Source organism: Sphaerodactylus townsendi, linkage group LG01 (assembly GCF_021028975.2).
Source record: "Sphaerodactylus townsendi isolate TG3544 linkage group LG01, MPM_Stown_v2.3, whole genome shotgun sequence".
Taxonomy (NCBI): Eukaryota; Metazoa; Chordata; class Lepidosauria; order Squamata; family Sphaerodactylidae; genus Sphaerodactylus; species Sphaerodactylus townsendi.
In genome coordinates this window covers 73,397,662-73,672,923 of record NC_059425.1, presented here as the reverse complement: position 1 = coordinate 73,672,923, position 275,262 = coordinate 73,397,662, and the positions used below count along the sequence as shown (strand labels likewise).

The 275,262-nt window shown below is 43.7% G+C and overlaps 5 protein-coding genes across 24 annotated transcripts; 4 read left to right on the top strand and 1 right to left on the bottom strand.

Annotated features, from left to right (window-relative positions):
• The first annotated feature begins 7,124 nt into the window (after nt 1-7,124).
• On the top strand, nt 7,125-50,079 carry CAPN11 (calpain 11). Of its 4 annotated transcripts, none has more exons than XM_048483353.1 (22): nt 7,125-7,456; nt 27,656-27,946; nt 30,532-30,601; nt 34,244-34,362; nt 34,613-34,746; nt 34,946-35,114; nt 35,913-35,996; nt 36,078-36,163; nt 37,577-37,651; nt 38,152-38,312; nt 38,497-38,666; nt 38,767-38,778; nt 39,610-39,821; nt 40,624-40,663; nt 41,271-41,336; nt 42,565-42,622; nt 42,760-42,824; nt 44,658-44,726; nt 45,129-45,207; nt 45,725-45,841; nt 46,525-46,583; nt 47,124-50,079. In XM_048483353.1, the coding sequence occupies exons 2-22, from the start codon at nt 27,701-27,703 to the stop codon at nt 47,148-47,150; spliced, it is 2,118 nt and encodes a 705-aa protein (XP_048339310.1). In that variant the 5' UTR covers nt 7,125-7,456; nt 27,656-27,700; the 3' UTR covers nt 47,151-50,079. The 4 variants fall into 4 exon arrangements, with proteins under 4 accessions (XP_048339310.1, XP_048339303.1, XP_048339329.1 ...); XM_048483346.1 differs by having other exon boundaries at nt 7,125-7,460; XM_048483372.1 differs by lacking the exon at nt 7,125-7,456 and adding an exon at nt 7,905-7,952.
• A 21,079-nt stretch (nt 50,080-71,158) lies between these two features.
• Nucleotides 71,159-138,745, top strand: LOC125425723. Of its 7 annotated transcripts, XM_048483291.1 has the most exons (34): nt 71,160-71,351; nt 72,587-72,656; nt 74,799-74,900; nt 78,953-80,388; nt 83,011-83,052; nt 90,501-90,662; nt 92,100-92,231; nt 92,479-92,667; nt 94,983-95,066; nt 96,343-96,461; nt 96,613-96,727; nt 100,126-100,212; nt 101,394-101,509; nt 102,370-102,490; nt 107,508-107,608; nt 108,675-108,765; nt 110,550-110,687; nt 111,615-111,871; nt 112,666-112,789; nt 113,740-113,967; nt 115,106-115,261; nt 116,092-116,309; nt 117,372-117,552; nt 120,219-120,365; nt 121,889-122,296; nt 124,717-126,513; nt 128,710-128,790; nt 129,335-129,421; nt 130,226-130,320; nt 130,699-130,784; nt 131,388-131,454; nt 132,872-133,020; nt 134,551-134,706; nt 136,293-138,745. In XM_048483291.1, the coding sequence occupies exons 4-34, from the start codon at nt 79,966-79,968 to the stop codon at nt 136,529-136,531; spliced, it is 6,396 nt and encodes a 2,131-aa protein (XP_048339248.1). In that variant the 5' UTR covers nt 71,160-71,351; nt 72,587-72,656; nt 74,799-74,900; nt 78,953-79,965; the 3' UTR covers nt 136,532-138,745. The 7 variants fall into 7 exon arrangements, with proteins under 7 accessions (XP_048339284.1, XP_048339248.1, XP_048339239.1 ...); XM_048483282.1 differs by lacking the exon at nt 74,799-74,900; XM_048483301.1 differs by lacking the exon at nt 74,799-74,900 and having other exon boundaries at nt 71,161-71,351; nt 130,229-130,320.
• Nucleotides 138,746-141,975: 3,230 nt separating this feature from the next.
• Nucleotides 141,976-223,444, top strand: SLC29A1 (solute carrier family 29 member 1 (Augustine blood group)). Of its 10 annotated transcripts, none has more exons than XM_048483203.1 (13): nt 141,976-142,116; nt 208,380-208,529; nt 209,373-209,454; nt 210,155-210,345; nt 211,081-211,220; nt 211,859-211,993; nt 212,784-212,881; nt 213,108-213,204; nt 213,386-213,477; nt 213,606-213,717; nt 214,430-214,515; nt 220,209-220,408; nt 222,052-223,444. In XM_048483203.1, the coding sequence occupies exons 2-13, from the start codon at nt 208,468-208,470 to the stop codon at nt 222,161-222,163; spliced, it is 1,407 nt and encodes a 468-aa protein (XP_048339160.1). In that variant the 5' UTR covers nt 141,976-142,116; nt 208,380-208,467; the 3' UTR covers nt 222,164-223,444. The 10 variants fall into 10 exon arrangements, with proteins under 10 accessions (XP_048339160.1, XP_048339189.1, XP_048339161.1 ...); XM_048483232.1 differs by having other exon boundaries at nt 141,984-142,116; nt 208,429-208,529; XM_048483204.1 differs by lacking the exon at nt 141,976-142,116 and adding an exon at nt 165,110-165,330 and having other exon boundaries at nt 208,429-208,529.
• An 11,878-nt stretch (nt 223,445-235,322) lies between these two features.
• HSP90AB1 (heat shock protein 90 alpha family class B member 1) lies at nt 235,323-250,980 on the top strand. The gene is made up of 12 exons (XM_048483187.1): nt 235,323-235,467; nt 237,603-237,749; nt 240,079-240,285; nt 241,916-242,075; nt 243,120-243,253; nt 244,057-244,368; nt 245,274-245,439; nt 245,618-245,808; nt 246,252-246,399; nt 248,876-249,144; nt 249,376-249,709; nt 250,737-250,980. Exons 2-12 carry the CDS (start codon nt 237,603-237,605, stop codon nt 250,844-250,846), a joined length of 2,178 nt encoding a protein of 725 aa, XP_048339144.1. The 5' UTR covers nt 235,323-235,467; the 3' UTR covers nt 250,847-250,980.
• A 1,931-nt stretch (nt 250,981-252,911) lies between these two features.
• On the bottom strand, nt 252,912-274,448 carry SLC35B2 (solute carrier family 35 member B2). Of its 2 annotated transcripts, none has more exons than XM_048483100.1 (4): nt 274,319-274,448; nt 258,879-259,072; nt 258,189-258,349; nt 252,912-255,630 (listed from the first exon to the last, which is right to left on the bottom strand). In XM_048483100.1, the coding sequence occupies exons 1-4, from the start codon at nt 274,327-274,329 to the stop codon at nt 254,695-254,697; spliced, it is 1,302 nt and encodes a 433-aa protein (XP_048339057.1). In that variant the 5' UTR covers nt 274,330-274,448; the 3' UTR covers nt 252,912-254,694. The 2 variants fall into 2 exon arrangements, with proteins under 2 accessions (XP_048339057.1, XP_048338999.1); XM_048483042.1 differs by having other exon boundaries at nt 258,879-259,075; nt 274,319-274,443.
• Nucleotides 274,449-275,262: the final 814 nt, after the last annotated feature.

The following is a 275,262-nucleotide window of genomic DNA, read 5'->3' as shown; positions in this document are numbered from 1 at the left end:
ACCATCCTGGATGTGCTATCTGAATAGGATGGGGAGGAAGGCTGGCAGCTGGCAAACAGCTTTTCCTCCGGGACCTCCAATCTGTGGAACCCAGGAGAGGGGAACCAGGGGGAAACTGAGGCTAGGCCTCACAGATGGAAAGGAAGTTGGGGAGCTCTGATCTTCTCCAGCAGGCAGTTCCTCAAACAGTCAGGTGGTGGCAGCGGTTTACCCAGAGAGAAAGCTAGCCCTCTGCAGAAAAAGATGGCAACCCCTGGGAGAGGCTTGGGAGCTGAATAGGGCCTGCTAGGCAAAGCAAGCCCATTCTGCCATAATTTGGTGGCAGTAGTGGGATCAGGACAAACAGAGAACTGGTGTTTTTGAATTGGACACATGCACGCACTCAGAGAGCAACAGAAGTTTTTTTGGGGTCAACTGGAGTAGGGTCAGAACAGGTTAGCTAGGATGGAGCTAGCAGAGGCACTGAGAGTTCTAAAAATGACGAAGCAACAGCTACAGGAGGAATGCCAGAAGCAGAATATAGAATGTGAGAACAAGTCTGTAGATGAGATGAAGGTTCTCCTGGTGAGAAATGGGATGGCAGCAAGGACAGCTTCAGCTCTCACCACCCAGGGGAGTCCCAACCCAAAGGACGAGGTCAGACTCCAGGAGTTAGAACTGGAAAAGTTGCAGCTGCAGGCATGGAAGGAGATAGAGCTCCAGAGGCTGAGAATGCAGGAGGAGCAACGTAAAGAGGAGCAACGAAAGGAAGACAGAGAAGCCCACAGGACTGAGCTCGAGAGGGAGGAAGAGCTGCTGGAGAGAAAGGAGAAGATGCAGGAGGAGCAGCGGAAGCTTAACCTCGAGATGTTGCACCTGCAGGCAGAACACAGCAGGAAAATAAAGCTTACTCCCAAAGACTTTGCGCCATACAGGGAGGGGGAGAACCCCTCCATATATCGCAAATTTTGAAAAGGCAGCTATGCAGTGGGAAATTGCAAAGGCCCAGTACATGTCATACTTCTGTAGCATTCTAATTGGGAAGCTGGCTGCCATCTACCATAGCATGCATAGAGTGGATCAGGGAGTAACTTTAAAAGAATTCAAAGGCACTGTGCTTAAAAGGTTCAAACTGGGGGCTGACATCTTTTGAAAACAATTTTGGCTCTTATCCCCCCAGCAATGCAAAACTTATTCAAAATATGTAGTGAAAATGAGTGAGATGGGGAGAAGATGGGTGGAAGAAGCAAAAGCAGGGGACTTTGAAGCATTATTCCAGTTACTGGTGCTAGACCAATTCTATTCCAAACTCCGCAAGGAGTTGAAATGTCTGGTAAAGGACAAAAAGCCCAAAAATGCTACTGAGGCTTCAGAGATTGCAGAGGAGTTGGTGCTGAACAGGGAGGGGTTGGACTGGAGGACTTCCCAGTTGGGAAGGGACGGAAAAGGGTTCCAGAGGGGTGGGAAGGCAGGTTCTCAGGCAAAATGGGAAGGGGCTGCTGCTCCAGCAGAGGTTAAGAAAACCTCTGATTTGGCTAACTGGAACTGGCCTCATGTTAGGAAATGCTTTAACTGTGGGGGCACCAGCCATTTGCGGATGGCTTGTCCACAGTTACAAGTAAAGAGCTCCAAACCGCTTCCAAAAGCACCAACCAGCCAAAAGGTAAAGGAGGAGCGGGTGGCTGTAATGAACAATTAGTGTCTCTTTACCACAATGGAGCCTTCAGAGGCCTGGGGTGACTATGTGGAGCCAGTGCAGCTGAGGGACCAGTTGGTTCTGGGATAAGCTGATACAGGTTCCTCTGTTACTCTAGTGCGAGCTGACCTGATGTCAGAGTCTGACAGAGGTAGAGGACAGTGAGGACAGTGTTGGCTCAGAGGAGCAGAGAGCGGAATGCTTGGGTGAACCAGAGGGGTTTCTGAAGGAGGTTCAGTGTGACTCTAGTCTGAAACCACTTCGCCAAGCAACTGTGGATCAAGAGGTGGAATTTTCTGAGACCCAACCTGAGCAAGTGGTCTGGAAGCAGGGACAGTTATACAGACTTTGGTTGCCACAGGGCAGACAGGTAACCAGGAATGCCATCAGGCAGCTAGTAGTGCCAAGGAAGTATAGGAGGAGACTTATGGAGTTGGCACATGACATTCCATATGCAGTGCATCTAGGAATCAACAAGACTAGGCAGAGGCTTTTCTTGAACTTCTACTGGCCTAAGTTAGCACAGGATGTGAGGGCATATTGTAGCTCCGGTCCAATTTGTCGAGTGGGTGCAAGGCAAAGGCACCTTTGCAGCTCTTCCCTATCATGGGAGAGGCATTCCAGCGGGTAGGCATTGACATAGTTGGACCTTTCCCAAACCCTACCCAGAGAGGGAAGAGGTTCATTCTAACTTTTGTGGGCCATGCAACTAGGTACCCTCAAGCAGTACCACTGGCATCCACGGATGCCCCTGCAGTGGCAGAGGCTCTAGTTAAGGCCTTTTGTCAGTTAGGTTTTGCTACAGAGATCTTGACAGAGTGGATGGAATGTCTGTGGAAGTGTTGTGGGGTGAAACATCTTAAGAATATCACCCCCAATCAATTCAATCAGAAAGATTTAATGAGACCCTGAAAGTGATGCTGAGGACATATGTTGCCTCTCACCCCCTGGACTGGGATGAGAAGTTGCCACAGTTGTTGTTTGTCAACGGGGAAGTTCCGCAAGAGTCTACAGGTTTCTCATCTTTTGAACTCATGTTTGGGAGAAAGGTCAGAGGGCTGCTAGATCTGGTAAAGGAAAGGTGAGAGGAGAAGATTCCTAAGGTGAAGAAGTCAGTCGTTGATTATGTCCTGTCATTTAGAGAACGGCTGAAGGATATGATGAGTGTTGTTCAGAAGAATTTGGCCAAGGCCCAAGCCACACAGAGCAGTTGGTATGATAAGACAGCAAGGTGTCGTGCTTTTGAGATAGGGGACAAGGGAATGATTTTTCTGCCTCTTCACTCAGACAAGCTGATCAATATCTTTCATTGTTGACTAAACAGGTGATGGCGGGACCTAGTGTTTTACACCTATAACTTGAACAGTTTCATAAATAAAAGGATAAGTAAACCGCAGTAAAGAGATTAATTGATCTGGGAAAATTCCAGGAAGAAAGCTGTATTTTTATTATTGAAAACTTTCCACATAGTTAAGAGTTGAGCATTTTTTCTATTCTGGCAGATAAAGAATTCCATATAACTAAAAAGCTTGCATAACCTTTTCCTAACAAATATGGATCTGGTAAAAAAAAACTCAGAAGGATCTGTGAGTTTAATTTACACTACATGTACAATGTCAATAGGAAAATTTGCTCTCACTACGCAGCTTGGAGCTAACACATCCTCTTCCACACATGCAGAACAATGCACTTTCAATCCACTTTGCAGCTGGATTTTACTGTGCAGAATAGCAAAATCCACTTGCAAACAATTGTGAAAGTGGATTGAAAGTGCATTATTCTGCATGTGCGGAAAGGGCCTAAAATTTGTGTAGCACCTTTAAGAAATGCCTGGTCTCTGCCAGCAGAGGGCACCTGCGCCCTGCGGAACGCAGATTCTTCTGGGAGTGACGCTCAGCTCCCTTTGCCCCCGACAGCCCGTGGGGCAGGGCGGCTCTTTCCCTTTCATAGGTCCAATCAGAAGCTGGTCGCTTAAGCAATCAGGTCAGCTCTGCGGAGTGATTGATGTCCTGGAGCTGAACGGTCGGCTACCAGCGCTGGATTTTTAGCACTGGGAGCGCATATATGGGGTTTCAGGTTGCTGAGAGCTTGCAGCCCTGAATCTGCAAATCGTTCCAGGAGGAGACGAGTACTCTTTACAACCCAGACTGAACTACTTTGCGCATTTTTCGCTCAGTCGGTGCCATTCTTTCCTTTGCTACTGCAAACGCCCAATCGCCCTGGTGCCAGACACGACCCAGGCTACTTTCCCCGCCCGTTTGGGCTCCCAGTCGATTTGGGTGTGGCCGGTGCCTGGCCGGCATAGCAGAGCCCTGACTCAGAAAGGGGGCTGAGATTCGAGGGAGACGCTGTAATGCTTGTCATCCGAAGAGGAGGAGGAGGAAGAGAGGGATGAGGTCTTAAAGGCGCAGAAACCTTTTGCTTAATTTTATTATTATTTTCTTTTGCTTTCCACCATGGCTGAATTCAGTTTGTCTTCGATTCCCCTCCCCCCGCTTTCCTCACGGAAATCATGTATCACTTTGCCATTTGAGATGTTTAAGCAACTTCTTCCATGTGATACATTCTCGGGGTTTTTTTTTATCTGTGGCACTTTGGTCATTGGTAAATCAGGGGGTTTTTTTTGGGGGGGGGTCCTTTTAGAGGTCCAGAAATACATTTAGCAAGGCTGTAGATATTTCTAATGCAGTTGGGATGAATAGACACTAATGGATGGTCCTGGAAAGTCCTGTCAAGAGACAATAGTGAGGTGGTTTGACATTATCTGCCTCTACAAAGCAGCTTTGGACTCCTTCCGCTCTTCCATCCATTCCATCCAAGTACTCACCAGGGCCAACTCCGCTTAGCTTTCCAGACTGGAAAAGATCAGGCTAGCCTGGGCCATCCAAAGCAGGAAGTTAATGGATGGTATGGCATAATTAGTTGTATGACTCATTAAAATGGGGGAAAGTGCAAAAGTCTTTTGGTATGGAATGCTATAGGTAAAGTTTCCCTTCTTTCACCCCTTTTGGTGCACATATATCCCTTTTCTTTGCAGAGTGTCACAATTTGCACAGCTTAAATCCATTAACTGAAGATCTGACTGCACATACAACTGACTGTCCAGTTGGAGCTTCTGCCTTCTTCTGGATGCTTGAGTTGTGGTTGCCAAGCCACCAACATGGGCGTGCATTAAATGGCCTTAGGCTTTTCGTGCACCAAGTATTAAAAAAATTAGACATCTTATTAGATGCCTCAAATGAAGCAGCTATCTCAAGCCATACTGACGCTTCTCTTATTCTTCCCTTCATCCTCCATGGCAGTGCCAAATCACATATACCTGGGCAGGGGTGAGGCCACATGTTTCCATTGGCCTGGCACATATTAGCGTGAAAGAGACTCCCCATATGCAGACTTCAGCTTTCTTCATCCTGCAGGGTCTTGGTGCTCAGTCACTTGCTGTCTCCAAGAAAAACTGGTTCCGTTCTTTTAAAGAGCCCCTTTATATGTTACGTATACAGTAGAGTTCACCTTGATAAAAGAAGCCTCATAACTCATATGCAGTTTTATCATATGTCATTTCTCTGCTGCCATCAACGATTGTGAGAGAAAGCACTGGATTTTGTAATGAGAAAATGGCTGGCAAATTGTTTGATGGCCTATAAAGTATTCACTGGCCAGGAGCAGAGGTGCATAAATCAAATGAGGAGAAGTGGGAACCCCCCCCCAGTAGAAATCTGCTTCTGGGGAAACCTGATTCCTTTCTCCTTCCCAGCGTGTGTTCCTGTCCTCTTTCCTTCACCCTCCTCATGTCGCACCTGTTGCAGGGCAGGATGTACTGAGTTATTCAAATACAACAAAGAGAACAAATTAGTTACTCAAATACAGCAAAGAAGCCAAATGAATGGGAGACTCCTGTGACCTTAAACAAATAATGGGAGGGGCAGTTCCCAAGCTGTCCTTAACCAAGCTCATTCCTAAGCGTTTGTTTTCCCACCAGCTTCTTCCCTTTGTCACAACACAGACAAGGTCAGTGTTCCTGAGTGCTTGTTCAGCCTTTCATTCTCACCTGGATGTAATTCCAATTATTTTTACAACCCCATAACACAGGGAATGTATCCCCAGCATGTATGTAATTGCAGTTACACATATGCTGCAAGCCCTGTCATGCTGTGGATAACTGTGGAGAGAGAAGCAAAATAGCAGTGCAATTCTAAGCATCTATACACTGAAGAGGAGGAGTTTGGATTTATACCCCATTCTTCTCAACTGTAAGGAGTCTCAAAGCAGCTTACAAACTCCTTCCCTTTCAGACACCTTGTGAGGTAGGTGGGGCTGAGAGTTCTGAGAGAACTGTGACTAACCCAAGGTCACCCATTAGGCTTCATGGGTAGCAGCGAGGAAACAAACCTAATTCTTCAGATTAGAGTCCACCGTTCATGTGGAGGAGTAGGGAATCAACCTCGGTTCTCCTGATTAGAGTCCACTACACCATGCTGGCTTTTTCCCTAGTAAATGTGGTTAGGATTTCAATCTAACAATCCTAAAAATATTTTCCTGGGAGTATGCCAACTCGCATGTTCTCAGGCTAATTTACCTCACAGAGTTATTGTGAGAATGAAGGAGAATGGTGAAAGGCACTCTGGGTACCCACTGGAGAGGAAGGCAGGGTATACTCAAAATATTACAAATTCAATTTATGCCAAAGACAATTTAGCCGTATGGCAGTGGTTTATACACACATCACAACGTAATAGCTCAACCAGTAAGCCAGGCCTCACAGCACATCAGTTGTTTAGACCAGTGGTTTATAAACTGTTTGAAGAGGGACCCATTTCTAACTTTAATGTACATTCTGGGACCTGCTTGCAAAGTAATTCCATGCTACTTTCACCCTTCCCAACACAAACTGCAGAAATCTCACCTCAATACTTATTAATATTACTGCGCAACATGCAGATTTGCTACTGAGCTTCCTTTCCCTGCTCATTCTGTATCTCCCCTTCCCCTTCTCAGTTTACAACCCATGAGTCATACCCAACTATTTAAAAAAAAACTGGGGGTTGCATGAAATGGAAAGACTTGAGTTTCAATGTGCAAGAGAGAGACTGTCCCACAACATGTAATAAAGAATGCAAGAAGGTTAAGAGATATACTTTTTACACTCCTTCAGGAGGGAATTGGGAATTTCTGTCCCAAGTTTTTGTGGGGTTACACTGAAAATCATTCCGAGATTAATAACAGAAATGTAGCACCTTGGGAAGTTACAGAAAGAAAGAATGAATCTAGTGGCCCTTCAACCATGAACAGATTTATCGTATCATGAATCAGTGCCCTTCTCATCGATGCTTGAAGTGAATCGTTAGTTGGCAGAGAGAGACGCTCGGGTAGGAGAGGGGGGCGTGAGGCCCAAGTGCCTTGAAACTAACTTTGTTTTGACCCTTCCGCACGTGACGAATCCCCGCGTTCAGCGTGGGACGCCTCCAAATGGATCTGCTGCGGAGAGAACGGGGTCGCTTCGGAGCAGGGAGGAACCCCCCGAGACGCGACTCCTCCGACGCCTTTAACACTCCCGCCCATCCCCCTCGCCACGGCTCAATCTGAGCCGCATATGCATATCCTGCCAGGCCAAACCCCACCTTCCTGGTGCGGAGCCGGCAAGGGCGGCTGCTCGGCTCAAACTCTGCGGCGGCGAGCGGTGGCAGGCAGCAGGGCGTAGGGAGGGGACCTTTTCGCTGTGCTGCTGCTGCTACCCTGCCGATAGAGAAGCGGAGCTCTGGCCTTATACAGGCGCTCCGCAAGGCGAGTAAGTAGATTCGCTTGTCTGTGCGGGCTTTGCTCTGCAGACGCCCAGAAATCCGATTAAGGGCTCTTCGCGAGGGGCTGCTAATTTCGCCTGCATTCGCTGCAGGGCCCGGGGAATCGGCTTCCCAATGGCGCCCTGCCCCAACTTGGCTCCGACAGCTGCTTCTCTCGGTGCCAGCACTCATCTAGGTGGGCCAAGATATACCTAGGCGTCCCCTGGTCAACGGAAGTCCCCGTTGCCTCTGGATAGAGAGAGAGAGGTTTGGGAAGGGAGGATCCGGGGCCCTCCGCAGGGGGTGAAGGTGCTGAGAGCTCGAGTTTCGAAAAAGGAGCAGCCCCTGGGCTACTTTTCTCAGAAGACTGACAAGGGAGGGGGGAGGGGGTCGTGGCTGGAAACATTTGTCCTCCCACCGCCGCCAGGGCGCTTTACTGTGCCTCCGTCGCTCCTAGGCTGTGTGGCTAGAAGCAAGTCTGGGGCGTTGCCAGCTGATGCGTAAGAGACGGGAAGGCCCTGGGCAGGGACAAAACCGCGTGTCGCCTTGGGCTCTAGGGAGCTGCTGTTGTTAGGCTTGTAAATTTTGTTGGGGGGGGGGGGGATTCCTTGCCGCTGCTCTGAAGCCAACCCCACTAAGAGGCGTGGGAATGCTTTCTCTCCTCACTCCTTCACATCCCTGCACAGGATGATGCCGTGAAATGCTAGCCTAGGGGAGGAGAAAGCCTGGAATTTCAAGTGTTACTCCACTTTTTCGGAGATCACAATGAGAAGCCATGGTAGACTGCCTGCAGCAGTAGAAAAAGAGTAGGAGTCCAGTTGCACCTTAAATTTTTAGCAAGGTATGTGCTTTTTGCCTCCATCATTCCAAGCTTGGTAAAATGAGTACCTAGCTTAGTGCGAGTGAAGTGTAGACAATTGGGAAAGGCAATGGCAAACCACCCTGCAGACACTGTCTAGTAAACATTGTAATGTGACATCACCCCATCATCATGGGACAGTGATGACCTGGTGCTTGCACAGGGAACTACCTTTACCTGTAATCTGAAGAAGTGAGCTGTGACACACGGAAACTCATACCCTGCTAGAAATGTTGTTAGTCTTTAAGGTGCTACTGGACTCTTGTTATTTTCTTCCACTTCTTTATGTCTTTCTTATGAGAGTGAGGTCAAGCAACAGAGGGTAATAAGGAGAAAGGACCCTTATTAAGCAGTTGGTAGAGTAATTAATAGCTAGCAACAGATCAGGGGTCAGACCTTACACTTCATGTTATTCTGGGTTTAGGGGCTGAGATGCTGCTTGGCTTCTGTTCTTTGCCGTTTAAAGGTGCTGCTGCTCATGATCCCTATATAAAGAGGCATTTCACAAAGGGGGCCAAGCTCTGGAAATGGCGTCTGTGTTTCTCTTCTGGATTCATGGGTTATGGCTGTTGCATTGCTAAGATTTCCTTGACCACATTACAGACTGATGTGTGGTCTAAGAAAGTTGCTCTGTGTAAGTCTGAGATGCAAAGGTGGCGACTAATGTCATGGTATCCATTACCCTGCTTAAACATCTAATTGCCACTTTACATGCGTCAGTAGAAAAATCTCATTCTTTGTCACTCGGGTTATCTTGTGCATTCAAACCAACCACATGCTACAAAGTTTATGGTGCTTGATGAGTGACTAAAAACTTATCTGTAGTTAGTAGATCATGAGATGCAGGCTAAGTACTGTTTTGTGAGAGGGCATACAGCATGATCGTATTAAACTGTGATCTTGGTTTCCTTTTAATCATTACAGGTATCCAGTTGCCATGGAGTTGTGCTCCTTAAACCTGGCCAGCTTAAACTGGCGTCTCCCTGTCATTTTTGTTAGAATTTCCTTGTTTCAGCCTCCTGTAAACCAGGTCCTGTGTTCTTTTTTTCCCCACAGATCTGTGTTACAACTTCTAATTGATTTTTTCCTTCTGTCAGGATGACTCAGTACAAGGCGAGAGTATTATTGAAGCTTTGCTGGGTGTGGCAATTTATAGCTTTTTACCAAGGAAGATAATACAGATGGCTTGTATACTTACAGATATAACATTAAAACAGAAATTCTGATGGATATTTTTTCCCTTCTGGCAAGCACTGCTTTCTCTTGCCTTATAAACATAAATGGTGGATATAAATAGCAGCTACAGTTATTAGTCATACTGTTTCCATTGTGCTGCCCCATAACGTTTAAAAGTTTTATCCATTTAAACATTCACCTGTCAGTTAAAAAAATAAAAGAATCTGGAAAAACTATTGCAATGGGAAGATGGGATTGTGATGCCACTGACACCCACCTGTCTGTGCTGTGTGTGCTGCAGACTTGTGGAACTGGATTTTCTTGAGCTGACTCAAAGAAACAATAGTTTGAACAGAATGTGGTATGTGTATTTTCAGAGTGGCTCCACTACCCTGTTTCCCCGAAAATAAGACATCCCCGGAAAATAAGACATAGTAGAGGTTTTGCTGAAGTTCTAAATATAAAGCATCCCTCGAAAGTAAGACGTAGCAAAGTTTTTGTTTGGAAGCATGCCTGACAAACAGAACACAGAAAAATAAGACATCCCCGGAAAATAAGACGTAGTAGAGGTTTTGCTGAAGTTCTAAATATAAAGCATCCCCCAAAAGTAAGACGTAGCAAAGTTTTTGTTTGGAAGCAGAACAGAACACCAGAGTATGCAGCTGTGGAGCGGAAAAATAAGACATCCCCTGAAAATAAGACATAGTTCATCTTTGGGAGCAAAAATTAATATAAGACACTCTTATTTTCAGGGAAACATGATATTCAAATTATGTGTATTTGTAACCAGACTTCAACAAATATTCTTCAGCTCTAGGAGCCATGGCCAAAATTTTGGTGCCACACTTGTTTTTCAGCCCTCAAGGTTTATTCTTTTGGTGACTGTACTTTCTCATTATTGCCAGCACAAAACTTAAGCTTAAACTTTTCTCAATTTCTTGTCATTTTTAATTCTCAAAAGTGTGGTGTGTAAATAATTATGAGATAATTTTGGTTGTCATCACAGCTAAAAGTTAATTGTCCTGTTGGATATAATAAAATAAATAAAAACCGGAGCAAGTTGGTTTTCAGAGGGGTAAATCCACCCTCAGCCACTGTTTGGTCCTGAGTACTTTGATTTCCAAGTAAATAAGTCCAAGCTATATGCAGCTTTTCTTGATCTCAGAGCTGCTTTTGACTCTGTGCCGAGAACCTTTTGTGGAGGAAGCTTGAATTCCCAGGTGTAGAGAAGAGACTTCTCAGTCTATAATCATTGCACTTCACTCTAATACAACGTGCCAAGTAAAGTGCAACCCGGAAGGCACTCTGACCTCTAAAATCACATCTAACAAGAGGGTCAAGCAGGGCTGTGTTCTTGCATTGACTCTGTTCAACCTCTTTTTAAATGACTTAGTGCCTCTTTGAGAGAGTTCGATACACACAGCCCTTTTCTTGATAACTCAAGGATACTTCTCCTGCTTTATGCAGACGATGCCATTTTGTTATCATGGACCAAAGTGGGGCTAAAGCGACTATTAGCCAGGTGTGCCAAATACTGTAATAACAACAACCTTGAAATAAATTATTCTATATTAAAAAATCATGGTTTTTGCAAACTCATGGTGCCCTTCTAACTAGTCGCTGAATGGGGAAGCACTTGAGCAGGTTAAGATCTTTAAATACCTGGGCTTAAATTTCCACTATAGAGCAGGTGGTTCCTCCCACAGGAACAGAATAGTTTCCACCAGTAAAAATACAACCACGCTATCTTGCGTTTCTTTTACAGAAAGGGACACCAATCTCTTCCAGTGGCCCTCAAAGCTTTTAATGCAAAAGACTGCAACTTTTATATGGTGTTTTTTAATGGATCCAATCCTCGAATAGAAATATTGAGTGGATTCAATCCACCTTTTTGTACAAAATATTTGGAGTGACACACACTGTTCCTTATGCTACCTTGTGCCTAGAAGCTGGACAACATCTTCTGGAGACTTGGTGTACAACGTTCAAGCACTGGATTCAGCTTTGCTTCAGGCATAAGGACATGAGCCTCATTGCCCAGGCCTTAACTTTTCTGCATGCCACTGAATGGTGGGCCCACGTAGAAGCAAAGCTCCATGCTTTGGGCCTACCTCCTGATGTTATATCTGTGCTCCCTCCCAATGAGTGTTGAAAATACTGGATGCTACAGTTAAATTTTAGGACACCTGAGATTTGTCAAACACAGGAATCTGTAACCACAAACTATTCAGTTATGCGATGTAGTTACCATAAGGGAACGCATCATACTTTGGAACATGAACCAAGTATGAATCTTATGTTTGAGATGTCTGCCACTGTTAGGGTTTCTCCGCAAGTTAAAGTGAAGCAGTATGTTGCAAATGGTGTTAAATGTTTTAGCTTGATTCCTTATTCATGGAGGGTAAGTTTTGTGTTTTCTCCCCCACCCATCTGTATGAAAAACCAAGCTCAGAGTTCAGACCACATTATGTAAATTAAGATTGTCTGCATGTTCAAATCAATCAATTCTGCACCTACTTGTTTAGGCTTCTTTTCTTTTTGATATGGTTTGGGTTAATGAAGGTTAGGGAGATAAGTGTGTACAAAGGAAATTAAGGTGATCAGTAGGAGATTTTCAGGGACATGAAAATGTAGCCTTGCTTCTTGATTTCTGGAAGCTCTATCCAACTTTTGTGGGCATCGCTGGGTGTTTCTAACAAATTGTTTTTCTTTATAGTGGTGGGGGCCAATCAAATACTTAATTGAACACTGCTTTATATGCTCTCTAGCTGATGTCAGCAGTGTAATCTAATCTGCATTTTTCACCACGTCCCCCAGTTGTATGGGATGTAAATAGCTAGGACTCAGCTGCTTTTGTCTGCATACTTAGCTTGTATTCCCGTGTTAGTCTATATAGGATGCTATGGCACTTTAATCACCTTTTTTTCCTTCAAGCAGTTTTGTGTAGACCTCCGTCAGGTTGTGCTTGATGCAGGAGACCTGTGGCAATGGTAAGCAGAGAGCTTGTTGCATTGCGGCAGGAGCCTGATACCAAACTGGGATTGCCTAAATACAGCGTATTTTGTGTCTGAAGGAGAAAGAATGGGAGGAAGTCACTTGAGATCTGGTCTTTGGGCAAAACACATTTTTAGCAGGCAATCCCAGTTTGTTCAGTGCATCCTATAGCATTAATGCAAGGTATTCTGGGAGTTGAAATACTTGCTGACCAGTGGAAGTACCATAAAGCCCTATTTGTTTCTACCTAAAGTTACATGAAAGAAGATTGATTTCTTGCATTTGCTGAGTATGGATAGGAGTTTCTGTAATATGACTGGTTTCATGATGCTTGAGTAGACATATGCTTGGGACACATCAGTGTCATGGCACATGAAATCCCTTCTGTTTAGCCCATGCCTTTCTGAGGTGCACACACAGGAAGTTGTACTCTTTGACTTTGTTACTTTATTTGAAAGTACCATTTTTAGTTCATTTTGACAGGAAATATAAGCAGCAGGAAGTTCTTCTGCAGAAGTCCAATGATTGTGCCAGCTCTACTTCACTCTTCTCAAAATTGCACAGTATTGATGGAGTGTGCTGGAACGGATGAGCTCACCAGTTTCAAGGGATGGCAGGGAAAAGAAAATTCTCGTTTGTTAGCAAATGCTTAAAAGCTGACTAGTCACTGACTGTTCTGTTTGGCAGAGTTCCAGATTTGAAGGATGTGATGTGGGAGGAGAGTTAAAAGGAAAAAACCACCAGGAAGGAGACCATGAATGGGTCAGACAGTGTAGCTGGAGTTTAGAATTTTGGAAGCGTCTCGGCTCTCTAGGTGTAACCTGCAGACTGTGTGCACCTGATTTTGGGTGAAAGGATGAATCCCTGCATGGGACATACCATTCACATTTTCTGTCTATGGCAGTTTTGGATTTGCTTCCCAATAATTGGATGCTCTACCTGAGGATAAATCTATTCAGCTAGCATTTGGACCAGGGAATAAAAAAAAATTCATTCCAATGATGCAGAGAGAGATTCTGGTGCATCCCACAACAGCTGATATTAGCTCTGGATTTAATTTTCCTTTCTTAGCACTTCCTGTGGCAACCAGTGTCACAACTGACTCTATTACTGGGCTGTGGACATGTCAGGAAGGACCAGCTGTTGGCCCTGGCTCCATAAAAGGGGTTCTGCCTCTCCCCTCACCCCCGCTCTCAACATGTACATACAGGCTATGCATATACTTAGAAGGCACAGTTATCTTTTTCTTTCAAAACTGTGTAGTGCAGTCAGCTGAATTCTGCTTTGAGTGTATGCGAGGAGCTGGTCTGACATTTCCAGAACAGGAATAATTTACAGTGTTGCATTGTTATGGTGAGTCTCCCTTTTCTGTTATGATATATATTTGTTGGTCGACATTAGGAGATTTTCAGGGACAGGCAAAACAGCACAGTGAGAGAATCTGGGGCCTTTCTCAGCTGAGGTAATTCTTCTGATCTAGTTACTTTATAGTAGATAGGGTCATAGGATTGTCTCTCTGGGATCACCCTGAATATTCTCATAATCAGGAGAATTCTGGACTGATTTTACCTTGAAATTCCTAGCTCTGCCCAGCAGGCTCCTTGTGGCATAGGGAATTGGTGTATGGTATTCGTGCAGGGCTACTGGGAAAAATTTCCATGATATTTAATAATATATATACATTTCCTCTCTACCGGCAATATTTTGCTGTTTCGTATGCTTGCATTTCATTATTGGTGCTGGTATTGTGATCCAACAACTCTTCTGCTAGTGAGGAAAGCACAGATTTTGCACAGACATTTTGTGCAAGTTTGTGCAACACAACCATTTTGTTCCCTTTGGCATATTGTTGGTGTGTATTGCTTGCAGCCAGAGATGGACAAAATATTTCAAGATTGGGTGTACCATTATCCAGTTTGCAGGTGCAGGTCTGAAGAATTGTTCTTGGATACAGGCAAGAAAGTTCCCAGGTCAGCCTGGAATTTTTGCAGTCTTGTTTAGAGTGTAATTATCTTTTTGCTGCATATTCCTACATTATGTACTTGTTCATTCAGAACATCTAGACCAGGGGTCTGCAACCTGCAGCTCTCCAGATGTTCATGAACTACAATTCCCATCAGCCCCTGCCATGGGAATTGTAGTTCATGAACATCTGGAGAGCCGCAGGTTGCAGGCCCCTGATCTAGACTAATTCATGCAACGTTGGTGTAGTACTTCTTTGGGTGCTCCTAATTCTTTAAAAAAATATGATCCTGGCATTACTCAATATTACAATGGTATTTGAAAATCTAGCAACAGATGCAGCATTCATCTTAGCACTATATATGGGCCTGCCTTGAATTCTCATTAATTGCTTCAGTTGCTTACAGAGTGGCTCTTTAAGAAGCCTTGCGTGTAGAAGATTTGGTCCTGACGTCCGCAGTAAAAGTACACAGGAAAATGTTACTATTCTACTCTAACAGAAGCTTCAGTTGCTGATGCAGGATTGATCCCTCCAAAGCAAGAAAATGCTAAATCATAAGTCACATGTTAAGTTAAAAACCAGTCATTTATTTCTTTGTTCAGACACTACTTGTTCTTTTGAATCTTGCCACTAGACTTCATGTTGGTGGGTGCTCACAGTTCAGCCTTTGCTACCAGAGCACTTGTGACTGTTTTCACACTTTCTTATCTAGAAAGCACTTCTGTGTAGGAAATTTACATAGTTCATATGTTTGAATTGTATGTATGTGGGGGCAGGATGGCCCTGGCTAGCCTGATTACATCAGATCTCAAAAGCTAAGCAGGGTCAAACCTGGGTAGTATTTTGATGAGAAACCTCAAAGGAATACCTGTACTTCTATGGAAGTACATTCTGGATAGAAAAGCAGCCTGAGAAGTAGAATTTATTTTCTCCTCTAAAGACATCCTTATATTCTGGTGCTTTTAGTAGATGGCCTATTGATTTACTTTCATTACTTTATTTGAATTTCTAACCCGCCTTACCCCAGCTGAAGGCCGGGCTTCAGGCAACTTGTGCATAGTCAATATGTATAATCTCAGAACCACTTGCAATAATCTTTGAGAATTCCTGGAGAACAGGAGAGGTCTCAGCAGACTAGAAGAGGGCTAATGTTGTCCCCACCTTCAAAAAAGGAAAAAAGAGTACCCAAACAATTACTTCTCAGTCTGCCTGACATCAATACCAGGAAAGATTCTAAAGCAGATCATTAAACTGGTAGTCTGTGAGCACTTAGAAGGGAATGCTGTGATCGCTAAACGTCAACATAGGTTTCTCAAAAACAAGTCAAGCTAGATTAATCTTATCTCTTTTTTTGATAGAGTGACAAACTTGGTAGGTGAAGGGAATGGTGTGGATGTAGCATACCTTGATTTCAGTGAGGCCTTTGATAAGGTCCTGCAAGCAAACTAGTAAAATGTGGGCTAGCCAATGATACTATTACATCGATTTGTAATTGGTTGACTGACCAAACCCAATGGGTGCTCACCAATGGTTCAGTCTGGGGGAAGTGACTAGTGGGGTGCCACAGGGTTCTATCCTGGGCCCAGTGCTATTCAATATTTTTATCAATAACTTGGATGATAGAATCAAGGGCATGCTAATCAAATTTGCAGATGACACCAAATTAGGTGGGGTAGGTAATACCCCAGAGAACAGGGTCAGAATTCAAAATGACCTGGACAGATTAGAGAGTTAGGCCAAAACAAACAAAAGGAATTTCAATAGAGATAAATGTAAGATACTACACTTAGGCAGAAAAAATGAAATTCACAGACATAGGACGGAGGACACCTGACTTGACAACAGTACATGTGAAAGGAATCTGTGAGACTTAGTAAACCACAAACTGAACATGAGTCAGCAGTGTGATGTGGCAGCCAAGAAAGCCAATGCAATTCTGGGCTGCATCAATAGGAATATAGTGTCTAGATCAAGGGATGTAATAGTACCATTCTATTCTGCATTGGTCAGAAGAGGCGGAGCTTTCACGGGGCCGCCTGGGGACAAACGCCCCAGGTGGCTGCTGTTCAGTCATGGTTATAGCTGGGGCCCTTATAGCTGGGGTCCTGGCGCGATGTGTGCGTGCTGTGCTGGCAGGCTTCAGCTGGCCTGGTGGGCGTGCTCCATGGCCAAGCGGGCGTGTTCCCATGTGTGCGTCTGCTGGGTCTTGCTGTGTGATTGATGAAGGGAGTGAACGGGGGAGGGGCTGCCTGCCCTGCTCCCTCCTCCCTGTTTCCCCTCCCACAGGGGTGCTGGTGGTGCCTCAGCAGCTGCCCTCTATTAAAGTGGTACGTAAGGGCAGCTGCTGAGGCAGCAAGTTGCTGCATCTCTCTGCCGGGGCCAAAAACAGCAGTGTGAAAAAAGTGTAAACCCTTTTACACCGTTTTAAACCATTTTACACTGTTTTCACACTGCTGTTTTTGGCCCATGCGGAATCCACCTAAGGGTACAACTGAGGCTTAAATAAGTAAAATAGTGAGGCATGACAGTCTCTCTTTCTAATGCCCCCCCCCCCAATTAGTAGCAATTCAGTTTTGCCTAGTAGATTTTTCCTTTCCATTTTTCTGTTCTAAAATCATTTTTCCTTTTGAAATCAGCTTTAAAGAGATTACATTAAATCTTAGTGCCCACAGTTATTTTATGTAAAATGCTTCATTTATTAATTACAATATCATATAACATTCTAGAAGTGTTATCCTAACATGGACCATACTGTAGTGTATAGTATGGCGTATACTACAGCGCTTTGTCAATTTCTCTTAAGGTTTTAGTTGTAGAACTAGGGATAGAGAAATGCTTGACTTCTCTTTACCCTGATGACTAAAAGGCATCTGAATCCCTTCCTTTTCCTGGACCCTCTTTGTAGGAAAATGTTAAATTTTTTGCTGGAAAAAACTGAGCTGTCATGAGGTATGAATAGTGCAGTGGTGGCGAACCTATGGCATGGGTGCCAGAGGTGGCACTCAGAGCAAACAGAGTGCCAGAGGTGGCACTCAGAGCAAACAGAGTGCCCCCCCCCCCATCTAGGCTGGCTTCAGCTGCTGGGCTCGATTATTAGCATTAAACCTAAGACCTAGTTTTGCGGAAGCAGTGTCGGTAACCTTGTCAAGCGCTGTTAAACCCCACTGATTTTCATGCAAAGAACTAAAGTGCAATCCTTTACCTGGGAGTAAGCTCAGTTGATGGCAATGTGGCTTGCTTCTGAGTAAACCCTCCTACGGTCGTGATTCACCTGTTCAAAGAGTTGCACGGTTGCTTCAAAGCAAAGCCACCGACTACCACCAAGCTTACTCCTGAGTAACACACGCCTCAGAGCCAATCGTTTTTCTAAACTAAAACCACAGTATTCAGGTTAAATTGCCGTGTTGGCACTTTGTGATAAATAAGTGGGTTTGGGGTTGCAATTTGGGCACTCAGTCGCGAAAAGGTTCGCCATCACTGGAATAGTGGTATAATTCAGGTCTGTCCAAGTATACATTAGGAAGTTATTATATGTATATTGGCTTTCTAATATGTGCAGCCAATCTGAGACTCTGTAGGGAAGAAAAAGAATTAAACCATAATTCTTCTCCTAGCAGCTACCTGTTTAATCAGATGTCAAGTCTTGATGTGCAAAAATAGAAAATTCAATTGATTTTCTTTATCTTTGATGTTCAAAAATCAGAATGTATTTGGGCAAGGATGATTCTTGTAGGACATTCTGATTTCTTACCTCATGCATTACTAATTAATATAGTATTTCTTCACAAAGCACTCCTTGTGTTTTCTATCAGTTTCTCCAGGGTTTTTTGTAGACTGGTTTAGGTTAGTGTGTCTTCGTACAACTCTGGAGAAATGTCAGGCCATTTCAAGGCTACAGGCCACTGTTTCAGGAACATGACTCTTCTTGGAATCACTTTGTGAAGGGAAACATGTGCATCTCTGTTGGTGTACTGGTCTGCTTTTGTTAGCGCACAACAATGTATATAGCAACAATATATATATATATAGAACAGGGAAACAAAAAACCTGAGAAATAAAAAAGCCATAACCAGCTGTCGTGCCCAGATATTCTGCTTTGCTCCATCCTGTCTAGTGAGTCAGCGATAGAAGAGTCTGGCCTCAACTGAAAGATATGTATCTAGTTTAGGGAGAAGGCTTTGCATTAACATTCTGATCTTTAATTCTGAGGTGATTGCTATCAGTGTCAGAAGTAGTAGTACTATATGGTAGAGGTGGTCACCCTTATTACCTCTTACATAACCACAAACTTGAATTCAGAGATAAATTAGGTTGGCTGTTTTTAGTACAACTGTGGGGCGGGGAGAATGCACTTGAAGGGACTTTGAATAATGGAAGACATTTTATGCTGTGTAGAAAAGGGCATGTATCCTTTAAATATGGTACTTTTGTACAGGAGGCAGAAAACCTCAGTTGATGTTGGACTCATATATACATGCAGTGAAATTAGCACACATTCACATAGTGTACATGGTGGTGTGAGAGCCAGCATGGTGTAGTGGTTAAGAGTGTCAGACTCTAATCTGGACAACCAGATTAAATTCCCCACTCCTCCACATGAAGCCTGCTGAGTGACTTTAGGCCAATCACAGTTCCCTCAGAACTCTCTCAGCCTACATGGAGGCAGGCAATGGTACACCCTCTCTGAACATCTCTTGCATTGAAACCCTTACGGGGTTGCCATAAGCTAGCTGTGAATTGACGGGACACATACAGTAGTGTATATGCAAGAGAGCCACTGTTTCCTACATGGAACTGATCTCCATCCATCGTGCATCACAGTGGAAGATGTGAGAGTTGATAGTAATAATGTCTCCTAGTAATAATGTCTCCAGAGAAGCAAGGTATCTTGATTAACTCAAGGTTACCAGTGGAAAAGGAGCCTTAAAGTCTTCTGGAAAACAGATTTCTAGTCCCCATAGATTTGGAGCACCGTAGCAACATTTCTGTATAAAGTTTCAGGTACCGGTAATATTAATTTCTTAATTCCAAATAATTTCTACATCTCATCACTCATATCTTTCTCAGGTCTTTCCAATGCAAAGAAACACCACATCTGACAGTCAAGATGGAGTAAATATATACATTTAGGCCATACAACTTGCAGGATTTGGGGTGCCTTGTTGGAGAATCATTTTTTTCAGATGTGAGCAGACCAGGAACGCCTTAATCTGTCATCATTTTTGCCCAAGAGGGACTGATCCTGATTAGAGTTGCTCAAGAGATGAGTAGGGTTGCCAGCCTCTAGGTAGTGGCTGGAGATCTCCTTGGATCACAACTGATCTCCGGGCAAGAGAAATAAATTCCCCTAGAAAAAAAAATTACCACTATAGCATTATACCCTATTGAAATCCCCACTCATGCTCCTCAGGCTCCACCCCCAAAACCTCCAGATATTTCTCAACCTGGGGCTGGCATCCCTAGTTAAGACTGAGTTTAACTCCACCCCACCCACCCCGAAAATCAGCGTAGTTTCATCTTCAAAAAGAAAAGATGGTCAACCTGTCTCTTTTTTCCTTTTATTACTAATGAGTGCAGGGTGAGGGGGGGGGTCATGAGTGAAACCATGCTGGGGTTTCTTTGCCACTTCCTATGTGGCTGCATCTGAATATATTCTTCATGCAGTTTCTGCTTGCATTTTTAAATGCTGGGAAGCTCCAATGACAGATCTCTCAGTCTCTCATGCAGTTCAATCTTGTTCTGATTTATCTGTCTGTACTTTCCCAAGAGCTTTTATCATACTAAATGAACTGGGTTGCTGCCGGTACTTAGACTTCCCTTTAATTAAGTCTGTGCAGGGTGAAAAGCCATTTTGTAGACTATCCAGAATGCTTTGCTTGTTGGACATGCATTCAGCTGAGGAGAAACCTAGGCCAGCAGCATGCTGTTGTGGCTCACTGTCTAAGTTGGTTGTAAAACCCAAGAGCTATTTCCTGCTCAGCTATAGTTCAGCTTTATTTGCCTTGCTTTATTTGCCTTACTGTATTTCAGCTTTATTTGCTTAGTGCCACACTAAACACCTTGGTGAATGGCTGGAAAATAATCCCTGGGAAGACACTTGGTAAACACTTGAAATGCATACAGTGGAACCCCAAGGAGACTCATACATAATTTTTTTTCAGTGGCAAACTCTTCTTATCTTGTGTCTTATAACATAAGTGCATTGTCATGCGGAGTTAGGTTTGGTGGGGTTCTTTTTCCAGCTCAAGCACAGCTATTTATTTATTTATTTATTTTTATTTATTAATTCGGCTTTTATACCGCCCGATCCCCGAAGGGCTCCGGGCGGTGAACAGCAAGGATTCAGAGACAACAGGAGCAAAACACATATACAATATAAAGACATAAGCTCCATCTCATGTCAGCACTAAAATAACCTAAAACCAGCGGAAACAAATTAATACATAAAAGCATAAAAGCAGGCGTCCAACCTCAAATTTAAAACCTACCCCCAGAAAAAAAGGGAGGGACGGTAGGCCCCTCAATATGAGGGGACCCTGATGTAACAGCCCTGAAAACCAGAGGGCAATAAGGAGCAGTAGGGGGCACCATATCAGCGGCCAGACACTCCAAAGGCCCGGTGGAACAACACAGTCTTACAGGCCCTGCGGAACTCACCCAGGTCCCGCAGGGCCCGGACAGTTGGAGGAAGGGTGTTCCACCAGGCCGGGGCCAGTGCTGTAAAAGTCCTGGCCCGCGTGGAGGCCAGCCGCATCATAGAGGGGCCAGGGTGATGCGGTCCCGAAGGTACGAGGGTCCCAGGCCGCGCAAGGCCTTAAAGGTCAAAACCCACACCTTGAAGATGATTCGGAATTCGACTGGAAGCCAGTGCAGCTGGCACAACACAGGCTGAATATGGTCTCTAAAGGCGCCTCCTGTGAGCAGACGAGCCGCCGCATGCTGGACCAGCTTTAACTTCCGAATCAAACGCAAGGGAAGGCCGCCGTAAAGCGAGTTACAATAGTCTAGCCTGGAGGTGACCGTTGCATGGATCACAGTGGCCAGGTCCATTTGGGAGAGAAAGGGGGCCAGCCGCCGGGCCTGGCGAAGATGGAAAAACGCAGTCCGGGTTGTAAGGGCCACCTGGGTCTCCATAGAAAGAGATGAATCCAGGTGGACCCCCAGACTGCGGACGGAGGAGGTCGGCGCCAATGAGACCCCCTCCCACACTGGCGGCTGGAAATCCCCAGCCTCTCCCTCGTGGCCCAGCCAGAGGACCTCCGTCTTCGATGGATTCAGTTGCAGCCTGCTCTGTTTCAACCAACCAGCTACCGCCTCCAAACAATGCTGGAGAGCCACAGGGGCGGCGATCGCTCCCCCCTCCATCAACAGAATGAGCTGGAGTGTCATCAGCATACTGATGACAAATCAGCCCAAAGCTCCGTACCAGCTGGAGCAAGTGGTCGCATATAGATGTTAAATAACAGCGGGGATAACAGTGCCCCTGAGGTACTCCGAATGAAGCGGGCACCACCGGGAGGCTTCATCCCCGCACCTCACTTGCTGGCCCGGCCCCGGAGAAACGAGGCAATCCACTGAAGGACAGTGCCCCGCGACCCCAGAGGCGACCAGGCGGTGGGTCAAAAGGTCGCGGATCGACCATATCAAACGCTGCGGTAAGATCTAACAAAACCAGCAGCGCCGATCCGCCTCGATCAAGTTGTATACGGAGCGCATCCGTGATGGCGACGAGCAGTCTCCGTCTCCATGCCCAGCACGGAAGCCGGACTGGAAGGGATCGAAAGCCGATGTGTCATCCAGGAAACCCTGAAGATGCTCCAGCACCACTCTCTCAATTACCTTCCCCAGAAACGAAAGATTCGAGACGGGGCGGTAATTGGCCAGATCACTCGGATCTAACGATGGTCTTTTTAAGAGTGGGCGGACCACTGCCTCCTTCAACCCATCCAGAAAGACTCCTTGCTCAAGGGAGCCATTGATGATATTCAACAGATGGGGTCGTAGCTCCGCCCGGCAAGCTTTTATAAGCCAGGAGGGGCACGGATCCAGAGGACAGGTAGTAGGTCTAACAGCAGCCAAGGCCCTGTCAACAGCGGCATCGGAGAGCAGGGAGAACTGGGCCAAACTTGGGCCCGAAGACGGCAAGGGAGCCTCCAGTTCACTAATTGTAGACAACGTGGCAGGAAGGTCCTGGCGGAGCGACGTGACTTTATCTGCAAAAAAAGCTCATAAAAGCCTCACAGCCAACAGCCAATCGATGATTTGTGGACCTCTCTGATAAGGAGGTCAAAGACCGAATTATACGAAATAATTGTGCCGGGCGGGAGCTAGCAGACGCAAGAGAGGAGGAAAAGAAAGCTCTCTTTGCCACTTACGTTGCCATCTCATAGACCTTCATAAACGCCCTATAAGATGTTCGCGCCGCATCGTCACGAGATTTCCTCCACACTCAGCTCTAGTCGCCTAAGCCACGTTTCATATGGCGCAGCTCCTCGGTATACCAGGAGCCTGCCAATACGGGGCTTAAGAGGACGCCAGAGCAACAGTCTCGATGGCATCGGAGAGCCGGGAGTTCCAGTCCTCCACCTGCTCATCGAGTGTGCCAACGGGTTCAGGGTCCCGTAGAGCGTTCAGGAAACCAAGTGGATCCATAAGTCTCCGCGGGCGGGCATAAATCAGCCCCTCGCCTAGACGGGGTTGGCGCGACAAGTCCATCCGAACCTTCAGGGCATAGTGGTCGGACCATGGCACTCTATCTGTAGAGGATAATGCACCATATCAACCCCTAACCCAAAGACCAAATCCAGCTGTGGCCGGCCTCATGAGTGGGGCCAGAGTTTACCAGGAGAGGTCCAGTGTCGCCATGGATGACACCAGGTCCACAGCCGCTGTACATGAGGCGGCGTCAGCATGGACATTGAAGTCCCCCAGGACAATAAGCCTGGGGAACCGCAATGCCCAGTCCGCCACCACCTCCAGCAGCCGTGGCAGGCAGTCCCTCGGCGCGCTAGGCGACCGGTACACCAAGAGGACTGCCATCCTCTCCGCGGCCAACCACTCTAGGCCGACACACTCCATGCCAGCGATCTCTGGGACAGGGGCAGCCCTGAAGGGAATGGAATCCCGGATGAACAATGCCACGCCTCCCCCCCCGGCCCTGTGTTCGTGACCGGTGGAAACACGCGAAACCGGGTGGCGCGGTTTCACCCAAGGCGATGGTCTCACCCTCGCGCACCCAAGTTTCGGTGATACAAGCCAGGTCCATCTGCTGGGCTTCGAGATAGTCACGAAGCACAGTGGTTTTATTGTTAATGGACCTGGCATTGATCAACACCAGAGACGAAGCAGAGTAACCCTGAACCCCATCACCGCCGTCCCTAGGGATAGGTCGGAGGTCAGAAGGCGAACGAGCATAGCCATATCTCATTCGTCTTCTATCATATGGCCCCCGCCTACCGCTATATCTACCCCGTCCCATCAACACCGGGATCCCCAGCCCCAATTCAGGTGCCCCCATTGCTCAACCGCCCACCCCAAACTCTATAGCCTCAACCACTTCCACAATAGTGGACCCAGCCCCACCACTAGGCAGCTAAGCACTATTCTAATTTCTTAATCCTAAGGACAAACATACAGGTTGAAAAATTTCTACCATCAGCTGAACCTAAACAGTACTAAACAACTAATCCCCACTAATCCTAAACATTAATACAAAGGCCAAACTATAGCCACTAGGCCAAGTATCAAAGGCAAATGGGCCAGCGATCGGATAGATAGATTTCACTGATCAGCTGATATTTATTAGTGGGCCAGAAGAAGGTATTGGTTGGCAGATGAAAATTGCCGCCACGAGATGTACGGACCTTCAATAAGTAGTACAAGACTTCTGCTTGGCAGGCAGGCAGGCAGACCAACAGGAGGGTCTGTCCCAGGCAGGGCTGAACAGGCTGGCTGCCTTGGGCTGCTGGTGGAACTCCTGTTGTAGCTGCCAGGCCCCACCCCCTGCAGGTGTTCCCAATGGGGTGGGTGGGGAAGGACTCTCACTCCTTCCCAGTGGCAGCAGGCGGCAGCTCACCCGGTGGACTTCTGCTTGGCAGGCAGGCAGGCAGACCAACAGGAGGGTCTGTCCCATGCCCCCAGCGTTGCCAAAAGCTGCCATTTGAGACTGCTATAGCAAAGTTTGCAGCTTATCTCTTTCCATTGGACATGGTCTATTCCAGGGGTCAGCAACCTTTAACACCCAAAGAACCATTTGGACCCATTTTCCATGGAAAAGAAAACACTTGAAGCCGCAAATACTTTTTGACATTTAAAATGAAGATAACACTGTATATATATATATTTACCTTCACACTTCGTATAAACAATTATAGTGTGTTATGAAATTTATGAAGTGCTACATCACCGTCATCAGCCAACCAGGCAGCTGGGACAGGAAAGCTGGAAGTGGCTTGGGATAGCTGTCTTGGGCTGTGCCTCTCTAGGACTCTTTCCCATTAACCCTTAGGGCGACTCTCCAAAGGAGGCTGAGAGGACCCAAGCCACACGGAGCCGCAGTACAAGAACGAAAGAGCCGCATGCGGCTCCGGAGCCACGGGCTGCAGACCCCTGGTCTATTCAAATTGGGTTGCTACCATTATTCTGGTGTGCTCCAGTGTCCAACAGATCTATAATACTCAAAAAATCCAATAAGTGCAGACTTGGTGAGAAATTTTTACCTGTTGGAATTTCTGGCTGCATCATGCAGCTGTTTGATGTAATTGCATGTAAAATTCAAATCCAATACAGAGATTCTCAGGAAAGCAACTCCCGGTCTCCGGTTGAAATCCTGAGGTGGCCAGGCTTATTCACCTAGGTCAATGGATTTCCAGTAGGTGGCTTATCATGAACAGACCTGGCCATGAAAAGGGCCCAACCTGCCCCCTCAATCCATTGCCTCTTTAGACCCAGAGTCCTTATTTTTATAAATGGATCAGGGGGTGGAGAGACTACTAAATAAATTTGCCGATGACACCAAATTAGAATGGTGTAGTGAATATACCAGAAGATTGACATTGAATTCTACAAAATGTGAACACACTAGAAAAGTGGCCGGATGTGAACAAGATGCAGTTCTGTAGGGATAAGTGCAGAGTTCTACATTTGGATAACATAAATGAGAAGCATGTTTAATGGCTGGGGGATACGCTTCTAGGTAGCAGTGTGTATGGACAAGATCTTAATGTACTGTAAGCTAAATATGAGCAGCCAGCATGATGCAGCAGCAAAAAAGGCTCATATGGTCTTATTGTGCATCAGCAGAGGCATAACATCCCGATTGCAAGATTTTGTAGACCCACTGTACATCATATTGGTCAAGCCATACCTGGAGTCAAATCTAGGAAAGGCCGAGGGAGTTGGGAATGTTGTATCTGTGGGACTGCCTCTGCCAATATGTCTTCCAAAGGATGCTATGTTCAGCAGATTACAATCTGCTGGTGATCCCTGACCTGAAAGATGTCCAACAGGTCTTGACCAGGGCCATGGTGCAAAGCTCTGCCCAGTGAGACCCAGGCCTGGCAGAACCTGATGAAATTCCACAGGGCCTACAAAACTTAGGGCACTTTCACACATGCAGAATAATGCACTTTCAATCCACTTTCAGTGTACTTTGCAGCTGGATTTTACTGTTTGGAATAACAACATCCACTTGCAAACGATTGTGAAAGTGGATTGAAAGTGCATTATGCTGGATGTGTGAAAGTGCCCAGAGCTGTTCCACCAAGCATGTGGTTGAGGCAGCCATGGTTCTATGACACTATGGTCTTCCTCGTTCCTACTCTCGTATGTCTTCTTTTGCCCTTCTGAAGGCTAGTAAAGACATATCCTTAATAAGGACTCATTAAGGACTTATCTTTAATTTTAATTTTTTAGAGTTAAATATTATAGTCACCATCTATGATTTTTAATTGCGTTTATTGTATTATCATCTGTTGGAAAGTGACCTGAGTTCATAAAGAGAAGGGTGGCATATAAATTCAATAAAATAAAAATTTAAAAAATGAGTCCAGAATTTTCATGAGTATGTTGCCAGGGATGACTGTGCCCCCACCCCCCAATTCAACTTGTTTCAGCCTCTTGCCTGTTAGGCAAGAAATAGTTACAAGTTCTGTCAATGCTGTTACCAAATAACAGAGGATGCTTACAGACTCTTGGGCCAAGTTAAGTCATCCTGCTATCTTTGAGTGGTTCCTCGCACAAGTCTCAACTTCTGCATCTCAGTCCTAGTCTGCTGTAGTGCACTAAAGGCTTGCAGCAGTACACAGCTATATAACTGCAATAACTCTTGACAATTTAATATCAATCAAAAATTATGTTTCTTCACACAAATTTAAACCACTCAGTGATGCATTCCTTGCAACTCACAATGTGTAAATTATTGTTAGTACAACTCAATTCCTTGAGTAGAGCTGAGATTGCTCTTATACTTGGCTTTAAACAAAATTCAGACTCTCTAACAGAAGTAAGATTCCACTAGGTTGATTGGCCATCGATAGGTGTCTGACCTTGTCATCTCTTCGATTGCCTGTGGTATATCAACAACTCTCTTGAGTCTTACAGTTCCAATTCATTCCATATTTTTCAATCCGGATCATGCTTTGGCAGCAAATCTCTCATCCCTCATGCTAAAACTGAGTTTAAGAACAATCTCAGCACTGTTCGGAGAATTGTGTTGTTCTAACAATAATTTATACATTTCGAGTTGCATGGAATATGTCACTGAATGTTTAAGTTTGTGTGAAAAAACGTAATTTTTGTTTGATATTAAATTGTCAAGAAGATTGGTACTACTGTCAATCTATAGCATTCTATTAGTTGGTTGTTTCATATTCAAGTTGCACCAACCCTCCATTGTTTGTTACCATATGCCAGTCTGCATTTGGGCAGTCTTCATTTGGGCAGTCTGCATTTGGGCAGTGAGTGTAGTGCAAGACAAGGACTGGGGAGGTGGCTTCAGATGCCCAAGCTGCATTGAAGCTCACTAAGGGGCCTTGGGCCATTCTTTCTCCTATCATAATCTATCTCTTGGGATTGTTTTAGGGATAAAAAGAACCATGGAGACTACCCATCATGGTTGAAGGGCAGGATTAAAATATTAGGTACTTGATCTACTTTCTCTGTTCTGGGCTGCCTGTGGGCCATTTTTCACACTGTTTTTGTTTGGATTCTAGAAGAACTGCTGAGGCTTCTGTTGCCAGTGCCCAGCTGGCCATATCATGATCAGTTTTGGAGGAATTGCTGCCAAACTGGAGAGGAACCGTTTGCGGGCAGAAGGAGTGGGCGACCACCACAATGCTGTTAAATACCTTGGCCAGAATTACGAGTCTCTGAAACAAGAGTGTTTGGAAGGTGGCACTTTATTTGAAGATCCCCAATTTCCTGCCATCCCCTCAGTTCTTGGCTTCAAGGAACTGGGACCTGCTTCTGGCAAAACCCGTGGAGTGCGCTGGATGCGCCCATCGGTGAGTACCGGGCCCTATAGTTGTAGGGTCTTTTAAAGAACCACTTTGGTTAGTTATTCTTTTTTAAATAGCTCCTATTAGCAGCTTTCATTGACAGTCTCTTGTATATTTTGTTTTAATCACTCTGGTGGCATCTTTCCATCTTCTAATTAATGCCTCTTTCCTACTGGAGTCTCTTTTTGCTCTCTACAGCAAATTTCAGTGGGTTGTTGAGTCCAGTCAAATTCCAAATTGCATCTGAGCTTGTGAAACGATGTCTTGTCCAAAGCACAGGGGAAAGATGCCAGCCACATTGTGCACATGTGCATTCTTTATTATAGAATCTCCTGCAGCTCCTAGCAACATCCTGTACTACTAAACCAAGTTCATTACTCCTCTCCTATACTTTGAAGTAATTATTAAAGTCAGATCTATACCCTGTACCTTGAAGAGGCACATACATAGCAGCATTTTTATCTTGGTGTGGTTTGGTCATTGACTGGAGACAGTAGGCCATTACAAGTATGAGGGGTCGATACATAAGCTGTGGGGAAACCCTGGTTTGATGCTCCACTGGGGATGTGCTAGATGGGCTTAGCCAAGCCATTGTCTGTCATTCCCTGTTTGCAAGAAGGAGCTAGTTCTGGAGGGATACAAGGCTACATCGGCTGGGCAATCATGGATTTTGTGAGCATAGTGAAGAGGCTTTTAGCGAGAGCAAGGATTTCAAAGTGGTGGCTGTCCCTACTTGCCTTTGATCTTATGTGCTCAACTTGAACATGTATAACCAATCCACTTCTTGGAAGCCTCCTGACCTTCCAGGGCTTCCCTGAATTCCATACCTTTCAGAGAATGGAAACATGCAACAATAACTGTTTAGCTGTTATGTGACCGTGACATGTTTATTTAGGTGAATGATCATATCTTGCTAATTTCATAACTGTTACGACTTTCTATTTAAAAAATATATTTTATTGTTTTTTTATAACTGTAACAAAACCCAAAAATGAAAAAAAAAACCCAAAAGTGATCTAGCCACCCTGTTCTACTTATAAAACAAAGGCTTATACTTCATAAGCTACATATAATTGAATTCCTGTCCAGATCGTGCTGTCAGTCTTATCCATAATATTATATTGCTTATTTAACCTCAAAGCCCAACATGGTTTGCTCATTTTTCTTAAACCTTTTCTAATATATCGACTCACAATTTGAGGTAACCTCCTAAACAAATTTTCCATAGTCAAAGATTTTTAACAGTTATGACTTTTTAGACTGCCCTTGCTGAATCACAGACAGGGCACGTTGGCCTCTCCTGAGCTGCCTCTCTTCCAGCCCAGCCTACAACTGTACTTAACCTTGCACTAAAAATCTCATGTATCCTGGCTTTGGGCCAGATTTCTTCCATTGGTCCTTGTCATGTGTTCAATTGTAGCAAGGCCTATGGTGGGGGGTGGGGGTGGGAATGAATCCATCTATTGTTCTCAGTGCTTAATTCTTTTGTGTTCTTTTCTCAAGGAAATTGGATTGATACACTGAAAATGCATAAAAATGTTTGTATGTTCCTGTATAGTTTCTGCCCTCTGCTGGATGTTTTCAGTGTTGCAATCACTGGTTTTACTGGCAAAAAGCACCCAACTTAAGTTGAGTTTAATGTCCAAACTGAAGACATTTTCCTTGTCTTTATGTTCTCCTTAAGACTAGTGCTCCTCACTTGCCTGTGCTCTTGGATGCATCTCTCCACTTGGATGTATAGGTGGTAGCAGCGGCTGGGAGTGTGTTGTTACTGGCTTCGGCTAGTTTATCACTTTAAGCTTTCCTAGAGTAGAATTACCCAAAGTAATTTAATGCCTTGACTAAATATAATGCAACATGCTGGGCTTGGATCTGCATTTGCCACAATTCCCACCATTCAATTTGGTACCAAAGTACCGCAACCCACCCACCCACCCCCCAAAAAGCAGAAGATGCTCTAATGTATACTTGCCCTATCTGGCTGTTTATGCCATAGGTTTTCACAGGTGCTATTTTGATCTTTGGGGGTGGGGGGCAGTATGGGAATCAAATTTGTTTCTTAGACCTGTTCAGCTTGCCCTATCTGGCCTATCTCTTCTACATTAGGCAGTGTGAAAAGAGGTCCTGATCACATAAAAGTGCTTATTGTATCTAGGTCTCCCATTGGCAGTGACATAAACACAAAGAAAACAGAGATGTGTTCTTTTTTTAAAAAAAAAAAGTAGCAGCAGAAAAATGCCCTCCAAAATACTAATGCCAGTCCATCAACCAAGGAAAGATAATAAACACTGGAGAAGATTCAAGACATAGAGGTAACTAGAAGAGAAATACTACAGAGAGGATTCATGAGTTTGAGCAAGCACAAAATGAATCAATGGCAAATTTAATGCTAAAGCAACTAGAGTATATTTTTGTGTTTCTATAACACCTGTGTGAAGATGAGTATCAGTACTAATAGTTTATTTCTAATATATTACTAATTACTAATGTTACTAATATATTATATAATATATAATATTACTAATATTACTAATATATTACTAATTACTAATATTACTAATTACTAATATATTTATTTATCCTCTCTGCAGGAAATTGTAGATGATCCTCAATTCATTGTTGGAGGTGCTACAAGGACAGATATCTGCCAAGGAGCGTTAGGTGAGTAATGCTGGGGGGGGAGGAGAGTAAATTGGTTAGAATAGATAAAAGTAAATTGGAATAGGGCTGCTTGATGGTCTCATGGATGACCTTCACAGTAAAATGTAAATATTTCCAGCTAATTCCATACCTAGTTGTCCATTCGTGTGAAATCCTTTGTGTATTTAGGGTTAAACCCAACAGACAATACAGGAGGCTGCCTGGGGCAATAGAATCCCAAGAGCTTCAGTTGAACTAGAACAGTTTTCAATGAAAGCCCAGATAACCCACTGTTAAATCCAGAACCTTGTAATCTGTGCCCATGACTCACGCTCACTGTGTCATCTGATGGCAGTACTTTCTCCTCTCACATCATATGGGGAGGATGGGGAACGAGATTTGGGATTCGTTATTTTACTCTGATTTTTAAGTTTCCTTGAGCCATGAAGAAAAGTGGGGTATAAATATTTTGATTAATAAATAAAAATAAGTAAGTAGATAGCCATTTGTGTGTACGGGATAGAGGGAAAAGGCAACATCTGGGAAAGCCTTAAGGAGAAAATGCAACGATATCCTGCTAAATACAAGGGAGAGTTGCAAAATTACTTTTTGCCAATGTCACTAAAATGCATTAAACCCTACATATTTTTTCCAAGCTGGGTATAACATGGGCTCTCATCTGTCATCCATCTCACTGCTTAGCAATATGGGTTGGGTAGGAGGGCCATTTGGAACATGCAATGGATACTGCTGTTACAAATGCTGGGAATGGGAAGCTGTTCTCACTATGTGTAGTGATGATATATACATGTATGTTAAATGTTTATATAGTGTCTGCAGAGAAGAGCCAAAACCCTTACTTAAGTCTGTTATTGAAATACACTTGTGCATATGTAGCTATACTGCAAATGCATCTAACTTTTAAGAGCAAAGCTTCCATTAATTGGGCAACTAGAATCAGTACAAGGCAAAAGAGACTGTGGATCTAAGTATCTAAGAAGAGTCCTGCTGGACCAGACCAGCAGTCCAGCTAGTCCAACAGCCCTTTTCATACGTCAACCAGCCAGTTATCCTGCAAGGCATAAATGCCAAGGCCTTCCCCTGGTGTCCTAGCCATGTTATTCAGAGGTTTTCTACCTCTGAGTATGGAAGTTCACTTTAGTCACCATGACTAGCAGCTGTTGATGGACCTATCCACCATGAATCTGTCTTTACTCCTCCTTTTAAAGCAACCCATATTTCCAGCCACCAATATATCCGATGGCAGTGAATTCCACAATTTTAATATTCATATGAGTATTTCCTTTTTTTCTGTCCTGAATATGTTGTTAGTCAACTTTGTTGGATGCCTCGGAGTGCTAGAATTATGGGAGAGGGATAGACAGGTTGTATGGGGTAGGAAGCATTCAGTACTTGCCATATGTGGGGAAGCAAGGCATAGGGTGCTATTGACTTACTTCCTTAGTTATTAGAATCTTTGCCAAATCTCTTTTGACTCAGGATTTCATCACCTTCTTGTGGATTCTTTAGCTTTTCTCTGCACCTGGGAAGTCAAGAAATTCATGTGGCCCAGGTTGTTTGTTCGAACTGACAGTCTCTAATTCAGCACTGCTGGGAAGTCCTTTTCTATTTCAAGAGTCAAGAATTAATAATGTTGTCAATAGGTTTTGTACATTAATATGGACAACTGCGTGGAGTTGCTTTTCAGCATTGAGATGGTGGTGTAAGGAATCTGGGGCAAACAAGTATCCATGAAAATGGCACCATCTGCCAGAAATGTTTGATTCCACTGGTATATTTGTACCATGGTTGCTACGCCACAAATGCCTGCTTTGTTAGTCAGTACACATTGCCAACAGCATATCCATTGGCAGAAGTCCCTCATGAATTGCAGGAAATGTCACTCACAAAAGTCACAACTTGGAAACCATCAAGTGGAGCAGCTGCAAGTCTTGTTCCCTAGAATATGAGCCAGGATACTAGACTGATGATGATTTGGTTAATGGAGACTGACCAAAGTTAAGGCCTCATTGATCCTAGGCAAGAGGGAATGTCATATTTTTCGCTGCTCTGATTGTGTCAGCCTAAGACCTTGCATAAACTGCCAAATTTCAGGGTTTCTCTTCTGCTTACGTTCCCTACAATTTATGAGTTTAAAAAGTTCTTCACGTACAGTAATTCAAAATTGCGGTTTCCAAATTACAGCAGGGCAGACAGAAGATAAGACTGAAAGTATTGCCACCTAATCAGCTCATAGCTAAGGTCAAAAACTTTCCGACTTCCAGTGTTGACCACAAATGAGTGGAGCTGCTAATTCAATTAGGAAAGCAGTAAATATTTAACCAAAATGGTTTATGTGGTCTTAAATCATTCTCCTGAAGATATATCTGTCATTCTCTTTTTCTGCCACTCCATCTCATGGAGGTAATGGTAGCTTCACATGGGTGACCTGGATGAGGGAAAATAGTAGTGTTAAGTTAGTATATGCCTGTATTTATTATATTATTGTATATAATAATGATGAAAGCTGCCATGAGCCCATTAGGGGAAGGGCAGCATACAAATATAATAAATTTATTTTAAATAAAGTATCCCCGCCTCCCTTTGACTTTCTTTCCAATCAAGCAGCCTACCTTGTCACCTTTAGTGGCCCCACTGCCACATCCATTCTGGAATATTTGCCCTTTTCCATGATCACTTTATGTCCTGTACAGCAGCATGTTGGACAGAAATTCAACGTGAAGAAAACTGGCAGCTAAAAGGAATGCTTTCAGCTAAACAGACAATATTCTGATCGAGGCTGCCAATTTGATTCTGTGGTGATGGTGGCAGTCATAGACATTGCGTATCTATTAATAGAATGCGATTAATAGAATTGTCATTCAACATTCATGGCAAGATCTTTGTCACCTGCTAAGAGTATTGAATCTTGATGTGGTCCTTTCCATTACTCTGACTGATCAAAACTGTACCTGTGGAGCAAATATCTTCCATGAGAGCTTTAAAAGGAATGAGAACCCTGTGCATAAGATGGGCGATCTTCAGTGCAGAGTCCAGGAAGACAATGCATGTAGAGTTAGGGTTACGTGACTGCTATGGGACTGCCTACCCCACAGGTGTCAAACTCACAGCCCTCCAGATGTTATGGACTACAGTTCCCATCATCCCCTGTCCATAACATCTGGAGGGCCATGAGTTTGACACCTATGGCCTACACTTACCCCCAGGTTTTTCCTTCTATCACCACTAAGTTTTATCATGCTATTCCTATTCATTGATGACCTTTTCTTTTCTCATTATCTTCTTCCATGGAGTTCTGTGGCATCACAAGCTCTTCAGACAGCAAAACTAAATAGGGTTGGAATATTCAAAATGTAAGACAATTTAATAAATGAATAAAAAGAATGCACGTGGCTGTTCGGGCATCCAGGCTGAGCAAGAGTGCAAAGAAAAGGTGAAAACATTCTGTCTTGTTTCCTACATTCAAAACGATAAGGACAGGCTAGTTTTACTTAAAGCCAGCTACTACCTTCCACAGAATGCAGTGACAATTGAAACATTAGGAAGAATTCTAGGGTGGAGCGTGTTTTTCTACAAAAGTCTAGCTTGGAAATGTGGATATTAAACCTAGATCTTACGGGGAATAATTTCCTTGCCTCTCAGGTGATTGTTGGTTGCTGGCTGCTATTGGCTCCCTGACACTCAATGAGGAACTCCTGCACCGTGTTGTACCTCATGGGCAGAGCTTTCAGGAAGACTATGCTGGCATCTTCCACTTCCAGGTAAGGCCAAGGGAGAGGTGGCTTATCATGCATATGGGAGGTTCCTCACAGTGATTTGAAATTGACCTCCTTTCTCTTGGCAGGCAGGACACTGAGCTATGAGAAGTTTAAAACCAAAGAAAGACAATCTGGGTTCAAGGGATGACTGCTGTATTCAAATGTCTCCCGCTTCTCTTTCTCCTGTTTTAACCTCTGCCCCATCATCACAGCTTTAGCCACACCTCATTATTTCTCCATTACTTTTCACCAGATCTGGCAATTTGGCGAATGGATGGATGTGGTAATCGATGATCGACTACCAACCAAGGATGGAGAGCTGGTATTTGTGCACTCTGCAGAATGTCAAGAGTTTTGGAGTGCTCTGCTGGAAAAGGCCTATGCTAAGTGAGTGCTGCCTTGGTGGGGATAATGTAGGGGACTAAGAGGTACCCCCCCCCCCATCCTTCACACACTTTCTCTAACAAGCAGGTCCTGTTTCTTTGTTTCTGCTCTCCTTTAACTCCCTCCCTCTCCTAACCTGCTAAAAATTGGCAGATAGGGGTTAAAGAGACTGTACTAACCTTCAGTTTTGTCTTACATACAGGTTGAATGGCTCTTATGAGGCCCTATCAGGGGGCAGCACCACTGAGGGCTTTGAAGACTTCACAGGTGGTGTGGCAGAAATGTATGACCTCAAGCGACCCCCTAGCAACCTATCCAAGATCATCTGCAAAGCTCTTGAGAGGGGATCTTTGCTTGGCTGCTCCATTGATGTAAGGAGGGACCCAAAGGAGGGGTAATGTTTGAAATGCTTCAAATATAGAATGGCTTCCCTTGGCTTTGATTTTGTTGGTGTTGTATGAGGCAAGGTGTAAACAGACGGGCTTCAGTCAGTGGAGGCCAAGGCATAGCAACAGAATGCACACAAGGATTAACTGAAGGTGTAAGGCAGAAAGCATTAGCGTGTGACATACATTCCTTGTTAAACAACACATACTACTTTGATTCAAGGAAATACAAGACTGCTTCCATTTCATATTCAAGCAGTGCTTACAGAAATAAGAAAAAGTGTTGGGGGGGGGAGTTTTGCTGTGTTTAAAATATCAGGTGCCCACACACTACAGGTCATATGTTGAGAGGCTTTTCTAAACATACCTCAGGTTCTTTTTCAGTGATGTTACCAACTGTCTAATAATTTCTTATCAGTTTCCATACAGACACTTGCAAAGTGTTAGTGGCTCCTTATTTGTCTGGGTGAGATACTGCATGGAGGACTTCTCTTGCAAACTCTTCAGAGACTGCAGGTGGTTCAGAATGCAGCTGCCAAGTTGCTGACAGAAACATCACGTTTAGAAAAGGAATGGGCATACACAACTGTGTTTACACCTCAAGACTATAAAAAGCCTTTCTAGGCAGCTCAGATACAATACTTTAGCGAAAATGTGGGCTGCTATTAGCTTGTTCTTGGCTGCCATTTTAATCATTTCCTTGCAGTGTTTTTTCCTTCTCTGAGGGCTAAGAAGTTTGCTGTGGGAGGCAGATACCTGCTGATTGTATTTTTTTCTCTTCAGATCACAAGTGCCTTTGACATGGAAGCAGTTACCTTCAAGAAACTAGTCAAGGGTCATGCTTACTCTGTCACGGGATTTAGGAATGTGAGTTTCTCTGGATTAGGTGAGAAAGATGGGGATGGCTTTTTGAGGTCCGCAGGTTGTTTAACTGCTGATCTTTGACAGGTGGAGTATCGTGGCCGTCAAGAACAGCTGATTCGCATAAGGAATCCTTGGGGACAGGTGGAGTGGACTGGAGCTTGGAGTGACAAGTGAGTTTGTTATGGTATTGCAGTAACATTAGAGTGGGCCATTATACTACTGCTGAGAGAGATCTCATCTGGCAAAGATCTTGGGTACTGTGTTACCTAAAATGGTGGGACGCAACAACTCTCTTGGTTGGGGAAATTAGCTGTAGAGCACAAGGTCGCTTAGCATGACTTTAAGGAATGTTGGGTAACTTGATTGATATATTGCCTATGTAGCCCATATGTATTGCCTATGTAGCTCATACATTGCCTATGTAGCTCATCCCAAGAAACCAGCAGAGAATATAAATGTCTTTTTAAAGGATTTTATTAGGAAAATAAGAAATGGAATAAAACAAAATCTCACTCACACTCACTCAGTTACTGGGGTAAAAACACATGCATACAAGGTTTCCTGGGATGTAATTTAGAGGTGAAAGACAGGTTTTGGATATATAAAGATAAGGGATGGGGCATCAAAGATTATATTTATCAGTCTTGTAGTGGATGTCCAGGAAACAGAGACTTAATGGCTAGACTCTGGATGATCAGTGCTATTGGAACAATATTATTGATCACCATGGTGGTGTGATAATATTGAACACCTGACTGGAGTGGGCTTTTATAGGGAAAAACATATGTTGGGGCAGGGAAAATCCTTTAACAAAGGATTTTTCCTGCTGTTCCAAGGTGAGGTAATAGTCAGTGTCAGACCACTGACCTGATGGCTGACCCATTATCTCGATGGGTTTTGGGCTGTTGGACAAAACAGGTAACAACCCTCAATGGGTGTTGCAACATAGATGGTCACAAGGATGAGGACTCAGAGGAAATATTAAGAAATATAGAGAAAAGAGAATTGGTTTTGCCCAGGTGTGCTGCTGTTCATATTCAAATGCTGTTTCCTGAGTATGGGCTAGGCATGGGGGGGGGGGGGGCAGGGGGGTCCTTTAGGCATTCTTGTCCACAAGTTCAGACACAGTTCCAAGATGGAGTTTCTGAATCCAAACAGACTCCTACGTTCAAGGCACTGTTCTGCCAGGTCTGACAGGGCAGCATTCCGGGAGAAAGACTATTCTCTCCCCCTCTGCACCACCCAGGTCACGTTGGCTACAACTGCTTAAGAGTCGCTCACATGTGCATTTATCATTTTATGAAGCTGGTATTTGTGTGAATGAGCTTCCACAGGTTAAGAATATAAGAACATAATTGAATTGATAGTTGAATTGATAGCACAAGTTCTGACATATCTTTCAGTGGGTTCACAAATTCACCTGTGATTCATCAACAGCTGTACATGCCTTTGTGAACTGGCACTTTGCAGTTCTTTAGAGGTGACATTCTAGAATAAAATCTGAAAAGTAGCACGTGGGGGGAAGTGAAGCACAGGTGGTTCTTGTGTTGTCCTGCCTCACTGCTGCTGTGCTTCTGCCTTAGCTCTTCAGAGTGGAATGAAGTAGACCCTGATCAGAATGAGGAACTTCGATTAAAAATGGAGGATGGTGAATTTTGGTGAGTGTGAGTTCTGAAGGGGAGGGGCAGCATTCATTCTAAGTGCACATGCTCATATCCTAACAGTGATCTGCTGGTTGTGTTTAGGGGCAGGCTGAGAAACCAAACTGACCCTGAAAAAAGTTCTCCCCATCTAGATGGAGGGTGGGAAGGAGGAAGAACAGGCTGAAAGCAAAGGTCACCTCAAACCCATCTCACATGAGGCTGCAGCAGGAGAGTCTGTCCTTGCTTGGAGCTGGGGTGGGTCCCCCCCCCCCCGGCCATCAATCCATTGGGACTTTCCCCAGTGACCTTAACAGTGAACGTACTCTGACTCCAGAGGGGTACATTCAGAAGTTCTTAATGCCGGTTAGTTGCCCCTTGCGTTCCTATCTGATGGGTGATTAAATAATGTCAATTGTGAGTATTTTCTCTTGGCTTGAACTTCTCTGAGCAGTTGCACAATGACATTCAGCTGGCTATGTCTCTCTCCAGCCTCACTGCTGCTTCTATCCCTGCAGGATGTCTTTCCGAGACTTCATGCGTGAGTTCTCTAGGCTGGAGATCTGTAACCTCTCCCCAGATGCTCTGACTAAGGATGACATGAGCAAATGGCACACCACTCTGTTTGAGGGAGGTTGGCGCCGTGGCAGTACAGCTGGGGGCTGCAGGAACCATCCAGGTAATTCCAATCTTCTGTGCTGCCTCCAATCTCTTCTCCATTTTAATAGTGAACTGCTACCAAACAACTCAAAAATTGCATCTGCAGCCTGCAGGGGTTCCATTTTAGATACCCTGACAGTTGTCGAAACCAAGTACTTGCTTGTTTGACCCATGCATTACCTTAGTCTTCCTTTCTCCTGCAGCCACCTTCTGGGTTAATCCACAGTTCAAAATCAAACTCTTGGAAGAGGATGATGACCCAGATGATGATGAGTTAGCTTGCAGTTTCTTAGTGGCTTTAATGCAGAAACACCGGCGAAAAGAGCGCCAAGCTGGAGGAGATATGCACACCATTGGATTTGCAGTCTATGAGGTAATCCCATAAGGTGTCCTGGTGGTCTTCTGAACAACATAGTTTAGCCAGAAATTAATTCCTAATATTTTCTTTCTTCTCTCTCTTTCTCTCTTTGCAGGTTCCTGATGAGGTATATCCAAAGTCACCAAAATTACCAACTTGCGTATAAAAATGTAAACCTCAGAGCTGGCTTAAAATGGCTGAGCCAAAAATATTTCTGTTTCCTAATTATTTTGGAAGGAGTCCTGAAATAGTACTTTGCGTTGAGGCAAATAAAGATCTACCACATGCCTGGATCCAGTTGTGTAGCTGCTACGGGGCAGGGGGATGCTGCGCCCTAGGAGCGTGCGATTGGGGTCCCATGGGGGTGGAAAATCACCTCCCATACTCCTCACACTTGCCTCCTCACCCTGCCTCCCCAGGCCCAGTGGAGGCCGCTGTTGGGCACCCCTGCCCGGCCCTACCCCACCAGCCAGTCCCCGCAGCCCAGAGCAGCCTGGCGGGGCTGGGCCATGGGGCTGCTTTTTCAGCTAGCTGTACTAAAGTAAGTGGGCAGAGGGTGGGGGTGGGGGTCTGGGCGCCATTTTGCCCCGGGCACCATTTCTCCCCCTGCCCATGCCACTGCTTGGATCTCTTGAGTGCAAAGGCTATCACAGAAAAGCCAAATTCTTCTCAAGATACCTGCTCTATTTGACTCATTTGTACAAAATGAGCATATTCACACATTTCCTTATTTTTGATATTTCTTATTTCCCAGGTTCAGATTTGTGATGATTTTGGTGGGAGGAATATGCGTCTGTCTGTCTACAGCTATGTCATAGTCAAAGGGGCATTTTTAATTGCAGAGGCCTATTCATCTTGTTGGAGTTTTGTTGATATATGTTTTTGTATGCTTCAAGCCTCATCATTTGGGGTCCTACCCATCATCATAGTTGCAGCAGCTTGGCTACTTGTCTTCCAGTTCCAAGGATGCCAGAGTGTTCACTTGAAGAAGGATTTCTTCTTGAGGAACCAGTCTCGGGCACGATCAGAGACCTTTATCAACCTGCGAGAGGTGAGCAACCACATCCGCCTGCCCCCTGGCGAGTACATCATAGTGCCCTCTACATTTGAACCCAATAAAGAAGCAGACTTCGTCCTGCGCGTCTTCACTGAGAAGCAGTCGGACACACAGTAAGTCCATGCACTGTTCCAATATTATGGCAAACAGATCTTGGCACACAGCTGATGGTGTTTATATGCATTACAGAGGAAACTCTGATGAAGAAATAAGCATTTCGGAAACGCCATTCAAGTACTGTGCGTTTAGAGAGCTTTATTTGGGAACAAATATGGAGGGATTCCTGGTTTGCGCTGAGCCAAAGACAAGGGTTCCTTCCAATCCCATACTTACTTACTCTGGCCTGACTACTTATCAGTTGATTTATGAATGAACTCATGAACTTACAAATGAACAAGAAAAGAAACTTTGATGCAGTTGATTTATGAATGAACTCATGAACTTATGAATGAACTATACTTATTATGAATGAACTATAAATAAGGACTTTATGACGGAAAAGTACAAATAACCTACCTATGAAAGAATCGCTTTATGATTCACTTGGTTGTACATTGTCTTTCTAAAAATGTTTATTTCATGCAGGTTATTTGAGATATTTACTTGAAATAGAGTTTCATAGATACATGCCACAGCCCATGTGTAACGCGGTTATTTATCGTGGTTAGAATCATTCCAGGAAGGTATCTGTGCTAGGCGATTGGTAAAACTACATCAGACTTTTGATGTTGGAGGCTCAAAAGCTTGTGACTGGTTGTGCCATTCAGTGCCATGATCCCTGTTGGAGCTTCATGTGTTTTCTTGATACTTTGGCAAGCTTCTGTGTGTGACAGCTGAGCACATGTCTGCCAGGCCCTTTTCTACAAGTTTTTCTGTATTAGGGTCTTTCCTTACATTGTTGTTTTGTTTCTTTAGGGAGTTGGATGAGGAGATCTCAGCAGATTTGCCTGATGAGGTAAAAACCCCAAACAAAACCCAGGAGGGATGTTATTAAAGGGATTCACTTCTTTGCTATGCTACATTTTTGATGACTTCTGTGTGCAGATATTTTAAAGGATCTAAGATCTGGGGGTTCATGTTTTAAAAATATGCCCTTAGTACATGCAAATGACCATTACTGAATGGTTGGATACATGTTTTTTTGTGTGAAAAAATTCAGGTTCAGTCACTGGCATTGCCAGTTAAAGAATCTAAAGTAGTAGGTGCTGGGAATGACTGTTCTCAGCTTGGAGTTCAAGAAAATTGTTGCCGATTAGTAGAGAGCTAGATAGATCATAGTCTTATAATGGGCCCCTTCCAGGTTCTTTTAGCCACAAATTTGCTTCCTTTCCCCCTAAATAAAAGCTTCTGTGGTTCAGATGTGCCTTACCAGTGAAAATGGACTGGAGTGAAAGATGCAAGTGTAGACAGAATTGAGGGAAGGAGGAAGCCAGCTGCTGGACAAAAGGATATTAATGATGGGAAGGTCATGAACTGCTCTTGGTCCAAGTTTTCGAAACACAGAAAGTTCTAGAGTCTGAAATGCATCACTTAACCTGCTCTTCCTGGCTGTGTCTCCCCAGGAGGAAATCTCTGAGGATGATGTGGATGAAAACTTTCGGAACATGTTCCGGCAGCTTGCAGGAGATGTAAGTACTGTGACTCCATGTTTCTTTCAGTTTTTCTCCTTTGCGATGATTGTTGTGCATGCTGAGTAGGTAAAAGAACATTTGATGTCTCTGATAATGTGGAAGTGAGTTTGCCATTGGAGCCAGTGTGGTGTAGTGACTAGAGTACTGGACCTTGACCAGAATGAGAAAAATCCATCTCACCCCAAAAAAGAAAGATGTATCCAGAACTTGCCATAGGAAGGGTGTTTTTTTAATAGCATGGAAGCATCCTTATTAATCTGAATTATAGCATCTGGAAAAAAAGACTCCAGTGGCTGATCACTTTCTTGACTGGAGGCTTCAAAGCCAGTGAAACTTGCTTGATCTCACAGTAGTGGTTTGGCTTTTCTGAGTTGTCCAGAATCATCTTTTGACAATATCAATGCCTGAAGAGTTCAAAGGAGATCCTAGACATTTCCCTGCAATCAGAAGTTACTGCTGTCTGAAAGCTGTGTTGTGCAGAGGCGTTCCTCCCATTGGGCAAAGTGGGCAGTTGCCCAGGGCACCACCTTGTGGGGGGCTCCAAAAATGCAGGTGGGATTTTTTGAATTTTCAGTGTTTTTCTGTTTTTGGCCTGCAGGGGGCGCAGTTTTTAGGCTAGCAGCACTAAAATTTCAGAGATTTTTTTAGGAGACTATCCTAATGATATCACCCAGGTTTGGTGAGGTTTGGTTTAGGGAGTCCAAAGTTATGGACTCCCATAGGGAGTGTCCCCATCCCCCATTGTTTCCAATGGGAGCTAATAGGAGATGGGAGCTACACCTTTGAGGGTCCATAACTTTGGACCCCCTGAACCAAACTTCACCAAACCTGGGTGGTATCATCAGTAGGGGCTCATGAAGATACTCTGAAATTTTGGTGCTGCTATCTTAATAATTGCACCTCTGAAAGCAGGCACACCCTAAAAATTTCCCCAGAGACTCCTTTTAAATCCACCCCCTTCCTGCCAATGCTTGTTTTCTTTCTTTTTTTATTCTTTCAATGCCTAATAAAGGTTGTTGTTGTTGGGGGGGGGCATCAAACTCAGGTTTTGCCCAGGGCTCCAGTTTGCCTAGGTACGCCACTGGTGTTGTGCATGATGGAAGTTTGAGTTTCTGTGTCACAAATATGCAGAAGGTCCTTTCCTTATTTATCCTGTCTCCCATGGACTGGTGGTTTGTGCCCTGAACAGATAAGTGATTAATGCTCTTCTCTCCCTTTCCTCCAGGATATGGAAATCAGTGTGTTTGAGCTCCGGACTATCCTGAACAGAGTTGTTTCCAGGCGTAAGAGCTTCTTCAATCTTTCACCCTGCAGAGTAGGGAGAAAAGCAGCTGCTGCATTTTTCTCCCTGCCTACCCCATCCAAGTATTAGCTTGGATATGTTTTCCTAAACAATTATTCCTCTTTTACCTCCTCTCAGACAAAGACTTGAAGACAGATGGGTTCAGCATGGATTCCTGCCGCAGTATGGTCAACTTGATGGACGTATCCTCTTTCAGTGGAGGGTTGGCTGAGAAATGGGGAGGATTTCCTAGCTGAACAAGGAGAGCATCATGAATGCACTCCAAGGGTGGAATGTCCTGCAAAGGATGCTACAAGTCTTCTTTCCCCAGCCTGAACACACTGTGGCTGGTGATCAGAGAACTGTCTGAAATGGTTGCACCCTGTCCTCCTTCTCCTGGGTTCTAGGGCTCTGGCTATTGTCTATCCAAGTTAAATGCACAAAGCTTGCTAAAACACCCATCCTAATGTCAAATAACCATATGCGCTTTTAACCGGTAGCTTTGCAGTGATGTTGTTTGCAGTAGTTCGTGGCAATCCTAGGCACAGCAGGATAGTGTCAGTTCATGAGGCCCACACATTATGGGTACACAGTTTAGACCAGGGGTCCCCAAACTTTTTAAACAGAGGGCCAGTTCACTGTTCCTCAGACTGTTGGAGGGCCGGACTAAAAAAAACTATGAACAAATTCCTATGCACAAATGATTGTAAAATGTTTGATTTCACCTTTCAGCCTTTCTGTCATGGTCTATTTTTAGAACAGTGACTAAAGTATGTCAAGTACAGGGTGGGCTCCAAATATTGTTGGGGAGGCTGTGGAATACCTTCCCCTGTAAAAAAAAAAAAAGCAGAACTTTCCCAATGAAACATTCCATCTAACCCAGGATCAGGTATCTTCCTGGGTTCTTTCCTCCCTAGCAGCCAGCGAGCGATTCGCCAGCCTGGCTGATGCCAATGGGAGTGAGGCGGAACAGAAAGCCTGAGAGCAACACATGGAGTAGCTGAGAGGGAAGGGCGGAGCAGGCATTGCCACATGTAAGGTTTCCAACTCTGGGTCAGAAAATTCATGGAGATTTGGGGGTGCCATCATGTAACTGCAATCAACAGCCGTTGGGGCCGGTTCCTCCTCTCCCTCGGGCCCCCACTGCACATGAATGGAGCCATCGCCGCCATGCCTGGCGGGCCGGATAAATGCCTTCAGGGGGCCACATTTGGCCCCCGGGCCGTAGTTTGGGGACCCCTGGTTTAGACCAAGGGAACAAGATCAAGAATGGACAACAGAGTCAATCAACTGCTATTTCCAGAGAATCACTGCTGTATGAAAGGTCCAGACTGGTCCTTTGGTACTAAGAAGCTATGTATGGGGAATGGAATCAAACCTAGAACTGAATGCCAGGAGTTGATTGTACTGATGTCAGGAAGTGATCGTGACAGCACTGTGCCAAGTGGTCTTGTAAACAAGCTACCAAGGGTACAAAGTAGCTTTCTGATGACTCTCTCTCTCTCTCCATGCACGCACACTCGCCTACTTAGAGGCTGTAGAAACAGTTCTTAAGCCAGCATGACTCCAGAGCACTTTGCTCAGTTATACAGAGCAGCGTCAAAGGGTGGCCATCTCCAATGTGACAGATGGCTGACCTCTTATAAGAGCTGGATCCAAACTAATTTCCACTAATTCCTCCTCCTTGCTTCAGACTACCCTATGTTGCTCCCCAAGGTCCCTTATGCCCCAGGAATAGCATTTCTTAGTGATCAGTGAGCTGCAGTGGGAAGGGGAGGCAGGAAAGTTCATTCCACTGATGGAAAAGTTTGTCTGGGTCTAACCATACAACTATGCCATGCCCAAGTGGATGGTGGTAGGCATAATAAATCAGAGTTATTTCTGAATTCCAGCATGTGGGTTTTGCTATGCAAACTCCAGCATCTTTTACAGCTCTAAAGAGCCAAAGCATTTTCAATCCTCATCCATCCACCACCTTCTCCCCAAATCTCATTTTTGAAAAAAAGAAATCTCTCCTTGACACAGCTGCTCTTCAGAAAGATGGCAGTGCTCGCCTGGGCATTGTAGAGTTTCAGATTTTGTGGAACAAGATCAGGGCCTGGCTGGTAAGAGAGTCCTCCTTGGCTCATAACCACTCTTTGGGATGAATAAGATTGGGAGTGGCTAAACAGTGTGGAAAAAGGAAGTGGCACCTCACAGTCAGCCAGTGTGTTATAGTGGTTAAGAGCAGGTGCACTCTAATCTGGAGAACCAGGTTTGATTCCCTGCTCTGCCATTTGAGGTGTGGAGGCTTATCTGGTGAACCAGATTAGCTTGTGCACTCCAACACATGCCAGCTGGGTGACCTTGAGCTAGTTCTTCGGAGCTCTCTCAGCCACACCCATCTCACAGCATGTTTGTTGTGGGGGGTGGGAAGGGAAAGGAGATTGTAAGCCCCTTTGAGTCTCCTTACTGGAGAGAATTGGGGGGGGGATATAAATCCAAACTCTTCTTCTTCTTCAATGCAGAACATCTTTCGCCAGCATGACATTGACAAGTCAGGCACTATGAGCGCTTATGAGATGCGTCTGGCTCTGGAATCAGCTGGTAAGTCTGGAAGGAGAGGCTAGACAAAACAGTACACTTTGTTGATGGTAGGATGCTGGGAGTCACATTAGTGGTTAAGTGTGGTAAATTCACAGCTATCTTGTCATGAGGGGAGCAGGCTCTGAGTAGGATGAAGTCCCATTGTCAGAAACTGAAGGTGAGCTTGTCTGTTTCTCAGTCTGGCTTTGTGAAATCAGTTTTCCTCCATGAGGCATTCCTTTCATGGGTCCTCTTGTCATGTGGTTGGTAGAAAGTGCAGTAAGAGTATTGAGACATAAATCCATTTGAAATCTGAATGGGATAGTCAGCAACCTGTATGGTAAAGAGCTTCGTGGGATTAGGCTGTTACCAGACAAAATAGCTTCTGGTAGTTCTCTCCCTCAACTCTCAGGCATTTACAAGCTGAATTTCTAAGTCCCTTCTTTAGGGGACAGTGGGCTGTGTAGAGGCTCTCAAGACCCCTACCTCTTTAGCTTTCAAGGTGGACTGGCTACCCATTTGTTTCTCTACCTTTTAGGCTTCAAACTGGACAACAAGCTGAACCAAGTGCTGGTGGCCCGTTACGCTGATGAGTCACTGGGTGTGGACTTTGATAACTTTGTCTGCTGTTTAGTCAAGTTGGAGACAATGTTCAGTAAGTGCTACTGTGACTTGGCCCAAAGAGGCAGCCTCTCAGCAGGAACTGTTAGTAAATCCAACAGAGCATAACAAAGTGCATTCAGGCAGGCTTGTGCATACCTCTATTTCCCTCACAATGGCTCTGAAAGGCTAACACCTTCATCTTGTAGTTCTCACATTGGTTTGCGTTGTGAGAAGAAGGCATTTCAGACTGCATTAAAGCCTCTTGCCAAAGGTGGTGTTTGGGGTGATGGTATTTCTTGACCAGGAAACATACCTAGGTTGAAAAGCATTTCTCAGGGAGGCCTCTTTCATGATCGCTTGATGTAGATAGTCTGCACCAAATTTTGAGTTAGCATGAATAATTTTGAACGCAGAAGAAACAGAGTTTGTCTTAATGACAGACAAAATCAGATTCAAAAGAGTGGAGCTACCCAGCTTTTAAGGGGCTCCCTTTAGAGGCATTTGCTCTTCCACCTTTCAGTACTGAGATACTAGCCTTATCCAGTTTGTAACTTACTGGCCACCCACATCTCACGTGAAGAAAGAATTCACCATGGTCAATAGATTGTAAACTTAGTAATATGTCCCAAAGCAAAGTTATGTGAAGGGTTTTCAGGAGCCTTAAGTGGGAATATTGTTCTTAGTTATGCCTGCTGTTACAATTTTGGGCAATTGCTTTCCCTTCAAAATCTGCAGGATTCTTCCAAAGTATGGATCCTGAAGGCACTGGGGTTGCTGAGATGAATCTTGGTGAGGTAAGAAAGTTGCAGCATGGCTCTGTTCGATTTAGAAGACAGCAGGCGTGAGCAAAGGGATGAGTTCCTTTCTGTCAGGAGAAACTTGCTGAGGCTGTCCAAGTGGCAGATCTCCTGGAAAAGTTTTAATACACACTGATCAAAACACTGTGGAGCTCAAAGGGCTGTGGGGAGCGGTCTCCAGCTTCCTGATGACTCACTGCTCCTCTACCCTTTTTGGCATTCTTTAATTAGTTTAAAGGAAGATGAAAAAGGTGATGGGCATTGGAGCAGTGATGTACAAAAAAAATGAAAAATCTGGTGTGTTGTTTGAAAGAAGTATAAGTAAGGTGGATGTGCTTTCAACCAGGACAAAAACATATTTAGCCTTTGACAGCAGATTGTGATAACATCACAATGTTCTGCTACAATGGTCAATCTTTCAACAAATTGCCATATTGCCATTGGATCAAGCTGGAGAGGGGAGGGTTATGAGCCAATTCTTTGGTGCTTTTGAATCCTCAGGGAGTCCTTTACACACTCTCCCTGTTTTGTTCACAGTGGCTGACATTCACAATGTGCGGCTAAAGCAGAGATGGAGCTAGCTGAGAAGACACCATTGAACTGGGCTGCCCCAAGTGCCTCCGTCACATCAGGCTGATCAACATAGAAATTAAACCATCATCCAGCTTCCCTTCTAACCCTCCTATGCTGAGCCCACAGAGTGCTTCCTTCCTTCCCGACTTCAAGCATTTCAGTACCCCTGGATTAAGCTCCCCCACGATCACCTGTTCCGGAACTAAAGTTCCTTTAGGAAGCAGGGCAGAGAGAGGCAGCTGTTTCTTGCTGGTAGTGTGGTTTGTGAGCTGGGCAAAGATGTGAGAGGGGCACGTATGCATGGTGGGGGTCACTGCATGCCAGCTGTAGTGTAGTTGCACTTGTCAGAGGGGCATCTACCCTCAAAGCAGAAGAGGTGGGGCTGTGTTGCTTTCTCTCCCTCCTCCCTGGCCAGTGCTGCTGATCTGGATCCTGCAAGGAAACCTTGCTTTCTCTCCTTGATGGGCATTGCAACAAGCACTGCTTTGCTATTTTTCTAGTAAGTTAACTCAATAGCAGATTAAATAGGGACCTGTATCCTTAGTATAGCTGTTGGTGTGCAGTGTGAAGTAATAGAGTGGCCAAGAGGGTGGTGTGACCATATTCAGATTCCTGCCTCTTTCAGGTCACCTGCTTAAGGCTCCCAAAATCTAGTGAGTTCTATATAAAAAATTGGTTGCTTTGATTCAAAACTCACTGCCTTCTTCTTAAGTCATGCCCAGTTATGTAAGTTACTGATAAGATTCCCTCCCCCTCCCCTCCACCCCAAAAAATCATGAAGACAGGTAGGGAGAATGTTTCAGCACTAGTGGCCATGTTAAGAGGAGGAGAAAATAGCTTTTCAAAATCAGACAGGAGACAAAATGATCAGGAAAATTCTACTGGGGCAATGCCTGCTTGTTCCTAAACTGCTCAGTCTCTGTTTGGTGTTAACTTCCACAATCAATTGGTGGGACTAAAAGGAAACAGCTGTGAAAGCCTTCAAACAGAAACCTGTGGTCTCTCAGTGGCTCTATGTCATACACATAAAGAGCAATCCTAAGCAAGTCTACTCAGATGTCAGTCCCTTTTTTTAATCAGTGGGACTTAATCCCAGGAAAGTGTTTTTAGGATTGTAGCTGTAGTGCCAGCCACTGTCTATATGGGTTTGATTCCCCACTCCTCTACCTGTGGCAGGTTTGAGAATCGGGTTTGATTCCCCATTCCTCCACTTGAGTGGCAGAGGCTTTGTCTGGTGAACCAGATGTGTTTCCGCACTCCTACATTCCTGCTGGATGACTTTTAGGTAGTCACAGTTCTTTCTGAACTCTCTTAGCCTCATCTACCTCACAAAGGTGGGATATAAATCTAAACTCTTCTTCTACGGAGGTTATCTCGGTCCAGTTATTGCAGCTCCTACCTATCTATGACTGCTTCCTAAATTGGTAGTGGTCTAGTTTTCATGGTTAAAATGGATCACTGCCTCCAGGGAAGTTCTCTGAGGCCTCTTGTTAGCCCTATTGCCTTTTTGTGGCAGATCAGGATATGTGTGGGTATATATCAAAGGCTAAAGTCCTTTCCTTTTTGGGTCCTGGTTCCAGATGTGCTCCTGACTGGCTCCCTTTTTTCGCTTCATCACTCACTAATCTATTCCAGGGATTTTTGAATGGAACGATATGATTAAATGGTGGAGTGTGTTCCACAAAGGTGTCCTCTTAATGTTAAGCCATGAAAGAGCATTTCAATCTTTCTCATCTCCCATACATCTGATGGGATCTTTGCTAGAGTTCAGCAGCCATTGTAGAGTCCTCCAATAGACAGGTGCTGCAGGCATGGTTTTCTTCTGAGGAATGTTCCCAGAGTTTTTGCTTCTGTCCGAGTTAGCATCAAAATACTTTGATGTTGTTCTTCTATGGATTAGAATCACTACTTTTAAATGCCACCAGTCAGCAAGGCATAAATTGTAATTGTCCCTTTGCTTGAATAGGGGAATGGACATGCATTGGATACCTGTCTGTGTATTGTGAGAGGCAGAATCCGTGCTCTGTAACCTAGCCCCAAAGGAATGTAATAATTGCTGTGCTCAGAATAAGTCATACACAAAAAGAGAATGTGAATTTGCCTGGTGTCGCTTTGGCTTACAAAGCTTAGTCAAGCTTGTGTGCAATCCTTAACTGTGAGAAATATGGATGTAAAAAATTATGTAGTATATCATGGCCCTTGGCCAATTGGGAGCTTTAAATCTGACAGCAGGATGCAGAGGTGTATAATGCTCTGATAAATGCACACAAACACACAAAACCATGACTTCATTTAGTTGTCCACCCTGCCTTTGCCTTGTTTTCCAAAACTCTCCCCCGCCCCCCCCTGCACTCCCGGAATAGGAAGACTAAAGAAGTTTTTAAGGGGAGAGAATCCTGAGGGTTTCAGAATTGCCAGAAAAATATCCATTCCTCTCATTAAGATCCAAATTGTGGAACTGGAAGATGCACACAGTCTTTCTCCAGTTGCTTAATGTAGCATCTATTTGGGATAGAAAAAGGCTTTTCTGGGCCACTTATACATATCAGCATGGTAACAAATTTGTAGCAAAACAGGATTTGCAAACATAGAAGCTAACTGGAGAAGCCTCTGCTGGCTCTCCCATCTGTTGTTTTTACAAGGGCATTCCAGCTCTTCAGCCAACATTTTTGTCTTTACCCCAATGCTTCTGTGGGGGGTGGGAGAGTCTTTCTGCCTAGCTTCAACCAGAAACCTTTCATGCCTTTGTCTGAGAAGGTAGTGGCTTTAGCGCTTTGCTGTAGGGACCTGCACCTTTCCACTGCCTTATGGCTCCTGCAGATTGAGTCTGCGTTGATAACCACTTCAGTTCAAATAGCACAACCTCTCTTCTGCCCAACTTGTAACCTATGTGAAGTATAATAAATAGAGCTATATCTACTTCCATGTGGTGAGTGTGTTTGCTTATACGGCTTGTTTATTCTGCTTTCTAGCTATAATAGGCATTTCTAAAAATTTTCATAGCATATTAGACATATTCTGTGCAGCTGCAGGCTAAAAGGGTTTTGACAGCTTGTAGAAAGCTTCCAGCCCTGCCTCGGGAACCTGAGCTCTAGGCACTAGGGTAGATGTAGCAATCCAGGTTCCACAGTCTAACTAAATACACTCCCCCAATAGTAGTTGGGGTTTTAATTTTTGTAGATGGGATAAATACATAAATTTCTCACTGGGGAGGAAATATACAATCTTAACTCTAGTTGTCCATGATGTTAGGTAACCATTTTACAAATATACTCCTAGTAACTGGCTGTGAGTATGGTCACATGAAGTCAAACTGTAACCTTTGAATAGGGAAAAATGGGCTGGGCAAGCAAGAGTGGGGAAAGGGCAAAAATTGGCTGGCCTAGCAAGAAACGGGAAAAGGCCAAAAACGGGCTGGGCAAGAAAGGAATGGCGAAAGGGCAAAAAACAAGCTGGGCAAGCATGGAATGGGCAAAGGGCAAAAAATGGACTGGCCAAGCAGGGAATGGGGAAAGGGCAAAAAAGGAATAGGGAAGCAAGGGATGGGGACAGGTCAAAAAACCAGCTTGGCAAGCAAGGAATGGAGAAAGGGCAAAAAACGGATTGGCTAGGAAGCAAGGAATAGGGAAAGGGCAAAAAACAGACTGGGCAAGCAAAGATTAGGGAAAGAGGTACTTCCGGTTAGGGAAATGGCCGTCTCGAACGCCTCTATCCTTGCGGGGAGAGGCATCTGCTAGAAATCCTCTCAATTCCCGAGAGATACGGGGAAATCCCACTCTTATCGGAAAGAGGGGAGCCTAGAGAGAAAGAACGATCAGGTCTGAAGGGGCTGCAGAGACACATCGAGCAGCACGGAGACAGTTCGTCCTTCACAGCGAGGAAAACGCAGAGGGTAAACGGAGAACCCAGGAAGAGACGGCCACCCCTAACTGCTGTAAAATTACGTGAGAAAATAAGAGACTAAATACTGACCCCAGTGTTGAATAAGAGGGAAACAGTAACGACGTCGGCGCGTGGAGAGAGGAAGACAAAAGAGAACGGAGAAACGAACGGAGAAAAGACGAAAGGAGGCGCTTGATCGCCCCGACGGCCCCGCGCTCCAGAAAACAACGCGGAGGACCGAAGCCGAGGTGTCCGCAGGCTTGTTTAAAGTAAGTGCGAAAAAAGTAGTTTCCAAAACTCTCCACTGAATAAATAGTCATTTGGCAACACGCCAGATAGACGAGGACTTTAAGAATACGCTGCCAGAAAGCGGAACAGGAAATAAGGTTGTAGTAAATAAACAAAGGAAAGCTTCCGGTACAAAGAGTAAGGTGACGCGAAACGACCCATAACTCTGAGAGACCGGAAGCCTACTGACGAGCGATAACAGGAAGAGAAAAGGAGAGGAGCGAACAGAAACGGGGGCTTAACCTGCTAAAGTGAAAGCTTTCATTAAAGACTGTAACAACATACCCGAGACTGGCAGATAAACGGACAGCAGGCAAGCACAGGCAGACGCCGCTAAAGTTTAAAGCGCAGACAGACGCTGTGCAGACGGACGCTGCTTGAAGAGGTAAAAGCGCTGAATCCTAAACCCTAGTTAAAGAGCTACTAACACAAAACTAAAATGGCAACCAGGAGAGGCCCATATGTGACTGAAAAAATAGTAAAAGGACTTAATCACGATATGGCCACACCAGAAAGAAACCCAGAATATGGGGCAAGACTGGAGCACCTGATTGACATTACAACAAATTCTCTTAAAGACACAGCAATATTCCAGCAGGAATCTAAAGAGAGAATGGCCAGACTGGAACTGGAATTACTAAATATTAAGAAAGAGATGGGCAACTTCAAAAAAATTGATGAAACATTAAATATAATTAAAGATGGATTAAAAGACCACGAGAGTCGAATCACAGACATTGAGGATTCAATGGAAAACTTGAAAGATAACTATCTGAGGCAAGAAGACGCAGTGGCACTACTGGAATATGCCCAGAAGGAGAACACATTGAGAATAAGAGGACTAGCAGAGACTGATGGTGAAATATTATCCAAGCGACTTATGCCATTACTTCAAGAGGTTTGGGACCTTGAAGAAGAAGACGCCATAAGGGAAATTGATCAACTGTACTGGGTTAATTCAAGAGCGGCCCATGATAGGAAACTACCAAGGGACATAATAATGCATTGTGTGAGAAAAAGCTTGAAGGACGAAATCTTAAGATACCATTCGAGGCAACCCCTCAAAATAGATGGAAAAACATTGATTATAATGAAAGAAATCCCACAATCAATCCAGAGGCGGAGAAAGGATTATAAATGTTTGACGGACACACTTAGAAGAAACAACATCATATACTGCTGGATCATCCCTGAAGGGGTCTCCTTCGTTTGGAATGGGAAGAGATTAAACATCGCTACGGTACAAAGAGCGCAAGAGATTTCCCAAAAGCTGAAAAAAACCATCCAAGAAAAAGGAAAGTAAGAACAAAGGGTAAAGGGATTCAAGGGGAGGAGGAGGATGGATAGGAATAAATTTGTAACTTGCAACATAAATGGGTTAAACAACCCTAGAAAAAGGAGACATGTCTTCTCTCACCTTATTAAAGAGAATCTTGCAGTAATTTGTCTGTAAGAGACGCACATTAAAAAAGGGGATGAAAAGTATATTAACTGTCCTAAATTGGGGGCTCTCTTTCATGCAGGCTGTAAAAAGAAAAAAAGGGGGTTAGCACTGTACATCAAGAAACAACTACAACCCAAAGAGATACTAGTAGATAAAGAAGGGAGATATCTGGGGGTGGAAGTAACAGTAAATAATACAAAAATATTGGTAATAGGGATCTATGGTCCTAATGAGAAAAAAACAGTTTTTTACAGCCTGTTAAGAGAGAAATTAGCTGAATTTTCAAATGAGAATTGGATTATAATGGGGGACTTTAACGGGGTGATAGAACCAGCCCTAGACAAACTAGATTTACAAAACAGAAAAAAAAATAAGCTGAGAAAAGACAATAAACTGCCTAAAGTGTTTTTCGAGCTTGCAACAGAACTATGTATACAAGATGTATGGCGACTGAAAAAAGGTAATGAAAAAAATTTCACACATCATTCACATAGTCATAACACACTATCAAGAATTGATATGGTCTGGGCCTCGAAAGGCCTCTGCACAGAAATTTAAAAAATAGAAACAAAACCGAGAATTTTATCAGACCATAACCCAATATATGTAGATTTAATAACAACACCAAAACAACAAAATTGGAAAATCAAAGATTGGGTTTTAAATAACAAAAAAGTCATAGAGAATATTAAGAAAGGTTTATTAGAATACTGGGAACTGAATACAGGATCGGTGAAGGAGGAGACAACACTGTGGGATGCCCATAAGGCAGTAATGTGGGGACAACTGAAGATGGCAGAAATAAACCTGAAAAAAAATAAAAAAGAAAAGTTTAAAGAATTAGAGATACAGATAAAAAACCTAGAACGGAAATTACAAGATAAACGCAATTGTAAACAGGTAAATAATCAAATTAAGATATTAAAAGAACAGATTAGGGCACTACAAACAGATGAGATAGCCAGAAATATACTATATATGAAACAAAAATATTACACTCTAGATAACAAAACAGGAAAGTGGTTGGCAAACAAATTAAGGAAACAACAAAATTTAAATAAAATTAATAAAATTAAGATGGGACCAAAAATAATTACAGATAAGAATAAAATTAAACAAGCGTTCCAAGAATTCTATAGCCATCTATATGAAAAAGACCCATTAACAACAAAAAACTTACAGGGTTATCTGAATAATCAGAAAATACCAAAAATAAGTAAGAAAGAAAAAGAGGAACTGAACAAACCTGTAGAGGTGGAGGAGGTTGATAGAGTAATTAGGGGACTAAAAAACAAAACACCAGGGGCGGACAATATACCAGCAGCATACTACAAGATTTTTAAGGAAGAAATAATCAAACAATTAGTATCACTAATAAACAAGGTATTTACAGATGGAAACCTACCAGAATCCTGGAAACAGGCCACAATCTCGTTAATACCTAAGACAAAAACAAAAACACCAGAAGTAAATGAATTTCGGCCCATATTCCTACTCAACGTAGATTATAAGATATTCACCACAATATTAGCACAAAGGCTTAAGAAAATCTTAACTAGATACATTCAAGAAGAACAATCTGGTTTCCTCCCAGGAAGGCAATTAAAACGAAATATTAGAATAGTCACAAACATAATTGAATACATCAATGATAAACCCGACCTACCGTTAGCAGCTATCTTTCTGGACGCAGACAAGGCGTTTGATAGGGTGAATTGGGAGTTCATGTTAGCAATACTGCAAAGGATGGACATAAACGGAAACTTTTATACTGCAATTAAAAAAACCTATACGGAACAAAACGCAAAAATTAAAATAAATAATGAACACTCAGAACAATTTACAATAGCTAAAGGAACCAGGCAGGGATGCCCCCTATCCCCACTTCTTTTTATCCTAGTTATTGAAATATTATTAAAAAACATAACAGAGGAACACAGAATTAAAGGGGTTAAAGTGAAAGGAATTCAGTATAAGCTTTTGGCGTACGCCGACGATGTAGTAATTTTTTTGGATGAACCACAAACAAAATTTGAACAATTACAAGAAATAATAGCTAACTATGGAAGAGTAGCAGGACTAAAAATAAACTACAATAAAACCAAAATGTTTTTGTGGAATATGACAAAACAAGAAAAAAGAATAATCATAGAAAGCTCTAATATTAAAAATGAGAAGAGAATAAAATACCTGGGTATAATATTGGAAGACAATAATAAAAATTTAATAAAGAATAATTATGAAAAAATGGGGATAAAAATTCAGGAAGATTTTAAGAACTGGTCCAATAAAAATTTATCACTACTAGGAAGACTAAGCGCAATAAAAATGACAACATTACCAAAATTCATGCATCTCTTTCAAACCATCCCAATAGTAACCTCTAATAAAATATTTAATGAATGGAAAAAAATAATAACCAAGTTTATATGGGAAGGAAAAAAGCCCAGAGTAAGATATAAATATTTAATACAAAACAAAAGAGAAGGGGGTCTGGCGTTACCAGACTTACAAACATACCATGACTCGGGAGCCTTAACATGGATAAAAGAGTGGGTCACTTTAAGTGATAAGAAGCTATTGAACATAGAAGGATACAATTTACATAAAGGATGGCACGCCTATTTATGGCCGACTTCGGAGAAAAAGCAATATATAGATAAAATCTTTAAAAACCATCTGATAAGGAATAACCTACTAAAGATTTGGTTGAAATATAAAAGAATATTTTATACTAAAATCCCAACTTGGATCTCAAGGATGGAGGCACAGCAAATTATAGACATTAATGAAAAAGATAATTGGCCGAGATATAAAGATATATTACTCTGGAATCAAGACACACCAATTATGAAACAAAAAAGTGAAATAAAATGGGAAGAAAGGAACTGCCATTGGTTTACGTACGCTCAATTATACAGTAATTTCAAAATGGATAATAAAACCTGGGGGATACAAAAAGAATTAAATGAACTGGATAAAATATTGATTAATCCAGATGCAAAGAATATCAGTGAATTTTATAAGCTTTTGGTACAACAAAAAACAGAAGACGAGATAGTAAAAAATAACATGATTAAATGGGCAAAGAACCATAGAAAGGCAATACCCCTAGACAAATGGGAGAAATTTTACAAGGAAATATACAAATTTACCCCTTGTGCAGACCTTTGGGAGAACTCGATAAAAATGTATTATAGGACTTACCTTACACCATCTACGTTAGCGAAAATGAATAAGCACCAGTCATCCAAATGTTGGAAATGTAAAAAAGAAATTGGTACATTTTTCCATACCTGGTGGACCTGCAAAAAAATTAAAAAAATTTTGGAATGCTATACATATACAAATAGGGAAAATATTGAAGATGAATATAAAAAAAAATGCAATTACTTACCTGTTAGGCCCAGCCTTTATGAATGAAAAAATTGCTGTTAAAAACAAACACCTGTTATTCCGCTTACTTGCAGCAGCCAGGATTGTGATAACACGGCACTGGAAATCAGACCAGTTACCCAAGATCGAGGAGTGGAGGGAGAAGGTGCAAACCTTATATGTAATGGACAGACTCTCATTTCAGATCAAGGAGTTACCATCGGAGGAATATCAACAAACCTGGATACCATGGACATTGTATCAATCAAATAACTATAACATCAAGATCTCTCCAATAGAATACTGAATATATCAGAACTTTGATCTCTTTTGTGTTAGAAGGACTTTAGGTTAAAATGAAGAAGTATTGGTGAAGTTTCCTTTCTTTTCGGAATTGTGATTAAGTTTTGTTTTTTCTTCATTAACAGACGGGATTTAGAGTCGTGAAGACACTGAATTAGACTGAAGAAACTGGGGGGAAGTCAAGGGGGTAACACAGGGGGAGGGAAGGGAAGAAAGGGAGGGATAAGGGGAATGAAGGAGTATGGGGACATTAAGAAATTGACAAGCTGAATCAACATTAATAACTGCTCCTTTTTTAGTTATACATGAATTCAACGCTCGACAATGTTTGACTGTACCTGATCAACTGATGAACGTAAATGTATAACTGATTCTTTTATATTGTTTAATAAAGATTATTATTAAAAAAAAAAAGATTAGGGAAAGAACAAAAACCAGGCTAGGGAAGCAAGGAATGGAGAAAGGGCAAAAAATTGGCTGGGGAAGCAAGAAATGAGGGAAGGGCAGAAAACGAGCAAGGCAAGCATGGAATGGGGAAAGGGCAAAAAACCGACTTGGTGACCAAGGAATGAGGAAAGGGCAAAAAACAGACTGGGCAAGCACAGAATGGGGAAAAGGACAAAGACGTGCTGGACAAGCAAGGAATGGCAAAAGGTCAAAAATGGGCTTCTCAAGCAAGGAATGCGGAAAGGGCAAAAAACAGGCTAGGCAAGCAGGCAAGGAACGGGGAAAGTGGGACAAGGCAAAAATAAAATAGTAGAGCTGTCATTGGCTGTTCAGAGGAAGTGAAAGTAATGTACTTCTGCTGTTGAAAATAAAGTCCAGATATTAAAATGACTGCCATGGATAAAACCACCTGTATCTCTGGAATCCCTTGGGCGAACACAGCAATTTTAATTGCATTCATCTTGGAGTCACATCGGAAATCCTCTCCACCCATCGGTTTTTCAAAACTCAAACCTTCCAATTTCATCATTTTTTCTGGTCCCCTAAAGATGGCTACCACCTCCTTTCAATACAAAGATGATCCAGAAAATGACTGCAGATTCATTCAACACTTAGGTTCTAACTTTCTGTGAGACAAGGTAATTCATCCATGGGCTTTTTGAGCTGTATTTTAGCCAAAGATCACTAGATGGCAGCATTGTTCTTTGCACACAGATGTCTGTGAGCAGCCATCTTTCCTGTTGTCTGGCACTGGTGAGGTGATCTATAAAGTGCCAATGGACTGAATTCCAGCAAAGCTGTCCTGCTGGCTCTGAGTCTGGAAGAAGACCGTATTGGAACCAGTGAAGAAGGGGGCTGGCTCAAAGAGTCAAGGGAACAGTTGCCAGACTGAGCATCATCTCCCTGCTCATGCTGATCTCAGCCAGTTTGGGCATCCTTCCAGCCACCAAGAATAGTCTTCCCTGTTGATTCTTAAAGTGCTTGAGTGTGATTAAAGTGCTCCCCAGCATAGTGATCTACTGAGCCAAGTGAAAAACAATAGACTTTTTTGTCCCATGGAAGTAAATGTTCCATTGTTGCCTTATTCTATCAATCTATTGCATTTTTATATCTTATCTTCATGATGCTCAGGGTTTGTCCTAACAGGGTCCCTGTGATTGTCAAACTGAGGTCATTGTTCAGTCACCAACCCTGCACTGTTTATTTAACTAAGACTAGGCTCTTTTTTGCTGTCAAGTCACAGCTAACTTACGGTAATCCCATGGGGTTTTCAAGGCAAGAGACATTTGGATGTGGTTTGCCTTTGCCTGGCTCCTCACCCCCTGGTATTCCTTGCATGTGTCCCATCTGAATACTAGCCAGGGTCAGGGCTGAGAGTGTGTGACTTTCATGGCTATCTATAGATCATTCAGCCTTAGCATGACTAAGATTGTTCTGTGTAGGTAACGTAGTTCTTTCACAAATATAATGGAGGAAAGGAGGAAGTGTCTCCCTAGGAGCTGGAAGTGTTCCTCAAGTTGCAGTCACATCTTTTAGTCCTGCATAATGTCAGTCTCTAAATTCCATTAGGTCCTATATGCAGGAAGTTTCTGCTCTGGGCCAGTTTCATTCCTATGAGAAGTGAGACAGGGTGTTTGCCACAGGAAAAATTACTTTACAATGGATACGTTTTCAGAAGACAACCATCCTTTCTGCATATAGTCCACCAATGTGATTTAAAAACTGAATATGAACTTTCTGGCCTTGATGTTAAGAACTGAAGTGGTTAATACTCTAAGCATTAATTTGAAAGGAGGAAAAGCTAGCACTTAATATCATTGGGGTTGGACCACAGGCAGAGCATGAGCTGCTGCTTTCTGTGCTCCCTTGGCGCTGAGTGTGGATCTCGCTTGTTAGGTCCAACCAATAAACCCTGTGCCAAGGTTCCAACAGGGGGAGATGCTGTTCTTTTCCACCTGGCCATTGCCTGTCTTGAAGAACAGCCATTTCCTCAGAAACCACATGATTAACGAGGGCAGCAGAGCAGCAAGCATCCCACAGTTCCAGCTTGCTGGCTGGGAGAGTGGACCACACAAAGTCTCTGCCCTTGCTTCGGCTTTGAGGGAGTTCTTTCCAGAATTCTTTAAACAGGCAGTGGCTCACAGCTGGATATCAAGAGCTTCCAGGAAATCCATACCAGTGAAGAAAGTGGAGTTTGGTACTGCTCAAAACAGGCACATGCGTCTGGCTGAATCCTGCTATCACATCACTGCTTTCTCACATAATATAGACATTTTAACCACCCTGTGCAGTGCCCCTCAGTGCCAAATGAGGGAAGCCAGTTGTGTCCAAGAATTGCCCACAGATCCTAGTAAAAAAGGAGAGTCACCTTGGACTAGGGAAAATTGTTGCACCTCTTGTGGCAAGGTGCTTTGCTTGAACAGTATGGCACGTGACACTGCGTAAATCAGAACTTATGGGAATAACCCACTTCAGTTAGATGGCAAGCATAGGGGTGTCATTTGGGAAAGGAAGGGGCAGCCCCTGGCCCTCTTGCTTTGGCTCCCATGTAGTACTGATTGTTACTCAGGTGCACCTACATGAGAACTATTACTATGTAAGAACATTGGCCTTGGACTCTTGAGCCATGAGTTTGAATCCCTAGGCAGCTATAAAATTCACTGGGTGACTGGAACAGCTGCTCTCAGCCTCACTACTTCACAGGGTAGTTAGGAAAAACAAAGGCGGAAGAACTATGTAACCTACTCAACTCAACGGATGAAAAGTAGGATAAGTATGAAATAGGTTTATTCTTTGCCAACTTGCTGACATGAGCACCGTTAAAAATACTTAAAAGGACTTGTGTGCAGGAAAGTCTGCCAAGAACATGGAGCCCTTTGTTTAAAAAAAGGAGGCCGCTTTGGCATATTGCTCTCTGATTGAAGTAATTCCCTGATAAACCAAACAAATCAGGGCTGATACCCAAGGCTTAATTGGAATAGAAACTGCTTGCCAGGGGTTATGAATAGAGATCTTTCAATAAAAGGGCTGGGTTGTGGTAAACAACCTGTGTCTAAATTAAACCCCATTCAAAGGGTTGGGAGCAAGGAGGAGAGGGAGGTGGGTTTGAACTGTCAGAGCATTATCAGCTTTTATGTAAGATATTGGACACCAAAGTGTAGTACAATAGAGTAAACTAGTTATTTTATAGGCGGCTCTAGAATAGATGTGGAAATAGATGGTGCTGACCTAATTCCTGTTGTGAAAAGCACCATGTTTGGAACTGGCACCACTTTTATTCCCCGGGGAATAGAGGCAGATGGGCTGAAGGAACTGCTTACAGCAGAGATCAGTTAGGGTCAGGGCCCAGATGGCCAGGACAGAGAACAAGTGGGAACACGCAACTGGCAGGGGGAGGGGGATTTCTGAGGGATATCTCCAGGGTATCTCAGGAGACTTTCTGCCCCGTAAGACGTGTGGTCTTGATAAAGCACCGTTGAACATGTTAGGAATTATGCTCACATTTCCAAATGCACACACTGGTACTACTTAGGTCTGAATCTTGTATTATCCCAATGTAAATATTACAATTTTAAAAATAGTAGAGACTGGTGAGAACTGGTGCTATTTTTGTTACTAGAGAGAGAAAAATAATTTTTGAAGAAATTTAGGGAATGGGATCTAAGGAAATATTTATTATCTCCAAACATGTTGTTTATGTTCCAGCAAATGTCCAGTGCTTTGAAGTTCCACTGCATTCATTGGGAAAGGATAAACACATGTTTAAATCATAAATCAGTGAGATCTGAAGGTGCTTAACTCTGGTTAAATTTCATCCTTTTTTTAAAAAAAGGTTGAATATGAAGAAAGATTATAATCTCTTCTTTTTTTTACCAAAAGGCATTTTAAGTACAACAATATGCTATTATATATGCAGTTGTTTCTAGCAGGCCAAAATGGAATGGCTGGAAGGGCCAGTGATCTTGGTAACCCAATACCTGACAATGATATCAAGGCACACTGGCATACATAAACTTGAAAAGTAAATTTTGCAGGATCATATCTCAGTAGCACAAAATACCACAAAACATATATTGGATTTTCTTTTGGCCCCCAGCCTCCCTTCCTGCTGCTTCCGATTAAGCTTCTGGCCTTTACCACCAACGAGCCAGCTGCCCATCTAGCTCTCCACCAGTTGCTTCCTCTCCCAACTGCTTGCATAATTTCTGATGCTTCTCCCAACCTTGTCAGCAGCTTTAAAGCAAAAGGAGGCTGGGGAGAGAAAGGTCTGCATCATCGCTTGTGACCACCTGTTTATGCCAGCTGCTGTTGCCCATTGCAAACATGCTCTCTGACATGCACTCTCCCTATCAGATGTGGGTTTTTGCAATCCTACTTGCAGCCATTCCAGACTGGCTGACACAAAAGGACTTTTGTATGGGGTGAGATTGGGTGAGGAAGGGAGAGGCACCAGGATGCTCCAGTTGCTGTTCTATTCAGGGGATGGCTTCAAGTTTTGGAGGATCACTCTTGCTTTAAGATGATTCAGGCTGCTCAGATCTGGAGATTTGCCAAGAAGGCAGCAATAGCTTCAGCATGAACAGGCAAAGTGCAGCAGCAGGCTAACCACCATTTGGCTGTCATGCTTGGACTGTCTTTCAGGAAAAGGGAGGAACTCCAGTTTGTGTTCCTCATGACTGAAAATGCTGACCATGATTCCAATCTCCGATTTTTCCTCCTTTTCCCCAATTCAAACTGTAAGGTTGTACTGGGTGACACAGCTTGTACTGCGTGTGTTTCAGGCATCAAGATGGGACTCTGGTTTCTTAAACAAGAAAGGGAGAAAGAGGAATGACATGGTGGAAGAACTCAACAGGTCATTTTGCTTACATGCCCAGAGTTTTGCTTGCATAGCTGAACCTGAACTTAGGCATTACCTGAGCACTTCAGTTTGTGATCACTCCAGAAGTGAATTAATATCAAAAAGAAGGAGCCTCTTCTAGTTTGGGGAACTCAGTCTTCTTCACATCTGCATGTGGCACATTCTTCTCAGTCTAGTTCCTCTCTGATACCCTCAGAGGCAGAGAAGATCTAATATTCAGCTGAAACTGTCCTTGGTAGACTTCCAAGAGTAGCTGTTAGATACTGCTGAAAAGTCTGCTGTCCATTTTTTATGACTGATATTTTGAAAATGTCACAAATGGGTTATTTTCGTGCATAGTGATTCACCATCTTTGGAAAAGAAGTGCCCTTGTGTTCACCAAATAAGGGTTTATTTTTGCTTCTTTCTAAGAAACAAACGCAAAAAAACGGTTTCTTCTTTCCCCTTAATTTTTGCATCAACATAGCAAATATGCTTGATGAATATAATACCTTTCGATTATAACTGGTCATTAACACCTCAACTGTGTGGTTTTTTCATTCACTGATCAAACTTCAGGAAGCCATATGTTGCTGTTAACTCAGTTTCTCACTCTCATTTTTGGCAGACAGCAGCATTTTGTGCAACAATGTTTTAATTTCTCCCAACTTTTGGCCAAGACCCAAATAATGTGCTAAAATTATATTGGCTGATGCAAAATATTACTAAACTGGGCAACTAGTTTTTCCCAGTTTATGCATTCTTCCTCCTGTGTTTATGCTGTACGTACTATCTTCTATTTGTATTTGAGGAAGAAAGATTTGACCCTCAAAAGCTCTTACTCTGCATTCTGCAAATCTTGTTGGTCTGTAAGGTACTGTTGTATCTAAATTTAGCTATTTATCTTTATGCATCTTATTTCATCACTTTGCTTATCTGTTCAAATGTTTAACCTCCTTCATCATCCATTATTATGTGGAACAGCTACTTGTGTTGATTTATGATTGCATTCAACCTAAACTTTTTATTTTTACTCCTCCCTTTTCCCCTTACACTAAGAATTTACACTTGAAAGTTTCATAGAGGAATTAACACCAAGCTCTTATAATCGTCTCTATAGGAAGAATTTCTGGTAAGATTTTTCCCTTCACATATCTGTCTGAAGAAGTGAGCTGTGACTTAAGGAAGCTCATGTTGAAATAAATGTTGCTAGTCTTTAAGGTGCCACTGAACTTTCATTTTATTTTACAGCAGTGGACTAACATGGGTACCCCTTTGCAATTAGTTTCACATACAGTGAGATACAGCTAAAGATCTCGTTGCTTGCTTGTGGTTTTTACTGTATATTAAACTCTTCTTTGGTGGATTTTTATACATAACACACTTTGGGAAAAATTGTTCTGGCAGGAGTATAAGTTTGAAATACATAACCCACAAAGCCCTTTTCAGACACCTCTTTTGTGATTTGATCCCATTATTTAATCATGGCAAAAGCCAACACTGGCAGGGGATTGAATGCATTTATTGTTATTATCTGATTAATTCTAGATGTATATGTGCTTTACACAAGATTTTTAAAAAGTACAGATTCAGCTTTGGACTTCTTTGAAGACTCCTGCCCATGTGTATTCATCTTCTGAAGGAGGGTAGACAATGGTGAAAGGGGTGGCATATCAATTATGGATTGCTCTCCACATAGCTATCAATTCCTCCCTATTGTGAGAAGCTAGCTGATGGAAACAGATCTTGCTTATTTTAAAACTGCTGCATTGGCTGCCACTTTATTTCAAAGTTCAGTTCAAGAAATTGGCTATGACCTCTAAAGACCTTTATGGCCTAGAACCCACATATCTGAAGGACAGTCTCTTCCCATGTGCCCCACTATGCTAGCAGTAGTCTTCAAACTGTTACCTGTTAGCTGTTCTGTGACCTAAGTAGCCCTCATAGAAACAATAGGAGTCCATGCTTTTTCCATTGTGTGATTTAATAGTCAAAGTTGCTTTGACAGCCTTTTTGTTCTTATAAGACAAGAGTACAAATGTCTTAAACAAATTTCATGTGAGGTGTGTTGAGCATAAATATGGCAGTTGTATGAATGACAGGCCTTAAAACCTTGAGGTAAACTGGCTGGGCTGAAAGGGATGGGATAAATGAGGAAGATTTAGAAAGGAACACAGCAATATCCTGTTCCTGTCTCAAGAGGATAGAGAGTCATTTCCTATATTGATGACATCAGGCTTGGCCCACAGAATCTGAGAACAGAATGAGAGACAGCTGGCCTGCCCCATCTGCCTCAAACAACTGCCATTTCACAACTGGCAAAGTAAAGAAACAGCCCAGACACACTTATCCAAACTATTTAAAGTTTTTTTAAAAGAATGAATTGACCACATTGTCCCTTCTTGTGTTTGACGTGGGGTAGGATTCAGTTGCCATCAGCCTTCCAGACATCTACAACTCCAGCCACAGAATTACCAATAAATTCCATGCAGCTGCTCTCAAAAATCCTGCTCAATGGCCCTCAGAAGAAGAAACCTGGATCCTTTGAAGAGTCAGCAACCTATGGCTGCCTCTTCTGGAGCCATAAAGAGGCCACATAGAATTCAGTATAATTTATTGGACTTACCAACAAAGGGGTGGTATTCCTGGTGGAGCATTGTCTTGTATGTTATGTGCTGTCTTTCTTGGAGAGGGGCCCAGTGGTGGGATTCAGCAGGTTCGCACCACTTCGGCAGAACCGGTTGTTAAAATGGTGCTTGTAAACAACCAGTTGTTAAATTATTTGAATCCCACCACCAGAACCGGTTGTAAAATTAGTTGAATCCCACCACTGGAGAGGGCCATTTATTTTCACCCATAATTTGTAGGATAGTGGGAAATAGCATGTCCCTTGACATACCACAGCCCATGCCATCAAGCCTAGAATATCCCATGCTGCACCCACATTTCTGATAGCAATCAATCTTCCTTTGTTGTATAAGGAAAGAAATGAGATTGCACTGGAACAGGACTTCGTTCTCATCCCACTCCTGAATGCCTAATGCTTATCACATCAGCAGGGATGTGGGGGAGTATGATACTTCACCTCTACTTCCCTCCCTCCCTGTGTACCCATCAACCCAGCCTCTCACGGCATGAGTTGCACACTGAAGAAAGCTGATGTTACTAATAAGCACCGTTGTGAACTTCGGCCAATCTATTACCCAACCCCATCCCCACCCCAAATCAAGCAGAGCCATGTCGCACTCTTTGTTCAACAGCATCAGGGACACTGAAAGCAAGTTTTGCTCCAGCAAGGCACCCATGCCTTTGCAAGCTGCATTGACAGACTGTAGTAGAACCACCAGTACAGGTGTCCCAATCACTGCATGCCCATGATCAGGATAACTGTGCTGTTTGAACAACTGCCGCCTGCTGAGCAACCTGCAACTAGAACAAGAATGTTGGCAACCTCAGAGGAGAGCTTCTAGAAGAACACTGGTCAATTATGCCACTGGTGGTGATGTGGGCTCAGCAGATGATTGACAATATACTGAGAATGAAGTCGTTCCTGGCTTCTCCCCCTGTCAGACATCCAAAGGATCCAAAGAGAGGCAGGAAGGGTAATGAGTACAGTACTGTTCTGCAGTACAGCACAAAGCACGTGGGCTCTGAGGGCCTGTCCTGGTGCTCTGGCCTGGTCTGCAGTACGCTCCCCCTCCCCCACAGCCATGGAGTTTGACCCAGTTAGGGGAGACAGTGTAACCACTGAGCCAACACCTAACCATTTCCCCTATGGATTTGCTGGTTGCCATTACTGGATGCCTTTTCTAATTAACAGCAAGAGAGTGCAAAGCTCTGTCCATATGCATTGACTCTGATTGCTCCATAACACAGCAGATGAGTAGATATTTCTGGTCTCTAGATTATTTAATCTCATTCCTTTGACTGTCTGTTCCCTCAGTTCCCAAAGATAGCCCAGCAGATACTTTGGAGACATCTGTCCATTCAGCTGGTCAAAGAGACATTCTCTGCAGAACTGTTTGTTGGCTTTGTTATGGGATAGGAATCCCTGAATCTCTTGGGCCATGGTTTTAAGTCATCATTCAAACAATTGCCCTTTTAATCAGGGTGTTAGCCACTTCACTGTGTGGTAAACTCCAATACTCCCTTCCCACATTCCATCCTTACTCTGAAAGGTGATTGGATGCTGAAGCAGTATCCCTAAAGGCTCAGTAGAGTTGCTGTTTTTCCCTTTAAAAGCATGACAGTCTCCTATCTGTCATGCTCCCTCTGAAAAAGATGACCAGCACTTTTAATTGTGCCTAGAAGCAAGTGGGCATCCAGTGTTTGTTGTTGTTGTTGTTGTTAACTGTCATGTTGTTTTCCCAGAGGACTACACTGGGACCAGCCGTTATTTGGCTCCTTCTCCCCACAGAACTATCTCCAGCAATGTCCATCACAATTGGCCACTATGTAAATATACATTTAACTGCTTGCCACAAGTGATAGTTTAATGTTGCTATTTTCCCCTTCCTCCAGTACCTTTTTTTTTATTTTGAATTGCGTTTCTTAGGCTGAAAGCCATTATGGCAGGGACCCCTCTATTCACTCTTTGTACCGTGCTTAGCAATATATCAAGCTCTTTGTAACTTTTTAGAAAACGTTATTATGAACAGATTTGTTTCTAAGATATTGATGCTGCCAAAAAATTGCATTATCACACACTGTGGATTCTCTCATGGACTCTTGTATGCTGACTGAATCACAATGTTGGTGCAGCTGTAACATCACATGAGCACCACCACCGGCATGCGCTAAATAGCACTGAGTGCACAGAGAAGTGTGGGGAGGAATGGAGGAGTTTTTGAACAGTTTAAAAGAATCAGGCGAGGCTGGGGCAATGAGGGGGCAATCCCCATGTGTATGACATCATCGCTGACCCTTGCTGCACTCTTGCTAATAATTGAGTTGTTGAGCGACTATTTCTGATTCTGGAGCAGGATGTTGCTGTTCAAGGGCCAAGCTGGTCCCTTGGGTTGATCTCTGGCTACCCATGAGAAAGCTACAAGGGCTGAGAAAGGTCATCCCAGTTGAGCTCATTCCAGCAGCCTTCAAAGGGCAAGTGGATGGATGCTGGAAAGAAGAGGAAAGACTGATCTTTGATCTCTCACATAGAAGCCTCCTCCGCACAGAACCAAGTGAAGTAAAAAGTTCATAGATCCTAATCTTTCTATGCTGTAGCTTCCCACTTCTTTACTCTCTGATGATATCTTGCGTGAGGTAATTGCAGAGGACAATTCACTAGATCTCTTCCCCAACTCTCAGAATGTTGACATCACCCTGGTATACCCAACATAACAACATCTTACTCAACAAAGTCCTTCCAAATCAGAGTAGTGACTTATCTAATCCGATATCTTGTTTCACACAGTGGCCAACCAATTTTCCTGGGGAGGCAACAAACAAGGCATAAAGGCCAAGTCCTTCTACTGAGGTTGTTTCCTCCCTCTGGTATTCAGAAATTTACTCCCTCTGAAAGTGGAAGTTCCAGTTAGTCACTATGTCCACTGGCAAAAATTCCACAGTTTAATTATCCATCAGGAAAATAGGTGTTTCCATTTGTCCTGGATGTACTTCATTGGGTAACTCCAAGTTTTAGTATTATGGGAGAGATGGAAAACGTTATTTCTACCCACTTTCTTTACCCCATGCACCCCTTCAGTTGTCTTTTTTTAAAAAACCTGAAAAGCCCATACTCCTTAGCCCTTCATTTTCAGAAAAGTGGTCCAAACCTTGATAATTTTGTTTGCCCTTTTCTGAACTTTTTTCCAGCTGTGCAGTTCTGTTACCGCCAGGAAAATAGGAAAAAAAGATTTTCCTGAGCCTATTGTTGAACTGCACTGGCTAAGGATCAGAGCAAAGAGACCAGTGTTGTCCAGAAGCCTCCATAAGGCCTGGAAAGGACGTGTATATGTGATTGTGCCAATGTTTTACATGGTTTCCTTCTTGCTTTTATCCCTTTTAAGATTTAATGTAAGCCCCTTCAGTGTTGGATTTATTATTTGCCCAATGTTTAGGCTTATACTTTATCTAGGTTCTCCAGTTGATTTAAGGTTTTATTACTGTTAAGTTAGGATACTCTTGCTTATATGTATATGTGCTTGTACTGTATTGGAAGTTCTTTAGGATTTTCTCTAGTGTTTAAATTTAAACATGTTATTCTAGATATCTATATATGTTGGTAGAGGCAATAGCTTGTAGCAGCTGATATTAAGAGCCAAGGAAGCTAGCCTTGGAATTCAGTTTGGGCCAACACCCGGTAGATCTCTTTAGCAAAAACAAAGACCCCTTTGGATTTACAAATTGAATCTGATGACGGCACCCCAGATATCCCAGCTGTGAAAGAACGTGCCAAGATCACCATTGGACCATTTGAACTTTCTTTTGTTGCGGGACTGAGGCGCGGGAGCCTTAGGACATAACTCAAAGAAGCAACCCATCTGATAATCAGATACCTGGATGCGTTAACAGCCTCACCCAGTTTTATGAATGGACACTCGCTGCTCTCTGTTCCAGCACTATCATAAAGTCTCACAGGAAGACGCCTGACAGCGAGATCTCAGGATCCCATTCACAAAGTTGCAATTGTACCTTTTCTTTTATGTGTTGATGTTTTCTTTATTGTTATAAGATAAGGGACCTGCCCTCTTACCTGCCCCTTTGCCCCTTTGATCTGGGTGTGTAAAAGTTCTTGCGCTTGGCTACGAAGGCGTGATTCCCCTGCCTGAGCTATAGTAACCACTTCCGAATAAAATACTTTGCTTTTGAAGAACACCGGCTTCCTGCACCTCACTACGTTGCCTGAGCTGAACTCACTTAATGTTACCTGAGCAGCAGCGGTAACAGTTCTATTGTTTGAGATACAGAAACCAGAAATTTACACAGTACTCTAAATATAGCCACATCTTAGATCTCTACAATGGCATTACAGTATCAGACATTTTATTTTCAGTCTCCTTCCTAAAAATCGCTAAATTTAAGTTTGTCTTTTTCACCACAGCTATGCACTCAGTTGACATTTTCATTGAACTATCTACTACAACCAAGATCTATGGTAACTATGGTCACCGGCCTCACTGATTTTGCCAGAGGAAGTGTTCGAGCTCCCCAAAGGAGATTCAAGATGGCAACTAGAGAGGAGACGTGGTAGCAGAGCTCTGGCAAAATTCCAGTTTTCTAGAACCAGGAGATGCCTTTACCCATTTCTACTCATTTGGAGACCATTGAGATCACCTGAGGGCAGAGAACTGGCCCGAGTTCGGTAACATACCTCTACTTTGGGCTGTTTGGATTAACTTTGGCTGGCATATGTCTCCAGCTCAGCATCTGTGCACTGGAGCCGCTAATTGACTGTGGACTGGGCTGAACCAAGTGGAGAAGCCCTTGTGGCGATGGCGGCAATGGCAGACGTTTGTGTACACAGGGAAGGGGCGCGGACTCGCTGTTGCTGGGCCTGTTGAAGTTGAGTGTGAGCCTGTGGCAGAGGTTCCCCACCTGCTGTCCTTGGCCACTGTGATGCTCTCCCCACACCACCGCAGCCTGCACTGACCATGATTTAACTGAGGAAAATGATTAGGGTGGTGTATGGACCCAAAGCTGCCAGCAAGCACAATGTATGAGACTACATCATCTTGACTGCTCATGGCACACAACTCAACAGCCTTCCCTTACAAACTGAAATTTTTGGGAAGAGGAATTAATTTGTAAAAGCATCAGTTCTTCTCTTAGACAAAAGGTTTTCATTTTTTAATTATCTTAGAACACCTTTTTTGGCTCATGTGGAACACTGAAGACAATAGAATCCCTTTGAGTACTGTAGGTCAGGCAAGACACATAGTGGAGCTGCCAAATCCACTAGCTGAAGGAAAATGTTGCTTAAGAGTAGAGTGGAAGATTTTAAAAAAAAGGGAGATGCTGTGGGATCAGAAGTCACAATAAAAGGCAATGAGTTAGATCCCGCATGAGGGAGTCCCCTCTGATTGCTAAAAAAGCTATGCTGTGAGTCATTGGGCCAGCATGGACAAAAGTCATATGGGACAGCAGCTCTAGTCAGGAGAACTGGGTTAGAGCCATCCTTAGGCAGTGGTTACAAGCAGCAGACTCTAATCTGGAGAAAAAAGTTTGATTCTCCACTTCTCCTGCTGGGTGATGTTGGGCTAGTCACAGTTCTCTCAGAACGCTCTCAGCCTCACCTACCTCATAAAGTGCCTGGGAGGAGGGGGTGAGGGAAGGAATTGTAAGCCACTTTGAGACTCCTTAGAGTAAAGTGAAGTATAAAAACCAACTCTTCTAGATCCTTCTAAATTGAGTGAAAATGTTGTCTGGACCCAGTCCAAATGTCCCAGTCACTAAGCTACTGGTCCAGAGTAGGGTTTTTAATTACCTTTTTTTCCTCCCTCCCCAAATACTTGAGAAGGACAAATAAATGGAAGAGGACATAAGAGTGACAAGCACCCATTCAAGCCTCCCTGGTAACCATTTAGATAACAATGATTGTATTCACCTATGGCAGAACCAGTGGCCACAAGACATTCAAGCAGTAGACTGCCCCTTCAAAGTGAAGACATGGCTCACTCTGCACTAGCCTCATTTGCCTTCTATGATGCTAACCTTTAAAACTAAGATTTTTCTTTGTTATAGATGCTACTAGTTCTCTCTTGGTCTCCTCAGAATCCAGCTAACGTAAGTGGTGCATTTTAGTATGTCCATCCCAGTTATTCCACTTATTTCAAGTGCCCACTTAAGATGGTTTATTTGCTTACTGGTGCAGTTGCAGCCTAAGTCTTTCAAGTGTGAACTGTTGCTACATTTGGTGTGGCGGAAGGTCTGGTGACAGGTGATCCGATGTTTGTTTCCTTCCCTCCCGCTTCTCTACCATCTCTTCCCCACACCCTGCACCTCCACACAACTCAGAGCAGCAAAAGTGAAATATAATAAGGAAAGCAGCCCAGATAGCTCACTTGCTTGACTAGATATCTGTTCCCTTCTGTCTCAACCCCTACAAATGGGAAAGCAGTCCTGGATGTTAGTTCACCCCATCCTTTTCTTCCTGCAACATAAAATCATGTGCCTATGTTATCCAGTCCCTCAGGGAAAATAAGGGAGTATCATTAGCAGAGGAGGGGAAACAGTTGGGGGGACCAGCTGAATTTTTAATCTGGCTGCCTGTTAGGACTTGAATATCCCCTTTCAATATATGGTGCTTGCCCCAGATCATGCAATGGTGTGGCACAGATGCTTTCCCTTATCCCACCTCTTTCCATTATTAACTCCCTCCAGGAGCCAGTACTGCCAGTCCAATAGATGAGGGTCGCACAGTTGACAGATATCAGTTGCAAGGAGCATGTGTCGTTCCCCCAACCCCACCCCAGGCAATGCAGAGTTTAAAGGACAGCTGCAAGGAGGAGTCTTTTTTATTGTTCTTCATGGTCTGGGCATATTGGTGTCACTGGTCCTGCAGGCAATTCATTTTGTCAAAGGGAGCACAAAGAAGTGAACACTGCTACTTGAAGAGACACAGCAGACCTTCCTGAAAGTTATTCTGAAGAGGAGACAAAGGAACCCAAAGACAGTAAGAGCTGCTCTGGTTACTTATTTCTAGGGTTGTTTTCAGGGTAGCATTCCAAGGCAGAGATGATCTCTGGAGGTTCTCTTCAGCATCTGAACTATGTGCTTCATGCAGTTAAAATGGAAATAATGAACAAATATACAGAAAAACAATTACAATCACACATCACCCTTACTGGCATTTTATACTTAAAGCTAAACTGGTTGTTGATGTCAACTTCCTGTGCAAAATGTATGAAGGATATTCATTGCAGAGATGCAGGAGAGTCACAATGTGCAACAGAATTTTAAGGACTGTGTGACTCTAATTTTTTTTCATTCTGGGATGAAGAGTTGCAAGAAGAGACTACAATTTTGGGGAAAGGGAGGGCATGCATGGCAATGCATATGATAGAAAATAAAGGGAAACAACAGTTGAAATATGAAGAATGAGGAAGAAACAATGCCCAAGGGTGCTACCAGAGAGTTTTAAAATTATTGTTGTGCAGAAAATGCATAAAGTAAAGCATTCAATAAGTAAAGAGCTTGTCTGATCTCCTTATGCATTGCATGTGTAGATAAAACATGTAACTTTAATCATAGTTCATTCGGAGCTGTATTCTACAAAGTGTTCAGTCTTGATTGCTGTCAGCCATTTATGAGCATCTTTGATTCAGCTATGATTAATAAGTGGTCTGTGCTAGTTGTTCAAGAGAAACTATTACTGCCTTTATTGTTTACAAATTTTCTGTATTGAGATAATTAATATTTTATACAGTTGATCAAAATTTTGACTGGTATAGACTGTCAACAAGCATATCTTTTCCTGGTGCAGAGTGAAGTCCCATGCAGAGTTACTCTCTCTGTGTGTGGGTATACATGCGTGCATGTATGAGAGTGCCATTAAGTCACTTCTGACCCATAGCTTCCTCCAGAGTTACTGTAGTCTAAACGTATTGCTTTCAGTGGGTTTAGACATGAGTAACACTATATAGGATCACACTGTTAAAAGCCTACACCCTACTGTGGAGGTGGGTTCTCTCCAAGCTAACATTTGATGATTACAAAAAAAAGTTTACTCATATCAGTTCAAAGCATCTGGAAACAATGAATGACCCTGACAGAATTTTACATCTGATGTTTCCCCGGTTATAAAAGAGGCCTTTGATAACAAATCAGGTCATAGATTTGCAGCCAATTGTTTTCCTATCCTCCATACTTGGGGTAGTTATCTTATGAGTATATTTTTATTTTCTCTAGATTTCACACAATTGCAGAGCAAGTAGGACAACATTTCCTATCCAAGTGGAAAACTGCTCCTGGACTTGTGGTAAGAACATCTGTTACAAGCCCTGCCCCACAGAATTACTCAGATGTCATAAGTCACACTGCCAGTCTGGAGAGTGGGAGAAAACATTGCTCTTTCGTGTGTACAAATCTTTAGAGGTCAATTAGCTTCATGTTTAATGGAACCAGAATATTACTAGCACAAGAGGGAGAAGGCTTGCGTACACCACTGTTATAGCATTGCTTGTGGCATGCTGTAATTTAATATTATAAGCAAATCTGCCAGCAAGTATGTGGCCAGAGAGGATTTCCCCATAAAACCTCACTATCTGATCCTATTAAATTCAAATAACCTGCATTCAAAATATCACTGAAAATTTGACCCCCTTGTTTGTACTCACAAGCAGGAGTGCTGGGCAGGGAATGATTCTCACATGGCTATTGAGGCGGACAAAATATTGGAGATCTGGCATAGCCACAGGTTTGAGAGAACAGGAACAATAGCTGTGTGAACATGGCATATACGACCCATCTTACTTGCATTATTTGGACACACCAATTCCTTCATTTCTATGTGTATTTGTGAACTGCTACTGCACTGTCCAGAATGGGCACACCTTTACATTTCCATTGAGATGGTTGTTAAGAACATGAGTCAGATGTAAAATTTGAAATTTATTTTCACTTTAGTATACATTTTGGGATGCAACCAAATGACCTCACAAAATTTACAGAACCATTTTAGCCTTCATCTAGTGCGTATGTTACAGTAGACTGTAACCACAGAGGAAGACCTTTTTGACTGAAATGTGTCTGGGCCATGTATATTGTTTCACTGGATTAATCTGTAGTACTTTAAATAACTGCAATAGGTATATAGTGGATTGCAGTTTGTAACTTGTTATGACCTAGAAGCCAGTTTTGTTTTTAATGTGTTTTCAGTGCAGTGCTGGATTAAAAATACATTTTGTTTAATTCTTGCCTCAGATTAATAATATTACAAAACATAAAAAGCAACTTCTTTAAACATAAGTTGGTTACCATTCTGTACTTACTAATAAACTAAACTAAACTAATAAAATAAATACTTGCATATAAAAGGCAAATTTGGGAATGCTAAAATCCTATAAAATTAGTTTAGGAATGTCTAAAGATTTTCAATGTTCTGCAAACATCAAATCCAATTAATCAGTCTAATTAATATATTGTCAAAGGCTTTCACAACCGGAATCACTGGGGTGTTGTGTGGTTTCCGGGCTGTACGGCCTTGTTCTAGCAGCGTTTTCTCCTGGCATTTTCTCCTGGCATGGTAGTAAAGCAAGTGGAGTATATATACCTGTGGAATGTCTAGGGTGGGAGAAAGAACCATTTGCCTGTTAACAAGTGTAAAGGGTGCTACCATCAGATCCTCTGAAGATGCCAGCCACAGATGCAGGTGAAACATCAGGAGAAAACGCTGCTAGAACATGGCCATACAGTCCGGAAACCACACAACACCCCAATCTAATTAATAATTAATACCCCCATACTATATCTCCAGATATTATTGGGTAAAGACAACACAAAGTTTGATATGTAAGCAGATTTCTCCGGGAGACCTCTGTTCAAATTTCTTCTTTGCCATGGAAGCCTGTTGGGTGACCTTTGGTCAGTCATTCTCTCTCAGATAATCTAATTCACTGGGTTGTTTCATGAGAATAAAATGGAGGAAAGGAAAAAGCTGCTGTAAGCAAGTTTGGGGAGAAAATCAGAGCATAAATATCTAAATGAACAACTTTTTGCTATGATGCATGAAAAATGAATAATTATAGGAAATTATTATTTTCCATAATAATTTCTATAGGAAATTATTATTGTTTCCTATAATAATAGCAAATAAAATACAGTGTGCCGCTCTGAGCATGCTTATTTAAAGAAAAAGGTAGGATATAAATATTTTAGTAAATACTGATTTTATTATCGATATATCTTCACAACCAACTGAAGGTTGACTCAGTCTTCCATTCTTCCATGGTCAGAAAAATTAGTACCGAGATTTTCTGGGGATAAAGTGCAGATGACTAAGAAAGGCAAAGGCAAACCACCCCATCACTAAAGTCTGCCTTGTAAACGTTGGGATGTGACGTCACCCCATGGATCAGTTACGACACGATGCTTGCACGGGGGTCTACCTTTATCTTTTTAGATCTTCAAGTATCCTACAATGAAAATGTAAGACTACTTCCTCCCATCCCCTTCCAGTCATCTTTGACACCCTGCTTCACGTACCTCCAACATATGAGGCTAGGTAGGTAGCAACCCAAGAAAGGGTCTTCTCAGTTATGGCACAAAAACTCTGGAACATTTACCCACAGAGATTCCTCTGTCTCCCAGTGCTGTTATCTTTAATTAGTAGGTGAAAAAAATTGTTTGATGTATCCCCAGTAACTTTTATGGGTCCTCTTTCCTAGTTGTGTTGGTATATAAATTTCTACATTCTAACCCTACTGAACTCTAGTCAGTATACGTATGTATTGGATTGTTTCAGTAGTTTAAATATGACTATTGTGGGTTTTCTGAGCTGTCTGGCTGTAGCCTGGAAAACTCAGTTGATTCCAGTCATGGAAGCCTTCAACAATACACAGTGTAGATATGCTTTATTTTAAATGCTGTTCTGATGTTTGCCACATTAAGGACCCTATTTGCAGTGGTGGGATCCAAAAATTTTAGCAACAGGTTCCCATGGTGGTGGGATTCAACTGTGGCGTAGCGCCAATGGGGCTGGGTGGGGCACGACGGGGGCGTGGCTGGGCATTCCGGGGGCGGGGCTGTGGCAAGGACGCAGCTGCTGCGCCGGTCCTTGGGCGGGAAACAAATGCACGCAGGCGCAGGCTGCCACGCACGCCGGTGCACCTCCTGCTAGACTGCTTCAAGTTCTGCGCGCTACTGCTGAGAGGAGGGGCGTAACTAAGGCAAAAGTCACGTGGCAAAATCACCAATTAGTAACCCCCTCTCAGCACACACAAATAATTCGTAACCTACTCTCGGGAACCTGTGAGAACCTGCTGGATCCCACCTCTGCCTATTTGAGTGGGAAGGTAGCATAGAAGTGTTTTAATTAAATAATAAATGGAGAAAAAACTCTTTACAACAGTGGTTCTCAACCTTCCTAATGCCGCAACCCTTTGATACAGTTCCTCATGTTGTGGTGACCCCCAACCCTAACATTTATCCATTTTACAGATGGAGAACACTGATGCAGAGAGTCTTAGGCAACAGAAGCGTACAAGGGGCAAATGGCGCCCAGAGACAAATTGTCTCCAGGACGCCCCCCAGGCTCTGCCCCCACCACCCTAGCTCCGCCCCTGATGCCCCCAGGCTCCACCCCCACTGTCCTCAACCCCGCCCATGTCACCATGGACATGGGCAAGGTCTAGGGTGACCACCTCCTCCCCCCCAGACTCCCCCTGCTGGCTGGGTTCCCAGCCGGCAGCCGGCAGCCTCTCCTGACTTCCTCTCCGGGCAGGCCAGAAGACACTGCAGTCCCGGCCTCGGAGACCTTCTTTTATGAGCTCTGAGGCCCAGGGGTGGGGGTTGGGGAGTAGGAAGGGGTGGGACTTCCTGCTCCCTAAGCCCCACCCCCAGTGCTTATAAAAGAAGGTCTCCGAGACTGGGACTGCAGTCTCTTCTGGCCTGCCTGGAGGGGAGCTCAGAAGAGACTGCAGACTGCCAGCTGGGAGCCCAGCCAGCAGGGGGGGGAGGAAGAGAGAGGGGAGTCCAGGGTGGGGTTGAGGACGCTTGGAGGACTTCCTGCTGCCTTGTCGGTTTTTGCGTGCCTTGGATGGGGTTGAGGCATGTGAAAACGTCGAGACAGCAGGATTTCCTGGTCATGTGGGGGGCCAATTTTAGCCCCCTAGCGTGACCAGAAAGAAGTGGTGCCTGTACATCGCGTTGCCCCTTGTCCCTGTGGGCAAGATACACCCACTGTTAGGCAACCCCTGTGAAAGGATCGTTTGACCCCCAAAGGGGTCCCGACCCCCAGGTTGAGAACCACTGCTCTACAAGCTCTGATATATTTAGAATTGACAACTCAGCAAACAGGCCAATGACCCACTTAATGGCAACCCCAAAAATTACCAATAACTGTATTCATTACAATCATGTATAGTACATTATGCATGTATATCATAAATGATACAAAATATCAAATGTATATCACATATATAATCAATGCAAATCATAAACAAGAACTCATAAGCATAACTTTTGGGGCTTAACCATAATCAGGATGTCAAAGAAAAAATTAACTAGACTTTCTACTACTTAACTTTAATATTTAAAGCCAATTTTAAAATACCTAGGAATAGTGGGTTGGACATTCTGATTCCAATTTTAAATAGTTGTTGAAGTTAGTATACTATCTACCAGTTTCCCTGATGTCTTCATAGGTACAATGGGAATCTAACTAGCAGTATATAATCAGGGTTGCCAACCTCCAGGTGAGGTTGAACCAACTCCCAGAATTACAACTGATCTCCCAATGACATAAATCGCTTTTAAATTTTTTTGAAAGCATTTATTCCACTTCTGAAGAAAATGCCTACTTGGAAGGTGGACTGTATGGCATTGTATTCTACCAAGGCCCCTCCTCTTCCTAAACCTACTCTCCTAAACCTCATCCTCAAATCTCCAAGTATTTCCCTGTGTATGGTGAGTGCGCATCAAGAGCAACTGCACATCTCCTCCATTTGCGTTTCAGCTCAATGTCTGAAAGCCCTTGCACGGTGTACATATAACAAGGTATAATAAGCCCTTAGATGATGCACATATATAAAAACTAGGGCCCTTCGTCAGCTCACGAGTTGCTTCTTCCATAGCGCAGGTTGGATTGTTGGTTGACCAGGTTAACTTCCTATTCTGACTCTGCACTCAAGGACCCTTTGGCAAGCCACCCTTCCTAGTCCGACAGCCTCAACATACGCGAACATATCCGTAAACAAAACTCTGAGCAGACATGCGCGGGGCGGAGTCTGCTGTGGCCATTGCGTTCCGCTGCTGTTCTTCCACACGTTCCTTGTTCCCGAAAATGGTCATTTCTCCTATTTTGTAACGTGTGAAACTGCTGGGACGCGGGGAGCGGCTTTCGAAATTAACTATTTGCTAATAAAGCAATGAAGCATCACGCCGCCACGTGCATTCGGTCGGCGACCTGGCCGGTCCCAGCTTCTATCTACCCCTACTGCGCTGGAGTGAGTGTTCTCCGTTGCCATAGCGCCCGGGGAAGTTTCCTTTCCGAGTCCTCGCGCTTTGAGCCTATCCTTGTGGAATTCAATTGCATCATCGCCTCCGACGCGCTCTGTTGCCAGGACAACCCCGGGCAATCGGGGAGAACGTTCCACCCTCCGCCCACCCGCAACCTTCCTCCCGAAGCCTGCAGCAGCCCGCGCGCTAAGTGTAGCGCGGGCTTGCAACTCTGTCCGGGGATCCTCAGTTTGGGCAAGAGGGGGAAAGCGGAGAACGGCAAGTCCTTGTCTTCCCATCGAGCTCCGTCCTCTGCCACTAGCTGAGGGTGGAAACACTCCCACCGAACTTCGCCGCAATGCCATAAGTTGCAGGATAGATTCCCTACTGTAACCCACACACACACACCTTAAAAAATATATATCCCCTTAAGGACAGCACAAACGTAAGACTGCGAACAAACAACCCCCCCCCCCCTTTCTCTTGCTGCTTTGACTTGCTTACAACTTCCTCAGGCAGCGTTCCGCTTAGCAAAAGTAAGGATTGCCGCGTGTTCGGTTCTACGCGGTAAAACTCCTTTAACACCAACTGCGTGACAGCAAACATTCAACGGACAAAGCGATAATAAAGAATAGAAAAGGGCCGTTTCACCTGTTGAGTTTCTGACATGAAACTGTTAAAGGAACACGAGTCCGGTTTTTTTTAAAAAAAGTCGCAATGTTCGCGGCAAGCATCCCTTCCCGCATCGCAAGCGATACGTCCGTCCTTCTCGCTCCGCTCTTTCCCCTTCCCATGACCCCAACCTCCAGCAGGTGGCTGAGAGTCCGGAGCGGGTGAAACGCCCTCGGGGAGATGGAAGGCTGGAAGTTTTTTTGGAAGCCGACTTTTCCCCCTTGCCCAAGCCGCATTACCTCATGCTAAAGAATTCTCTGCCTGAAGGGCTGGGCTAAATTTAGGGACTGAAGCCGGGAGTGGGAGAGAGTTGAGAGCGGTGCAAAGGGAGGGAAGCAAAGAAAGGAAGCGGGACGGGGGTGGGGTGGGGGAACCAGGACGCTCGCTCCGGCCCTGCCTGCCGCCTGCCCTGCCTTCTGACCCTGCTGTGTGTGCCTCCCCCTGCAGATCCCAGCCCGCGCCCTGAGCGCAGCATGCCCGCCCCGCTCCTGGTCCTGCTGCTTCTGCGCACCCTTCTGACTCGCCTGCTGCTGGTGGCTCGCCAGCGCCTCCTGCCGCTGCTCCGGCGCCTGGGGGCTCGCCTGACCTCTCAGCAGTCCCGGCAGGCCGTGCTCACCTGCCTGCTCTGCGTCCTCAACCTGCGCAAGAAGGTCGACGACTGAGAGCCCCTCGAGCGCCAAGTCAGAAGCAAGCGGCGGGGCGGCGGCACCCGACTTTGCCCGGCCGAGCCCCGCACCTGAGTGACCTGCCCTGTGACTTTTTGGAAGTGGCGCCCCAGAAGAGCACAGGACGTCCCCCTGTTGTGGCTGCGGCTGCATGGACGGTTAGTTCTTCGTGTGCGAGCAAGGGGGCGCTCTGCCTTTCCTAGGGAGGGGGAGAAACCAGAGCGCTCTCTGCCACTGTAACCCTCCCAAGAAGAAGATTTAATTTCTGATCTCATTTCTCAGGATCCACCCCCAGACAAGCACTTCCAGCTCAGTTCCCTCTGAATTATTTCCTTGTTTTTTCTTTCAAGCCAGGACCCAGCTCCTCTCACAGCTAGACCCATGCTCCTGCTCTCTGCCTTTGTTTTCTGGTGGTCTTTATGGATGGGAAACCCTTCCACCTCTGCCCCCAGCACTTCCCAGAGTCCTGGAATGGTGGCAGCGGTGTGACTTCTCCCAGCACCTGGAAACCAAGAATGCGGGAAGTCCTTCCCTGTTGGACAGCACACTGCAGACTTAGTTGCTAAGAGAGATACAGATCACCCTTTCTTTAGACAAGGGTGAGACGGGACTGCTGAGGTGACATCTGTGGGATTCTGGCAGTCTCCCTTTTGGGGGCATGTGCCTTTGCCTTGCATTTTAGCGTCTACTGTGGGTTCTTCTTTCTCTTATCTGTTATCTCTCAGAGCCAGGGGAGTGGCTTATCAAGACTGGTGACTCCGCAGTCTCCTGTGGACCCTGCAGGGCCCATGAAATATGTCTGGCTGCACAGCAAAGAAGATCCAGCCATTCACCATTAGCACCAAGCTTTCCTTACCAAAGTGTTCCTCGGACTTCACAGGCGACGGCTGCCCTGGCATCCCTGTAGCTGCTCTGGATAACCGTGTCCTGCACCAGAACCTCAATGAGCAGGTTTCTCTCTATTTGGCTCAGGCTTCCCCAGAGCCCAGTGAGGGTAGATTCAACAGTGCAAGCCCAACTGAGGATGGGGTCACCAATGAAGACCGTGTCAATCGCAACTCTCTGTCCCGCTCCATCAAGAAGATCACACTGTCTGACTGGGGACAACATGGGGAATCTTGTTTGAGTGAGGAAGGGGTGCTCAGGGACCCTGTTCATGCCAGCTGTGAGAGGAACTTCAACAACAACAACTGCAGACCAGGGAAAGCACAGTTCAGGGTAAGGTCTTCCACCCTTCTGTTGTTTGCTGCAGTCTGTTTCTTTGCATTACATTTAGGCTAGACCCATCCTTTCCTCTGGCTTCAGGATCCTCTGAGTCCTGTACCATGTGATGAAACACCATAAACAGCTGATAGGAGGGGCAGTCAAGCCTCCTGAGACTTTTAATCATGTAAGACCAAGATAGTTCATCACCACTCACCTCTTGGTAGAAGGAACTCTGAGCCAGGGGGAATTGGAAACAGTGAGTTTTGTTTTGCTGCAGAAGGAAGACTGAAAAATGTACCTTTCCACTCTAACCAGCACTTTTATTTACTGTCATGGGTGTTCCACATTATCTGATTATACTTTTTGAGCATGGTGGACAGAAAGCAAGAGCCCAAGACATGTAATTGATAGGCAGTTTTAATTATCTTGACTTCATGATGCTATCCTGTAGGGAGAGAGCAGCCATGTTTGGTGGGACAAATGCTGCTTATTTTATAGGTAATGATTAGCAAATTTCTAGCTTCCAACTTGCTTTGCATAAAGGCATGTTGGTGCTGGGCAACTTTCATAAAAGAGGAGTGGTGCTGTGTTGCTGATAAGGTCTTGGAGATAGAACAATTGAAAGAATGTGTATGGTATGCTGGAGTAGTATTTGGGCTTGGGCATGAAGAAGAGCTGCGTTTAGAGGTAGTTGCTCACACAAGACTATACCACTGTTCTTAATCTGTATTCAAACCCCCTGTCAATTCTGACTCTGGTTTTCTTATATGCACAACTTTGATTGCTCATGATTCCTTTTGTGAGTCCCAGGCTTGTTTTGAGCAGAGGTGGAGAGCTTGCTCCAGAATTCTTCCTGCCTACCTGTGTTTTAAAAGTCCACATAGGAAAGAAGCTGGCAAATTTCTGAAGAGATTCATCTTTATAACGTGCAAATGATTAGAACCTATGCTGGCTGAGACAAGCCTGGGAGGCTTCCTAGAAGTTTATCTGTTTTTCTCAGGCTCCCATCAAACTACCACAACTCTGTGCTGTAAGGATTCAAGAAAGGGGAAAAATTGTGTTGGGATCAGTTCTGTTATACCATGTTAATATGCAGTTTTGTGAATCTATGAAAATTCTCCAGTGATGTAAATGGAAGTCTTCCGATTCCTTTCAGTTGTGGATGAAGTCAAAATTTTGTTAATTTCTCTGTAGTGTCTGGCAGATGCATTACCTCATTGGGCTATCTCATAGCCTCCAGGGAAAGTGTCCTCCAAATTGACCTTGAAATCTTAGCCAAGAATCTCTGTATAAGTCCTTGTGTGTTTCCCTGGCATTGAGCCCTGTGGGACCCAGACTGGTATGTCCTCAGGGCAGATTCATTTGCACTTTTTGTGTGTGTGTGCACATCAACTGGTGAAGATTTCAACCAGTTGTTTCTCAAAGGTAGCCTCCACTTACCAAAACAATGTGAAGTCTGACTCGTTTCTTGTTTTCACATGTGCTCCCTGCTGCTGCTTGTTGGATGGGATAAGATGATGGGGGAGGGAGCTCTGTCTCCGCAAACCAAGTCGAGCAGCTCTGCAGGAAGGATGAGATCATCATGTGCTGACAGTCTTGTTTTCCTGCAACTGATGGATTGAGGGGGCTCCGTATGTAAATGAAGTGCTTGTGTCACCTGTATAATTATCTCCCATTACTGAGTAGTACCTGGGAAACAGCCAAGTGGTCTGTAGTAGGGAATACCGGGGCAGGTTTAACAGTCAACATCTCTCTGGAGCACCGTGCCAGCAATGTCTATAACAGCCATTCACTGTTTCTAACAACCAGCCATTCTATAAACAGGATAGGAGCAAAACATCATCCTTCGTGCTTATGCATTTTGCTAGGTTTCTCTCTCGGCAATACACATCTGTCCAAGCTAAGACAGTTCAAGACTTTTCAATCTTATCCAGTTTAAGAAGTCCCAGATTTCCTCGTAAGGTACGTGTCTGCTATCTGTGGTCCCAGGACAGTACTACAATAATTTGCATGTCACTGGGAGAGGGAGAGTCTTGTTATGAGGTGCTAGCTAGTCAATTTCCAGGATGTTTCTTTAAACCTCCCTCCCCTCAAAATCTTAGGTATATATTTCTTCACTGGCCAGAAAAAGGTACCTATTCTGCAAAAAAAAAAAAAAACCACCCCAAACCCACCACCCTGCAAAATGCTCTTAAATGAAAAAAATAGCCCTCTTCCAAGCTGCAAACAGCTCACTCTGAATCATCAGGGGTTTTTTTATGCATTCTGAACAGCAAACCTATAAGGACTTTCAAAAATCTTAGGGATATACAGGGACTACTTAATTTGTCCTGCTTAAGCACACCCTCAGTGGAGAGTACACTGTTAAAACAAACAGCAAGAAAGGAAGCAAGAATGTGGTACAATTCTGATAAAGTAGAAAAAAAACAGAAAGTAAATATAGAATGAATTTCCTTACGTAAGCACACATTTGATCGGTATTTTTGTGCAGCAGCTCATGGCTTTGCTTTCATGAGACACCGGCCATAATAGCAGTTCCTCTTCTTTGTCCTCAGTCCCAGACTTTGGCAAAGAAATTCTGTTCTCAGCTGATACTCCGTTCTTTGGGTGACATCATCCCTTTGTGCCTTTCAGTTCAGCCCTTCTCCCATCTCACTGAGTTCTGTCACTGGCATGGTAAGTCTACCTGTCTTTTTGCCATTTATTTGTTATTGTATTTTTGGCCCCTGTCTGTTCTATGAACATCCAAAGCTGCTTGAAAGGAGAACATGACATAGTAATAATAGAAATATTCTCCACTAAAACTTAAAAATTTATTCATAGGCATTCTAGAACAAATGTGCCACTAGGTATTGCCTGTAGGGATGATGCCAAGTGCACATGTAGAAGAAGCTCCATTACAGGTGAGAAGGCCTCCACCAGGGATACCTCTGAAAGCTGGGTCTCCTGCAACAAGGTCCCCTTAATGGTCTCAGAATCAGAATAAAGTGGTTCACAAGCCTTTTAGAGCTATACAGGGCAAAACCAGCTCTTTGAATAGGAACTAGGAAAAAAACTGGGAACAAGTACAGTTGGTGTAGCAGCAGCACTGTAGGCTCATTTTAGTGGGCCCCTTTTATTGGCTGCTGCATCCTGAGCAAATGAAGTTTCTGGGCCATCTTGAAAGATATCCCTGTATAGAGCACATTGCCATAGTAAAGGGCAGTCTTGTAAATGGTCTGTATCCAAAGTGTGTGTAAAAATTGTACTGCACAGTTGGGGGAAGGTGGTATTTACAAATTTCCATAGGTATAAACCATCTCCCATTATCTCACCATCTCCCATTATTGTCTAATGAAGCTTCTATTCTTAGGACTGATGTTTGAATGAACCCAATAGGCCAGTGAGTGCATTAAAAAGGGGCTATACCCCAAAGTGCTCCGCTTGTAATGGAAGGCAAATATCACAGAGAAAAAGTGTTCTGAGGCAATAGTTTCTTTATCCTTCCTAGTTAAATCTGAATGTTTGTCACTGTATCGGAGCTTCTCATTTCCTTTTTTAAAAGGTTTTCTTCAAATCAGTTAATCCAACATTTAGGGAAACAGCAAGGAGGAGCAATTTTGGCCATATATGCAGTTCTGGATTCTGGGAAATGGTCTTTGTGAGGGGAAAGCTACTATCTCTGCATGATACTCTGTTCTTCCCTTCCTCCCTATCCCTAACTCCCATACATTTTCAAAGAGCCACAGTTTTCAGGGATCCTTGGGAGAAGTGAAACAGACCATTAAAGTGTATTAAAGTTTAATTTGTAGTGCACAAGTCCCCTAGCATGAACTTTGTTCTCATTCATAACCAGCAGTGGCGTAGGAGGTTAAGAGCTTGTGTATCTAATCTGGAGGAACCGGGTTTGATTCCCACTCTGCCGCCTGAGCTGTGGAGGCTTATCTGGGGAATTCAGATTAGCCTGTACACTCCCACACATGCCAGCTGGGTGACCTTGGGCTAGTCACAGCTTCTCAGAGCTCTCTCAGCCCCACCTGCCTCACAGGGTGTTTGTTGTGAGGGGGGAAAGGCAAGGAGATTGTAAGCCCCTTTGAGTCTCCTGCAGGAGAGAAAGAGGGGATATAAATCCAAACTCTTATTCTTCTACTTCTTCTTTTGCACTTAAACTGTTGAACCCATTATACTTCTAAGCTATGTTCAGTTTATTTCACGACTGTGTGTTTTTCCTGACCTGCATATCCTTCAGTTGAGGGTTTCAAGTAAACTTATGTACTGTTCTTGTTCTGCATATGGTCATGTTAAACTTCTTGATCTTTGCTGCAAAATGTAGGTGCAGGCAATTTTGACCTCCCTTCCCACAATGGGATATGAGATACTGTTTATAAATTTAGCCCTCCATGGTAGTTTGCAGCTGGACCTTAAACTGAGCTTGGAAAGAGGCCACTTTTGTAGCTGATTTGGAGCAGTTACAGAACATTTCATCATTGCTGACCACAAAAACAAAGCTTGGAGAAAATTCAGCATTTCTCTCATTTGATGAGTTACTTAAAATAAGTGTCTCTAGATTGCTTGCTTGCATGACAAACTAGCACACAGACCCTGCTTTTTAAAGGCAAAAAGTCAGCCTTTTGTTTCATGAACCCTCTTGTCAGAGGACTGAAAGTTCATTAGGAAGGAAACATAGGTCTGTTTTCTCATCTGTCTGTGGGAAGCTGAGGGGCAGGATAGCTGCATGAGGTAATGACTGGGCCTTTCTGGTTCTGGTGTGTGTCTTCTGCTTGTGTACCGCCTTGGGTTTGATTTCCAACATTATGTGTGGCAGAGATGGGAACGGACTTCTGAACAGACAAATGATGGCAGAATAAATTGATTCAGACTTGTGCAGGCAGCTCATTGCATCCTTTGGGGCACATTCCTGTGTCATGATGTAGGAGATGGCATACTGTCCTGGAAGAGTCTCTTGCCAAGAGGAATCAGTGGCTAGGAGTTGCATGACAGTGAGGCAAAACTAGATATAATGTGAGCATTCATGTTTTAATGCATGTGACTGTCTCTTACACTGGAATGAAGTTTGCTTTGAACATCACGAGAGGCATGTGAGTGGGGTGTGCTGAACTCTCCACATCTCTGCCTCTGCACAGACTTTTCCTTCCTTTCCTTCCTTTCCTTTCCTTTCCTTCCTTCCTTCCTTAATTTATTTAATTTATTTAATTTATTTAATTTATTTTAAATTTATATCCTGCCCAATCCCCTAAGGGCTTTATAGCCTGGCTTACTTCAGTATTGGAACCAGTCTTGGAGAGAAGGTTCTTGAAGCACTTCTGCCATCTTGCCACTGCCTGATCTGGTCTTCTTTTAGTCTCAGAAAGGGAATGAGAAGAGATATAAAGAGAGACCTCTCTTTTCTCTGGGATAGTACTTCCTTCCATCAGGAAATCTTCCTTCCCTGATTCCTCCCTGGCCTGGTTGAGAAGCTTTCTTCTAAAGGAACCAACCTGCCCCATTTTCCCCTGCTAATCAGGCCCCTGCTGTCCCCATGGGCTGGCTGCCTGTTGGCTGATCCCCCAGCCAGTTGCCAGGTGCGTCCTCCTCCCTCGTCTACCCCTCCCTCTGTCCATTGACCTCTTCCCAATAAATCGATTAAGACCTATCAATAAACAGTGATAGCTTTAAATCTCTTTTTATATTCCTGTACCTAGAAATAGGAATGGCGCAAATAGTGTGATCCACAAAATGGTTTGGTTGATGCAGTTGAAATTCTTTGAGTGAAAAAAACAGTATGTAAAAAGTGTATATAAAAAGAGTATGTGAAAGGATTGTTTTAAATTTCAGAATCACATTTGAGGCGAACTTTTATTCTCATATAAAAATATAAGGCTTATGGGATATATTGGAAGTTAGTCAACTATGAAGTCAGTTTACAAAAATTTACTAACTTTGTCTTCCACTTGGGAAAACAATTTCATTCCATTTTTGATACCATGAAATGTTTCAGAGAAAATGTGGACATCAATGATGACCAAAGCACTTATGAAAATCTGGCTAAAATAAAGCAGGAATTGTATCTCTGAAGAACTTCTGAAGTACCACCCTGACTGGGAGCTGCCTGTGGTACAGCTAAAAAAATGTATAGGGTATTTTCCTTGTGGCTACACATCAGCGATGTTCTGTTTACAAAAAGGCAGTGGAAGAACAACCCAGAAATCATAGGTCTTTTAGCTTACTTAACTTTTTTGCTAGTGCGTGCCAGTGGGTGGGGTGAGATGGTTTAGGTAGGGTTGTCAGTATCCTGGGCAGGACCTGAGGACCCCCCAGAATGACAGTTCATTTCCAGACTACAGAGATCAGTTCCCCTCAAGAAAATGGATGCTTTGGAGGATGGACTGTATGACCCTGTGCCCCACTAGGGTCTCTTCTCCCCCAGGTTTCATCCCCAAACCTCTAGGGAGTTTCCCAGCTTGAATCTGGGAAACTCCCCCATTCTCCACTGATTAACCATATGGGAATTGGCACCCCTAGGTTTAGGGATGAAGCAAATACTGTGTTTTCTGAAGGACTTACCAGTTCTTGGGCTGCTTGACTACAGACAACTGGTATTTTTATGTATGTCAGTGGAGGGAGGAGAGGGGGAGGGGTGGCATGGAAGGGAAGGGGAGGGAGGGGTGGCATGCAAGGGAGGAGGAGGGAGGGGCCCTGGCATCTGGACATGGCCCACCCACCCTAGCAGAGGGAGGGGTGTGACATGGGGTGGCATGCAAGGGAAGGGGGGAGGAAGGGGTGGCATATTTCACAGGTACAGCCTGGGATCATGGGAGGGAGGGAGGTGGCATGCAATTCCCTTGCATGCCACCCCTCCCTCCCCTCTCTTGCATGCCACCCCTCCCTCCCTTCCCTTGCATGCCACTCCACCCCTCCCCCCTAGGGTGGGTGGGTCATGTCCAGAAGCCGGGTCCCCTCCTCCCCTCTCCCTCACTTGCATGCCACCCCTCCCCTCCCCCCTAGGATGGGTGGGCCATGTCCAGATGCCAGGCCCCCTCCCCTTCCCTCCCCTCTATTTTGGTGGGAACTTTCCTGCCTCTGTCACAGGGGAGAGGGGGTGAACATCCTGCAAAACAACAGAAGGAAAAAGTTTTCTAATCTTCCCATGGCTGGTCTGCACATGCACAGTCCCAGGGTGTTCCAGTGCTATACACATGACTAAATGAACTACAGTTACAGATAAAGACAACTCTGTATTCACTCAGCAGTGCAATCCTAAACATTGTTACATCCTTCTAAAGCCACTGAAATCAATGGGATTAGAAGGATGTACCATGGTTTTGGATGCAACCATTCTTTAATTATTATTTTTTAAAACCCAAAGCACAAGTGGATTTCCTGGAAAGTAAATTTAATTGTTGAATGTTCTGTTCCTAAATGGAGCCATTGTACTATGCCTTCTTCGGTCTGGAGGCTGAGCTGATTTAATAAATAGGGATAGATTGTGGGATAATTTCTTAAATGCCAAGTTAAACTTCAAGCTATGCTAATATTGTAAGCTCTGTCCCCATAACATGTATATGGGTATGAATGCTTAGAGCAGGACTGACCCCTTGATCTTCATAATTATCAGATTTAAAGAGAGCCTATGAGCATAGAAGTTGTAAGTGTATATTTTCTCTCCTGCATTTTGTTGTGCCCTGATCTGGCATACAAAGGCAAGTTGCATAGGTGCTCCTCTTTCGTTAGGATCCCTCCTCCCACATGTATTCATTCATATCTGCACTTAGATTGCAAGGCTTTGAAGCTAACTACTATTGCAGTTACTAGGAGACACAAAAAAGGATTGTTTTAGGCATCTTTTCTTTTAAAATTTTTGATATTAACAGTGTTGTAGTCCTGAGGAATTGGAAATCCACCCCCTACCCCCACCCCAATCGCCAAGTTGGTCTAAAGATCATGGATGTGTCTGTACACAGACAACATGACTTTGCCATGCCCCTGGTGTCTTATGAGAGTTGATGCTGGTATGCTCAAATTATTATGAAAGTGACTGACAGTGCAGTTCTATCCTGAGCAAACCCCATTAACTTGAATTGATTTAGCCTGGAGTAACTCTGCATAGGAATGCACCAAAATAGTTATAAATTATAGCAAGAAATCTATATGGACAGTCTGTGATTATATATGAACAAGACTTTTGGTTAGCCAGGGTTCAGTGCAATACAGTAAGCAGTATAAAAACAGCATCCTGCAAATAACCCATTTTAAAAAACTCTTTGAATTCTCTTTTGTATTTTTGTATTTTTAGTAGTATTAGTAGTATTAGAATAGCCATAGTTATATAAACATTGATTTGAAATATGTTTTTAATTAAACTTATCTGAATCAGTGAAAGAACATTAGCCCAGCTTTGTGGTATTCATATGATTTTTTCATATGATTATGCAAGTTGTTTATCAGATTCTATTTAGTGAAGCATTAAACCACACTTGGTTGCAATTGATATCAACAGCAATCCTGGATGGTCATTATCAAAACAAATTCCATTTAGTTTGAGACAGAGTTGAATGGGAGACATTATTAAAGTTCTAGCTACAAGATTCAAAAACTTGGGGGGAAATCCTTATGGATTCTTGTTAGCTATTAGGGTAGATAACTCTGGAGCCCATAAGGAATTCCACAGGAGATAGCAAATAGAGAATCCCTGCTATGTAGTACAAATACTTTAGATGACTGAGCTGTAAGCATTGTGCTTATTTTTGAGTTAGTTGAGCAGAGAGTACAGAAAAGGATACTGTGAAATGTGTACCTCACAACACACCAAGTCCTAGGCCTTTTCCACACAAGTTGTTTACAATTCATCCTGCTACCAAATGAGGTGTGTTTTTTTTGAATTCCACATGTTTTTCCCTCTTAGTTCTGAAAATGTTTCCCTTCATTTTTCCTTTGGTTTTCCTGAGCATTTCTACTGCAATGTTTTCTTCTTTCTGTTTCTGAGCCAGCTTCCCTTGAACATGCAATCATGTTGAAATGGTCTCTATTCCTCCACACAGCCAAACACCCGGTCCTTATCCATACCACTGTGTAGCTTCCCAATCTCCCCCTCGCCCATTTCTCCTTCCCCTCCACCTCCATTTTCTAGAGAAAAATTTTTTTTTCTCTTTGTCATATTGCATTAGCAATGTAACATTTGGACACGAACACAAGCCAGGTCGATTGTATCAGCTTTATCAATTTCATCTCGCTTAAGCCATGTCACATTAAGGTGAAGATACACTGTAAGACTGAGTGAAATTGACAAAAGTAGTTGTTTTGTAGAGGAAATTGACAAGGGAAAGCCACAGTAATTACCATATATTAGTGCAGCTCTAATTCGCTTGAAAAAAGTGTTATTGTTGGGTTTTTGGGGGGTGGGGGTTACATGTTCTGCTTCAGGTAATGGTCCCTGCTCCAGTAGGTTATTTTTTCATTTGCATTTTGTGTGAGTAGTCCTCGGTGGTAGAAATTGAGGCTGAGACTTTTTTTGAATGGCCGCTTCAGTGTAACTGCAGTAACACCAAAGCGCTGCACAAAAGAAAAAAAGGAGGGAGGTTTGTTATTTTGCATCATGCATATGCCATCCCACCACTGTTAGGAATAATATGTTTTCCACAATAGTGTGTGGAATAAATGCAACTGAAGAGACAAGGGGGGAAACAGTGGAGAGAATGGAGATGTATGGAATGATTTCACAGAAAACATTTCCAAGTCACAAGGTTTGACCACTGGGAAAATCTGTGGTAAGCTGTGCATGTGGAAAAGATAGTGTCAACTCAGCCCCATGAACTATAATCTGCCAGAGGTTCAATCAGATAAACCTTCAAGTTCTTGCCTGCAAGAATTTGCAGGGAGCATCTCCTTTCCCTTCTCCCACTATTTCTTTCCCTTCCCTGGCAGTTAACAAGTTAAAGTAAAGTGTCCTTGATATGTAATAGTGATGATTTAGTGTGATGTGGCAGTCTGTTTTTTCTCATGCTAAAGTTTACAACTTCACAGTAACCCTTAAGTTTAAGACTTGGACAGTGTACCCCAAGCCAAATTCAGTGTTGGTAGTAAAAATCAGGCATTTTTGCTTCTTGTTCGATCTGGACAAGCCAACCTTCTTTTTCTGTCTTCCCTAGAATGCAGGATGTGCTACTTCAACTCCCTGGAGACAGATTGTCAAGAGCACAGAGGAAAGTGATGTAGTGGGACTGAAACCCTACATCCAGAGCAACACCAGTCCAGCAAATCTTTCTCAGGGGAGCCCTCTTGTAGCCCAGTTCAGCTGTGACGTAGTGCAGGTAAATCTTCCTTTTCAACAAAAGAAGAAATTGACTTCAATGTCATTGAGGTCTGTAGAACAGGATGGCAAAAAGCCATGTCCTGCTCTTATTTCAAGGACTGAAATAGAAAGAGAGAGCAGTGTCTCATTGCCAGAGGTCTTTCCTCTGTGAGAGCAAGGGGGACATGCTGACAGAAGGAGACAAGCTCCTTTGGCTTGAGAGAAGCTGCTGTTGTGGTATGAGATCATAATTGGCAGCCCCTTTCTAGGATAAAAAGCTACAGGAGAGGGTCAGTCCGCAGAAATATCTGGTATTTTTCCCTCTTCTTTGAGGGAAAGGGAGCACAAAATAATGTCCCCAGCTCCATGATAGAGGGCTAGTTGTTCTCAGTGTAGACCAGGGGTAGGGAACCTGCGGCTCTCCAGATGTTCAGGAACTACAATTCCCATCAGCCCCTACCAGCATGGCCAATTGAGAGCCAGTGTGGTTTAGAATGTCTGTCTAGGACATGGAGGGTCTGATCTCAAATCCATACTCTTCTATGGAAACTTACTAAGAGACAATGGGCCAGTTGCACACTCTTAATTTAACCATCCTCATACATTGTTGTAAGGATAAAACAGGGACATGCTAAGTACTACGTTACATTGCTCTTATCCTTGATATTACCTTTGAGCTAGCCTAGGCTTGTGTTTCATCTTCTTCCTTAACAGCTGCTGAACACTGAGTGTGTTATCTTACCCATTTCTATAATATCTTTGAAGGGAGGATCTTGTGTCGTTTCCTTATTACTGAAGCAGCTCCAGATATAGTGCAGCACCAATGGGGCTTCCACATTGCAGGTTTCCCCCCTAGCTACCATACTTTTGCAATTTCTTTTTGTAAAAAAACACCGGAATACTGTTATAATGATATACCAACATAACAATAGATGTAACATTTAAGAAAAAAAGTATTTAGTCTCCTTTATTGCAAATATATGCCTTTACTCTTATATCTCCACAAAGAAAGGGTCAAGGTACATTTTTTTTCTAAAACGAAGGCAGGAATTCACAGTACTTGTTACATCTGTTGTTGCAATAGTATATTGATATAACAATATTCTAGTGGCAATTGTTTTTAAAAAATTAAGAAGCCTTCTACAGTAAAAGCGAAGGGGGAGAAAATGGCTGTTACAGGGACAAGTCAGGAACACTGGTGATCGTATTGGTGGGGAAATCTGATTTTCCTACCCACACAGCAGTCATCCAGGTTGAAATGTCAGAGCCCTATCGTGTATATGCCAATAAAGGCTTATTGAAATTAGAAATGTCAGAGCAAGGCAGGTTTGAGGTCAAAGAAAAACCTGGAAAGTACACAGGTGGTATGGGGAAGCAAGAAAAGAACCTTCCCAACAGTACTGAATGGATGGTAGATAACCTGTGCAGTGTAAAGGCCCTTTTCTCTGTGTTGCAGGCTGAGAAGTGGGTACAAATGAAGCTCCAGGACTTGAAGGATGGTTGCGGTATTCAGGAATGGGATCGAGTTCCTCAGACTTTGCAAAGAGACATGAAGAACTTTGAAAACACAATAATCAAACTAAACCAGGTACTTCAGAGTTTCTGGACAAATTCCAGTCCTTTCCTCGCTTCTTAGGTTGAAGTCACCCCCAGGGAAAGTGCTGAACTCTGTTCACATCTGGTCAGATATGGCTACCTGTAGGTGAATCTCTGTGTTTTCCCCATTTCATGTACCCCTCATTTTCCTGGATTTCTCATGCAGTCAATGTTCCAGTAAGGTGCAATAGTTGTACTTCCAACTTCTCTAATGTGCTTCTTTCCCAATGATGCTTTAGATGGGTGAGCAACTCCTAGTTCAGTCCACTCCCAGTGCAGAGACGAGGAGACAACTGCAGACTCTGCGAGAACAGTGGCAACTGCTGAAGCAGTTGGCAGAAAATCAGAGCAAAGCAGCAGGTGGGCTGCGAAACCTACAAGAGTTCAACCACAAAGCTGAGCAACTGGAAGCTTGGATCAGGCAGAAGGTACATGTTAGAGGTGAAATAGGCTGGAAATAATGGGCTCATTGTGGCTTCTCCTGAGACTGGCTGAGACTCGGTTTTTATTCTGGTCTCTTAGTGGTAGTGATGGCCCACTGGAATCAGAAAGGGTTTTTGTTCCTAAGAATGAGAAAGAGTTTTTCTCACTTTAATGGGATGTTGAGAAGCATCATTGTAAGAGTAGTATAGGTTTGTACCACTCCTCTCCCCTCCCCCCACATTTCTGTCAAGTTGATTCAGTGGATGGATTTTCAGCAGGGTGTAAATGATAATTGTATTTAGAGTTGGGGAAGAACATTTTTCCTGGTTAGTCTTATTAGAAACCCTGAAGATCTGTGTGTTGTTTAGTTCATTACTTCTGCATGAGTGGGTAGTGAATGTGCCTTTTTGCAGGCAGTCGGACAAGATTTATGATTGTACCCCCCCCCTCCTCTGGGACTTCAGTGATGTGCGGAATAAAAGTGCAGTCTCTGGCAATTCCAGAATACATAATTTCATTATGATAACTGGTGTAGCCTGTAGTTTGAAAAGAAAAGGGCATATAGAGCTCAGAAGGTTTTTTGCATGGCTTCTCAAGAGGAGAACATGAGTGATGTAAAAAGGAAAATGCAAACAGCAATAACATTCCAACAACAACACAATTGATTGAAATAATGGTACATTAAACCCAGTAAAGCAGTAAAACTGGTAAAACAAGATAAAAGCTATAAGCCCATTGTTCAAGAGTAAGAAAGAGAGGGACACCATTGAATTATGGCATGATAACTCGACAGATAAGCACATAGTATTCACTGGTGGACAAAGTTACTTTTAACCAAGACAGCAAGTCTCTTCTAGTGCTTTGCCTGGGAATCTTTTGTCCACAGCTGGCTGTTACTCGCCGGAAACCACAATGTGTTATATTTTCTCTGTTCCAAAGGGTAAGAACTGACTCATGAGTGACTTAGGCACATAAGTTTTCCATTGGGATGGGAGCCTTGAACTTGGGTGGCCTTCCCTTCCCAAGTGCAGTACAGTTCCCATGAACTTAAGATTGGCGTGCAGCATGGTTATGTAGCCTGTGCCTATGGACATCACTTATGAGTGGAAGAATAGAACAAGAGTTGAGTTTTATATGCTGCTTTTCTGTACCAAAAGGAGTCTCAAAGCTGTTTACAATCACCTTCCCTCCTACCCCCTCCACCAGTAGGCACCTTGAGACATACATATGAGCTGAGAGAGTTTTCAGAGAACTGGGACTAGCCCAAGGTCACCCAAAAGGCTTCAAGTGGAGGAGTGAGGAATCAAATCCAGTTCTCCAGATTACAGTCTGCTGCTCTTCACCACACTGGTTTTCAGTTTATATCAATGATGGGGACTGTGAAAGATTCAGGAGTACCCAGCTCACTTTTATGTCCCACTAGGTACTCTATGTCATTTACTAAAAAAAATGCTGCAGTAAACGGCAATTCTAATCAGAGGCGGATTCCGCATGGGCCGCATGGGCCAAAAACAGTGGTGTGAAAATGGTGTGAAAACGGTTTAAACCCTTTTACACCATTTTAAACCATTTTACACCGTTTTCACACCGCTGTTTTTGGCCCATGTGGAATCCATCAGAGTTACACCCTTGTAAACTAATTAACATAAATAGAATTAGAGAAGTGAAATTCTGCTTAGAATTGCACTGAAAAGTAGTGATTAGAAAAGATAGTGAGACACAGAAAATAATAGCAATACAAAGCATAATAGAAAAACCACCAAAATATTTAGTGGAATAGTACAAACAGCAGTAATCTGAAGATTCCTGGTCCAGCTAAAAGGTTGCAACTTAGCAGTAGAAATACATTAGATTTTGTTTCCAAAGGCAGCAACACTCCATAGCTGATCCACCACAGCAGAAAAGGAATGATATGGAAAGAAGCTTAAAAGCATAGAGGTCTGAAAGTACAGGGGAGTGAGGTTAGACTTGTAACACTGAGAGAGCAAATATTCAATACCTTCTAGTGCCCTGTTTTTAAACCCCCCCTCCCCATTTGCCTTTTCCCTGACTAACTGGATTATCAGTGACTTCCATTTTTTTCCTTTTATATGGTGTTCCTTGATTTTAAATTCCTAGAAATCCTTGAAAAAATCTTGAAAAAAACCCAACAAAATTAGAAGCAAAGTTTATACGATTTGTATTATTTCTACTGAGGAGGGCTCTATATTATATAGGCAGGATTTCTGATTCTTTTTGCTGCAAAATAAATACAATTGAACTTGACACTTCGGCAGCTGGGACCTCTTATTCTAAACCACTTGTTGGTTATATCTTCTAGGAAGAGAAACCTTTGCTAGCAGCTCTATTGCAAGAGAATGCAGACAAGATCCAGCTCACCCGACGGATCCTTGATTTAAAACAGGTGAGGACTGAAACACTGCCCTGTACATCTCTGTACTGTGTGCTGAAGAGATGCTTTTACATAGTGGTGCCTGTCCTAGGGTAATTGCAAACTGATTTGACAGCCTACCAGCTTATAGCCCTAAGCTGAACTATGTACCATTCAAGCAAAGTGTCCACATTGCTACACCCATCATACCAATGCCTAGAAATTACTGAAACTGGTGGATATTCTGATACCTTTTTCAGAGCAGAGTAGGCAAAAGGCCTAGCCAGGTTATGGCCAATCCGCTGGAGGGGAAGAAATTCCTATTCAGTCCCCAAATGGGAGTCTAGCTAGTGCAGTCTGAAATAAAGGGAGGGAGTGAAAGTGTCTCCCTTGCTGGTGATCAAAAAAAGAAGAGGGTGGGGCACTTTCATCCTTGATATGGCCTTCATTCCTCTTCCCCAATTCATCACAAAGGGATGGGGCTAAAGTGTTTTCACATCCATCTCCATGCTATGGATTCCGACACTCACTTTTCTTTTTTGCTGTCAAATCACATCTGACTTATACCCTGTTTCCCCGAAAATAAGACATCCTCTGAAAATAAGACGTAGTAGAGGTTTTGCTGAAGTGCTAAATATAAAGCATCCCCCTAAAGTAAGACGTAGCAAAGTTTTTGTTTGGAAGCATGTCCGTCGAACAGAACACCAGAGCATGCAGCTGTGGAGCAGAAAAATAAGACATCCCCTGAAAATAAGACATAGCGCATCTTGGGGAGCAAAAATTAATATAAGACACTGTCCTATTTTCAGGGAAACACGGTAGTGACCCCTGCTGGGGTTTTCAAGGCAAGAGACATTCAGAGGCGGTTTGCTGTTGCCTGCCTCACTGGTATTCCTTGGAGGGCCCCCATCCTCATTCTTAGCGTCTAAGATCTGACAAGATCAGGCTAGCATGGATAGCCAACTTTAGAGTTATACTAAATACTTTTCCTGCTCTTGGCTATGGCAGCTGCAGAATGCCCCCAATACTCTTCCTAATGGCAAGAAACTTCCCATTGCTGTCAGTATGTCCATGTGCCGAAGCAGCTGAAATTTCCAAATGTTTTTCTTATCATTTGTGTATTTACATATATGGATGTGGGTGATCTTCTTGGAAGAAAATGGCTGATAGGATATAACGGCTAAAAATGTGAATCCCTAATTAACACCTCACCTTGACTAGTGCTGCCCAGGTGATGGCAGTTGGTGGTCTTGGGAGAACAGGTCAGGTTTTAATGGAAAACTAATTTCAATACTTTATTTCTTTCCAGGAGGAGCAGCAATTCCAGGTCCTGCATGAGGAAATGAATAACCTGGCTCACAAACTTGAGAAACAAGGAAAGAGCGAAAGCAGGAACATTGTGGCTCGGCGCAAACACATCAATAAAATGTGAGTGGAGCTATAGCTGGTGACAGGAAGAGACATGGCTTGTGACTTGCATCAGGTTATACTGGGATATTGGGACTGTATTCCCTTTTTTGGATTGATTTATTAAGGCTACCTGCCTTCTTACCTGCTAGCTATTAACTTTGTATTGCAGGTGGCTGCGTCTCCGAGGGACACTGAAGGAGCATCATGAGATGCTGCAGCTGGCTCTGGAAGCAGCTACCTTCCTCCAGCAAGCAGATGTGCTCCTGGAAGCCATCCGTGCAAAGGTACTGAGGATTTAGATTGTTGTTGATTTGTGCCACATTTAAGTGCTTTGGGGAAGAGCAATGCTGGATTGTCCAAAGTTGTGAATTCCAATATATTAGGGCCAACTAACCCAAGAAATCTGTGGAAGCCAAAATTACGTTTGCCCTTAGGTATGAATAAATACACTGAATTGGATAGGCCAGGCTAGCATGATCTTGTCAGATCTCAGAAGCTAAGCAGGGTCGGCCCCGGGAAATATTTGGATGGCAGACCTCCAAGGAATACCAGCATCATGACGTGAGGCAGGCAGTTGCAAACCACCTTCCAGCATCTCTTGCCTTCAAAACCATACAGGGTAGCCATAAGTCAGATGTGACTTGATTAAAAAGAAAAGAACGAGGAAGAACAAAACTGCATAAACCAATGTATGCCAAGATACTCAGGGGGGTACTAAAAACTGGATATAGAAACAGTAGATACATGCACTATTAATTAACAACAAACTGTCTTTCCTGTCAAGAGAATGTATGTAGTCACTGAAAATATCTGTATTCTAACCATATGTAAACATCCTTCAAAATATTTGTGGGCTGTAATAATTGGTTAATTGAAGGCCTATGAAGCAGGTAGGGTTTTTTCCTATTAAAAAGTAGTAAAAGTTATGAGAATATGTTTCATATACCTTCATAATGGAAAATGCAGGGGGGGGGTTGCTACTGGTTTGGTAAATTTCATAATAATTTGTGAATCACAGTATTCTAAACTATTCGAATTGCAATAAGTTTAATAGCTTGCTTGTTAATGCAGCATTACCAAAAAGTTGTATGTTTGGCTGCAGAGTAAATGAAATGTCTGTTCTGCAGAAGCTAAGACTAAACTGAAAGTTGTGGTCTTGTCATTCTAATATTTAGAGCCCTTTTGAGATGTTGGAAGTATGGTTGTAAACAGGGTGAATCACTATTCTGAATGAATGCCTCTTTTAGGAAGGGGTTCAATTAGCCACCAGAGTGTTCAGTCTCAAAACCCACGTAGTAAACGTTTTATAAGTGAAACTTTTCTTTGGTTTATTGCCCAAAATTTGAACAGGAACATCTGCTAGTAATGCTTGCCCAAAAGTGTTCTTATTTTGTTATGAATAATATTACTCCTGTGATATCCTACATGTATTTTTAGGATCCTCTAGGTTTTTCCTATGCAGTTTGTAACTATATCTGTATATCATATACAGGAGGAGGAATATATTGTTAAATATTTGAGACTGTGTAATGTACTGTCACTTGTATGAGTGAAGCTTGTGTTCTTGGTTTAGTGGAAAAGGACCAGGAGGGGGAGACTTGCTCCAGGCAAAACGTGCAGTTTTCAGAGTGTAACCTTTACATTACATTTATGTTACCAAGTTACTGTTAACTAGCCAATCTCATTGGTTCTTAGTGCTTTTCACTGAGGGTATGAGGTTTTATCACATAGTGGAGTGTTCTTCAGTATCTCCCAATTACCTGAGAGTGCTTCTTTTTAGTAACATATTAATCTAATCCAGGAAGTACATCTTGTTTAATTTTCTCTTACTCATATATTGTTACATGGATGTCCATCTCTGGCTATGCTGCTTTTCTCCTTCTTTCTATAGAATAAAAGCCCATGGTTTCCATCTTCTTTTTCAGATTACCTGCACATCACAGCTCATACCTCTAGACACATATCTGGACACAATAATCCTTCATCCCATGTTCCGTGGCACCACAGTGCCACAAAAATGTGGTTTAAACACATGGATCCTCGTGGATCCTCCTAATTTTTCCACTTGGTCACCCCAAAATCACCAGCACATCACAGCTCATGCCCCTGGCAACATGTCTGAACACAACAATCACACATCCCATGCTCTGTGGTACCGCAGTGGCGCAAAAACCTGCTTGGAAAACATGGATCCTCATGATTTTTGCACTAAGTCATCCCAAAATCACCAGCACAACAATCTGAACACAACAATCACTTATCCCACACTCCATGGCAAAAGGCTGTGAATTAGCAAAGAGTCAGAAAGACACCCCCCTCCCCAGGGCCACATCTATGGGAAATCGTGCCTAGGGCAAGCTCTCAAATTTTGCCTTCCCCCAGCCATGCCAGCCACTCTGTGTGCCCATATTAGAAGACCAGAGAAATATGAACTAAATCAAAATATATCAGACTGGTCAAATAATCACGGCAACCCCAACTGTTCCATCTTGAGCATGCTCTCCCCAAAACACAAGGACTCACAGGGATGCTTATTTTAATGGGAACTTTGCTCAACAGTTACTGAAGAAATGAAAATAAAAAACAGAACTCGCCGTTGGTCTCATGTGCCAGAGACGTTGCTACTTCCCAGCCCCCAACAATGCAGAAACAAACACCATCCACTTGGAAATTTACTCTGCACATGCTCCATGGCGTTCATTCCTTGCCTGTTAATCATGCTTACCTGGGAGCAGATGACGGGCAAATGAAAAGAAGGCTCATTTGCATGCAGGTTCTGAGGACACTGGGGGACAATTTGGATGGAATATCTTTTGGGAGGGGTAGAGTGGGACGAAGAGAGGGGCAAATTACAAAATAGTGATTTGCATAGATGCCCTGAGGATGCTGGGAAACTGTGTAGAATAAAATTGAGACTCACCATAACTTCAAAGGTTCACTAATTGTGGAGAGATAAATACCAAGTTGAGTTCTGTTTATATTAATAATGTCCTGGCAATGCTGAGTCTGTCAGTGAAGCCACTTTAATAGGCAGGGCTCTCCCAGCCGGCCACAGAACGCACGCCGCACACGATCTGCCGGCCAGGCCCATCCGGGCCCAGTCAGACAAGAAGTGTGGGGGGAAATTGTCCACCCCCCACGTGACTTGACAGAGTCCCGCCCAGGACATTTGTCCTCAGATGTCCCCATGGGCCCTATGCCTCTTTCTGAAGAGCTGGCTTCTCCCATATGAATCTTCTCATATGCTGTGATCTTTATCCACCTGGCCCATGCACCTAAAGTATGGCAGAAGGCAACTATGAACCGAGGTTTTTTCAGTGGTGGTGCTCAAATTTGGGTGCCTCCTTCCCAGACCCATGCATTTGGCTCTCTTCCCTTTTCTCCTTTTATTGGCAATTGAAAGAAATTACATTTGTCGCTTAGAGAAAGGGGAAGAGAAGGCCTTGGGACCTGTTTGAGTGCAGATTTTTGTATCTGAATGTTTGTGTTTTTATTGGCTAGCGACATTATAACCACCTTGTATACAGTCATGACATAAAAATGCAAGACTTTTAAAAAAGTTTTAAAAAATGATAGCTATACATTTGTTGGGATCCCAATGCTCTGTCTGGGGCTGCTGGCAGAAGCTAAGATTGTGTGGCTTCATTCTTTTCTGTGCTTAGTTTCTATTCCTTTGTTGCAGTGGAGGAGTCACTGTGGAGTGGGGAAGCAAAGGGAACCTGAGCCCAGCCTGGACCAAGATATTAGGGACATTGCCAGCCAGGTCATGGTAAGCAGAAGGCATGGCCTCCCAGGAACAATGTCACAATGGTAGCAGAGTGAGAAGTTATTGTTTGAAATCCTTCACCCTGCCTTTCTCTCAGCTTCTTTCTGTCTCATTCATCAGTTTAGACAGCAGAGTCTCAGACCTGTACTATTAATTAAGTGAGATAACTGGAGGTCACGCTTGTATCCAGTTAAAGTACCAGTAACTGTTACATTCCTTGCCTCCGCTTCAAGAGCAGGAAGGAGATAGGATTGGCTGCAACTACTGATCTCTAAGAATGTATTGCCGCTCATTGGTACCTGAAGGGATAATCCAACACTTTTGAGACTAAATCAGCTGATGATGATGATGATGATGATGATGATCATCATCATCATCATCATCATCATTATTATTATCATCATCATCATTATTATTATTATTATTAATTCGGTTTATATACCGCCCTCCCCCGGAGGGCTCAGGGCGGTTCACAACAAAAATACAAACAATAAACCATAATAATTCTGTACCTATAGTAGTGGTCCTTAATTTAAAAGCAGCACTCAAGTTATAACCTTTCTATTATAAATACAGTAAAATATAGATAAAAATACAGATGGCGTCCCTTAATTTAAATTCCCCTAAAGGAGGGACAGCAGGGGCCTCGATGTTTAAAGGGGTGCACATATCAGTGGCTGGCATTCCCAAAAGCCTGGCGGAACAGCTCAGTCTTGCAGGCCCTGCGGAACTCCTTAAGGTCCCGCAGGGCCCGGACAGCTGGAAGGAGAGCGTTCCACCAGGCAGTAAAAGCCCTGGCCCGGGTAAAAACCAGCCGCATCATGGAGGATCCAGGGACCTTCAGCAAATTGGCCTCTGCTGAGCGCAGGGGCCGAGTTGGGACGTATGGGGCCTGACAGTCCCGAAGGTACGAGGGTCCCAGACCGCGTAAGGCCTTAAAGGTCAATACCAATACCTTGAAGATGTGCATGGCTTCCAGCTATATGTGGCAGCCCATTAAGGAATGGATAAACTTCCTGTTTTTGCTAACCGTTTGGGATTGTGAACTAAGGGAGGATTATTGAGCATGTGCCAGTACATATTGGTGGGATGTGCTTAGCTGGGTGTTTCACAGATTGTGCAGGCTTGATCTGGGCTTGTTAACCAGCTGAACTCCTCACCGGGATTCTCTTCTGCTTCTCCAGATGCTGGACATCACTGTGTCCCAGCTCACTAGCCTGCACCCCAGCCTGATAACAAGAGTCTCTCTCAAGCACCAAGAGGTCAAGGAGATCTGGGCCCAGCTCCAGCAGCTGCTAAGGTATCGTTAAGTGTCTCACACATCTTTCTCTGCAGGGAATGGCTTCTAAGTTGGCTATAAGCTCTGTTTACCCAAAGTTTGTATGAGAACTCACTCTGTAACACTGTACACACACACGGAAGATATGAACACACGTCTAACTCTGTTACTAACTCTGTGGCTAGTAGTGCATTGCTGAATGTACAATTGTCTACCTTATTTTTTATTGTGCCTTTAACAGGAGTGTTTGATGCAGAAATGTAGCAGATGAAGCTTTTGGCATGTCCAGAAGATCCTCACATGCATTGCCAGTGTGGCTAGATTTCTGCAAGTGAATCTGTTGTTAATTTAAAGGCACAAGTTCAGGGCCAGTAGGAAAAAAGGTGGAAACTTTTTAAAATAATAATGCTTCTTAGTGTTTCAGGATGTAGTAGAGAAAAGATTAACATTATTCTTCCTCTGAGCGTAGGTTATCTAAAAGTATTGTAGTTTTGAAAGGGTCTGGGGAGAGCGGGAAAACCTCTGCTCTGCACATAGGGTTAATCCCGGGTTCAGTCCCTTGCATCTCCAGCCGAAAGGACCAGGCAGTAGATGAAGTGAAAGACCTCTGACGGAGACCTGGAGAGGTGCTGCCAGTCTGAGTAGACAACACTGACCTTGATGGTCCTGATTTAGTACACAGCAGTCTCACGTGTGTTCATATTCTCTCTGTGTTTGAGTACAATGTGTGTAAACAGCAGCTTTCTCTCTGCCAGTTGGGCAAAAATCATACGGGAATTGAAGAGAACCCTCTTCTTCATTTAACATCCCTTTCCCACTCCTTATCACTTTTCTCCTTTGTATTTGTTTTAACTGATTGACTTCTTATTCTCACCTCTTAGAAATGGAAGGCCCCCCTTAGTGGCCTTGACAAGACATTCAACTGATGCTTCATGTCCTGAGACTACAAACCATGCAGGGAGAGAAGCTGCAGAAAAACCAAGGAGAGTCTCAGGATGGGAGGCAAGCAAATACGTCTTTTGTTTGTCAGATCTGCATATTAATCATCAGCCTAATTAAATCTTCATTCTCTCTTTGCAAGGCTCAGCTTGTGCAAAAACACAGTGCTGGTGTTACTGTGAATCCAGAGTGGCAGACTGACTGATTAATCTCAGGGCTCAGTTTTGTGACTGGAACTTCCTCTCCTTTAAAATTTCATTACTACCATGTTTCCCCCAAAATAAGACAGTGTCTTATATTAATTTTTGCTCCCAAAGATGCGCTATGTCTTATTTTCAGGGGATGTCTTATTTTTCTGTGTTCTGTTCGTCGGGCATGCTTCCAAACAAAAACTTTGCCACGTCTTACTTTTGGGGGATGCCTTATATTGCACACTTCAGCAAAATCTCTACTATGTCTTATTTTCCGGGGATGTCTTATATTAAGGAAAACAGGGTAGTAACAGTGTATGCAGTAATCTGCGATAGATTAAATTTTTCCTCATCACAAAAAAAAAGGAATGACATTGCATTGGAGAAATGAAATGAGTGAAAAGGTTTAAAAATGTGTTCAGCCTCTTTCTTGACACTGTGGACTCCACTGGAAATGCCCCACCTGTTGTTAATGGAAATTTAGAGAACATGGAGATCCAGTCATAGATCTCTGACATCTTGTATAGTTAAGCAATAAAATAATAATTTTGCAGTTACTTCAGAGAAGTAGCTAGGAAAAATGGAGCCTTGGGCAAAATCTGAGTTTTTTGCCTGCCCCCCCCCCCCCCCCCCGAGGATGGGCGGCCTCCCTCCCCCACCATTGGATTTGTTTCCCCACTCCTCCACATGAACCTGCTGGGAGACCTTGAGCTTATCACAGTTCTCTCTGAACTCTCTCAGCCCCACCTGCCTCACAAGGTGTGTCTGTTGTGGGGAAAGGAGTTTGTGGGCTACCTTGAGTCTCCTTAAAGGAGAGAAAGGTGGAAGTGGGAGGTGTAAATCCAAACTCTTCTTCTTCTCTTCCACCCCATTCTCATGGACTGCTGACGGGATCAAATTTTGATTGGAGTGTGTGTGTTGGGTGTTAATGTTACCAGGAGGCAGAAAGTCTTTGGGTGACGGTGGGTCTAAGATGGTGACAGTGTGTGTGTGTGTGTGTGTGTGTGTGTGTGTGTGTGTGTGTGTGTGTGTGTGTGTGTGTGTGTGTGTGTCGAGGGGGGGTTGAGTGGCTCTTCCCCTCTCCTTTCCCCCTAGCCCTCTTCGTCGACTGCTGGAGGAGGGTCCCCCACCTAAACTGTCAGGCAGGTCTCCAGGGGTGGGGGGTGCTGGGAGCCAAGGACGTAGGTAAGGGGGGGCGTTTATCGGGTTCAAAAAACCCCATTCATGTCTGAAGCTCCGCCCCTCCGTTTGTGGGTTTTAAAAACATTTTTAGTGTTTTTTTGGTTTTTGGCCTGCAGGGGGTGCATTGTTTGGGCTAGCAGCACCAAACTTTTAGGGACTGTTTGGGGAACTCTCCTGATGATACTACCCAGGTTTGGTTCAGGGGGTCCAAAGTTATGGACTCCCAAAGGGAGTCCCCATCCTCCATTGTTTCCAATGGGAGCTAATAGAAGATGGGGGCTACACCTTTGAGGGTCCATAACTTTGGACACCCTGAACCAAACTTCACCAAACCTGGGATGTATTATCAGGAGAATCTCTTATTGATACCACCCAGGTTTTGTGAAGGTTGGTCCAGGGGTCCAAAGGGGGTGCCCCATCCCCTATTGTTTCCAATGGGAGCTAATAGGAGATGGGGGCTACACATTTGAGGGTCCATAACTTTGGACCCCCTGACCCAAACTTCACCAAACCTGGGTGGTATCATTAGGAGAGTCTCCCAAAGATACCCTGAAAGTTTGGTGCTTCTAGCTTAACAATTGCACCCCTGACAGCAGGCACCCCCCAAGTTTCCCCAGATTCTTCTTTTAAATCCACTCCCTTCGGCATGGATTTAAAGGGAGAATCTGAGGTCCTCAGTTTAGAAGAAGAAGAAGAGTTTGGATTTATATCCCCCCTTTCACTCCTATTGGAGACTCAAAGGAGCTTACAATCTCCTTGCCCTTCCTCACAACAAACACCCTGTGAGGTGGGTGGGGCTGAGAGAGCTCCGAAAAGCTGTGACTAGCCCAAGGTCACCCAGCTGGCATGTGTGGGAGTGCACAGGCTAATCTGAATTCCCCAGATAAGCCGCCACAGCTCAAGTGAATCAATTCCCCAGATAAGCCACCACAGCTCAAGGGAATCAAACCCAGTTCCTCCAGATTAGAATGCACCTGCTCTTAACCACTACCCACATTGAAAGTGATGCTGTTTCAGGGTTGGGGATAATCCACCCCAAAACAGCATCACTTTCAATGTTGTTTAACTAGAGGCTCCAGATTCTCCCTTTAAGGTGGATTTAAAAGGAGAATTTGGGCTCTCTAGTTTAAACACCATTGAAAGTTATGCTGTTTGGGGGTGGATTCCAGCATCACAGCGGCTGCTCGGGGGTGGGGGGGTGCGCAAAACTCAGATTTTGCACCGGGCTCCATTTTCCCTCTATGCCTCTGCTCAGAGGGGAGGGCAGAAGGAACTGCCAGCTGCCGGCTGGGAGCCCAGCTGGTGGGGGGCAGGGGATGGCAGGGCAGGGGAGTCTGCCATCCCCCACCTCGGAGAGCTGCTTTTATAAGCACTAGGCCAGGGGCGGGGCTTGGGGAGGCATGGGTGGGGGTGTGGCCCCACTTCTGAACCCCCCCATAAAAATCTATACCTACGTCCCTGCTGGGAGCAGTGAGCCACCTGAGGGACCCCCTCCTCTCCTGCGCGCCGCCTGGCTGCAGCTCACCTGGGGTCGGGCAGGACAATTTTCTTGCTGGTGTGGCCGGCAGGTGAGCTCTTGCTCTTCTCCATGGCCATCAGGTAACTGGCTAGGACCACCTCCAGGTCAGCCATCTTGACCCTGCTAGCCATGGGGGCCCCCAGCAATGCCCCGCTTTGCAAGAAAAACCCAGATGCCCCCCCAGCCTCAGCCCATCTCAGCCCCACCACCCCCACCCAATGGAGAGGTTGGCCTTGAAGTGTCTTGCCCAGCCTGGCCTGGGCTGCTGCTGCTGGACCCGGCAGTGGGTTGTTGGGGGCATGCAGTTAGTCCCAGGGTGGCAGGACTCCCCTTGCAGCACCCCCTGGAGGCACCCCATTGCTCCCCACCCCCTTCCTCCTTGCCAACCTCAGCGCTCCTCTCCCAGGCAGGACCAGGCGACCATGGGGGGCATGAACTGCAACGGACCCTTGCCCATCTGCGTTGCCCCAACCACCCCAGGGAGCGAGCAAGGGAGGGGGAGGCAGCAGATGGGGGAGCGACTGGTGCTGCCTTCAACACGGGGGGAAGGAGGAGGGGTGTGGGGGGTGATTTTCTGCCCCCCACGTGATCAAAAAGGTGGCCACCCAGGACATATGACTGCAGCAGGCTTATTGGGAGCATCAGTATGAGATTGTCATCTAATTATTCACTTTCTGGGATGTTCTCTGCTTTGATATAGTCTTTTTCAAAGCTAGTTTGATATGATCTCTTTGGAAAGATTGCATCTTTGTATGCTGTGCAGATTTTGAAAGTTTTACCCACATTGGCGTCTTTTCCCCTTCCCTCATCCTGTGCATCCACCAGTTCTTGCCAAGATCTATTGGCTCTTGTGAATTTCCAACTGTCATTTTTGAAAAAGACTCTAGCCCTTTTTCTTATGAAGATATAAAGGAGGGTGGGAAAGATATAAAGGAGAAAGTGCACCAGTTATATTTCCATAATGCAAACAGGTAGAGATTTCATTTAAAAAAATGAAAATGGGGAGTTCAAGAAACTAGCTGATGGTGACAGTCAATCATTATTGCACTGTTGTGATCAAGGAATTACTTTTTTAAGCCTGAAAATGCCCCATAGTTTAGTTGAAGCTGGGAGGAAATGGCAGCTACAGAAACCTGTGGAAAAAAATTGTGGGGAAAGCTGCTGTGTGGGTGCTGTGTTGCCACTGTGAAGGACTCTGCATTTTGCAGCAGCAATGAGAACTATATAGAGAACTATCCCTATGGTGAAGGGGCCTTGTTGGGTCAGATCCAGTGGCCAGGGTGCTGCAGGGAAAGAAATGAGCATCTGTTGCTGCAGCCTTCTGCTTATGATTTGGTGAGGCTAACAAGCCCCAAGTCAGCATGGTAACTTAGCCAGTGAGTTAATGAGTGTAAATGCTATTTTTTCATTGCCCTATTATTGAGTCACCTTTATGCAGTAGTGGATCCATGCTGGAGGGTTGCTAAGCAATGGCCCTTTTAGCTTCCCCAGCTGCTTTGCTTGCCTCCTAGAACAGACTTTATGCCAGCCTGGGCCTTTTATCCAGGCCTCAGCCTCCCATAATAAGTTTCCAGCTTGAAACAGTATGGCAAGAAGAGCTGAAAGTGGCAAGTGATAATCCCCCTACTTCCTGCATATCCATCCCCCTTTACCAGTTAGTACCTGGGAAAAATGTGAAATATTCTTACCATGGCTCTAAATGCTTAGCATCAAAGCCTGCCTTCTTTTCTCAATTGCCATAACATAAATGCTTACATATCCTGATTGTGAGATTCTTGAGTGACAAGAACACAATCAAGACCTTCATTCCAAGTGGTCAGAGCTGTCTACAGTGTCATTCACCCCTCCAATTTCTTTTAATTTCATGCTGGAATAAAATGTTTATATGATCTAGAGCAAGCTACTGATACATTGTTTGCAGTATCTGAGTGTAATGGACTAAGGCCATAGTGGGGAACCTATGGCACTCCAGACGTTCATGGACTACAATTCCCATCAGCCCCTTGCTAGCAGGGGCTGATGGGAATAGTAGTCCATGAACATCTGGAGTGCCACAGGTTCACCACCACTGGACTAAGGCAATTTTCCAGAAATTGGCTCTATTAGTTTGAGAAATGGTCCTGCTTCATTCCAGCAAATTTCACTTACCTTAATAGCAGCATTCTGAGCAAGGACTGTCTTGCCCCAGGTGCAGAAGGATGTCCTAGGAAGTGTGGCAGAACATTCAAGAGGCCTGGAAGGCAAGCCAGCTTCAAGAGGAAGAGCGTCAATTCACAATGACAGCAAGAGGTATTGTCACATACAGCTCTCCTTAGGAGAAGAGCTCCAACAAAACGAATAGTGTGGGAACGGCTATGGGGTGGTCCAGGTTGCTTTCTTGTATCTTGTTCAATGCTTAGCGACAAATTTATGTAGGCTACAGTTTCAAGCTGGCTTCCAGCAAAGGGGAAGGTCAGGTCTGGGTATCCCCAAGGAACCCAACCCATGCAAATAGCATCTTTAAAAGTGGTGCTGTATGGTGGAACCTATGAAGCTGTGGGTTGGAGCCAGTGATCCATCAGCACAAGGCACTGACATTCATGATGTTCCCCATTTTCCCATCCTCTCAGTTGACTCCTGGGTCTTCGGTACCTGTTTACATTAGTAGCTCCATGAGTCACCAGGCTTCTCATTGTAGCTTTTTTTTCCTAGTGCACAAAGTAAATATCCATTTTTGTTGTGTCACCTACCTCCAGACCACTTTTCAATGATTGGACTCTTGTTATTGTTAAACCACTCCCGCCCCCTTCCCCCAATGAGTGATTTCCATTTTTAAAAGTACTCCTAAAATGGTGATAAAATGCTATAATGTTACGATGATGATTTAAGCAGTTTCTCTGAATTCCCAGCTTTCATTTTTTAAAAAGTAAGTCTCTGGCATCTTCCCTCATGGAGATATAGGGGAAAAGGTATATCTCTGGGAAGGGAATAAAGACTTACTTTAAAAAAAATGAATGCTGGGAATTCACAGAACCTGCTTAAACAATCATTGTAACACTGCAGCATTAAATGAAGGGGGGACTCTGACTCCACCAGTAACAACACCAATGATGACAGCACCCTCCCTTGAAAATCCTTTTTATTTAAGCCACATGCAGAAAAAAATAAGCTGACTCCACCACTGTAAAAATGCACTGGGGGCAGAGACGTGCATAAGACCCCTGCCCAAACTGGTTCCAATTATTATGGATTGACTTCCAAAAAAATCAGGAGTAACTCCAGTGTGTAGAAAATGTCCTCCTTTTGTGAAGGTCTTCATTTTGTTGACTGATAAGCTGGAATGTGACACCTTCCCCTGATTCTCTGCCTACTGCAGGAGGAGGAAACTTCTCAAACAGCTGAACACATTGAAGGACCCACCCCAGCAAAAATCACACTTTCATGGCTTCTACCAGCCTGCTGATATGGTAATGTTCCTGCACAAACTTGATGAAATTCTGAAAGTTCAATCCTGTGCAGAGTTTCTCCAGTCTATATTGATTGAGTTCGGTAGACTTAGACAAGAGTAAGAATGGGACTGCACTGTAAGTCTCTGGTACTGTGAATCGTATCAGTGTTATCATTATCCTGAGTGCTGTTGCTTAGTAGAGTATGTTTTAGCTGAAGACATCCTAGCCGCCTTGACATAAATACCAGTTCTGGCCAAACTAGACATAGTGGTAGTAATTCCTTTTGTTTAAACATGGAACAGCCCAAAAGCAAACAAAAGGGAGGAGTGTAATGTGTGTAATGATTGATTTGAACAGCAAAAGGCAGCACGTGGGTGAGAAGGGCTCCCTCAGATTGTTTAGCCTCAAGCTGGGCAAAGGGCTTGTTGGTGGGAAGAATTCTAAAACTCCAGGTATATGATAGCTTTACATCACTAGGCTGCTATTGTATCTTCACATGTGTAGAGTAGACACATGTGTTGTGTGAATCAGTCCTCTCCCCAAGTGGGATCCTAGTTACAAACCAAATTAGGCAAATGTAGGAAAGCACCTGTCCTAGAAGGTGCTGCTGACTTAGGATCTGGCATCTGACTGAATGAAACATGGCTGAATCTGAATTTAAACCACCACATTAGGGATTTATGCAAAATGGTGAGACTCTGGGGCAAGTCCACAAAGAAAATATATATATATATTTAGGAAAATTGAGATGATTTACTGAGCTTGATATATCAAATGGTCTTTTGCACTCAGAATAAGTGTATGGAATACTAGAATTTTCACAAGAAATGCAAATATTCCAAATACCCACGTAAATTGTGCATCATATTGAAATAGAAGATTGGAGAGAAGGAGCAACAAGGAAAGCAGCATGTTATTTTACTCAGCCTGGGGAGATCTTGAGTATGAAAGTCATCTGGGAGACTTGCAAGTGTCTAAGAAGCTGGTACAGAAAGCTGGGAGGCGCGGCCAAAGGCATGAGGCCTAATAAACCAGTTCTGTTAGGCCAGAAAACTACTTATGTTCTTGGACAAGAGTGTCACAATACTTTTGACTAACTGAATTAGGTATCCTGCTGCTTCAAAATAACCAGAAATCCAACAAAATATTCACTTAAATTAGTTTTGATCTTGTGTTATTATGGTATCTTAAAATTTAAGCACCCAAGTATCTGAGCCAAGATAATAGAATTAAATAGATTTTCAGTTTGTATCATTCATGCAGGATGGGCTGTTGTGACTAGTAGGAAAAATGAAGTGAATGAGGAGAGGCTTCTTGTGAATCTCTGTAAGTGATATGTTAGAGCGAGCATAGATATTGGAAGATAATAATCAGGCACAGTGGTTAGAGTGGAAGATGATGATCTGGTCGACCAAGATTCAAATCTTCACTCTGCTTTGGAAACTCACTATGTGACCTGTCTCACTCTCTCAGCCTAACCTACCTCAAAGGACTGGAGAAGAGGAGACTATGTTGGAACCTGTTTTCAATCCTTATTGGGGAGGAAAATGGAGTGACAATCAGCTCAACTCTTAAGAAATGTCTAAGAAAGAATCAGAATAGTTTGCTGGGAGCTGTAGCTCAGTCATGGAATACACGATTTACATTCAATTAATGGTATCTTTAGTTAAAGGGATCTTAATTAACATGACACTGGGAGAAATCTCTGCTGAAGAGCCAGTTGGTGTAGATGGGGCTAGATGGACTCAATACAAAGTCGCAAATGTTCACATGGCTTAATGGTCTCCATGTATCCTTTTTAGGGGCTGCAACAGTTGCAGCAGACTGGCCATAAGTGGAATCCACAAATAGAAGATGCCCTCGAGGAGCTGGAGGATCTTTGGGCAGAGCTGAGAAGACAACATCAGGAGAATGGTGTGGCCCTGAGGGAGACTGATACAGTGAGTATGAGTTGTGGTTGAAAGCAGTGACTTTTTCTCTTCTCTTCGACGCATGTAGCGTAACATGCCATGCACGGTGATGTTATGACATTGTGTTTTCCCACTCTGCCAGAAGCAAACAGTGATGAGAAGCAGGTCAAAGAAAGACACAGTGTTTTGTTGTTTCAACATGAGCTGAGCTATGCTAGGTGTTACTAAAGCAGACACAGCTTTCATTTTTGACAGAAGCTATGTATTTCAGTTGATGGGTAATTCCATGCACAAGCAAAAGATTGTAACATTTTTAAAGCTTTGCACCTCATTGATCAAGTTTCTGAGGAAACTTGTATTCAAGGAGTGTTTAACATGATGCCTATGAACACCATGGCACCCACCGTCACCTTTCCTGATGCTCACCAGGTGTTTTTAAAAAGTGTATGGGGCCAGGCAGGGCTTTTCCCAGGAAGGTTTCTGATTTAACCATTGGCAATTCAATTGACTGCACATATTTATGAATATTGCTTTGGCAGCAGCTTCTACCACAGCAAAAGGATTTTAGCTTTCTGATTGAAGGTAAGCTGCTGTGACCATTTTGTGAGTAGCTCTGCCTCCTGAGGCAGCTATTTTGCAGTAGCCATTTGGTGGCTGAACCCACCATGCTATTTCCAAATTCCAAAGATACCCACGGCTCAAAAAGGTTGAAGACCTCTGCTGTATTCCTGTTTGTACTGTAGTCAGTTCAGGCTCTTGTGTGGCATTCAGTATAAGGTTTAGAAAAACCCCAATCAGTTTTGTTCTGATAGGAGAATTCCATTTTTCTTCCACAGAGAAGCTTAACCCTTGTATTTAGGGTACTCTCTCTTCCTCCTGTAGAGCATCTTCAGTCTCAGGGACAATGCTCAGGCCATGTGTGACTTCTTTGCCTGAATTACACCTTACTGTTTGTAGGCCCTGCGGCTGGTTGGGGAGTTAGAAGAGGCTGAATGTTGGCTCGGAACTGTGACAGGCTTGATCTCAGAGCCAACAGCAGCGAAGAGTCTTGATAGCCTTCATGACGACCTGCAGAAGATTGACAGCCTAGAGAACCAGGTTAGGGCATGGAGTATTAAGCTGCGAGCCCTGCAGGAGGAAATACAGATGGAACCCTCCCCGGAACACACAGCAGTGACAATGATTCCAAGAAAAATGGAAAGAGTGAAGGAAAAGTAAGTTCTAAGAACCAAGGAGAGGGGTTCTGCATGAATTATAAGAATCAGATTAAGAAGCCCAGGGGTCTCAGGAGTGGCAAATGAGACCATGTTTCTCAGTGATGTATTGTTTGGAAAGCATGAGATGGTGGCAGCCAGGAAAAAGGAGGCGGCTGAGGGGGGATATGATTGAAGTCTACAAAATTATGCATGGGGTAGAAAATGTTGACAGAGAGAAATTTTTCTCTCTTTCTCACAATACTAGAACCAGGGGGCATTCATTGAAAATGCTGGGGGGAAGAATTAGGACTAATAAAAGGAAACACTTCTTCACGCAACGTGTGATTGGTGTTTGGAATATGCTGCCACAGGAGGTGGTGATGGCCACTAACCCGGATAGCTTTAAAAGGGGCTTGGACAGATTTATGGAGGAGAAGTCGATTTATGGCTACCAATCTTGATCCTCTTTGATCTGAGATTGCAAATGCCTTAACAGACCAGGTGATCGGGAGCAACAGCCGCAGAAGGCCATTGCGTTCACATCCTACATGTGAGCTCCCAAAGGCACCTGGTGGGCCACTGGACTAGATGGACTTTGGTCTGATCCAGCTGGCTTGTTCTTATGTTCTTATGTTCTAAAGAGAGGTTTATGTTGAGAATTAGGGCAGTTTAAATAAGGCTACGTTTATGGCTGAATATTTATCGTCCACCCCTGACAGATTTCTTGTTTTATGGAATCAGCAGTCTTAGATGACACTTTCTCCTGTGCGGTAGACAGATGGTTAGTCAAACCCATATATTTTGCCTACCAGGTTCACCTGTGTACAAGAAGTCCTCCAACGTCGGGCATCAGAGCTGCGTGATTCCCTGGTTTTAACTGAGTTCTTACAGAATGTGCAGCTGGAAGAGATGCTAAGCCAGAGGAACACAAAACTGGTGAGAAGAAAAAGAATCCAAGGAGGGGAGCTTCCTTCTGTCAGAAACATGGTGACTAAAGGAAACTGCCATATTCAGAGGCAGCAAACCCGGTCCTACTCGGAATCAATCTGGGGAAGGCCTTGACCTTTGTTCCCTGTTTATTGGCCATTCAAGACAGCAGGTTAAACACTGTGCAGAACTTGCTAGATTAGGTGGACCACTGATCTAATCCATCAGGGCTGTTATTTTGTTCTTATGATTTTACATATACAGAGCAGGTTTGGTTTACTTTTGACTATGGATAACTATTCTTTTACAAAGAAGCTATAGTATGGATATATATTCTGCCTTTCTCTCCTATAAGGAGGCTCAAAGGGGCATACAAATTCCTTTTCTTTTCTCTCCCCACTTCAGACAGCTTGTGAGGTAGGTGGGGCTGAGAGAGTTCCAAAGAACTGTGACCTGCCCAAGGTCACCCAGAAGGAATGTAGGAATGTGGAAACAAATTGAGTTCACTGGATAAGAGTCTACGGTTCATGTGGAGAAGTGGGGAATCAACCCCAGTTCTCCAGATTAAAGTCTACCTGCTCTTAACCACTACATCACACTGGCTACTGTTGCTTACTGAAGTTTCTGCCTAAAGGTCATAGCCAAAAACCTTGGTTTCAAAGATACTGGTTGAAATTGCATTTAAGTCTCTCTCTGTGGCCTAGGGAAAATCAGTGGCTTTCAATGTTAAATCCCCCACCTACAAAACAGGAGGAATGGTAATCTTTTTCTCAAGATTGCTCTGGGCATAAATAAAGCCAGGGACAACATATATTAATCACATAGGTTATTTATAATGTACAATAGCATTTATTGCATACTGTCAAAGACCACTACAGTCAATCACGAAGGTAAAACAGGAATAAACAGTACCATGATACAGATCTCTAATCACATTGTTTGTTTATTGTTTTGGTTAGGCAGTGGCTAACCAGCGAGGCTTGCAGGAATCTTTGCCCATCCTCATAGCCCACAGTGGGCAGCAGCTCAGCAGTAAGGACCTGTGCAGACCACTGGAGGAGCTCCAAGAAGCAGTAGAGATGCTGAATAATGTGGTGAAAGAACGGGAGCGAGCTGTGGAGGCAGCAGTTCAGACAGAGGACCTGGAATGCTTTGAACAGGCTTTGAAAGATGGGGAGGAAACAAGGGTAAGAGAGGGTTAACAGAAACCATGTGCCATGAAGACACTGCCTTCTGGTACTTAGAGGAATTCCTGCCTTGCTGCAGAGATGAGGAGAGTAGGAACACGGAGCTAGGAGGTGGATTTTGTTTCTTCTTTGCAGAGATGAGCTATGTTTTTTGAAAGAGTCATAATATGCCAGCATCACCCTGTTGCTGCTCTTCAGATTTTGTTGTGTATCCCAACTCTATCCTTCAAGTGAGGGAGTAGAGGAGTCTTCAAATGAATGTAGTGATTTGAGTCATGTGAGAGTAGGAAGCATTCCCTGAAATAAACCAGATTCTCTGTGATCAAGGAGAGGGAACATTCGGATTAATTTTTAAAAAGGAAAAGTCTGGTAGTGAAGAAGAAGTGATTGACCACTGAACAATGAATGGATGACGTGAGAGAACATCTTGTTCAGCTAAACAAATACTTGCGATGAAGCTACTAGGTGCTAAATATGGTGCTGAGATCTGTACTGGTACTCCAATCTCATGTTCCTGTTCAGTTTTGTTTACTCCTCTCTTATCTTGGCATACTTTCCACTCATGCAAAGAGTAGCAGCATAAAACTGATCATGAGCAAAACCCCTAGTGTGTGGGGTCAAGCAGCAGGCTGGCATGCTCACCCACCCAGATCTATGTCACAGAATACGAATGCAAGGAACAATATTCCTTGCAGTTTCTTTGTACTGGCATTTCAAGGGAAACTTGAACTTGCCTCCCTTAATGAAGCATTGATACCCTGCAACAAAACTGTGAAATGACACCCTTATTCAGGAGTTGCAGACTCTGCACCAAGTGATTCTTGTGTAGCATGAGGCATATTCCATAAAGAACAGCTGGTTTAACTTTAGTGCCAAGAAACCTATAGAAGTAGAGTGGTGAAATACAGGCAATTGAAAACCACTTGGGGTATTTTGAGGTGTACAAAGCACGCAAAAATCATATTTTAGGGTGAATCAGGGGTACAGGAATGGGACTCAGGAACCACCAGCTTCTGTTTCATGGCTAAACAGAAGTTTGTGTATCTGAATGACTCTGGTTTAGAGCTGTGGGATAGGCTGTCTCCAGTAGCCTGGGTGACTCATTCCATGACCCTTATACTCCACTGTTCTTTTCCAGCTGTCCTGGATTGCCTCCCAGATGGATACCTTGAGGGTCAATGCAGAAGCCCTGGCTGAGGATCTCATCCAGGCAGAGAAAAGTTTTGCCACTGTGAAAAGTGAGCTGGAACTACTGGACCTGCAGGGCTTGTTGAGAAGGCAGCAAGAGATTGAGGTGAGAGTGAGAGGCTCAGTGCAGGACACTACATTTGACTTCTCCCAAAGGAGCATCAGTCTGTGCTTTTACCCTTCAGTTAGATCTCTCTGGCATCAGGTTAGCTTGCTCTTGTTTGATGTGCCCACTTGAATTTGAGCTGTTCTCAAACAATGTGTTCGGTTTGAAATGAAAAATAGGCTTCTTTTGCATCATATTGGTCCAGGTATATATGCATTCCAACTCACTCAGGGCTGAATATTGTTGAACAGTATTCTATAGAAGAAGGTTTCCTCTAATTAGAATATCTTATTCTGACATTTTTAGATTCATCCGAGTAGGAATTCGTGATGGTTTGTGGACATCAGATCAGAGAACTATATTCATTCTGAGTCCCATTTGTCTGGCAAGAGCTGGCTCCAAACCAGGCATTCCAGTGTGTTCATCCCATTTATACAGATATACAGCTGGCAGCAACCAAAAAATAATCAGTTTGGTGCTCGTAGACTTTGGGATCGCAGATCTGACACCACATTGTATATCTGTTGCATTTTCTCATGGCAGCTGTGAACAGTTACAACCTTTAGTGATAGAGAGAGCCTTGAGTATCTGTCCTTCCACCCAGTGACTTTTACATACACTGTGCACAGGCTGTTATACTTGGCCCTTGGCTCTGAACTCTTGCTTGTCAGTGTAGCATAGATGTTAGACTCCTGGCCTCTTAAAAGCAAAAGGGAGAATTGAAAGAGACTGGCAGAGTCTGTGTTCTCAGGGGCAAGGAAAGGAGCCAAGGAGGTCCCTTCTGCTGGCTCTTTTTACCATTCTGGATGCTGTTGTCTCACGTTCCATAGAGTGATATATCTGACCTGGAAGTGGATCTGGAGAACCTGGAGAGAGAAGATGCACAGCTGGAGGAGCCCTGCCTGGTTCGGATGTGTGACAACTCCAAGGGGGTTCAAAAAATACTGGAGGCTTGGAAGGAACTGCAAAAGCTGGTGTTGGAAAATGCTGTCCGTGGACAGCATGCTGTTCGTTTGCGACAATTCTTCAGAGATTATTTGGCCATTATGTAAGTCAGCTGTCTTTAGCAGTCACTTTGTATCTCTGGAATCTTTAGTTGCAAGATGGCCTGAAACATCCTTTAAAATTCTGGGTACCACTGCCCCACATGTGTGCACACACGCATCATAACTATATAAAGTGTTGTACAATTTATACCATGTAGCCTTGTAATGGATGTTATGGTTTATATTTTATCCAGCAAGTATCCTCCTTCTACAAAGATAGCTGCCTCAGGAAGCAGAGCTACTCACAAAATGCCACTGCTTGGCGTGGGGGTGGGGGCTGTACATGGAGCTTCCATGTGGAAGCTGTGTTCACAGCTCATTTGGGGAGGGGGTGAAGCTAAGCTCTGCCTTCAAAGTGGTGGCACTAAGCTTCACCCACACTCCTTTTTAGCCCTTTAAGACCTTTTCCCAGCTGCACAGTGGCTTAACTGGAAAAATGGAAAGGGAGGTTGCTGGCCCTCAAAGGGTCTTAATGGGATTGTCATTTCAGCAGATGGAAAGGATAAGGGGGCAACGGCAGCAGTGAGGATGTGACATGTGGATGCCACTATTACACTGCACAATTGCATGCTCACTGTTACTTTCACTGTAGAAGATGACTATTCAGGACTCAGTGTGGAAACAGCTCTAGTCATGTCTCCGTTTAGGTGGAGAAGCGAGTGTGGTGGCAGCTAGGAGCCACTGCTGGCTCATTGCTATCCATCTATTTACCCTCCTTACTTTTCAAGGAGGCAGCCTCAACTCCTGACTGCTAAGGCAGTGCTCTGTACTGTCAACAAGCAGCTGCTGATGCCTCATCCTTTTCACTGGCAGGGGCAAGGGGAGAGAAATAGGTGGCAGCACATGCATCAAAAACTGAGGAGGTCTCAGATCCTTTGGGTGTTTTAATCCAGCTACCACTTGGGGTGACTGTGGTCTCTCCTGGGGCTCCAGGGCCTTCCCAGCAGAGTTAACCTCAGATGTAATGCCCCACTCCAAATCTTGTATGGAGTTCCAGTTAGCTGCAGTTACATCCATCGATATTTCTCAGTGATTAGCCTGTCTCTCTTTCTTTGACTCCCTAGCTCCTGGACCGAAGACACCCGTGCTCAAATCTTCTCAGAGAGTCTAAACAGTGCTCATGGTCTACAAGAGAATCGGTGGGAGGAGCTGGAGAGCAACATTGAAACTAAGTTGAAGGAGTTTGAAGAGTTGGCAGCTGCAGGGTGGGAGCTGGTAGCTGAGGAGCATGACCTCAGTGAGATGGTAAGTGGCAAAGGCAGCTGCCTGGAACCAACCTCCTGGGACCCTGTTGAATATTCCTTTGAATATCAGCCTTTCAGCAGTCATGGGACATTGGATTGCTCTCTTTGTAAATGCATGTGCTTGGCAAGGTGCCATTCAGAAATGCACCTTGCATCATGAGTAGCCATTTCTAAGGGACTGCTCTGTTCCCCAGACTGTGATCCTAGAGCAAAAGAGTATTCTGTTATACAAACTTCCAAGTGGTCAGTCTCCATACTCAAGTTGATTGCATGAATCTGCATGTGCTCTAAAACTTGCTCCAGGTTCCCTGCTTTAGATAGGTAGATGGGACAGGGTTTTTCATCATTGTCCTTCATCCTGGAATTATGTGCCCCAGAAGATCAGGCAGGCCTCTTCCTTTTTGGTCTTTTGGGAACATGACTTTATTCCAGGAGTTATTTGGCATTTCTATTCCTTGCAGCTGTTTTATTCTGTAAATTCTATTGCTGATTGTATGGCTCTTTTATCTCTGCTGCTTTTAACATTTGAATATTTTCTGTAGGGTTTTTTGTTACTGTTTTTATGATTGCTTTTAGGCTGCTGCTGTTTGCAGTTTTGAATCCCTGAGATTTATTTTAAATATGTTTTAAAATCTTATGTTGCGAAATGTCTCATTCTCTTTACATGTGAAAGAAAGGTAAGGTATAAATCAGGCTAGAGTCCAGGTCTCTCTCTCTTTTTTGGAAGGGGGATCTTTGTTAAGGACAGGTGGTGAGTTTTTCTTGTGCCCATCTGGCTTTGGTATGAAAATAGACCCCTATTAGTTTTCAGCAGCATGGGGGCAAGCACTCCCCACTCAGGGGAAGAAGAAAGAACCAACTTCCTTTTCTTTTGAAGTCAACAGCTGAGAGTTGCTGCCACTCTCAGTCACCTAGCATCCAGATCATATCTAAGCATTTGCCAGAAAACATGTTGATTGGTTGCGGAGAACCAGTTATTCAGACTCAGGAATTCTAATTAGCCAAGTGACATCAAGAAGGGGCAGTCCTAATGCAGTCATCATGGTTACATCTGATGTAAAATTTAACTGGATTTCACTCTGCAAATGACAGGAATTTCATGAGAGGGAGAGAACTTGAATCAAGACCTTTTGATTCTCACTGGAATCAATTATTCTCTGAGATCTGACCTTGTAGGTCGGCTATGTACAGACAATACAAACATTTCTTTCATATGCACTTTTAAAGTGTAGAAGAATAGAAGAGTTGGGATTTATATCCCCCCTTTTTCTCCTGTAGGAGACTCAAAGGGGCTTACAATCTCCTTGCCCTTCCCCCCTCACAACAAACACCCTGTGAGGTAGGTGGGGCTGGGAGAGCTCCTCGAGAGTTAGATTCAGTCTAGACCCATGGCCTTCCACTGAATCCACCTCTATCAGCCTCTGTCAGCATGGCCAATTGGCCATGCTGGTAGGGGCTGATGGGAATTGTAGTTCCTGAACATCTGGAGAGCCGCAGGTTCCCTACCCCTGGACTAGCCCAAGATCACCTAGCTGGCGTGTATGGGAGTGTACAGGCTAATCTGAATTCCCCAGATAAGCCTCCACAGCTCAGGTGGCAGCTCAGGCGGCAGAGCTGGGAAGAAACCTGGTTCCTCCAGATTAGATACAGTAGTTGGTATGATTCATATTGCATTGTTCTACAGATGTGATGGGGCAGAGGCCTCCATGGAACATGCACGGCCTGCTGTGTGCATTTTCAAAAGGGATGTTTCAATCCATGGGTGCTAGCAGCAGGGAGGGTGGTGACTGCAAACAATTTAAATAAAAATTCTGTCCACAGCTTTCTAAGGTTTGAGCAACATTGTTTTACATTGTTTTACATAAATAACAGTAAGAGCATCACAGTTGTACCATCAATCCAAAGAGAGTGGTGATAAGAATAGTGTACCTTTGTTTCTCACAACTTATATTTTATTGTACGTACTTGATTGTAATTTGATGGTATTGCTAAGGGCCAGATAAACTACTCTGGGACATCAGTTGGTTATCTGAAGTGGATTCTGCATGGGCCAAAAATAGCCATGTGAAAATGGTGTAAAAAGGTTTAAAGCGGTATAAAAGGGTTTACACCGTTTTCACACCGCTGTTTTTGGCCTATGCGGAATCCTCCTTAGACTTAGAAGATTCCTTTGAGGCAGTTTTATTAGTGAGTTATTCATTCAGTGAGGCACATGAGCCACCACCCTTGCTAGTTGGATCCAGAGGTGGAGAAAGCTCAAACACCACTGTTCAGTGGCAGCCACAGTGTGTGTGTGTGCGTGTGTTAGAGTCAATCCATCTCATATCGGTTCTTCCTCTTTTCCTGTTGCCCTTGACCTTTTCTAGCATTATTGACTTTTCCAGTGACTCCTATCTTCTCATAATGTGGGCAGAGTACGATAGCCTCAGTTTAGTCATTTTAGCTTCTAGGGACTGTTCAGACCTGATTTGATTTAGAACCCACTTAATTGTCCTTTTGGTGGTCCATGTTGTTTGTAAAACTTTCCTCCAACACCACATTTCAAAGGAACCTTCCTCCTCTTGAGGTTACAGAATTCATAAGCAAAAGAGAAGAGGCAGAATATCAGAGTAAGACATTCTTGTGTGATGCCTCTACTTTTTTATCCCCTCCCCCCACTGCCTTTAGATAAAGGAGCGAATGGAGGAGCTACAGAGCATGTTAGGATGGGTGATGGTGCGTTGGCGAGCACAGAGTTCTCAGAAGGAACCTGGCACCAATACTGGTGGCTGGAAGAGTCAATATGGCACTCAGAGTGTGCCCAAGAATGATCAGGTTAGTATGGAACTGTCAAGTGGCTTTGTGAGATCCATGAAGTGACAAAACAGTCCTTTCACGAAGCAGCCACAGAAACAGTATAGAGCAGATTGATCTGGGATGGACGTTATAGGTGGGCTAATAGTGTGAGGTGCCATTTGGTGGCTGTGTCCCCTTCCATGCATCAAGATTGATAAAGCAAAGCCATTATCCTAGTTCAACCTCCCTTTCTCTGATCTGCAAAAGAACGCTAACCTTTTTTGTGAAGTTGCAGAAACTTGTGATGCTGAATCTATGAAGGGAATATCTGCCTCAGATGGTTATCATGGGAAATCATGAAAAAGTATCGTACAGTTTGAACATCATCTCATAGTTGTACCTGAACAGCAATTCATTTCCCATTTTCCTCATGTGAAAGTCAGAACTTCATTTAAAATGCCATGATGCATTTTGCTCCTGTTTGAATTAATAATTCCTGAAGTCCCTGGGCTTGGCCATGGATAATTGACTGAATTTGCACATTTCCTATTTACCTGCCCTTGCTCTCCATTACCAGAACATTTCCCCATTTTTAAGCATAAACTGAGTGTGTCCAGTGGGTGGTCCTCAGATGCATTTTAAATGTCTTCAGCTAGTTTCCTCTAGAGATTAAAGAGAGTTTTCTTCCTTCCCTAACAGAAGCATAGCACTCTGTATCCATCCATAAACTGCAACAAGTCACCCAGCTAGCTGTACTGGACATGCTTCCCTGCTCTGTCCTATTTTCCCAGCATGCAGATGTTTGAGTTCACTTGTTACATCAGCTTCATCAAATGGGATGCAAAAGCTGTGGAAATCCAAGGATTAAAATACCGTTAAAAAGCTTGCTGGATAGGGTAGGTCTGATCATCTGTCAGCCTAACCCAATTGCAAGATTATTGTAAGGATAAAAGCATTACTCTGAGCTCTTTGAAAGAAGGGCAGAGGACAAATGAACAAGTTCTACATAGATGGGTTGCTCCATTTCCCATCATCTCGGGTCTGTTTCATATGGTATCTAACTCTGCCTCTTGAAACGAAAAGGCATTTTTACTCCTTTAAAAGCTGCCTGGTAGACAAAGCAGATGTGACATTAAGAATTGTGGAAGGATCTCCATTATTATTGCATTGCTGTTTTAAAATTGTATGTAGCAACTGGAGAGGAGCTTGATTTGGATTAGGAGGTGCAATTTCAGGACGGGAAATTGGTGCACTACAACCCCAACCTGAATTCCCCCTCTTCTACCTCCCCCCACCCACACAACTGCAATTTACATTTTAAGGTAACGATTTATTCACACATTTCCCATCCTCATGTCTAATTTAGCTATAACATGCTGAAATTTAACAGATTATATTATTCCCACCTACAAATAGACTGCACAGTCTGGACAAATTCAGCAAAGATCACTGTTCAGAAGGAAGGGAACAGGCAAGAGGGATCCTAGATTGACGGAAGTACTGAAGCTTGTTATTACTGCAACACAGTTCTTTTTCTTTTACGATATTTTCTTGCTTCCCAGATGAAAGTAGCCCCTGAAATAGACATGCCTGATGCAGATGGCATCCCAAGACCCAGTGTCTCTGAAAGGCCTCCATTCACATCACTCTCCCTTGGAGATGGGCAAGAGAGAATACATGACCCTGTTGCAGACTTTTCTATTGACGATGTTCTCCCAGTATCTAAACAGAACTTGGAAGAAACAGTAAACTGCATGCCCTCTGAGAAGGACACTCCCAAGGAAACACTGACCCTGAAACCAACAGAGAGTCCTGTGCTGCTGATGCCAAAACAAAGTGCTGGCAATTTGGGAGGCACAGTGAATTTGATCTTGAGCATTGGCAAAAAAGGGGAGGTAAAGGCAGGAGTACCGGCATCAACAAACCAAGTGAGAGTACCAGCATCAGTGAAAGAGGAGGGCAAGCACAAGGTAAGGTGTTGTCATGTTCTAGTCATTAGTAGAGCTCCTTGGTGTCTTCCACACAGGGGATGTGTGCCCCTAGTGCGATGATGGGATCTTCTGATGGGTGCAAAGCAATTCCAAAGTGCTCAGGCAGGAAAGAGCAGGGGTATGAGTTGGGGGTGGTCTGCCTTACTGGTTAAGGCATACCAGTGGATAATTTGAAGCTCCCAGATAGCAGCAGGACATGTGCAGTCTAGATCATGGAGAGCAGCAGCCCTGCAGTCTGGGCTTCTTTTTATAAACTGCTTCAGTGTTCACTTGTAGCACGTTCTGCTGTCTCTCCTCATCACACCTGCCTCCTTATCCTTCGGACTTGTAGGAGATTATCCTTACTGCTCCATCACTTTTTTTTGTCTCTTTCTCTCCTCACATCCAGCTTTGTGAAACTAAGCCCTCAGCCTATAAAACCTTTTGGAAACGTTGCCAGGGGCTGTTAGGAGATACTTTGGGTAGTTTAAAGAGAAAGAAAAGGCCACTCCACCAGCATGTGGAAGAGGTAAAATAGCTGGAGCAGGGATGCATGCATCGGAAAATAGCTGCATGGTACAACAAAGTTTTTCACTAACTCTTTCAAATGCAGCTCCCAAATGCACTGCAAGCAAACTTGCAAGTCTCAAAAGTCACAGACATCTCTTTCTCCCCTTGGACGTGGCTCACGGGCCCACCTTTCTTTCAAGCACTGGTTTTGAATTACCCAATTAATAATAATATAATGCCTGATAATGAGTTGAGGATGCCAGGAATTCAGAGTAGAGAGAAGAGTAGGGCATTGGCTTGCTTGCAGGTGAATTTTTATAACTACGTCCTATTAACAGTCATTGATTCTTCTACAGTCTGAAAAAGTGTAAAGGACATAATTGGAGACTTTTGCAACTGTGCAGTTGCAAAAAAATTGTGCTTTAACTACTGAAATACTATTTGTGAAAAATCTGGAGCTCCTAGAACAGGGAGGAGTCATACTGTGGCGGTCCCATCCTTAAAACACAGCTCTCGAACGGCTTCTGAACCAGAAGCTTCCACAGGAACTGCAACAGCTTGTGAATCAGAGAGGAGAGTTCCAGGGGAGTTCTAGAAAGCCCACTACCACGGAAGGGAATGCAATCTCAGCCCTGGAGCAGTAGCAGCTATTGCATTCAACTTATTGGCATCTTCAATTGCTGAATCTACTTCCAAATGTACAGAAATTGCAAGAGGTTTCCTGTCCACAGTGGGAAGAAGATTTGTGAGCAGAACCAACTACAAAATTATGGGGTTTGATGCCTCTTGATTTGCCTGCTTTCTAGAAGATGTATGGGTTAGGAAGGTTTTAGATCACTCACAGGGTATCTGCACCCAAATTCTATTGACTGGAAACCATTGCAGGGTTGTTGTGATAGGAGAAATGTTAGAATCCATATCCCAATTGTGGGGAAATGCCAGGATCCTAGCTGCCATTGGCTACTTTTGTGAGGGGCGCTATTAAGTGATACATTGAGGTGATGCAAGAGGAAAGTCAAGATAATTGAATTACCTGTGCTGTGTAGCAAGTCTCACTAATGCTTCCTGACAGTAGTTCAGTAGGTGGTCCCAGCTATGCATTTTCTTATATTTCTTGAGAAGGATGCATTGTAAGAGTGATTCTGGAAGGTAGGTTGTTGTCCTACCAGCATGGATCATTACTCGGTGTCAGGGCAGGAGTCATGCAAAAGAGCTTTGATTTATGTGCTCTGACTACTGCCTTTGCAGGTACTCAAGGTGACCCATACCTTGACTGTGTGTGTGGTTTGATATCAAAGATGGAGGTCTTCAACCTCTGAATGTATTAGCCAGAGGATACTGGGGTATAAAGACATGGGGGGGGGGTGTCCTTGGGTCAACAGTGGAGATTTGGATCGGGCTACCCTCCCCCAAGTCCTAGTCCAACACTGTAACCACTACTTGATACCACACTTGAGTGGGATATAATAATGACCTGCTTTCATTGCATCTCCCTCCATTTCAGGCTCCTGAGTTTCTGATAAATGATTGCATGCTGAGGTTTACTGGTAGTTTCTTTTTCAGAGAACATAACGCTGAAGTGTGTGGGGTGCACTTTGCAAGAAATGCTATTCCTTTTGCTAACTGGTTATGCACCCCTTCCTCAGAAAACCCAATGAAGTTGTATCATGGTACTTTGGAACTGTAGTAGAAGAAACTGAAGAAATCCTAGCACCTGGAACCTGTATTGTGTTGTTCACATATCTGGCTGTTGCGTAGCATGAATGAAGCTTTGTGTGATGTGTGGTCAAAAGCTGGACAGAAGGAGCATGTGTCAGTGCATGTGTGCAGCCAGGATATGTAGGTGTTTGAACTCCAGTGATCTTGAGTATTTGGATGAGTTATCTTACATGGCTTCCTTCTCTCTGCAGGTGAGCACCTGTTTGCAAGTGAAGGAGGACAGAGATAAAAGAATTACTTGTAGAAGCTCAAGCATGGCACAATTTGCTAAGCAAATGACAACCAGAACTCCATCTTCGCTGCTTCCCTGTCCAGGGTGGGGCACCACCACCTGCCACACTTGGCCAGAGATCAGCAGCCACTCTCACTTGAGGAGCCTGAGCAGAAAAGGAAAAGGAACAATGGAAGATTCCCAGTTACTCGCCTTGCAAGGGATCGTGGAAGCAGATCTGAGTGATCTACAGCCTGCCCAGGAGAAGAAGCTAAGTAGCACCTGGCCCCCTAAGTGCAGCAGAAAGGCACAGACCTTGCACTCACATTGCCTACCACGCAGAAAGCTGAAAGACTACATGAAGAATTCACTGGCACGAGCTATCAATGCTGAGTGTGACTCAGTTGGGAAAGGATCTGAATGGTGTATGTTTGTGAGAGATAGCCAACGTCTTAGTAGCTTCCAGGCACTTCCAGAGAGGATGGGCTTATGCCAGCATCTTTCACTAGGCTCCATTCTGAGCCTGGAGCTCCCTAAAAATCCCACTGCCTTGAAGAACATCCGTGATGCCATCAGCGTATCACAGGAGGGACTAGCAGATAGAAAGGAAGCAAACTGGGCCAGTGGGATGGCTCTGTGGAACACCAATGGAGCAAAGTTACAGGAGAATGATACCAGCCTGCAGAAGAGAACACAAGAAGTACAGTCAGTCAGATGTCAAAAGCCACTTGGGACAGGGGATGTTTACCATAAGTTCCCCAAGAAAGAAAGAGGCACCTGGTTTGAAGAGGTGAGTTGCAACCCGAGCTACAGCAAGCAGAAGGCTAATTGCATTGCTCCTTGCAAAGAGAACAGCCAAAGTCCCAAGAGTCAGAGCACTTACAGCGATGAGTGTCTGAATTTCAAGCAGAACCAGCTGTCCTGTATCGGTGTGTTGCATGAGCAGTTAGGCTGGGAATGGGACAGGCGAGCTGTCATACTGAATACCATTGGCAGCACCAGCAAGGGGTTGCAGGAAAAGGAGCCAACTGAGTACACAGGCAAAGTCGGAGAATCATCTAGAGTGAAATTCAAGCCCTCCCCTGGTGCACAGAGAAGCAGTGTCAATGCAGCTTCTAACACAACCAAAGTTAAGGACCCTGCAGCAAATGTGATGCCAAGTAAGGAAACTAGCCAGGGTGGGATAGAAGGAAGTTGTGAAAGAATCCCACCTTCACTGGACCACAAAGGATTCAAATCCCCAACTAAGACTCTGTTCGAATATGAACTTGGCTACCAAGAAGACATCCCAGCATCTTCAGGTCTAGACTTTTTAGTCCAGACTCCAGGACAAAACACATCTGAAGGGCCAAAGCTGCCTGGCAGGGAAGATGTTTGTCACCCTGCCCATGAATTGTTTGAAGAAGAAGAGGAGGAGCTGCAGACCATATGGAATAATGTGGAGAAGAACAAGAGAAGAGCAGGTGTCCATGGTGACCCAGAGAGAAAGGTAGACAAGGGACAAAGCTCAGGTGGTTCTAGTGGAAAAGTCATCCTGACAACAGCAGATAATGTGCTGGTGGCGAAGTTCAAGCTTCCTACCTCTGTGCAGCCACTTCAGGGGAAAATGTCCAGTAATGGGCTTAGTAAGAAGAGCCGTTCAAGTCAGTGTTGGACATCTTTGCCCTCTTGCCCAGAGCCATCTGAGAGGACAGAGGTTGCATCCATGGGAACAGTTCCAAACATCTGCCCAGGGGACCAGCTGAAGCTCCAAGAAGAGAGCAGAGGGATCAACAAGGTCAGAACACTTGTCTGTCCGTGTATGTTCTGATAGCATTTTTCTGTCTGAAAACCAAATGTTTAATTGTTCCCCTCCATAGATTCCCAGACTGTATGGACAAAGGAGATACATAGTACAGATCAAGACATCTCTCTCTTAAAGAGGAACAGGAAAAAAATGTGTCATAATCTAAACCAAATGTCTTTCTAGCAAGACTCTATAATGTAGGCCTGTTTCGGGGCCATCAGGCAGTGGAAATCAAATTCAGAACTGCCTGCTTTAAAATAGTGGCTGTTTCTATATCAGCTATTATGGGGTCAGTCCCACAGAGAGTTTTCTGTAAATGTGATTGACCACAGAGCATAATTTTCTTGCCTCTCCCCTCTGGTTGCAGCCCAAAATGCTCCTTGAAATTCTACCCCTAACAGCAATTTGGTTTGTGGGGGGTGGGGGTGGGGGGCAAGAAAGTCATGCTCCACAGGCAAAAATTCTTCTGCAGAAAACTATAAGATCCATCCTTAGTTTGGAATAGACAAAATTATAAAATATATATTTATCATAAGGACTCCTAATTTCATCCATACCAAGTATTAGCGCAAAAAGATATTACTACTTTTTCTTTAATAACATAAAGTATATTTGGTCCTTATGATTACTACTGATTATCATCACACTTTCTATATTAAGTCTTATTTTGATAATCTACTAACCTTCAAAACCACTAGTGATCAGTTCATTTTGTCTGTTTTACCCAAATAACCAAGATTTTTCAATTATCTAAATATTTAAATAAATTATTTTATTTGAGTAACGAAATGCGTTTGGCCATTTCTGTTAACTTGTAGAAACTTCAACCATTCTTCTATTGTAGGTATAGCTAGACTTTTCAGTTTTTGCACCTATAATATTTTTGCTGCTGTTCCATATAGAAAAACAGATAGAATATTTATTTCCAATAATTTATACACTTTGGCATTCCAATGTTTTCTGTATTGTTTTTCTTTTTTTGACCCAGTTGGAGTATGTGTGTGTGTGTTTTACTTAAAATACAATTGCAATGGTTGCTAGCCGCATTTGGACCGACAAAGTATTGTTGGGCTTCCCAGAGCTACTAAGTTTTTCCTTTTTTCTTTTGGGTTCTGCTTTTGGGGCACTTAATTACTTCCTGTTCACTTGTGAGCCATGAACAATTACTTGGGCTGCAATGGGGAAAGTAGTGATTATAGCCTACCAAGCAAAAAGGAATGATTAAAGATCTACTCTGGAGTACACAGGCCAGTAACATAAGTGATTAATTAATCAGAAACACCCACAACTGCACCAGGAAACAAGAGGGGGATACCAAAATGTAAAGGGACAACTGCAAGGAGAAGTGGAAGTTTTGCTGAAATGAGATTTACTTTAGTGTCAACATGATAGGAGGATCTTGCCATGGAAGACAGACATTGCTGGATTCTTATGAGGAATAGAAGAAGAAGAATTTGGATTTATACTTCACCTTTCTCTCCTGTAAGGAGACTCAAGGCAGCTTACAAACTCCTTTTGCTTCATCTCCCCACAGCAGACACCTTGAGAGGCAGGTGAGGTTGAGAGAGTTCTAAAGAACAGTGCATAGCCCAAAATCACCCAGCAGACTTCATATGTTGGAGCAGGGTAGCAAATCCAGTTCACCAGATAAGAGATCATTGCTCATGTGAAGGAGTGGGGGAATCAAACCCTGTTCTCCAATTTAGAGTCCTGCTCATAACCACTACACCACACTGGCTAGAACTCCCTATCAAGTCCTATGGGGTACCACCATTTCATTTGCAGCTAACTGCGGAAAAGAAACACTACAGCTGCACTGCGGAGTGATAATATGAAAGCAAATATTAGACTGTGGCTGCACCTACAGAGAAGTAGCTGAGTTAGTTGTTAATAGTAAGCTTAACTGAACAAGCTGAATGAATTGTTTGTTCAAGCATCAGGTATACTCATTTAATCACACCTGAGCAAATGCATGTAGTACTGAACTGGCCAGGGATTATGAAAAAGGAACTTCAGTTGGTCAAGTGCATGCTGGCAGTTTGAGGAGAAATTTCACTGTTGCTCATTCAGCTTGTATGTGTGTGTGGGGTGCAGATAAATCTTCATAACTGAGACTTTGTTGTGGGAGGTCAGTTTTTGTGCTTTCCCTGGGACAGCTTTTGTTTATTGCTGTCTGTCTCTTTTCAGCTTCTACCCAGTAAACTGGAGCTTCAGAGGATGGAAGGAACTCTGGAGAGGAAGCACCTGTTGCAGGCAGGAGGAAGAAAGGTATTGTCAGACCTGCCTAGTGTTCTGCATGAGGATGGGAAAAAGCTGATTGTCTTTTACTCTGCACTAATGTGGTCCCCATGGATTAACACCTCATGGTAGACATCCATCGTGTATCACTAGAAAGCAACTGCGTTTGTGTTTTCCTGTAACAAGTTAACAGTACATACCGTAACAATATGTATTGACTCACATAGATGCATTTGTAAATGTGTGGGGCAAATGAGTCAAGGCCTTTCCAGTAAAAAAAAACCCCACACATTTTATTCTCAACATTATACTGCTGCTAACTTTGATCCAGCAGCTGCGGCTTCATATTCCATTCCTACATGATACAACTGTTTAAAAACAAGGACACTCCTGCTCTGAAGAATTAGAAAACCTCTCAAGCAATGGTTGCTTATTTTTGGTTTCTAGAATAAATAAATTCCCCTGACCTCTTTTCCAACAGAAAGAGGGCTTCACACATGAGAAGCTTCATGAATATTGGAATCTTCCCAAAGCTTTTTCCTTTCTGTTTTGATCTTTAATTTGGTTCTCCTAGGCAAATTCTCGTTCCTGGAACACATTCCATACAGTGCTGATGAGACAAACGTTGTGTTTCTATCAAGAAAAGAAAGACACTCTCAAGGTAATTGTGTGCAGTGAGACATCCACAAAAGGATGGGGATAAGAAGCAGAAATTGCTATAGTGTAGGGAGACCATTGCCACTTACTCTGTCTTTCTCCTGCCTCTCTACCATGGCCATTGCATTCATTCCTCCAACATTTTATGTCCTCTATCTGATGGCGTCTTCATCAGTAATTGTTAGCCCTGACAGCACAATGTTAATGTTGGGGGGTTTTTTGCTTTGAAATTTGTCACATTCTGCACCAAAACAGATCTTCAACCAGTGTATGAAGTAGTAACTGCTAAAATCAATAAAACAATCCACAATCACATTGAAACCAATTGACAAACCTTAAAGCCCACAGAGCATCAGTGGAAGAAATGCTCAGTTAACCCACATAGACCTTTCTGAATAAAACAAAGTTCCCTGGGCAGCAACAAGAGCAGCAAGGCAGCCAAGTGGGAGAGTACATTCCAGAGGGTGGGAGCAGCCATTGAGATAAGCCTGCCCTGGAAATGATATCATACTAATCAGCAGTTTCTTTCTTCCAGCTGCAAAGCTCTTCCACCATTTGATTCCCAAACATTCAGATCTCAATACTCATGACCTGCCTTTCCCTGTCATTAAACTTCTACTTAGTTCAGTCCTTTGGGCATAATAGCTTGTCTCTTGGCCACTGTTTCTTGTTACAAGCTAGGCTTGTACAGAGTGCAAGGCAGATAAACTCTTGTTCTCCAGGAAACGCTTTTCTGTGCTGGCAAAGTAGTTTAAAAACCATTCTTTGTGAATTCTGGAGACATCATCACTTGCTTTCCTTTGCACAGCAGAGCTCCATGGTAGCCTTACCATTGAATCTTTGTGGAGCCATCTGCGCCCTGGAAACAGAGTACACCAAAAAGACCAACTGTTTCACACTGCAGTGAGTAACCCCAAGTTCCCTTTCCTGCTGTGGCTTCAAAAATGGGGGTGTGAGATATTTGAGGACTCCTCACATACAAATGAAACTGCCGCACCCCTTGAATTAAGGTCGCCATTGAAGATCCCTCAAGGTCGATGTACTTGCCTATTCAAGGTTGGGCAAGGTTGTCCTGTCCCTAAATCTTAGGTTGCTTTCCCATCACCTGCTAATGATTCTTTTTTAAAAACGGGATGCTGGAGAGTGAACCCTGGAACTTGCTGCATACCAGGGCTCTCCCCCTTTTAAGTTCCAAGATTGCTAGAGTATGAGGTTGGTGCTAGACTTTTTATCAGTTCCTCATCCAAATACTGTTTGTTCTCATTCTCTTCACATCCCCAGGTTGAAGGATGGTTCCAAGTATCTCCTTAGAGCTCTGACTGAACCACTCATGAAAGAGTGGGTTACCAAACTGCAGCAAAATTCAGGTAAGACTGAATACTGTTCAGGAAGAAGTTGGGAGTACTGGTAGACCAGTGGGAGGAAGGAATGGCCACCACTCAGGAACTAAAGGTATTTGGAGGGCTAGGCAGTAACTGTTAGCTATGTGTCCCATTGTGACTGAGACAACCCTAGAGTACTTGCTCATGGGAGGCACAAGGGAAATTGAGGCTCAAATTGCTGATAAGCAAAGATTGGTTGCACGGTTATATGAATGACACTGTCACCTGGGTTCCACCCCTTTTGTGCAAAATAGGAATATTAATTACCTATGCGCTGTTTCACATTTCCCAGTGTTACAGGTGCAAGCCTAAAAATGTTTTAAAGTGTGCACTTAAATATATAAATCGTGACTGAGAATAATAGGAGTTTGAACTTATATGCATCATACAGAAATGTCCATCAAAGAGGCCATAGCTCTGTTGAATGTGCTGTGAAATGGTCCTATGGTTACGTGTTTGAGAGGATTGCCCATATAAATCATTAAAATGTGTTCTGTTCACAAACACTATTATGCAAATTGATTATTCTTTTTTTAAAAGCAATTGCCCATGGGCTGCTTTCTACCACATACTTTTCTGTGTTTAAAGGTTTACATGAAATGGATTATTTCCAGTCAGCTTCCCAAGCTATCCAAAGGACAACCGCTGCTGTTAGGTGAGTGTTGTAGTAATGCTAGGCTGGAAGAAGAAGAGAAGAAGAGTTTGGATTTATATCCCCCCTTTCTCTCCTGTAGGAGACTCAAAGGGGCTTACAATCTCCTTGCCCTCCCCCCCTCACAACAATCACCCTGTGAGGTAGGTGGGGCTGAGAGAGCTCCGAGAAGCTGTGACTAGCCCAAGGTCACCCAGCTGGCATGTGTGGGAGTGCACAGGCTAATCTGAATTCCCCAGATAAGCCTGCTCAGGGAGGCAGAGCTGGGAACCGGGTTCCTCCAGATTAGATGCTACAGACAACAGCTCTTAACTCTGCAATGGAGTTGCTGAGTTAAAGTTGAAGTCGTGCCTTGATGGTACCACAAGGGAAGAGACGAGACGCGGAGATATCATCTGGTGGAGAGAGCCAGTAGCAGGAGAGCGCTTGGGATCCCTGCGTGATCACCAAGCAGCTCTGCCGTGTGCTTTCGTCCCCTCTGCACCTTTATTATTAGGTTTTACTGGGGGCGTGTAAAGGGGTCGGGCAGGCGGGCATGAGCAGGAGGGTCGGGAGAGCTGGGAGAACAGGAGACCATCATGTGATGCATGATCTCATCGGGCTACGTGCAGGAGGAAGCATCCGCGTCTGGGTCTAATCCTCACCTGGGGGCAAGGGCCCTTTTGTCCCTTTGTCTGGGACACCTGGTGACTGTGGGTTGGGTAGTTCATGACCCGGCAGGGACTCCATGGGGAACGGGGGGTTAGAGGAGCTGGAATGCGCTCTGAGAAGGCGTCAGAGGCTGGCATTCCAGGGTAGCATTCCAAGTGCTCTTTCTACGGTTCGCGGGCTCACTCCTACAAGGATAGAATTTATTGACCCACCCTTGAGATTGACTTGTCTTGCTGGGGACTCTTATTTGTTGGCAAGCAAGGTTTTGCTCAAGTAATTCAAGTAGACCCTTTATGTAAATTATTCAGATTTCAAGTTGGTTGGTAAAAACCAGGTTCTGAAATCTTTTTCTGTGTTCAAAACAAAGAAAAAAAATAGATTTTTAAAATTTTTATCATTTATTTCTATTCTCTGTCTCTAACTTAGTACATCGAGAGCCCTTTGAGTTTCTGTTTGAGTGAACTGTGATTTTCTTTCCAGTTCTCCTCTCTTGTTCCCTATTAGTGATAGCAAGCTCCTCCTTTTCCTTATGTCCACATGCCATTTGTGTAAGCTGCTGGAATTGTTTAGCCAATGCATAGGCTCTAGCAAACCAGATCTCCTCATTCAAAGCCCCAAGCCTGTGTTTAGTACAATTAGGACAAATTGGCATGCCTTGCCTTTGTGTGATAGACTGTCCAGATTTAAACTCTATGCCAACCAGCAGCACAATCCTGTGGAAATGGGGATTTGAATCCAGCTTTGTTTCTGCTGTTTCCATTCTTTAAAGTGTGATTCCTGGCCTTGGACCCTCCCACTTTCTGGGCCTTCATCAGCCCCTAACAAGGAAGAGCCAAGAGGAGTCCAAGTCAAGTGTCAGGCTGCATCTGCCTGCTGATACTCAGGATGACCCACTAGATTCAGCATCATCACTGTCAGGTGAGTGAGTAAAGTTCAGAGTCACTTGAAGACTTTCTCTTTGCTCATAGCCACTGCACCACTCCTTCAGCTCCTCAACTGTGGCCTGATATGGTAATGTGCTTCTGGCATCTTTGTGAGTGAAGTGCCATGTGAGGACTTTTTCTGTGAAGGTGTTATTGTAGAGGTGACATGGGAGCTTGGGAGCTTGAGTGAGCATTGCCAGCCTCCCAGTGGTGGATGGAGATCTCCTGGAATTGCAATTAATTTCCAGGCAAGAGTCATCAGTTCACCTGGAGAAAATGACTGCTTTGGAAGGTGAACTCTACAGCACGTTCCATTGAAGCTCATCCACTCCCCAAACCCCACCCTCCTCAGGCTCCACTTCCAAAATCTCCAGGTGTTTCCCAACCCAGAACTGGCATTCCTCGCTTGAGCCCATGCCAGTCCCTCATCCTTCGGAATCTTCATTATCTGGTCTGCAAAGCTCTTTGGAAAACTGCGTGGATAGTGGATCTTTACTATTTACCAAAAGATCCTTGGTCTTACCTTGCTTACTAGGATGCTGAAAGACATCTCTTCATATTAGGGGGGATGGACATCTAGATGGTTCTAGTACTGTAGCTGTGGAGTTTCTCCATAACCCAAGGGGGGTGCTTTCAAAAAGGCTTGTGTTGATTTTTCTGCCAAAGTGTAGTGGGGGTTGTGTACTTTTTCACACACATTGTTTAACTGATTTTCATCTTCTGTGTCCCCGCCCCCCCCACCCCGGTTTTCCAGAACCCCCTTTGATATGTTTCTCTTCAATTCAGTATATCTGGCTTCCAGACTGTTCCCTCACATGATGTTACCTCTGCAAAACTGTTCTCGCTTTGCAGACTTCATCTTCTGGCAACAAATTAGCCGTGTAAAGGGGCTTCTTTACATCTGTAGGCTAAGCTGGGATTTCTGCAGTGCATTCATTTAAGGGCTGGCCCTCCCTTCCCCTCCCCCCTTTAAAAAAATGCTGTGTGAAATCTCTTTTCCCACTGTGGACTGAAGAGAATGAGGTAGCAAGGGAGGAAAAGTCAGGATAAGGTAGCATTGTGTTGAATGTATGCCCAGTCAAGGAGCCCTGTTTCTTCCAAATAAAAGCATGTGAACAACTCTGAAGTATTCTCTCTGTGTGTATATGCATGTTTCCAATCTTCCCCTGGGGCAAACCCCCAAATATCAGACACATCATTCCACCTTGCTGGAATGGTCAAAATGTGGTGCTAGTGTATTTTTAGCTAAATGCTAAAAATCAGATTGGACCATTTTAAAATGTCCACTAATAGCATACTATCTAAACCAATAGACAGCAATACTCCAAAAAAAATTTGTTGGGACTGATAGTAATACTCGAAAAAGATTTGTTAGGACTGATCATGGGGTTGGGATCTTCCTTTGTAACACACCACACATAGAAGTCAGACCTATGCAATGTATGCATAATTTGTGATTTTTTTACAGGAAGGAATTCTAAAGCTGAGCCCATGTACCGCATTTTTAACTTTTGTCTCCTTTTAGGAAACAATCAGGGATCTGCAGCCTTTTATACAGCAGAACAGAGTCCAAAGCTGTGTTCACCTGCTGAGTCTCCAAGGGCACAAGATCCCATTATGTGTCAGGAAGATGACTATGGGCTTGTGACAAGCAAGAGGAGATCCTATTCCTTCACCTCAGGTACACCCTACATGTCTGTGAAGGAGAAGAAGTTGCTAGATAGGGGAGCACATCACATCACTCAGAACTTCTGAATCTCTTAAGGTTGTTCTGTTTCAGCTGTGGAATTCATGTCTGATCAGGTGCCACTGGCACTTGTGACTAAATGTATTCTGTTGTTCTTTGAGACAGACATGATGTCATAGTGCTATTTTCCCTGCTGAGGTGGGAGTGGGGGACTGTTTTCAAGGTTCTCCTGAAAGTCACAGGTATATGACTTCAAGTCACCACTAGATGTCAACAGCACACTTATTCTCAGATTCACATATCTGAGGCTGAAGATTGCTTCTGTGCATTTTCCATTTGATTCTGGGTTCCAATCAAAAGTAAAAAGAAATAGGCGTATGTAAAGCAGTTCCAAAGTGGTATTTGCATGCTTATTGCTTGAGGTGTAAATCTTGAAAAGCAATTCTTGGAATCAGATCTGAGAAAAGCAGCTTTGTGATGCCTGCTGTGAACATTTTACAGGGTTTATGCTATTCCTCAGACATTGGACAAGTCTTCGAAATACCTGAATTCAGTGCATAATTCTAAAAACGATAGATTTTATTTATTTTTTATTTATTTATTAAACTTGCTATACCGCCCTATCCCCGGAGGGCTCAGGGCGGTGAACAACATAAAGTCATACAAAAAACATAAAAATCTTAAAACAGGTACATTCTACAATAGGGTCTCATGAGACCATATATATACCAATTCTCTTCCAAAAATGAGTGAGGGGTCCCAATGATGCTAGGGGACCCCACTAACAGGGGGCGGGGCATCGCATGGCTGGACGAAGGCCCTCAGTAATAATTCTGAAGTATAGGTCTCCATGGAACTCTGTCCCGCAAGAGGGTCTCCTAATAGCTGGTGGTAATGTGTTCCACCAGCCGGGTGCCATAGCACCTGTCCGTGGAGGCCAGCCATGTCATCAAGGGGGCTAGGACTTCCAGTAGATTCAGCCTCTGCTGATCGCAGAGGACCTAGCCAACATAGAGAGTGGGGGTAATGTGGGCCTGTACGAGGGTCCCGGGCCGCGTAAGGCCTTAAAGGTCAACACCCACACCTTGAACATGATTCGGAATTCGATAGGTAACCAATGCCAGGGACTAGATACCAGGGACTAAATCTTCCTGAGAACATTGTTATTGTTTGGAAGTGTTTCTCTTCTCATAGTAGATCTGGTTAGTGAAAGGAACTTCATTCACTAAGATTCTTTCTTCACGGTTTAATGGATAGAACATTTAACGTGTTCTGCAGCAAAACAGTTTCTTCTTATTCCTTTACACATTTCAAGGATGAGCTTTGGTTCTGGGGCAGATAAACCTCAGCTCAGATACTGGCTGGTTGAATCCCCTTCCTCTGTCTTTTATTTGGAACAGGAATAGGTCTCCTGGAAGTAGAAGAGCCGGTATACTAAAAAATACCAACGAACCTTAAGGCTAAACTGAAGTATGTCTTTTTGTAGAGAGAAATCCTGTTACCTGTTGTCTGTTTTGCTAATGTGTTTCTGCTTCTAACTTTTGCCAAACATGTGATGTTTCTCTTTCTCTCTCTTTCAGCTACCTACCAGAAGATTAGTCCGTTGTCAGTAACTAAAGAGCCCTTAGGGGTTGGCAGCAGCTATTCAGTCACATTGTACATTGGAGAGCAGGCACCTGCTGTCCTCAGGCCTCGCTGCCATTCCTTCATGGCTGCTCTTGGTGGTGTCCAAGAGAATCTAAGCGAGAGAATCCAGGGCTCCTCGCCTCGCCAGAAGAACAAGTCTGTCTTCAGAAAGTTCTTTGGAAAGAAAGACTGAGATTCTGGCTCACTGCTTTCAACCTGGAAATGGGATATGTGATTCTACACAAGCACTAGGCCTGATTGCGACCAGTGATCACTCTAGAGATTGCTCTTTCCAGAGAGAATAGAAAGAGGAGAGAGGCTCTGGTCAAGGGGAGAGAGGCTCTGATCAATGAAACAGTCCATTAGACCTCAGGCATTTGCTTAAACTAATCCCTGTTTATAAAGCTTGAGGGAATACTGTGCTGAGGTAGAGAACATCAACCAATGGGATCAGAGGCCCATAGAAAAACACATCAGTCATTTTGCAGAAGGGTGGTATAATACAAGCTTCTAGGTCCTTTCTCCATGTATGCCTGCGTCCTGGCACATATGCATTACTACTGTATTTTAATTCCAGTGGTAGGGGTGGGGAGTCATGTTGTTTCACTTCCTTCCTAACAAATGTTTGCATGATTTGTGATAGAATCAACAAGGAAATTGTTTCCTTAAGCCCAGTTATCTAAGAATTGCCAAGTTTTTTAATTTGCTATCACTCCTATGCCTATAGCAGTATTGCGATCAGCCAACATTTGGCAAATGATAATGCTTATCTTTATTCCATGTGCCATTTCCTGATTTTTGCAGATCGGGCTCCCATAAAAACAGAATTTTTCCTTGTCATTTGGAAACACTGCTCTGCTGTGCACTCTCCCGATGCACCCTGGGTAACTGTGTGTTGGAAAGATCAGCACTGTACAAATGTAAAGTTAACATATATCTGACCCAAAGAGAGCTGAAGGCTGGTGAAGAGACTAGGAAATAATGCCTTTAGCGCCCTAATTAAAACAATTATGCCCCTACCTGTAATGTACAGAAATACAAATGGAGCATTCACTCTGATTAAAGGGACCTCATGTTCATTCTGCTTTTCTTTCTGTCTGCACTATAATGCCAAGTGCAGGAGCAAGTATGGCTTGTTTAGTTGCCAGCTGCATCGCTTACAGAAAGATTAACATCACATTAAAACACTCATTGCTGCCTGTGTGGTTTCATTCAAAGTGCGTTAGAATTAATTAATTTTCAAAGTGAAAAACTATGACTCTTAGTGAATCAGTACAAGGAACATTTGCAGTTTGGTTCAAAGAACAGAAATCCTTAGACGAGAAAGTGCTTTATAGGGGAGATGTATGCGGAAGGCTATAAGCAGAGAGAGCTCAGAACATAGTCTGTGCTGGTACCTGAGGGCCAAATATGAGAATGGGGGACAGAAATGGCAACCATTTAACTCTTTGTGTGCTCATTAATTCTTCCCTTTAAATACAGCTTCCAAGTTCCAACCCCCTGTTGCCTCCATTTATTTCCAGTGTTGGAGGATAAGGATTTTAAAAGCTTTGGGCACCTGCAGGGGAAGCGTAAAAGGCAGGGCACCACTCCCCCTTCACTTCTTGCCTGTTAACATTCTTCTGAACTGTCAATAATATTTTGAGGCTTTTGAGGTTTGCATTTGCCTCAAGATATGAAGTTCCACTACCAGTCACTTCTCAAATGAAAAGAGAGGAAAAATTTCCCACAGCATTCCAGTATTGGCCCAGTACAGGCACTTGGTTTAACACTGACAACAAAGTAAATGAGGGCCACACCACCTAAAATGAGGGCCAGGCTAGTCATTATGATGCTATTTTAGAGAAGAATTTGGCCATTTAAAAAGTGCCACAGGGACCCAATCACCTGCAGTGCGGTGAGACCAGGCAAACTTGTTTTTTCCCTGCATGCTTTTCAAGGGCCAAAATACGCATTTCAGCACCTGAAAAGCACATGGGGGAAAAACGATATTGCCTGATCCTGATGTGCTGCAGGTGATCAGGCACTTTTTAAGTAGCCAAATTCTTCTCTCAAAAGGCATAGGGGGGCATGGGTCAGACCCATGATTGCCATAACATCTAGTTTGGCTCTGAGAGCAAGTGAAAAGGAATGCAGGCTAACCCTAGGGCCCAGACCTGATGAAGGCTGGCATTGCTTATTTCTTCTTGCTGGGTCAAGTACATCACAGCACTGTCATTCTAGTGATCTGTTTCACACAAGTCAAAATTTCCAATATTATTTATTGTTATTTATTTACAAAATTTGTATGCCACCTTTCTGACAGACTATAACTTTTCTGTAGAAAATAGTGTGAATCTTGCATGTAGTTGGTTATATGCTTGAACATTCCTGTATCTGTGGTAAAAATAGATTTCTCTGTATGCTACAACTGGTGTACTCCATGTGTATTCTACAACTGATACAGTATAGTTGCTAAGCAACTGAGCTATGAATTAGAGAGTGATTACTTTGTATCTTACCTCTACACTCAACACAGTAGGTGCCCTCTACAGTACATGGATAATAGTGTCACCCTACCTTACAAGGCTACTGGAACAAGATAATATATCTGACACACTTTAATGTGATCAAAGTGTTATATACATCTGAAGTGTCATTAGTTTTATCATTAACTGTGCATGTTTCTCTTTCCTAATGTATGAAAATAGATAGCATTCCCTCCCAAGAATGTTGGCAGGGGAGGAAAAATAGATTGTCTAAATCAGGGGTAGGGAACCTGCGGCTCTCCAGATGTTCAGGAACTACAATTCCCATCAGCCTCTGTCAGCATGGCCAATTGGCCATGCTGGTAGGGGCTGATGGGAATTGTAGTTCCTGAACATCTGGAGAGCCGCAGGTTCCCTACCCCTGGTCTAAATCCTCAGCTTTGTTTCAGGAGCAGGGAGTACAGCAATGCGCATGAGCAAGACTATTACCTAATATGAGTAGAGGAAGCCTTTGATCCAGCGCCGACCGTGCTGGATCCACGCATATCAAATTAATTATCCCGATATTAACGTTTTGCTCAGTTTGGCAGGCGCAGAGGCTGCAGAGGGGCAATCAACACTGTTGTTTACACTGAAATTGGCACTGGTTTTCTGGAGAGCTGAAAGCAGCTCAGCTTCTTAAGGCTCAGGGGATTTTCATTCTTCTGTAAAATGCCCAGTGAAGACTGCTCTGCCTATTGCAATCTGCAAATGAAGATAGCTTTATTTTGTCTGAAAGCGACTGGGCTGTAGCTTTTGTAAAACTGGATGGGCCAAAGCATTTAACTGTATAAACATTGCCTTTTCCTAACATAAAGCCTGTCCTCGCACACACACAAAGCGGTAAGGACAGGGGCTTTAAGGAGATGGGACTCGCAACTGCTCTTTTTCTTTCCTTCTGTACAGTGCTGGTGGATTAGAAGTTTCACTTCAGGCCTTGTTGAGTTAGGATTGGTTGCCTAGCTAAGCAGGATTCCATACTGGAGTAATCCAGTGAGAAATGCTTGATGAAACTGTCTTCACCCAGGCAAGAAGTGCAAGAGCAGTGTGATGCCCAGTATTTCTTTACCAAATATCAAGCCAACAGGAGGGAGTTTTAAGTAGCTATTTGCAAAAATTTGCATGGGCAGACTCCACCGAAACAGTATATCCACAGCATGTTTATTCCCTTCTCCCAAATTCGCCACACTGGGTATCATAGAATCATAGAGTTGGAAGAGACCCCAAGGGCCAACAAGTCCAACCCCCTGCAATGCAGGAACACACATAGTACTTAGTCACAACTTTTCAGTCCATCTATTTACATGTTATATCTCTCTTAATATGGCGAAACCACCATATTCCTTCCTGCATGTTCATTATAATACCGTTTGTCATCAGAGCAGGAGGAGAAGTTAATATGTATTAGCCTATTAAGCATGCTCAATACATACAATCTGACACAAGCCTTGCCCTTCAGCATAGTCATCCAGCTGTCTTATCTTGTGCTGCCACAAGCATCCTCCCTTATGATTCATCTCCTCATTCCTAGTAGAAAACACATTTCTCATTTATCTCAGCAGAAGAGGTCAATTTTGCTAGCACTTTGAAAGCATTTGCCTTCCAAGCAGAGGCATTCCTCCCATTGGGCAAAGTGGGCAGCTGCCCAGGGCACCACCTTGTGATGGGCGACAAAATTGCAGGTTCGTTTGTGGGGGATTTTGTATTTTCAGTGTTTTTTCCATTTCTGGCCTTCAGGGGGTGCAGATTTTAGGCCAGCAGCACCAAAATTTCAGGGATTTTTTGGGAGACTCTCCCGATGATATGACCCAGGTTTGGTGAGGTTTGGTTTAGGGAGTCCAAATTTAAGGACTCCCAAAGAGAGTGCCCCCATTGTTTCCAATGGGAGCTAATAGGAGATGATGAGGACTAAGAATTCTTTGAGGAGTCCATGACCTGGGACCCTGAACCAAACTTCACCAAACCTAAGGTGAGTACATCATCGAAGTAGGGATCTCCCACACAAAGGTACTCTGAAATTTTGATGCTGCTATCTTAATAATTGCACCCCTGACAGCAGCCACCCCCTAAATTTCCCCGCCCATATGGGGGCATCAAACGCAGGTTCTGCCCAGGGCTCCAGTTTTCCTGGGTACGCCTCTGCTTCCAAGATTTTTTGAGTTTACCGGCTCAGGCCAAACACGTGGCTGTCTTCAGAATCTGGCAGAACTGAGCTCTTGATCATTTGTGTGTTGCTCTAGATTGTCCAATTTTGTCAAAATGCTAGGCTGCCCCTTCATTTGTTCTGTTCAGAGGAAACTGCATGTCTTGATAATGTCAGGTCAAGACAAGAGGCGATTACTAGCTCCAGTCTTGGTCAGTGCTTGCTTGCATTTTAACAGGAATTGAAACCAGATATACATTCATTCTGCTAGATCCTGGCTGGGTTTCTAAGAGAAGCTCAAGCCTTCTGGGAGCTGTGTCCTCCCAACTGGAAGGCTTTCCTCTGGATTCTATACTTCGGTTGAAGAGAAGGCAAACAATAACAACATCTGCAAATGGAGGGACGGGAGGAGAAGAAGAAGAAGAGTTTGGATTTATATCCCCCCTTTCTCTCCTGCAGGAGACTCAAAGGGGCTTACAATCTCCTTGCCCTTCCCCCCTCACAACAAACACCCTGTGAGGTAGGTGGGGCTGAGAGAGTTCCGAGAAGCTGCGACTAGCCCAAGGTCACCCAGCTGGCGTGTGTGGGAGTGTACAGGCTAATCTGAATTCCCCAGATGAGAGCCTCCCAATCCAAGCTGACCAGGGCGAAGCAAGAGCTGGGAATCAAACCCGGTTCCTCCAGATTAGATACATGAGCTCTTAACCTCCTACGCCACTGCTGGGAGAAAGTAAGTTGTTGCTTTTCTGTCAATCTGGCTGTCACATAAACAAAAGACAAACCAAGAGCCAAAATATAGGGGAAAGGGAGAAGGGACCATGCATCTCTGCTCAGAGGTAGGTAACTTGTAGTTGATTCTCATGCCCACGGCTCAGTCCTGGTTTTAATGGCGAAGCCTGCTTCGCAAGGGGGGTCTCTCAAAATGCCAGGGAACCAAAGTGAGCGGCTTGCTGGGAGCACTAGGACCTGGTGAACGCTCAGGAGGAGCAAATCCTCGGCAGGGAGCCGGACAGAGGAGCTCAGTCGCTGGGACGAGCAAACCGGGCCGTGAGGGGTGGTCGAAGCGGAGAAAGCTGGAAGCCGGCGGGTTCCCATGCAGTCGAATGCCGCAGCCAGGTCCAGCGACATGTAAGCAAGCGCAGTCGTCAGCCATGGGTTGCTGCCTCCCGGTTTTGGTTGGAGCCCATCGATTTCACAGGTTGCAAACAGGCGGTTGGGGAACGCGCGGAGACTTTGCGCCATACCCTTCTCCTGGGGGCTTGATGGGGGGGGGGGGGGGCTTTTCGCTCAAGGACCAGGCACAGTGGTGCAAAGGCTCAGCTTTCAGGGAGCGCGCCACGGCGCCAGTTGTTTCCCTCGGAGGTCGTCTGCTGTAGGGAAAGGGAAGTCAGACCTAGTGGGTTACTTTTGCAAGCGGGGCGTGCGCCAGAAGGCAGAGATACTCAAGATCGTGTAAAGGACGGATTGCGCGTGTGTGAAGTGCAGTCAAGACGCTTCTGATTTATGGCGACCCTATGGATTAATGACCTCCCAAACGTCCTCTTGTTTACAGCCTTTCTCAGGTCCTGCAGACCGAGGGCTGTGGCTTCCTTGCATCTTGTAGGGTTTTCTCTTTCCTTGTTGCCTCAACTTTTGCTAACGTTATTGTCTTTTCCAGTGACTTCTGTCTTCCCATAAGATGCCAAAGTAATATAACCTCAGCTTAGTCATATTAGCTTCTGGGAGGCAGGGAATTGCAGGGAACTTGCGGCAAAGGAATACATCGCGAAACTCTTCTGCCGCGCCATTGGCTCCATGAGCCGAGGCAGCTAAGCCCATCGCCACTTATACCCTTCAAAAGGCAACAGGCGCATCCATCACGCTTCTCAAATTGAACGCCAGTAAAAGTAAAAAAAACTATATATGCCAATTATTTATCTTTCTTTTAAATGTCAAAATTATTTGCGGCTCCAGAAGTGTTTTTTCTTGGTATTATGGAAACGGTCCGATAGCTCTTACTGGTTGTTAAAGGTTCCTACCTATTCTACAGAGAGAGATTCGGAAACCCGGTGGATTTGGTGTAGACCCCACTGATTTGTGTTTTGTAGTCCTTAACCGACACATGTAAAAGGAATCAACTGTCAGCTTTCTTCATTGTCCAGTTTTCACAACCACACATAGTAATGGGGAATACTCTTATATGTGTTATCTTGGTTGCCAGCAATACATCCCTTATTTATCCCTTTCTAAACTTGTTGCCTTCAAGTCACAAATGACTTATGGCGACCCATGGCAAGTTTTTCAAGATAAATTCTACTCAGAGAGAGATGACTTGCCATTGCCTTCCTCTGCACAGTGACTCTGGTACTCCTTGGTGGTTTCCCATCCAAGTATGCCCCAGGGCTGACCTTGCTTAGCCTGGGCTACCAGGTTAGGGCAGTTACACCCCGTTACCCTCTGTGTAATACTCACTATCAGGGTGGATTTTCTTATCCTTTTAAATGCTTGCTTTTGAGAGGTGAGGACTTTTAACTCCTTCTTCTTGTAAGTACAGAGATTCAAGGAGTGGTAGTAATGATCAGAGCATAAAATTTAATCTTGTGCCTGTGAGCTGAGAGATTCGACATTGGCTAAGGGGTAACAACAACCCAGCTCTTCAGCCCTTCCTGAAAGGCTGCACAAGGGATGATGACATCTTTGCTGTAGTTGGATGGAAAAAGCTTCAGAGTTGCCTTTAGACCTCAAATATGACTCAGTGATGCTTAGGATGCTCCAGTTGATGTGATACAGTTTGATTACCCTGATGCTGGGGAAACGCTTGCAAGAGTGGACAACTTCCCTCAACCCAATTCTTCTGAATTTGCCTCGTCCCTTCTACTTAGCAATCAGCTCTCCTGAGGTCTGAAACCTGGTTCTGTCTTGCTATTTTCCCCACTCGCAGCTTGTTACTTTTCCTACTGTGCTCACACTCCATCTTTGTAATCACAGTATGTTACCTGTCCTTTTCAGTTCCTCCCTGAGCACTTTTTTTGTTTTTTTCTCTTTTTTTACTAAGTTACAGATCATACTGCAGTGAGGAGGCTACCTTATTTTTACTCATAAAAGTGTGCATCTGAATAATGCACTACAGGAACCACAGTGCTGTGTGTGGGATGTCCAGAGACCTTGCAGGGACTAAGGGACAATGAACCTGTTGACCACATATCCTCACTGCAGACTTTAAAAGTGTATAGCTGACTAAGCAATCTACCTTTGCCTCTAATAGCCATGATTGTTGCGTTTTAAGTCTCTGCATGTTTCCAATCTATCTTTTATCTTACCTGGAAAACGATTACCCTGGTGTGTCAGTGTTTGCTCTGGAAGTAGGTCAAGCAGGTTCCAGAGATGGCTGTATACACAGTTTTATGGCTCCTCAAGGTCACAGTGTTTGCTTGTAAATTTGCAGCTTTGCTGTGCAGTTGCTATGAGTTGGGTCCCTATCATGAGATTGTTTCTTCAACAGAACTGCAGCAGGTCATAACTGTAGCTCTCCCCAGCCCTTTAGTCTCCCGGTCCCTCCATCCGTCTTCTACCAGCTGAGGAAGCAGAACTCTTGTTTTGCCCACAGACCACAGAAGGAGAACAATGAGGAAGAATTGAGAGCAGTAGGTCAGTAAAAGCCTGGGCTCCATCCTCCTCTGCAGTGGTAGTGCTGTTAGAAACAGATATGACCTTTAGGTTGCAGATCTGGAAACTCTAATAAAAAGAGACCACCTATACAGCCAGTTGTTGAATGGGGGGAGGGGCAGGACTATGCAACAGGCAAAACCATATTTTCTGGGCCATAAAGAATGCAATTGAGAGAATGGCCTTCACTTATATGATAATGCTCTGCTACTGAAGTGTTGAAGTGCTTTATTTTATCCCGAAATCCTGTTGTTTGATTGCAGGTACTAATAATTTAAATTAACCATTCATGGTTTCTACAGGTGGTTTTTATTAGAGTGGGATGTTTATTGCACTCCTGCTGAGTACCATTGCCTCAGCGAAACAGAAAAAGAATTTGAAGACAACCCCCCCCTTTCATCATTACATTTAAATAAAATTTAAAAGTATATATATATATATATAAACAGGCCATCCAAATTATTACACAACACATTTAAACAATTGGGGAATGTTTTTTCAAGTAAAGAAACAAAATCTGAAAAACATAAAAACATGAAAAGACACATGAAAACAGGTAATGTCTTAAAGGTAAAGTTAGTCCCCTGTTCATGCATTGGGTTGTTACTGATTCATGGTGTGATGTCACATCATGACATTTACTGGACAGACTATGTTTATGGGGTGGTTTCTCATTGCCTTCCCTAGTCATCTACACTTTACCCCCTGCAAGCTGGGTACTCAATTTACTAACCTCAGAAGAACAGAAGGCTGAGTCAACCTTGAGCCAGCTACCTGAAACCAACTTCTGTCAGGATCGAACTCAGGTCGTGACCAGAACTTTGACGGCAGTACTGCAGTTTATCACTCTTCGCCACAGGGCTCCTGCATGTCTTATACAGTAAATAAACAATATCTGATACTTTCAAATTTGAAACCATGGATAGAAAGCCTAGAAACCCCATTTTAAAAATCCAGACATGAAACTACTGTTTGCAGGCTTCCATGCAGCATGTGGAATGTATGGGAAACCGTTCCAGTTATACAGTCTCCAGCCTACATAGCCTGCACCGAACAAGCAGATTACAGGTTTTAGGAATACAGATGACCAAAGTGGGAGTTGCCAACAGGTCTGAAGAAAAAGGTCTTGTCCCTTTAATAGAGGCTTCCTAAGTGGAAACGGGCAGCCAGATCTTATCATGGTGTGGAGGTAAACAGTCTCACCTGATGAATAACATCTCATGAAGCCTCTATTAAATCATTAGGACACATTTGCTCCAGGCTGTTGACAACACTAGACCAAAGCTCTGTGGTTGACAATTTTACCCTGTGGTCCGCTGGTAATCAGTGTTGACTGTAGGAAAACAGGCCTTAATGAGATTAACTACACCAAAAGAAGTGTAGGAACTTCTCTTGCAGTCTGTTACATTTGTGTGCCTCTTGCTTGTGATTGGGCAGTCCTGGTTTAAACAAACAAATACACTTGTTTTGGCTCTGTGTGCTGTAACTAAATGTGATTTGCAACAAGGCACAGCCAACAACAGTTGCAGATCTACTGTGTGACCTTGTTTGTGACTCTGTTTATTTTGCACAGTGAGGCTACTTCCTTGCTGTAGGAGCAGGATGACAGATCATGTTTGACAAAGACTTTTGACAGTTGAGATCAGCTGCTCTCTTTGCTGTTGAGGCTATGCAGAATACCTGTAAGTGCGGGAAGCCACATATTTAATGTTTCTCTATATAAAAACTTCTTGCAGATTTAAAATGAGCATATCCAGAAAAAAGTTCACGCTTTAGTCAATCACATGCTGTAGTAGTTTTCCATTTACAGGGAATTGTTAATATAATGGGACTGAGACAAACAATGTAATCTCTTCCCTGCAGAACTTACGTGGTGTACTCTGCTGTAACCCCTCAGTGCTGTCCATTTCATTCTGCAGCATGTATAGACCAGATCTATGACATTATTAGAGAAGATTGTGTCAAACTGCTTGTCCACCTGAACCAGAATCTTGATAACAAGAGGTAACATCAGAGACACTTACAGAAGACTGAATCTTCCACACTGAAGGTCTATGCAGAGAAAGATGTAATGTATAATTAACATGGCTAGTTGGGTTCAATGTTTTGAATTGGGGAGTGGATCTTAAAAGCCTAGCTGTATGTATGTGCCCGCGTGCATGCTTAGGAGGTTTTTCTTTTTGCTTCAGAGATTATGGAAAGGAAAGCGAAATTCCCACAGAGAGAAAGTCTGCACTTCCCTCGCCCAATCCTGCTGCTTCTCTGTGATTTCAGACCTGGGAACTAGGGGAACTGGTGTTTGAGTTGTGTGCTAATGCCAGGTACAGCCATTTAATGAATGGGTCTTTGAAGGATAAGAGGCTTCTAACATACTATAATTGTGGTGCTGACATTATTGCATTCCTTGGTAACATATCAATAAGCTGTCCTTATCTACAAGCCACTTGGATTCATAAACGATGCAATCAGCTACAAATATAGACTGAGAAAAAAATATGCACGCTGTGCACATCATACTCTGGTAGTTCTATTCCTATCTCGTGGTCACAACCCTGCCATGCATCTGTAACTCTGTCAACTGCCCCCAGTCATGTGACTTTGCTCAATTAGCTACACTGTGAATGAGTCAAGTGATCTTCCCGTGAGGAGATCCCAGGCGGCTGACGATGAACGTACCAGTTAGTCTCTGTTCCCGGCTAATCTCTCCCAAACTTCTGATACTTTAACCTATAATTGCAAAATGCTTAAGTAAGTACTTTAAAAATTTCTCTGTGAGGTAAAATTGCAATTCTACCTTCCAGGGGCATACCGCCCATGGAGACAAGGGGGTTAAAAGACCCCGGGAGTACTGGCGGGGGGCTCAAAATTGCCCCCCTCCTCCCTGTAGCGCCCATTGGAGCTGCCTCCTTCTCTCCCCAGGCCCTTGGGGGCAGGGCTTGGAGGCAGGGGCAGCTCAGAGGGGTACCACAGCAGCAGGTTGCTTCCTGGTGTGAAGAAGAGCCTTCTGCCGCAGCACCCCGCCCCGCCTCCCTGCAGGCTCGCTTCTGCCCTCCCCAGGACCTGCAGGGAGGCAGGGATGATGGATCGGGGAGCCAATGTGCTGCTGTGGTGCCCATCTGAGCCACCCCTCGAGCACGGGGGGCGGGGCCAGGGGGAAGTGCCAGGGCAGCACCATTTCCCTGGGCACCATTTCCCCTTCATATGCCTCTGCCACCCCCCACCCACCATTTTATAGAAAGGGAACTTGGGTTGAGAAATCTTCCAATGGATAAATATCTTGAATGGGATTGGAATGCATGGTCTGTATTTACACAATGTACTGTTTGTTTTGGAACAGCATAGATCAAACGTCTTCATGCTATGCTTCTTGGAAAGACAAGTAGCAGAACCTCCTGCCCAACCAAGCCAAAAAGCATTTAAAATCTATGGTTCCTGATGTTCTGCTAACATGCACCAGCTTTCTTTCCTCTGTCAAAAAAAATTATCCTTTAACACTCCAGTTTTACTGTGTGGTTTTGCTGTACTGGAAATATATTAAAGTCAGTGGAATTACACTGGAGGTAAATTGGTTTATGATTAGCCATAAAGGTCTTGGGAATATTTTAAACACACGAAGCTGCCTTATACTGAATCTGAGCCATGATCCATCAAAGGTCAATATTTTCTACTCAAATTGGAAGTAGCGCTCCACACTGAGGACGGTCACATCACTCGGTTCTTTTAACTGGTGATGCTGAGGATTGAACCTGGGACCTCATGCTCTACCATTGAACCACAGTCCCTCTCCATTTTCTCATGTCATCCCTGCCTACACCTTTAAAGTTATATCGAATGAGCCAGCATGGATGTTGCAGGGACAAGAGTGGATTTGCATGCTCTAAAAATATATTTCAGTTGCAGTTTTCTTCCATGTGTGGGAGGACAATTTTCATACATCACAAATGCATGGAGCAAGGCCATCAAGGTGCTTCCGCTGTCATGCTTTTGGTACACTATTCTAGACACTTGAAAAATCATTTTTGTAGTGGCATACCTGGAGCTGAACCTTGTGCATGTCAGTATATGCACATGATGAGTTTGCTGTAAGCTAAAGTAGCTTTTACTTCAAGGCCAGTTCTTAAATATCCCTCGGCATGATCGACACTGCTCTTTCTGCCCTACTTACACTGACTCCCCTGAACACATCTTGCTCTTCTGTCCTAAGTATAATAGCTTTAGGCTGGACTTCTCTGCCTTAACTTAATTCTCAGATCTTCATATCAGTGCAGAGATGATTTTCCTGCTCAACAATCCCAAGGCTGAAATAACGGAAATAGTAGCCAAATTTTTGCTGGGCATTTTGAATTAGGTTCCCTTGGCTGCTGACCATATTACGTTTACTGCTCCCTACTGAATTTACTCTTTACTCTCTCTCTGTTGTATATGCCTAATAAAGGTCTCTGAATCTGAAGCTAAAGTAGCTGGAAATTAACAAGAACAGCTGGAGGAACCGGGTTTGATTCCCAGCTCTGCCACCTGATCTGTGGAGGCTTATCTGGGGAATTCAGATTAGCCTGTACACTCCCACACACGCCAGCTGGGTGACCTTGGGCTAGTCACAGCTTCTAGGAGCTCTCTCAGCCCCACCTACCTCACAGGGTGTTTGTTGTGAGGGGGGAAGGGCAAGGAGATTGTAAGCCCCTTTGAGTCTCCTGCAGGAGAGAAAGGGGGGATATAAATCCAAACTCCTCTTCCTCTTCCTCTACTACTACTACTACTACTACTACTACAACTACTACAACTACTACAACTACTACTACTACTACTACTACTACTACTACATCATCAGTGGTTTCTAATCTGGGGTACACAAAAAAAGACATAATGGGTTTGCTAATATGGGGATACAATTTTAGGGAAATAGGTTGCCAATGGGTACATGACTGCAGAAAAGGTTGGGAACCACTGTTCTCCATAAATAATGTGTCATATGAATATGAATTTTCTTTGCTACATGGAAGAGTGTGAATGCATGAATATTTACAGTTGTCACTCTGTGCCTTTATCACTTTTATCAGCATGGTGTGGTTAGGAGCAATGGACTCTAGTCTGGATAACCGGGTTTGATTCCACTTCCTCCACATGAGTGGAGGACTCTTATGTGATGAACTGGATTTGTTTCCTTCCCTCTTATTGTAAGAGGCCAGGCATTTGTGAAACTCATGAAACCTGAAGGGCAATCTTGGCCTAGTCACAGTTCTCTGAGAACTCTCCCAGCTCCACCCTCCTCACAAGGTATCTGTTGTGGGGAGATGAAGAGAAGGAGTTTGTAAGTTGCTTTGAGACTCCTTGAGATATGAAAACACAGAACATAAATCCAGACTGTCTCTCTCAGTAGATTTCAGTGCAGTGTTCCAGTTTTCTATCACCTCTCCTCGCCAATACATAAAGCTGTTGGGTGCACTTAATTCTTTAGCCCATTTTGCCATGTGCCTCATGCAATTACTTGATCCAAGCCAGGGGACAGTAAAGTTTCCTTCTCTGTGCCTAAAGAAGTTAAGTTGCACTGGCATGATGGACACTCCTACTAAAGACAGCCTGAGTTGTTTTAGTTCCCTGTATTTTAGTGTCCTTCAAATTAAATGTATTTGGTTCCTTAAATCCCTGCCTATCTCTTCCTGTTATATCAGAAGTCTGCTTGGATCAGATATTGATGGCAATATGCTGACCAGAAGCTGGTGCTAATTCACATAGGAATTCACCATGGTGTAGTGGTTAAGAGCAGGTAGATTCTAATCTGGAGAACCGGGTGTGATTCCCCACCCTTCCACAAGAGGGGCAGAAGCTTATCTGGTGAACCAGATGTGTTTCCACACTCCTACATTCCTTCTGGGTGACCTTGGACTAGTCACAGTTCTTTGGACTCTCTCAGCCCCACCCACCTACCTCACAAGCAGAAGTGTATCAAGGGGAAATGACACCTGGGGACAACTCCTGCTCCGGGCACCCCCCAGCCCCATGTCCCCCCCGTGCTCAGGGGTGGGGCTTGGGGTGGCTTGGATGGGCACCACAGCAGCAGGCCAGCTCCTGGGCCAGTCTGCTGCTGCAGAACACATCTGGGCTGCCCCCCCCCAGCCACCGCTCCCGCCGCCTCACTGCAGGCCCCTCCTGCAGAAGCTGACCTGCAGGGAGAGGGGGGCAGGGCGCTGCGGCAGGCTACCCAGGAGGCGACCTGCCACCCAGGGCCCCTCCGAGCTGCCTCTGCCTCGGAACCCTACCCCTGAGGGCCTGGGGAGGGAAGGAGGCGGCTCAGACGGGCGCCGCATACCACTCATGGGGATGGGGGGGGGACAAATGACCCCTGGTTGGCGTGGAGGAGGAGGGAGGTGGGGGCTATTGCCCCCCGCTGCCAGTGCACCTGGTGTCATTTGACACCCCCTGTCCCCATGGGTGGTACGCCCCTGCTCACAAGCTGTCTGTTGTGAGGAGAGGAAGGGAAAGGAGCCTGTAAGCCACCTTGAGTCTCCTTACAGGAGAGAAAGGTAGGATATAACTCCAAACTCTTCTTCTTCTTTCTGAAATTCTCAGAGTGACCTTGCAGAGTTTCACAAATGCCTGGCCTCTTACAATAAGAGGCAGGGAAAATCACTAGCTGTTCCTAACAGCAGGAGTGCTGTTATGGTATAGAGCTGATCTCCCCTCAGAGAGCAGAAGTATGCAAATACAAACCAGCTGATTGCATACTGTGACATGTATCAAAAGCTTTTATTCATAATACATTAATTGACAAAAGCCCATCTCCAGCAGGCCCCTCTCACAAAGCACAACAATGGATTTGATTAGCCTTCATTCAAGATTGTGGTTGTTATAGCAGTCCTAAATTGACTAGGAAGCTGTCCCCAAAAATGTTTTATGTGCATTGCATTTCAAGCAAATGTGTATATGCATTCATTCTCTTCCTGCCCCAAGTATTTATAACTCTATGATTAGCTTCATAATGCTACTGTGCAAATTCACATTCCTCTTTTTGTCTGTGTTGGCTTGATTGGTTCAGCCACTCCAAAAAGCAGATACTGAAAATATATTTGAATAGTTTTGAGAAAGGCACACCAGAAATATTTTTTCCATTTTCATTGGTTTTATCTGCCACCCATCCCCTTACAGGCTCAGGGTGGCTTCCAACATTTATATAAAACAATAACATTAATTTAAAACAATATTTAAAACAACATATAAACCACTTTCAACCATTGATGGTGGAAGTTCATTTAAATATAATGCTGGAACACTGAAGGAAAGAAGGTGGAAAAAGATTGAAGATGGAAGAGGGGGAAGCTGAGATGGAAAAATACCGTAGCTGCCTCAGCTATGTGCCTGGTGGAACAACTCTTGTTTTTCGGGCCTTACAGAACTGCATCAGGTTCTGCAGTACCCTGGTCTCCCTGGATGGAGCATTCCACCAGATTGGGGTCAAGGCTGAAAAAGTCCTGGCCCAAGTTGAGGCAAGCCGGACATCTTTCGGCCAGGGACCACCAGCAGAATTTCCTTTGCTGAGCACAGTGATCTTCTGGGGGTATACCAGGAGGCATGCTGACCCTAGGCCATTCAGGGCTTTAAAGGTAAGTACCAGAACCTTGAATTTGGTCCAGTACTCCACCTGATGCCAGTGCAGCTGGTGGAGCACAAGTTAAACATGTGCCCATCATGAGGTACCCATAAGAAGCCTCACTGCTCCATTCTGCACCAGCTGGACCAGTAGAGTGATGTAAATCAATATATAAATTTTCCTGTGAAAGCTTGAGTTGTCTTTCAATGTTGTGTTCATCTCCATTAGCCATTCTATTTGACCTCATGGACCACAGGAAAAAATTTAATTAGTTTTGTAATGCCTTTGTATTAAGACCAGACAAATATTTCACAAATATACGTGCGTTCCTGTGGCTTTTGGGATAGAGAAGGAAAGTCAAGGAAATACTCATTTTGAAAATGTAAAAGTCATTGGATCATCATAACCCCACAATAGCCCTATTAGGAACCTAGAGGTTCTTGTAAAGCTAAGACCAGCAGAAAAATGTAGTAATCCATATAGTCACAAAGTTGGAGAATGAGTTTAGATGATATACTAGGTAGCAAGTTCATAGAAGTGAATCAAGTAGCATTACTTAGTAGTTGGACAGCCAGATTTGAGTCCAGTAGCACCTTAGAGGCCAGCTAGATTTGAGCAGGAGGGATATAAACTTTCAAGATTCAAAGCTCTCTTATTTGGCAAAGGGACCTTTGACTCTCAAAAGTGTATATCTCAAAAATCATGTTGGCTTCTAAGGTGCTACTGGATTGTAATCCAGCTGTTCTAGTGCAGATCAGCATGGCTACCCTCTGAAACTAGTCATTGAAGGATATGTCCCCCCACACACACACCATAAGCAAAACCCCGTTAGAAGATTGTCTTCCTTCAGCTGAAGAATAGCTTGATGGCTAAATGCAGCATTTCCCAAAATGGACAAAAAGCATTTGTCTTAATGCAGACTGCTTCTGTTACATAGAAACTCCACATCTTTTCCATTCTGAGGAAGCTCTATGTCCTCTCATGTTTCTCTATAACTATAAGATCTCATCAATGTATATGGTATGTTTCACATCCCTTTGTTCTTTACTAGATGTATATGCTGCTATTATGTTTATGCTTTAAATTCAGGAAGATATGAAAAATAATAAGGAATAATGATATTTTTTTTACCTTGCTTGAATTCAAACATATGCCTCTTAAATTATTTAATTAATTAAAAAATTAAAAACAATGAAGAGGAAGAAGAAGAGGAGGAGGAGGAGGAAGAGGAGGAAGAAGGAGTAGTAGTAGTAGTAGTTTGGATTTATATCCCCCTTCCTCTACTGCAAGGAGACTCACTTACAATCCCTTTCCCTCCCCCCCCCCCCACCATAACAAACACCCTGTGAGGTGGTTGGGACTGAGAGAGCTCCAAAGAACTGTGACAATCCCAAGGTCACCCATCTGGCATGGGTTGGAGTACACAAGCTAATCTGGTTCACTAGATAAGCCTCCACAGCTCAAGTGGCAGAACGGGGAATCAAACCTGTTTTTTCAGATTAGAGTGCACCTGCTCTTAACCACTACACCACGCTGGCTCTCAATGAAAGAGAAGTTGACTATTAGCAGCAATGGTGATTGCTGAGCCTACAGGTGGACAACTCTAGATGGCTACTCGGTTTTTAAAAAAAGGATAGGTAAGAGAGCATTTAAAATTCTGAGCTTTTACAGTTTCACCTAGACTGCCCTGATGGTACATTTAATGTGAGGTGGCTATAAAAGGGAGTGGAACAATCTGACAAGAGGTGACGAAGCCACAGACAAGGACATGAATAAGCATTCATCATGGTCAGAAATGGCTCCTTCAAAAAAAATCAAGTTAATAGAAGTGAGCTGTCCATTGGGAATGGGTCTGTTTGTACAGATTTTTTAAAAATTAAGATGGCTTTGCTAATGAAGACCAAAGGCAGGGCAGTGCCCCCAAAAATGACAAGGTAAGGAATTTGTCCAGACTAATCAGAGGAAATAGAGAAGCTGGAGACATTGTGGTGCCTCAGTAAAAACATCCAAATGATGGCCACCAAAGGAACAAAAATCCAACCAATATGCTGCCCTATAATGGTACCCCCAAATCTGCTATCTCAACTGATTGAATGGTAGGTATGGCCTGCAGGCTGGTCCTGAGAGGCTCACATGGAAGAAGAGCACTCTGGCTGGCCTGTAAACATTCCTGAGCTGAAAATGAAATGGTCTTCTGGCAGAGTGTCAGGGGAGTGCTATCTAGGTGATTGAGATACATTCCTGGAATCGTGCTGTTGCTAGAAAGATATATGCAACCAGCCTGCTATATGTATCTACTGCCACCTGTGCATTCTTTCCTTGATGGCTTCACATGCTTGCAGACAACTAGGCTTCCCCTGGTACTCCTGTCCCATGCGAACTGTATTACATCCGTTATCTCATAGGGCAGGAAGCCAGGTGGCTTTGTCTTGCTATCTGTCGCCGACCTTGGGGAGCCTCAGCTCCAAAGACTGTTTTTTACAAACTCTTGGGAAAACGGAAGGGGGGTTCTCCACGGGGGATAAAGGGGACTGTGAATGCCAGCTTCATCAGAACTGGCTTTGCCAAGTGTGGTGCTTTGATGTATGTTCAATAAATGATACTGAGCCATACTTCAGAGTCAATTTATTGGCTTACGGTTGTGAGACCTAACACAAAGATAGGGTCTAGGCCTACAGCTTCAGCTCAAAAGAGGAGGTTGAGCCAATGGAGGGAAAGCTGAAGGAAGGAAGAAGAAGGCCAACAAGAGGACATGTTGAGTGCACAAGAGCTTAGCACAGCAAGAGTTCACCCAGGCCCTCTGGCCTATCTTAGCACCAGGGCATGAGGAGGGAAAACACAACAGTGTAGTGGAGGCCCAATGGTGGAGAATCCTGGGGAGTATGGAGCACCCAGAGCTGAGAAACAACACTAATGTGAATGTTGGGACAAGGAAGAATCTACAAAGGGAAGCCTAATGGCCCAATAAGTGGTTGAGGACCCTGGTATGAGGTTTCTACTACACTGAGGGTGACAGGAAGGATTGGCTGCATTGGAAAGATTTACACTACTGTCATAAGTGCTAATTTTGCATCTGGAGGTGGAATACTGAATGAACCAGAACAAGGCGTGAATTGCACCACTTCTTCATGCCTTATCAATGACAGTTCAAACGGGGAGTACTGGCCTCAAAAGCCTTGTCACCTGATCAGTTCCTAAAAGCTGAGGTTTGTGATGTGATGTTGTGGTGCCTCTGGCACTGAACTAGAATAAAATACATACCAAAAAAATATGTGATGGGAAAAATCCCCCACCCCCCAAAAAAGTATGTTAGGACAGTCCATTTCTGAACTGCTCCTTCAAACTGTAAAACCATGTTAAGCATCTTTCAGTGACTGTTCAAATATGGAGTACTCCAGTGCTGCAATCTTAAGAGCACGTTCCTGTCAATGGCCCTTTCTACGTAGATCTTCGAAAATATTTGTAAAATGTTTTAAATCCCCCTTTTGTTCATGCTCACCCCTTGAAACGATTCCTGCCACCATTTTCCTTTTTTTTCAGTTCTGTGTTGAATTGATGCTGCATTCTATACTCCTTGTATGCTTGATGCTTCAAAGATCCCACCCCCCCAATAAAAGAACAGAGAAATGCTGCAAATAAAGAGGTGGGGGGAAACTGGGTGAGCTCAGAATATGGTGCCAAGGAGGAAGTTCAGCGAAGCAAAGAAGTGTGGGAAATGCAGTCAATCAATTTCACAGCAACTGAAGATGTTTCCAAAATGTTTCAATCAGATAATCACTTTAAAAGGGAATTTATTTAAAATGTTTTGAGGCTAGAAATAAAAATGTTTTGGAAGTAAAAACAATGTGAGACTCCATGGAGGAAACATTTTATTTCCTGCCTTAAAATGTTTTAAATGAATGATGTACAAAAGCCCAGTAAGCCCCACTGAATAAAATATGTCATACAACTGCTAAGGATTCCTCCCAATGGCTGATTCCACACAGGGCAGATATAATGGGTGCAGGATGCTATATAACCTGTAACAAAAGATTCTGTAACAATAGTTGTTTTTTTTTTAAATCTTGGCAGTAATTTTTTTTAGAACTTAAAAGATATAGACTAGCAGCCAGAGGATAATTGCAGGAAGTAGATGTCTTCCGCAATTTGGGGGAGACATCTGCTTCCTACTGACGTTGTCCTCTACTCAGTGTAGAGGAAAAAGATTATCTGGGACCCCCAAATGGGTGGCAGGGCAGCTGAGGTACTTGGGTCAAATAGGTCGCCTATCTCTGGCCTGTATCAGCATCTTTCTCCCTTCCTTAAAAGAAGTGAATCTTTCACATTCAGTAGAAAATGCATTAGGAATGGGACTAGATGGACTTCCTAAGAGGGATAAAACTCAGTTTCTTTGTTAAGATGCCAAATACATCTTCTGAAGTGGCAAACTGAGCAAAAAGATCCTGATAATTTCTAACAATTAAATAAAATAATACTATTTCATATAGAGAGACCCATCCTGCTCTTGCTATGTTCTGTAATTGAAGACAAGACCTGAGCAAGGGCTGGATCACTTATAAACTCCATACCATTCAAACACAACAGACCTTCAGAGGACCCCTAAAGCACTCTACTGGCACAGCATGTCCTTTTGTGCAGCCTCCTGCTACTTCCAACCTATTCCTAGAGGTCCTGCATGTTCCTGGCAGTTCAGGAGATTTTATAGTAGAAGGGAAAGTACCTGGATCTCAGCTGTTTTTTTGCCTTGATGATCTTGAATTGCCTTCGGTATGGGAGCAGTCAGTGCACCTATTGAGGCACAAGGGCTGGGTGGGGCTTTTAATAATGGTTTTATTTTCAGCTCTTCAAATTGCCTTTTAATTGAATGGAAAGGTAGCAAACTTCACATGACCAGGAATGTGAATAAATTGCTGGCCTCTGCATTTGCATGGGCAGCTAATTAATTTTAATTGAGTATTTGAACAGAAATGTTTCCGATCTCAATCATCTTGACACTGAAAACTTCAAACCCTCTAAACAGCACTATTATAAAACAGCTGGGTTTAGATTTGTCTCTTCCAGCTCTGTATATGTGCCACGACCTAACTCCATGGTCTATTAGACTCCTCTGAGTCAAAGCCTTGCTGTTCAATTGTGTGGAACATGGATAACTGAGCAGACGTATGGAAGCTCCCCCACCCCCCCCACCCCCCCGCCAGGCAAGGTTGGAGCCTGAGCTGCAGACAATTCAGTGTTGTGTTTGCTTGTTAAGCCAGAAAGGCAAAACTTGCAATGCTTGTTTGCCTCAGTAGAACAGTAATGGCTTCCATTGGTAGTCATGTGTTCCATGTAGACAGCCACTGTGTGGTAGGGAGGAAATCCCAGCATCTCAAATGGTGTTGATATTTGTCTATCACATGCCCACCATTTGGGGTATTTATGTGTGTCTGTATCATTAGACTAGTAGGGCTTATGGGCTAAGGATGCTTTTCCATGTTTGGAGGGAAGTGCGTTTGTTGCCTATGGGTTGCCTCTTCTGTAATGTCACATCAGATGATTTTTGCCCACAAAACGATACAGGCTGACCTCTTCTCTGAGTTGGATATGTGTGTATGTAAAGTCACAGGTGACTTATGACGACCCCGTGTCAGGTTTTCAAGGCAAGAGACTTTGAGAGATTATTTGCCATTGCCTGCTTCTGTGGGCTAAGAGAGTACTCAGAGAATTGTGACTGATCCAAGGTCACCCAGCAGGCTTCTTTTGGAGAAGTGTTTTCCAGATTACAGTCTGCTGCTTTAAACCGATACACTACACTGTCTCTTCTTGAGTTGGGTACAGAACAGGAATTAAGAAGGCTTCTCTTGTAGAGGACGGTCATAACATGGACTGGTTTCAGTGGACAATTTACAAATTGTTTTCTAGCCCCTCTTCTGAAAAGAGATTTTGAGTCTAACTGGCTGGAGTTATCTTTTAGTCTTTGTGTTTTCTAATGGTATGCAGTATAACTAATTTATTGCCTGGAATAACTTGAATCCAGCTCAGTTTGAATCTTCTCACAATACAATGCAGGCTTTAACAAGACATAACACGGTATCCTGTGGCTTTCTTCCTTTCCAGCACTCTATTTATACATTTTTTGTGACATCCAGTCTGAATAAGAGTTCTGATGAACTTGAAAACTCACACAGTTATGTCCCACTGAGTTGCTTCTAATAGAACGTATTTTAAGGATTATGTTCTTGATTTTTGTATTTTACTTTTGGACTCCAATGGCTGTAAATAACTTATTTCAACAGTCCTCATGATTTAGCAAGGCAGAATGCCAGAGAATGGCAACTGAGTTGCAGTTTTTGCTTGTCTTTCAAATCAAACATAGATAGGATGTTTTAAATTTCTGGTTTTAGTAATTTTACGCCCACACCCACACAGAGGAAGCATAGGGATCACTTGCAGTCATAGTTGCCACCAGATTAATTACAAGAATTGTTACTTCTAATCCCAATAGCATAATAATTATGCTAACTTATTTTTTAAAAATACAAAATCAACAACAGTATAGTTTTAAAAAATCACAAATTAGTTAGCAAGGTTTGGGGTTCACCAGAACTTGAGCAGTTTCTCTAGAGTGGCAGCAAAGGAATTTTTTGTCATAAGAAGACTATATATTACAAGGGGTGGGATTTAAAGTGAACAGGGGAGAAAAAAGATGACAGGTATACTGGAGGAAACTCTATAGAGCACTAATTACGGATGTAATTGCATTATGTTAATTGATTTCATTATGGAACACTGTGGAAGTTTCTCTGCCTAGTAGCATTCACTGTCACCAGCCTCATATCACAACAGTGTAGATTTCATTGTGTTAATATAGAACAGGTTCATTAAATCAGCTTCTCAAAGAAATGGATGCATTTATTGACTGTTATCCACTAGGATCTTGTGGATCTTCTGAGAAATAACTCTTTGCAAAAGCAACAAAGAAAAGTGCAATCTATGAATAACTTCAATATATGAATAACTATAAGAGACTGGCTGTTATGGTTCTTCCAAGCTGTGTGGCCATGCTTTGGTTGTTTTTGCTCCTGGGAACCCCACAGCCTGGAAAACCCACAACAGCCAGTTGATTCTGGCTGTGAAAGCCTTCAACAATACAACTATCAGAGAGTACTTTAACTTGAATAAATAATAATTTGTGTAAATAATTAACCAAAATAGCATTCAGCATTTAAAGCCATTTCTTTTCTCCCTACTGTTTTTCATTTGGAGGCACTCCAACATCTTTAGAGAAAGGCACTACCTTTTTTTTATGGCACTCTGGCTAAGAAAGATTGCCTATGTCTGTGCTAGATTCATTTATTCTTATTTATTTAAAATAGTTATCTCTGATCTCTCCACAATATGCTAGACGTGGTTTACAGCAAAATTAAACAGTAAAACATTATTAGTAAAACCAACATGTAAAAGGTACAATCAGTAGTAACTATCTCTAAGAGAATTAGAATACTCAGCTGAATGCTTGTCCAAATAGCTACTTCTGACAGGAAACCAGTCAGGGGGACATTCCAGAGATTGTGGGTGTGTGCTGTCAAATCACAGCTGACTTATGGTGGCCCCACAGGGTTTTCAAGGCAAGAGACATTTAGAGGTGAGTTTGGCATTGACTTTCTTCAGGACATGACCCTGGTAGCCCTTGGAGGTTACCCATCCAAATGATAACCAGGGCTAATCCTGCTTAGCTTTTGAGATCTGACAAGATGAGGCTAGCCTGGAGCCATCCAAGCCAGGTATAGAGAACAGAAAATACAGTGTCCTTTGTGACAACTCCCCTTGCTTGTTTATTATTTTATTTTATTAAAAATAATATCCCACACTTTCCCAGCTAAGGCCCGTCTCAGGGTGGCTCACACACATAATTTAAGAACATCAATTAATAGAAATCAAATTGCCATAACTATAACATGTAAACTTTAAAATATAGTTCATTGGTATCCTTGATGGAGACAAACCATGGTATCCATAAAAAAACCTCTAAAAACCTAAAAATTAATCAACAACCCCTGTCCCATCATAGATCCGGACAATCTCTAACTATCAGAAAGGGGAGGAGGGGTGACAAATTTGGGAGATCAGCAAGATGTAATGGACCATGTCTGCCTCAACCAAAGGCCCAGTGGAACAACTCTGTCTTGCAGGCCCCGCTGAACTGATTAAGATCGTAGGGAGTTCCATCAGGCTTTGTTCATATACCTTAAACACTGAAATGGTGGGTAGCTGCGATGCAAAGGAAACATCTGTGGGGAACACATTCAACAAATGGTATGCAGTATGGAATGGCAGGAAAAAGAACTGCTTTCAATTGAAACATTTTAATGTTCCACACAATGCAGACAAAAAAAGCTAAAACAGTTATTTTTATAACCTCTGCAAGACGTTTTATTTGCGCTGTGCAGAAAAAGCCAATGATGGCCATGAGCACTGATGGTTTTAAAAAGGGACTGGGAAATCATGATGACCAATTGGAACCGTCTTTTTCAGAGTCAGAAAACTTCTGAACAGCAGCGCTAGAAAGCAACATTAGGAAAAGGAAGGTCTTGGAAGCCCTGCTCTATTTTGTGGCTCTCCAGGGCAGCTGTTTTGCCGCTTTGTTAAGGAGGATGCGGGACTAGATTGACCACTAGTCTGATCTGGCGCTGCTGTTCTTTTGTTCTTAATGTACTAGCACAGCTGTTGCCTGGCTCAGTAGTTTTGTTACCTATGCATGCTTACAGATCAGCTCCCCTTGCAGATGTGGTGCTGGTATGCTCGCTAACATCTGTAGCTACTACACAGTTAAAGCAAGACACTGAGTTTGTACAAAAGGAAGTTCTCTGCATGTCCAGTGTCACATTTAAATTGAGCCTATTTATTCTGTTATCTAATTGAAGTAGGGATAAGGCAAAGTTATCAGCCCCCAGCAGTGGCAGGCTGGAAAACAGCAAGCCCAGTTAGTAAATGGGTGGATATTTTCTCATAACGATCTTGGTAGTTGCAGCAAAGCACACAGTTTGGAAGCGTCAGGACTCAGGTCAAGAAAATAAATCAAGGGGCTAGCAGTGTCAGTCTGTTGAAGCAAAATAAAATAGAAGATCAGTGGCACCTCAGATACTAACAAAGTCTTCTGCTTTTTTCTGCTGAAGAAGAAATTGACATTTTTTCAGATTCTTTGAGGCATTTCACAGTGCAATTCTAAACAGATCAGAGGAGACTTCTAAGCCTATTGGCTTCAACAGACTTCGAAGAATGTATCTGCTTCGGACTGCACTGTAAGTGCTGATTTGGGGAAGGGGGGGGGTCATCATGTGGTGTGATCCTGAGGAGCCTGTTGTATTATTCGTCATCAATATTGCCCAAGCACACTCACATCCTGAGGAGCATGTTGTATTATTCATCATTAGTTTGCCCAAGCACCAACAATGGTAGACCCGCTTGAGAGGAATAGTGATTAACAGCTGCTGATATGAAAATATGTTAAATGCCTTGGACACTCTAAATGGCCATGTAAATGCTAATGTTTGTTTCTTAGTACAAGGTATCATGCTCTGCTGAAGAAGAAGAAGTTGGTTTTTATATCTTGCTTTTCTCTACTTTTAAGGAGACTCAAAGCAGGTTACCTTCCCTTCTGCCCCATGACAGACAGGCACCTTGTGAGGTAGATGAGGCTGAGAGAGTTCTGAGAGAACAGTGACTGGCCCAAGGCCACCCAAGCAGGCTGCATGTGGAGGAGTGGGGGAATCAAGCCTGGTTCTCCAGAGGAGAGTCTGCTTCTCTTAACCACTATGCCACATTGGCTCCCAAACTGGTCAATGCAAAAATTTCCTCTTCTACTAATAAATGCTGATTGCCTCCCCCGCACCCACCCCATCCCCTCATGAGTAACTCTTCATTATAGGGAACTGAATCCTTCCTGTTCCATCTTTTGCAATTCAGGCTACTTTTTTGCATTTCAGGTCTTCCTCACTTTTTGCAGACAGAACTGGTCTTTGTGTTATCCAATAAGCAATTCTATTCCAGGCATTTCCTACCCCTTAGAAGTTAGAATTGAGTAAAACTTGGCACCTTTTGAGGTTTGGTTTATTTTTCTTTTTTAAAGTAATTGAGTGATGTACTACTGCAAACACATCTGACACAACTGCTTATTTTATTTTTACGTATGTGTATTTTATTGCCTGTGTTTTGATTTTAAGCAGCTTTCGAGGCCAAATTCTTGTGTCTGGATTAGGTGGAGTCACAAGATACAAGTGTGATTCTGTCCATTTTGTGTACCAAAACATTCCCTTACACAAGACAGATAGTGTTATATTTGGATTTGAGGTAATATAACATGTATTCTTCCACCACAGTCTGAGGGAATAGACAGATGAGCTGCCTGTCATTCATATGGGACCAGGCTATGCCAGCCCTGCATATGGGTATGCACACAAAAAAGGTATGCAAACACAGAAAAAGGCTCCTTTTTAAGCCAGTGTTGTGTAGTGATTAAGAGCCATGGATTCTAACCTGTATAACTGGATTTGATCTCCCGCTCCTACTCGTAAAGCCTGCTGGGTAACCTTGGGCTAATCACAATACTCTTTCTAACTACTCTCAACACCACCTACCGCACAAGGTGTCATGTGATAAAGGGAATGCATTTGTAAGCCACTTTAAAACTCCTAACGGGAGAGAAAGGCAGGCTACAAATCCAAACTCCTATTCACTTCTTCCTTGGGTTTTCCCTCCTTGTACAGCTTCCAGCATTTTTATTCCATAATACACATGAGACCTACACCCACACTATTAACCACAAAAGAAGCTTTGTCCATAAGTGAGAAAATAAATGATTTGCCTGGAAACTGAAGTAAAGGCATGGGAATGCCCAGTTCTGGAAAGGGGAGGGTTTTGCGGGGAGCTAAGAGGAGAAATGCAGAGGTTTGCTACTGTTGAATTCCATTATTAAGTGCCTCATCCTAATTGCTACTACTGGAGTGATAATAGCAACTACAATCAGTATATTTTTCTGATTTTTGGTAGTTTACACATACCTTGATAATTATTGCTTCTAGGATATTCCTATCTTGTGATAATAGATTTTCCAGATATTAATAGAATCACATTCTTGTAATGATAATACAATGTAAGCCGGTCCCTGACAGAAAACAAACATTCATAGTAATGTTCGTATGCAGGTGTTAATTGCAGTACAGTTGATTATATTAACAGATTATTTGAAAAGGAAAATTGAGGCAGCAAGAAGTGGTTAACTTAAGAAAAGGGAGATGGGAAGATGTTGCAGTAAGTGTGCCTGGAAGCCAGATTCTTTGTTAGAGAGAGACAGAGAGAGAGGTGCCTTCTGTATGTGCTTAGATGCAGACCATGCCATGGCTGACCTCTGGCCTCTACAAATGAGTCCACATTTTGATTTAAATTAGTTGCTTATACTCACACTAGTGGGCCCAGCCACGCGTTGCTGTGGCTGAGTCTGGTGAAGTGGAAAAGAAATAAAAGGGGAAGCGAACGGTTCAAACATGTGTCATTGCACAATGCTTGCAAGGGAGGGGAGGGGCAAGGGGCCCCTCACTCCCCTCCCTCTCTCCCGGTCCCTTGCATGGCAACCTGGCCGGTCCCTCCCTAATGTTCCGCTTCCACTGCTAGCGTGGGTGGGCCATGTACAGATGGCTCGTCCTGTCCCTTTCACTCCCTTCCCTTGCAGGCGAATTATCTAGCGTAAAACACGCTGGGAGGCATGAGCTACGTTGTGTTCAAATTTCAGAGCATTTGGTCCAGCAAACCCCCGGACCCTCCCTCACCTTCCCCTTCCTCCGCTAGGGTGGGTGGGCCATGTGCAGATGGCCCGCCCCATCCCTTTCACTCCAGATGGCAGTGATTTTCAAGGAAGGCATGGTTGTTTCCCTTGTATCAGAGGGTGTTACTTTGACGGCCAGCAGATGGTGCTGTTGCGGAACAGAACTGTGGTTCCAACTGTCACAGGTGTGGCATGTACACAATAACTGGCACAGTTGTGACATGTACACAGCAGGAGGTGTGGAAACAGTATGGAAACCTGGCTGCATGCAAATGTGACGTTGTGTGAAAATTTCAAAGCAATCGGTTCAGTAGTTTGGGAGATTACCTGTCAGCAGAAAAACGCACTGATAGATTTTTATATATATAGATTACAAAGGCTGAGCCGGGGGGGGGGGGGGGGGTTTTTTGTTTGAAGAACCCTTGCTCAAAATAATCCAGGACAGCAATCAAGAAAGAGAGATTATCACTCAGTATAGAAGCAATCTTGTTTCCTAATTGCCGTTTCAAAGATGCAGCCAATGTCATGCAAATCTCTGCAACGATAAATATAATCCTGCCAGCCTAACAGCTCTGAGAACAGCCCCGTGGTTTATGCAACAAGAAGCAGGGAAGAGGTTTTCATATTTTACAGCAGGTTCCAGAACCATTTTAAGATTCATGCCCATGCCAGGCTTGACTTTGCACTTTGTAGTCGAGGATCCTGAGTGGCAGAGGTCGTGCCACCGTGTCCTGCACTCGGCAGGAATCTTAGAGCACTCTGCGGGAGGAGCACAGCAGTGCCAGGCAGATAAATGAGATTATGCCAAGGAGAAAAAACAAAACGATGCTGGGGAGGAGAGGGCTCCAAGACTCTCATTAAGGCGGCTGTATTAGTCTACGCCTTGGACCCGATCCAGGAAGACATTTAGGATCTGAGGTGCAAGGCGGCGTGGAAGCGAACACTGTGCTCCCGTCCCAGGCATTGCGCTCAGAAGCAGAGAAAGACCCGCGTTCCCAGGAACTTCACACTCACGTGAGCGCGTGGCCTTCCTTTCAGGCCGCCCCTCTCGTGGGCATCGCGGGGAGGTTTCCTGCGCAGCTACAGAGACCGCACATTTCCCCCTACTGCCTAAACCGATAGGCGGAGATTGCGAGAGACGGCAATCCCCTGGCGAAGCCAAGCGGCGTGAGTGGTTGGCGAGACGGGGCGGGCGGGCTCGTGGCTGGCGGGCGGGCTCGCCCACTACCATTGCAACTAGATGGCCACGAGACAGCCGTGAAGCGGGAGAGGGACACGTTGTGGAGGCCGCGCACAAAACCAGCCGGAGCAGGTGAGGGGCGCCGGGGCAGCGCCGAAGGGGGCGCGTCGGGGCTGCAAGAGGGCGAGCGAGGCAGCGAAGCGGCCACGAGGCATCTGCTCCACCAAGAACAGAAGGGCGAAGAAGAAGCGCCCGGGGAAGGCTGGGCACGGTTCCCGCGCGCGGGAGAACTTGAGGCGGGGAAAGGGAGGGGGCTTCTCTCTTGGCGCCTTCCCGTACCCTGAGTTCTGATGCCAGCCTGGCATCCCAGCTCTGGGAGTCTTTCCAGCTTCTCTGGTAGAAAAGCCGAGCGGCCGTTCAGGAAAGGTTGGTGCCCAAGCGGACTTTTCCGCAAGCCCCCCTGCAACGTGGCAGTACAGCATCCCGCCTTCGCTTGGTGCACTGCCCACCGTAAGAAGAGGCTGTGCGGTGGAACTTCTTCTGGCCGTTTTCAGTTCTGGGTTTATAACTTGGCGCCTGGGGATGCCAGAGTGTAGCTGTTGGCTGAAAGCCCGCGGGCAGGCGGCTCGGAACAGCGGTGCTTTTTTTTTCTTTAAAGAAGCACTACTCGTATTTCTCTGCAAAGAAAGTTTCTCTCCACCATCCTTGCGTTTTGGAAATGTAAGAGCCTTGCATCAATTATTATAAAAAGGCTGCTTCACCTATTATGCTTCTTTATTTGGAAGTAACTCAGGTGTAGGAAATGATTTTATTTGCATGGGATTTGTGGGGGGGTATGCATGTAATGGGAAGAATCAAGTAATTGCAGCATGTGAACTGCCTACCTGTAGAAAACTGTACACATATGAAGAAAAGTCCAGTCGACTTAGAGAATTTGATCCTTGCATGCATTGTCAGTTGAATTTTGTTCAGATTACATTCAACTTGAGTGTTAGAATAGTTGCCATTGAAAAGAATTGTTTCAAGAGGTACCTGATGAAGGGAGCTTTGACAGTTGACAGCTTATACTTCCCAAATCTTGTTGGTCTACTGGCCTCAAATCTAGTGCTGAAAAGTATTGTCTCTGAAAGCAGTGTTTTATGAACTTTCTATCTGTTCTGTAAACATTCACATGTGCAATTTGATCTTGCAGTTGTCGCATAGTGGAAATGCATAAATGGTTTTGTGTTTCATTCCGTTTTCTCAGGGAGGAGATGATGATGATGATGATGATGATGATGATGATGATGATGATGATGAATGTCAACTACAGCCATGGCTGGATATTCATTATTATACTTTGCTCTCTCATTTCAGAGCCATCCTCTATATCAGTTTTTTCAACAGAATCTCTCCTTGTATGAATGAGGATAAATTTCAGAGGGTTATTTAGTTTTATTTATATTACTCATAGTCTGTCTTTCTCACTGAAACTCAAGGCTGATCACAGTGTAAAACAATACAGTCAACAAAACAGGGTTAGGATTGCAGAAATCTGGGGAATCAATGATCTGAAACAGTTGAAACAAGGCTTAAGTATTAACATGACATATTCAACAATATAGAAATTACATAGTAGGATCATATGTACAGCAAGAGATAGTACGTACTGTACACAATAGTACAGTTCATTACCCCTTTCCCTTTCATATGTATGTCTGATGAAATGAGCTTTGACTCACAAAAACGTATACTCTGGAAAATGTATGGAAGATGACACTGGGCTTGAATGTTGTGTTACAGCAGAAACCAAAAGAAGCTGTGTGGCTCCTTACTCCTTAATTAATATTAGACATGCCATAAATAAATACACATTCTCCAGTTTCCAATTCTGTGGTGTTATTATAGCTCTTTAGTTTTCGCCTTCTCCTTTTTTAGATGTACATTTTGTATACCCTTAGCACACTTTGTGCTAAATATAGCAAACCGGAATAGGAAAAAGTATATTGGATCAGAACGATTATTTACCTAGTGCTGCTGTAGTTCCTCATAAATCTTTGGGCAGCTGAGTTCTGGAAGTGTTCCAGTAGTGAAACTCAAGTAGGTTAAGAGTGAAGGAAGTGAAGGGAAGTGAAGAGGAGTTTAACAAGTGTGGCCTGGTCCCTCCCATGTTCTTGACTGTCTGTTTTACTCTTTTTAACCTTTCCAGTGACACGACTTCTCTTCCATGGCATGAGAACTTGTAGTTCCAAAATGATATAATGACTGTTGAGTAAATTTATTTATTTCATTTGTACCCCAATTTTCTCCCCGCTGAAGATCCAAAGTAACTTACATAATTCTGCTTGCCTACATTTTCTCCTCACAGCAACCGTGTATGATTGGTTGGACTGAGAAAGTGTGACTAGCTTAAGGTCAGAAAAATTCATGATAATAGTGGGGATATGAACATAGGTCTCCCAGATACTAGACCAGCACTCTTAACTACTACTCAGTAAAAGAGTATGTAAGGTATTGCATGTGAAAAGGATATTCCACCTAACAGGGGTGGAGCAGGGGAACTGCGCCCGGGGCATGCCTGTGTCCTCCACCCCCATCATGCCCCCACCCACCCCTGGAACACCTCCCAACTAGCGCGCACCTGGGGCATCACGCCCCACCCCAACCCCTTGGCACTATGCCACGCCACCTAATTATTTCTCATTGAGAAGATGTAGTAGTAGAAGAAGAGTTGGATTTATATCCCCCGTAAGGAGACTCAAAGGGACTTACAAATTCCTTGCCCTTCCCCCCTCACAACAAACACCCCGTGAGGTAAGTAGGGCTGAGAGAGCTCAGAAGAACTGTGACTACTAGCCCAAGATCACCCAGCTTGTGTGTGTTGGAGTGCACAGGCTTATCTGAATTCCCCAGATAAGCCTCCACAGTTCAAGCAGCAGAGTGGGGAATCCAACCAGGTTCCTCCAGATTAGAGTACACCTACTCTAACCACTACACCACTGCTGCTCCCCCTGAAACTAGTAGTTACTTGAATCCTGAAATTATCCTTTTAAAAGCTTATTTCCTTGAGATTTGCAAAAATAGTGGCATATCCTCCCAAAGCAACTGAATTCAGTTCAATCCAGCAGTAAAGGGTAAGTTTTATAGCAATAGAGACATATATGAAGTCCATTTTTATGGATATTTTAATGCCATTTTTATACCCCTGGCTTGCATAATGGCCTGTTTGGTTTTTATATTTACAGTTTATGGTGATTTTATTTGTAAACCATCTCCAGCATGACCTGGAGATGCAGCATAAAAACCTCCTTAAATAATACGTAAGTGAACACCATCAATAGATCATTGTATATTGGAGAATGACATCCAAAAGACAGGTCTTTGCCTCTGACAGCTTACATTCTAAATTTAGAGAAGAAGCAAAATTAAGGAAGAGTGAGGAATATGATCCTTGGCCCACTCTGAGCTACAAATCTGCCATTTTTGAGGAAAGTGGTTTAAGAAGCTCTTCTGTCTCACACAATAAAAATAGACATTCATGTCATTCTGCTGGCAGCTCAGCTACAACATCCAATTATTGTTTTCATCATAAAAAATACTGGAGATGCATTCTATGGGGAAGTGCAGTTGACCCCAGCTGCCCAGAGCATGTTCCTCTGTGGGGTATACCTGATGTTTATAATATTATGGCACAGGCACTAGTTTGTTTTGCATGTACTACAGTAATGTGTGAAGTGGTTCTGACACCTGGGCAACCACTGCTCTTTTCTCTCAAGATGTGCCTTTTGAAGTGGTAGCCAGTTGCTCTGGACCAGGCATGAGTTTTCTGCTGCCAGAGTTCTACCACTTTCTCATCCTACTCATTATTTGCCACATAATAGTTTTGCCACTAGTGTGCCAAGCAGGCACCGGACAGGCTTGGAAACAGCAAGCACAGAAGATGTGGGGGCTGGGGGCAGAGAAAGAACAAGATGTTACAGAGAGATTGAGATCCATGAGTCACAGGTTCCCTGGAACAAGTATTTCCATGCGGTGACTGTTTAGCTCTTTGACAGCTTTTTACAGTCTGAACCTAATTAACTGCAGGGGGGAACTAATGCTTATTTTATGCATGAGAAACCTGAGATCCAAAATGAAACTGTGTCTTCGTTATCTACAATCATATTGTGACTCAGTAAAACTAGCGATTCACTGAATCCAGGGAATTGTTAGGTCTCGACCCTTGAATCAATAAACGGACTCTGGACTGTTGATCAGCAGTGTTTTTTGGAAGGTAATGAAGCACCCAGCTTGCAAGAAACCAGTTCTGGTGAACCTGGCTTTTGCTGTCCCCTGTATTCAGAACCAATCCCCCCTCCTGTTTTCCCAAAGAATGTGAGAAAGAGTTACTCTGGAGCCTGAACTCAAGGTCAGCAATAAATAGAGAAATAGAGATAAAGTCACCTGGACTCCTACCCCCACAGAGCAATAGAAACATCCCAGTTCCCATGGGAGTAGAAAGTGTCAGGGATAAGCCTAGTTATCTACCAAGCATGTGAAACCATAAAAGAAAGATCAAGGAAAGAATGTCCCATTACAACAGTGGTAACATGTAGCAGGCTAAGTACATATACCTAGAAGCAGTTACATTGACAAGAATGCATCTCAATCACCCAAATACAATCACCATATATTATGTAGCAACTACATTGAGTTAGGAATGCATCTCAACTAGGTGCCATCCCTGACAGGAATCCTAGGAGCCTGTCATTACTATTGTTTCCGAGGGACCATATGTAATGTAGAAATAGTACTGCGCCCTAAGTAGCATTTTTGGATTGAATATTATTACCCATGCAGTTCCTGCAAATTTACAAGATTTGATTTGATATATAATAATTATAGACATGGTGGTGTATGCCAGATATTAGAAGGGGCCTTACTAAGCAAGTATAGTTTTATAAAAAATCTTGGGTTTTTAGCATAAGCTTTGATTAATTTTCTTTGGCTCCAGAAACTAGCCCAGAAATTTAGGTGCCAGACTCACTTTTAAGCTTTCAGAGTTATGTATGACTATATTTTCTGATTATTGTTGGTACAAAACAATAGTAGATGCCGCAGGTAAATTTCTAGGTGCTGTAGCAATTTGGGATTTGTCAAGCCCTGTGTTAAAAATTGTGAAACTGACTGTTCAGTGAAGATTAAACCTGAAGTAGAAACCGCCTCCCCCACAGTATCTGATGTTAATCTATAGTGAACTATTTTCATTGCAGCAGTATGAATATTAAATAGCTGTATTTGGCATAATTATCTGTGAATGCATGTTTTATTATTTTATTTTTATATGTTTCATTATATATGTGTTTATTTGTATGTGTGGTTATATTGACATCTCGCATATGGAGAAATAATAATCTGATCGTCAACAGAGAAAATAGTATAAAGCACCTAGTACTTTAGGATAATGTTTCTGCTTGAAAAAGCATAAGAAGAAATCTTTGTTGACCCTTGACTTCTAAAAGGCAAAGAGGATAAAGCAAACTTTGACAGTCTGATGACACTCTGGAGATGTCTGCTCCAGAGCCCTTGATTCAAATTATTTATCTCTGAATATATTTTAACATCTGTGTTTGCACTTTTTAAAGGTTGATTTTATATCACCTTGAGTTTTTTCAAGGCCCAAGGGACCCAAAGCAGCTTATAGAAATGCCAAAGTACAGTTTAAATGAGCAATCAAAACCTTCAAAAGACCATTTAAGTAAACAAAGAATATATGAAAGAATATATGGTCTCTAAAAATAGTGAGTCACTTCGAACAGAACAGCCAGAGAAAAGATCAGTTGTCCCCACATCCCTTTCTAAGCTGAAGAATTTATAAATTGTTGGGCTCATGGCCATGGCCAAGTAGGTACATGTGTGTTGCAACAGCACTTTTAGTAAGCCTTTTCGTGTGCTGCACCATGTTCTAGCTTTCAAGATGTGGTGATCCTACTTGGATTTGCATGGGGAATTATAATTTGATATATTGGCAGATGTCCCAAAGAGTGCTGAGTGTGATTAGTGTTTTGTCCAGCTCCTGATATTCCCTGGCCTGCTTCCTTGCTTCCATATGGTAAGTCTGCGACATCTCAGAGCCTTCTCCATGCAGCTAATTGTTCCTAATGTCTTTTGTTAGTCTCACCTGGAGACTAACCTACATGACCAGTTGCCGAGGAAGAACATGTAGACTGCGGACCTCCCCAAAAGAGAGAAACCATTTGAATGGGAAGAATCACGATCCATAACTTGTCTGGCTCACTGATCTCTTGTCAGTGCTTCATTTTAAAAATGAAGGATGCCAGGTCTTAGTTGTGGCATGAATTCCCTTACTCACTATTCCAAGAATATGGTCAGTCAGTCAGTCAGTCAGTGTTTATTGTTTGAGCCATTGGCTATAACAATACAGAAATGCATGCAGTTAAAACAGTAACTTAGTTAAAACAATAATTTAAATTAAAACAATAATTTAGTTTTACATTAAAATACCAATTATTAGTGTTCGCGATCTCTAAATTAAAATGCCCCATCAAATACGTCTGATGTTTTTGCAGCTTCTTCAGCTAGTCTAAGTTAATCTCCAGTACTTTACAACATTAGTTCAAACAGTGCTTTAAATACTTTGCTCGTAGTTTCCTAGCCACCAGGGCAAAGAGAGCCATCTTATAAGAAACATAGGAATCAATATCCGATAATAAGAAAATCAGTTTCTCATCATCGGACAAAAAAGCTGTCCTAGGTAGTATTGGCTCCAAAAACCTTTTCCTTATTTCAGAATATAAAGGACAGGAGAGTATGTAGTGGAAGAGATCCTCAGGCTCTTGTTTTCCACAGATACAAAAGCGCTGAGAAAATGGTACTCGTGTGTATCTGCCACTAAGCACTGCTGAAGGGCCAAGAATATGGAGCAAGATGTTTTTCACTCAGATATAATGGAAAATAGACACTAAGTTTGTGTAAATTTACCCTTATGCCTGAGATTATCTGTCATATATTCCCACCCCTCATCAGGGCTCTAGCCCATGCAATTCCTAAGAGCATCCATGGTGGAGCAGACCAATAACTCATCTAGTCCAGTATCCTGTTCCCAGCAGTAGCCAGTGAGATGCTGTGGATTGTTTAGCAACAGGATCATGCACAAGGCTGCTGGTAACACAGACACCTCAAGTGGCTCAGGTGCAAGGGTTTGTGGTTATCCTAGATGAGAATAGGAAGACACATGAACCTGATAGTTGCATAGAATCAGGACTTCCTTTTTGCCTCCCTCTCCAGTGTTGAGCCACTACCTGTTTCCTGGCTCAACGTGTTAGGAGTAAACCACATTAAGGCAGTGGAGGCTCACAGGAATAACAGCCTCTTGCACTTGGCATCTGGCATCTTTGTCAGATCGAGATATTCTTTTGGATTTTATATTTCAACACCCTCTTCCAATTAAATCTATGTGGCTTCACTCAACCCTAAATCTTCTTGGCCATAAAGATTTTCATCTCTGAAGGGATCCTGTGTTGCAGGTGCTCTGATGAATGGCACCCAGCCCGTTTTCAGGCTGGACCTGGATAGCCCAGGCTAGCCTGATCTTGTCTCCTCTCAGAAGTTAAGCAGGGCTGGCCCTGGTTAGTGCTTCTGTGGGAGACACCAAGGAATACCAGGGTCATTATGGAGAGGAAGGTAATGGCAAACCACCTCCGTTGGTCTCTTACCTTGAAAACTACTGGGTTGCCATAAATCAGTTGTGCCTTGATGGCACATTACATAGACACAGCCAGCTTTTATGATCCCACCTACACTCAGAAAATGTCTGGGAGGATCTAGTTTCTGAGGATGGATGCAGAACCAGGTTCTTTGTCCAGCAATCTGTCCTTCCTCTTGGAATTATTAAAAGGGGAGATGGTCCGAAATCTTGAAATTAAGCAAGAGAGGAAGTTCATACATTGATATAATGGCCAGGGATTTCTGTGGTCCATAGAGTTTTGAGAATAGTCTTGTGATCCCTCCAGTGGCGTACCTAGGCAAACTGAAGCCCTGGGCAGCCACCCTTTCCCACCGTGACCGAACAATTATTTTTTCCACCAGGTCGTTTCAAAGTCACCATCACATTTTAGAACATCCCCCAACTCACAAATCAGAACACAGCAATGGGCCATGCCACACAGCAGAAATATTTTTTGAAAACATTTTCAAAATGCTTTCAAAATGTTTTATTACTGCTATGGAAACATTTTATGGTGTTGTATCCAGTCCCCCCAATTGGCGGAAACAGCATCACTTTCAATGTTATTTAAACTGACGCCCCCAGATTCTCCCTTTAAGGTGGATTTAAAAGGAGAATCACAAAGATCCCTCGTTTAAACAAGTGATACTGGAATCCACCCCCAAACAGCATCATTTTCAATGGTGTTTAAACTAGGGAGCCCAGATTCTTCTTTTAAATCCACCTTAAAGGGAGAATCTGGGGTCCCTGAACTTAAACTTTAACATTAGAAAGGGATCACTATTTTGAAATGAATTACTCCACCACAGAAACAGCATCTCTTTCAATGTTAAAACTGTGGACCTCAGATTCTCCCTTTAAATCCATGCTGAAGGGGGTGGATACAACAACAACAACAACCTTTATTAGGCATTGAGAGAATAAAAAAAAGAAAGACAACAAGCATTGGCAGGAAGGGGTAGATTTAAAAAGAGAATCTGGGGAAATTTAGGGGGTGGCTGCTGTCAGGGGTGCAATTATTAAGATAGCAGCACCAAAATTTCAGAGTATCTTAGTGAGACCCTACTGATGATACCACCCAGGTTTGGTGAAATTTGGTTCAGGGGATCCAAAGTTTTGGACCCTCAAAAGTGTAGCCCCCATCTCCTATTAGCTCCCATTGGAAACAATGGGGGATGGGGCACTCCCTTTGGGAGTCCATAACTTTTGACTCCCTAAACCAAACCTCACCAAACCTGGGTGATATCATCAGAAGAGTCTCCCAAAAAATCCCTGAAATTTTGGTGCTGCTAGCTTAAAATCTGCGCCCTCTGCAGGCCAAAAACAGAAAAACACTGAAAATACAAAAAATCCCACAAACCTGCAGTTTTTGTGCCCCCCATAAGGGGGCACCCTGGGCAACTGCCCACTTTGCCCAATGGGAGGACGCCTCTGGATGCCTCTTTCAAGGATTATGGTCGATTCTCCACGGTCAATTTATCACGTGATACTCATACGAAAAAACACGGTTTAAGCAAGAATTCCCCACCGCTTAAGTGCCAAACACGGATTCATCCCGGTTCTGGCACGTACTCCCCCTCATCCCACATTTTTATGAACCTGCATTGCAGTGCACCTTTTTTCCCAATTACTCTCTGAAGCCGGATTGGTGGGGAGAAATGGGACAAACGTGGCTTATTCTTCCCGCCCTTCAAACATTCCAGCCAATCAGAGCGCAGTGGGCTGTGCGCAGAGTGCTGTCAGCCTTTTTTTGTGTGCTCCGCTGGGCATGGCTATGAAGGAACGTAAATAGGAAGCTCCTGTATAATGATTTTGATAAATTGTTTATGCATGGTTCCGTTCGAACATAAAAACGAGAAGAATAACATGAATTTTCAATCAGGGGCGGAGTAGTGTTCCCGCTCCAGCACAATAGCCAATCAGAAGGCAGGGAAATTCTGCCTATGCATCTATGTAATGACCTAGTTGTTAGGAAAAAAAAGTTCCCATCCCAAACACAACACAACAGCCAATCAGGACAAGGAAGAACAGACCCAGCAAGCAGATTGCATGTTCGTGGGGAGTATTGCATTGCTTGAATCTGCGATAGGTCTTCACTAGACACACGCTACAGTGGGGAGGGAGAAATCGCAGTGAAAAGGTGCTGTTTCTTTTTAAACCTGGTTGTATCCGGCTTTAATTTCTCAGTGGGGAAATGGCCTATGATGAGATGATAGCTTCCAAGCCACTAAGACCTTGCAGCTCTGCCCTACCAAAGGCCTCATCTTATTCTGGCTCTGGAATCTGATTACTTTGGAGATGAGTGAGTTGCTGCCATCTTTTGCATCAGAAACCAAGACTAGGTTTGTCCAATTTTGTATTACATCCAGTTAAATGCTGCCTGTCCTTCTCTGAAAATTAATGGTAATTGACTTTGGAAATGTACTCCCATTGAAGTTCCAAGTATCTGTAACAAGTTTTACTGCTGTTGGTTGTCTGAGCTTATCTTCTTATTTACAAGAGGAGGCAATGCATGGGCACCAAAGTGTATGTTTGTGTGTTTCAGCTGTCAGGATGTTGCAAGTGTTGGCTGTGGAAGTCTGTTAAAGCTGGCTTTCCTCCCCATCCACAATACATTGCCCTGGTCTGCTTTGATACTGAGGAAAAATACAGTGGCAGTGCTTTGTTGAACTGAATGGGTATCCAGATCACTTACATTAATTGAAAATCCAAGATCAGTTTGTTCAAGTACTTGAAACTTAGCCAATCTTTTGATGGGAGCTATGAAAGCTTAAAGCATTTTTTGTAATATTTGCTTTGTCTACAAAGATACAAGCAGAGAATAAGAGTAGGCAAAGAGGCAGTTCTGCAAGGCAGCAGGTTTCTAGCGAGTGATTCTATATCCTAAGTTGATCTTCCTATTGGACAGCTCACAGTTCCCAGGTTTTTGTCTCTCTCTCTGCGTTGAAAAGTTGTTCTTTTCACAAATATGTACTAGGCAGGTTCTGAGGCCCCATCCCTGCAGATCAATTGCCCACTGAGGGAAACTTTCAATTGAGGGAAAAATAAAATGACAAACTTGCCATACAATAAAATTGGATTGGCCTGAAGTAATTAAAGGGTTTTATGAGAAGACAACGGTTACTTTAAAAGACAGTAATGCTAGGAAAAGTTGAAGGCAGCAGGAAAAGAAGACCCAACATCATATGAATTAGTTCCGTAAAGGAACCCACAGCCCCTCAGTTTGCAAGACCTGAGCAAGACTGTTAGTGATGGGATGTTTTGGAAGTCATCAATTCATAGGGTTGCTATAAGTTTGAAGTGACTTGAGGGCACTTAATACACACACAGAGAGTGACAGGATTATACATTTGGAACAAACATTAGGGAGGGAGGAGTTAATTTACTATCTCTTGCCTTATAATACTCACCTCCTGCCCCCTCCAAAACAAAGGTCCAAATTCCTGATTTACAGAGTTCATTTAGCAGGAAGGGAGTTCTGTTTAGAAACTGCAAGAAGAGGATACATTGCAACATCATCAGACATTTTAAACCACAGGAACTGGCAACTAATTTTAACATTACTTAAACACTTGGTTGATAATTATGTTGCATAAAAACAGATGTGGGAGGAGATTCCAGTTGCAGTACCTGTTCTACTTTTCAAAAAAATATATACAGGGTGATCCTCTCCAGTATTATTCTGTTATTATTCCTATATGAAATAAATTAATCATTGATGTATTCAGATTGTCACCTTTCTGAATAGTTCCATGACTATATCAATACCTGGGACTACTTTTCTGGAGGACCACCCTTCCCTGTTCAACCTATATTCAAACCAAGGCCTTCACTTTTTGATTTGTTCAGTTGCTGCCCTTTACTGAGGAATGACAACATTCTCTAACCACTACATGATAGTGCATAGTTAATTGCATGATTTGTAGCAGATCTTCCATTAACTTGGAAGAAGGGCCGGTACAGGTTTCTAAGCCTGCTTTAGTAAACTCTACCTTTTATGGAAAAATCCTGCTGCATTCAAGGCTCTCAGTCATATTTACAGACTGTATTTAGCACTGATTGCTTTTCTTATCTGCTGCAATCCCAGCTTTATTAGCTGTTAGTAAATATTGATCCCCCCTCTCTTTCTCTTTAACATTCTGAATAGCATCTGAACAATTGGCATACTGGAAGCTGTGCAAGAGCACTATTCATGTCAACTAGGTACAATCAGGAGATTCTCTCTGTTGCACATCCCACCAACATCCTTGGTAAGCTGGATGGCTACGGAAAAACGGAGCAGCTCAACTTAATGTTATGAATTATTGCATTTCATCAAATATGCATGTTTTGAATACATCTGCATCTGGAAACTTGTAGGAAACTACAGTGTCATGTGATGAAAGTTCTTTTTGTAGGAAATGTTAAAAGGCACACGTCCTTGCTAAGAACTAAATATATTTTTGATTTATTTACAAATCAGATGGGGTTTAAGTAGCTACCGTATAGTATCTCTTTTTCTTGATTGATAGCACATTTGATCACTGAAGAAGAGGAGTTCTGATGTATACCCTACCTTTCTGTTCTGTAAGGAGACTCAAAGGGGCGTACAAACTGCTTTCCCTTCTCTCCCACAACAGGGACCCTGTGATGTAGGTGGAACTGAGAGAGTTCTGAGAGAACTGTGACTAGCCCAAGGTCACCCTAGCAGGCTTCATGTGTAGGAGTGGGGAAACAAACCAGTTCACCAGATAAGAGTCTGCCATTAATGTGAAGGAGGGTCCCCAACCAGACATAACTAGAATAGCAGATTGTAGTATATATGTACACTTTCTTCTTCACTTACATCTCTGTACCTTTTTGTCATCACTAGGATATCTTCTCCCTCCTTTTCATTATGATACATCTCTTCATCAGTTGTTCCTGGCCCCCAAAGTTTTGACCATCCCAATCCCCCAGTCTCTCTTTACCTGTTCCCATACCACTGTCTCTCTCTGCCTTCATCATGTGCCAATTCATGGTGTCTTCTGTGCCATCTGAAATCAAACCTCTCCCATATTCTGCAGAGTGCCTTGCTTACCACTGAGCAAGAGAAGTATCACTACAGTATTGATTCCCAGCATTTCTCATGGCAAACCTTGTTTGCTGAGAACTCTCTTAGCCTATCTGTATCTATCAAGGGGTGCTGAAAAAAGATGGGGTAGACTCGGCCAGGATGTACTGTGGTCCCCCTTCATCACTGAATTGTCTTTCAAGCACATTGTTGGTGTTGCGGAATGTCAGACAGTGGCATTATTTCCGAGTATTTCCTTCCTTTTCCTATTTCTCTCTGGTATCTGGTCAGATATGTTGTTCTGACTCACTCTGCTTTGGGGTGACACCCCTATAAAGTTTTATCTGTTGTTAATACAATTCGGTGTTGCTTTGTCCATTCCTTTACTTTTCTTAGGACTCTTCTTCTATATGTACATAGCAGAGCATTTTCTGCTGTATATGCATAGCAGGGCATATCAGTTTAGTTTGACTGGGGAAATGGTGGTTGGGCAAAGACTGAGGATGATCATCATCTGTTTCCAGTTCACTCAAACCCATATAGGGGCAGGTGGGGTGGGGGGTGGGGGGCAGTAATATATTATACTGCTTATGGATGTAAATTACCCTTCCATGTAGGTCTCGCCTCTGTGGCTGAAAGAAGCTTTAGCCTAGACAAAATCCAGCCCTACTAAATCTTTCCACTGTCTAAACACACACAAAACTTGTTCTGTGCTGCTTCTTGTTTGCCAGAGAGCCATTAATTAGGTAGGGCTCAGCTAGCAGACTCTTTATCTCATCTCAGCTGGTAAACATTCATGCAAATTCCTGCAATACAAAGACTTCAGAGATGCCATTGGGGGAGCTGAATGGCTGCCTGCCCTGAAGGAGAGCCTGACTTTCTCTAGTGCCCAGAAAACAGGTTTAAAGATGCTTGCTGAATTTCACATCTCTGCCATTAACGAGGTTTAGACCAATTGGTACTTGAATGGGAGATTATCAAAGAATGCTGTACACATTGTTTTGAACTACTTGGAAGAAGGGGGCAGGATTAGATACCAATGTAACTAGAAAACAAACATATGTGGAAATACAGTTTACTGTAGGATGACAAATAGTCTTTCACTTCACTGATTAACTAAACAGGATTAACCCTGGCAAGTATTTGGATGGGAGACCTCCAAGGAATATCAGGGTCATGATGCAGAGGCAGACAATGGCAAGCCACCCCCAAACATCTCTTCCCTAGAAAAACCCATCAAGGGAGACCATAAATCAGATATGACTTGATGACAAAAATAAAAAACTCTGACCTGCCCTGACCGGGATGGCCCAGGCTAACCTGATCTCATCAGCTCTTAGAAGCTAAGCAGGGTTGCCTTCAGGTAGTACTTGGATGAGAGATCACCAAGGAAGTCCAGGTTTGCTACACAGAGGCAGACTGTGGCAAACCACCTATATTGGTCTCTTGCCTTGAAAACCCTGCAAGGTCATCATAAGTCAGCTGCTATTTGGTGGCACTTTGCACTGATCACTTCTGTGATCAAATATGGAAGTATTAGCAAGTTGGAAGAAGCAGGTACTTTTTCTTGCTTAATTTCACCCATTTCAAGCTACCAGTGTGCCACTGATAACTCAAATTGGCTTTACAAATGTACAGGCCAGTAGCATTTGTGAAGTAGAGAAGAGAAGAGAAGAGAAGAGAAGAGAAGAGAAGAGAAGAGAAGAGAAGAGAAGAAGAGTTAGATTTATATCCCCCTTTCTCTCCTGTAGGAGACTCAAAGGGGCTTACAATCTCCTTGACCTTCCCCCCTCACAACAAACACCCTGTGAGGTGGGTGGGGCTGAGAGAGCTCAGAGAAGCTGTGACTAGCCCAAGGTCATCCAGCTGGCGTGTGTGGGAGTATACAGGCTAATCTGAATTCCCCAGATAAGCCTCCACAACTCAAGCGGCAAAGTGAGGAATCAAACCTGGTTCCTCCAGATCAGAGTGCACCTGCTCTTAGCCACTACTGCTTCTTGCAGTACTTGCAGATTGAGCTTCAATAATGGGACCCAGTTTTTATACCCACAACACTCTATCTTGCCATGTAACCGTCTCGTGGCCTCTCGACTTGGTGGTTTTTGAGGACCATTGCTACACATACACTTTTGTGTAATCAGACATATCCCTCATAAATTTTCTTTTCTTTTTTTTGATCTCCTTTATTCTTTTTGCTAAATTGTTGGCTTCAGTTTCTAAGTTTCTTATCTTGGTTCCAAATTCATCCTGGGAGACATTCCCTTTAATTTTTTCAATTGAATACTCTATTTCTTGTTCTAACTTATTTTCCTCCATAGACCTCTCAATTATTAGTAACATCGGCCAAATCCCCACCAGGAAATTCAATCTAGATCAAACCAAGTTTGAAAATAAACTGGACCTTTTCATCGAGGTTTCAACCTCCCCACCGCAGCATGTTTCCAGTGAAGACATCTAGGCCTATATCGGATTAAAGAAATGTAGCAATCCCCACTACCATGCGATCGGATTGGCGGGTCTCTCCTGATCGGCTGTCATGCCGTGTTGGGGCAGGACCTTTTTTTCTCCTGCAAAAACGTGCTCACATTATGACGTCAGCACATCATAACATCAGCACGTCTCCCCCGCCCAAGTTTCTGGTTGGTTATCGTTCTCTTGTGCTCTCACGAGAACAGCACCACATGCACTGATTGATTGTAAGGCATTTGCGTCATGTTCCGCTGCAGGAAATTTGAACCAGGATTAGACTCCTGATCCTCCCCTCCAAACTGGATCGAAGATGTGTTTTTTTGAAAAAGTAGTACTTTTAAGCAGGTTCGGCAAAGACGCGGGATAAGGGGGAAAATGAGCGCCAGAAACGGGATGAATCCTTTTTCATCGATCAGGCAGTGGGGAGTTCTTCCTGAATCCTTTACATTTTGTGTGAGTATCATGCAATTAATTGACCGTGGGGAATCGGCCATCAAGTCATGAGAGCATTTGATAAGAATAGCTTCTCTTTCATTGAGAACTTTACACAAGGCATGTGAGAAAGGGTTTTAAGTTGATTTTTACATTTGGGATGAAGGTTTCATGTTGATAATACTATACTGTTTATTTCATTTTGTAGGAAGAACCAGAGTCAAATGTTATTAAACACTTTGAGAGTTTTGTATATTAGAGCTATAAGTGAGTAACAACCCCCTTTGTTGTTTAACTGTACTTAGACATTATTCAAATTCTGTTTTATAATATTTCACTTTTTGACTCCTAGCAATTGGGCCATTGAAGGGATTCCGAAACCAAATGCACCAGAGTTTGGTCAGTCCAAACCCAAACACGATTGTGAAACTATGATAGATTATTTACAAGGTTTCAATATTTGTATGATTTACATTGTAAGCCAATAGCATTATTTGGTTTAGAAGTTTCAAGGAGAACTTTTGTATGTATGTGAACACATGAATTTTTGTTAAAAAGATTTACAAAGCATTGCTATCTCAGGACAAGCATGTTGGCCTTCAGGGTGTAAAGTGGTTTGTCTGTATATGCTCAGTGCACCCACCCCACATTTTTTGAATTTGGTGTATTAATAGGGATGGGATGGAGACATTATTTGTAAAATTATTTGTGAGTAAAATTATTTGTATGTTCATGTATTCACTTAATGTACTATTTAGAGATTTTATAGTTTTCTAGAAAGAGATGGTAGAGTGCAGTGAAATAGAACAAGAATGGGAACAGCTGGACAGTAAGGAATAAAGGGTTAGAGGTAACATACGAAATGTGTAGAATAGAAAAGGCCAGCTCCCTGACTACTGAAAACTCTTCCCAAAGCTCTGTAAACTCATTGTTATAGATTGTTTACAAAAGGATATTATTCTTTATTTGGAATCACAATGCTGTTTGAAGTTGGAGAAGTACTCTCCCTAGGTTGGTTAGTACTGTATTCTAGTTCTCCTCCCTGACTTTCAAAATGTGACCTGACTTGAATCTGTCAAGCCTGATGCTGTACTTTAAGCTTTTCTCAGTGCAGGTGAGATTGCATAGGATGATCTTTGGAGTTTTGGATTGACTGTGAATTGCACTTCATAACCTTACACCTTGCAGCTCAGCAAAAATTACAGAGAGAAAAAAGAGGTTTTAGTAACTGGGCAACTTCATATTCCAGCATAGAATTTCCAGAGGCATTCCGGATGCTATTTAGTAAAACTCTCTGAGCATTCCCTTGAGTTGCTTTGTAATAGTTTTATGTGTTTTAAGATATTTTTATCAGTGTTTTGTATCTTTCCTTCAATGGTCTTGACTGCTGATTGACCTGGCCGTATTCCTTCCTTGTCTAAGAAGTGTGAATGGATAGCTGGGCAACTTAACTTGAAACAGACCTTGTATTTTAATATTGCAAGGATAAAATGAAGAGGGGAGAGAGGGAGAGCTCAAAATCCCAGCTTTTATGTAGACTGACTTTCTACCAGATATAACTGTTGTTCAAACCAAGTGTCAGTTTAACCAGGCAGGATCACAGCAGTGCTATCTTCTACTCCCCAGATATCTTTTTAAAAAATCAAGGAAGTAATTGACATTCAGTACATGAAATGTTTTGTTTAGTGTTTTGGCTTTGGCTGGATTCCTTCTAAATTGGAGCAAACTACAAGTTTTGCTTAAACTCCTAAGTTAAGAAGACCAAATGTCACCTAAATATAACTGAATGGGAACAGATGGGCAACGAAAATAGCTGTGTGCGGAGCTGTGCTTCCATGAAAATGAAGGGGAAATTATAGGCAGATACCCATTCACTTAGCACCTAAGTTTCTTTCCTTCAAAGTTCAGAACTACTTTCATGCTGCTTTATCCCCAAATCATGTTATTAGTCAGCTTTTGGTAGCTGTTTCGGGTAAATAAATTTTTAAACCACTCTAGGAGTATATATGTACAGCAGAATAGTATGCCAACTATCTAAGCATTATTTAGATTGCAGGTTTGTATGTGATTTGTAGTATTAAGTGAGTAAGAAGCATCTGAAAAGTAACCACTTAAACATTTCAGGTATCAAAGAGCCACTCAGCTGATCAACTGGAATAAATAAAAATTACCTCACAGTGCCACAGAACTTAACACAAAGCTGCCTTCAGTCTCCTCCTTCCTTATTGGAAAGGTAACATTGGGAAAACCTCTGTGGATGAAAGAATAGAGCATTGGGTTGAGGGGATCTAGGTTCAGATCTTTGCTCAGCTGAGAAACTCACTCAGTGACTATAACAATATCTTCAGCCTAATGTTGTTGTGATGAAGCCATGCATTGCTACATCAGCTGTTTGGAGGCAAGTCAGAACAAATTAGTAATCAGTATCTGCGATTAGCAGCTGCTTGCCTACTGTTTTGTATAGTCACATGCTTGCTGACGAGACTATTATTTGATTAATTGACGTTGGTAACTATAAGATAACATTCAAGTAAAATGCAGCTGTATAGGACATATGACACCAAATTAGGAGGGGTAGCTAACACCAGAGAGGACAGAGTCAGAATTCAAAATAATCTGGACATATTAGAGAGCTTGGCCAAAACAAACAAAATGAATTTCAACAGAGACAAATGTAAGATACTACACTTAGGCAGAAAAAATGAAATGCACAGATATAGGATGGGTATCACCTGACTTGACAGCACTACATGCGAAAAGGATCTGGGAGTCTTAATAGACAACAAACATGAGTCAGCAGTGTGATGTGGCGGCCAAGAAAGCCAGTGTGATTTTGGGCTTTATCAGTAGGAGCATAGTGTCAAGATCGACAGATGTAATTATAGATCTCAATTCTGCATTAGTTAGACCTCACCTGGAATATTGTGTACAGTTCTGGGCACCGCAATTCAAGAAGGATATGATGAGCTGGATTGTGTCCAGAGGAGGGCAACCAAAATGGTAAAAGGTCTGGAATCCATGCCCTATGAGGAGAGACTTAGGGAGCTGGGTATGTTTAGTTTGGTGAAAAGAAGGTTATGAGGTGACATGATAGCCATGTTTAGATATTTGAAGGGATGTCATGTTGGGGAGGGAGCAAGCTTGTTTTCTGCTGCTCCAGAGATTAGGACCAGGAGTAATGGGTTCAAGGTGAAGGAAAAAATATCCCACTGAAACATCAGGAAAAACAGTAAGAATTGTTCAACGGTGGAATGCACTACCTTGGAGTGTGGTAGAGTCTCCTTCTTTGGAGGCTTTTAAAGAGAGACTGGGTGGCCATCTGACAGGAGTGCTTTGATTGTGTGTTCCTGCATTGCAGGGCTTGGTGGCCCTTGGGGTCTCTTCCAACTCTATGATTCTATAATTCTAAGTCATACACGAGAGCCACCATGGGGTAATGGCTAGAGTATCACACTAGGATCTGGGGGATCCAATTCGAATCCCCATTGTGCCAACGAAGCTTCCTGGGTGACCTGGGCCAATCATGTACGTACAGCCTAACCTATCTCAGAGGTTGTTGTGAGGATATAATGGAAGACCAGAGAATAATGTTAGCTGCTTTGGGTCCCCATTGGGGAGAAAGGTGGGGTATAAAGGAGGCAAATAAGTAAACAAACTAGCCGGCTTTCTTTAAGAGTAAAGTGTAAGTCACAAATCTGAGTCCCAGAGGGATGTAGGAGTTCCTGCTACTGAGTATTAGCAATGTCTGCTACTAGATTGGCCTATGTAAAATAACTCTCCATCTAAATATGTATGTGCAGGATATATTTCTGCAGTACATACAGGTAATGTCATGTTATGGCTGTTCCTATTGAATTATTTTCATTTATTTATTGCAAGTGTTTTGGATGCCGTGAAATTCCATGTAGTAATTTTATGGCTTAAAGTGCTTGTATTCAAAGGGGACAGTGCTCATGGGAACCACACCTTTTTTTCATATTTACGTTTCTCAAAACTTTCCACAATCAAGATTCTACGGTCCTTTGAATTTTCATATAGATCGTCATAGAGGTAGGAAATTCTATTTTCCTGCTATTGTTTCACTTCCTCATTTCTCTTTTGGGAATAAGTCTCCTCTATTCTGCTGCAGATTCCCCACTTTTGGTGTTCTAAGGGAGGAGTGTACATCTCCATACATTCTCCAGTGTGGCCTGATTGTGACTTTCCAAGATGAATGATTTTATGACATGACTTGCGCAGCCATCTAATTTGTTGGTGCTTTGCCAGCTGTATCAAATTCTTCAACAAGTAATACCTTTTATTAAAACCCCCTCCCTCCCTCCCATGACACATAAGAGTGGGAAAACTTTCTGTTTTTAAGACCTCTTTTATCAGGCCAGAGAAAAAAGAAGTTTTTTCAGGTTGTTCGAACAGGCCAGATTTTTCTGACAGGCAAATAAAAATCAGATTTCAAGTTGCTACAGGCCAGAGACCACAAAAAGAAGAGATAACAAAATCAACTGAACTCCCTCAGGACTTTTTCGCACACACGGTTTGTTCTTGATTTAATATATGAGGTCGTCACGGTTTCTGCCTTTTTTCGCACACACTTGAGCCGTAATGTGGCCCGACCCCTAATCTCTCGCTCATTTCAGCCTTTGTCTCACATTTTCCTGTCGCTCGATAATTGTGCAACTTTCTTGAATAAAACGGATTCCCCCCACAATCTGGTGCCTAGGTGCAAAACGCAACTGGAACAAGCAACTGCGAGGGATCATGCCCACTGTGTGATGCAATTTCCTCCAACCAATCAGGATGCTGTAGAGCTTGCCAGTTGCACACGCACATTTCACTGTTTCGTTTCCGTCTCACTCTCCTCTCGCCCCTCCTCCCAATTGCTCATGCAGTGCATTGTTTCCAACGCCGCCCCGATATCTCGAGATAGCGAGTTCTCAACGCAGTGGTATACTGAGATAGTGAAATCACGCTGACTCGTTAGCTTGTGATGATGGGGGCCAAGCATCACACGGAACACGCCCTTGGACGGCACAACAGCCAATTGGAACTCTCGTTTGTACTGCATTCCAGGACAATGCAAAACCAAGGGGTTTCTGAAGCAACAAGAACATCCACAACAACCTGGTGATGTGTGAATGATCTTGAGCGACGAAACAGCAACAAAAAGGTCAGGATGTCGATGCAGATTGCCTTAATTCAAGAACAAACTGTGTGTGCGAAAAAGCCCTCAGTGAGATTCAAGTGCCTCTTTGGAAGAGAAAACAGAAATTGCTTAGAAGTCATTGCAAATTCAGGAGATAAATGTATGATGTTGCAATGTATATATAGTCAACAGAAGCCAAATTAGGAAATCTGTTCCTCATATTGCATTTTTAACTTGTCAACAAGTAAAACATCTCACAAAACGAACAAAAGTGAATAGTCCTTGAAGAAATATTCTGTATGATCCATACACATCACATCCAAGATAGCACCTGTGGTCCTTTGCTTTCTACTCCGGGTCTTATTGGACCCTGAAGCAAAGCTATGGACTTGAGTCCAGCAGTGAACAGTCAGTCCAGGCTAGGATCTTTTAAAACATGAAATGAAACTATTGGATCTACTTATGTATCCTCAGCTAACCTTATTCACCCCATGTTAGATAAGCCAAACCTAAGATTTACCTGCAAGCACTGCTTGATGAGGGGACTTTGATGATGAGGATGAGTAGAACTCTGCCCTTGTTGCATGTGCACACTACTTGAGCAGTAGAACACCCACAATGTTGAAAATAAAATTCTTTTGGTTGGAAAACAGAACTTCCCGTTTCTTCCCTTCTTCATTCCTCTCACCCTTCTTGATAGGTCTCATAATGTCATGATCTTGTAGTCCCTTCTCTGCTGTTTCTTCACCTCTCTAGACTCCAAAGACTCTAAAGTGGACGTGTCCAGTTCTTGCTGGTTACTAGACTTAGAAACAGATAGGCAAACATTTATTGAAGCATTTCATACAGCACAATCTATTAGCAACCAGTATTAGACGTGCAATCTGTATTCCATATCTGATACACTCACCAGCCTGTTTCAAGGCCTTCTTTGTTTTCTGTCCATTCTGGTTCTGGTGTTCTGATAGGGTCATGGAGAATTCTGGGAAATGGCATATAGCCAAGGAGCTTTTGTTCTTCACATACGGCTTCCTCATTGTTTTCAGCTTTGCCCCTCGTCAAAACAGCCAGAAGGAAATGCCAGAATCTATGATTTGTAATTGGGTTTCTGAACATTGCCCATGATGATGCCTTTGAAAAATTGTGTAACTGAACAGTATTTCTGCAAAAACCTTCTTGCTGCATAATGTTGCAATTGCAACCAATGAAATATTTTTAATTCACTGTCCTCACCATGAGGGTTCTGGATACTTAACATGAGTTATATAAATTTTTCCAGACATATTTTTGTTCCACATTCGCTCACAGTCTGCATAATTTAAACAACCAAAAGTCCTGTGGCATCTTAAAGATTAAAATTTATTGTGGCTTAAGTTTTCATGGACTGGAGCTTCCAATGTAAGATGCACGGAGTGTTATCTTCAGTTGGCAGACATGGGTACTAAGAAAAATTTTTAAACTGTGAGGCCAAAGAAGTCATGAAATGGAAAAAGACATTTGCTTTCCCTGTTTACAAACTTCTTTTCCTCTGTACCCATGTGTGTATAGGCCTGTCAAGTTAAGATAACATTTCATGCATTTCATGAAGTGAACTGTAGTCCATGAATCCTTTTGTCACAGTAAATCTTTTTGTTTTGAAAGTACCTCAGGACTTTTGGTTTGGCAACAATAGGATTACTTAGCTGCTTCTCTGAAATAAGTTATTAAAATAGCTAAGGAGCTCAGAGAATAACAAAGGAAGGTCTCAGAAACTTTTAAAAATATATTTTATAAACCTCAGACATCCAACCTGCAGCAGTGGTATTTTTGGCAAACATGGCCAGCAAAAGGGTGACCTGGCTGTGGCTCAGAATCTGAGCTAGTTCAATAAAGATTTTATGCTGAGAACTTTGAATCAAAAATGGGAGAAAGAAAATATCTTAGATGTTGAAAAAATAGAAAGAATCATGGAGAGTATGAAGAAGGTAAAGATAGAAAAATATGTGGAATTAGAAAGAAAGATTTTACTTAAATGGTATCGAACCCCAATACAACTAGCCTATATGATAAAAGGATTAAGCTCAAAATGCTGGCATTGTGGAGAAAAAGGAGCATATTATACTCATATGTGGATAGAATGTAAACTGGTGAAAAAGTTTTGGGAAAATATAATGAAATATGTAGAACACTTAGTAAAAGTAAAAATTGACATAAATAATGAATTATTAATTGTGGGGATAATAGATGATAAAAGAGTGAATAGAAGTTTGGAACCAATGTATAAAATAATGATAAGAGCAGCACACGCTGTGTTGGCGTTGGGCTGGAAAAATGATAAAAAATGGACAGTGTCAAAATGGTTGGAATATATCTGGGAACAAATACAACTAGAGATTTTTGAAAAACTGACAAAAAATAAATTATGGGAAGAAAAGATGGAAGATATAATGAAACTATGGACAGTGTATGAAACATGGATGGAAGAAGCCGGATTTAACAAAGAAATATGGAACAAAAGAATAAGAAGAATGAATCTCCTACTGCTTGCATAATATAATTAATAGAAAGGGGGGGAGGGGGGGAAATGAAAAAATGTATAGATAAAATGGAGAGATTGAATGTAACAAATGCATAATTATTCTATACAATAAAAAAATTTTTTTTAAAAAAAAGAATCTGAGCTAGTTCTCATGCACAATGCTGTTGTCTGCTTTCCAGCTCAGGAGACGAGATGTAAATCTACACTAAGGCCCATGTGTACTAAAGTGTGCTCTGGAGTAACACCCTCTTTCAGTCTTCAGATTTTACTTATGCGTAAGTTCTTGTCAAGAAAAAAAAATTAAAGTACCCAGTATCTTAATACTGTAACAACCCAAGCTTATGGCTACACATTAAAAGGCATTAGACAAATTTATGGGGAATCTTCCCATCAGTTACTATTCACCCTGAAAACTAAATAGAATGGCCATCTTCAGAAGCAGTGCATTTATGAAAACCATTATATGGGGTAGAGTTGGGGGAGGGGGAATAACAGGAGAAACTTTGACTTAATTGTTTTGCTTGTCATCCTGATGTCATCTGGTTGGTCACTGTGGGAAACACTAGACTAGATGGACCTTTGTTCTGGTTCAGCAGGAATCACTGTGTATTTTTGTGATGTAAGATATAACCTCTTTGAAGATAAAGTCACTCATGTGTTACAGACAGCATCTGGTGTAGTTAGTGAACAAATGTGCAGGATTAGTTGTTGTTTCTGTGGGATTTGGATCCACACAATGTTCATAGCTGTGTGAAAACCTCTAGTTGGGTCCCTAATCTAGTTGCTTTTAAATTGCAATTTGCCCCAGAGCTTGACATATACTTGGGAAATACAAGGGTTGGGAGTGCCTATTGTTTTTTCTGCAACTGTGGAAATTGTAAAGGGTCAACAACAACCTTCCCCTGTGACCTACCAGAGAACTTCCTCTGGGCCAAAAGAGCACCACTTGTTGCAATGAGAGGTAAAGGGAGGGGTTCTGTGAACTAAGAGCAAGTCAGCATTCTGGACCTGGAACAAATTCCACTTTTTGCCCATGGGAGAAATGGGGCTTTGTTGGCTACATCAAGGAATAAAAAGCAAACAACCCTCTGAGCCTGTGATAGACCCTGGGAAAGTGCCCTCGGCCTCTTTAAGCTCAGCTGTACAACTTCCATTTGTAAATTATGAAAAGAAGGGAATGTAACTTACACAATTGTTACATTTCAGACAGGCCCCTATTATATGAGGCTAAGGTGGAACATGGCAGGAGAAGTAAAACAAAGGAAACATATTATTATTTTGAATGGAAATTAATAAAATTGTGTTCCAAGGGGAAATGGGCAGTTTTCCCCACGATTCTGAACATGCTCCCTCCACACCGTTCTCCTTTGCAATATACTTTCTCTACCCTTCTCCCAGTTTGTAGCAGTGGTGAAAAGGCATACTCCATGTTAGGAATGATTAAGAATGGAGCTGAAAATAACAGTCAATTTAATAATGCCTTTGTGTGGCTTCATTTGGAGTACTCTACAGTTCTGGTTCTGGTGTCTCAAAAATGACATTGCAGAACTGGAGAAAAGTAGAACCAAGAGATCAGCCAAGATGATTGATGGGTTGAAGTCCCTCTTATGAAAAAAGAGTGGAGAATCTGGAACCGTTCAGTCTAGAAGATGCCCCAGAAGAGATATGAGGAGATAACGTTGATACAGGAAACTTTTTCTCCCTCTCCATAATACATTATGAATCCTGATTATGGGAAGCAGGATAAAAACAAGTCTTTTCTCAAATTAGTGCCACAAAAACCACTTTCATGGGGTGGCCATATTAGTTCCAATAATCCCTTTTCCAATTTTCCTTCCAGATCTAGATTGCCACTTTATAATTGGCCATATTATCTCTGTACCTAACTCCACGAAGTATATTTTCCTTCCTCTTTCTTGTAGGAAAGTAGTGGGCTTGCATCCCACAGCAAATCTGAGCATAGCCATTTAATGTGGGTGGGTGGGGGGGCTCTTTATCTCTCTGAAGCTAAAAGAGGATATTATTTATGTTGAGATTAAACCATGGTCTTGACTTGGAATTATACCCATGGTTGGTATACTCAAATTAAAATTTGCAACAACAGAAGATGTATCTGTTCAGAATAAATTCTAAACACTAATTGCAAGCAAATATTTTTGCAGTGCTTTGAATATTTTGACAAGAGTTAGAGTACTAAAAGCCAAGGTCTGGGAGCATAGACTGGAGAAGCTGAAGCTATGTCTGTTCATCATTGTTATGGTATTTTTCACAGGTTACTCTGAAGTATGTTTTGATCAGAAATTAGTTCTGTCGGACGCACAGTTAGAATCGCTGCTTTATGATACAATTCTACACAAGTTTACTTGGAATTAAACCTTAATTAGTTCAATGAAGCTTTCTTTCAAGACAGTATATTTAAGATAGCCAAGTGCTTTATAACGTTTGTATATAATTTCTACAAGCTATGATATTTAATCCATTCCCATTGTACAGATAGAAAACCAAGATGGATGGAGTGAGACTCTACTAAGGCCTTAAAGGCGATCAAGGGGAGGAATGGGACTTCAAATCCCAAGGCCAGCACTGTCCACTGGTCCATGTCAATTTGGCTCTGTTAAGTCTTCAGTTTCAAATGTTTTATTGGAAACAGACATTGGACAATCTTTCAGAGTGGTGGACATGCAGGCTCAAAGAATATTCGGCAGCGAACCTTACAAAATTCTCCTGTGACAAATGTATTCCTTAGATTTTGGGATTCTCTGTTGCTGGAAAGATTTACTGGGACAGAACATATGTCAAAATCTTGGGTTCTTCTGCAGCTGTGTTCCTAGCAAGCACATGCCAAAAAGAAATACAAATAAAATAAAAAAACAAATCCTACCTGTCCTGTTTATTAACTCAGTAGACACATATCCATGCTCAGATAGTTAGTGCATGAAAATTGTTGCCTTATTGCATTTCTCGTAGAGTGTCACAAAATATGTTGTGCCTTTAAGAAAGGGGACCCAGTTGAATTCTTATCTATTTTGCCTGCCACTTGAAAACGTCCATCAGCAGGTGGATTGACGCAGATACCACGTCTGCTTTTTGGTTCATTCTGGACTGTCATCCAGTGAAGCTCTCAGCATGTGCTGCCTAAAGGATTTATAGAATTGACCAGCCAACTTGTACTGTGGGTAATTCTCTGTTCAATGTTATCTTGAGATCTAGAGGGGAAGAAAAGGCTTCTGTGGCTGTAATTTAGCCAGTAGATCAATTTTAACAGGCTGGAAAGCTGTTGGGGTGGGATTGCCTCTACCTGACTTGTGACTGTGTGCAGTGGAGTTCTCCAGTGTTTCCTTGGATGGTAAGAAGCTGTCATTTCTGCTGCAGTTAATTTCAGGTATTGCAGTGTTCTGTGCAGTATTTTCTGAGTGATTATTGTGTATATAGCTGTATATATTACAGGCCCAGAAGAAGAATATAAACATCCCATTAGTCTTGGGGGATATTAGTGGAACACTGGTTCACCTGTTCCAAGGAAAACTGACTTCACTGGGCATTTTGCTTTGATAGGGCCCTTTTGAGCATTAGAGGGATGAATTATGTCTGGGTCTGTTCTTCGACTGTTGTCTGCAAAACTGTATAATTGCTATCATTTACAGGAGTGCCTCTGTAGAATGAATCTTAGGTTAGGTATTCCAGGGAAATGAATTTAGATATTTAAAAGCCCAGTCTGGCAAAGTCAGGACTAGCCAGTAGAGCTTTATAAATATATGTGGAAGTAAGAAGCCATATAAATAACTCTGCTTTGCTACCTAGAGGAATATGACATATATTAATAGGTGAGCAATTGGAATGTCAAATATAACAACAATTATTATTTAGATAGTTCAGTCATTGTACATGGAGCTTTACAAAATGAAAAGGCAAGTCCATTCCTTGAGAAATTTAAACTTTACACTAATTTTAAATAAAAATATTGCCTGTGCATCTTATTCTCCTGGTAGAGACCTTGTGAACTGAAATAAATATTAGTAGTTCTGTGGTGATGGTGTTCAAGGATCTGATTCCAATGACTATTTTGTTCATTCGCCAACATCAAAGCCTGAGAAGGTCCAGGAAACTTAACACTGTGGGTTTAAAATGGCATTAGCTTCTAGCCTGGCAATCCTGAGTCCTTTAAGGCAGAGAATTGTAGGTGATGGGTATCACAGGGCTTTTTATACCAGGTGATTTTGACACTGAATTGATAGTCTTAAACCATCCTTTTGGCTACATTGTGATAAGCTGAATAGTCTGTTTGGTAGTGAGTTGTATTCATGTATGCAATTGTGAGGTAGTGGGGAAAGTTTATGAAACAAAGAACATTTTAGCTCTTGAGCCGTACTTTCCCCATTTCTCGCCAAGGTCCAGATGCAACTAGTACGTTGTTGCGGAGGTACCATCCCATGTTCCTGGGTGGCTGTTTTTTATTTATTTTATGTGGCATTCTCACCTGTCTCTTCGAGGTTTCAGGTGGGAAAGGGAGGAAGCGGCTATATTACATCATCAAATGTGTGTGTTTTCATCACTGGAGCTATTTATTTCTACTTTATGCCTGTATGCAGAAAATACTGGATTGTACTGAACTCAGCTCTGCAATTTGATTTCAGCGTCAGCTCTTAGCTCTAAGATACTTAAAGGAAGAATGATTAAGATGGCCCCTAAGGATGTAAAGGGAGTGCTTCTCTTAGTAGCTAAAACCTATCCTAATTATGCCATTGAAGGTTTATATATATATACAACCTGTCCAAACACATGTAAGACTAGAATGCACATCTCCTGTGTCAGAAATTGAGATTTCCAGGCCACTTGAACTATGGCATCTATCTAGAAATAAACTACAAGTTGCAACTGAAGGGAGTATAATTTTTTTATGGAAAATAGATGCTATTTGACTCATGGTAAAATAGACTATTATCTGGAGACCAGGGTGATTTTGCATGGAAGGAATGTTACTTTCTGCATTATCCTTGTCAACCAACTCTGATCAGGGTGATAGAACTAATTTTCTGTTTCCTTATCCTCTTTGTGGCAGCTGTTCCACTCTGAGGCCATAAGGATAGAGTTATCACTCTTTTGCCAGACATTCTGATAGTTGGTGGCATGGAACTCTTCATACGTTGAACACAGTCCATATGGTGAACCATTATGCACATTATGGCAGCCATGCAAAGCAAAGTAAATGCCATGCTAGATCAGACCTGTCATCTGTCTAATCCAGGGGTCTGCAAACTCTGACTCTCCAGATGTTCATGGACTACAATTCTCATCAGTCCTGCACATTGACCATGTTGGCAGGGGCTGATGGGAATTGTAGTCCATGAACATCTGGAGAGCCAGAGTTTGCAGACCCCTGGTCTAGTCCATTACAGTGGTCAACCAGATGTCTTAAATACCCACATTCAGGGTTCAAGGCCAAAGCCTATTCCGGTTTTTGCTCCTAGCAACTATTATTCTGACAAACAAGTTGGGTTCTTGTGAGAAATCATGGGGTGCCCCACAAAGTGAAAATCCTCCCCCACAAAATCCCCCCACCCAGGATTTTAAAGCTCTCAATTGCTTGAGCAGGTTGATTTCTCCTCTCCCCTCCCCCTTTTCTATTCAACTGGTGTCCATGCTCCTAGAGCATTTTAGTGCTCATTAGAGTGCTTTTTGTTTTTTCCTTTGGTTAATTTACAAGACATGTTTTTCTGCATGTGTGAGAAGTCCCCAGGTAGAAGTATGTGTATTGTCTATGCGTGGCCTGGTTTTGCTATTTTCATTATTCACACAGGAGTCAGCCAGTTTAGTCTTAGATATAGTGACACCACATTCCACAATGGTGGTTATCAATAGATCCCTCCTATATGTTGCATGATTTCAAATATCTCTAACGGAAGCTCCCAAATCCTAATGCATTTTCAAAACAGAGCATTCTAGCAAGTGATTATTACAACATGCAACATTTTTACACAGTTCTTTGGCAGAATGATGAATATTGGTCTCTTTCGAACTTATGACAGAACAGGCAACCTGTGGAAGCTGTCTGAAGTGGCTTCCAGTGACAACAGATTGGATCTGATTTTCATTAGGCCATGCAAATCCTTCAGTGCTGAACAAAAGTAAAATTTGATTACAAACAATGACTTTCCTGGTATAAAATTCTTTCAACTTTTCTTTTATTCTCCTGCCATGTTTATGTCATGGAATCAAGGGCTGTGCACCTAGGTAGATAGGCTCCATCTGCATAAGGATGTCAAAGGAGACAGCTGTCCTCTGTAACCGAGGACTTGTTGGCACAAAAATCGGATGAAGGAAGGAAGGAAGGAAAGGGGAAGAGGGAGGGATACAGGAAAGAGCAACAAATCCAGGAGATTCCCGCATTCCTGTGATGTTCCAACAAAACATTGCCTTATCTCTGAAACACAAGATATGCATTTCCATGCTGTCCTGAAAGAAGTGAATTCTTACAAAAAGGGGAACAGAATTAACTGCAAGATAGCAAGAAAAAACGAATTGCTTGCTCAATAATTGTGGTGTGCTGTGAAGAGATTGTATGTTAGGAAATTTGACTATCATGGAGCAGCTGCTTGGTGTGTTTACAATGCTTGGTCCACAGAGTGATAGGAAATCTATTCATGGGTCTTTATGGGGTGGGGGGGTTTACAGATCTTTCACTTTATAATTATGCTTGTTTGTTTCTTGAAAAAAATGTGCAACAATTTGCTAGTTTTTAAACTGCTGTTCTGAATACTAAAAACAGAAGTGTTAAAGAAATGGATGAAACCCAGCAGTTGTACTGCCGACCAAGCAGGAGTAATACAAGAATCTATATATTTATATTTTTTATTTACCTTAAATGTTATAAGAATACAACAATCTGATGCAATAACGTCTGACTAAGGTGACTTTCACTTCACAACACTCCACTCTCTCACTCCTTTGCATCTCTGAGACCATGGTGTATTCTGCACAGCACAAATAACATATCCTAAGGAGAAAAAGGCATCTTCGGGAGGACGTCTTTTCCCCAAGACGTCCTCAGGATGTCTTTTTTGTGTATAAACTGTCCTATTTTGAAGATGTGAAATTGTGGCGTTCTCTTGCTATTCTGTGAGGAATGCAACTCTTGTGATGTCTTCTTTCTCCTGCCCACCTGTGCCTTTTCCTGATGACCACCATTTTAGGTAGATTCTCCACCACCCTGCCAGGTTGCAAAGTTCTCTAGGCATGTTCTATGATTTCCAAATCACACTTTTTTTCCCTCTGTCACCTGTCCTTTTCGCCATTTCCCTCCTCAGAGAACAGAGGTATACTCATAATTGCCTTCCCTCAAATTAAAGTGTCAAGTTCCCTTTAAAAAAATGTTTTGTGTTTAAAATTTGAAGCTATGAAGCTTCACAGCATAGCCATGACAGGATTTTTGTAAGGGGAGTGGGCAGATTCTTGTGGTTACAATTATTATTCATTATTCATTATTATTATGATTAAAGAATAGATTTTACATTTTTAAAGGGAAGGGGAGTGGTGAATTCTTAACATTGTTACAGTACTGTATTGTAGTGGAGAAAAAGGGAAGAGGATTGGCCCAATCAGATCTGCTGTACAAAGTTACCACCAATTGGAATTCTTCTCTTATCTGAGGGCAGGAACTATTGCAGGGGTGGGACTGTGCTTGGGCCGGTCAGCCATTTTATACTGGTTCTTCAGGAGGAGGTACAGGTTGTGGGGGCTAGTGGTAGCAGCAAGAATCCTCAGGGTCGAGGGCTAGCCTAGAAGGAGGTGGAAACCAGGGATCTAATAGATATCTGGAGGCAACAGCCAATGCAGAGAGCATTAGTGAAAAGCCAATGCAATATGGAAAGAAGGGTGGCCAGGGAGATGGCATCGATAGGGCACCACAGAATGGTGCAGGAATGCCACAAAAAAACCAAGGCCCTCAAATATGAATATAAGAGTGTTGTGTCACAAAACCCAGGATCTGGAAACCACCCAGCAGATTGCCTATTCTTCAAAGTGCTGCAATGGATCCTCATTGCCCCAAAGTGGCAAGAAGCCTAAATCTAAGTGTGCAGGTTGGTCCAGCTCCTCAGAAGCTGGTCTCCACCCCTAGATCGGAGGTGCTATTCTCCCACAATCTCTCCACCATCAACAAGGAAGTCATTTGACCCAACAGCCTCTCAGAATCAGGTAAGGAGGGCCATCTCTCCTTTTTTTTAATCCAATATTCAATATTGAGGCTTCAGGTAACACAGAATTCATATTGTTCCCTTTTATTTCCACAGAACCAGGTCCTTCAACCAGATCAAGAGCTGCTGTTGATCCCGATGACGATGATTTCACACAGATTGAGCAATGGGTTGATAAAGGGGCAGAGGAAACAGTGACGTAGCTATAGCTTTGTTATAGGGTGAGTTCAGGGGGTGGGGCCATGCCCCCCCCACCCATGGGGGCATGGCCATGCCTCCCCAAGGCCCGCCCCCTGGCCTCAGTGCTTATAAAAGCAGCTCTCCGAGGCCGGGGACAGCAGACTCCCTGCCCCCCCCCCTCCACACCGGCTGGGCTCCCAGTTGGCAGTCCCTTCTGCCCTCCCCTCCAGGCAGAAACGTAGCTAGGGAAAATGATTAGAAAAATCTCAGTTTTGCACACGCGCGCGCACACACACACACACACCCTCATGGGCGGCCACTGTGTTGCTGGAATCCACCCCCAAACAGTATCACTTTCAATCGTGTTTAAACTAGGGAGCCCAGATTCTCCTTTTAAATCCACCTTAAAGGGAGAATCTGGGGTCTCCAGTTAAAACAACATTGAAAGTGATGCTGTTTTGGGGTGGATTATACCCACTCTGAAACAGCATAACTTTCAATGTTTAAACTGGGGACCTCAGATTCTCCTTTTAATTCCATGCTGAAGGGGATTGATTTAAAAGGAGAATCTGGGGAAATTTAGAGGAGGCCTGCTGTCAGGAGTGTAATTGTTAAGCTAACAGCACCAAAATTTCAGGGTATCTTTAGAAGACTCTCATGATGATACCACCCAGGTTTGGTGAAGTTTGGTTCAGGGGGTCCAAAGTTATGGACCCTCAAAGGTGTAGCCCCCATCTTCTATTAGCTCCCATTGGAAACAATGGGGGATGGGGGCACCTTCTTTGGGAGTCCATAACTTTGAACCCCCTGAACCAAACCTCACCAAACTTGGGTGGTATCATCAAGAGAGTCTTCCAAAAACTCCTGGAAATTTTGGTACTGCTAGCCTAAAAGCTGCACCTCTGCAGGCCAAAAACTGAAGGAAACACTAAAAATACAAAAAAACCCACAAACGGATCAGAGCTTCGGACATGTAATGTGGGAGGTTGAACCCAGGAAAAAACCCCTTACCTACATCCTTGAGAGGTATGCTTTGTTATAGGGTGAGTTCAGGGGGTGGGGCCATATATAATATATATGGTAATATAATTTGTTATATTACCATGTGATATAATATAATATAATTTATATTATATTATGGAAAGAAGGGTGGCCATAATATAATATAATTTGTTATATTACCATGTGAGAGCAGACCTACTGCTTAAAAATCCATTTTTTCAGAAACAAATTTGTAAAACATATTGCAGAGGGTTACCACCTTCCTGATGGAGGCTGAAGATCCCCTGGGGTCACAAGTGATTTCAGTGTGAACAGTGTGACATGGGGTATTGCCACTTCCCTTCATGCTTGTGGGCGGGGGGGGGGGGGCAGTGGGGGAAGCAAAACTAGATGCTGGATTCTCTGGCTTAAAATCAAAGGGCCTCAACATTGTTGGAGAAGCCTTTTTTACACATTGTGGAATGATATGGGCAGGGTCAGAGGCATAGCTACCATGGGGACATCCGGGGACAAGCGCCCCGGGCGCCACCTTGTGGTGGGCGGAAAAATTGCAGGTTCGTTAGTGGCTTTTTCTATTTTCCAGGGTTTTTCCCATTTTTGGCCTGCATGGGGCACAGCTTTTAGGCTAGCAGCACCAAAATTTCAGACTATTGTCAGGTGACTCTCCTGATGATACCAGCCAAGTTTGGTGCAGTTTGGTTCAGGGGGTCCAAAGCTATGGACCCCCAAAATGGGTGACCCCATACTCCATTGTTTCCAATGGGAGCTAATAGTAAATGGGGCTACCATTTTGAGGGTCCATAACTTTGGATCCCCTGAATCAAACTTCACTAAACCTTGGTGGTACCATAAGGATAGTCTCCTGCTGATACCTCACTCCAGGTTTGGTGAAGGTAGTTATGGGACCCTCAAAAGGGGTGCTCCATCCCCCATTCCAATGGGAGCTAATGGTAGATGGGGCTACCCTTTGGAGGCTCCATAACTTTGGGCTTCCTGAACCAAACTTCACTAAACCTGGGTGGTTTAATCAGAAGAGTCTTCTGAAGATAGCCTAAAAGTTTGGTACTGTTAGCTTAAACATTGCTCCCCTGACAGGCACCCTCAAATTTTCCCCAGGTTCTCTCTTTAAATCCACCTCCTTTGGAGTGGATTTAAAGGGAGAATCTGGGCTCCCTAGATTTAAAAAAAAAACATTGAAAGTATTGTTGAAGGCTTTCAAAAACCAGATTCAACTGGTAGTTGTGAGTTTTACAGGCTGTGTAGCCGTGGTCTGATAGATCTTGTTCCTAACGTTTCGCCTGAATCTGTGGCTGGCATCTTCAGAGGTGTATCACAGAGAGAAGTCTGTTATAAGAGAAGGCTGGACACAGTGTATAATAGACTTCTCTCTGTGATACACCTCTGAAAATACCAGCCACAGATGCAGGTGAAACATTAGGAACAAGATACACCAGACCACGGCCACACAGCCCAGAAAACCCACAATAACCAACATTGAAAATGATGCTGTTTGGGGTGGGGAATCTACCCTGAAACAGCATCACTTTCAATGTTGTTTAAACTAGGGAGCCCAGAGTATCCCCTTAAGGTGGATTTAAAAGGAGAATCTGGGCTCTGTAGTTTAAACAACATTAACAGTGATGCTGTTTCAGGGTGGATTCCCCGTCTTCAAAAAAATAGCATCACTTTCAATGTTGTTTAAACTAGGGAGCCCTGGGTGTGTTCAGATTTGTGTGTTGGGCCATGTTCTATAATGCGATGGTGACTTTGAGATGGCCTGGTGCAAAAAATGTTGTTTGGTCGTGGTGGGGGAGGAATGCTGCCCAAATGGGGTGGGGGGGTGGGGCCCCCGCAAAACTCAGATTTTGCCCCGGGCTCCATTTACCCTAGCTACACCCCTGGGCAGGGTTGCCAAATTCCAGGTGGAGGCCAGAGAATCCCTGGGAGAACAACTCTTCAAAACAGCAACTAACACCTGCGGGAAGGTGTGTGTGTGTAAAGAGTGCACGTCATTCCAGCTTGGTGTGGGGTTGCTGGGCGCCCTGGATTTCAATCCATCATCTTTTCAGGTGCTGGAACAGCCCCTTACACACATTGTCTAATTATTTGCCCAAGGTTTCCAACCTCCTGGTGAAGGCTGTAGATCCCCTGGGGTCACAACTGATTTCAGTGTGAACTGTTTGGGTGGGGGTGACATGGGGGACCCTCCCTCCTACATGATGTGGTGGGGGAAGCAAAACCAGATGCTGGATGCTCTGGTTTAAAATCAAGCATGCTCATTTGTGAGGGAAAAACCTCTTTTACACATTGACCCATTCTTCTTTTTATTCTTGTGAGGTTTTTTTCATATGCTTACCTTGTCAGGGGCACATCAGGTGTTGTGGGACAGTCCCCTGAGCTCCGGTTGATTGTGGGTCATGATCGGAGAAGGTGGGTCTCCCTGCTCACTGATGTTGCTAGGGAACTTTTGAGGCTATCTGCTGCAGGGCAGAGAGATCTGAAATACTTCTGGAGGATAGAAGAAGGCATGAGGAGACCTTGGTGGAAGAGAATCCCAGGCATGAAGTCATGTTTCATCAAGCTAGAGAGCAAGGGAGCCTGCACAGGCAGGAAGTCTGAGAGGTGGGAGACCCCACAGAGATATATTTGAGAGGGCAATGGAAAGGAGCCATAACCTGATGTCAGAAGTTGTGAGCCCGTAAAAACACTAACAGGATTATGGTACAAAAGCAATCACAGCAGACCACACAACAACAGTATCTTGTCACTAACTTCTGGACAACCAACCTCCTATCTCCCTCACTATATCCTCCCCAATCCTACTAGCCAGGGAAGACACAATCAGGCCCTCCCACGACGGACATTTAATTTCAATGTCCCATCTGAAGTCCCTTGCCCTAATGTCCCTCAGCACATTCCCCCCAATTCCACAGGGCAACAACATCCTACATATGTTCTGCCTCCTTACTCCTCTCCTCTCCATGTCTTCGCTGAACCTTCCACCTCCAATGTCTCTTGGAACATTCCAGATATGGCAACCAGGGAATCCTCTCCTGCCCAGGTCCTTCCAAACCCTCTTCCTCCTCTATTCCTCAGAACATGCCAGACACAGCAACCAGGGAACCACAAAATATTAACTTGCCTGGAAAAAAAAGGAAACCTCAGTCTGTCAACCTTGGACCACTTATGGGCAGATGAAAACATCGGAAAAGAGGAATAAAATGGACCTTTGAGAAGTCAGAACTCAACTCCCCCACCCAAACTCATTAGGCTCCTTTCAGTGGACTTAAGCTGTTTTGTTGAGATGTTGAAGTTGCTATTTCCACTTACTACTCAACTGTTTGTTTATGGTTTCTAAAAATGGGTGGTTTTGTGTATGTTTGTGGCTTGTTGTTTTGTTTGGATTGAAATTGTTTAACTAGGAACCAAAGAAAGGCACAATGCTTTGAAATTAAAAATTGTTTTATACTGTCAACTTGTTCAAAATTGAAAAATTACAAAATAAAGGAACATTTCAACTCGTTACAGAGAAGACTTATTAGAACTATTTACAAACCAGTTTTTAACAACATAAAGAACAAAACACTGCACATTTTCGAGCCTGTCCAGCTGCTGCTCCATTGCACTGAATCTCTGTTCCTCAAGCTCAATTAGAGCTCTCTCGAGGTGCCTCTGCTCTCTCAGACCCCTCTCCAGCCTTTTGAGACGCCTGTTCAGGTTCTTAACTGTAAGACAGAAAATTGCATTTGTACATTTAAAAAAGCAACATTTCCAGCTGCTACGTACACTTCCTGAAGATCGTGTACTTACAGAGCCAAAAGGATTTCCTTTGGAAGTTCAGCGCGCTCTGTGGCTGCTCAGTGCTGGAAGACCAGCTCCCTGATTTTTCTCCCTTCTCCTCTGGGCTTGATTGGACTGGGACAGTTGAGGGTCCTGAAAGATTGCAGCAAAAAGAAAAAAAGGCAAAAACCACATTCATTCAGAAATCAAGGGGGCACAAGTAGACCAAGCTCTGAGGCATTTTGTGGGTGGACGTACGGTTAGGGGCAACAGGGGAGAAAGTCCAACACTGCAAGCCTGATCAAGACAGGCACAGACTGTGTCATTTTCCACACACAGCTGAAAATCTCTGCAGATTGTGTGGGGAATAAGCATTCTAGCCTGGCTGAGCCTCTTCTTCCTGAGTGGACACCTGTTGCTTCATGGCCATGGCCTGTCCTCCTTTTGCAGGATCTGTGTGGAGAAGCCATAGGAGGTAACAATGAGGGTTCAGTGTTCACGCCAGGATGACAATCAATCTGCAGGCTAACACATTCCACCTACCAGCTATGTACACATATGGCAATACTTGGTAGACAATACTGTATTCAACATAAAAGTGACATACACCTAAAAACCAATGTCCACAGTCTCAGTTGGGGTTGGGGCATGTGATCTTTGCTCTCACAGTGGGCAGAACAATACAATCACCTTCTGGTCTGCAGTCCTCCCATTTTGCCCCAAATTCCCTGAAGACACCATCCCTTTGAATTGGGGGGACGGCTGCTTTGGCGGGGATATCCCCACACACACCTCAAGGATGTAAAAAAATATTTTAAAAGTTTTAAAAATTTTTGTCCAGTATTGCTCCAGAGAAGCTGGCCTCCTGCAGAGCACGGGCAAGCGACCCATAGGCACATTTACTGGGGAAACGAGCGCTCCCCATGAGCAGCTTGGCATGCACCAGGCTGTGCACATTCCAGAAGAGAAGGTTGGCCTCCTCTGCCTGCCAAAATGTGCCTTTTTCCAGGCAGAAAAAACAGATATGCAACAATTTCCCAAGCTGGAGTTGGGAAGACATGGAGAAGTCCCGTGACTGGTCAGCTGTTTTGAGATTGTGCAGGGGCATTCTCCCACCCCATCCATTAAAGGGGACATGTGGTGGAGCAATGCTGCTTTCCCAGAGGATTGGCAACCTCCAGGTGGAGCCTGAAGTTCGCCAAGAATGTCCTCTGATATTTGCAATATGGAGATAATTTCCCCTGAGGACGTGGCTCTTTCAGAACATGCTGCACGCCCCTTCCTCCTGACCCCCCCCCCTTGTCATTCTGCACCCCAACCATGCTTTACCCCTGAATCACCTAAAGTTTTCCCACCCTGGTGGTGATAATCCTAGCATACAGGCACCATGGGGAATCTCTGGATCTGGACAGTCCCCAAACTGCACCTTCTCCACATGAGTTTCCCACCCTGTAGTTGATAACCACCATAGCACATGCTGTACCTCTGCTTTTTTTAAAAAAACAGATTAATACATTAGGCGGCTTGATACCAGGGGCTGTGAGCAGAACACTTTTTCCCCACCCACCTATGCAAGAAGAGCAGTGTGATCATAAAACACACGGTTTTGTGAAATTAATAATTGAGAACTCCGGGCATCCCCCCATAGTATGTGGGGTGCCGCAGGGGGCGATCCTCTCCCTGATGCTTTTTAATATCTACATTTACTCCCTGGCAAGTTTGGTCTGGAGTTTTGGGCTGTGGTGTCACCAATATGCTGATGACACCCAGCTCGTGTTCACGATGGCGGGCAGCCCGTCTTCAGCCCCTGGAGCTCTCCAGTGTTATCTAGAGGCCATTGCTGGTTGGTTGAGAGTGAGCCGGATTCCCTCAGAGTAGATTTCTCACTCAGCTAAGGCTTTTCATATTCATAGGCAGGATACCCACACTGTCCACCCTCTCCCTCACAGAGCACAGCATCCTCTAGCTGGCTTTTGGCAGATGTTCGCTTAGCCAATAAGAACATAAAACAATTTATCACTCAGAGCTGTCCAACTCTTCACTCTCTAGCTTGTTTCTGGCTGCACTTTAAATCTAATTTACCTCTGCTGTCTGTTACAATGAAATTCTCCTTCACATGCACCGCTGTCCTTAACCCCAGCCCTCACATGCTCCAGGGCTTTGCCATGCCTGAGCTGTCCTCCCACTGGTGAGAGTTTGGTATCCAGGGGAGTGGCCTTTCTGGGGAGGGAGGGGGAATAAGCCCTTCCAGTTTTTTAGTCCAATTACTTTAGTTTCCTCCTCTTCTTGGACCATGAAAACAACTCAGTTGTCCATAACAGAGTAGCAATTAGGCACAAGCCTTGGAGTTCATCCAAAAAAAGGCTCCTCTTTTATCTCCATCTGAGCATCTAAAACGGGCTGCGTGTGTATTCCACATTTTCCAAGATAATCATCTTCAGTAGAAGCTCAAGATAAAGTGGGTAGTCAATCATTTGATAAGGGTATCATAAGCAGTCAAGCTACCTTTCCCTCTTAACTTGAATCTGAGTTAGTTAGATTCTTTCCCCTAACCTGCCCAACTGCTCACCCTCACAGAGATGCAGACACATGGTTGTCACAGCCAACAGGACTTTATTGAAGTGGGGAGGGGGGGTTCAACATCCAAGGAGACCTCCTTCCACTTTATCCACTTCTGAGCCTGCTGAGAGCTCACATCTCGCTAATGACTGCACTGTCTTCCTGATAGGCTGGTCTCCAGCAGGGGGTGTCTGAAAGCACATAATCTATTCTAGAAGGGGGCTGATTTAGCGGCAGTGCCTGTGGGTGGAGCAACAGGTTGTCTGTGGCATGTGACTCTTCACCTGTTGGGTAGCTTCCCACAGCACTCTGTTGGAAAAAGTAAAACATGCATGGCCACAGAAGAATGCCTAGGACAGGGATCTGCAACCTGCAGCTCTCCAGATGTTCATGGACTACAAATTCCAACAGCCCCTGCCAGCATGGCCAATTGGTGGGGTGCATGAGGGTTCTTCTGGGCTGCTCAATTAGTCCAGTCTGGTGACTTTGGGGGCGGGATCTGTGACATTGGTGCTATGGGCCCCATCCCCTCTGGCTTCACCATGGCAGTGGTGTTACCCAAGGTGGAGACACAGTCTCTCAATATAGTGGGGAATATTAGCTTAGAGCAGACTACTTATTAATGTTGTGAGAGGCTGGGTAAGGAAACTTTAATATTAGTGTATACGAAGATCACCTCTTAGAAGAAAATCCACAGAGAAGGATGTAATGCAAATTTGACAATGTTTATTGTAGGGATAAGGGGTTCACAAGCACTTGATTCAGTTCACACGCAGAGTTCCTAAGATATAGATAGGTTGGAAAATAGATTTGGAATAGAAAGGGGTATAGGGTATATGGTTAATACAACCTGATCTCGACATGAGAAGGATCCAGGGTTCAGATCCAAATGGTCAGTATTTGGTTCCAAGGGAGGTACAATGTGTTGAACACAGTAACAAAGACGGAAAGGTGTCAATGGCACTGGGCAATTGGTCTTTTGGAGGGTAGGATATTTATATGGTGAAGGACTACCTCTGAGGGTGTCAGGATAACCTTTGAGGGATGTCAAGACAACCTCTAGGAGGGGTCCAGATGGACTGTTTAAGAAATAATAGAGTACATTGCAAGGTGGTCAGAAGAAGTTAATTACAGAAGGGAGTATCTGGGTTAAGATAATCAAGGGAGGCAATGACATCAGGAGTCTTCTTGTGGCTGGAAATGAGTATCCATTCAGTATTGTGTTAAGGACATATTCTTCCTTGGCTGTTCAGCTAAAAATGTGCTGATATGGCAAGCAGGCTGAGATCATGAGAACCAGAAAACAATTCTTGTCGGTAGACCTGGCTATTGCCAGAGAATGGGATCCCCATCTCTGCAATGCCAGCATCACCCTTTAGGCTGGCACACAGACAGGGTTACCTGAGAGTAAGCACTTTCCCTCGCTATGCCAGGATGGCATGCTAACAGTGGCACCCCTTCTACTCATGCCTGTGCTGCTACAATCACCAGTGCTCATTGGTGGGTCCTTTTTGCTACCCTTTGGAGGGGGGTGTTTTTCCTCTGAAACAAGAAGGGTGCGTATTTGGGGATACATGTTGGAGCTCTGTTGTTCACCCCTTCACCCTTGCCCTGTTGCCATCAGAAATGACCCAGTACTGCAGGGGATGGGAAGCAGCTGATCATAGCCTTACACCCCTTTGTTGGGCGGGACAGAGGGCTCAGGCAGCATGTAAGATCCAAGGTTGTTGCTGCTACATGGCACGGGAAGAGCATGGCGCAGAAGTTGCTGCCTGCAGCACATGGGCTTTCAGCCCCAGTAGAGGGAAGACAGAAGATAGTTGTTGGAAAAATCAGTGAAGCCTGCTTTGAATGATAGAGTGTCTGTGGTTTCTGGAGGGTTGTTTAATCGGAACTGTTCCCTCGGAACTAGCACCTCCCCTCTGGTGTCTCCTCAAATGTTTTTCCGCTTCAAGATGTTGACTTTTCTGTATACTGTATATTCCTTTTCTGTATACTGTTGTTGTTTTCCTGCTGTAACATGCAGAAATAAAATTACAAATGATCTATCCCTCTCTAATAGTTGTGAGGTCCATTGCCCCGCTTCCCTGTTATGGAACATCTTTCCTGATGGGTCCTGTCTGTAGTTCCTGAAATGGAGCTTGAGAGGGAGGGCTGAGCCATAGAGTGTGTGGAGTTTGCTGTTCCAACTGGTGTTTGTGCAGTGTGCTGTGCAAAGTGCTCTCTGTGTACTCTTGTTGCCACCATGAGTGTCATTCTGCTCACTGATGACAGCATCCCATGGTAGAGCTGGGGCTTTTGAAGGATCGCCCATTGGTTCCTGGGCTGAGGTGCTGGTTAGCATCCTGAGCACTTCACCGCCTTGTGGGTGGGAGGGAGGGGGAATTAACTGTGTTGATGGAGCGGGGACTGAACAATTCTTGTTACGGAGTCCTATGAGTTGTGCCTCCTTTTTGGCAGGCATATGTTTACACCTGTGGAAATAGGTGTTCCTGGGTCCACAGGCCTCTGGAGGCTGACTAGTGATGACTCCTCCCATAGGTCCACCCCCTTTTGCGCTGGTGCAAGAGAATGCGTGGGGCTGCATCTCTACCACCCCTGCATTGGTGCCCGTGCACTGCCCTTGCACACCATGCTATGGCACCAGCAGGGTTGCGCCACCTCCACAGCACTTTCACCTCCTCCCCTTGTAGATGGCACTGCTAGTATACTAAAATGCTTTACTCAGATCAAAGATTTATGAACTGTACTGTGGCCCAAAGTCATAGCACATCAGTGGTTTTGTAATGTGAAATATGAAACTTTGATACACTACAAGTAAGGATGTTTAAAAATCTGAAGGTAGGAACGGTCAGCAGGATAAGCTAAACAACTTCCAGATTGCAAAAATTATATGTACTGTGATGATTTAAGCACAATATGGGTTTAAACAGTTACATGTCATGTTAGTATGTGCACTTTGCTTCGCCAATGTCTCTGAGGTCTGTTTGGTTCCAGAGTTCTACAAGTTCGAATCCTATTGCGCTGTCTGTTGATGGCCCATCCTGTTAATTGTACTGGCCTATCCTCCGTAATCTGCTTTGAGCCCCAGCAAGAAAGGCATACTGTCAATGGCATAAATTTTTAAAAATTAAAATGTAAGTGTTGCTTGATTTATATTTTTGCCTGTTCTGAAGATCTCTAAGGACAAGGTATCCAGGTTCAAACTTTCATGTGGACCTAATGGTATCTCCATCTAAACTGCTCAGCAGATAATGCAGGCGTACCCCTTGTGTTTACATGTGTAACTGCATAACTGTTTTTACTCTGTCAGATTGAGAAAACTCAGTCCTCAATATCTGAGGTACCAGTTTCTTTCCATTTAGTTCCTTAGCATCTACTTGTCCGTTTCAGCCTTGGATCTTACCTGAGCAGACATGAAATCCAGACCTTTGTGCAGGTTTCCCTTTGGCCTTTTCCACTCTTGGTTTTGTTTCTGAAAATTTTTTATCGCTGTAATTTTTTTGGTGCTTTGAGAATTTGTTCACTCCAGTTTTTCCATTATGAATGCACTCTTCAGCCTTGGGTCCCTGGAGGTTGTGTGAGGGCAGAGGTTGGGAGGGAGTGTGGAATTTCTGTCTAGGTTCCCAACAATCAAGCAATAGGCTGCTGTGTACAGTTTACAAAAAAATAAGACAGTGGCTAGGATCCAGCCATCTGCAAGAGGAAACATAATCAGACTTAGCACAGTTCTGCTTGCACAATATCTTGTCCACATGTATCATAATACCCAGAAACTGGTTGCATAAGATCTTGCATGAGTGGAAACGCAGAAAGGGATACAAGTGGCTACACTGTACAACTGTAGCACAAGAAGAAAATTGGACAGGATCCAACCCAATTATATTCAGGTCTGGTGGTGAGAAGTTTTGGGTTGGATCCAGCCTGCTTTGCTGCTAGTGAAACAGAAGGGACCACCCCTCAAAGAAGAAGACAACTGTACTGGGGGTCTTTGTGTGAACCAAAACCATGTGATGGAGGCTGTAGTAAGGAGAGGAATTAGGCAAAGTGAGTGGAGAGGTGGGCTGCATCAAGCCCTTTACATGAGTAAATCACCCCTGAGAACACAACAGATACCACTAATGTAAAACTAATAGCATGAGATATATAATTTTCTTCATTTTATCATGCAGGTGTTTCTGGCTGCCTGTTAATTTCGTTTTGTCCTGCATCACTATTCAGGCTGCTAGCTGTGAAGTGAAGCAGTGAAAATCCACCAAAATGAAAGAGTCCTACGCAGTTGCACAGGATGCCAAGATGACGGACAACAGTCCTCAGGACAGGTATGGTTGGGCATAGGCAGACGTGGGATCCAACCAGTTCTCACCACTTCTCTAGAAGTGGTTACTAATTTTTTCTGAGTGCCGAGAAGGGGTTACAAAAGCAACCTCCCTGCCCAATAGGGACTGGAGGTGCGTGTGTGCGGCGGTGCCACTGTTTGAATCCCACCACCATCGGAACCTGTTATTAAAATTCTTGGATCCCACCACTGGGCATAGGGGTAGGAAGGAAGATGGGCAGATGCAGGCATGATGCACTTTCCCTCTACAATATGTACTAAAGGCTGTACAGGACTTTCCCTTTTGCTCTGAAGCTAGTACTTTTCCCCTTTGTGTGTATCATCTTCCCATAAGGAGAAAAGGTTATAAACTGTGATGTGCTATGCTTATGCCATGGTTTTCAAGCCCCCTTGCTGTCATCATGGTCATTTTAACTACCATCCAGCCCTCTTCTATCACAAACATGTGACCTGTTCCCATATGTTTCAAGGTATGGATTTATGGACCTGTGAGTGCAGTAAGTTCCTTCCCACTCTCCCTGTTTCATAACTTGCTTCAAAAATTGGCTGCAGGCTATAGGAAAAAAATGGCCACAGTAAGGAAGCGCTGTGCATTGGAAGAAAATCAGGGCAGCCAGTTAGCCCCCTTTCTGCAGCTCTAACAGAATGGCCAGGGGCAAAAGGAAACTGAGCCCCTGTGAGGCTTATAACAACTCTACTTGCTTCACTTCTTCTCCAGAGTAAGAGTAGCAGTAGCAGATGACCATAACAGCTAAACATTGCCTATTAATGTAAGGGTCCAGCTCAGTCCCCACTGATATCTCCCTACCCTTTTTTGTTTTTGAAGGAATAAGGCTGTTTGGCTGATCTTTTTCATACTCGGCCTGGGGACGCTCTTGCCATGGAATTTTTTCATGACAGCTACGATGGTAAGTTCACAAGTGCTGGGAATAGTGTTGCCCTTCCCAGGTCAGGAGATTTGCCATGATGGGTGTACCACACTAGAGTGTACCACACTAAAGAATACTAGCAAGCTGCCTGAGGGACTGAAAGAAAGCTTGAGAAATAAATCGATATGTTGGTTGCATCTCTCAGCAAATGACCTTTCAAGCGGGGAGCTCCAATGCAGTGTTGGACCCCCTTCTCTTTAATAAGTGGGCAGTTACTCCCTTGACATGATAAGCATTTGCCCAGGTTCTCTGATGCAGCTTGTGCTGAAAGTAAGTATGGGGATGTCTCAGAAGATAATCCATTATCTGAGCACTGCAGTGTCTTCCATTTCAGTAGGATTTATGAGCAACCACCCTTATGAGTCTGGACTGTGCCCATTGTCTTGTGTGTCATACATCTGAAAAATTCTACCTGACTTCTGGTTGCTGAATGATTGAATGAGTTGAGAGGTGTGGCAAAGGAAGACTTTGCAAAGGGAAAACGGGGATATTAAAAAGCAAACATTGTATGTGAGGACCACTTGATAAGTACGACTGAGCAGAGGGGCACTGCTCTGGTCTTGTTGGAAGTGAATACAAGGTCCAGTTGTGCTGTGGAAATGCTTAATGGCATAATGCGGCCCACCTCTTTAGTCAGTGAAGTTTGTTTCCTTCATGATGCCTTCTCCTCACCATCCAGTACTTTACCAGCCGCCTGGGGGGACCCCAGAACATATCCTTTGTCGACGGTGCTACAGATACAAATGTCACAGGGAGAATGGAAGAGCCTCATTCCACATACCTTCAGTCCATATTCAACAATATGATGACACTCTGTGCCATGTTGCCTCTACTCATCTTCACCTGCCTTAACTCCTTCATCCATCAGAGGTGAGCTTTTTGCAGCTTCCTCAAAAATGAACCCCAAGGCTGCTTTCTCTTCCCTCCATTGTTCCCACTCCCCTTTCTGACCAGGCCATTATCTTTGGGGATGTAGGATTCAGAGCAAGCCTAAACTTCAGTTCCAAGCTAAGCCCCCAATGTTAGTTTAGTTTCTTTTGATTTGGCAAGTTGCGGGTCCATAAAATAGTAAGCATAAAAATAAATATTATTATTATTCATGATTAGCACTGTCAGTTTGACAATATGTTGATAGAGATGTCAGTAATTATTTCAGTGTAACCTAAAGGAGACCTGAAGCTGATATCGTTTGTCAAGGCAGGTTCATTCATGTCTGAACCAGGAGTCAAACTACTGTTAGTTTTAGGGCCAAAGCAAATATTTTCTCCATTGGTTTTCATTGGTTGGATGGTGCTTATATATATAGATTAGAAGCCACTGAACCTTGTTAGTTGAAGCATTCATTTTAAGAGGATGAAGAAGTTTTCATTATATCCAACAATATGATGACAGGTGTCCAGAGGTCTTTGGAGGGAAGGGGTGGGATTTAAAAAATGTGATAGATTGGTAGGTAGTGGTTGAATTGGAAGTCAAGTTTTCTGAATTAGGCTAGACACCGCCATAGTGTAGACAGCTCACCCCTTCAGATAGAAGGTTCTCTGGGCATGCTAGTTGGGTTTTTAGGTTTCTGCAGTCAGTTTTTCTCTTTGTCTCTTTCCACATTAGGATCCCTCAGCAAGTACGGATCCTAAGCAGCTTGATTGCCATCTTTGTGGTCTTCATGATAACAGCTATCCTAGTAAAGATCTCTATGGAGCCATTGCCTTTCTTCACCATCACCATGATCAAGATAGTTGTCATCAATTGTAAGTGGAAATCTCCTATTTATTTATTTATTTATTTATTTACTTATTTGCAAGAGTTATGGTCCCAAGTCATCACTTTGGTTAACAACTAAAAACAGAGCACTGAAAATACATCCTAAAACGAGTTAAAAGCAAAATGAAAGTACACAGAAACATCAAAGAAAACATAAATAGGAAGAAGGGATTATTGTGGGAACTCCAGACAAATGTTATAAAGTCTTCGCCCACTGATGATAGAAGATGGCTTTGGGATGGCCTTACAAAAATACCGTGCTTGTTGTCTCATGTAAAGTCTTCTCCTTAACTGATAGTCTGAGAAAGTACAGTCTGTTCCAGCTCAGGAAGGTGAATGCTGAATACTCTTATTGCTTTTTCCATGCTAAATTTGGGGGAGAATGATGTTAAATTCATAGCTGTCGCTCTCCTGACTGGAGGTATTGTAGGGTGTGGGACACAAAGCTGAGTCAAAAAGACAAAAGCTTAATTCCTTATCTCCAGTTTTTGCCAGCCAGAAAGAAACTGGGTGTGTAGAAGCATCAGCTGTGTGGTGTGTGAACTGTGATGATATAGTGCATGCACAGATAATTACCCGTGTATTCCCCTATGGGTCTTCATATGTCTGCCTTTTCTCCTGACAGCTTTTGGTGCCATTCTTCAGGGCAGCCTCTTTGGATTAGCAGGACTCCTGCCTGCCAGTTATACAACACCTATTATGAGTGGCCAAGGCCTTGCAGGGACATTTGCAGCTTTGGCCATGATCTGTGCTATTGCCAGTGAGTAATTCTCTTTTACCGTGTGGTAATTGCTGTGCAGCTACCCACTGCCCTCCATCATTGCAGCCAGGGCCGTTGGATAGGTGGAAAAATCCCAAATAAGCTCTTAATATCTGAAAGGGCAATGGAATGGGGTTTGTGTAGGACCTTCTCTTCTGTGTCATATGCCACTGTCTCATAAAACCATTATGTGTCATAAAACCATAAAACCCTTCGGAGGGACCAGCCGCTGAAGGTGCCCTCCCCCCCTTGCTTTGGCTCTCTACATCTGAGCCCTTCCATCTAATGGGATTCGCCGTCTCTCCCTTCTGGGAGAAGGATTTTAAAAAATGGGCTTTAGCGGATGCCTCTGCTTATTATTATTATTACTGCTGTTTTTAAAGGTTTTAGAAATGATATTTATAATTGTACTGAGATTTCACGTTGTACACCGCCCGGAGCCCCTCAGGGATGGGGCGGTATAAAAATCCAATCAATCAATCAATCAATCAATCAATCAATCAATAATACTTTGGGCAGTTATCCTTTTGATGGGATCATAGCAACTTCAGAACAGCTTTCTGCAGGCTTCAGCAGCAGTGATTTGGATTCTGTGGGTTGGCTTGTGAATGATTCTCTATTTGTGAAAGAGTTTGAACTAGATAATCTCCGGTTTCTTCTATGAGGGGGGAAATCAAAGAGTTCTTAGAAGCATGGATGCCTTGGAGGGATGGGTGGCTGTCTCTCTTCCATTCTGAATTAAGTGTCCTCTTAAAGTGTCCATGACCTCTTCTCTCCATATTTCTTGCAGGTGGCTCTGAACTAGCAGATAGTGCCTTTGGTTATTTCATCACAGCCTGTGTAGTAATCCTGCTGGCCGTTGGCTCCTATATGGTGTTGCCTCGTCTGGTAAGGATTCTGTTTTCTCTTAATGGGCAAGTGGGGCTCTTTAGGTGGGCACTAATTTCCAGGGCTTGCTATGGCAGCCTTTGCTGAATGATTTTCCCATCCTCAGGCCAGTCTACCCAGAAGGATTACTCAATTCTTGTTTCAGAACTCCTCCACAGCAGTCGTGGTTTATGGCATTTCCCCTCCATCAATGTTAATATGAGTTGCATGCTCTGAATTTCTACAGGATTTCTTCCGCTACTACTCCATGAAAGACAAGGCAGAGTATTTGAACCATGAGGACCATTCTGAGCTGGAAACCAAGGTTGATCTTATCAAGAAAGGTAAGTGCCAGAGTGGAAGATAATAATTTTGGAGGGAGGAACATGTGTTCAGTTATTTCAGTGTAAGTGGATGTCCCTAATAGGACCTAAATAGCAGTCAAACAACATACTTCAAAATGTACATGAAAAATGCTTCTCTATCTGAAGAGCTATCATTTTCCATAATTCTTTTTCCTTACAGATGAGCCCAATGGTTTAGAACCAAAGATCCCTGCAAATGGGGCTTCCCATGTGCCAAACCACAAGTCCTCAGTCCTCAGCATTTTCAGAAAGGTACTTGAGATGTATACATTGTCTTGGAATGAATTTTCCCATACCCATATGTTTTCCTAAAGAGGAGTGTCTGAGGTTGCCTTGGCTTTATTTGTCCACATTGTGTATACTTGTGTCCTCCTCCCTAGATTTGGGTCACGGCTGTGTGTGTCTGCTTAGTCTTTACCATCACTATTGGAGTCTTCCCAGCTGTCACTGCTGATGTAAAATCAACCATTGCTGGGAAAAAAACACTCTGGGGTAAGTAAAACCACTGGGGTCAAGACTAATGACACCCAAGCCATGTAACCAATAGGTTGATAGGGTTGGGGGCTTTTTAGTCACTCTTCTATTGGGAAATTCAGAACAGTTTATATGGTGGTTCCCAGGCCGTGTCCCATTGCTGACTGACATGGTAAACATCTGTTTGGCACAAGCAAAATACTTTTATGAGGGAAATGGTACTCCTCCCCCTCCCCTCACGTGACTCTTTAGGCGGGAAGCCTGATGGAGTGAATACTTTTAAAAGAGCCAGTCAGAAAAATAAACCTTTTTATTCCCTCTGTTGCTGGCCTGTGCAAACACAGTCCCAATATGTGCCTGCACAGAAACCCACTTGATGAACTACAGTTACAGGTATGTGCAATGCTGTATTTCTCCCTTTCCCTTCACAAAAACACCAATTTCATCACTTGTATGGTTTTAAAGGATCAGGGTGTTTTTTTTTTTCATTAGCTTGACAGGCCCACAAGTGCTTCATTATGGATACTACTATGAATAATTTAGTAGCCTATCTGTTGTCATGTTTGTTGTATTACTTGCTTGCAGAAGATGGGAGGGTGTGGGCATAAGTGACTCACAGAAGGACAAAGTTGTCAGCCTCATCCTAATAAGTCTCTGTGTTGCTCTGTCGAAAGTATCAGTAGACAGAGTTCCTGGCACTGATCACTCTTCTTCGCCATTATCTTTTTAGATGCATATTTCATCCCAGTCTCTTGTTTCCTGGTGTTTAATGTCTTTGACTGGGCTGGACGGAGCCTGACAGCTGTTTGCTTGTGGGTGAGTGTGGGGCCTTGATGCTCAAACTATCCAAGCCTACTTTTACTAACACATTCAAGAAGTCAGCATCACAGCTTTGTTCTTTGTGCTGAGAAATCATGGCAAGCGCTGGGGTAGGATGTGGAGAGATCTTGAGTTTAAGATGGAAGCAGAGGATCAGAGTCTCCTGCTGTCTTTCTGGCTTCTTCTATTGTTTTGTACCAGGCAACATCAGTTTCTAGAAAAATTCTGCTTTTTGATCAGTTGAAGCAATATTATTATACTGTGGCCCTCCAGTTGGGGTGGCTGAATTTGCCATTGCGCTTGTAAAGAATGATTGTATTAAATGAGAAGATAATTAGATGAGAAGAAATGTAGGGGGAAGGAGAGTCATCAGTAGGCGTAGAAGGAAGAAACCATCATCTCGCATTATTCTCTAGCGAAGGTCGTCTGTCAAGTGGATTGATCATAATTTCATATTCCTCCATGAACCATACAGCTTATTGGCTTGGTGCTTGTCTTTTTATGATCTGTGATCCTTGAGGAGTTCATGTTCCTAGAAAATGCAGGTCACCATTAATCATCACACAGTTTACAGCCTAGATGCAGTGCAGAATGTTTTTTGTTGCCTTAAATGCCAAGCAGCTCACTTTCTTTTCATATATTTATTTACTGTGTTTATAGTCCATCTTTCTCATTGAGCTTCAAATCAGATTACATATTGTAAATCAATAACAGATCATACTGTCTTCGGTTCCAGTTTCCACTTGTAGCTTATTGTTTGACACTTTAGATGACTTGGGTTTAACTGCTTAATCAGTCGATGAAATATGGGTAAACTGATGTGTGTGAGACATCTAACTGTCCATGCTCTTGAGATGCTAGTGGAGTGGCTGAGAAAATGTGGCTTCAGGTGTCATGGGTGTCGAAATCAACAAATATCCATTAACCTTGGTAGCTAAACAGAATCCCCATGTTCACAAGCAGCATAGCTCAAGTGCACTGTCATCATCCCTTCTATGCCCCACTAAAAAACACAAAGGCTGATGCTAGCAATTAGTTTGATCCAGAAGAATAATTCCTATATTCAAATGTTAGAGAGAGGCAAACATGCAAATTCCCAAGGAGAACTCAGAGATGAGGGTGGGTTTCTAAGGTACCACAGAAAACCACACAGAGTGAAAAAGGAAGGCTGAATTTACAGTCTGCTAGGAACCAAGACCTAAATAGCAAGAGAGAGAGAGAGAGAGAGAGAGAGAGAGAGAGAGAGCACAATGGAGGAGAAGGAGAAGATTTCAAAACAGGAAAGGAAATGGGTGGAAACTGGATCATTTAGGTTTACCAGAAACACAAGCAACAGCAGAGGGGGAAAGAGCAAAAGTGGGGAAACTCAAGGATGATTCAGTATTTTGCTTGGCTAAGTAAACGTGGGTTTGGGCGGAACTGGCCTGTTGTCCATGCGGTTCTGGTTAAATGATCTGATGTCCCTCTGTTCATCTAAACCACTTGGATCGGGACACCTCACTCATTCATAGCCTCCTTGTAACCAAGCCCACGCACAGGATGACATGCAGCCAGCTGTCTGGGAAAGTACAAAGGCAGCTTAGTGATGGCCCAGTCATCAGAGAACGGATCCAGCACAAGCTCTGTGACTGATGAGACCAGAAGAGCTTGTAGATTCCAATAAATATGTTTCCCATTGACTGTTTGGCCACTTCAGCCCACTCACTATATCAAGGCCAAACTATACAAGACATTCACTCATCCTCCTCACAGGTGTACAGCAACTGCAGATAATGAGTTCCAGCTCAGCAGAACAGCACGGGGCTGAGCTAAATTGGGTTCTGCACGTGTTTAAATGGTCATTCTCCACAGCTGCCGTGTAGCTTTGGGAGAAGTTCAATCTGGGAAGGGGCAAAAAGGGTGCCAGGCATGGCTTTCTTCCAAGACCTCCTGGCTCTGATCAGGACCAGGGCCTCATGCTGCTGTACAGTGACACATTTATTTTAGGACCAGCATATCAGCGAGACCGCCTCTCCAGATATGTTCCCCAGAGAGCTTTATGCTCCCTTATTAATAACTTGCTGATGGTCTCTGGTCCAAAAAGTATCCATCTGTCCTCAACTAGAGCCAGGCCCTAGGTCTGGACTGGTTGAATGCTATGTCAAACAAGACCAGGGCCCTGCGGGACATATCTCAATTCCACAGGGCCTGCAAGATGGAGCTATTCCACCAGGCCTATCATTGAGGGCAGCAGTGGGACGTAATTGGTCCACCTTGGCTGGCCTTCCCCTTTTTCCCTTCTTTTTAATTAAATCTGGAGTGGGCTTGTGATGGTAAGTTCCACTTGTCAAGTTTTTAGTACTATCTGTATTTTTTAATTGGATTGTCTATTTTGTATTATTGTTTTATATGATATATTAGGTAATTGTGTCATATGCTGTGAGCCGCTCCAAGCCCACTTTGGCAGTGGAGAACAGGGTATTAAATTTTTTAAAATAAAGAATATTCAAGACCCAACATTTTAAAAATCTTGTGTAGTTTGGCTGTCAGTCCTGATCATTATATGTGATCATTTTCTGTTTACTGCCTTCCTTGCAGTTGCCCCCCTGAAATTATTAAGGCTGCTTTCTTGAATAAATGTGCCAGTATGCGACCAAAGGAGGCCCTATCCTGATTGGAGCCATTAGACCTCAGTAGGAGGCTCTCCTTTCGCCCCTCCCTCTGTGCTAGGGTCAGATATGTAAACTTGGCTCCTCCTGCCCTTGAGACATATCCCAAGTGAAGAGGTGAACTTTTAAGAAAATGTTTGTAGAACAACTTTCTGGAAACTGTGGAAAGTGTTGATGCTGTGGGCTCTGTGTATGTCTCAGAGTTTGTGGCTTGTGCCAGATTCCTTTCCTCAGACAGATCTGCTTTTTTCTGCCTTCTCATTTGGCAAAAAGAAAGCTGCTTTTGTTTGTGTGTGACTGTGTGGTTAACACCAAACTGGGTGGAGATGTGGGTGTTGTCTACCCCACTGAAAACATTTCCCTTACTCCCTCGATGACCAAAGCCAATTTGACAGTCAAGAAACAGTTCAGTCTCCGTTCTTGGTGATCCATTACCTAGTAACTCTGGAAATTTTCCCAGTAAAGAATCTAATCTGTGTTTTTGCCTTGCCTCAAAGCCTTCCCGGGGGATTCTTTTCTCCATTTTGGAGCAATCTGGAAATTCTCATAGGCTTTACTAGATCAGACAAATTCTGTAAATCATTGTAGATGGTGGGAAAGGAAAGACAAGTGAATCCAAGCTCCTGATCTGATCAAGTGGGACAGGTCAAACTACATAATCCAGTAGATTGCACAAGTAAATTCACTGCAATAATGTACCTCTGGTGAGCCAATGTGGCATAGTGGTTGGAGTGTTGGACTGGGATCTTGGAGACTCAGGTTTGAATTTCCACTTTGCCATGAAACCTTGGTGTGTGATCTTGATCCAGTCATGCAGTGTCAGCTGTCAAGGGATAAACTGGAAGAGAGGAGAAGAATGTAAGATGCTGTGGAGAAATGAAGTTAAATAAATAAAACTGAGACAGATAGTTCTAGATAGCTCAAGCAAGTGAGCCCAGACACATTCTATAGTAGCTGGCAAATTGAGCACTTTCATACGCATCAACATCTCAGAACAGAAGGAAAATCTGTGCGATTCAAGTGTATTATTGTACCCAAGAATTAAGTTAAAAGCTCGGTAAGGGTTACCTGACCTGTTTCAGTCAGGGGAGATAACAGCTGGTCTAAACTTCATGTTCATGTCTTGAGATTTAAGTTAAAGAATCTTAGAGTGGGAAACAGCTGAGTTTAAACTCAGTAAGCTGCTGTCAACCAGGACTAGAAATTTTTATTTAGAAAATTGTGGGGCGGGGTGTGGGGGCTGCTGGTGATGCATTTCACCAATGGAAATGCACCTAGGTTTGGTAATGAAAGTGCTAAGACAAGTAAAGGTTTTTTTAGGTGTTGGAACCTGTTAAAAATTTGTCAGGTCCTCTTGCCACATTGTAGGTCAGAGCATAATGTTCCATAGTGTGCCATATTTGCATGGATGGCTTTTCCAGCTGTTTGGTGTGTTGTTTTCTACTTTGACCTTCTTGCCAACATGCTATCAAATCAAGTAACCCAAGATGTGAACAACTACTCTTTGGGCCATGCATCTTTGTTCAAACAAGGGCAAACAAAACCTATCTGTTGTTCTCCCTTCTGCCTTGGTAGGAAACAAATCTCAGGGTTCAGAGATGTGAACCTCACTTTCAGATGTCTTTTTTTGACCTCCGGAGAGAAGCCAGAAGCCATTAGTCCTTATTGTCTCCGATTACAGAGACTGTCTGCAGGGTATTGCCAAGAGAGTTTGGGCTGATAGGCTCAGCATGATAGCCACAGAGAGTTCAGCGAGTCTGAGTAACACTCTGTTCTCTACGAACCAGATGCTGAAATACTGAACCTGGGGAGGCAGTGGCAAGCCATCTCTGTTTGTCTCTTGCCTTGAAAACCTCATGGGTTGCCATGGGTTTGCTGTGACATGATGACATTCTACATACTCACACCCACATGCTGCAGCAAGAGTAAAGAAAGGGAAACTCCTGTTTGAACAGGTTTTCACCTTCACACAGGCTCCTCATAAGCTCCTTGGAGCAGGAACCTTCATTACTTTACTTTATTCTGTGAAGCTATGTGTATAAAAATGATGCTAGAATGTTTGAATAGATGCTCTTCCTTGCATCTTTTGTAGGAAGACATTTAGAGAACCCACATGAAACTCTGGACCACTGTGCAACCAGGTCTCTGTATGGAGCATCCACATAATGTTATGGTGGAGCTGAGGGGTGCATACGTTATTGTCCATGTCTACAGATGTTTAAACTGGACCTTGAACATCATGCTCAGTTTTAGGCTGCCTTTTATTGTTCCTCCCCTCCCTACACCTTCCCCCAGGTTGGGTGGACCTTGACCCCCTCCCCCCAGGGTGGGTGGGCCATGACTAAATCATATTCCTATACCCAAACCAAGCCTGCCCAATTTGTGGCCCACTGAACTGCACTCAGCCTGCCATGAGCCAAACCAGCTGCCTTCCTGGAACTGCTAAAGTAGGCGGTAAAGTTGAGTGGATCATTCTGTTGAGAAAGCCACCTCTGGGTAGTCTCATTTGATTTCTTAGTGGTTTTCCAAAACTCAGTGAAATTCCCCACAATTAGGCTGACCTTTAAAGCTCATCAAGATTCTACCATGAAATCTCTATTTAGACAAGGACTTTCAAATTAAGGACAACCAGATGGAGATCAATAGTAGCTGACATAGAAGAGAAAATGCAGACATCACTTTTGGAGAAAATCCACCATTGAGAACATTCAGGCAGTGCGTGTCAGAAAGGAATAAACAACAGAAAGCAAAATGAGACCTGATGCTTTGTGATATGGTCAATGGGAACCCTCTTCCCAGCCTAAGACTTAAGCGAGGGGCTCCAACTTCCAGCTTGAAGAGCAGAGGTCTACCATTTGTACTGGAAGCTTAGCTGACCAACTCCTACATTCTCAGACAGACACAGAAAAGAAAACATGACTAGTGAATAAGGAGGGAGACTCCTCCAGGCACATGCTGTGTTAGCTGGTCACCTACTCATGTGACATACTAATTTGAAGTGTGTGTAAAGAAAAACGTTTTTTGCTTCTCCTCCCTCTGCAGCCTGGAAAGGACAGCTCCCTGCTACCCTTCATGGTGATATTCCGTGTGATCTTCATTCCCCTCTTCATGCTGTGTAATGTGCAAACCCGCCGAAACATGCCGGTCTTTTTTGCCCACGATGGATGGTACATCACCTTCATGATCTTCTTCTCCATCTCCAATGGCTACCTGGCCAGCCTCTGCATGTGCTTTGGGCCCAAGTAAGTATCGCCTAAGAGGGCAGGTCATAGCAACAAAAGCCACCTTGCGCCCCCACTGCACTTTTCCTCTCCATCAGCACTGGTGGGTCATTCATATGAAGGGTGGTGATTGTTGCAATGCCGATTGTGTCTTCACTTGTCTCTTGCACTTTCCCTTGGCAGAGGGACTCTCCCCACAACCTTGTTCTCAACCTTGACAGCCACTAGGAAATCTTGGGCGTTTGAAATGGCTCCTGCCCATTTTAATCCACCCAATGTTATTTCTGTAAAAATAATTTGGGCAAGCTAAACCTGGGTACAGGAATTCCCCAAGATTACTTCAAAATGCCTGCAAGCCTGGTGACCCCAAACCTTTCTTACTCTTTGATCCGAATTTCATGTCACATCCTGAATTCTCCCCGCCCTCCCCGACACTGGAGTTATCTGGGAACCGTGAATATGTCTATCAAGAGGGAAAAGAGAGCCACCAGTAGGCCACTGGTCTTTATAGAGAACATAGCAGAGGAAGAGGCTTGCCACATGTGAGGTGGGAATTCTCCAAAAGGTCTGAACCTGGCCAGGCTACCTATGTCATGCCTACGCTGCTGGGACTATGGCAGTGATGGCGAACCTTTTCGAGACTGAGTGCCCAAATTGCAACCCAAAACCAGTGGTGGGATTCAAATAATTTAACAACCGGTTCCGCTGGTGAGATTCAAATAATTTAACTACTGGTTGTTTACAAGCAGCATTTTAACAACCGGTTCTGCCGAAGTGGTGTGAACCGGCTGAATCCCACCACTGCCCAAAACCCACTTATTTATCGCAGTGCCAACACGGCAATTTAACCTAAATACTGAGGTTTTAGTTTAGAAAAAACAGTCGGCTCAGAGGCGTGCGTTACTCAGGAGTAAGCTTGGTGAAGCAACCGTGCAACTCTTCGAATGGGTGAATCACGACCCTAGGAGGGTTTACTCAGAAGCAAGCCCCATTGCCAGCAACCAAGCTTACTCCCAGGTAAAGGATTGTGTTCAGGCCAGCCTAGATGTATGTGGGGGGGTAATTTTCCACCCCCCACATGATGAACTCTGTGCACGTGTGCCCACAGAAAGGGCTCTGAGTGCCACCTCTGGCACCCGTGCCATAGGTTTGCCACCACTGTACTATGGGATGTGACACGGTCCTTCTACTAACATGGAGGAGGCCTGCTCCTTCCAGTGGGCCATTCATCCAGAGGTGAGGGCTGAGCACAGAGGAGGAGGAGGAGGAGGAGGGCACTGTGACATCAGAAAGAGCTGCCCCTTCAGAAGGGACCAGGAGCTACCTAGAAGAGGAAGTTATCCTGAAAACAGCAAAACCAGGTTGAGAAATCCAACCCTCCTCCAGACTTAACATTCTTCAGGCTCTTAACCAATGGAGAAAGAGACATCAAAAACTTTATGATTAGCATAAAATGTAATACAGAAGACTAATGTTTCATTCATTCATATGACTGTATCGTTACACTTTTTTGCCTGTTGATAATTTATGGCATGCATAGCCTAACCAAGTTCGGTACCCCACATTACGTAAAACTATTCCACACAGACCTGGCAATTGGTTTGTATGGAGTGGCTGTTGCTGCTGAGCTGACTAGTCTCTTTCTTCTCCTTTCCCTCTCCTAGGAAAGTGTTACCCCATGAAGCAGAGACTGCTGGAACCATCATGGCATTCTTCCTTTCATTGGGCCTGGCTTTGGGAGCTGTCTTCTCCTTCCTATTCAGACATGTCATTTAGCAGAATGTCAAAAAAACATCTTGGGAAGGAGGGGCAGAGGATCGGTGCTGTCTGCTCAGAAGGCAGAGTAACTTACCTACTTTCCAAGAACTCATTGCCTTAGCTGATGTGCCTAGCACCTGGCTTGGAGTACAGCTCTGTCCTTATTGCGCCAATAACTCAGCTCTTCCTCTTTGTGTTCCCTACCCTTGCCGGCAATGTTTGACCTCTACCAATCTAACCTTGCTCTCTAGGGTACACCTGGATGCTTCCAGACATGTGCTTGCCCAGCCCAAGAGCATTCATTCTGAGCTTGAGCTGGGGCTGCTTGCAACTCTCTGTCCTTGTGTTTTTTACATTGTTGTCCTCTCTACTGCCAGACAAAAGAGATTTACCCGCTGAAGCACCCCCTGCAGCAGCCTCTCAGCCCTGCTTCTGTTTATATGGGACCAGTGTGAGTACCCAAGATCCTTCAGTATCTACTCCAGGGTCAAAAGGAGGATGTTTACCTCGACATTATTGCAAAGTCATCTCTAAAACAATCCAGGACTCCATCAAGCCAGTGCCATGCCTCACTCCTCAGTGACACACACCTATCCTCTTGGGAATCATTTCTGGCATACTCCAGCCACAGGACTCCCCAACCCATATTTAGTCTTTACGCTGAAAGAGCACAAGGCAGACACCTAGCTGCTCCCCAGTCTCCCCTAGCAGAAGGAACTACAGTGGCTGCTTACAGACTGAGCAAACCAGCAATGGCTAGTACTGCTCTGGTAAATTAAGGCTTGGTGGGCCCTCACACTTTCAGCAAGTTATCAGGCTTGACTCTACATTACTTTGTAAATATATATATTTGTACAGGAGCCATTGTGTATCAACTGCCAACACCCCTGACATTTAACACTCCCCTCCCTGCCGCTTTCATAAGGTTTCTACCCTGCTTTGTCAATAGGTGGCAGCCACACCAGAGGGCCACGGGGGCTGTCCCTCAACATCAATCACAAAGCTCTAGAAAGGCTGAGCTCCCTGGTCCCACCAGCAGCTCACAGTTTGGTCTTAAGGGCTATATTTCACTTTATTTTATGGTTGCTTAAAGCAGCTGATCAGTTTTTAGCTTGTTATATGTGTTCTTTGGATTGTAAGCCTCTGTATAGCGGGGGTGTTTTTTTCTTCGAACTGATTTTTTTTGAAAAATCATGGCCATTTTTTAAAGAAAGCTTGTAGCCCTCGAAGGAGTGGAGGAACATCTGTGTTTATTTTAAACCAGACAGCAAATTAAATATAATAATTTTTTTAAAAAAAGTAAAGTCTGGAGTCTTATTTCAAGAGAGAGAAGAGCCCAGGGTAGTTGAAGTCACTGTTTAAAAAGTATTTAGCATTGCTAATTGTGAGACACCTTTCAGACGTAGAGAGGTGGCAAGAGTGCAGAGGGCAACATTATTATGAGAAGGTGGAAGATATTAAAAGGTTGATGGTGAAAGAACTGAGATGAACCACAGAATGTCTTCAAGGTTCATGAACATGGAACTAGACGTACTAAGGTTAGAACTAAGTAGTCAGAGGTCAATATAGAACTCTTTATGTTTCCACCTCAAAGCAGGGAACAAGGGCGTTGCAGCCAATAAGTGTCAGGTTAGAGGAAACGAGGCCAGGGGGTGAGGGTGGAATAACATGGAGAAAGGTAAAGCATGAATACCCACCTCTACACTGCCTGCCTCAAATTGGGCTTCCCCTGCAGCTGCTTCATAATGGAGAAACCACAGCAAGGAACCTTTGCTAGGTGTTAAAGATCTAGTTCTGTCTAAAGATGGCAATAATTTTCAAGAGTCTTGGATTTTGAAAAAAGGAATTGCTTCCTACAGTATGTGCACTCACCCCATGTTCACGTCCAGTAAAACAGCTTCAGATTTTAAAAATACTGTTTTCAAAACCTGCTTGACCAAGGGTGTGCACACAACAGGAAGTTGAGGCTTCTCTCAAAACCACTTACAAAGACCTCCAGCCAGAATGGCTTATAAAAGCTGTGACAGAGTTGTAGCGCCATCTGTTGACCTATCTCTTCACTGCAATGCCATATCACCCCATGCATTATACCAGGGATCCTCAAACTATGGCCCTCCAGATGTTCATGGACTACAATTCCCATCAGCCCTGCCACTTGGTCATGCTGGCAGGGGCTGATGGGAATTGTAGTCCATGTATATCTGGAGGGCCATAGTTTGAAGACCCCTGCATTATACACTTCACTGATAATTGCACCTTCCTCCCCAAAGATATATATTGTTCTTTCCTCACAATCCTATGAGGCAGGTTATGGACCTTTGAAGCATCATAATAAGCATAGCAAATAAATCCATACAATTCTAGAGCAAGGCTAAAGCATACATCCATTGGTTGTAGCTCCACTTGCTAGTTATTTCTTTGAATTAGAAAATAGTTCTTGCTGTTTAAGTTCTAAAGTATTTTCACTTGTAGAGAAAGTGTGGGGTTTCAAGCTGCTGAAGAGAGTGGGTCCCATTACAGTAACAAACTATTCTAACATAAAAAGCAGACAACACAATTCGTTGCTGGCATAGCCAAAGACTGGACCCATTTCACCTTTCTTGCACATGCAAGAAACACCCCTACAAATGTGGGTTGTTGCAGATTCCAAGGGTCTCTTTCAATATATGATTTAAGTTGTTTACATTTCTCCTGTGATTGGGGGAAAGGAACATCCTGCTGTTCAAAGAAGCCAGTTTACCACTGTTGCAGAGCCAACATCATCAGGTGACTTTTGGTGTACCAGGAACCTATTTGACGCCTGGCTGATATACCTGGAGATTTAGTTTTGTCTCAAGCTGCTGGTGTTTACCGCCATGTTTCATTTAATTGTGTTTGTGGCCTTCTTTTGGATTCCTTTCTCTAAAATTCATCCTCTGCTTCCTGCTGTGTCAGCAGTTCTTTCTTTTAAGTGGCTTCCTTTATATTTCAGATTCTTTTGTGGATTGGTCAGACAAGCAGATTTCTTTATTGTGCTGATTTAGGATAACTGCCTTTAGCAATAAGAAATCTGTTGTTCTTACTTGAACCCTGATAAATTCCACCAGATTTGTTAATAGCTTCCACTTCTATAGCATGTCGCTCCAGTGGTACATTGAAAGTTTAAAGTGCCTGGACCATCATGTTAGGGAACAGATCGAGTCTGCAGGAACTCTGCAGAGCTCTCACCATATAAGAAACATTCTTAAGGATTAAGTATCTAGATGGAGGTATAGCTACACATAGTCTACTTGGAAATCACCTCAAACATACTCTGGAGAGTATAGTAAACTGTGTTATTGTTTTAATCTGTGTTATGCAAACTGTCTCAAGGACAGCCACAAGTCCATCTGCCCAGGGCAAAGGTTGAACACCTTGTCTTTTGCTATACAGAAAATGGGATACTGGTATATATATTTTTAAAAACACAGTTGGCATTATAGCCCCATGGTGAGACCACTTTGCTTAATCCTTCCATCATGGTCCATATTATATCCCTACGTATTTCTTGCAAATCTTTTTCTAGAAATCTCTGGTCCCCACTGCCAAAAAACGCAACATCCTGTCCCCACTGCCAAAAAATGCTACAGAATAACTCTTATCTGTATACCATAACTGTCTTTGTTAAACAAAATCGCAAGAAGGAAGCGGGGTGCAATTGTGCCTAATTCGTTGCCCATCAGGAAACTTTCCGGCAGGAATCCTCTGCTCTAAGGAGCTTTCCTCCCCCACAAGTGGTTCTTCTGTTGGAGGAAGAGCCACCTGCGCTGGAGGAAAGCTTTACTAAGAGGGCCAGTAGCATAGAAACCATGAGGTTCCAAAGTGCCTGAAGCTGCTGTTGGCATATAAATAGTAAGGTGTCTGGCTGTAGTTGAAACACGATCCTGTCTCCTGGGCTGTCGAGTGGAGCCATTCACCTCCTTTCAGAGAGCAGTTGTTGAACCATGAGATCAGGAGGCAATAAATGTCCAGGCTATAGAGATAAAAACCCCTCCCATTAGTCACTAGCTCATTCCATGTTATGGAAACTGACAGGCACAAATTGCACAGTAGAGGCACCACCATCACAAACTGAGATCCAAACACAACGCTCCTTATGTTAAGCCTCTAGTTACAATTTTTCAGACAAAGGAGTTCAACCTGTGACATGGCTTCCCAAAGTGACATAGGAAGCAAAGGCTGGTTGCTCTTCTAGACAAGGTCAGAAGCAGGCTCCTGTTGACTCTCCAGCCCTGTGCTATTCCCTGGTGTTATACACAGGAAACTGCTTTATGCACAGTCAGACTATCCAGTGTAGAACTCTGCTGAATGGCAGCTGCTCTCCAGAGGGCAGCTCAGGAATAGGTCCTTCCCAGACCTGCCACTTACAAACTCTTAAATGGATTGAACCTGACACCTACATGCAAAACATGAGTTTAGCCACTCAACTAAGGATCCTTCCGGATGGAGCAGTGGTGAAACCGTGCTAAACCACAGGGAATTGTGTATGCACTGTAGCATGCACTAGAAAAGCAGTCTCTCATACTTTGGACCTTGTTTGTTTATTTCATTCACAGCCCACCTTTCTCACTGGGACTCAATGGGGATTAGGAAATGTGTTTAAGGAAACAGACAAAACTGTCAAAGGCATGGTAAACCATAAACAATACAGACAGTGGATTACAAAGGTAGATGACAGTGCAGTAAAAGCAAGATTATACATACAATAAACATTGTAACAGACAATTTAATTCCCTCATAAAAGTGTCCTCCTGCACTATTCCATTATATTGCAATTTTAATTCCTTATATCTCAATATCATCTGCTTGCTGTTTACATTTTTTTTAATGCTGATCGGTATTTATTGTTGTTTTCATTTTTGTAAATTTTACTGTTGTTTGCCGCCCTGAGCCCACTTGGGGAGGGTGGGGTATAAATACAAATATTAATTAATTAATTAAATAATACAGGAAATAATATAAGAAATCTTCTATAAAATGCCCTGTGGAACATTAGTTTTGCACATTTTGCAGAATGATAAAGCTGTGCGAACTTTCCTGACTTCCTCAGGCAGGCCATTCCACAAGGTAGGACCTCTATACCACCCTGGCAAGAGGCATTCATGTATCTATAAACTGTTGACTTTATTTGCAAATTCTGAGTGTTTAGAAAAGATACTTGCATTTCTTCCCTGTGAAGGTGCTATCCAGACAAACAGGAACCACTGTTGGTACAAAAGTTTGATGGGTGTATATGCAATCTGATTAAACAGTCTGGAAAGAAGTGCAAGGAAAAACATTTCTTTTTTGCAAAGTATCTTCCCAAATGTATTGTCAAAGGCTTTCACGGTTGGATTCAACTGGTTCTGGTGGGTTTTCTGGGCTGTGTGGTCATGGTCTGGTGGATATTGTTCCTAACTTTTCGCCTGCATCTGTGGCTGGCACCTTCAGAGGTGTATCACAGAAAGAAGTCTGTTAACGTGTGTACGTGTGGGCTCTGTAGTCAGTTTCATGCTTATTCTGCAAAGTTTCTTGATTAAGTTAAGAAGTGGCTTTCAGGACACCTGGGCAAGCTGTGTTCAGTCACCACAACAACAAAGGCAAGTTGTTACCATGTAAACACCTAACATATAGAAGTAGTCAGCTGCCTTTCCTCTGTTAGAAAGCCAGGTGTGTTGCTGGCACTTCAGTTATACTTCTCACATCATGATGGCCCCACTCCCTGGCTGTCTTTGATGTCACATCCTCAGATGCTAGAAAATCTGAGGCCAGCCAAGCCTAAGAAGCATGGACTGTATATTTAGAGACACAAGGCAATGAACTAATTGGTATATGCAATTACTTCGAGTATAAAGTCAGTAGATAAGTCATACCCCATTCATAAAGATATATGGTGATTATATTGTAAGTAATATGCAACTGGATGTAGATTTAATAAGCTGCAGAAAGCAAACGTTTGCTCCCAGTGGCTATCCATGATCCATAGAAACTCTTCATATCAGCCATCCTGGAAGAAACTTCTGTTTTCTGCTCCTACATACCTCTATTGTCAACGTCCGGGTTACTTCTTCTGCTCCTTATAGATCTGATCACAAGGGACTGTGCTCTATATAATGATGGAATGTATCTAAAAATAATCTGACCTATTTTCAAAGCTCCTTCTGCATTCACTACACATGATTGGCACTGACATAGGAAAACACGTAGTTTGTTGAAGCTCACCAAGTTCTCCCTCGCCCTATCATTATGGTTTTTTACATGATGAGGTTTATTGGTCTCTTCCAGAGCTGCAATTCTTTGTCTTGTTCTTGCCCCGGCCACTGCTTCCTCCAGCCAACACAGCGGCCACTCGGCCAGTGCTTGCTTTTATTTGACATTTCAAAATCTGCATGAGACACTTGCAGCGCAGTTTGGACACAGATATCCAAAGGGGCAACTATGAAAAGTGTTAGTGCAGGGGTTGTGCCTGTGGTGGGTCTACACATGTTATCAGTTCACCACATCAACCTATAATGCAGAGGTCTCCAACAGGAAGTTCACCAGCTGCTTCAGAAGTAACTCATGTAGCCCTAGGCTCTAGGCTGCCCCACCCTCCAGCTTTTTTCCCCCCATAGGATTTTTCTTTGTGTTGCTTAGCCTCATTTTTGAAGCTCTTCCTAGATCCATTCTGTTTTCAGGACACAAAAATAATATGCTGTGGGAGGGAGAAGTAACCCAAGATTGTTTTCATTACTCAGAAGTATATCTCATTAAAGAAAATGTTGGAGACCCCCAGGTACGACGACTGTTTCTGCACTGAGGAAAGGAATGATGTATATGTGGACAAGCTAGCTAGCGAAACAGATGCTTCATGCTATTCATTTATAAATTTGTATCCCCTCCTGTCCTCTATGGTGCTTCAGGTGGTTTTTTCCTTTTACCATTGCAACAACCTTAGGAGGTCATTTCAGCTATAAGTCTATGGACAAATAACAGATTCCAGGGACTCAAAGGTTAGAGTCCTCACTGTCCTACAAATGGCCATGTGCTCTTTTTCTGTCCTGCTATGGTCTCTATTGGGATGTGTAATGGTTTAGAATAGCCAGTCTCATCAGATGTCGGAAGCTAAGCTGGATCGGTTCTTGGAGGGATACTTCTAAGGAAGACTGCAGAGGAAGGAAATGCAAACCACTTCTGCTCATTTGCCTTGAAAACCCTCCAACCACAACTTGACAGCATTTTACACACACACACACAGAGACAAAGAGAGTGTGTCTGGCCAAATAGGTTTTGAAGAGCTTTGAAAAGAGCTTTAGATCTGCAAAGCCTGTTCAGGTAAAGGCAAAAATTATGGTTATGGCAGTTCTCTGATACCTGCAACAAATTTCCCAAAAACTATTGGTATCAAGTAACATAGTCAGAATGACTTGTCAGAATGACCTCCATAGCTGAAAAAGGTTACTCCAGTAACCTTGTTACTGAAAATTTGTTACTCCAGTCCCAGCCTAGTTTTCTACCCATTACAGAATATTGATTCTGTTTATCCATGGGGTCTAGTAACAGTTCCAACTGGGAAGGTTACTGTCTGGTTGGGCAAGCTAGTCACATCTAGCTTACTCAAAGGAACAAACAGCAGCCAATCCAAAGGGAACAGGCTAGAACTCAGGAGAACCTCGAGTATTTGGAAGTTCTGGAGGGATACATCTGCAATGGAGGCTTGAAGTAGCCCTTTCAATACCCTCATAATCCAGAGCAGGTCATCTTCTATTATTAAGCGAGCACGGTTAATCAGACCAGCTCAGAATCTCAGAATTCTCTACAAAGGCAGAATACTCAACACTTTTCTCACATTTTCTGTTTGGAGTGTGAAAATATTTGCTACGCCCCACAGAAATTAACAAACAATGTTTGAACATCTCTAGCTTTTGAAACAGAGACACCAGCTAATTAAAGTATAGAATGACAGTTACATTTAATGGATCTGTCAGACAGCAGAAACCGGAACTTGCTAATTGCCCAAGAGAATAAAATTAAATGTTTTGTTGCCTCATCAAGCACCCTGACTCATCACAATTCTCTGAATAACATTCCCTCACCCAGTTCTGCATTTCCCATGGCTGGACAGTTAGTACAGCAATCCGCAGGAGCTGTTTCTTTAAATCACCTTTAGCCACAGACTGCAACCTTTCCATTATATCGTTCCTGGTTCTCCAATTCAAGCACAATTGGGGTGTCGTGTGGTTTCTGGGCTGTATGGTCGTGTTCTAGTAGCATTTTCTCCTGACGTTTCGCCTGCATCTGTGGCTGGCATCTTCAAAGGATCCTCTTTAGATGCCAGCAACAGATGCAGGCGAAACGTCAGGAGAAAATGCTACTGGAACACGGCCATACAGCCTGGAAACCACACAACACCCCGGTGATCCCAGCAGTGAAAGCCTTCGACAATAAATCTTGCAACTATTTATTAAAATTTCAAACATAAATGGACAGTCACAAGAATCAGGATTCAAGAAAGGCAAAAAGGGAGATGGTAACTGATATCAGCCTCATGCCTTGCACACAAAAGCTCATGTTACATTGTGGCAGCCACAATATAGACATGCCATATAGGTTTTTTAACTAGACTCAGTAATCCTTGATGGGCGGGCAGGCAGCCAGGCTTTGATTGAAGGCTTCAGTTTCCCCACAGCTCATTCTGCACAGCAGATTTATAACCAGTTGCAATCGCCACAAATGAATTCGTTTTCTATTTATCAAAAAGGAAAGCAAGTACATTTATAACGATTGCTACTCGTTATAAATATACTGTGCAGAATCCGACTCATTCCACACAGTACATTTATAATGAGTTGCAATCCTTACAAATGAACTCGTTTTCCCTTTTGATAAACGGAAAACAACCGGTACACGAAAGAAAATCAACTGCCCTGGAAAGACCACGCGGGGCCGTGAAGAGACAAGAGGCCACGCGGAGAGGAGATCGTTGTACGAATCACCGTCTTCCTCCGCCGCCTTTCAAAGCCTCTTAGGAAATAGTCCCCTCCCCGTTCTCTTCCCCTTGCCAAGAAAAGCAGGTTGTAATGGCCGCGTTCTGTCGCAAACAAGCCGGGGAGACATTGTTCCAGGCGGCATCGCTTGCTTTTACCACTTCGAGCTCGCCGTCCTAGCCTCAGACACCGGCAGAGGCGCAGCAACCCAAGGCCCAGGCGCGGAAAAAAAATGGTAGCCTTGACATGCGTCTTTTTCCCCAGGAAGCTATGCATGCCGGGAAATAGGGGAGCGGGTTTCCGAAGGAGAGGCTGAAAATGCCCTTCCCTTGATTTGCCAACACCTCCCCCCTCCCGGCATGAATTTATAATAAAACTATTAAAAGAAAGTGGTGTGCTCCCTCCCCGCCCCCAAGCCGGGACTTTGCCGCTTTCTGTCTCGCTTAAATAGGAAAGCCCTTGTGGGTCCCACAGAGTCTCAGCTAGCAACGTACATCATAGTCTATCGGACGTCCTTTTCTATGGTGGGCGGAGAGAAACAACAGCCGTGATAAGCAAAAAGCGCCTAAAACAAACTTGAGGCCGTATTGAACATGTTAAAGGTACAGCCAATTTACGATTTGCAAGCGGGGTTTGTTCCACAGAATGGCTAGCAGGAGTATATGGTCAGCCAGCTCAATAATCTTTTGACTCTTTCAGTCTGAGCCCTCATTCTGCAAAGCCTTTGGAAGGGAAGTTGGACCAAGAGAAGTCAAATCATGACTCTAGATATATGCTAAAGCATTTATATGTGTCAATCTCTGAAACTTCTGTTGAAAACAATTTATTAAAAGGCAAGCTTGGGTGACTTCAGACACAATTTTTAGTTTACCCACTGAAGTCAGCCGAAGTTAAGACCAGGCCTTTTGGACTGTTCTGTTGCCCGACATAAACTGAGAGGGTGCCCTAGAATATACCCAATACTCTTCTGCAAGTTTATTTTCTTTGTTTGTTATTTTTTCCACAAAGCAGCTTACAACACTATCCTCACCTTGATTTTATTTATTAATTATAAGATCTATTTACCACCCTTCCCTGGAAGGCCCACAGCGGTTTATGAATCAATAAAAACAATACATAAAACAATAATAAATGCCTCAAAATTGCATATACAAAATATAATTTAAAACCAAATTGCATATCAAAATATCATTTAAAACCAAAATTTCCAACAAGAACTCTCACAGGTCCTGTTTCTACTTTAATACATGGGTCCAATCTGCTATTACTATCCCATTATTTAATTTGATATAAACAGAATCCCAGCAGAGGGAGGCCTATTTTGATGTTTGACCATCACTTGCCTTCACCATATGCCCAGTGGAACAGCTCTGTCTTACAGGTCCTGAAGAACTGTGCTAGGCCTGGTTGAGGCCTGCTGGACTTCCTCTGGGCCAGGGAGCACCAACAGATCTTCGTTGGCTAATTGCAGCAACCTTTGAGGGACAGATCAGAAGAGGCCGTCTCATAGGTTTGCAGGTTCTTCCAGTCCATTTAAGGATTTGAAGGTTAGCACCAGAACCTTGAACCTGCCCTGGTGCTCCACCTGAAGCCAATGCAGCTGGGTGCAGTATAGGTTGAATGTGTGCATGCCAAGTGGTCCCCATAAGGACCTCAGCTGCTGCATTTTGGACCAGCTGGAGCTTCCCAATCAGACCCAAGGGGAGCCCTGTGTAGAGCATGTTGCAGTAATCTAACCAGGAAGTTACCACATGGATCACTGTGGTTAGATCAGCCTGGGACAGCTGAAGTTAAATCCTACAAAGATGGAGGTCCTGTGGCTGGGTTGGGGAGAGTGTCCGGAGCCCTTTGGCCTGCCTATGCTGCATGGTGAGGCGCTTCAGCTTGCCTCATCGGCCAAAAGCCTAGGGGTGATCCTGGATCCGGTTTTGTCACTGAAGGCCCAGGTCACCCGGGTGGCCCAGACGGCTTTTTACCATCTGCGGCAGGCACGGCAACTGGCCCCGTACCTCTCCCGTTCTGATCTAGCAACGGTGATCCATGCAACGGTCACCTCCAGATTAGACTACTGCAACTCATTCTACGCGGGCTTGCCTTTGGCCATGATCAGGAAATTAAAACTCATTCAGAATACAGCAGCCAGGCTGCTTACTGGCAGTTCGAGCAGGGATCACATTACACCGATCCTATACCATCTGCACTGGCTGCCGATTGAGTTCCGGATTATGTTTAAAGTGTTGGTTTTGACCTTCAAAGCCATTCGCAGTCTCGGAACTGCATACCTGAGGGACAGCCTCTCCCCATATTGCCCCGGTAGGCCCCTCCGCTCCTTGGAGGAGGACCTACTTGTGATCCCTGCCCCCAAAATGATCAGGCTGGCCTCGACGAGGGTCTGGGCCTTTTCAGCCCTGGTCCCTACCTGGTGGAACAGGCTCCCTAGGGAGATCAGGGCCCTGCAGGACTTACAGAGTTTCCGCAGGGCCTGCAAGATGGACCTGTTCTGCCAGGCGTTTGGCCAGCCTGGTTAAAAAAATACATCTACTGTGTTATCTAGCCTCCCGTGGGCACGAGGGAGGGAGGGGAGAAGTCAAACGCCATCCACATTTTAAAATGGGTTCTGTTTTATATAATTTATATTAAATTATGTTTTAATGTTTGTTTTAACCTGTTGTGAAACACCCTGAGCCCTCAGGGGGAGGGCGGTATATAAAACTAATAATAAATAAAAAAATATTAAAAAAATAAGGCACCAATTGCTTCACACGGTGCAAATGATGAAAAGCTGTGGAAGCAACATGTGTTACCTGGGCCTCCATTGATAAGGAAGCATCTAGGAACATACCTATGCTCTTCATGGTTTGCGCAATATTAAGTTGTGCACCACTCAATGTGCCTGCTCCAACCCCAGCCGAACCCAGCCACAGGATCTCTGTCTTCACTGGATTCACTTTCAATTGGCTCTCTTCTAACCACTCCAACGCAACCCCTCCAAAGGAAATCTCATGGGAGCAGGTCTTGCGAGACTTGCTTTGCTTAATGGTCCTTCTTTTGTTGTTAATCACCCTATATTGTTTTTTTGCTGTAACACCCCAAAAACACTATAAGAATCCTGTGCTTTGCCCAAGAGGCATGCAGTTGCTGCTGAAAGCTTGCTACTTTTGTTCCTCTGTTAAAACTCGCCTCTCTGCTGGGCCGGGTTGCTGCTACCTGGAATTAGGAATAAATTCTTTTACTTTATTTTATAAAATTTTGTACTTGGTTTTATTAATTATTGCCCAAGCAGCGGGTAACACTGTTACTGTTATTTAAGGCTAGGATTGTATCCAGTGGTGGGATCCAAAAATTTTAATAACAGGTTCCGATGGTGGTGGGATTCAAACAGTGGCGGCGCCGCACACACGCACTTCCAGTCCCTATTGGGCAGGGAGGTTGCTTTAGTAACCCCTTCTCGGCACTCAGAAAAAATTAGTAACCACTTCTAGAGAAGTGGTGAGAACTGGTTGGATCCCACCTCTGGTTGTACCCTTGATATACATATACTGGCAGGAACCAAGCATCATTTTTTCTGTGCTTCTTCAGATTTGTAACTTATTCTCTCCATTTGTTAATGAATGTTGAAATTGGGGTGTTGTGGGGTTTCTGGGCTGTATGGCCATGTTCCGGTAGCATTTTCTCCAGATGTTTCATCTGCATCTGTGGCTGGCCGCAGATGCAGGTGAAATGTCAGGAGAAAATGCTACTGGAACACAGCCATACAGCCCAGAAACCCCACAACACCCCAGTGATTCCGGCAGTGAAAACCTTTGACAATGTTGAAATTGGTAATTATGTACTTCTAATGTTCACTTATGCAACGACAATCCATCTAGTACTACCTTCTGAACGTGATCTCTTTCTGTAACACCTGGCCTAGGAATGCTATGTTACAAATAATTGCGTTTTTCTCAAATAATCAGCCAGCCTGTAGTTGTAGATCGGGAATAAGCTTTTTTCCAAGGGCGATTCATGTTGCTAAAATCGTCATCACCGTTATAGAGATAATGCTGGTTGTGAACCGATGAATGACAAACGATGAGTTTCAAGAAAGCAATGAAAGAACTAAGAACGGGGATATAAAGGTCCGGGGATGGAGGGGGGGGGGGGGAATCTCACCTGACGTTGAGACATAATAGTACAGCTAGCTCGTTGGAACACCCGACCCTTTTAAGGCGGAGGAAGCGAGAGGATGAATGGAGAGAGTCGGCCTCTGCCGCTATAAAAGGCTGGAAGAGGTGATCTCAGATCCTCTCCTGACTGTGCCGTGATCTCTGCTGCAAAGACCAGGCCGTGCTCCAGGCCGATCTCCCGCTGTCGATCAAAGTAAGTGGAATGTTGCAATAAGGGAGGCGGCTTGGGCAAAGGGCGCGCCCTTGAACTGCCCAGGCGTCACTGGGTGGCAATAGCCAAGGGAGGGAGAAGGGGAGCACTTGCCACCCGTTGCCATGTGCCCCGCATGGGTCGCGCGGGGAGGGGGGGGAGACCCGAAAAAAACCCAAATTCTCGGTCCGGTGGGCCCTTTGCGTTGAGGTCTTCCAAAGATTGGCGCCGAAGCCTGATCTTAAGCGTCGGGGTTTAGATGTTTACGTAGGCTGGTGCTTTGGGTGAATGCGGATGTCGGCCTAGTCGGGCCTGATGCCGGGCGCAGCGCACGTGCAAATGTGCTTCGTCGCTTCCGCGTGTGCGACCAAGAATTGGCCACTTTGTTCTGTGGCGTCTTTCATTCCTCGGAGATGCATGGCTCTTCCTCCTCGCGCCCAGGCCTGCTGCTAGATTTCCTCCTGTAGCAGACTGGGACGAGCTTTGTGCTCCAACATGGATCGAGTGGCTGTTTAACAATAAGGCTGCCTCTGGGAGGGCAGAGTTTCGACATTGTCGTTTTCAAGATTATTTCTTTGTTCCTGAAAAATGGCTACTTCAAAGCAGTGACTTTTATTTTAGATGTTAATAGTTAAAGCTTTAATTTGTTATAAAAGTGCCCAATTCTTTTGGTCATTTTCCTTTTAAACTTAACTTAGTCTGCAGTTACCATAGGCCTTCGATGTAATAAGGTTAAAATACCATTGGTGTCACAAAACGAGCGCCATGCTGTGTTGATACAACGTTCCACAGCCTTGGTTTTGTGTATCCTTATGATAAAACGCAGCATCAAGATTTGCTCTAAGACACCTTGTGAATCCAGATACTCGTTAGGCAGCCTGAAATTCAGGCCCTCCTGTTTTATCAGAGCTGGTCTACACCATCAGCACAAGTGTTGGTACCACGTCAGACTTTCTTTTTGGCTGTTGAGTCACATCTGACTTATGGTGATCCCGGTGGGGTTTTCAAGGAAATAGATGTTTAGAGTGGTTTGCCATTGCCTGCCTTCACATCATGCCTCTGGTTTTCCTTGGAGGTCTCCCATCCAAATATTTGCCAGGGTCGAGGTTGAGAGGGTGTAACTGGCACAAGGTCACCCAGTATGTTTCCATGGTGTGAGTGTAGGGGCATATATAACATTTTATTCCCCCTATGCTATAGGACAAAAATTTTATTTAAAAAAATAGCACATCAAGTAGCAGGTTTGCATCCCAACCAATCGTGTGTTTAGCTGATTTTCCACTTACAGAGGATTATTGAGAATGTGGAACCACCCTCACCTTTGAAATAACACAGTCCAACCTAACAAGTGCTGCAACACTTTGCCATCTCTGTTCCACTGTGTGTCTAAGCCAGTCTCAGCCAGCATCCATTATGTAACACAGAGTTGTGTTAGTGCCTGAGCTGTGGACCTGAAGGTAGTTGGCCCAGATCTTAACTTTTGTCCATAACATAGGTATCTTTTAGGCTGTTATGAAGATCAATACAGTATATTATGCTACAGGACATCCACAACTCTTCCTGCTTCTCCCCCAGGGCAGATGAGGGGTGCTGTGGGAAGAGCGAACTCTTGTACCCCACCCTTTTTTCCCTCATCTAATTAAGACTGCTTTCACACAAGAGGTTTTGCTTTGGTCTGGGGTTTAACCTGGAGCTGGTTCATTTGCATCATCCAAATGGCTTATTTTTAAACTAATAATTTCTTGTATTGCTGTAGTGTTATAATGTCAAGGCAGTACAGATTTTGCCATTTAAAAAGACTCCTGGGGGAGGAATGGCAAACACAAGGTGCTGAGGCAAGGAAGTACAGAGAAAACCGTTGAGTGGGTGCTTGGTTACCACAGCAAATCCCTTTGGTTTTGCAGCAGCAATGAGAGCTATACAGAAAACTGTTGCCTTGTGGAAGCAGCCTTATGCTCCTCCAGAAGCTATTTGGTTCATGGTTGGAAGGGTCTGGTGTCTGTACCTGCCTGTTGTTTCTGCAAACTTAATTGCAACTGAAGGGGACCTATTTAGAATGGACTAAGTGCAAAGTGCTGTTACTGATGTATTAGTCCAGAGGAGCTAGAACAGGATTAACATCTTGAATTGTCTTCTAGATGCCTGAAGAAATCCAGCATGGCGAAGAGGAGGTGGAAACTTTTGCCTTCCAGGCAGAGATTGCCCAGCTCATGTCCCTGATTATCAACACATTCTACTCCAACAAGGAAATCTTTCTGCGGGAGATAATTTCCAATGCCTCTGATGTGAGTTGTAGAGGTGGGGGGAGTATTCTGGGGAAGAGGGAGGGATATGACTGCAGAAAGCATCCTAGCTGAATGACAACTGCCTTGCAAAAGTAGCTGCACTAAAAATAACAGGGACTGAGCCCTCATTTTCCATCCCCCACTGGGATATTCAGTCCTCAAGGAAGATCTCCATCTTGTTTAGATTAAACAAGGAAACCTGTTACACCAATGGGACCTTTCATTAGGAACTTCAGGGAAATCCTGCTGATTCAAGTTAGCGTGGTGTAGTGGTTAAGAGCAGATGGAGAGATGAGTGGCGAACTCTTATCCGGTGAGCTGGATTTGTTCCCCTGATCCTACATACAAAGCCTGCTGGGTGACCTTGGGCTAGTCACAGTTCACAGTTCTTATCCCCACTTAGCTCACATGGTGTCTGTTGTAGAGAGAGGAAGAGAAGGGAGTTTGTAAGCCCCTTTGAGTCTCCTTATACAAGAGAAAGGGGGGTATAAATCCAAACTCTTCTCTGTATCCCCTTCATCACACTATTTCTTCTTTCCTCTTGGCAGCCCCTATTATCCTTTCTCTGCTTTTTTATCTCTATATTCCCCATTCAGACATTCTTTTATCTGCCATCCCAAGTTTTCAGCTTTGATTATTTATTTATCTCATTTAAAACTCCAGCTTTCTCCCTAATGAGGATCCTAAGCAGCTCTTGTTCTCCATCGTGTCCTCATAAGCATGCTGTGGGAATGATGCAGCCAAGGTCACTCAGGGAGCTTCTGTGGCAGAGTGGGAATTTGAACCTCAGCCTATGACATTCTAACCCCTGCACTATACTGGCCCTCAGCTAACCTTCCTTCCTCTCCCCATGGCAGCCTCTCCTCAAGAAAATCTAATCAAATTGCACAAGTAATGTGATAGCAGGTTGCTCAGTTGAGTTGTGTGGTGGCCACTGTTGAGTGTTGCCATGTTGAGCAAAGCTGCGTGGAGACTGCCACTGGGCCCAGTCAAGTTGTGTGGCATCAAGTTGTAGGCACCATCACACCTGGGTGAGTTGTGCAAATTTCATGGTAGCACATTGCCTGGTAGTTTCTGCTAAGTTTGACCCTGATGAGTCCTCTTCAGGGCAGGAAGGAGAATAAGAATGGACAGGGAAGCTATTGTACCCCTGGAAACGGCCTTGCTGACTTGTCCTGCCTTTTAGTGAAGGAAACCAAAGTTTGCAGTCTGGCAATGTTGCTATGGTTGTCTAGGAACCCCCATGACAACCGTTGAGATCTCAGGGCATTCCTTTCTTAAAGGTTCAGGCACTGCTTCTATTCTGTGCATGTGAAGGGGGGGTTAATTTTTTTGTAGATTTCAAATTTTTCAGCAAACTTAGACCTTTTCTCAGGTTTGCAGAAAGATCCACTTCGTCTGTTCATGGCTCTAGCAACTGGATTTAAATATACACAGACTAGTCTGTGTTGAGAATTAGATTTGTTGATTTTTCCTGTATTAATAGCATCCAAATTATTTAAGCCTGCCTTCAAATCTTGGGCCATTTTGGTTGGTAATTTCTGCATTTTCTTAGTCTGCAATACCACTTTTTTTAAGGCCACATATGGCCAGAGGTTTTTCTTTGTCTCAGCTTCCAAACTTCAGCATTTGGGGGCAGAGGCCATCAGTATGATGTGGTCCTCTTATTGTCCACTTCCACTGTTGTTGATATATTCTTTCTCAAATCTGGTTTGATGTGATCTTGGATGCAGTCCAGCCATACTAGCAAGCCTCCTGGACTGGAAAGTGCAAATTTTGGAAGCTTCCCAGCCGCAATGACACCATTTTCCTTGCCTCAACTCTAGTAGCTGCCATTTTCCTCTCCACCACTGGAGGGCTTTCTTTAGGTTTTTAAAAAGGATTGATAATTTCTGTTTTGTTAAAACAAAATAACATTGTAATGATGTATTACCATGATTTACTGGTTCCTTTGAATTCTCAGGTTTCATTTGTGAAGTCTAGCCCTTTTTGTTGTGGGGCATTTGGGAGCTAGTCAATCATGGCAAAAGATGGGTGTAGCAGTCTTGCAAGAACTGATTTCTTTAAAAGCTTTTTGGTGGTGTAGCAGAGAAAATGGTGCCTGATGGAGGAAAGTCCACACAAAACTCTAGCGCAGACACATTGCTGTCTGTGTGAACACTGAAGTCTTCCTTTGCAAGTCTTGCTGTTTTGTAATGTTCTAAGATGTCATTTCTTGCTGAACTGTTTTTGTTGCCTTAGGAATCTTTCTGAAGAAATAATACATTCCCCTGAAATGAGAACTAGGTAGAGAATCCTTCACTTATCTGTTTTTTTTTCTGCCTTTCAGGCATTGGACAAGATCCGCTATGAGAGCCTGACAGACCCTTCAAAGTTGGAAAGTGGCAAGGAGCTGAAGATAGACATCATTCCCAATCCCCATGACCGTACCCTTACTCTGATCGACACTGGCATTGGAATGACAAAGGCAGATCTTATCAACAATCTGGGCACCATTGCCAAGTCTGGCACTAAAGCCTTCATGGAAGCCCTGCAGGTGAGCATCCAGCATCCAAAGTTGGGACTCTTCTCAGAGTTACCTGGTTTGTGTTATCAAAATACCGCACCTAATGTAGCATCTTGTTATAATCAAAGGCTAAACTTTGACAGCCACACAAAGTTTTGTGCAGATGGATCTCTTTGATAATCCTGAAGAGGATCTGTTTATGCCACGGGCAGGAGGGGGCAGGAGTGCCTAGGGACACAGGAATACCAATGATGAGGAGAAAGTGTGAGTGACTTGATGTTTGAAGCAAAGCAAAAGGCAGTGGGCATAGAAATATGGACCTGAGGGAAGGAGGACTACAAAAGGCAGGCAGTGGAAACAGAAAGTGAGGATGTAAAAATGCCAGATGTTGGTCTAGTGGCAGAATGGCACAGTGAGCCAAGCAATCTATGTAGGAGAGGCATTCCTGAATTTCACATTTCCCTGAAATAACCAACCCAGTAGCTTCCTGCAGGTCTTTACTTTTTGTCTAGTACATTTTTATCACATCTTTCCTGCAAGATACTCAAGGTGGTATCTGTGGCTTTCTCTGTCTCCATTTTATCCTCATAAGATTCTTGAAGACAGAGGGATTATCCTAAAGACACCCAGTAAGTTTAATGGCCAGATAGAGATTTAAACCTGGGTGTCCCAGGTTCTAGTTACACACTAGTTCTTTTGCAGTATGGTGTGTTGGAAACCCAAGAAGAAGAAGAATAGTTGGATTTATATCCCCCCTTTCTCTCCTGTAAGGAGACTCAACGGGGCCTACAAACTCCTTGCCCTTCCCCCCCTCACAACAAACACCATGTGAGGTAGTTGGGGCTGAGAGAGCTCAGAAGAACTGTGACTAGCCCAAGGTCACCCAGCTGGCGTGTGTGGGAGTGCACAGGCTAATCTGAATTCCCCAGATAAGCCTCCACAGCTCAAGCGGCAGAGCGGGGAATCAAACCCGGTTCCTCCAGATTAGAGTACACCTACTTTTAACCACTATGCCACTGTTGCTCTAGATTGAGTAATTTCCATAAGTGTTGTGCTTTACAAAGACCCTCACTGGATTCTGTGAAAAATAAGGTCATTCTGGAAATAATGCTAAGCCTTCATATGAGCCAGGCTTTGTCTCACACTTTGAAGAGCACCTTTGTAGTCTTCAGAGGGTAGCCATTGTTGGTCTCAGTAGAAGAGCTAGATTTGAATCTTGTAGCACCTTAGAGACCTACAAGATTGTCATAGTGTAATCTTTTGAGAGTCAAGGCTGCCTTCATGAGGTATCTGACAAAGGGAGCTTTGAAAGCTTGTACCTCAGCAAACTTGGTTGGTCTCTAAGATGCTACAGGACTGGAATCTAGCTCTTCATACATTTGAACACTAGATATTTGCTTTCTTTGGGAAAAATAAAAATGGATACATTTTAGTATGCTGAATTCTGTATTCTTTTGCAGTGTTATTACAAAAGTGACAAGACCTGAAAAAAGTGTCCTGTATATTATTCCATTCCTGTTGCCACGTGTTGTTTTATTTCCTCCTTGCTAGTGGAACATCCCCTCCTGACCATTTGGAAATCTTCTGTATTTGCACTCCAGTGGTAATATATGAGGTGACTTGTCATCCTTCCTACACATCTTACATCTTCTTTTTGCAGGCTGGTGCGGACATATCCATGATTGGGCAGTTCGGAGTTGGCTTTTACTCTGCTTATCTTGTGGCTGAGAAGGTTGTTGTCATCACCAAGCACAACGATGATGAGCAGTATGTTTGGGAGTCCTCTGCAGGGGGCTCTTTCACAGTTAGAGCTGATCACGGTATGTGACACCTCCAATGCCACCTGCTGTCCTCCACTATCCAAGGAGAATGCTGTTGGGCCCTGGTTCTTAGGCAGGGCTTCCTGGCTGTAAAACACTCAGCCATTCCATATGAGTCATTCAAAGTAGTCATGTTAACTGGGGTTAATGTTTTCTTCTCTTTCTCTCTCCCTCTCTCTCTCTTTTGCAAAAGCTTTTAGGAGTTGAAAAGTGGTTAATAAATCTACTATATGGATAATTGCCCCAGGTCAGAAGTAGTAGGGAAAGTTGGCAGTCCTGTGCATAGCTAGGTGGAGCTACCAACGTTTAAGAACAATAGTAATCCCCATTTCAACATATAACTTCAGGTCAGGGAGTAACCAGTGAGCAGAACACCCACCTCCTTTCCATTCCTGGAAGCCTTTTCAAGAAGTATTCAGATGGCAGAGGCTGAGATATCAAGCATATCATGCTAGCATACACTGCCCCCAGCTCCTGCACTAAATGGAAAGGACTCCTGTCATCCCTGTTGGGATTCTGTGTCTTTGTATCATCCAGAAATACTGATGAAGTTGTCAAGTGACATCCTTGACTCTGGTTGATTTAATATAAAGGTTCACTTGAGCCGAAAGCTTCTCTCAGCCATAGTGAGCACTGGATGAACATTGCTTCTTGAAGCCTAGCAGGAAGAGTCACTATATAAATAGAGAGCTAGTGTGGAAGACTGAAAATAAAGCTCTGACTTGTACTGATGTGAGATGTCCACCAGATATAAACCCTAGACCAATGGTTCTCAACCTGTGGGTTGCAACCCCTTTGGGGGTCAAATGACCCTTTCACAGGGGTCGCCTAAGACTCTTCATCAGTGTTCTCCATCTGTAAAATGGACAAATATTCGGGTTGGGGGTCACCACAATATTAGGAACTGTATTAAAGGGTCGCGGCATTAGAAAGGTTGAGAACCACTGCTCTAGACTAGCAATCCTGGCTTTATTCAGAGTTCGTAATCGGTGATGTGCAGTGTTTTCAGCTGGAATAGCTACTTTCTCTTGCTCTGTATTTCAGGTGAGCCCATTGGCCGAGGCACCAAGGTGATCTTATACCTGAAGGACGATCAGACCGAGTACCTAGAGGAACGGCGTGTCAAGGAAGTGGTGAAGAAGCACTCCCAGTTCATTGGCTACCCCATCACCCTCTATGTATGTATGCAAGAGGAGTTGTTCCAGCTACGGATGACATTAATCCCCACAGCTCCTTCTTTAGATACACTATGATAACCATTTCAGACTCTGTTAGAAACCAGACTGTACATGACTCCTGAGCCCTGAGGGCTTATTTCACTTATGTTTCCTCTTCTAGTACTTCTCTGTTCTTGTCCTCATATGGAGGAATATTGATAAATCATCATTTTCCACATACATTCACGCCTATCGTTTAAGATGAAAAAAGATTCCATTAAATACCAGATTTTTGTTAGGTAGTCCTTTTGGTTTTAGAATGTTAAGATTTCTGGTGTCTGTCTTTTCTACTGTTAGCAGGTGTGTTAACAGAAGCTTAATCTTTTACGCTGCTACCTGGTAAGACACCCAGGCTGCTTTTTTAACAAAGCAATTTCCCAATGATGTCATGAGAAATCAGTTTAATTGAACAATGGGAGACTCCTTTGTGTCAAAAGTACCAATCCAAAAATAAGGCACATCTTAGGGATCCATTGCTCTGGCTGTTGCTCTCTTCAGTCAACTTCTGCTGAGGTTCTGGTGATTCTGCTGTGCTCCTGCATAAAGTGTTTGGTTGACCCTCACAATAGGCTACTTATATAGAACAAAGAACAGAATGGCCATGTTGTCCAAAGGGAAGAATGTGTGTGTGTTCATACAAGTCCGTGAAGATGAGCATGTGGGACAGTGAGTGAGATGGGAGAATATGGCTCAACACAGGTGATTTGTGTCACTGAGTTCATTGTTGCCCAGAAACAGGCAGTAACAGCTTTCCCTTCTTGTAGCTGGAGAAGGAGCGTGAGAAAGAGATCAGCGATGATGAGGCAGAGGAAGAAAAAGCTGAGAAGGAGGATGAGGAGGCTGCCCCCAAGGATGAGGAGAAGCCCAAGATTGAAGATGTAGGTTCAGACGAGGAGGAAGAAGGCAGCAAGAGCAAGAAGAAGACTAAGAAGATCAAGGAGAAGTACATCGATCAGGAGGAACTGAACAAGACCAAGCCCATCTGGACCCGAAACCCTGATGACATCACCCAGGAGGAGTATGGCGAGTTCTACAAGAGCCTCACTAATGATTGGGAAGACCACCTGGCTGTCAAGGTGAGGTTCAGTCTGTGCTGGAGACCATTCCACAGTATCAGCTTGGCCTCTTAAGATCCATAGAAATGGCAGAGGGGTGAAGTTGGCAGCAGTTTTTGCTAAGGAGAAGCAGAATTCTTAATGATAAGTAGTTGAATGATACATTTCAGGGTACAAGTGTGCCTGCTTGTGACAACCTGCTGTAATATATGGTCCCCCAGCTTGTACTGCTGGACTTTTTAAGGGTTGTTAAATGGATACCCAGAGAAGCCCACTGTGCCAAACACTAGCTTCCTGGTGAACAGGAGACAGGTGCATCTTCTCCCCCCACCCCCCGAAGAACATCAGGGTATATTTTACAGTATTTTTAGGTTCTGATTAAGCACTGCATGACTAGATCATATGGGGAGCTGTTGTGGTTAAAAGGGAAATGATTTGCATTACCTCTGCTTAGCACTTCCAGTTTGCTAATTACTAGACCTGAAGCGGACTATGTAAAGTTATAAAGGGGCTGGGGTAGAGGAGAAAGGTGCTTTGAAAGTGGAAATAATAAAAATTGCTTGGTTTGCCATATTCTATCCTTGGTGTAAGGCTTGGTCCCTCTTGATCTGACAACTTCACCCTATTCTATGCCTCAAAACTGGGCAGATGCCTCTTGTTAAGCACTAATGAGAAAACCAGTGTTTGTGGAGGTTTTTTTTTAATTTTGCTGTTTTAAAATAATGGACAGTGATGTTGCATCCCTAGTATGGTTCAGAGAAATCCCAGCATAGGCTCTGGAATTTCCTTCTCTTAAAAGTTCAGCCATGAATATTCTTCCAGCCTTGTCCGAAATCTTTGTATGGTAACTTTCCTAGCAGATCCTAAAGGAATAGGCCTGTCGAAGGCTGCCAGTTGCTCGCTAATTGTGTTTTCAAACTCCACAGCACTTCTCCGTAGAGGGACAGTTGGAATTTCGGGCACTGCTTTTTGTCCCCCGCCGGGCCCCATTTGACCTCTTTGAAAACAAGAAGAAAAAGAATAACATCAAGCTCTACGTTCGGCGAGTCTTCATTATGGACAGCTGTGATGAACTCATCCCAGAGTATCTGAGTAAGCATCTTGTCCATATCCAGTTAGATTGTAATTTCTCCCCACCCCTTCCACATGGAAAGTTCCTTTGCAATTGTTAAAAATATGGAGCGTGAATATGCCATCAGATTTCATCAGCTGTCATAGTGACATACATTTCTGAATTAACGTGTTTGTGCATTTTAATATTTTAATGTAGATTTCATCCGAGGTGTTGTGGATTCAGAGGACCTTCCCCTGAACATCTCCCGTGAGATGCTGCAGCAGAGCAAGATTCTCAAAGTGATTCGCAAAAACATTGTCAAGAAATGCCTAGAGCTTTTCTCTGAGTTGGCAGAGGACAAAGAGAACTACAAAAAGTTCTATGAGGCCTTCTCCAAAAACCTCAAGGTAAGAGCTGCGCTCTCCTGCCTTTTTCAAAACCCAAACAACCATAATTTATCTTCAGAAAAAGAGTTCAGGATCATGAAAAGTTAGAAAACCTGCACGCTACAGCATTCAGCCCAGAAAAGTATGGGAATGAGCAAGTTAATGGGACCCAGCCATCTTATTTCAAGGGATAGAGTTTAAGCAAAGTCCTGTCAGGTTGTGGTGGGGATTATAAAACAAAATTGCAGTTCCTTCATAAGGAAGTGGGTCTTTTCATAGGCTCTTGGCATAAGTTGTTATATTAAGGCACGATGCTTTCTTTGAAAAAAATTATAAGTGAACTCTTTGGGACTAAGAGTATTGTGGTTGTTTTCATTATGGCTGATGTTAATCTTCTTAGAACCTTGGAAACAGGACAGTCTATAAATCCAGGTAGATACATATCAAAATTCCTTTGTTCTCAGCTGGGGATTCATGAGGACTCGACTAACAGGAAGTGCCTTTCAGAGTTATTGCGCTACCACACATCCCACTCTGGCGATGAGATGACCTCCCTGTCAGAGTATGTATCCCGTATGAAGGACAACCAGAAGAGCATCTACTACATTACAGGTGATTGAATCTTCCTTGATAGGACAGGACTATCAAATCCTGTTGCCTCATGAAGGGACTGTTTTGAGCTGGAAGCTTATTTGCTTTAGGAGCTGGGGATCCGAAATTTATTCCTGTCATGCATTTCTGTTCAGTTGATACAGGGTCTTTCCTAGAAGCTGTGCGTGTTTTTATCAGATTCCCTCAACAGATAGTTTCCAGCTTAACCAGCATGATCCTTGATTCAGTTCCTAAACTGCTTAGCAGAGAGAGGGAAACCAAGCAGGGTGTTTTAAGAGATCAAAGCTGAAAATAAGCAATTTCCACTGAATATTAAAAAAACTGAAACACTTTTTAGGCTTTTCTGTCTCCATCCTACATCTCTGCTGTTCCTTCTCCCGTTCCAAACTTTTGCATCTTCATCCACATTTTACAAGTTCAGGATCAATTTGAAACACTCTTCAGATCTCTTCTATAGCTTTATCCACCTAATTTATGCAGACATTTATGTGAATACTAGTAAACGAAGCTCTCATTCTTCAAGCCTGTGCTTGTTCCAGACATCCTACCCACAACTGTAGTTTGCTTGTCCTGTTATGAAATCAAATACTGGTCTGCCCTACAAAGCAGAAACAGTGCTCCAAGTTCTGCATGTCAGGTACAAAAGCATCTCCGTTTGTGGCTGTGTTAGTAATCAGTGACCAGATCAAATGAATGTCAAATTTTATCAGTCTGGGTGATCTTGGAAGGACTGTAATTATTTGAGAATTTGCTCCTTCCTTGCCCAGTACTTTGTAAGACATTTACAGCTATTTCATTTTTCAAACCTTTCTGGTAATTAGCATGTTTTGGGTCACAAGTACCACATTTCAGCCTTAACCCTTTATAGGGAAACTTTGTCAAGTACTGTTTTGCAGGAGAAATGTATGAATGTATTGTTTTCCAGATTAGTTGAAAAATCACAGTCACTTGAGCAATGATTTGTAGATTAGGTCCTGCTTAGGATTCCATCTTAGATAGATACAGGGTAAAGCACCTTGGCAGGAACAACCAAAGCCCTAACACTGTGGAATCCACCATATCCTGGTATACCTCTTCTCAGAGGCAGATATAGAGTACTCCTTCACTGGGTATTCAGTACTGGAGTTAAAGATTTTTTTTCTACTGTTTCTGACTTCAGTGATGATCATATGGTTATCATGTGCTTTGAACAGGCTCATTGAAAGGTTTTTTTTTTGCTATGCAATGGTACCTATTTTGTAAACCATAAGACTAATTATAAGTGTGTACCAAATTTAAGGGCTGAAACCTGTACTTTAGCAGTCTTGAGTATTCCTGTCAGTGAGACCTGAGCATTTTTGATAGGTTAACTATGTCTAATGACAGAATGGCTGGATGTTGGGCTTGATTTTTGTTCATTGTGAGCAGCATTGAGCAGGTCCAACAGACAAGCAGAGCCAGATCTAGGGGAGTTGACAAGTGCCCTGGATGGTGGGGGGGGGGGGGGACAGTAGATGGGGAAGGCTCAGTTGCACTGAAGAGATCACTTATGTTGGGGTATGATCCCCCTTCCCCTGATTATACTCAAATGCCCAGCAGAGATGACTTGTTCTGCAGGATGTATGCCCCGTTCCCTGGATTAGGCTTCTGCTAAGAAGTTGCAGGGATAATTGGGGGGGCGGGGGAGGAAGGGAGAGGGAGACTCTGATCTCATAGGGGTGTCAGAGGGAACCTGTGGTAAGGCAGTAACTGCCACTGTTAGTTATGCATGACTATGGTGAGCAAAGAGGAGGGAAAGCTAAAGGTTCCTGTGAAGATGTTCAAAGATGTCAAGTCCTATGCAGTGGGAGACCCTCAGGTAATCTTCCTTGGTCTTGCTCATCTCCTTCTGGCTGAGGCACCGTTTGCTCTTCCACGTGCAGGACCTTCCAATTCCTTGAGATCAGACCTCCAAAATATCCTCTTCTTAACAGCCTTGCTCAGGTCATGCTCACTGAGGCCATGGCTGCCTTTATTCAGTCAATCCATCTCATCTGTCTTCAACATTTCTTAGCATTATTGTCTTTTCCAGAGACTAAAGTGCAGTAGCTTCAGTTTAGTCATGTTAGTTTCTAGCAGCATAACTGCCAGATAAAGCTTTTCATGGGCTGTGCAGGACTGTGAGTGTGTTTGGCTTTTCCCATGTCAAAATTATGTGTGCTATATTTTAAAAAATGTTCAGGAATGCTTTGGTTGAAAAACTTTCTCATTGGGTTGGGTTTTAATATGTGCATAGGGGTTGAGGAAATATTCAAACATAGATAAATTATGTTGACCTCTATAAACTATTAATGAATAATTATACTTTTACAGTATTTTATAATTTAAAAGCATTGTTGAATGTGTAAGTATATATTTAAAAATATGTATACATGGAGGCTCATTTTGTACTTTTGCCCCCTTCAAAATTAGATCCAGTCCTGCCTAAATAAATAAATGCTACCTCTTAATTGTGCAGGTGAGAGCAAAGAACAGGTGGCCAACTCTGCCTTTGTGGAGCGAGTGAGGAAACGTGGGTTTGAGGTGGTGTACATGACAGAGCCCATTGACGAATATAGCGTGCAGCAGCTTAAAGAGTTTGATGGAAAGACCCTGGTATCTGTCACCAAAGAAGGACTGGAACTACCAGAAGATGAAGATGAGAAGAAGAAGATGGAGGAGAGCAAAGCCAAGTTTGAGAACCTTTGCAAACTTATGAAGGAAATCTTAGAGAAGAAGGTTGAGAAGGTGAGTCACTATGTGACCCTCTGGTGTTTATAAAGCAAGAGACAAACGGAGGTGGTTGGCCATTAGCTGACTCTTTACAGCAACCTTAGACTTTCCTTGATGGTCTCCCACCCTGCTTAGCTTCTGCGACCTGATGAGATTGGGCTATCCCACGCCATCCAGGTCAGGTTACATACCTGTACTCTTACCCCACGCACTTGCATTAAAAATCCTTTTGTGATGTTTCTCTAGGTAACTGTTTCAAACCGGCTGGTCTCTTCCCCTTGCTGTATTGTCACCAGCACCTATGGCTGGACAGCCAATATGGAGCGTATCATGAAGGCCCAGGCTTTGCGAGACAACTCCACCATGGGCTACATGATGGCCAAGAAGCACCTGGAGATCAATCCTGACCACCCCATTGTAGAGACCTTGCGGCAGAAGGCTGAGGCAGACAAGAATGACAAGGCTGTCAAGGACCTGGTGGTGCTTCTCTTTGAGACAGCTCTGCTTTCTTCTGGCTTCTCCCTGGAGGATCCACAGACTCACTCAAATCGTATATACAGGATGATCAAGCTGGGGCTAGGTGAGTTTCAGGGTATGATCCTGCTTTCTTCTTCACTAAAGAGAGAGGATCTTGCTAATTAAGTGTTTTCCAGTCTTTGTGGTTGGACCTGATATGTTCAGTACCTGGTGCATAGAGCCAGCTCTCCCTTGTATTATACTAGCCCACAGGCGGAAAGCCCTGTCCTTTGAGAAATCATAGCTCTCTTCTTCTGGCACTGATTTCATGGCTAGGAGGATTGGGGGAAGAAAAAAAATCTACTTGGGGTGTTAGCTGCTTGCAGAAGGGTGCAAAATGCTTGCGTCTCAATCAGTAGAGGCAGAATTCTGGGTTGAGTTTCTCCCCCATCTTGCTCTGAAGATGTCGTTCTACCATACCCACCCTCTGATGCAAAGAGTAACTGATGTTAAGTCTTCAAATGTCCAGGGACTGTAATCTTATTATTGGCTGGCAAAATTTTAAAAACTATTGTAGTGAGCCAGGAAGTTGTTGGTTTCAAATTGCCCTCAATTCAGTACATTTGTTCAATCCACTATTACATTTTGGCACTCTTTCTGCAGTTTGAGGCTAATACTAATCTACTGAACAGGTAGCTGCTGTGAGGACTGTTAAGAATCTTGTACTGCCCTTTAAAGATAATCCCCTGTGCAAGCACTGGGTCATTTCTGATCCATGGAACAACCGTCACATCACAATGTTCATTAGGCAGACTACGTTTATGAGGTAGCTTGCCATTGCCTTCCCCAGTCGCCTACACTTTTACCTCCCCCATTACCTCCCTCCCAGCTGGGTACTCATTTTACCAACCTTGGAAGGATAGAAGGCGGAGTCAACCTTAAGCTGGCTACCTGAAACATGCGTCCATAGGGATCTAACCCAGGGGTGTAGCAGTCTTGACTGCATACTTCAGCTTACCACTCTGTGCCCAAAGAGTATTTAATTAGGCCAATGGCCTACTCACTTTTTGTTCAGTTACTACAACACACACACGGCTACTGAGATTGTTTCTAATCTGAACTATGCCTGTACTCAATCCTTTCAACCATAGGTATTGATGAAGACGAAGTGGCTGCCGAAGAGCCCAGTGCTGCCATCTCTGAAGAGCTCCCTCCACTGGAAGGAGATGAAGATGCATCTCGCATGGAGGAAGTGGATTAAAGGGAATGCTGTTCTTCCTTCTGTCCTGCCCCATCCTCCCCTGTATTGTCTCCTTGCTCAGGGAGGCCTGGCTCCTGCCGTGCTGAGGGCGCACCTCGATGCAGTTTCTCCTTACTTCCCTTATCATCAGTAGCCAGCATGGCAAGAGACCTCCCACTGCCATCTGGCTTGTCTTTCTGCTTACTCAGAAGCAGGGGGAAAGGGGCTGGCACATTGGCTGTGGGTTTTTCCACCATGGTGGGTTTATCCCATTTTTGGCTAGAGTCCCCAGCATCCATCTCTCTCCCCCCTCCTGCAAGCTGAAGTGAACAGAGCAAATGTCCTTCCCAGTCCCAGAGCAGTGAGTTAGCTCCTTGCATCCAGCTCTTGCTACCTACCGCCCTTTGTATCCAGAGAGCAGGGACTTGTAGTCTTGGTGGCTGTTTGTATTTGGTTTTTGTTTTACAGGAATTAAAATAACAAAGAATGTGGTTTACAATGAAGTGATACCTTGGTGTGTTGTTTGTTTCTGGCAGCAGTGTCCTTATGATCAAAGGGGAGCTTTGCAGCCACTGCACGTGTGGGTCCTTGGTCAAGTATTCTCTTCCAGAATGCATGTTAAGCATTATTGTAGTGAAGTTGCAACCCACATCTGTTGTTCATATTAACTGAAATCCTAAAAAAGCTGCCTGTTCTGCCATTTGTGTAACTTAACAGCCCAACTGTGGCAGACCAGATAAAAAAAAGAAACCCCACTGTTCATACATTTCTCATCCCCTGCTCCATATTGCCTGTTTGCAGTCAAGCAGCTTATTCTGAAATTCTATAGCTGTTTCATAGAGGCCATCTGGTTAGCGATTAACAGTACAGTATTTTTCTTGCTGTGCTGTGGCATCGAATGGCATCCTTATAATGATCGTTCAGACTCACCTCTGCACCTTTTGTACTAAGCTGCCTAATGGTCTGAGAAGCCACACAAGCATAACTTAGTCACCTTCAGGAGAAAGCCAGTCCCAGCGGCTCACACAAAACTACTGGTGGTAAGGACTCTAAAGCCAAATACAGGTCACTGAGACCAAAAGAGCACCTCATTTACTTTGAAGCAAGGTGATAGAATGTTTGACCTTGGAAAAACTGAAAGAGCTTGCCAATATATTTTTTGCTTTAGTGTGGTTATCTCCTACCATGAAAATACATGAAGAATTAACCTGCTTTTAGGACCAGAATCCATATCAATTTGGCCACAAACCTGGTGGTTTACAATGGGTTTCTTCAAGAAACGTACAAAGGCATTTGCATTGTGACTAATGTAGTTGATTCATTTTCCAGTATTAACTGTACCAGATAGGTGTGTGAGGAGCAGAATATCTGTGCAGTATTTATTCCAAATCCTGCAAATTTCAAATTTGCATATATTTTGAACCCAGCTCCTAGGTTTATTAGCCAAAGCAACCTTTTGTCTCTTCTTTCTAGAAAAGATCATAAGTAACTCTCAGTCACAAGGCTCGTTTTCAACTCAAGACTTGCCTGTCATTCCCAAACTCTTGCCTACATTACTGGCTATTTCTAAAATCAGGCAAATGATCTATTTGCATCTGGAGATGAAATGGTAGGCTCTTGAACAAACTCCCTCACACTTTGGCAGATCAAGGGCAGTGCTGTTAACTCAGGCCCCTTCTGCACATGCAGAATACACTTTCAATCCACTTACACAATTGTTTGTAAGTGACTGTGCTATTCCGCACAGTAAAATTCAGCTCCAAAGTGGATTGAAAGTGCATTATTCTGCATGTGCGGAAGGGGCCTCAGACTCATTCTCCAGGGTCTTGGGTGGAGGGGGTCTTTTATCTGGAGATGCAGACTGAACCTGAGACTTTCTGCCAGCTTTCCCACTGAGCCACAGACCCTCTTTCTGGTTTTGCATACATAATTTGTGCATGTTCTTCAAGAAGCCCAACCTAACCCCACATACAGAAACTCGTTCTTCATAATAATATTCAGTCAGCCTGCAAATCAACCTTTTGACACAGGACAGCAATAAAGCTCCGTTGCTAATGGAAATAACAAACTGCACTGGATATTGCAATGTAAGTCAATTGGTATATATTTGCAAATCTAGGTGTTTTTATCCCAGTATTTTAAATCTTGGCAACAGGTAAGAAGGTAGAATCACCAGATGAATGTGAAGGCAAGGCATACAGAGTGGTGCAGGGCACTGAAGGTCTACCCTCTGAGCAGGGAGAAATTCTCAGTGCCTACCATTGGTTTAAGTCTTCTCTAGGAAACACCAACACTCTTCCAGTTAGTTCTTGTCTATGACAGCTTTGCATTTTTTTTTACAGGTCAGGATTTTAGGATGTAAAATACTGTGCTGAATTGACACAAGTGCAGAACGTAAGAGTCTTATCTTGAAAAATGAGATGAACGATAGAACCTGGAGGCTGATCTCTTATCCAGCTTCCCTGTTGGACCCACTGAAAGATACAAAACAGGCTGCCTACCTGCAGCATCTTTGAAATTTAATAAAAAGGAGAGAGAAGTTCTGTTTCAAAAGTACCAAAAAAACATTTTCCCTTTATAATGTCAGCTTGGATTAAGAGGGTAAAATCCAAGCTTCTTAAGCAGAGCCAGCCTCGCGTCCAGGACTGAGAGCAGATGCCTATGGAGAAGAGGACAATAAAGTCCAGTTTCTGCATTGCAGCAGAAATTTCCTCAAAGTATCCTGCTCCTGGGGAAACAGGATAACAGGGCAGGGTCACTGGGCAGTGCAAGTAGTCTAGGCAGTCCAGGATAAGCCTTTTCTCCATTTTGCTGCTTCTTCAAACATAGCTGGCTTCCCTTACAAAGTATGCCCCAGAACATTCTTTAATCTACCCTACTCTGCAAGGGAGTCTGCAGAACAATCCAGATTTGCAGGGAGAGCTAGCTGGCTGTGCTAGAAGCAGAAGACAAGCCCAAGTGCACACATGGCTTCCAGGTATTATTAGTCCCAGGGAGAACCATGTGTGTGCCACAGAGTCCCTTTCAAAGATGAAGAGGGTCAGGAAAGCACATTCTCTGTGTGTGGGTGCCCTCCTTCCACACTAACCTGCAAGGAGCAGTTTGTTTTTAAAAAGCATACATACCTTGAGATAGCTCTGAAAAGGGATGTTTCAAGAAGGCAATATTTGTGCTTTTTTAAACTGAATGCAGCAACTATACATCCCAGGAAAGTACCTAGTGTCCCAAGAACAAGTTGGGATTGTAGCTCAATAAGAAGGGAAGATGTCTAATAGACACCTAGCAAAAAAGGAAAAAAGCAAGAACCAAGATATTGGGGAACAGCACACAGCTGGAAAATGTCCAGCAGTGGGGCAAAAGAACACACAGGGTATTCCAATCCTGAAAGGAGGAAGATCTGATTTAAGAGGGGCTATTAGGCAGTAGGACCATTCTGAAGCCCAAAGTCTCCACCAGTCAGTGATGTTTTCTTGTAAAAGAGGCTGGAATTTGCAGAACCGTCCCAATTTCCCCTTCCGCCAACTTCTTTTTTGGGGGTGGGGGGGGGGGGTAACATAGAAAATTTAAAAGTGTTATATGCAGTTCCAAGGTGATAAGCAGAAGGGGCACTGCAGCACTGCATCCAAGGACAAGAAAGCTCTGACACATTTTGTTCATAAATAAGCCTTCTCCAAAGAAAGGGGCTGCAGAAGAAATCTATATTATTACTTTCTCCCCCCATTTAACAGAGCGCCCTGCCAGGCTTGAAATGCTCAGACAGTAAGGCAAGAGGAGGAAAGGTCCCTTCGCTTCCTCCAAGCCAACCCCCAATGCTTAAGAGTTTGGTGATAGCCCCAGGGGGTGGGGGCTATCACTCTGCCTTGCAGCCCCTAAACTTTCTGCACTGTGGTCTCAACAGGCGGCTTCTTTGCCCTCTTCTTCATGCGGCTGCGGGCGTAGACGCGGAGGAAAAGTGCTATGAAGACCACGGCTACACCTAGCCCGCCCACCACTGTGACCGCGTGGCCATAGATGAGGCAGGAAAGGAGGATGGCAAAGGCTTGCCGTAATGTCATAATGATGGTGAAAACAGCTGCGCCAAACTGGTTGATGGTATAGAAGATAAACAGCTGCCCAAAAGCTGAGCACACTGACAAAAGCACGGCATGAGCAGCAAACTCCGAGTGGCGGGCCATGAAGCGAACTGACTCCAGTAAGGCGCCCTGCTCTAGCAGCGAGCCCACAGTGAAGAGGCACGAGAACACATTCACCCCAAACATCATCTGAACAGAGGACATCTTGTAAGTGAAGAGCGCATCCTGCCAGTTAGAGGTGAAGCTGTCAAAGACAATATAGCCTGCCAGGAGGATCACCCCAGAGAAGGTGGTGACAGTAGAGAGATGTTTGTGGTGTGTGCTGGAGAGCAAGAACATGCTGACCCCTACAGAGATAAGTGCTGCTGTCAGGTACTCCCAGTACTCGTAACTCTTCCGGGACACCAACTTTCCCATCAGCATGACCGGAATCACCTTGGAGGCTTTGGCCAGCACCTGGGTGGGGAAGCTGATGTACTTGAGCGCCTCATACTGACACCAGCTGCTGAGGATGTTGGAGAGGGAGGCAAAGGAATACTTGTACATGGGGGCACCATGGCGGGGCTGTTTGGTCAGGGCACAGTACAGGCCAGCTACAGTGCAGGCAAGAATCCGGTTCATGAAGACAAGGAACTGGGAATCCTTGAACTTCTCGCCAGGGTCTGACTCAGTCGCTCCATATGTCCTGGTCATCACACGTTCCTGGAGGACACCCCATGTCAAGTAGGAGATCTGCAGGGCGAGAGAAAAAAAAAAGTTTAGGAAAGCAAAGACAACTGTGACAAACAGAAAGATGGAAAATTTGACCTACAGGAACTTTTATAGCTCTTCTGTTAACTCTGTCAAGCAAGCAAGTTGACAAAAGACTTTCCCTGCACATATCCATAAGGTCATCAAGAGGCAGAGCCAACCAGTGCATTTCACTGCAGAGACCCATAATAGCTTATATACTAGGCACTACCTGCTGTTATTGGAAAGGAGAGGAAGAGAGATGTGTGCACAGAAGCCAAGAACTGCTACAATTCTAAACATGCTAGACTATGCCTAGTCCGTGCCTTGATTCTAACTTTGGAACAATATCTATTAAAATAAAATCTACTCATAAACCACCTAAAATCTTATCCACATCCTGCAGAAACAGTGATAAGGCAAAGCACACAAAATTTCCAATGCAGCAGCCTCTACAGAGATCTCTCATCTAACTGAACCCACAGTTCTATCTTAACTCAGAAATCACTGATATATTGTGCAAACTGCCAAATTGTACAATTCTGAAGCCTTCAGTTAGGTCTAAGTCCGGCAAAACCTCAGCACAAGCTTGCAGCATTGACTAAAGCTGCTCAGAGAGAATGCGATTAGGGTGGGGAACTTGATTCAACTTCAAGGTCTGCTTAGCTATGAACAAAAGACATTTTCAGCAAGGCATTTTCCCAATGTTATTCATGTGTGAAAATGTAGCAACAGTCCAGGCAACAGTCATCTCAAGGTTAGGTTACTGTAACCTGCTCTACATAGGGCATCCCTTGAGGCTGTTCTGGAAATTGCAACTGCAGCAGCAGGGACTCCATGGACAGCATATATACAACCTGTGCCCTTCCAGCTGCACTGGCTCCAGATGGAATACCAGAACAAGTTCAAGGTTTTGTTACTAATCTTTAAGCCCTAAATAGCCTGGGACCCTTGCATCTGTGGGACTGTGTCTCCCAATATACGCCCCAGAGAGCGTTGCGCTCTAAAAGAAACAACCTTCTAGTGGTCCTCGGACCCAGAGTTATCTGGCTGTCCCCAATCAGGGCTAGGACTTTTTGGCTCTGGACCCGGCCTGGTGGAACTCTCTAACTAGTGAGGCTGGGGCCCTGTAGGATATAGTTCAGTTCCACGGGGCCTGCAAGACAGAGATGTTCTGCCAGACCTATGGTTGAGGACAGCGATTGTTTGTACACAAGCTGGCCTCTCTCTTTTTCTTTCCCTGTTCACTTTCCTCCACACAGCCCCCATTTTTCCATTCTTGTTCGACTCTATGAATAAATATGGTCTCTGGCTAGTCAGTTTTTGGGTCTCCCACTTTTATCCTCCTCCCCAACCACTGAAAGTACATCAACCACTACACTGGGAGTGCCACGCTATTTATAGAGATGGTGTGAATAACATGTTGAGTTTTTAATATTAGAAATGGTTTTATACTTAGAGGTGATTTTATCATTATAATATGTAGAGTATTATTGAAGCTGAAGTTTGTAAATCATTATTTTTATTATTGTAGTTTTTGTTGGAAGTCGCCCTGAGCCCAATTTTTTGCCAGGGGAGGGCAAGGTATACATTGAATAAAATAAAAATAAATAAATAAAACAGTCACCTCCAGATTATAGACTACTATAACTTGCTCCACACAGGACTGGCCTTAAGACTGCTTCAGAAACTTCAACTGGTACAGAATCCATCAGCCCAGGTCCTTCTGAGGCTCCAGGGAGGGCCCATATTTAACTACTTCTCCACCAGCTACACTGGCTTCAGGTGTAGAATCAAATCAGATTCAAGGTTCTGGTGTTAACCTTTACATTCCTTAACAGTCTGGGGCCCTCACATCTGCAGGACTGCCTTTCCCTATATACCGCCCCCCCCCCCCCCCCGAGGGCATTACGTTTAGCTGAGAACAACTTGATGGTGGTCCCTGGCCTGAAATCTATCTACTGTCCTCAACCAGAGTCTGGTAGAACTCCCTTTCAAGTGAGACCCAGACGTTGCCAGACTTGCCACAATTCCACAGAGTCTGTAAAAAAGAGATATTCCATCAGGCCTATGGTTGAAGACAGCGACAGCTGCCATCTATTTGGCCTCTCTCCTGTTCCTTTTCCTTTAGGACCTCTGAAGTTACCTGTTCATTTCCATCAAAATTCCAGTTATTTCCTTTCCTGCCTTTTCCCCTCTGATGGGCTCTTATGTTGGAATGTTTCATGGCACCATTAGAATATTATTCTATAAGGTTTTAACATGAGTATTTGTGATTTAATTGTAAATTTATGATGTAAGCCATCTTGAGCCCAGTCTTGTTGTGAAAGAGCACATTTAAAATCAAACAAATGAATAAATAAAAACAGGATTATTGTGAAGATTAATGAGATAATGACTGCAAAGCCCTTCACACAACACGTGCTACATGAACAATAATTCCTACCACCACCAGGTAGCCAAAACTAGAGTTGAGAAACGATTTCCTTTCCTCATGATCACGGAAGTTGTTTGCAGTAATTCTTGAGGCACAGCACTGCAGAACACATCTGTTCTTTTACCTGTAGGCCTGTTGCACAGAACAGCAGCTTAAAAATTTGTCGGGCTGTAGAGGATTCTACAGTCTCATTCCGAGCTGCCAGCAAGGCATCATCCTGGTGTCCTGACTTGGCCTCATTGCCAAACACACATGATTTGATGACTGGAAAGCAAACTCCTCGACCTAAAAGGCAGAAGGAAAAGCACATCAGCCACTGCAATACGGCATAACAATGCACTGAGGAAAAGATGCATCCATTAAAACAGACCACAAATGGTATCACCCCAGCTTGGATTATCAATGGCACTTCTAGTCACCACCTGTCTCTTGTTTAGCCCATGATAATCCACTTTGTGCACAGTGCATGCTGCAGCTAAAGACGACAGACAGATGAACTAATTTAGCTCCCAGCAACATAGGAAGTTATAGAGATCCTAATACAGAAGCTCTGCAGCTTGTCTTACAAGGCCACAGTCTGACTGCCACTTGCAGCTCCCCAAAATTTACTCAATAGAAACAGCTCCAGATTCACAGCTTGCTAGGATGATGGGACCTTTGAAGCTGGGCACTGCATGAACTCCATCAGCATTTTAAGCCAAGAATGAATTCTGTTGGGAGTTTCAGATCTGCAACAGTGTACCTGAAGGAGTGAAAGAGAGCATTATGCGCCTCATCAACTGTGCCAGGAAATAGAGGTCTACCAGGTTCTTACCTGTCTCAAGATAATTTTTCTTCTTGAAATACTGTATCAGCAAGAAGCCTGGCACCACAATGCTTGCATAGCCTGCTGCATTGACCAAGAAACGGAACACCCAGAAGTCTCCCCAGGAGTCCTGGTGAGCCACAGGTACCTCTTCATTGGCAGCCACTGTGGGGAGAGCAGCCAGCACAAGAGCCAGGCAGAACCTGCTAAGACAAAGAGCAGGCAGTAAGAAATAAATGACAAGTCACCACATATGGGAAACATGCAAGATTTACACACACACACTGCTCCTTCCCGTTAAGCAACCTGCAAAATCAGGACACCAAGAACAATATGGCTACACCTCTATGAACAGGATTTTCAAAGCAAATGTGCCAGAAGTTGTGGCTTCACTAGAGAATCAGGCACCAAGAGAAACTACTACCTGTTTCACAACCTGATATGATGTCAGGACAGAGACCTACATGAGCTTTGAATACACCAAAGCCTGGGCCTTTTATGCAAATGACAATGAATTCTAATCATCACCCCCTTTTTGTAGTTCAACCAAACTGTGCATATTAAGCAAATAAAACAGAACAGAGAAGATGGAATTGGCAGATAACAGGTCCTATTTAATAATAAAACCAGAGTGGCCTTCCCACAAAGCAAACAACTGTAGCATCTGTGGGTTTCACTGAGAATTTTAACACAGAAAGGAACATTGCTGCCATATGGCAAAGGCAACTCCCAGGAAATAAATATTCTAACTGCTTTCTTGTCAGCAGAGAAAGCAGAAGAACTGCACCTTTCACTACTGCCTAGAAGAAACCATAAGGGAACACATTTGTTCAGGGAAAGAGCCAAACAGTAGTAGTGTGGTCATGCAGCCATGAGGGCGGGCTTAAAATTTCCCTGTGGAACAACTTGTACTCAAAGTGCATACCAGCCCCACTTAAGCAACTCCAAAGAAGTGCCAATCAAATAAGGTAGGCAAATTAATGACCAAGAGCCCTCACGATTGCACTTTCGTCCCATGGACAGCTGATGAATTCTCCATATCTCAAATTTAACACATATTTGAAGTAGGCACTGCAGCTGGTTTTTGTACAGAAATTCAGAAGAGGTGAGTCGTGGGGGAGGGAATCCTAGCCATGAGAGGCAGACCACTGAAGACCCACAATCTGGCCATGAGACTACTTTGGCAGTGGTCTGCACCCCAACTGGATTATCTGAGCCTAAAAGGAGCTACAGTATTCAGCACACTTCCCAGCTATCCTCTGCCCCTGGGAAAGAGAAAGGGAACAACACTGGACAGGGGAGTAAAGGCCCTAGAATAGCCCTAACAGCACAACGGCCAGAAAGGGAAGGTCAGCCTGGCCCAACAGCAGACACATTCTAACTATCAAACTATATCTCCCTCTCTCCATTTTCCCTTCAGCTTCCTTTCAGTGAGCCTTTTTAAGATTTTAAGTCAAAGGTAGGAATAGTTTTCTTCACTGATACAAGTTGAAAAAATGACTAACAGAAAAAGCAGGGTGTAAATAAAACAAATTAATAAATGTAGAATTTTTTTAACGGCTAGAGCCCTCTCACTAATGGGGAAAAGGTACCACTTTCAAAATATTAATTTTTGCAGCAAGGCACAATATTTTGAAATGCCCTAACTATAAACTTTGGACATAACAATGATGGTTGATCTTCTATCTTAAAAGTATGAAAGCCCAGGAAAAAATAAAGGAAAAATGACGGGTGAAATGTTTTTAACTAGGACTTGGGGAGGGGGGGGGGAAGGAAAAAAATCCCATGAAGTGTTCCTTCTTTTGGAAGAAGTGAAATGCCATTTAAGACAAGGATTTGCTCACTCAAAATGTGTCATGTGAAGATTTTTATGTTAAACATTCTATAGCAGCGGTTCTCAACCTGTGAGTCGTGACCACTTTGGGGGTCGAACAACCCTTTCACATGGGTCGCCTAAGACTCTCTGCATCAGTGTTCTCCATCTGTAAAACAGATAAATGTTCAGGTTGGGGATCACCACAACATGAGGAACTGTATTAAAGGGTTGCGGCATTAGGAAGGTTGAGAATCACTGTTTCCTTGCAAATTGCTTCTTGCCTTCCTCTGGTGACTCTGATCTAGCTTGCCAGAGAAACTTGTCCTTTTGACCCAGTCCCTTGGTCCACCTTCAAGCAATGTGACACAGACTAAGAATGATGCAGCTTCTCTCCACAACAAGCTAAAATCAATGCCAGTATTTGAAGTGATATGTTTATTGTTTTAAAGTGATTAATTCTATATGTCATAATGAGAAAGCATGATGGAATAGTCCAACATTAACTTATTATCCAAATTTGCTGCTTAGTCTTGGGATCTTCTGATTCCAAGATTTTCCTTCTAAACTTCAACAAGGATATGACACCACAGCCAGATATGCTAAAGCTGTGCATGCTAAAGCTGCAAATTACGTTCTAGTACAATATTGCCCCAGAAAGTATTTCAGTTATTTTCTGTGGTGAAACTGACTGTTGAATGGAAAGGCAGGGTCTTCTATATTAATGTAGATATTCTTGCACAGATATACATTGAGATTAATTATCTTTGTCATCAATATAATTTGCTCTGCTCATGTGTGGTTTTTTAAAAAAATTATCTTAACTATTGGAAATTCAAGTTGAGTTGCATGGAATTGTTTGACCAAGTTACTGTAAAGTGCCCAGTTCCATTATGCCTATATGAAATAAAAGATGACACTGGAATAAGTTTTGTTAGTCTTTAAGGTGCCACTGGATTCCTGTTTTATTTTGCTGTAACAGAGTTGCAGTTGCCCAACTGGAATTATTTTCAAGTAACACACTTATTTTTAACTCCAAAATTTGTACTTTCTGTTTTTAACTTTTATTTTTCCTGTCACTTAGATGGCAAAACTAAGATACATGTAGTAAGGCAGAATAGGATGCAGCAGTTTGCAGCTTCAGTACTGGGTATATGTGAAATTTTGTCTGTAGGAAACCAGGGTATTTATACTTCTATATTTCATAAACATTCCCAAACACTGCAATGTTGTATGCTAATTTCTAATGTCAGTTCTCCAAAATAACCCCACCACCCACCATGATTTTGACATTTCTGGACATTTTACAACTTGCACAGCCCAATTCAGATGGGGGGATGAATGCTCATAGGGAGTGGCAGAGGGCTGCACTGACGTGTTTGCCCCCTCCACCAGCACAAGAGGCCGGTCGCCCCTCAGCTCTGTGGCAGAGAAATCCAAATGTTGGGGCCGCTGCAGCATAGACACTGGCATGGTGGCAGGGAGTTCACAGGGGTGGAGCTGACAGCTTCCACCGGGGTTGCAGCCAGGAACACTGCTCCCCCCCACCCCCAGTCCTACAGATTGTTTGGCCTATGGAGTGATCCAGGCTGCAGGAGGTTTTTTGTTTTCCCTCCCTTCTGCACCGCCTCCAGCCGCTGCAGCACTCCCCCCCACCCCCCAAACTAGATTGCACTGTAATTTTAAGAACCGTATCTTATGCATGGTTACTAAGAGGTAGGTTTCTACCGAACCCAAAAGAGCTTTCAGAACACTGAGAATCTAATTAAAGATTGCTAGTCTCTATCAAGCCCTTCTGCTGTTCTTCCTGTCTCCTTCCCTCAGGCAGGGAAACCCCAATGGGCAGCTATGTCTTGCAACATTTTTTGAAAGATATAAAACCAAAGAAGATCAGTTGTAATAAGATTTCAGGAGGTGTTTAAACACCTATTTCATTCTGAAGTCATTTTCAGTGCCATGTCATCTGGGATTGTTTTTTTATGCCATGGTAAATATGATCAAAGTTACAGAAATAACTGCTGGAAAAATCCCCACATCTCATTACAGAAAAATTCTGACACCCAGGAATTTCAAACTTTTTGCTTTCAGCTCTGAATATACACCTATGTGGGATGTTAAATGGGCACAAAGCAGTGTAAAATGCTCACTCTGTAACCAGAAATCTGCATCCCATACCATCAGATTTTGGGGAACCATGTGAAACCAAAAACCATAGCTTTCAGAAAACTCAAGACAGTATGGCTGTTTCAGCCTGTTGCTGGTGCAGTTTGTGATTTACTTTACAATGGCTGGGGCTTGACACAGCTGAAGAGGTATCTCAAGACTATCCATGTATGACTGACTGTTGTGCATAGACAGTGTAAGGCTTGGACACATGAAACTCAGGTTTAGATCCTTGCGTTGCCATGAAACTTCCCTGGTGATCTTGGGCAACCCTTACAAGCGTTGTTGTGAGGACAAAACAGGAAAGAGGTACAAAGCATTCTGCAAATTCAGAAGTATTACACAATTAGTAACGAACTTGGGAAAACTAATCTAAAACAATTCAGCATTTGCACCAACGATTTTGCCACGATCACCTGGGAACAAAGCAATAGGCTGTGAAAATCTCCACCACAATGACAGGTCCTGTGTACTTCATCAAGATAGCAACAGATATCTTACCCACCAAAGCTGGCTTGTATTATTCCCAAGGCACAAATTAAGCCTTTCTTCAAATATCATTGGCAGCTTGACAGCCCAGCCCAGCCTGATCTTGTCAGAAAGCCTGGAAGCTAAGCAGGGTCAGCCATGGTTAGTACTTGGATGGGAGACCACCAAGGGAAAACGGGCTGCTATGCAGATGAAGGCAGCAGCAAACTACCTCTCCTCATCTCTCCTCTTGAAAACCCCAACTATTATTAATTCAAACATAATTTTTGAAGTAGCTGTGGTTTTCGGGAGCACAAACTACATAGGAGTTTTTCAGTATGATTAGCTACTTTAGAATAGCACCGCCCACACTTTTTTTTTCAAACCTGGGTTTCCCAGATTCTTGTCTGACACTTTAACCACTACACATGATGGCTCTATTCCCACATGGTTGAGACTAATTTCAGCAAGGCTGTGTTGAAACAGCTCCGGGATGGAGTCGCAATCCTGGTCTTCCCAATAGAGGAATAAAACAACCAAACAACATTTTTGCTCTCCATTTTGGATCATCAGCTCCCTTGTCACTGAGGCTCCTTCATATGCTGTATTCCCCAGCCTGTCCAGCTACCTTCAGATAAAGAAGCTCATGATACACTTAGTGCTCTCATTTCTGTCAGGCAAGCAGCACCAGCATTGGTATGAGGCATGAAAGAACCTTTCATAGGGTCAAACCCACAAAATAATCAGGAAGCCAGCATTCATATATACACATCTACTGTTCTTGTTCATTCTGGACAAGCATACCTTTTTTGTACATTCTCTCTCTCTCTCTCTCTCTCTTTCTCTCTCTCAAATCCCTGCAGATAGGCTGTTCTGTGCTAGGGCAAGACAGATCTGGGACAAACTTGGCAGGCCCTTTTATTTCAGTCTTTGGGGCAATGCAAAAGCTGAGTCTAAAGCAGGAGAATCCAGTTCTAAGCTGCTAATAGAAATAAGACAACAGGAAAGGAAAGCACACCAAAAATATGAAGAAAATACCCTTCACTTGTAGTTCCCCTGTAATAACTGTTGTCTGGTCACCCTCTTCAGCTTTGATCTTCAGTCCCAAGATCCCACCACTTTCTAAGACAGGAATATTGAAATAATCTGTTACAAGAGCAGATGTGGCCTAAATCAGCCCACTGGACACTTATCATGTAGGGCCCTTCTTCTCTGAGGCAAGGAGTGATCGAGTAATTCCCACTCCAACTGGGGAAGCAGGAAATATTTTTCTTCTTTCTGTTGCTTGGTGGGAGCTACCCTTTCCCACAGTTCAGGTAACTCTGCTAGCTGTTAATTGCTCAACTATGAAAGGTACTAATTCTTAGGGGAAAAAACTACTTTAAAACAGGGAAGAACAATAATAGCAACCATGTCTATTAAAAAAAATGCAAAGACAGTTTGGAATAAGTCAGGAAAAAATACAAACAGTAGTTAGAAAGATACCAAAAGAGGAACCTGTTAGTAAGTAACTTACAGATGATGTTTTGGAAGGGACAAGATGTCCTCCTTATCTCAGAAAAGAAGGGCCCTTCATATTAAGTGTCCAATACTGTTCTCTCTCTGAGGAGAGGATATCTTGATTGGGACTTCCCATAGCTGTGTCCCTGTCATCTGGATGGGTCATCATCCTCAGCTTCCATAATGTATTGGAATACCCTTCTCCTGAAGGTAGCATCGGCCGAACTGTACTGACTGATTCTGTAATGTTTTATAAAGGTTGATAGCAAGGTGCAGGTGGCTGCTCTGCAAATCTTCTCTGCTGAAGCATTTCTGAACAAGGCTGCTTTCATTGCAGCACTTCTGATGGAGTGTGCAGAGATGTTAGATGGGGACATGAGTCTCTAAACTTTGTTACATTCCACTATGTAGTTCCTCATACACTTACTAATGGCCCTAGGTGACAGCTTTTTCCCTTTTTTGGAGGGGCGAAATAGATATGAATAGAGATTCTGATTTTCTAATTGATTCAGTCCTGATTAGGAATGCTTTGAGGCCATGCCGTACACTCAACTTGTGTCACATTTCTTCCTTAGGATGTGAAGGATTGGGTCAGAAGATAGGTAGGCAATTCTCCGGTTAATGATGAAAGGTGGAGTTTGCCTTTAGACAAAAGATGTGATCTGTTATTAGAAGGACCTAGTCCTTATGGAGCATACATAAGCCTGGCTTGATGGAAAGGGCACTCAGTTCTGATACTCTTCTGGTCGAACTGATGGCTACAAGGAAGTCTGCCTTCATCTTTAATCACTTAAGTTCTGTTTCATTGATGGGCTCAAAAGGTTGAAGCCCAAAGGACCAGATTGAGCTTCCAGGAAGAGAATCTATGCTACGGAGAAGGGTCCTGTAGTGTGGCACCTCTCATGGGATACGTGGGTGCCTGGTGATTTTGTGTCCTTCAAGAGCCACAAACAGAGCCACAACATGACGTTTGAGAGTGGATGCCCTGAGACCTCTTTCAATCCTTTCCTGGAGGAGATTCAATATCTCCCCTACTGACGGGTTAAGACTCTGTACCCTCTTCCTCTAACACCATCTGATAAAGACCTTCCAAGTGGCATTATAGATTCTGTTGTTGGAGGTCTTCTTGGAGGCCAAGATTGTGGACATGACAGCCTGACTATACCCTAATTTAGTAAACGACTCGCATTCATTTTCCATGCATTCAAATTTACCTGCTAGTCTGGATGAGGATGTCAGATTGGATTCTGATGGACCATATCTGCTGAGATTGGGATATGGAAAGGTTGTGCCTATGACAGCTGGAGGAGGTGGGTGAGCCATGGACAATCCAGCCAGTAGGGTTGGCTGCCTAAATTGGGAAGCCTGCAGTGGGCTCGCCAGGCCAGACCAGCAGTGGGAGTGAGGGCTTGCCTCAGCTGGCTCACAGGCCTGATAAGCCCTCTCAAGGGGCTGGGTCCACCTGTTTGACATCCCTACTCTAAGATATTAGAAAGAACTATTTAAACAACACCGTCACATTTACAATTCAGAATCCAACACTCAAAAACCAGTAGGGGAACATTTTAATCTTCCAGGACATTACACTGCTGACCTAAAAGTGGCAGTTTTGAACAGAGATTAAAAAGCGAGATTGGAGTTCATTCACAAGATCAGAAGAATGGACCCCCCACTTGGCTGAACAGAGACATAAAATTCTTATCTCACTATAGATGCTAATTTTCTGCCCTCAAACATTTCCCCTCTGCTCGGGGGATGCTGGTTTTGCATGCTGACCATCTTCCCTGCAACATCCCTCCCACCTTATGACTGGGATAGAAGGACTCAGCCATCTCCACTCCTACATGAAGGCAGCTTTGACTCTCAAAAACTTATTTCCCAAAAATGATGTTTGTCTCTACGGTGTACTGGATTTGAATCTTGCTCCTCTGCTGCAGACCAGTGCAGCTACCCTTGGGAAACTCTTCACAATCAGGATAGTGTAACAATAGTACTGAGTGGGTTTTACTCAATTGTTTTAATGTGTGGATTATAAGGGACACCAGTGAAAGAGCGAGTATAGAACAGGAGGTATAACAACTCCAACCTACTTAATGTAGGGTGAGGTCTCAGACCTACTGCACTGAACAACTTCTCAAACAAGGACTGAAGGGGTCATTGCTCATCTTCCTTCCAATCCTGTCTTAGAGCAAGGAGCTCCCAACTCTGATAAAGTAATACTTGCTCAGGATGTTTCTTCCTTCGAGGAAAATTTCAGAGACTGGTTACCTATCACTACTTATATCTCACCTGAGAGTATCTGACCTGAGGGTTTCCAAAAATGTTTAGAATCGACAGATGATAGAAACAGAAATACATGCATGAATATCATTTTTAAAAAGCCGGTCAGAATGTATTGGTCTATCTCTGTCTTCCTCTCTCTCTGATGTCTTTGTTGACCTCAGAAGGTACATTTTAATGGTTTAGGCTCTTATGGGGTTAATTTGCAAAGGTGCAGTTAGCCAAAGCAAGAGCACCACAGTAACACAGAGCAACACCACAGTAACATCACAGAGCGCAACCTGATTGGCTAGGGTGTAATGGTATAGCTGGCAGCCACAGATAGAGTGCGCTGGCTGTTATAAAAAGCAGGAAAAAGCCTGTCTGAGTTAGGAATTGGAAACTGAGACTGTGTGGAGAGAGACACAGTTTGAGTAGTCAGACACAGATCGTGTCAGCCCACAGATCCTTCAGTCTGGAGATCTTGTCTAGTGGCAGAGAGGCCAGAGAGAGGAAGGCTAGGTGGCCAGATTCCTCTAAGTAATCTCCGAGAGACTGAGAGGAAGGACCAGTGTATACCAGAGGCTAGAGGCCTAGGTGGTGGGAGACTAAAGGGAAACTTATTAATTACATGGCGACCATCCTAAGCCAGTGTAAAAATCCCTTTGGAGATAAGGGTGGGTGTTTAAGGAGTGGGTCCTGGACCATGTGTGGAAGGTTTACCCTAAAGTCTGTACTAAAAGCCAATTTTATTGAAACTGCTTGTAACTGAAACAGCCCAACAACCTGCATTTGCTCTGTGACGCTAAGAACTTTCTGCCTAAAGTAATGCTTGAGTGCCTCTCTGAACCATCACCCTGAGAAGAATAAATAAATAAATAAATATCCAGTTTTTGTGTTTAAGCTTTCAAAAGCCTCTCTTTAAGTTCCAGTTATTTTACTTCAGTTCTAGTGGAAGCATATATAAATATAGATTAGATTTCCCTGACAGGATTTTCTGTTTTAATGGCCTGTGCGTGTGTGTGCTTGAGTTGAGGGGAGTGTCTAAAAAGAAAAACCACAGCTATCCAAAATAACCACCCTCAGCAACAGGCTTCCCTCCCTTTTTGGGACCTCTGTCTTCCCTCAGGGAGTGGGTGCTGTTGCATACAGCCCAGAACTTGAAGAGAAACTCTAAACTGGGCATCTACCCCTGCCCGCAACATACCGCTCATATAGCATAAGAATTTTACCTTATTATCAGTGCTCTTTGTTCCCCAACTCTCAATGCTGGAATGCCCAACAGCCTATCTCCTGCCATGTTACTTCACATGGGAATCCTATCTTGATGAATCCCTAAGATAGAAGGTCTCTCTGTAGCTTCCCTTTACTTTTCCTCAGCTCCCCTTCTCTTCCAACAATCTCCCCCTCTTTAAGAAAACAATTGCTGTCAAAGAGAACCTTTAGCATCTATTCCCTGCCTCACAATACCTTCCTACCGGTTTGGGAGACTCTTTTTATATTTTCTGGAACCAGCAGGCCGCACCTCTCCGGGCTGTGTGCGTGTTTTCCTCTTTCATTTTTGTGTTCAATGGCCAATAGACATGCACCCAGCAACCAACATGGCAATGAATTTTATTTCTGGCTCTGCCCAGTACTAGTTAACAGGGGACCTGACAACTAACTAAGCAGATCTTCCTCAGCTCTCATCAACAAAAAAGTGATTTTAACATTGTAAAATAAAAATGAATAAAACTTAACTGCCAGGTACATGGAAATGCTATAAACATGGAGCTATTGTTCTAGCTTCAGAATTTCCAAGGGAACGTTTCTCCAGATGTTCAGAACTACACTTATCAGTTCTCATCAGCATGGCCAATTGGCCATGCTGATAGAGGCTGATGGGAATTGTAGTTCCTGAACATCTGGAGAGCCGCAGGTTCCCTACCCCTGTTCTAGCTGTACCTCTAACCTGATGACTTGCTGGAGCCCAGAATAAGTGGGGGTTGCTTGTCAGGTAGTCTTTCAAATTTATCAAGAGTGAAAAAATAACGTTCTTTTTGCACAGAATAATCATTAAAGAATGTGCAAAGAAGGCCACTCCCACATAACATCAATATAAGAGGAAGATGCTCACCTTTGAGCCATGAACTGGACCTTGATCAAGTATAACTGCCATTCATTTTCTGCACAGAGATGTTCAGGTAGCCAGTTAATTAGATACCTGGCCTTGGAGATGTGCCATGGCCCCCTTCTTGTTTAATCTGTTTCCTAATGACCTTGCTCCTACTCTGAGAACTGTTGATTCACACTGCCCTACCTTAGGGAATGTGTCACTGCCAATACTGCTTTATGCAGACCATGCGCTTCTATTACCTTGCACCAAGGTTGGCCTAACCCGACTGCTGTCTAAATGCAGTGAATACTGTACGAACAATCTGCTGTCAATCAACCCACTTAAATCTAAGATCTTGGTCTTCTCAAGCACTTTCAAGCCCACAAACTGGTACCTGGACAGTGATACCATCGAGCAGGTCAAGTTTTATAAATATCTGGGTATCATTTTTCACCACAAAGCTACTTGGATCAAGCACAGGGAGACCATAGTCAAGGGATGCAAAACTATATCCGCCGCTGTTGCAAAATTCTTTTTTTCTAAGGGTGGCAGGTTTATACTGGCAGCCCTTAGGGTGTTTAAAGTCAAGGTCTCTCAACAACGTCTTTTCAGGGTTTCCCTGTGGATTGCCTGGCACATCTCTCTGGAGTGAACCCAATCCAGTTTTCTATATAAGCTATTTGGGGTCCCTCACTGCATACTCTACGTAGTTCTTTGCCTAGAGGCAGGACAACATCTCCTGGAAACAAGGGCATGATGGATCACAAGTTCTGGGTCTGGCTATGTTTCTTCCATGATTCTAACAGCCTTATCTATCGTGCCCTTCCTGAACTTCAGATGTCTGCCTGGTGGGTCCTCATCGAATCCAAGATTCTCTCCCTGTGTTTCACTTGGGACCAGCTCCATATGCTCTCCTCCAGTGAGATCCTCTATTGCATTAAGGAGTGGTTATTTGACCAGGAATATCAATTCCTAATTGGTAAATCTAGCTTCTCTGTTCTCCCCTTTACTTTGATATCATACCAGGGAAATGTAGGACAGCCAATTACCTAAATGTACTGTTTGACCCCAAGATGAGATGGGTGATCACCAGAGCAAGAATCAACACACTGCTTCTTGCTCTATCTTCAGAGAGATTTATGACATATTTACACCAGATGCGTGCTTGCGCACATTGCCTAACCTCTGTAGAGTCATTAGAGCATATTCTGTGTGCTTGCCTAAAACTTACAGAATTTAGACCTAGTTTTTTTCTGAAGGCTCCAATTTTGGCAGGTCCGTTCTCTACAAATCCCAAATGGGACCATCTCCTGAATAATCAGGAACTTAAGATACTGGAAATGGTGGCCAATTTCCTGGTTAATACCCTGAAATAATTTTCTGGGCTTTTCTTCTTGTATTAATGATGTCTGTATATTCCTGGATTTTTTTCTTTTTACCAGTTGTATCATTCTGTTAAACCCTATCTGGAGCATACTATACATTTTCTTTTCTGATGCCCAATAAAGGTCGAGTTTGAGTTTGAACTGGCCCTGGAAACAAATGCCATAAGATAAGAGATGCCCTGCTGGATCAGACCACTGGTTCTTCTGGTCTACTGCATAATTGCATAGGACATACCCAAGAGTCCCTGTTTTCATTTATGTACAAAAGAGCAAAATCTTCTTTTTTCTTCTGAACTTTTCTAAGAGGTCTAAAGCATAGCAAGGGACACAGACATGCATTTCAGAAGGAGAACAGCATCAAATTGTTGGAGATAGAACAATGAAGACAGAGTTGAGTGCATGGGGAAAGTCTAGTCAGAACTGAACACTAGCGTAAAGAATATTATATGTCACCAGGGAAAGCCAGCCTTGTCTGACATCACTCTCACTCTCTATTGTACCTTCTGTAGGCTAATGCTTGAGCAAACCTTGCATATAGACAGCCTTCATTCAACAAAGTATCTTGACTGCAAATCAAACTTCAATGCAAAGTCTCTATGGATGCCACCCTTTGCTCACATACCACAGAAGATTTAATTCCAAGCCTGGAACTGAATGTGTTTAAAATAAGAACTTCCTATATAGACAATGAAATCTGCAAAAGGCTCTAAACACTGGGACACTTTTCATACTGATCAATTAGCCAGAACAAACGCCAGTCTCAGGAATCTGTAATGCATTGTCCTCACGTCACAATCACTGCTGATATAGAAACTATGCTGCTCCCCTAGCTACAATATTGCTGCATCTGTGTGTCCTGGCAGGAGAGAGAAAACTGAAGATTCAAGACCAAGAGAAGACACTATGCCCAAGGGAACAGTCAAAGAAATACAGTGCCACACTACACTTCTATATCTGCCTTTTCTTTCTTCTACTATCCCAACCTTTTTTTCACTTGTGTACCCCTTGGCAACCCATTTCCCCAAAATTGTACCCCCATATTAGCAAACTCATTGTCTATTTTTTTTTCACGTACCCCAAGCACTCTGGCGTGTACCCTTAGGGGTACACATACCCCAGGTTGGGAACTACTGTGCTATCAGATGAAGAACATGTTCACACACACAACACCAGGCAGAGGAAGAAAAGAAGGAAAGGGTGAGGTCCCACACATTCATTTATAAGGCCATGTTACATTTCAAACATAAACACATACTTGAAGAATAAAAAATATCCACCCTTGACCACATAGGCCATGTGAACAAAAAGAATGGATAAAGGCAACTAATCTGTGATAAACAATATCTGGAAATATGATAACAGCATTCTTTCCACTACTTTTGTAGAGAGCTTAAGAAGAGGCACAGTGTGTGTCCTTCAAGTATATATTCTGTTTTATATTTAATGTTTAGTATGCAAGGGCAATACTACAACTGTTTCACAGTCTCTCTAAACACATACACACACTGTAGAGGGCAGGGAGACATTAAATACCCAGAACTACATTGTCTGAAATCACATCTCATTTAAAACTGCACTTTACTAATTTAGTCTTTTATTTATCGACAGTCCTGATTTTGATTTTAAACTGTGATCTTCTATGTATTTATATGTGTGTGTGTGCAATTTTACACTCTAAGTCACACTGAGTTCCACAAAGTAGGGAAGCAACTAATAAAGGTTATAAATAAATAACAGTTATAAATAAAGTTCACCTTTCTAGCTTATGGATCTTACGGATAAGAACCACACATCCCAGACACCACTACCTATCAGCCAGCTGAAGCTCTTTATTGCACATATTTTGAAATAGGCACAAGCATCTCCAATCATAGATTCCTCAGACTGTTGTTCATTCTAGCACAGGGGTAGGGAACCTGCGGCTCGAGAGCCGCATGCGGCTCTTCTGCCCTTGCACTGTGGCTCCACGAGCCAAGCTGCTGGCCTCATCCTTGCCTGCCCTGCAGGCAGCAGGGTGGGCGCACCAACTGCCCATGGTTGGCTGGGCCGCGCCGCAGGCTTCCCCTCTCGCCCGCCCCGTTGGAGTGGGGCGGCCGCCGGCTTCATCCTTGCCCGCCCCATGCGCTTCTCAGAATGAGCGGAGTAAAAGGTAAAAAAAAACCCTATATATATAGTGTTATCTTTATTTTAAATGTCAAAAATTATTTGCGGCTCCAAGTGTTTTCTTTTCCTGTGGAAAACGGGTCCAAATGGCTCTTTGAGTGTTAAAGGTTCCCTACCCCTGTTCTAGCAGTATATTAACAGCAGTGATGCTAACAGCAGTGCTTTTAAAAATGTGGATCACATCTGCATTTCATCTACCTTACTGTCACACCCTTCACTACTAGCCTTAAAGATTTCAAAAACTTTCAGAGAAAAATGTATGAACCATTTAGTGGAGGTGACCTCAAAATATTTTTTCCACCTCACATAAGCACATTTCCAGTATTAGACATACTTTGTTTTAGAGTTTTTCCTTGCCTTTACCCAGAAAAGCAAACCAGGTATACACCAGCTTCCAACTCTTGAGAGTGTGCAGTTAACACCTATGCCGACCATCAAGAGTCTGAGAGTGATCCTGGACACCTCTTTATCTATGGAGGCACAGAACACAAATATAGCCTGACATTTTATCATTTTCACCAGGCAAGGTTGTTGGCACCCTATCTGTCCCAACCCGATGTAGCCACAGTGATCCATGCAATGGTCACCTCCAGGCTGGATTATTGCAACCTGCTCCATGTAGGGCTGCTCTTGAGACGACTTTAGAAACTCCAGCATATCTGTTGGGAGAAACTGCAATTTTTACTTTTGCTCCCACTTTTTATTCTAAATATACTGTTGCAGAATATCTCCTCCCAACCCTAAAAGTTTACTCACAATGGCTAATATGCAGCAGAACCCATATTCTACCCATAAGTGTGTATGGAGAAAGTGAAGGGGGGAATCTTCTGCTTCGGTAATCAAACTGGCAATGATTACAGCACGGCAAAAGCATTATGGGCTAATTAACTGAGACTACTGCGGATATTATATATTAAAATACAGTAGGATGATCATTTCACATTAATTAATCCCATACTTAAACATTAATACATGATACACCAAATTACAAGCTGCTGATAACAGAAAGCGTTTAGAATACCTTGATGCCAATTTTTTCAGAGAAAGTCATCCTATCTCTGGTTTTAAACTGGTAAAGGGGGGGGGGACCACGAGCACTAACCCCCCTCGCAGTATTATTATAATATTAGCACGTTTATACTCCGGGTAAGCCACTTTAATTTCAACAGGGCTTACAGTCAAGTAAGTGGGCATACAGTTACAACCTAAAAATCCCTTGATTCACAAATGACAATTTCGCACGGTCCGTCACTAAGGATGGATTTTACACATCTCCTCTTCTAGCTGGGTCCGCCAAATACTATTTTAAGCTCTTTGGGTACCTAAAAGCAAGGAGTCTGAGCAAACGAATTGTTCCTCTTTCCAACAGCTACCATGATAGTTTGAGAAACTCGCTCCGCTTGGCCTCCCCCTCGCCACAGCAGCGCCCAAACTCCTCGGGGGAGCCCCTTGCCCGCCCTGCGCCTCCGTTCTCCTCGCCCGGGCCAGTCCCAAACCCCGAAGTGGCAGATCTGCGTCGGAGCCTCCCTGTGCCCGCCACGGGGCCGAGACGGCGCCAACCACCAGCCCAGCCTGAGAGATGCGGCGCCTCGGCGAAACCCACCTGCGGCCCATGATGCCGGCCGGGCCGGGCCGCGCTACTGCTTCCCCCCGCCACGCTTCGCTCGGGAGAGGCCGGCCGCGCCTCCCGCCCGGCGCCGCAGGACCAGGAACCGGCCACGCGCCCCGGCCAAACCGGGACTGCATCGTCTCCACACCGCCCCCTGCCGGCCCGGAGGCTCCAAGCTACCCAGTCCGCTGTGGAGCAACCCAGGCTGGAAGGGAGAGGACGGCGGCGCTCGAGCAGAAAGCCGGTGCAAAGCTCTCGCGCGGCTATCTGTCTGAACAGGGCGTGATGTTAAATCCAAACGGTGCCTCTGGTGATCCCCCACGTGCTGCTGCACATGAGAGGAGGAGAAGACCTTCCTGGTCATCTTCATTAGCGCAACTATGGGCGTTTTCGCACACACTTTTTATTCCAGAATAAAAGCGAACCGCATTGATTCCTTGCCTTTTTAATGTAGTTTTGTCGCTCGGTGGCATTTGCACATGGCCCTGTAGTCACGCATCTTCCGGCTTTGCTTTCACGAAGTCCTCCAAGTGTTTTTTTGCACTCACAGGAAATGCGTGTGCAAACGACGAATCTGGATTGGCTGGCGCAAGGGGTCCGGTCCGGGTCCGGGGTAATAAACGTTCCTTGCGTCACCCGTGAGGGCGTTGCCTTGTTGTCACGTGAGGATGTGACGTGGGCGGATGAAGCCCCCTGATTGGTCAGGCCGTTAGCTCGATACTGCCTCGCTGCTGATTGAGACGCGATCTCGCCAGCCATTTCATATCGTGAGCCTCGAAGTTCTCGCTAAGCAATTAAGGAAGTGAGCCGAGGTATTGCTACCTCACCAGTTGTGCCCTCGCTTTGGCTACAGAACCGCTTTGTGTGCCTAAAATCAGATGGAAAAGCCATCAGCTTGCAATGCCTCCTGGATCACACAGAGGGAGACAGAGCTGCTT

What these genes read in the sequence shown, in the direction of transcription:
- CAPN11 (XM_048483353.1), top strand. Translation starts at nt 27,701, where the DNA reads ATGATCAGTTTTGGAGGAATTGCTGCCAAACTGGAGAGGAACCGTTTG. An exon ending in CTGTCACGGGATTTAGGAAT is followed by an intron (nt 35,997 to 36,077) that starts GTGAGTTTCTCT and finishes GATCTTTGACAG; the next exon opens with GTGGAGTATCGTGGCCGTCA. An exon ending in GTATGGTCAACTTGATGGAC is followed by an intron (nt 42,825 to 44,657) that starts GTATCCTCTTTC and finishes GCTGCTCTTCAG; the next exon opens with AAAGATGGCAGTGCTCGCCT.
- LOC125425723 (XM_048483282.1), top strand. Translation starts at nt 79,966, where the DNA reads ATGTCTGGCTGCACAGCAAAGAAGATCCAGCCATTCACCATTAGCACC. An exon ending in ATTCACAATGACAGCAAGAG is followed by an intron (nt 107,609 to 108,674) that starts GTATTGTCACAT and finishes TGCCTACTGCAG; the next exon opens with GAGGAGGAAACTTCTCAAAC. An exon ending in AGAGATTATTTGGCCATTAT is followed by an intron (nt 116,310 to 117,371) that starts GTAAGTCAGCTG and finishes TTGACTCCCTAG; the next exon opens with CTCCTGGACCGAAGACACCC.
- SLC29A1 (XM_048483203.1), top strand. Translation starts at nt 208,468, where the DNA reads ATGAAAGAGTCCTACGCAGTTGCACAGGATGCCAAGATGACGGACAAC. An exon ending in GGTTGATCTTATCAAGAAAG is followed by an intron (nt 213,205 to 213,385) that starts GTAAGTGCCAGA and finishes TTTTCCTTACAG; the next exon opens with ATGAGCCCAATGGTTTAGAA. An exon ending in TCCTCAGCATTTTCAGAAAG is followed by an intron (nt 213,478 to 213,605) that starts GTACTTGAGATG and finishes CCTCCTCCCTAG; the next exon opens with ATTTGGGTCACGGCTGTGTG.
- HSP90AB1 (XM_048483187.1), top strand. Translation starts at nt 237,603, where the DNA reads ATGCCTGAAGAAATCCAGCATGGCGAAGAGGAGGTGGAAACTTTTGCC. An exon ending in CACAGTTAGAGCTGATCACG is followed by an intron (nt 242,076 to 243,119) that starts GTATGTGACACC and finishes TCTGTATTTCAG; the next exon opens with GTGAGCCCATTGGCCGAGGC. An exon ending in TAGAGAAGAAGGTTGAGAAG is followed by an intron (nt 249,145 to 249,375) that starts GTGAGTCACTAT and finishes ATGTTTCTCTAG; the next exon opens with GTAACTGTTTCAAACCGGCT.
- SLC35B2 (XM_048483042.1), bottom strand. An exon ending in GAAAAATTATCTTGAGACAG is followed by an intron (nt 258,350 to 258,878) that starts GTAAGAACCTGG and finishes TCTGCCTTTTAG; the next exon opens with GTCGAGGAGTTTGCTTTCCA. An exon ending in TCTGTGCAACAGGCCTACAG is followed by an intron (nt 255,631 to 258,188) that starts GTAAAAGAACAG and finishes CTCGCCCTGCAG; the next exon opens with ATCTCCTACTTGACATGGGG.